This window comes from Aegilops tauschii, chromosome 6 (assembly GCF_002575655.3).
Source record: "Aegilops tauschii subsp. strangulata cultivar AL8/78 chromosome 6, Aet v6.0, whole genome shotgun sequence".
Classification (NCBI taxonomy): domain Eukaryota; kingdom Viridiplantae; phylum Streptophyta; class Magnoliopsida; order Poales; family Poaceae; genus Aegilops; species Aegilops tauschii.
The window spans coordinates 246,176,278-246,464,635 of NC_053040.3; the positions used below are offsets into that span (position 1 = coordinate 246,176,278).

Genomic DNA, 288,358 nt, shown 5'->3' on the forward strand with positions numbered 1-288,358 from the left:
CTAATATGCCTGTACTTGACTAGCTCGTTAATCAAAGATGGTTAAGTTTCTTGACCATAGACATGTGTTGTCATTTGATGAACGGGATCACATCATTAGAGAATGATGTGATGGACAAGACCCATCCGTTAGCTTAGCATAATGATCGTTTAGTTTTTCTGCTATTGCTTTCTTCATGACTTATACATGTTCCTCAGACTACGAGATTATGCAACTCCCGAATACCGGAGGAACACCTTGTGTGCTATCAAACGTCACAACGTAACTGGGTGATTATAAAGATGCTCTATAGGTGTCTCCGATGGTGTTTGTTGAGTTGGCATAGATCGAGTTTGGATTTGTCACTCCATGTATCGGAGAGGTATCTCTGGGCCCTCTCGGTAATGCACATCACTATGAGCGTTGCAAGCAATGTGACTAATGAGTTAGTCATGGTATGATGCATTATGGAACGAGTAAAGAGACTTGCCGGTAACAAGATTGAACTAGGTATGAGGATACCGATGATCGAATCTCGGGCAAGTAACATACCGATGACAAAGGGAACAACATATGTTGTTATGCGGTTTTACTGATAAAGATCTTCGTAGAGTATGTAGGAGCCAATATGAGCATCCAGGTTCTGCTATTGGTTATTGACCGGAGATGTGTCTCGGTCATGTCTACATAGTTCTCGAACCCGTAGGGTCCACACGCTTAACCTTCGATGATGATTTGTATTATGAGTTATGTGATTTGATGACCGAAGTTTGTTCGGAGTCTCGGATAAGATCACGGACATGACGAGTAGTCTCGAAATGGTCGAGACATAAAGATTGATATATTAGAGGATGTTATTCGGACACCGGATGAGTTCTGAGAGGTGCCGGGTAATTATTGGAGTGCAGGAGGGTTATCGGAACCCCCCGGGGTAACTAATGGGCCTTAGTGGGGAGAGAGAAGGGCCACAAGGGGCTGGCCGCGCACCCTCCCCCTTGGGTCCGAATTGGACTAGGGGAAGGGGGCGGCACCCCCCTTTCCTTCCCTTCTCCCTCTCCCTTCCTTCTCCCCCCTTCCTCCAGGTGGAATCCTACTAGGACTTGGAGTCCTAGTAGGACTCCTTTCTCCTGGCGCGCCCTATAGGGGCCGGCCGGCCTCCCGCTCCCCTCCTTTATATACAGGGGCAAGGGGCACCCTAGAACAAACAAGATCAATTGTCTTAGCCGTGTGCAGTGCCCCCCTCCACAGTTACACACCTCAGTCATATCGTCGTAGTGCTTAGGCGAAGCCCTGCGCCGGTAACTTCATCATCACCGTCGCCACGCCGTCGTGCTGATGGAACTCTCCCTCGGCCTCAATTGGATCAAGAGTTCGAGGGACGTCATCGAGCTGAACGTGTGCTGAACGCGGAGGTGCCGTACGTTCCGTGCTTGGATCGGTTGGATCGCAAAGACGTTCGAGTACATCAAGCGCGTTACTAAGCACGTCCGCTTTCGGTCTATGAGGGTACATGGACACACTCTCCCCGCTCGTTGCTATGCGTCTCCTAGATAGATCTTGCGTGATCGTAGGTAATTTTTTTGAAATACTGCGTTCCCCAACAGTGGCATCCGAGCCAGGTCTATGCGTAGATGTTATATGCACGAGTAGAACACAAAGATTTGTGGGCGATAATAGTCATATTGCTTACGAGCAATGTCTTACTTTGATTCGGCGATATTGTTGGATGAAGCGGCCCGGACCGACATTACATGACCGCGTTCATGAGACTGGTTCTACCGACCTGTTTCGCGCACAGGTTGCTAGCGGGTGTCTGTTTCTCCAACTTTAGTTGAATCGAGTTTGACTACGCCCGGTCCTTGTTAAAGGTTAAAACAACACACTTGACGAAAAATCGTTGTTGTTTTGATGCGTAGGTAAGAACGGTTCTTGCTAGAAGCCCGTAGCAGCCACATAAAACTTGCAACAACAAAGTAGAGGACGTCTAACTTGTTTTTGCAGGGCATGTTGTGATGTGATATGGTCAAGACGTGATGAGATATAAATTGTTGTATGAGATGATCATATTTTGTAACAGTTATCGGCAACTGGTAGGAGCCATATGGTTGTTGCTTTATTGTATGAAACGCAATCGCCATGTAATTGCTTTACTTTAGCACTAAGTGGTAGCGATAGTCGTAGAAGCAATAGTTGGCGAGACGACAATGATGCTACGATGGAGATCAAGGTGTCAAGCCAGTGACGATGGTGATCATGACGGTGCTTTGGAGATGGAAATCAAAGACACAAGATGATGATGGACATATCATATCACTTATTTTGATTGCATGTGATGTTTATCCTTTATGCATCTTATTTTGCTGAGTACGGCTGTAGCATTATAAGATGATCCGTCACTAAATTTCAAGGTACAAGTGTTCTCCCTGAGTATGCACCGTTGCTACAGTTCGCCGTGCCGAGACACCACGTGATGATCGGGTGTGATAAGCTCTACGTTCACATACAACGGGTGCAAGCTAGTTTTGCACACGCAGAATACTCTGGTTAAAGTTGACGAGCCTAGCATATGTAGATATGGCCTCGGAACACTGAGACCGAAAGGTCGAATGTGAATCATATAGTAGATATGATCAACATAGTGATGTTCACCATTGAAAACTACTCCATCTCACGTGATGATTGGACATGGTTTAGTTGATATGGATCACGTGATCATTTAGATGACTAGAGGGATGTCTATCTAAGTGGGAGTTCTTAACTAATATGATTAATTGAACTTTAATTTATCATGAACATAGTACTTGATAGTATTTTGCATGTCTATGTTGTTGTAGATAAATGGCCCGTGCTACCGTTCCCTTGAATTTTAATGCATTCCTAGAGAATGCTAAGTTGAAAGATGATGGTAGCAACTACACGGACTGGGTCCGTAACTTGAGGATTATCCTCATTGCTACACAGAAGAATTACGTCCTAGAAGCACCGCTAGGTGCAAGACCCACTGCAGGAGCAACTCCGGACGTTATGAACGTTTGGCAGAGCAAAGCTGATGACTACTCGATAGTTCAGTGTGCCATGCTTTACGGCTTAGAATCGGGACTTCAACGACGTTTTGACCGTCATGGAGCATATGAGATGTTCTAGGAGTTGAAGTTAATATTTCAAGAAAAATGCCCGGATTGAGAGATCTGAAGTCTCCAATAAGTTTTATAGCTGCAAGATGGAGGAGAATAGTTCTGTCAGTGAACATATACTCAGAATGTCTGGGTACCACAACCAGTTGACTCAACTGGGAGTTAATCTTCCTGATGATAGTGTCATTGACAGAGTTCTTCAATCACTGCCACCAAGCTAAAAAAGCATCGTGATGAACTATAATATGCAAGGGATGGATAAGACAATTCCCGAGCTCTTCGCGATGCTAAAGGCTGCGGAGGTAGAAATTAAGAAGGAGCATCAAGTGTTGATGGTTAACAAGACCACTAGTTTCAAAAAGAAGGGCAAAGGGAAGAAGGGGAAATTCAAGAACAATGGCAAGCAAGTTGCTACTCAAGTGAAGAAGCCCAAGTCTAGACCTAAGCCTGAGACTGAGTGCTTCTACTGCAAAGGGACTGGTCACTGGAAGCGGAACTGCCCCAAGTATTTGGCGGATAAGAAGGATGGCAAAGTGAAAGGTATATTTGATATACATGTTATTGATGTATACCTTACTAATGCTCGTAGTACCGCCTGGGTATTTGATACTGGTTCTGTTGCTCATATTTGCAACTGAAAACAGGGGCTACGGATTAAACGAAGATTGGCTAAGGACGAGGTGACGATGCGCGTGGGAAATGGTTCTAAAGTTGATGTGATCGTAGTCGGCACGCTACCTCTACATCTACCTTTGGGATTAGTTTTAGACCTGAATAATTGTTATTTGGTGCTAGCGTTAAGCATGAACATTATATCTGGATCTTGTTTGATGCAAGATGGTTATTCATTTAAATCAGAGAATAATGGTTGTTCTATTTATATGAGTAACATCTTTTATGGTCATGCACCCTTGATGAGTGGTCTATTTTTGTTGAATCTCGAAGCCAAAAGATGCAAGGTTAATAATGATAGTGCAACTTATTTGTGGCACTGCCGTTTAGGTCATATTGGTGTAAAGCGCATGAAGAAACTCCATTCTGTTGGGATTTTGGAATCACTTGATTATGAATCACTTGATGCTTGCGAACCATGCCTCATGGGCAAGATGACTAAGACTCCGTTCTCCGGAACAATGGAGCGAGCAACTGACTTGTTGGAAATAATACATACTGATGTATGCGGTCCGATGAGTGTTGAGGCTCGCGGCGGGTATCATTATTTTTTGACCTTCACATATGATTGAGTAGATATGGGTATATCTACTTGATGAAACATAAGTCTGAAACATTTGAAAACTTCAAAGAATTTCAGAGTGAAGTGGAAAATCATCATACCAAGAAAATAAAGTTTCTACGATCTGATCATGGAGGTGAATATTTGAGTTATGAGTTTGGTCTTCATTGGAAACAATGCGGAATAGTTTCGCAACTCATGCCACCTGGAATACCACAGTGTAATGGTGTGTCCGAACGTCGTAACCGCACTTTATTAGATATGGTGCGATCTATGATGTCTCTTACTAATTTACCGCTATCGTCTTGGGGTTATGCTTTAGAGACGGCTGCATTCACGTTAAATAGGGCACCATCTAAATCCGTTGAAACGACACCATATGAACTGTGGTTTGGCAAGAAACCCAAGTTGTCGTTTCTTAAAGTTTGGGGCTGCGATGCTTATGTGAAAAAGCTTCAACCTGATAAGCTCGAACCCAAATTGGAGAAATGTGTCTTCATAGGACACCCAAAGGAGACAGTTGGGTACACCTTCTATCACAGATCCGAAGGCAAGATATTCATTGCTAAGAATGGATCCTTTGTAGAGAAGGAGTTTCTCTCGAAAGAAGTGAGTGGGAGGAAAGTAGAACTTGATGAGGTAATTGTACCTGCTCCCTAATTGGAAAGTAGTACATCACAGAAATCAGTTCCAGTGATTCGTACACCAATCAGTGAGGAAGCTAATGATGATGATCATGAAACTTCTGATCAAGTTACTACTGAACCTCGTAGGTCAACCAGAGTAAGATCCGCACCAGAGTGGTACGGTAATCCTATTCTGGAGGTCATGTTACTTGACCATGACAAACCTACGAACTATGAGGAAGCTACAATGAGCCCAGATTCCGCGAAATGGCTTGAGGCCATGAAATCTGAGATGGGATCCATGTATGAGAACAAAGTATGGACTTTGGTTGACTTGCCCGATGATTGGCAAGCCAAAGAGAATAAATGGATCTTGAAGAAGAAGACTGACGTTGACGGTAGTGTTACTATCTACAAAGCTCGACTTGTTGCTAAAGGTTTTTGACAAGTTCAAGGAGTTGACTACGATGAGACTTTCTCACCCATAGCGATGCTCAAGTCTGTACGAATCATCTTAGCAATTGCCGCATTTTATGATTATGAAATTTGGCAAATGGATGTCAAAACTGCATTCCTTAATGGATATCTTAAAGAAGAGTTGTATATGATGCAACCAGAAGGTTTTGTCGATCCTAAAGGTGCTAACAAAGTATGCAAGCTCCAGCGATCCATTTATAGACTGGCGCAAGCATCTCGGAGTTGGAATATACGCTTTGATAGTGTGATCAAAGCATATGGTTTTATATAGACTTTTGGAGAAGCCTGTATTTACAAGAAAGTGAGTGGGAGCTCTGTAGCATTTCTGATATTATATGTGGATGACATATTGTTGATTAGAAATAATACATAATTTCTGGATAGCATAAAAGGATACTTGAATAAGAATTTTTCAATGAAAGACCTCGGTGAAGCTGCTTATATATTGGGCATCAAGATCTATAGAGATAGATCAAGACGCTTAGTTGGACTTTCACAAAGCACATACCTTGATAAAGTTTTGAAGAAGTTCAAAATGGACTAGTCAAAGAAAGGGTTCTTGCCTGTGTTACAAGGTGTGAGTTGAGTCAGACTCAATGCCCGACCACTGCAGAAGATAGAGAGAAAATGAAAGTCATTCCCTATGCCTCAGCCATAGGTTCTATCATGTATGCAATGCTGTGTACCAGACCTGCTGTGTGCCTTGCTATTAGTTTAGCAGGGAGGTAACAAAGTAATCCAGGAGTGGATCACTGGACAGCGGTCAAGAACATCCTGAAATACCTGAAAAGGACTACGGATATGTTTCTCGTTTATGGATGTGACAAAGAGCTCGTCGTAAATGGTTACATTGATGCAAGCTTTGACACTGATCCGGATGACTCTAAGTCACAAACCGGATACGTATTTATATTGAATGGTGGAGCTGTCAGTTGGTGCAGTTCTAAGCAGAGCGTCGTGGCGGGATCTACATGTGAAGCGGAGTACATAGCTGCTCCGGAAGCAACAAATGTAGGAGTCTGGAAGAAGGAGTTCATATCCGATCTAGGTGTCATACCTAGTGCATCGGGTCCAATGAAAATCTTTTGTGACAATACTGGTGCAATTGCCTTGGCAAAGGAATCCAAATTTCACAAGAGAACCAAGCACATCAAGAGACGCTTCAATTACATCTGCAATCAAGTCAAGGAGGGAGACATAGAGATTTGCAAGATACACACGGATCTGAATGTTGTAGACCCGTTGACTAAGCCTCTCTCACGAGCAAACATGAGCAGCACCAAGACTCCATGGGTGTTAGATTCATTACTATGTAATCTAGATTATTGGCTCTAGTGCAAGTGGGAGACTGAAGGAAATATGCCCTAGAGGCAATAATAAAGTTGTTATTTATATTTCCTTATATCATGATAAATCTTTATTATTCATGCGAGAAATGTATTAACTAGAAACTTAGTACATGTGTGAATACATAGGCAAACAGAGTGTCCCTAGTATGCCTCTACTTGACTAGCTCGTTAATCAAAGATGGTTAAGTTTCCTGACCATAGACATGTGTTGTCATTTGATGAATGGGATCACATCATTAGAGAATGATGTGATGGACAAGACCCATCCGTTAGCTTAGCATAATGATCCTTTAATTTTTCTACTATTGCTTTCTTCATGACTTATACATGTTCCTCAGACTATGAGATTATGCAACTCCCGAATACCGGAGGAACATCTTGTGTGCTATCAAACATCACAATGTAACTGGGTGATTATAAATATGCTCTACAGGTGTCTCTGATGGTGTTTGTTGAGTTGGCATAGATCGAGATTAGGATTTGTCGCTCCATGTATCAGAGAGGTATTTCTGGGCCCTCTCGGTAATGCACATCACTATGAGCCTTGCAAGCAATGTGACTAATTAGTTAGTCACGGGATGATGCATTACGGAATGAGTAAAGAGACTTGCCGGTAACGAGATTGAACTAGGTATGAGGATACGAATGATCGAATCTCGGGCAAGTAACATACCGATGACAAAGGGAACAACGTATGTTGTTATGCGGTTTGACCGATAAAGATCTTCGTAGAATATGTAGGAGCCAATATGAGCATCCAGGTTCCGCTATTGGTTATTGACCGGAGATGTGTCTCGTTCATGTCTACATAGTTCTCGAACCCGTAGGGTCCGCACGCTTAATGTTCGATGACGATTTGTATTATGAGTTATGTGATTTGATGATGGAAGTTTGTCCGGAGCCCCGGATAAGATCACGGACATGACGAGGAGTCTCGAAATGGTCGAGACATAAAGAGTTGATATATTGGACGATGTTATTCGGACACCGGATGAGTTCCGAGAGGTGCCGGGTAATTATCGGAGTGCCAGAGGGTTATTGGACCCCCCGGGGGGAACTAATGGGCCTTCATGGGCCTTAGTGGGGAGAGAATGACCACAAGGGGCTGGCCGCGCGCCCTCCCCCTTGTGTCCGAATTGGACTAGGGGAAGGGGGCGGCGCCCCCCTTTCCTTCCCTTCTCCCTCTCCCTTCCTTCTTCCCCCTTCCTCCAGGTGGAATCCTACTAGGACTTGGAGTCCTAGTAGGACTCCTTTCTCCTTGCGCGCCCTACAGGGGCCGCCCAGCCTCCCCCTCCCCTCCTTTATATACAGGGGCAGTGGGCACCCTAGAACAAACAAGATCAATTGTCTTGGCCATGTGCGGTGCCCCCCTCCATAGTTACACACCTCGGTCATATCGTCGTAGTGCTTAGGCGAAGCCTTGCGCTGGTAACTTCATCATCACCGTCGCCACGCTATCGTGCTGATGGAACTCTCCCTCGGCCTCAACTAGATGAAGAGTTCGAGGGATGTCATCAAGCTGAACGTGTGCTGAACGCGGAGGTGCCGTACATTCGGTGCTTGGATCGGTTGGACCGCGAAGACGTTCGACTACATCAATCGCGTTACTAAACGCTTCCGCTTTTGGTCTACGAGGGTACGTGGACACACTCTCCCAGCTCGTTGCTATGCATCTCCTAGATAGATCTTGCGCGATTGTAGGTAATTTTGTTTGAAATATTGCGTTCCCCAACATAAGGGCTGGCACGATGTCTGTGCTCGGGTCCGTCCCTACAACGTTGTTAAACCCAAGCGACTGAGCTCTGTCTCGCGGGCCAGCTCCCGTGCACGTCACCTCTCGGTGTCCTTGGTTACTTGTACTGGCATGAGCTAATCACGAGTGGGTGAGTGAGGGCGCTCGGCCTGGTTCATACAACCGCAATTCGGCGCTTCACCGTCGCTTGAGCCACGCGCCGGATATTCTTCCTTGGGTTATTGCATGAGAAGACTAGGCATGACGTCTATGCTCGGGTCCGTCTCTGCAGTGTTGATAAACCCAAGCGAACGAGCTCTGCCTGGTGGGCTAGCCCTTCCACGTCAGCTCCTGCGGGTTCTTGGTGTTTGGCCTTCTCATGTGATGACCTCCAAACATTCGCTCGGCGCAGGTCACCTCGTCACTCAGGTTTCATAAGCGTGCTCCACGCTAAAACCTAGGTGCAACCCGCCTTGAGGTAGGCCTCCTGAGCCCCGCGTTGACTCATGAGTGTCTAGATACACCCCTCCAAGTTTTGCTATGCCAGCCACACGTACGAACGAAAGAGGGTTGTACAAGCCCGAAGACTCTAGCATAGAGCTCCCTGCCCATGCCCAGTGGAAGCCCCATGCTCAGTGCTGGCAGATACGGTCGAACCGTGAATATGCCCATGCCTAGTGGAAGCCCCATGCTCCGCGATGGTGGATGTGGTCGAACCGCGAGCATGCCCACGCCTAGTGGAAGCCCCATGCTTCGCGCTGGTGGATAAACAACTGAGGGCGCCCTACGGGTAGCACCAACCTCAGGACGGTCTCTCGGCTCTTCAGGTGGCACTGCTCGTAGCATTCCCCTGCGATGCAAGCGTGATGGGGCTGGACACGGTGCCTATGCTCAGGCCAGGCCCTCGCACACAGGCCTACCTCTGCACATGCCACCTCACCAGGTCCCTGGTACCTGGTCTTCTCGCGTCCCCCCAGGTGAAGCCTGACAAGAAAAAGGTATGAAGGGCCCTAGATTAACCTCGCTGTCGCCCATGTTTCCTTCATGAGGGCCGCTTGCACGTCAAGGGGGATCCTTGAGCATCGCGACTCAGGAGCCTCACTAGTCACATAGCCCCTCGCCCCTTGGCTTCCTCCAGGCATTGTGACCTAACAACCCAATGGCGGCCGAGGCATGCGCACGGCTGGGCCCTTCCTATCGGCGTTCTGGGAATGGGGGTACCCAGATCTGCCTGCATGCGGCCCATGGCGTGGCTCCCTCGATGGCTTGGTATGGCCCAGCTGTAAGGCCTCCAGGACGAGACCCTCGCGAGGGCCCCGACCTCGCGAGGAGAACGACCCCAAGACCTCCAGAGGGGCGGCCTCCCCAGGTTGCCTCCCGAGGAGCGGAGATTTCTATGCAGGTACCCAGCCTCACGAGGCTGTGATGACGTGAGCCATGACGACCATTGCCAGGAGAGTGCCAGCAGGCGCATAAGAGGCAGTTTCCCTTTCGGTGCTAAGGGAGCAAGGACAAGCGCGAGTTCCCGAGGAATCCCACAAAGGTTTCCATTCTGGTGCAACAAGACCAAGACCACGAGCTCGGCAGGATGGATGTCATCGCCAAACCCACCACTGCATCACGACTAGAAGCTTTGCACGCGAAGACCACCTTTCGTCAGGATTAGATGTTCTTCTTGTCCCCTTTCGAATTGGCCACTATGGGATCCCTTCCAGCCTAAGGTTTGATGGAAGAGGAGCAAGGCCACTATAAATATTGGTTAGCCACCACCGTAGACAGGGATCAGATCCTTTCCACCCTCACCACTAGTGCCTTCGCGAGGCTGTTCATCCACTGTACTAGTTCATCCTCAGCCCCTCATGAGGCCAATCCACCACACAGCAGGAGTAGGGTTTTACACCGCAAGGTGGCCCGAACCTGGGTAAACTACTGTGTTCATCTTCTTCCCCACTCGAGCGTGCATCCGACGAGGCTAGGCTGTAGGGAGACGAGCTTGAGACTTGAGAGGTTGAGATCTTCACACATGCCCCAGAGTTCGAACCTTCTTGGGTCTGCGGACCCCTGAATCCAACATTTGGCACGCCAGGTAGGGGCGTGTTGAAGTCTTTCTTCCACCTCCGCTTCATCCCCGCTTTGTCGCTCCCATGCCGACGCACGCTGGGTCCGTGCTGAGCACCGAGCCGCTCGAGTTGCCCAAACGACGCCCGTGGGCAACAGCGCTCCCCGCCGCTCTGACTCTCCCACAGCTAGTGCTGCCATTGACCCTGCTGCTCACAAGTAGCAGGATTCATTGTTGCTAGCCTCCATGCGGCGTGATGGCCGCACCGCCACTCCGTCGCCCACTCCAGCCACGGCGTCGTCCTCCCATGTCTGCCGTGGGCCGGCGAACGCGTAGGCTGCGTTGCTCATGGTGCGCGAGCTGCTACGCTACCGTCCCACCAACTACTGGCTTGGCCGCATTGCCGAGCTCGTCAATGTTGCTGGGGAAGTCCCTGCACCGTCCTGCTCGCTCCATCCTCCTCCGTCTCAGGCGGTGATGTGGCGCATGGTGCTCCCCCTCCTCCTCGGCGCAGCACCGACCACGAGCCCAGGCGTGATGCACAACCGCATGACCCGCCGCGTGGGGCGCCGCCGCGTGATGAGGCAAGCTGCCAGGTAGTGCAGTGGCCGCAAGGTGATGTGCGCGCGCTCCCTGCACCACCACGCTAGCATCAAGACCAAGCGCCACCGGGGGCCATGGCGCGTGGGCGTTAATACCGATCTCCACCTATGTGGCATGCACCCATGAGTGCGGCAGGCTGCCGCGCCTTCACTTCAGAGTTGCGCCGGCTCATCTGGCCCGACAAGTTCAATCCTCAGACCTACCTCCACGCTACGACAGCACCCCCGACCCTCTGGAGTTCCTCCAGCTCTACTCGCTGAGCATCGAGGCAGCGAATGGTGATGAGAAGTTCATGGCAAACTGGTTTCCCATTTCCCTCGAGGATGGCACGTGCTCCTGGCTCCTTCACCTCTCGGAAGGATCGATCTCCTCCTCGGACAAGCTTCGCGAGCGCTTCATCGCCAACTTCTAGGGCACCAGTGACCGTGCTCCTGCAGTGGGTGACCTATGGCGCGTAAAGCAGCAGCCGGGCGAGACCTTGCACATGTACATACAATGCTTCATGAACGTTCGCCTCAAGATCCCGAAGGCGTCGGACGAAGCCATCATCTAGGCGTTCACTGATGGCGTCCGGGACATCAGGATGAAAGGGGAGCTCACCATACACGAGGACATGTGCTCGGCCCTGGAGGTGTTCAACCTGGCGAACAAGTGCGCAAAGGCCGAGGAGGGCTGCCTCTCCCTACTCGAGCTTCCTGAGGCCGACCCTGAAAACAAGAAGTCCAAGGCTAAAGAGGCAAAGCGCAAGGGCACCGCCGTGCTCGCGATTGAGCCCGAGATGAAGTGTGGCCGTGACCACGACGACCCTCCCAAGGGCAACCACCCATTTTGCATCTTCCACAACATACATAGCCATAACACCAGTGACTGCCAGGAGCTCAGGGTCCTCTACGACGGGCGCCTCGGCCACCGCCCCGAGCGTAGTGACCGTGGCTACGGCCGTGGAGGAGGCCGCGACGAAGGCCGCTAGGACCACTGCGACCCTCATCAGGACTGGTGCGACCAGCCTTGCGAGGATCGCTGGCGTGATGAGCCTCATGATGGGCCCTGGCGCGACCAGCCTCGTGAGGCCCGTCCTTAGGGCAATGCCGGCCTCCCTCCGCTGCCGCTACCGCCAAGGACGAACGACGACAACCGACAAGATGATGGGGCTGGGAGATTCCAAGAACCTTGTGTGATCGCCTGCATCCTGGGTGGTGCTCAGGCCCCTGCCTCACATCACACCTTCAAGCAGTTCGCTCGCGAAGTGAACGCGACCCTCCTGAGGCTTGAGGCCCCGCGTCCCCTCAAGTGGTCGCGGTGCGCCACCACCTTCGACTCCAAGGACCACCTCAAGTGCTCAGCCATCACAGGCGCACTTCCCATGCTCTGCACGCCCACCGTCAGCAACGTTCTCGTCACCAAGACCCTCAACGACGGTGGCGCAGGGCTCAATGTTCTCTCTGTTGACACGTTCGAGACCCTGCAAGTGCATTCTGACCAGCTCCTGCCCACCAAGCCCTTCAGAGGGGTGACCGACGGCTCCACCATACCCCTGGGATAGGTGCGCCTTCCTGTCACCTTCGGCATGTGTGACAACTACCACACTGATCTCATCGACTTTGACGTCGCCCACATCGGCCCCCCGTACAAGGCCATCCTTGGGTACCCTGCCCTCGCCAAGTTCATGGTAGCAACCCACCATGGCTACAACTCCTCAAGATGCCAGGGTGCGGGGGCATCATCACGGTCACCTGTGATGAGAAGGATGATGTATGCTCTCTCGAGCGCACCTACCAAGCCGCGGCGACGAAAAAATCTGACGATGGTGGCGCTGTCCTGCGTCCCTAGGCCACCTCCAAGAAGAAGAAGCAGCTTCTCCCCATGAGTCGCCAAGAGGCTGGGGCGCCTGCCGACGTTGCCTCAGGCTCCATACCCGCTGCTGGGGCGCCCCTTCCTCCTGCATAGGAAGGTGCCCCGATGCTTCCCTTAGGACGGGATTGGGGGTTTACATCCGGAGAGCCTCTGACCTGACCAGTGCGACGAGGGAGGTGCTCGGGCACCACTTGGAGGCATGCTTCAACGCGCCCCCATGAGCAAGGAGCGAGGCTCGAGGCGCCAGGTGCACGGGAACTCGTCCCCAATGCGATCAAGGAGCTTCTGGAGGCAAGGGACATGCGCGGCGAGCGTCGCCCCACACGACGTCCCAGTGCAGCTGCAACCCCCGACGTGGGCAGCGAGCTGCGTGTCTGCGTCAACATACCGGGCCTCAACATGGCCGCTTCACAGGACCTCTTCTGGCCGTCCCGTGTCGGCCGGAGCGAGGACTATCCCTGCAACTACGTCTGCATGCCATTTGGCCTGCTGGACGTGGGCGCCTCATACCAGCACTTCACGTAGCGTACTATGGCGTCTCACTAGGCGAGGAGCCAGACGGTCATGTCTGAGGACGTCCAGGACCCTTGCGAGCCCGACGGGCCTCGCGAGCTCCCCAGGCCTCCGTAGCCATCCAGCTCGTGAGGAGCAGCTTCTGTGGCACGTTTCTTCAGCTACCTCGATTCTTCTACAACAATGGTGCCAGGTGACGTTTTGGTTTTTTAAGATTGAGGGCGCCCCTTGGGCTGCATTATCCTCGGGCTGTCAGGGCCCACCCATGCGGCCGTATCATTTTGTGCATGTATCAGAACTGGCTCTACCTTTCTATGAATTCCCTAAGTATTTCAACATGCATGTCCGGTGCCTCGCCACCATGAATTTCGCTGCGCCCTCACAAACCTGCCCACGACCGCCTCATGATTAAGGACTGGCATGACGCCTGTGCTCGGGTCCGTCCCTGCAGCGTTGTTAAACCCAAGCGATCGAGCTCTGTCCCGCGGGCCAGCTCCTGTGCGCGTCACCTCCCAGGGTCCTTGGTGCCTTGTTCTCGCATGAGCTAATCGCGAGTGGATAAGTAAGGGTTCACAGCCCGATTCATACGACCGTAGTTCGGCAATTCACCGTCATGGGAGCCGCGTGTCGGGTGTCTTTCCATAGAATTGTTGCATGAGAAGACTGGGCACGGCGTCTATGCTCGGGTCCGTCTCTGCAGCGTCGATAAATCCAATGGCGGAGCTCTGTCTGGTGGGCCGGCCCCGTTCATGTCACCTCCTGGGGTCTTTAGTGTTCTGCCTTCTCATGCAATGACCTCAGGAGGTTCATCCGGCGTTGGTCACCCCACCACACAGGTTTCATAAGCACGCCCCAAGCCAGAAGATTCAGGTGCAACCTGCCTTGAGGTAGGGCCTAGTGAGTCTCGCGCTGGCTCACGGGTGCCCAGATATACCTCCTCCAGTTCTGTCATGCTAGCCACGTGTACGAACGGGGCTGTACATGCCCCGCAGTCCCCCCCCCCCCCCCGCGGGAACTCCCACCCACGCCTAAGTGGAAGCCCCATGCTCCGCACTGGCGGACGCCACGGTAGCATAGCGGCTATGCCCACGCCCAAGTGGAAGCCCCATGCCCCGCGCTGCTGGATAAGCAACTGAGGGCACCCTAGGGGCTGCACCAACCTTAGGATGGCCTCCCGACCTTGTCACGCCACATTCCCCTGGAATGTGCACGCGAGGGGGTTGGATACGGGCTCTACACTCAGGCCGAGCCTGGCACACGCCACCTCACTAGGTCCCTTGTACATGGTCTTCTCACGCCCCTTCCAGGTGAAAGCTGGCGGGGAAAGCTATGGAGGACTCTGGATTAACTTTGTCGCTGCCCACGTTTCTTTCAGGAGGGCTGCTCATATGTCAAGGGGGAACCTTGAGCATCGCAACTCAGGGGCCTCACAGCCCCTCGCCCCTTGGTGTCGTCCTGGCGATTCGGACCCGCCAACGGCCATCAAGGTATGCGCGGGGCTGGGCCCTGCCGATGCAGAGCGCAAAAGCAAACAAGAAAGAAACCAAGCACGAATAGGAAAATCGCGGATTCCTAACAAATTCTTGTAACGCCCCAAGACCGACGCTCCAGATGCCTTCCTTGTTTTGCGAGTCAGCTGTGTTATTTATTTGTTTGTTGCATCTCATCTCATAGCATCATGCGCATTGCATTTGCATGTTTTCATAAAGCTTGCATCGTTCGTAGTTCCCTCTCCTCGCTTGTCTCCGTTGACCTTTTGTCATGCCCCTTTGTCGTTGTCGACCTCTCTCAGACCCCCTCGTGTGCATGTCCGAAACTTCCCCGAACCCGACCCGTTTCGTCATCACCGATGGATCCGGATCATCCACAAACATCCCCTAAATATCATCGGTTCTTTGTTAACCTAACCTAGCCTATTTTTCTCGGGCCGTCCAATTACAATCGGAGGGTCGAGATAACCCCTAACCTAACCCACTCACTATATATATTTGTCTAACCCGAGACCAAATCCCTAATTTCTAGGGATCCTCCTAGCTGCCGCCGCCACTCCTCTTGTCTCCTCCCACCTCGGGTTCTTCTCCGATCCAAATCCTCCCTCAAATTTCCAACCGGACCAACCACTCGTCGCCGCCCAAATTCCACCCGCAGGCAGCCAGCCACACCCTCCTCCCGATCCATCCACCATGGCCGTCGCCCTGCTTCTTCGAGACCAGCAGCTGCTGATCTGCATCCATGCTGCCTCCCGCCGTTGACCACAAGCCAAGGAGCCTCCCCGTGCTCCTCCACCTCGCCTCGTCGTCCGGCAACCGGAGCTGCCGCCAGCGACCACGAGATAAGCACCGCTGCCCTTCTCCTCCTCCTGTTGTTCCTCTACTTTCCTCGCCTCACCTCCCTGTCTCTCTTTCTCTGTTCAAACAGGAGCGCCATGGCTCTCGGTCCCCATCAAGCTCCGCGCCCAGACCTCCTCGTCGAACCTCGCCGGAGTTCCTCCATGACGCCAGTAGGAGACCCCTATCCCGCCGTCTCTCTCTGCTTTCCTCCCCGTGTTTTCCTCTCTGAATCCTCTTCTGCGTTCTTTCTTCAGGCAACAGCATCGGCCACTGCCCTCCATGGAGCCCAAGTCGCGCCGCTGGAGCTCCATCCCCGCGCCCGATCTGCTTCCAGCAGCGCCACCGCCCGTCTTCTTCGTTCACGGCGAGCACTCCCGCTGTCCTGCTCGCTCGCGCCAAGTCCATCTTCGAACCAAGCCGCCGCCCTGAAGCTTCTCCGCTGCTGCGCCAAGTCCCTCTGCTCGATCCGCCAAGTCCGCCGCCGCCATCCTGTGCCTCGCCCGTGCGCCGGCGTCTTCTGCTTCACCCTCCTGCCTTGTCCCGTCGCAAGCCGTTGCCGCTGAGCCTCTGCATCGAGCCGCTGCGTCCCTCTGTTCGTCTCGAGCACAAGTCCCGCTTGCCCCACCTGCGCCCGTTGACCGCGTCGTTGCCTCCAGATCCGGCCCAGTCAGCGCCCACCTATGCCTCCCCTTCAACCGGCCTCCCTCTGCCCCAGCTGGGCTCGGCCCAATGTGAGCAACCCTCGCCCAAATCCAGATTCGGCCCAGTTCTTTTTTTTTTTTTTCAGTTCTGCGAATTTAGCATTATCCAGTGATTTACAGTTTTGCAGAAAAACCCTTGCTGTTCATGCATATAAATTCTCCACAACTGTGCATCATATGTTAAAACTTTAAATATGTAAAATGTTTAGAATTTTGTCTAGTTTCATAATATCCAACTCTCATCCATGTTAAAAATGTTTAAATTGCTTTTTGCATTAATTTGCATAAATGCCATGGTAAAATGCTTTATTTCATAACTAAATAACCGTAGCTCCAAATTTAATAAACTTTATATGTAAATGTGGTGGAAAAATGCATAGATTAACATGGTGCACTTTGTTTTACTGCTTAACAACGTTAAAATATGCTTTAGGACAGAACAGTACTAAATCTAAAATATGGACATGAGGATTTTCCGGAATTGTTGTTTGTTGTTCCGGCCTCATTTAAACTTGACTAAATAGTTAGTTTACTTATGCTTCACCCCTTGCCCTGTTGAATAAAATTTAATATTGTTGGGTACATAAACAAGAGCGAACTAAATAACTTGAATGTGGTGTTTCGTCAATATGCAACTCGTTGCATATTGAGCTCCACTTAATTTGTAGTGTTGTTTGCTACACTTTGTCATGCCATGCCTCATTAAACCGGACATGCATCATCCTTGGTTGTGCATCATGCCATGTTTATGCTTGTGTGTTTACCATGTTGCTTGCTTCTTTCCGGTTTGCTTCTCTCGATAGCTTCGGTTTCGTTCAGGAGTTGTGAGGATTTGTTCGACTACGTCCGTTTGTCTTCTTCATGGACTCGTTCTTCTTCCTTGCGGGATCTCAGGCAAGATGACCATACCCTCGAAATCACTTCTATCTTTGCGTGCTAGTTGTTCGCTCTATTGCTATGTCGCGCTACCTACCACTTGTTTATCATGCCTCCCATATTGCCATGTCAAGCCTCTAACCCTCCTTCCTAGCAAACCGTTGTTTGGCTATGTTACCGCTTTTGCTCAGCCCCTCTTATAGCGTTGTTAGTTGCAGGTGAAGCTGAAGTTTGTTCCATGTTGGAACATGGATATGTTGGGATATCACAATATCTCTTATTTTAATTAATGCATCTGGAGGCCATGTGCGTCGCTGGCGGCGCCTTGCTGCATACCTCTCACCGCCAGCTCAAGCAGTGGGCACATGAGATTACAGCAGCGGAGCCGTCGTTCGACGCTCAGAAGCCGCTGAAATGGTCCAGCACGCCCCTCATGTGTGACGCCGAGGACCACCCTGACTGCACTACCGCGGTCGGGTGTTTGCCATTGTTGGTCTCACCAACGATACGCAACCTCAGGGTGAACAAGATGTTGGTTGACGGCGGGGCCGGCCTGAACCCGATCTCGCCTGTCGTGATCAAAAGATTGCAAATCCCTGATGGAGACCTCGAGGAAACGGGCACGTTTCAAGGGGTCAATCCGGAGAGGATCCAGCCGAAGGAGAAGGTCACACTGCCCGTGATGTTTGGAGGAGAATTGAACTACAGGACGGAGAGGATCATCTTCGACATGGCCGAAATCCCCTTGCCCTACAACAGGATCCTCGGCCGCCCGGCACTAGCCAAGTTCATGGCGGCATTACACTACGCCTACAACATGCTAAAGATGCCCGAGCCGTTGACCATCATCTCCGTCCCCTCCGACAAGAAGGACGCGCTGATCTGCACCGACCAACTCTACCCGGAAGCAGTTGCAGCAGCTGCCATCAAGGCACCTGCTCCTGCCGCTGAAGGGCCGGGAGGGAAGGAGGATCCTGGCAAGACCTCTCTCACCCACTTCGGCAAGCGCACCTCCTCGGAGTGTTGTGCTACCGTCGAGGACGTGCCAGAGAGCTCTACCGACAAGAGCAAGAGATCCAGAGCCAAGCCGCCGCGGACCAAGAAGGTGCCTGTCAGGGAGGATAGCACGGGAGGGGCCTTCACCATAGGCTCCACCCTCGACAGCAAATAGGAAGGCACGCTTGTCACCTTCCTGCGGGCGAATGTCGACATGTTTGCGTGGCAAGCATCCGACATCCCCGGTGTTCCCAGGGAGGTGATTGAGCACCACCTAGCTGTCTGCCCCCATGCGCGGCCCGTCAAGCAAAAGGTCAGGAAGCAGGCTCTGGAGAGGCAGGAGTTCATCACAGAGGAGATCAGGAAGTTGGAAGCGGCGGGTTTGGTGAGAGGAGTGCTCCACCCAACGTGGTTGGCCAATCCGGTAGTGGTGCGCAAGGTGAATGGGAAGTGGAGGCTGTGTAGTGATTACACAGATATCAATAAGGCTTGTCCTAAGGACCCCTTCCCGTTGCCGCGCATCGACCAGATTGATGACTCCACAGCCGGGTGTGGTCTGTTATCATTCCTCGACGCCTACTCGGGCTACCACCAGATCTTCATGACAAGAGAGGATGAAGAAAAGACAACATTCATCACCCCATGTGGTACGTATTGCTTTTTACGGATGCCTTTCGGGTTGAAGAGTGCTGGCTCAACGTTCGCAAGAGCAGTCCAAATTGGTTTTGAATCTCAGCTCCATAGAAATATGGAGGCATACATGGATGACATAATGGTCAAAACCAAGGATGGGTCAACTCTTGTGCAAGATCTGGAAGAGACATTTGCCAACCTGTGCAAGATCAACCTCAAGCTGAACCCTAAGAAGTGTGTCTTCGGCGTTCCGTCCGGCAAGCTTCTCGGGTTCTTTGTGTCGCAGCGCGGGATCGAGGCAAACCCAGACAAGATCGAGGCTATTGAGCAGACTGAGGCGCCCAAGCGGATCAAGGACGTGCGTCGGCTCACCGGCTACGTTGCCGCCATGAGCCGATTCATCTCCAAGTCCGCCGAGCGCGCCCTTCCCTTCTTCAAAATCTTGAGGAAGGCAGGCCCAATGGAATGGACCCCAGAAGCCGAGGCAGCATTGCAGGATCTAAAGAAATACCTTTCCTCCACGCCAATACTGGTTGCGCCTAAACCACAAGAGTCGTTGCTGCTGTATCTGGCAGCGACGAATCAAGTGGTCAGCGCCGCGCTGGTGGCACATAGGAAGGTCAACGAGGAGGCAGTGACGGCGGCGGAAAAAGCGGATGGCAAGCCCAAAATTCCCCCGGCAGGGCCTGGTGCTGGCAAGGCGAGGCCCCCGGCAGAGTCTGACGCCGCCGAGGCAGTGCCCGCGCAGTCAAGTGAGGTGGTGCAGAAGAAGAAGATGATGCAGCAACCGGTTTACTTTGTCAGCTCCCTCTTGCAGGGAGCTAGATCGAGGTACTCCGGTGTGCAGAAATTGCTCTTCGGCCTCCTTATGGCCTCGAGGAAGCTGCGTCATTACTTCCAAGCCCACGAGATCATTGTCGTCACTCGCCTCCCATTGCAACGGATACTGCATAACCCAGATGCGACCGGAAGGATTGTGGAATGGGCCTTGGAGTTGTCAAGCTTTGGTTTAAAGTTTGAAAGTACCTCGACAATTCAGAGCAGAGTCTTGGCGGAGTTCATTGCAGAATGGACCTCGACGCCTGACGAAGAAATCCAGGAGACCACTCTCCCCGGCAAGGAAGTAGACCGCGACTGGATCACGTACTTTGATGGGGCTTTCTCGCTGCAAGGCGCCAGTGCTGGTGTGCTGCTCCTCGCACCCACCGGAGAGCACCTCAAGTACGTGATCCAGATGCACTTCCCCAGGGAGATGTCCACCAACAACATTGCTGAGTACGAGGGATTGCTTGCCGGTCTCAGGATCGCGACAGACCTCGGGGTTAAGAAGCTCATCATCAGGGGTGACTCGCAGCTCGTTGTCAGAGAGGTCAACAAGGATTATCAGAGCCCATTGATGGAAGCTTACGTAGATGAGGTGAGGAAGCTGGAGGAACACTTTGACGGTATCCGAGCGGAGCACGTCCCCCGAGCGGAGAACGACATCGCCGATTACCTGTCAAAGCGTGCCGCATTCAAGCTACCTGTGGAACCAGGTACCGTTTTGCTCCGGTTAACTCAACCATCTGTCGAACCATCAGCGGGGCAGAACAAGCGGAGGAAGTCAGGTCCCGGCAAGTACTTTCCTACCGAGCCCCCTGGGGCTGCCGGCAAGGGTGCTGCCGCGGACGCTGAGCCTGCCCAAGAGCAACTGGCTCCGGCAGGGCCCAGTTCATATTTGTGCCTGCACAACTGAAGAGGTCAAGAGCAATAGGCCCATACGGATGCGCCCATTGCGGAAAATTCCCCACTGCTGCCTCAAGCCCTGGCCGTAGAGACAGCCGCTCCCATGGCGGAAGAAATGCCTTTGGACCTTGCCGTCGAGCCCCAGGCTCCGGCATGGGCGCAGCATACCGTCCAATTCCTCCAAACAGGGGAGCTTCTCGAGGAGCAGGAAGAAGCGGAAAAGTAGCCCGTCGGCCCGCCCTGTACCAGTTCGTCGATGACGTCCTGTACAGGAGAAGGCCAAACGGTGTGAAATTGAAGTGCATCCCCCGGGAGGAAGGACTGGAGCTGTTGGCGGAGATACATGGAGGCATATGTGGCTCCCACATAGGGTCGAGGGCCCTTGTCGGGAAGGCGTTCCGGCAGGGTTTCTTCCGGCCCACCGCCCTCCAGGATGCGACGGCACTAGTAACCAAGTGTGAAGCGTGTCAGTTCCATTCAAAGAAGCTTCATCAACCAGCTCAAGCCCTTCAAACAATCCCTCTCTCCTGGCCATTCTTGGTCTGGGGGCTCGATATACTGGGCCATTTCCCCCGCGCTGTCAGGGGCTTTGAGTACTTGTACGTTGCGATCGACAAGTTCACAAAGTGGCCGGAGGTGGAAGCAGTGAGAAAGGTGACTGCTCAATCAGTTGTCAAGTTTTTCAAGGGACTGGTCTGCCGTTTTGGTGTGCCAAACAGAGTCATCACCGACAACGGCACGCAGTTCACGAGCCACACCTTCATGCAATACATTCAAGACCTCGGCAGCAAGGTTTGTTTTGCTTCTGTGGCACACCCACGGAGCAACGGCCAAGCGGAGAGGGCAAATGCTGAAGTGTTGCAAGGCCTAAGGACAAAGACTTTTGACAAGCTGCGCAAGAGCGGAAGGCGCTGGATTGATGAGTTTCCGGCGGTTCTTTGGTCGATCAGGACGACACCAAATCGAGCCACCAGCCAGACACCTTTTGCCCTAGTATACGGGGCAGAAGCAGTTCTCCCCACGGAACTCATATATGGGTAACCTCGAGTGCTCGCTTATGATGAGCTTGAGCAAGAGAAGTTGCTTCAAGATGACGCAACGCTCCTTGAGGAAGATCGTCTTCGGGCGGCTGTGAGAGCAGAGCGCTACCAGCAAGCCTTGCGCTGCTACCATAGCCGCAAGGTTCATGCCCGAAGCTTTGAGGAAGGCGACCTTGTTCTTCGGCATGTTCAATCGGCCAAGAATTCCAACAAGTTGACGCCAAAGTGGGAAGGCCCTTATCGGGTAATACGAGTCACCAGGCCCGGCGCAGTCTGCCTGGAGACCGAAGATGCTGTCCCAGTGATCAACTCCTGAAATATCGAGCATCTTCGCAAGTTTTACCCGTAAGGCGCGGCTTGCCGGGCCTCTCGGCAAGCCACCTTTTGTACAAGCTTTGCCGACAAGGCATGTAACCCATTGTACAAAGCCAGGCGCAGACCCTGAGCATAAATAAATGAAGCGCTAGCGCCCTAAGTTATAGCATGCATGCTAGGTCGAGTCTCTTCCTTGGTTAGGGTTGATAGTGCTTAGCGGCGACTAACCCCTAGCCTAGAGGTCGAGTGCGCGTCTATCTGTTTCTTTTCTGTCATCCTTTGGTTCGCAGGGCACATGAGCACTTCTGCTGAGCTACTTGGAAGAAGGGAAACGGACCGGCATCCCGACCCCGGCAAACCAGAGTTGCCGGGGGCTGCAAGCACAAGGACCCAACCGCGGCAAGACAAGGTTGCCGGGGGCTGCAGATCCAGATAAGTCTTTCATCCTCTATCATGCATTTCGGAACGGGACTAGGATATGTGAAACCTCGTTTTATTTATAGGCCACCGTGCTCCCCTTTTCTATACCCAAGGATTATCTCCTGGGCCCGGATTTGGTTGTAGCCGCGGTGGCAAGTAAGTGGAACAAGGAGCCTAAGCCCGCTTCATCCCTGCCTCCGCCAAGGGCGCGAGAATGGTAGAGCGAAGTAGGGGGACGGCAAGGCCTGTTGCCGGGTGAAAAGGTTTATCTTAAATTATAACAAGGATTCGTTCCTTGTTGCGGGTCTGCCCACGAATGAAAAACCCGGCAAACATCCATTTTTCATTAAAAGCATCCCACACAGGTATAGTCCGTACGGAATGAAAAACATGAAAAAAGGGGATTACAAGCTTTAAATTTAACAAGGTCCGAAGGCTTACAGATTAAAAAAGAGATAAGGTGCCCGTGTGTAACGCCCACGATGCGGCTATATCTCCCACGTGTCGAGGCACGACTTAGAGGCATAACCACATTGTGGTTTTGTCGCAAGAAGGGTCATCTTCACACAATCCCATGTAATGAACAAGAATGGGATAAAGAATTGGCTTACAATCGCCACTTCACACAATACATAATAAAATCATACATCATTCAAGATACACACATAGGTCCGACTACGGAACCAAAATAAAAGAGGACAACCCAACTGCTAGATCCCCGATCGTCCCAACTGGGCTCTACTACTGATCAACATGAAAAGAAACAACACAACGAACAAGATCTTCATCGAGCTCCCACTTGAGCTCAGTTGCGTCACCTGCACTGGTATCATCGGCACCTGTAACTGTTTTGGAAGTATCTGTGAGTCACGAGGACTCAACAATCTCACACCCGCGAGATCAAGACTATTTAAGCTTATAGGAAAAAGATGGGGTAATGAGGTGGAGCTGCAGCAAGCACTAGCATATATGGTGGCTAACATACGCAAATGAGAGCGAGAAGAGAAGCAACGGAACGGTCGTGAGGCTAGCAATGATCAAGAAGTGATCCTGAACTCCTACTTACGTCAAACATAACCCAAGAACTGTGTTCACTTCCCGGACTCCGCCGAGAAGAGACCATCACGGCTACACACGCGGTTGATGTATTTTAATTAAGTCAAGTGACAAGTTCTCTACAACCGGACATTAACAAATTCCCATCTGCCACATAACCGTGGGCACGACTTTCGAAAGATAATACCCTGCAAGGGTGTCCCAACTTAGCCCATTATAAGCTCTCACGGTCAACGAGGGATAAACCTTCTCCCGGGAAGACCCGATCAGTCTCGGAATCCCAGTTTACAAGACATTTCGACAATGGTAAAACAAGACCAGCAAAGCCGCCCGAATGTGCCGACAAATCCCGATAGGAGCTGCACATATCTCGTTCTCAAGGCACACCCGATGAACACTGCGTACAACTAAAACCAATCCTCGAGTTTCCCCAGGTGGCGCTGCAAGTGGCTCTAGTTTGGACCAGCACTCAGAGGAACACTGGCCCGGGGTTTAAAATAAAGATGACCCTTGAGTCTGCAGAACCCAAGGGAAAAAGGCTTAGGTAGTCAAATGGTAAAACCAAGGTTGGGCCTTGCTGGAGGAGTTTTATTCAAAGCGAACTGTCAAGGGGGTCCCATAAATCACCCAACCATGTAAGGAACGCAAAATCAAGGAACATAACACCGGTATGACGGAAACTAGGGCGGCCAGAGTGGAACAAAATACCAGGCATAAGGCCGAGCCTTCCACTCTTTACCAAGTATATAGATGCATTAATTAAATAAGAGATATTGTGATATCCCAACAATATCCATGTTCCAACATGGAACAAACTTCATCTTCACCTGCAACTAGCAACGCTATAAGAGGGGCTGAGCAAAAGCGGCAACATAGCCAAACAACGGTTTGCTAGGAAAGGTGGGTTAGAGGCTTGACATGGCAATATGGGAGGCATGAGATAGCAAGTGGTAGGTACCGCGGCATAGCAATAGAGCGAACAACTAGCAAGCAAAGATAGAAGTGATTTCGAGGGTATGGTCATCTTGCCTGAGATCCTGCTAGGAAGAAGAAGAGTCCATGAAGAAGACAAACGGACGTAGTCGAACGAATCCTCACAACTCCGGAACGAAACCGAAGCTAACGAGAGAAGTAACCCGGAAAGAAACAAACAACATAGTAAACAACCATCACATAAACATGGCATGATGCACAACCAAGTATGATGCATGTCCGGTTTAAATGAGGCATGGCATGGCAAATGCAACAAACAACACTACAAATTAAGTGGAGCTCAATATGCAACGAGTTGCATATTGACGAAACACCACATTCCAAACATTTAGTTCGCTTTTGTTTATGTACCCAACAATATTAAATGTTGATTAACATGGCAAGAGGTAAGCATAAGTAAACTAACTATTTAGGCAAGTTTAAATGAGGCCGGAAAGACAAATAACAATTCTGGAAAATCCTCATGTGCATATTTTGATTTGGTACTCTTCTGCCCTAAACACAATTTTAATGTTGTTAAACAGCAAAATAAAGTGTACCATGTTAAACTAGGCATTTTTTACCCCATTTACATCTAAAGTTTATTAAATTCGGATCTACGGTTAATTAGTTATGAAATAAATCATTTTAATCCGATGCACCATTTGTGAGTTATGATATGCATGAACATGAGGGTGCAATCTGTAAACATGCAGTTTACTGGATAATTAGATAAATTCGTAGCAAGGGAAAAAACATGCACGGGCCGAAATTGATGGACCAACAGCGTACAGGAGAGGGGCTGGAGGGGCTTCTCACCATGGGCCAAGGTCCGGCTGGAAGCAGAGGAGGAGAAGGGCCGGCCCAGGGGACGGAGTTGACCGGTCCACGCGAACTGGGGCGGGGTCAACACGGGCGAGCAGGGCAAAGGTTGCGGGCGCTGGCTCGCTGCTCCACCATCAGCGAGACGAAGCAGGGGCGCAGCACGGCGGGACCGCAGCGGCGGATGCGGCGGCTCAACGCAGGGGACTTGGCGCGGCGGCGCAGAGGCTTGACGGACGGCGGCGAGCGACGCTGGGCGTCCCTGGCTTCGGTCGAAGATGGGGCACCGGGATCGGGGAGAACACCTACTGAAGATGGCGGCAGCGATCGGTCAGGAGCGTCAGGCAGAGAGAGTGAGGGAGAGGGAAGGGAAGGTGGCGCGGCACGGGCCTGCTAGAGGTGGCCGCCGGTTGAGCTGCTGCTCACCTAGGCGACAACGAGGAGGAGGCCGCCGGAGGCGTGGGTTGGAGTAGAGGAGGAAGGGGCGGCGCTCGAAGGAGGCCAGCGGAGGAAGGGCATCTCAGACGCGCTCGGGGTCACTGACAACGGGCGCCATGGGGCTCGGCTGCGGCTCTGTGGTGGCGCGATCCGGCGATGACGACTGGAGCAGAGGACTTGAGGCCGCGGCGGGGTCGAGCTGTTGCATCCATGGCGTCCTGTGGAACAGAGAGAAGAAAGGGAACTTGAGGAACCAGAGAGAAAGAACTCGAGGGAGAGAGAAGGAAACAGGGGCACGGCCTGGTTCGGGAGGAGCTTGTCTCCATGGATGGAGGAAGCGAAGAGGCGTGCCAGATGCTTGTGCCCCTGGTGGTGCGCGCCGGCAGCGTCGGCGATGGTCAGAAACGAGGCAGAGGCACGCACGATCGGGAGCTCCTCTCCTGATCGAGCTCGTGGATGAGGGAGTCGAGCGCAAGGAGAACGGCGAGCGGCACTGGTTGGTTGGGTGCAGAAGACGAGGTGGATTGGAGGCTGCGGGTCTGTCCGGGAGGGATCCCGAGAAGGATTTGGGAGAGACTGGCGGCGGCTAGGAGGGAATGATGGGACAAGCCCCTAGGATCTAGGGTTAGACTGATATTTATATCAGATGAATTTAGGTTAGGGGATACCTCATCCCTACGATCATAATCGAACGGCTGAGAAAAATAGGTAGGGAGTCCAAATAACAAAACGGAGATATTTTATAGATGTTAGGGGATGATCCGGACCCAACGGTAACAACAGACCGGGTCGGGTACGGGACAACTTTCGAACGCGCGGGAGGGGGTGGGTGGTTGACGAGAGAGGTTAGTTGGTTTGACAAGAGGGAACCGAAAACACGGTTGGTCTCGGAACGGTCAACGAAGACAAGGGGGGAACGCGGCAACTACGAACGAATGCAAATTTTTAAAACATGACGGCAACGAAGTGCCGATGCAATGCAAATGATGCGATGATGAATGAAACACACAAATAAAACACAGCTGACTCGCAAAACAAGGAAGGCAATCGCAGCGTCGGTCTCGGGGCGTTACAACACTCCACCACTACAAGAGGATCTCGTCCCGAGATCTAGGATGGCACCGGAGAAAAACGGAAGAGGAAGAGAAAAGGTAAAGCTAAGTTGCTTCTTTGACAAACGAGTGAAACCAAAGAACCTTGAGAGGTCGCAAAGCGTGAAGAAATGACACGACAGAGGTGAACAAAATTGAGAAGACTCCGGTAGAAAAGAGAGACAAGGAACACCATGAGAACCTTGAGGTTAAGTGACACAATAGATATTTAAACCAGTCCGGTTAAAACAAGATAGAGAAGGAATAAGAATAATATAATTTGGGCAGCACTCCGACTGTCAATGGAAGGAATTGAACATGATCTTGACAAGATGAGAGGATACTCGATGAAATTACCAACACATTGCCTCCGAAACTAATGAAAGAATGACACAAGGGGTAAGATAGATTTCAGACAGCACTCCGGTTGAGGAAGTAGACAAAACTTGATAAGATGAGAGAACTTGAATGAAAACACGACACTCCGGCTAAACGGATAAGAAAGGAAAAATTACATGATCTTGACAAAATAAGATGATTGGTCGAAGAGAGCAACATCACAATGCCTCCGGGACGAACAAATCGAAGATAGATCGTCGGAATAAGATAACGGAGAAGAAAATGACAACTTCTGCCACAAATGAGCTTGGAAAGCATCCTTCCAAGAAGGTTATAATGGAGTTGTTGGAAAAAACCAACAACAAAAGGATATGATCCTCGTGGGCTTATGGACACATCTCAAAACATGAGGTGAAAATTTTGCCACTAACGAAAACAATTGCTTGCTTGAGATCAACGAAGAGATGAAATCTTCTCTCGCCGAGAGGATAGGAGAAAACTTGGATCATTGATAAGCACCATAATAGCAACATTCCTTAGGGAAGGCTTTAGGTGAAACATGACACAAGATAACTCCAACAAAGAGATTATTATGGGTTCAAACAACTCATGGACAAAGAAAATATGATGGGTTTAAATATCTCATTCATGACAACTTGTGAATCATGAAACATGGAGAAAATTATCAAAAATGACATAACACCACCTCAAAAGATAAGAGAGAAAGAATTGCACTTCGGAATGCAAGATGAAGAATGCTTGAACTTCTCAAAACAAACATGTGTTGAGCGCCATGTTTATTTTAGAGTATAGCTTGGCGGATCTTAACTCTGAGAGAAATCTTGAAGAACAATTGAAGAATGAAAGGAATCCTTGACGAATCACCATGTAGAGCCTGCATGAAGAACTCCGGTAATAAAAGAATGATCAAACGAAATGGAAAGTTGAAAAGAACCCCGGGAGAAGCCTTGCAATGATTAGATGAAGCTTTGAAATGATATAATTGAAATAACTTGAAGCTCCGGAAAGAAAAAATGAACAAATGAGATCAAGAATTTTGATGAATCTCCGGAATAAGGAATTAATCACTTGGATGAAACAATAATAAGAATTACATTATGCTTAGCCTTCACCAATTTAGATTGATGACAAGCAATGGATTTTTGCATACTACTTATTCTCGTAGAAAGGATTAAGATAGATATTGCGCAAACTTGGGAAGGTCTTCATCGAACCACCGGTAGGATTGAAACAACGAATAAATTAATATGCGGACATAGGAAAAGGAATCTTGAACGAACCACCGTAAGAATTAAAGAGCGCGCGAAAATACTCGAGGGAATTTGATACACGAGAACGAAGAGATCACGAGCTGATTAGAGAATACTTGAACGATGCACCGGTATGATTTGGAGAACGAGAGCTGAAAACTTAGAACGGAGAAATCTTCTGAAATGATGGCCTTTGGATGATCAAGAAATGAAAACAACTCTGAAATGCTCCGGATGGGTATGAAAAGAATTGCGCGATTGGAAACAATTTGAGAGGATGGCAACAAGTTAGAACCATGAATCTTCAAGAGAATGGACCAAGATTCAAGAGAATTTCTTCTTCGTTCTTCAAATGTTGAGAATGACGACGAGAAACACCACCATGAATTGTTGAGGCACTCCGGAATGAAAATTAGAAAGGTTGAATCAACGATGAAAAGAATTTGAAAGATCTTGAAGAAAGACATTTGACTGATGATAATTCATTCTTACGTCAAACTTTGCAATGAATTTGAGAATAACTCCGGAAAGAATTAGAAGAGTTAGGTAAGATCCTGGGAAAAGACCTATGGGTTAGGGCCCACTCAAAAGAAACACCGTTGAAATGATTACTTGAAAAGGAGATTGCACCGGTTGAATTAAATGGCTTGAATGAGGTAACAACCTCGAAATAGTTAGAATTGATGCGGAGTGGAAACACGAATCTTCAGAGATATCTTCAGCACTCCGAAACAATTGAATAGCAAGCGGGGAATGATTAAGAGATATACCGGCATGAGAAAGCATTTGGAATGAGGAAAAGAATACGATCAACACTGAAAGCTTGAATTGAATTCACCAGAGAAGAAAAAGACCGAAGAATAATAAACTTGAAGAACAACTTCATGAGAACCACCGGGTAAGCACATTGATTGAAAAGAATGAAGGGGCTTCACATGAATGAAATGGATACTTGATTAAGAAATCTGAGTCCTTGAAGAAAAAGGGTGGGAGGGCGGGAAAACAAAGACAACTTGGAAACGGATGAAACGAACAATGTTGGGAAACTGAGAGGTGATCTTGCGAATGTTGAAATGATTGGATCCACTTGAAGAGAAGCACGCCGGTTGGAAAAGAAATTACCATGACGACCTCGATGGTCAAGAAGGATTAGTATTCACATAACAATATGAGAACACCGTTTAGGAAAGGTATGGATTCAACATTTGACTTCGAAGCAACTCGAATACCACAAATAAAAACAAAACAAAGGATTGGCTTGCAGAATAAGCCGGAAGAAACATATGATAGGGATTTTGTCCGAAGTTTTCGTGGTGGGGCCCACACGGGCTCGATCGTACAACACCATCATGTACAAGGCAGTGCACATGACATACGAAGCGTCCCCGAGTCAGCATAGCCAAGGACTCGTTAAAACACTACGAGACCACTGTAAAACCAACCGTGGAAAGGCGGACCACTAGACGTCGAACCCCAATCTCATATCATGCATCTGTCGGAAAGATATCCTAAGAGCTACTTGAATTCCCACTTATAAAGTGTTGGGGATACAGGGGACACAAAATATATCACCCAAACTAACAATACCTAGATCCAGTTGTATCCATCCGTCAACACATAACCAAGAAAACTCCGGAAATCATTTACCTCAACCTTCGAAAAGCATCCGTTATACTAGTTATGGCAATACTCCCGAACTCCCGCCCCAGTACTGGGTGGCGTCGAGGTGTTCTCACCAACAACTACATAAAAGAGATTTTCGATGTCGGCGAAACTCAGGTATTCCAGAACTGCAACGATAAAATTGTGACGACAACACCTCGGAGCTCAACTCCCCGGGACACTGCCACAACCCCTAAATGTCGGGAGGCACCAAGAACAATGTTCTCATCACAAAACCATCGGAACGATTCGAAGATACCCGCGTGATCCTAAATTTTATTTTTTTGTGAAATTTGAGGAGAGAAAAGTCAAAACTTCTACGTCAGGAGGCCTCACCAGAGCGACGAAGGGACTGAGGAGTAAAAAGAATCCTACTCTCCGATATATATAATCCTAAGACTCAAAACATCTTTTTTTTCTAGACTCAACAACGTCAGCGATTCGATCAAGCAGGGGGCTCCTAAGTCGGGGATGGCTCTGATTACCAAGTTGTAACGCCCACGATGCGGCTATATCTCCCACGTGTCGAGGCACGACTTAGAGGCATAACCGCATTGTGGTTTTGTCGCAAGAAGGGTCATCTTCACACAATCCCATGTAATGAACAAGAATGGGATAAAGAATTGGCTTAGAATCGCCACTTCACACAATACATAATAAAATCATACATCATTCAAGATACACACATAGGTCCGACTACGGAACCAAAATAAAAGAAGATAACCCAACTACTAGATCCCCGATCGTCCCAAACGGGCTCCACTACTGATCAACATGAAAAGAAACAACACAACGAACAAGATCTTCATCGAGCTCCCACTTGAGCTCAGTTGCGTCACCTGCACTGGTATCATCGGCACCTGCAACTGTTTTGAAAGTATCTGTGAGTCACGAGGACTCAGCAATCTCACACCCGCGAGATCAAGACTATTTAAGCTTATAGGAAAAAGATGGGGTAATGAGGTGGAGCTGCAGCAAGCACTAGCATATATGGTGGCTAACATACGCAAATGAGAGCGAGAAGAGAAGCAACGGAACGGTCGTGAGGCTAGCAATGATCAAGAAGTGATCCTGAACTCCTACTTGCGTCAAACATAACCCAAGAACTATGTTCACTTCCTGGACTCCGCCGAGAAGAGACCATCACGGCTACACACGCGGTTGATGTATTTTAATTAAGTCAAGTGACAAGTTCTCTACAACCGGACATTAACAAATTCCTATCTGCCACATAACCGCGGGCACGGCTTTCGAAATATAATACCCTGCAGGGGTGTCCCAACTTAGCCCATTATAAGCTCTCACGGTCAACGAAGGATAAACCTTCTCCCGGGAAGACCCGATCAGTCTCGGAATCCCGGTTTACAAGACATTTCGACAATGGTAAAACAAGACCAGCAAAGCCGCCCGAATGTGCCGACAAATCCCGATAGGAGCTGCACATATCTCGTTCTCAGGGCACACCCGATGAACACTACATACAACTAAAACCAATCCTCGAGTTTCCCCAAGGTGGCGCTGCAAGTGGCTCTAGTTTGGACCAGCACTCAGAGGAACACTGGCCCGGGGTTTAAAATAAAGATGACCCTTGAGTCTGCAGAACCCAAGGGAAAAAGGCTTAGGTAGTCAAATGGTAAAACCAAGGTTGGGCCTTGCTGGAGGAGTTTTATTCAAAGCGAACTGTCAAGGGGGTCCCATAAATCACCCAACCATGTAAGGAACGCAAAATCAAGGAACATAACACCGGTATGACGGAAACTAGGGCGGCCAGAGTGGAACAAAATACCAGGCATAAGGCCGAGCCTTCCACTCTTTACCAAGTATATAGATGCATTAATTAAATAAGAGATATTGTGATATCCCAACAATATCCATGTTCCAACATGGAACAAACTTCATCTTCACCTGCAACTAGCAACGCTATAAGAGGGGCTGAGCAAAAGCGGCAACATAGCCAAACAACGGTTTGCTAGGAAAGGTGGGTTAGAGGCTTGACATGGCAATATGGGAGGCATGAGATAGCAAGTGGTAGGTACCGCGGCATAGCAATAGAGCGAACAACTAGCAAGCAAAGATAGAAGTGATTTCGAGGGTATGGTCATCTTGCCTGAGATCCTGCTAGGAAGAAGAAGAGTCCATGAAGAAGACAAACGGACGTAGTCGAACGAATCCTCACAACTCCGGAACGAAACCGAAGCTAACGAGAGAAGTAACCCGGAAAGAAACAAACAACATAGTAAACAACCATCACATAAACATGGCATGATGCACAACCAAGTATGATGCATGTCCGGTTTAAATGAGGCATGGCATGGCAAATGCAACAAACAACACTACAAATTAAGTGGAGCTCAATATGCAACGAGTTGCATATTGACGAAACACCACATTCCAAACATTTAGTTCGCTTTTGTTTATGTACCCAACAATAATTAATGTTGATTAACATGGCAAGAGGTAAGCATAAGTAAACTAACTATTTAGGCAAGTTTAAATGAGGCCGGAAAGACAAATAACAATTCTGGAAAATCCTCATGTGCATATTTTGATTTGGTACTCTTCTGCCCTAAACACAATTTTAATGTTGTTAAACAGCAAAATAAAGTGTACCATGTTAAACTAGGCATTTTTTACCCCATTTACATCTAAAGTTTATTAAATTCGGATCTACGGTTAATTAGTTATGAAATAAATCATTTTAATCCGATGCACCATTTGTGAGTTATGATATGCATGAACATGAGGGTGCAATCTGTAAACATGCAGTTTACTGGATAATTAGATAAATTCGTAGCAAGGGAAAAAACATGCACGGGCCAAAATTGATGGACCAACAGCGTACAGGAGAGGGGCTGGAGGGGCTTCTCACCATGGGCCAAGGTCCGGCTGGAAGCAGAGGAGGAGAAGGGCCGGCCCAGGGGACGGAGTTGACCGGTCCACGCGAACTGGGGCGGGGTCAACACGGGCGAGCAGGGCAAAGGTTGCGGGCGCTGGCTCGCTGCTCCACCATCAGCGAGACGAAGCAGGGGCGCAGCACGGCGGGACCGCAGCGGCGGATGCGGCGGCTCAACGCAGGGGACTTGGCGCGGCGGCGCAGAGGCTTGACGGACGGCGGCGAGCGACGCTGGGCGTCCCTGGCTTCGGTCGAAGATGGGGCACCGGGATCGGGGAGAACACCTACTGAAGATGGCGGCAGCGATCGGTCAGGAGCGTCAGGCAGAGAGAGTGAGGGAGAGGGAAGGGAAGGTGGCGCGGCACGGGCCTGCTAGAGGTGGCCGCCGGTTGAGCTGCTGCTCACCTAGGCGACAACGAGGAGGAGGCCGCCGGAGGCGTGGGTTGGAGTAGAGGAGGAAGGGGCGGCGCTCGAAGGAGGCCAGCGGAGGAAGGGCATCTCAGACGCGCTCGGGGTCACTGACAACGGGCGCCATGGGGCTCGGCTGCGGCTCTGTGGTGGCGCGATCCGGCGATGACGACTGGAGCAGAGGACTTGAGGCCGCGGCGGGGTCGAGCTGTTGCATCCATGGCGTCCTGTGGAACAGAGAGAAGAAAGGGAACTTGAGGAACCAGAGAGAAAGAACTCGAGGGAGAGAGAAGGAAACAGGGGCACGGCCTGGTTCGGGAGGAGCTTGTCTCCATGGATGGAGGAAGCGAAGAGGCGTGCCAGATGCTTGTGCCCCTGGTGGTGCGCGCCGGCAGCGTCGGCGATGGTCAGAAACGAGGCAGAGGCACGCACGATCGGGAGCTCCTCTCCTGATCGAGCTCGTGGATGAGGGAGTCGAGCGCAAGGAGAACGGCGAGCGGCACTGGTTGGTTGGGTGCAGAAGACGAGGTGGATTGGAGGCTGCGGGTCTGTCCGGGAGGGATCCCGAGAAGGATTTGGGAGAGACTGGCGGCGGCTAGGAGGGAATGATGGGACAAGCCCCTAGGATCTAGGGTTAGACTGATATTTATATCAGATGAATTTAGGTTAGGGGATACCTCATCCCTACGATCATAATCGAACGGCTGAGAAAAATAGGTAGGGAGTCCAAATAACAAAACGGAGATATTTTATAGATGTTAGGGGATGATCCGGACCCAACGGTAACAACAGACTGGGTCGGGTACGGGACAACTTTCGAACGCGCGGGAGGGGGTGGGTGGTTGACGAGAGAGGTTAGTTGGTTTGACAAGAGGGAACCGAAAACACGGTTGGTCTCGGAACGGTCAACGAAGACAAGGGGGGAACGCGGCAACTACGAACGAATGCAAATTTTTAAAACATGACGGCAACGAAGTGCCGATGCAATGCAAATGATGCGATGATGAATGAAACACACAAATAAAACACAGCTGACTCGCAAAACAAGGAAGGCAATCGCAGCGTCGGTCTCGGGGCGTTACAACACTCCACCACTACAAGAGGATCTCGTCCCGAGATCTAGGATGGCACCGGAGAAAAACGGAAGAGGAAGAGAAAAGGTAAAGCTAAGTTGCTTCTTTGACAAACGAGTGAAACCAAAGAACCTTGAGAGGTCGCAAAGCGTGAAGAAATGACACGACAGAGGTGAACAAAATTGAGAAGACTCCGGTAGAAAAGAGAGACAAGGAACACCATGAGAACCTTGAGGTTAAGTGACACAATAGATATTTAAACCAGTCCGGTTAAAACAAGATAGAGAAGGAATAAGAATAATATAATTTGGGCAGCACTCCGACTGTCAATGGAAGGAATTGAACATGATCTTGACAAGATGAGAGGATACTCGATGAAATTACCAACACATTGCCTCCGAAACTAATGAAAGAATGACACAAGGGGTAAGATAGATTTCAGACAGCACTCCGGTTGAGGAAGTAGACAAAACTTGATAAGATGAGAGAACTTGAATGAAAACACGACACTCCGGCTAAACGGATAAGAAAGGAAAAATTACATGATCTTGACAAAATAAGATGATTGGTCGAAGAGAGCAACATCACAATGCCTCCGGGACGAACAAATCGAAGATAGATCGTCGGAATAAGATAACGGAGAAGAAAATGACAACTTCTGCCACAAATGAGCTTGGAAAGCATCCTTCCAAGAAGGTTATAATGGAGTTGTTGGAAAAAACCAACAACAAAAGGATATGATCCTCGTGGGCTTATGGACACATCTCAAAACATGAGGTGAAAATTTTGCCACTAACGAAAACAATTGCTTGCTTGAGATCAACGAAGAGATGAAATCTTCTCTCGCCGAGAGGATAGGAGAAAACTTGGATCATTGATAAGCACCATAATAGCAACATTCCTTAGGGAAGGCTTTAGGTGAAACATGACACAAGATAACTCCAACAAAGAGATTATTATGGGTTCAAACAACTCATGGACAAAGAAAATATGATGGGTTTAAATATCTCATTCATGACAACTTGTGAATCATGAAACATGGAGAAAATTATCAAAAATGACATAACACCACCTCAAAAGATAAGAGAGAAAGAATTGCACTTCGGAATGCAAGATGAAGAATGCTTGAACTTCTCAAAACAAACATGTGTTGAGCGCCATGTTTATTTTAGAGTATAGCTTGGCGGATCTTAACTCTGAGAGAAATCTTGAAGAACAATTGAAGAATGAAAGGAATCCTTGACGAATCACCATGTAGAGCCTGCATGAAGAACTCCGGTAATAAAAGAATGATCAAACGAAATGGAAAGTTGAAAAGAACCCCGGGAGAAGCCTTGCAATGATTAGATGAAGCTTTGAAATGATATAATTGAAATAACTTGAAGCTCCGGAAAGAAAAAATGAACAAATGAGATCAAGAATTTTGATGAATCTCCGGAATAAGGAATTAATCACTTGGATGAAACAATAATAAGAATTACATTATGCTTAGCCTTCACCAATTTAGATTGATGACAAGCAATGGATTTTTGCATACTACTTATTCTCGTAGAAAGGATTAAGATAGATATTGCGCAAACTTGGGAAGGTCTTCATCGAACCACCGGTAGGATTGAAACAACGAATAAATTAATATGCGGACATAGGAAAAGGAATCTTGAACGAACCACCGTAAGAATTAAAGAGCGCGCGAAAATACTCGAGGGAATTTGATACACGAGAACGAAGAGATCACGAGCTGATTAGAGAATACTTGAACGATGCACCGGTATGATTTGGAGAACGAGAGCTGAAAACTTAGAACGGAGAAATCTTCTGAAATGATGGCCTTTGGATGATCAAGAAATGAAAACAACTCTGAAATGCTCCGGATGGGTATGAAAAGAATTGCGCGATTGGAAACAATTTGAGAGGATGGCAACAAGTTAGAACCATGAATCTTCAAGAGAATGGACCAAGATTCAAGAGAATTTCTTCTTCGTTCTTCAAATGTTGAGAATGACGACGAGAAACACCACCATGAATTGTTGAGGCACTCCGGAATGAAAATTAGAAAGGTTGAATCAACGATGAAAAGAATTTGAAAGATCTTGAAGAAAGACATTTGACTGATGATAATTCATTCTTACGTCAAACTTTGCAATGAATTTGAGAATAACTCCGGAAAGAATTAGAAGAGTTAGGTAAGATCCTGGGAAAAGACCTATGGGTTAGGGCCCACTCAAAAGAAACACCGTTGAAATGATTACTTGAAAAGGAGATTGCACCGGTTGAATTAAATGGCTTGAATGAGGTAACAACCTCGAAATAGTTAGAATTGATGCGGAGTGGAAACACGAATCTTCAGAGATATCTTCAGCACTCCGAAACAATTGAATAGCAAGCGGGGAATGATTAAGAGATATACCGGCATGAGAAAGCATTTGGAATGAGGAAAAGAATACGATCAACACTGAAAGCTTGAATTGAATTCACCAGAGAAGAAAAAGACCGAAGAATAATAAACTTGAAGAACAACTTCATGAGAACCACCGGGTAAGCACATTGATTGAAAAGAATGAAGGGGCTGCACATGAATAAAATGGATACTTGATTAAGAAATCTGAGTCCTTGAAGAAAAAGGGTGGGAGGGCGGGAAAACAAAGACAACTTGGAAACGGATGAAACGAACAATGTTGGGAAACTGAGAGGTGATCTTGCGAATGTTGAAATGATTGGATCCACTTGAAGAGAAGCACGCCGGTTTGAAAAGAAATTACCATGACGACCTCGATGATCAAGAAGGATTAGTATTCACATAGCAATATGAGAACACCGTTTAGGAAAGTTATGGATTCTACATTTGACTTCGAAGCAACTCGAATACCACAAATAAAAACAAAACAAAGGATTGGCTCGCAGAATAAGCCGGAACAAACATATGATAGAGATTTCGTCCGAAGTTTTCGTGGCGGGGCCCACACGGGCTCGATCGTACAACACCATCATATACAAGGCAGTGCACATGACATACGAAGCGTCCCCGAGTCGGCATAGCCAAGGACTCTTTAAGACACTACGAGACCACTGTAAAACCAACCGTGGAAAGGCGGACCACTAGACGTCGAACCCCAATCTCATATCATGCATCTGTCGGAAAAATATCCTAAGAGCTACTTGAATTCCCACTTATAAAGTGTTGGGGATACAGGGGACACATAATATATCACCCAAACTAACAATACCTAGATCCAGCTGTATCCATCCGTCAACACATAACCAAGAAAACTCCGGAAATCGTTTACCTCAACCTTCGAAAAGCATCCGTTATACTAGTTATGGCAATACTCCCGAACTCCTGCCCCAGTACTGGGTGGCGTCGAGGTGATCTCACCAACAACTGCATAAAAGAGATTTTCGATGTCGGCGAAACTCAGGTATTCCAGAACTGCAACGATAAAATTGTGACGACAACACCTCGGAGCTCAACTCCCCAGGACACTGCCACAACCCCTAAATGTCAGGAGGCACCAAGAACAATGCTCTCGTCACAAAACCATCGGAACGATTCCAAGATACCCGCGTGATCCTAATTTTTTTTTGTGAAATTTGAGGAGAGAAAAGTCAAAACTTCTACGTCAGGAGGCCTCACCAGAGCGACGAAGGGACTGAGGAGTAAAAAGAATCCTACTCTCCAATATATATAATCCTAAGACTGAAAACATCTTTTTTTCTAGACTCAACAACGTCAGCGATTCGATCAACCAGGGGGCTCCTAAGTCGGGGATGGCTCTGATTACCAAGTTGTAACGCCCACGATGCGGCTATATCTCCCACGTGTCGAGGCACGACTTAGAGGCATAACCGCATTGTGGTTTTGTCGCAAGAAGGGTCATCTTCACACAATCCCATGTAATGAACAAGAATGGGATAAAGAATTGGCTTAGAATCGCCACTTCACACAATACATCATAAAATCATACATCATTCAAGATACACACATAGGTCCGACTACGGAACCAAAATAAAAGAAGACAACCCAACTACTAGATCCCCGATCGTCCCAACTGGGCTCCACTACTGATCAACATGAAAAGAAACAACACAACGAACAAGATCTTCATCGAGCTCCCACTTGAGCTCAGTTGCGTCACCTGCACTGGTATCATCGGCACCTGCAACTGTTTTGAAAGTATCTGTGAGTCACGAGGACTCAACAATCTCACACCCGCGAGATCAAGACTATTTAAGCTTATAGGAAAAAGATGGGGTAATGAGGTGGAGCTGCAGCAAGCACTAGCATATATGGTGGCTAACATACGCAAATGAGAGCGAGAAGAGAAGCAACGGAACGGTCGTGAGGCTAGCAATGATCAAGAAGTGATCCTGAACTCCTACTTACGTCAAACATAACCAAAGAACTATGTTCACTTCCCGGACTCCGCCGAGAAGAGACCATCACGGCTACACACGCGGTTGATGTATTTTAATTAAGTCAAGTGACAAGTTCTCTACAACCGGACATTAACAAATTCCCATCTGCCACATAACCGCGGGCACGGCTTTCGAAAGATAATACCCTGAAGGGGTGTCCCAACTTAGCCCATTATAAGCTCTCACGGTCAACGAAGGATAAACCTTCTCCCGGGAAGACCCGATCAGTCTCGGAATCCCGGTTTACAAGGCATTTCGACAATGGTAAAACAAGACCAGCAAAGCCGCCCGAATGTGCCGACAAATCCCGATAGGAGCTGCACATATCTCGTTCTCAGGGCACACCCGATGAACACTACGTACAACTAAAACCAATCCTCGAGTTTCCCGAAGGTGGCGCTGCAAGTGGCTCTAGTTTGGACCAGCACTCAGAGGAACACTGGCCTGGGGTTTAAAATAAAGATGACCCTTGAGTCTGCAGAACCCAAGGGAAAAAGGCTTAGGTAGTCAAATGGTAAAACCAAGGTTGGGCCTTGCTGGAGGAGTTTTATTCAAAGCGAACTGTCTAGGGGGTCCCATAAATCACCCACCCATGTAAGGAACGCAAAATCAAGCAACATAACACCGGTATGACGGAAACTAGGGCGGCCAGAGTGGAACAAAATACCAGGTATAAGGCGAGCCTTCCACCCTTTACCAAGTATATAGATGCATTAATTAAATAAGAGATATTGTGATATCCCAACAATATCCATGTTCCAACATGGAACAAACTTCATCTTCACCTGCAACTAGCAACGCTATAAGAGGGCCTGAGCAAAAGCGGCAACATAGCCAAACAACGGTTTGCTAGGAAAGGTGGGTTAGAGGCTTGACATGGCAATATGGGAGGCATGAGATAGCAAGTGGTAGGTAGCGCGGCATAGCAATAGAGCGAACAACTAGCAAGCAAAGATAGAAGTGATTTCGAGGGTATGGTCATCTTGCCTGAGATCCTGCTAGGAAGAAGAACGAGTCCATGAAGAAGACAAACGGACGTAGTCGAACGAATCCTCACAACTCCGGAACGAAACCGAAGCTAACGAGAGAAGCAACCCGGAAAGAAACAAACAACATAGTAAACAACCATCACATAAACATGGCATGATGCACAACCAAGTATGATGCATGTCCGGTTTAAATGAGGCATGGCATGGCAAATGCAACAAACAACACTACAAATTAAGTGGAGCTCAATATGCAACGAGTTGCATATTGACGAAACACCACATTCCAAACATTTAGTTCGCTCTTGTTTATGTACCCAACAATATTAAATGTTGATTAACATGGCAAGAGGTAAGCATAAGTAAACTAACTATTTAGGCAAGTTTAAATGAGGCCGGAACAACAAATAACAATTCCGGAAAATCCTCATGTGCATATTTTGATTTGGTACTGTTCTGCCCTAAACACAATTTTAATGTTGTTAAACAGCAAAACAAAGTGTACCATGTTAAACTAGGCATTTTTCTACCCCATTTACATATAAAGTTTATTAAATTCGGATCTACGGTTAATTAGTTATGAAATAAATCATTTTAATCCGATGCACCATTTGTGAGTTATGATATGCATGAACATGAAGGTGCAATCTGTAAACATGCAGTTTACTGGATAATTAGATAAACTCGCAGCAATGGAAAAAACATGCACGGGCCGAAACTGATGGACCAACAGCGTACAGGAGAGGGGCTGGAGGGGCTTCTCACCATGGGCCAAGGCCCGGCTGGAAGCAGAGGAGGAGAAGGGCCGGCCCAGGGGACGGAGTTGACCGGTCCACGCAAACTGGGGCGTGGTCAACACGGGCGAGCGGGGCAAAGGTTGCGGGCGCTGGCTCGCTGCTCCACAATCAGTGAGACGAAGCAGGGGCGCAGCACGGCGGGACCGTAGCGGCGGATGCGGCGGCTCGACGCAGGGGACTTGGCGCGGCGGCGCAGAGGCTTGACGGACGGCGCGAGCGACGCTGGGCGTCCCTGGCTTCGGTCGAAGATGGGGCACCGGGATCGGGGAGAACACCTACTAAAGATGGCTGCAGCGATCGGTCAGGAGCGTCAGGCAGAGAGAGTGAGGGAGAGGGAAGGGAAGGAGGCGCGGCACGGGCCTGCTAGAGGTGGCCGCCGGTGGAGCTGCTGCTCACCTAGGCGACGACGAGGAGGAGGCCGCCGGAGGCGTGGGTTGGAGTAGAGGAGGAAGGGGCGGCGCTCGAAGGAGGCCAGCGGAGGAAGGGCATCTCAGACGCGCTCGGGGTCACTGACAACGGGCGCCATGGGGCTCGGCTGCGGCTCTGTGGTGGCGCGATCCGGCGATGACGACTGGAGCAGAGGTCTTGAGGCCGTGGCGGGGTCGAGCTGTTGCATCGATGGCGTCCTATGGAACAGAGAGAAGAAAGGGAACTTGAGGAACCAGAGAGAAAGAACTCGAGGGAGAGAGAAGGAAACAGGGGCACGGCCTGGTTCGGGAGGAGCTTGTCTCCATTGATGGAGGAAGCGAAGAGGCGTGCCAGATGCTTGTGCCCCTGGTGGTGGGCGCCGGCAGCGTCGGCGATGGTCAGAAACGAGGCAGAGGCACGCACGATCGGGAGCTCCTCTCCTGATCGAGCTCGTGGATGAGGGAGTCGAGCGCAAGGAGAACGGCGAGCGGCACTGGTTGGTTGGGTGCAGAAGACGAGGTGGATTGGAGGCTGCGGGTCTGTCCGGGAGGGATCCCGAGAAGGATTTGGGAGAGAGTGGCGGCGGCTAGGAGGGAATGATAGGACAAGCCCCTAGGATCTAGGGTTAGACTGATATTTATATCAGATGAATTTAGGTTAGCGGATACCTCATCCCTACGATCATAATCGAACGACTGAGAAAAATAGGTAGGGAGGCCAAATAACAAAACGGAGATATTTTATAGATGTTAGGGGATGATCTGGACCCAACGGTAACAACAAACCGGGTCGGGTACGGGACAACTTTCGGACGCGCGCGAGGGGGTGGGTGGTTGACGAGAGAGGTTAGTTGGTTTGACAAGAGGGAACCGAAAAAACGGTTGTCTCGGAACGGTCAACGAAGACAAGGGGGGAACGCGGCAACTACGAACGAATGCAAATTTTTAAAACATGACGGCAACGAAGTGCCGATGAAATGCAAATGATGCGATGATGAATGCAACACACAAATAAAACACAGCTGACTCGCAAAACAAGGAAGGCAATCGGAGCGTCAGTCTCGGGGCGTTACACCGTGATCCCTTTCTTGTCCCTCTCCTCAGGAGGCAGGTCAAGGAGGCGAAAGGACAAAAGGGGCGCCTAGGCGAGCTACGAGCAGCTGAAAGCACCAAGAGAACACCTCGGTGGCCGCCCACGGGTAGGCCGGTGATGACGGTGCCGGGAAAGGAGCTGGAAGACGAGGCGGCAGGACCGGCAGTACGCGACGAAGGCGTCGGTGCCTGCGTACTCCGAGTTGGTGGCCTTGCCACCCGCCCTCTTCCTCTTTCGCAGCCTCCCGACGCCAGCCGCCCAAGGAGACGGCCCCGAGAAGTTCAAGGAGCTGGCCCCACCCCCGGCAAAACCCAGCCGGAGGAGCAGCCAGGTGCAGATGCTGCTGCTGCCGCACCCGCTCAGGCGCGGGGCATCCGACGCCTAGTCGGACTCATCCCTGTCATCTGCCCCGCTGTCCTCCTCATCATTTTCGCTCGAGGAAGAGCTTCCATCGTCGGAATCTCCATCGGAGGAGCTCTCCACGCAGCACTTCAGGCGAGTCCTGAAGTCTCCGAAGACCTTGATGGAGAGCAGGCCGTCCTCCATCAATTTGAAGTAGAGGACGAGCCCTGCGGTCAGGCTGTGGATGCGAGCGAACGTCTTCCACCCACGACGGAGGTACATGAACCGAGGAGCAGGGAAGTCGACGTCGACCCGCGTGCCCCCATTCCCACAACCCCTCATGTGCAATATGAGGGATCGGGGCCGGTCATGCTCCATCTCCCGAGCGAACGGGGTGGGAAGACGGAGGCCGGCGCAGCCTAATGAAGAACTCGCGGGGCTGGTCTCCAACATGGCCTTACATCGGCAAAGGCACCATTGGCGGGGGCGAAGCCGGCGCACCACCCCGTCCTCCTCTTCCCCGAGCACTACGACCTCTGCCCCGGCCTCGCCCACGGCCTCGCCCCCTGCCCCTTCCCCTCGCGGCCAGTTCCACCACCGGGGGCTCAAGGAGGAGGAGGGACGCGCTGTCGGGCGGCGACCCTCACCTCCACCGTCGAGGGGCCCGGATTCCCTTTCTCCATGGCGAGTGAAAGGAAGAAGCAGAAGCAAGAGGAGATAAATGACAGAAGAGTGCGGGACGCCATTCCCCCTCCCCCTCTTTATAAAGGGGTGGGGTCGGGGCTCGGCCGCCCCGCTCCGCCAATCCAACCACCGGAGGCGCAGGGAATCAGGACCGACCCGCTACCCCAACCAGCGACAGCCCGGTTTCCCACCTCCACCGTTGCCACCCCAGGCGCATGAAGGACGTGTGGCGGACGTGCAGAACTGAGGGGACGGGTGAAGCGACCTCTCCCCACCCCGTGATCGTGGGGAGTGGACACCTTGAAGACCGCGACCCGACCCCGTTCAGTAAATGAGCCGCGCCTCCACGCCTCCCTCTTTTTACGGGGAAGGCATGAGCCGCCTCTTTACTGCGATATGACGCATGCGTGTGGAAACCACCCCATGCATGCCGCCCACGTCACGCACACCCCTCCACGCCGCGCCGCGCGCACGGGCCATGGGAAGCGCAGTGCGCGAAAAGTCTTACCGCAGTAAAAACGGCCCCGCCTGCCCGCGCACCGTTTTGGGCCTGGCCCAACAACGTGTCGCGCTTATGTGTGGCCCAGGCCCGGGGGCTCCTGTCGGTGTACAAAAAGAGGGGCACGCCTTTGTACCCCTTTACCTGTGCACGGGCAGTCGGAGCTGCGCCCACGGTCACACCAAGCAGAACAGGGGAGGTGAGCCAAGGTAAGACCGAAGCCCAAGATAATCAGAGCAACGCCAAGGCCGAGACCACAAGGAGCAGAGGGACGAAGCAGGCTCCCCCAGCAAGACCCTTGCCGGGGCAACTCGCTCCACAGGAACAGAGCGAGCCACCCTTGAGCCCATGGTCCCCAACGCCATCATCCACGTGGGGCCAGGGCTCGGGAAGGCACCTCTGTGGTGGCATGCAGATCTTTGTGAAGACATATTCAAGATCAGATGAGGATTAGAAGACGACGATCCTCGGCAAGATCCTTGCCGAGGAAGGCCACCAGACCCCCGGCAAGGCCCTTGCTGGGGATGACAGCGCGCCACGGCAAGACCCTTGCCGGGCCACCCGGCAAGGCCCTCACCAAGGACGCCAGCAGGGCCACCGCCAGGCCCACGCCAACCAAGCTTCCACCGCCGTTCACATGCAGCTGCCAGCCAAACCAGCTGGGCGGGCACCTGCGTGGCAACATGCAGCTCCCAGGCCAACTCATCGGGCGCCTGCGTGGCGGCATGCAGATCTTCGTGAAGGCTCCACCACCGCGCCACCTCAGCTGCCTTCCTGCCTACATGGTGCCGCACGCATCGCTGGCCAAGGCGTGCCTCGAAGCGAGGAGGAGCGGCGACGGACGGGACGGGCCTCGCCCCGTCCCTGATAAAGCAGGGGGACACCTAAGCTACGCATTAACTGCGTCTTGTCCTATAATACGAGCGATAAGCTCAGGGCACTGTGCGCCTTTCCACCTCCTATGTGCCACTGTGGCAGCCCCTTTCGACTATAAAAGGAGGCCCATGGCATACTGGAGAAGGATTCGGCTCTTTCGAACCACGCACTCACCACAGCTAGTTTGAGAGCTCAAGAACTCTCTGAAATACACCCACCAAAGCAGGACTAGGGTTTTAAGCATCCTCGTGGCCCGAACCTGGGTAAACGCTCCTTGTGCTGGCTACTGATCCTGCTCTTCTTGCAACCCTGCGCCCCGGCAACCATAGTAGGGATTCTTGTGATCCCATAGGTGTCGTTCCCCCCCCCCCACACAAAAGTTGTCAAAAATTGATGAAGTCAAATGATGTTGGAAGTATTTTGTGGGAAGGGGGATGTCAATAGCTTCAAAATGAGCTAAAGAATGTCAAAATCGGAGTTCGGATGAATTAGTTATGGACAAAACAAAAATCAGCCGAAGTTGATATCTACAGGTGTCGGACGTCCAGAAGTGGACGGATGTCCGGTCGTCGGACGTCCGGTGGGGCTCGGAAATCCGCTGTTTCAGCTCGGGATCGGCGTGTCAGATGTTCGGTAAGTAACGGTCGTATGGTGGTTCCTGGGGCTCCGGACGTCCGGTGGTCCCTGGGGCTCCGGATGTCCGGTAAAGTGGCGGTCGTCCGGTGGGTCTAGGTCAACGCGAGATGCGAGTTTCGGGACGCGATTTTGGGCGGAAATTGGGGATTTTGGGGTCAAAATTGAGGAGATTTTGTGGATGAAAGATGGGGAAACTTGGGGAAATGCCAGATCCACTTGAAACCAAGCAAATCCATGGATCAAAATCAACAAAACATCATCAAACAAACAAATCACAAAAAAATGGGGCTATTTTTGGTGGGGATTTTCAAATTTTAGGACGAAATCAAGCAAAAGAAGGCTAGAAAAACGGTGGAGGGACTCCAAATACATGATCAACGTGGCTCATGATACCAAGATGATATAGGGTAGAACCCTAGTGGCCCGATCTTTCACGATTGGAGTGGATTCCCTCGAAGAACACGATGAACACGGGGTAGAATGGAGAGAAATCACAAGGGGAAACACTCAAGAACAAGTCCAATGTCACAGCCCTAGCTTTGCTTGTCCTTGCATGATCATCATGTCATTATGTTAAATTTTCTCAGGAAGTTGAAATGGGGATGACAGAACCCCCAGCACCCCCCTTGAAAACAACTAGGGTTTACTAAAATCTTTTTCAATGAACCTGAAATGCCCTTCTAAAATGTTCATAATCTTTGCCTTGGTCTAGAACCTGTGTCAAAAATGGTTCACATTTTTCTAGGACAACATTGGGTCACTGAATTAAATCATACTCTATTTGCATTTGGGCATTTAAATGCTATATAATATTTTAAATGTCCAAATAATCATGAACTAAAATGTTTACAGTTGGAAATATTCCAAATAGTGGGCTAGAGAAGTTTCATGATTTTTGAGTTACTTTTAGTATTTTAATTAAATCCCTAAAATTACAGAAGAATTAGAAAACAGAAATAAAAAGGAAAGGACAGAAAACCTACCTAACTTACCTGCAGCCCATCTAGCGCCCCAGCTGGCCCAGCACTGTGCGGCCCACTGGCCCATAGTGGCAGTCATCAGCAACCTCCCGCCAGAGCAGGCAGGCTGCTGCGTGTTGCTCGCGCGCTGCCCCTGGCCACCTCCTGCTTCTGCCGATGCCCTGGACGGCTCAAGATGACGCCACGCGCCCCCCTGACCACTCTCTCTCTCAGGCCCGCAGCTCCTCCCCTCCTCTGGCTCCCTCCCCTCTCTTCCCCTACCGCACCAGAGGGCGCCACCGTGCTCTGCCGCGGCCACCGGCCACCCCACGCCTCGCCGACGCGCCCAGAAGCTCCGCCACTTCTTCCTCGACCACCTCACCGAGCCACGCCCCGCCGGAGGCCCCCGAACGTCTTCACCGAGCTCGTATTTGACCTCGTGACGACGAGATCGCCTCCGCTGCCCCGCTCGCTTCTGACCTCCCCCGAGCCCGCTGAGCAGCTCGTCGCACCCACCGTGAGCCCCTGCTCCTGCTCCCTCTCTCCGTTTTTCCCCTCATGCGCCGTAGCCGTCGCCTTGCCTGCAACCGAACGCGTCACTACCCGCGCTCGTCTCCGGTGATGCTCCGGTGACCATTTGGTCCCGGGCATGCGCCCATCGAACTCACCGCACCACGTAGACGCCGTAGGTGCTAAACGCACATCGCCACGGCCACCTCAACCGCGTCCCCCTGCTCCCCTCTCCATTTTTCCCTCATGCAACATAGCCGTCGCCTCGCGTGCAACCGAACGCGCCGCCGCCCGCGTTCGTCTCCGGTGATGCTCCGTTGACCATTTCGTCCCGGGCATGCGCCCATCTAACTCACCGCACCACGTAGACACCGTTGGTGCTAAACGCACATCGCCACGGCCACCGCAACCGCTTTCCCGCTCGCGCCTGAACTCCGATGGCCGCAACCAAGCTCGCCGCCGTCGACGCCGACCACCTCAGGCCCAGCCACGGCCACCAACGGACGCGCCGTTGCGCCAGCTACCCGTAGAGCCCAACGGCGCCTCGAACGGTGCCTTGTAGGTGAAATCCGAGGTGCCCCGCCGCGTCTGGCCTCGCCGGCGGGTTTGACTCATTTGACCAGGGTTTGACCACTGGTTTAACCCCCTGGGTCTATGACAAGTGGGACCCACCTGCTAATCAAGTTAGGATTAGGACTAACTAAAAATTAGTTAGACTAATGACACTGACACGCGGGACCCATTGGTCAGGTTTGACCTGGACCGTCCCCGTTGACTGCTGACGTCACCGTGACGCACTGATGACGCAATAAAGCATTTACTGGATTTATTCTTATATAGGAAATTCCAGAAAATGCTACAAATTTCAAAAATTCATAGAAATTAATCTGTAACTCCAAATGCAAAGATTTATATAAGAAATTTGATCAGAAAAATCCAATCCTTCCATCTGTACTGGTTCCATGCATGTTAGAACACTTTAACCTTGCTGTTTAGGTGAAACAAGTTAATGCACTAATATGACCTCTTATTTTGGGTTTGCATTTGAATCCTTGATTCAAATGAACTCAAACCGATCTGTTCTAAGTTGCATTAGCCAAAACACACTCATTTTGCCATGTCATTGCATGCATCATATTGTTGCATATTGCCATGTGATGATTGTGTTTCGATGTGTTCTTCGTGGTAGGTTTTGCCTCCGAGGATATTCACGAGTACCCAACTGAAGGGCAGTATCCCACTACCACTCTGTCAGGCAAGCAAAACCCCCTTGTTCATTCTGATACAATCCCACTCTCTCGCTCCTGCTCTCTTTTACTGCATTAGGACAACAACGATTCATCTGTTACTTGCTGCGGTAGTTGAACCCCTTTTCCTCTGCATGACCTGTCATTGCCAGAGTAAATAGATGAAACCCACTAGCATGAGTAGGAGTTGTTTGAGCCCTGATGTGCCTACTCATTCATGCTTGTCTGTCATGCCTGCTAATGCTTAGAGTTGAGTCAGGTCTGGTTCACCGGGAATGAATTGGAATGGTGATGAACATGCCCTACTGTGTGTGAGCTAAGTGTGTGAACACGATTTGGTAAAGGTAGCGGTGAGAGACCTTGTAGGAGTACATGGTGGGTTGTCTCATTGAAACCGTCCTCAGGAACTGAGTTATGTGTTTGTAATCCATGAACAACTACTACCACACATTGGGATCCTTAATTGACTCTCTCGGCTTCTTAACCACCCTTGTCCTCTGTCTAGAGTTGCAAGTAGTTTCTAGTGTTTGTAGTATGCTGGAGGCCGTGCGCAGCGCTGACCCGCGCGGTGGGCTGTGATGCGGTAGGCACGTGGCACGGTGTACCGGGCGCCCGTTTGGTGTCTCGGGAACCCTGCTCACATCGTTCGGGGCCGTATGTGGAAACTTCGGCCGGACTCCCTGCGGATGGAACCTGAATAGGCAATAAACCTGGACTAGAGACTTGAGTGTTCAGGTAGGCCGTGGCCGATACCCTCATCAGGCTTCCGCTTGAAGGTTGCCGAGATACATGATGTGTACATGGCGGTAAGTGGCGAGAGCGTGTGTGAAGAAGTACACCCCTGCGGGGTTAACATCATCTATTCGAATAGCCGTGTCCGCCGTAAAGGACTTCTGGGTTGCCTATAACAGTTCATAGACAAGTGAAAGTGGATACTCTTAAAATCGCAAGATAAGCGTGAGTGCTATGGATGGCGTTCTCGTAGGTTGACTGGAGCGGATCCATAGTGGTGTATTGATATGGTGAATATGTGGACTCATGTGCGCCACCTCAAAAGAGTTACTTGCAGTCATAGTTTAGGATAGCCACTGAGTCAAAGCTGGCTTGCTGCAGTTAAACTCCACCACCCCCTTTGTTGATACTGATGCATATGTAGCTAGTTTTGATGTAAGTCTTGCTGGGTACATTTGTACTCACGTTTGCCTATTTTATGTTTTGCAGAGAGACGTCAGTCTCGCTAGTAGTTCCGTGTGGACTTCGACGTTTAGCTTGATACCCCAGCTACGATCTTGTGCCCTCGGCAGGATCTGGTAGATAGTCAGGCTTTTCAGCCTTTTTCGTTTGTAGATGTCTATACTCAAACATGTTAAGCTTCCGCATGTGCTTTGACTTGTATGCTCTGAATGTTGGGTCATGAGACCCATGTTTGTAATATCTCGCTCCTCGGAGCCTAATGAATAAATACTTTGAGTCATATAGTTTTGTTGTTATGCCATGTTGTATTTACACATATCGAGCATATTGTGTGTATGATTGAAATGCTTGGTATGTGTGGGATCCGACAACCTAGTTGTTTATCCTTGGTAGCCTCTCTTATGGGAAATGTAGTCTTGTGCTTCCATGAGACATAGTACTCTGCTACAGCGCGGTTCACCGGAGTCCTGCTAGCCCTGCACTACTGCTCCGGAACACTTGACTGGCCGGCATGTGATTCATTTCGTTCTTGTGTCTGTCCCTTCGAGGAAATGTCACGCGGTGACATCCGGAGTCCTGCCTAGCCTGCTACAGCCCGGTTCACCGGAGTCCTGTTAGCCCAGTGCTACAGCCCGGATTCGCACGCTGCTGACCGACATGCTCGATGTTGATTCATGTATGCCTGTCCCTGTAAGTTAGTGCCACTTTGGGTTCACGACAAGTCATGTCGGCCCGGGTTCTCTGTCATATGGATGTTAGCGATACTATCATATACGTGAGCCAAAAGGCGCAAATGGTCCCGGGCCATGGTAAGGTGACACCCGTGGGAATACCGTGCGTGAGGCCGCAAAGTGATATGAGGTGTTACCGGTAGATCGATGTGACTTGGAATCGGGGTCCTGACAGCTTTGGTATCAGAGCCTGATTGCCTGTAGGATTACCAAGCCAAACTGGTCGAAGTTGAGTCTAGAAATTCTTTAGTTATGTAAGGGAATTGATTGTGGAAGGGAACGTAAGGCTCGTTTTACTCCTTTATCTGAGTCATCCTCTTCTCTTCTACGGGGATTAAGAACTAGGCCTTCTCATCTATCTATCAGGATGACGAGTTACTAAGATAGAGACTTATAGGATTGATGGATTTAAGCCCAGTTCAGTTTCTACTACTTCCGTGTGTTCATAGTTGGTCTCGGAACCTTGATACTGTGATGTTGAGTGGTTATGCCACCATTTTACAGGATGTCTCAAATCTTTTTGAGCATTTACAGCCGTTATGCTGTCCGAGTCATCCCAGGTTTCTAAACAGTCTGATGCATTTGCGAATTCCTTCTTACTGTTCTGAAGTTCCTTTGTGCCAGATCAACCACACTAACCAGTGAGTTGAGGTGCCGCACTGCCTCAGTATATAGGTTGGAGCTAGTATTATGACCCTAGGCATCTTAGAGGATCACCTAGTAATCTAGCCATGTTTTGTGTTCTCAATGTGATGAATCTGGCCATCATTCCCGAAAGCGTCCCGTGATGCTACTTAGTAGTAGGTATTCTATTCCTGGGTTTTGAACCCGAGATTCACTCCACTCACCTCCTGTTGATAGTGTTTGCTAGTTCCTTTAGGATATGAGTAACCTTTGCGATAGTCCTCGAAGTTCGTGGTATTTATTTCTTCCAACTACTTATGGCAGAAGTTCCTCGTTGAACCGAAAGATCACAACTAGAGTGCTCTTGGCGAGTTCCCGATTCTATGTTGTTACTCTGCCAGTTCTACCTTTCTGCATGGGTTATCCGGAAGGAACCTGTTGAACCTGGTTCGACATACTAATCTATGCATCCACAACTCAGAAAATCATATGTTCTTTTGAGTTGTCCCTCTTTAGCTGTTTTCTAGCCCTCGTCTATCAATTGCTAGTCAGGAATAGTTGTGCATTCATGTTTATCGATGCCTATTATTCTTGTGGCCGTCAAGCCATTCTAGTTCAAAATGACTAGGAGAAACAAACTCCAGTACCTCATCCACTTCTAGGATTGGGTCAAAGTAGTTGTATCCCGCAGATCAAAATGCCAATCCAGCTTTTGTTCTGTTCTACCCTGGAGTATTACCATCTTATGTCAAGAATGTCATGAGAATTGCACCACCTCTTATGAATTCTTGACGCAATGATACTTCTTACCATCATTGTTCATCCCTCAGTTCCCGTGTTATTGTAACCGGAACGCCGATAAGTGAATCGTGATGTGTGAAATCTATACTCCTAGCAATTCCGTTGCTTGGTAGTTAATGGACAATACTCTCATTCTTAGCGTGCTGGTTATTGAATTATCCTTCTAAGACTGATCGTGCTACCTAGTCCATTTCTCCTGGTGCACTCTTCGATCAACGAGTTAGGATTTTGTTAGTCCCTCGCTCTCTTGATCATATCGTCTTGCCCCGAAAAGCAAGATTGTTCTCGAGCTTAATATCATATCGGTGGTTCGTGGTTTTCTGAATATCTTCTTGGAAGTATTACCAGATTGTCACCTGACCGCTATGTTAAGTTCGTGATCAAGTTGGTTTCTTGTAAACCACCCCTTCTCCAAGAATATGTGTTGAATACCCCTGAGCTAGTTGGTCGAGCTAAACAATAACTTGGAGAGTTGGAAGATAAAAGCTTGTCTAACCTAGTTCATTTCCAAATGGATATCTTGTGTTTGTGTGCTTGTTGTAGAAAGATGATTTCTTCATCGATTGGTCCTTGTGATCGGTGGTTGAACCTATCGTCTTGCCCAAACCTTGATTTGAGTGTGGGCCATCGTCAAATCAAATTAGAACCAACGATATTCGTAATGTTGTCTTACTCTTGGTTGATCCCTCGAGCATACACCATTACATCTTTTGGTCTGACCAATGCTATCACCATGTTCACATGATGGTGGAAGTCCAGTGATATGGAAATTCCGATGAGTTGCTATTGAGCTCATCAGCAGCATCTTGTCTCCTCCATGTTCCATGTAGAACATCAAGCTAGTATTGGAAACTTTTGTAAGCATTATCTTCATGTCCCGTTCATGAAATACATGTTTGGTGTAAGAAGTGACTTTCTCCAAGTTCACGTGCATTAGGTGCAAGTTGCCGCCGTGAATTGAGAAAGATTGTTTTTGCTTTCTCTGGAATCATCCCAAGTGAGTCATGCATGTGCGAAGTATTCCATGGTTTGATAGGCTCGCTACCTCCACTCCATGTGTAATCCCTAGTACACCAAGCCACGGATTGATTTGTTCAAGGAAAAGAAGTTCTTAAGTGCTAATCCTTAAGGACCCAAAGGTACATGCGCAGGACTTCGCTCTCCGCAATGATGGTTCCCAATCGGAACTCGGTAGTGTTGTGTTGTAAGACTACTATGTGGTCATGCTTGTCTTGGACAACGTGTTCACATGTATGTAGCAGAACTAGCTCATGTTTTGGAGCTTGCTATAGTAGTTCATCTCCCGAGAATCTCGCAACGCCATCTCGTCAATTTGTGTTGCAATCTTTCATTTTTCTCTCTAGACTGGATGAGTCTGGAATATCCTGACACCAACCAGATCTGAATCTCAGGCAGATATAATGGTTGGAACATTCCCAACATCCACATTTTGTTCCCAGCTTGCACCGTCATTGTGCCAATTCCCATGGGCTGCCCTCTCAGTAATTGCTGTTTAGGATCATCTTCAAAAGTGGTCCTACCATGGGTCGCATCCATTTTCGATGATAAGCAAAATCATCCATCGCGTTGTCTTCAACAAGGTAGTCCACATCATCCATTCGAATCCGGATATGCCATTCCTTTGAACTCCGCCAAACGATCGATTGTGATTGCCTTAGGCTGGTATAAAGAGTTTCTATGATCTAGATATCAAAAGTAATTCTTTTTGCCATTTAAGGGAATAACTCTACGAGTCACCTCCCCCAAGGTGCCCCGTTATGGGACCATGGCAATTATTTCCTCGCCACCTTGACACCATCCACCATCTCTCTAAGCGTGGAATTGTTGCCCACCAAATCAAACCTCATAGTTTGTTCTTCCATCCCTCTCGATGTGTTTTGTGTCTCAACTCGAGATGTTTCAACATCGCATTCCGCGAGTTGATCTTGTATAGCTTGATCTTCGAGAAGATCAATCCTAGTAGAGTTTCTTTCCATCATCATCGCGTGGATGAAGATCTCAAAAGCGAGGATGTCAAGATCAACGTATGCAACGAATCAACAACCTTATGAGGTGCAACCTGGATCACGAAGATTGTGTTGGTCTTGTGCCCCCTCTGTCTTCTTACCTCACATCTTGAATCTCGGGACGAGATTCTTGTTTAGTGGGGGTGAGTTGTCACAGCCCTAGCTTAGCCTTTGCTTGTCCTTGCATGATCATCATGTCATCATGTTAAATTTTCTCAGGAAGTTGAAGTGGGGATGACAGAACCCCCAGCACCCCCCTGAAAACAACTAGGGTTTACTAAAATCTTTTTCAATGAACCTGAAATGCCCTTCTCAAATGTTCATCATCTTTGCCTTGGTCTAGAACCTCTGTCAAAAATGGTTAACATTTTTCTAGGACAACATTGGGTCACTGAATTAAATCATACTCTATTTGCATTTGGGCATTTAAATGCTATATAATATTTTAAATGTCCAAATAATCATGAACTAAAATGTTTACAGTTGGAAATATTCCAAAAAGTGGGCTTGAGAAGTTTCATGATTTTTGAGTTAGTTTTAGTATTTTAATTAAAGCCCTAAAATTATAGAGGAATTAGAAAACAGAAATAAAAAGGAAAGGACAGAAAACCTACCTAACTTACCTGCAGCCCATCTGGCGCCCCAGCTGGCCCAGCACTATGCGGCCCATAGTGCCAGTCATCACCAACCTCCCGCTAGAGCAGGCAGGCTGCTGCCTGTCGCTTGCGCGCCGCCCCTGGCCACCTCTTGCTTCTGCCGACACCCTGGACGGCTCCAGACGATGCCACGCGCCCCCTGACCTCTCTCTCTCACGCCTGCAGCTCCTCCCCTCCTCTGGCTCCCTCCCCCTCTCTTCCCGAGCGCACCAGAGGGCGCCACCGTGCTCTACCGCGGCCACCGGCCACCCCACGCCTCGCCGACGCGCCCAGAAGCTCCGCCACTTCTTCCTCGACCGCCTCACCGAGCCACGCCCCGCCGGAGGCCCCCGAATGTCTTCACCGAGCTCGTCTCCGACCTCCTGACGACGAGATCGCCTCCGCCACCCCGTTCGCTTCTGACCTCCCCCGAGCCAGCTGAGCAGCTCGTCGCACCCACCGTGAGCCCCTGCTCGTGCTCCCTCTCTCCGTTTTTCCCCTCATGCGCCGTAGCCGTCGCCTTGCCTGCAACCGAACGCGTCACTACCCGCGCTCGTCTCCGGTGATGCTCCGGTGACCATTTGATCCCGGGCATGCGCCCATCGAACTCACCGCACCACGTAGACGCCGTAGGTGCTAAACGCACATCACCACGGCCACCTCAACCGCGTCCCCCCTCGCGCCCGACCTCCAGCGACCGCAACCGACCTCGCCGCCGTCAACTCCGGCCACCCCAGGCCCAGCCACGGCCACCAATGGACGCGCCGTTGCGCCAGCTACCCGTAGAGCCCAACGGCGCCTCGAACGGTGCCCTGTAGGTGAAATCCGAGGTGCCCCGCCGCGTCTGGCCTCGCCGGCATCGAGTCGCCGGCGGGTTTGACTCGTTTGACCGGGGTTTGACCATTGGTTTGACCCCCCTGGGTCCATGACAAGTGGGACGCGCCTGCTAATCAAGTTAGGATTAGGACTAACTAAAAATTAGTTAGACTAATGACACTGACACGCGGGACCCACTGGTCAGGTTTGACCTGGACCGTCCCTGTTGACTGCTGACGTCACCCTGACGCACTGATGATGCAATAAAGCATTTACTGGATATATGCTTATATAGGAAATTCCAGAAAATGCTACAAACTTCAAAAATTCATAGAAATTAATCTGTAACTCAAAATGCAAAGATTTATATATGAAATTTGATCAGAAAAATCCAATCTTTCCATCTGTACTGGTTTCATGCATGTTAGAACACTTTAACCTTGCTATTTAGGTGAAACAAGTTAATGCACTAATATGACCTCTTGTTTTGGCTTTGCATTTGAATCCTTGATTCAAATGAACTCAAACTGATCTGTTCTAAGTTGCATTAGCCAAAACACACTCATTTTGCCATGTCGTTGCATGCATCATATTGTTGCATATTGCCATGTGATGATTGTGTTTCGATGTGTTCTTCGTGGTAGGTTATGCCTCCGAGGATATTCACGAGTATCCAACTGAAGGGCAGTGTCCCACTACCACTCTGTGAGGCAAGCAAAACCCCCTTGTTCATCCTCATACAATCCTACTCTCTCGCTCCTGCTCTCTTTTACTGCATTAGGACAACAACGATTCATCTGTTACTTGCTGCGGTAGTTGAACCCCTTTTCCTCTGCATGACCTGTCATTGCCACAGTAAATAGATGAAACCCACTAGCATGAGTAGGAGTTGTTTGAGCCCTGATGTGCCTACTCATTCATGCTTGTTTGTTATGCCTGCTACTGCTTAGAGTTGAGTCAGGTCTGGTTCATCGGGAATGAATTGGAATGGTGATGAACATGCCCTACTGTGTGTGAGCTAAGTGTGTGAACACGATTTGGAAATGGTAGCGGTGAGAGGCCATGTAGGAGTACATGGTGGTTTGTCTCATTGAAACCGTCCTCAGGAACTGAGTTTTGTGTTTGTGATCCATGAACAGTACTACCACACATTGGGATCCTTAATTGACTCTCTCGGCTTCTTAACCACCCTTGTCCTCTGTCCAGGAGTTGCAAGTAGTTTCTGGTGTTTGTAGTATGCTGGAGGCCGTGTGCATCGCTGACCCGCGGGGTGGGCTGTGATGCGGTCGGCACGTGGCACGGTGTACCGGGCGCCCGTTTGGTGTCTCGGGAACCCTGCTCACATCGTTCGGGGCCGTATGTGGAAACTTTGGCCGGACTCCCTGCGGATGGAACCTGAATAGGCGATAAACCTGGACTAGAGACTTGAGTGTTCAGGTAGGCCGTGGCCGACACCCTTGCCAGGCTTCCGCTTGAAGGTTGCCGAGATACATGACGTGTACATGGCGGAAAGTGGCGAGAGCGTGTGTGAAGTACACCCCTGCAGGGTTAACATCATCTATTCAGATAGCCGTGTCCGCGGTAAAGGACTTCTGGGTTGCCTATAACAGTTCATAGACAAGTTAAAGTGGATACTCTAAAACTCGCAAGATAAGCGTGAGTGCTATGGATGGCGTTCTTGTAGGTTGACTGGAGCGGATCCATAGTGGTGTATTGATATGGTGAATATGTGGACTCGTGTGCGCCACCTCAAAAGAGTTACTTGCAGTCATAGTTTAGGATAGCCACTGAGTCAAAGCTGGCTTGCTGCAGTTAAACTCCACCACCCCCTTTGTTGATACTGATGCATATGTAGCTAGTTTTGATGTAAGTCTTGCTGGGTACATTTGTACTCACGTTTGCCTATTTTATGTTTTGCAGAGAGACGTCAGTCTCGCTAGTAGTTCCATGTGGACTTCGACGTTTAGCTTGATACCTCAGCTACGACCTTGTGCCCTCCGCAGGATCTGGTAGATAGTCAGGCTTCTCAGCCTTTTTCATTTGTAGATGTCTATACTCAGACATGTTAAGCTTCCGCATGTGCTTTGACTTGTATGTTCTGAATGTTGGGTCATTAGACCCATGTTTGTAATATCTCGCTCCTCGGAGCCTAATGAATAAATACTTTGAGTCATAGAGTTTTGTTGTGATGCCATGTTGTATTTACACATGTTGAGCATATTGTGTGTATGATTGAAATGCTTGGTATGTGTGGGATCCGACAACCTAGTTGTTTATCCTCGGTAGCCTCTCTTATGGGGAAATGTAGTCTTGTGCTTCCATGAGCCATAGTAGTCCGCTACATCCCGGTTCACCGGAGTCCTGCTAGCCCAGCACTACTGCTCCGGAACACTTGACTGGCCGGCATGTGATTCACTTTGTTCCTGTATCTGTCCCTTCGGGGAAATGTCACGCGGTGACGTCCGGAGTCCTGCCTAGCCTGCTACAGCCCGGTTCACCGGAGTCCTGTTAGCCCAGTGCTACAGCCCGGATTTGCACGCTGCTGACCGACATGCTTGATGTTGATTCATGTATGCCTGTCCCCGTAAGTTAGTGCCACTTTGGGTTCACAACTAGTTATGTCGGCCCAGGTTCTCTGTCATATGGATGTTAGCGACACTATCATATACGTGAGCCAAAAGGCGCGAACGGTTCCGGGCCATGGTAAGGCTACACCCATGGGAATACCATGCGTGAGACCGCAAAGTGATATGAGGTGTTACCGGCTAGATCGATGTGACTTGGAATCGGGGTCCTGACATCCAATCACACATCCACTAGACAATCAAACACACAAGATCCACAAGGTACATGAACAACAAAGGGAAAGATACAAGGTAAAGTTCATCTCCATGAGGAGGTCTTGATGATATCCTAGACGGATCTTCCCTTGCGGGGTCTTGAATCCAAGATGGATCTTCTCCGCAGAGTGCGCGGTCTCTCTCGGTGGAGTAGATCCGGATGGATTAGCAAAGCTCTATCTCTAAATGAGCTATCACATTTGCTGACCCTAGAAAGGAGATGGAGGTGGTCTATTTATAGTCTAAGCCACGAAGGGGTAAGTGGGAGAGGGATACAAGGCTAAAGGCCCGCGGCTGCGCACAGGCAGGTACCGGACGTCCGGTCGGTGTCGGACGTCCGACGGCTCATGGGGGACCGGTCGTCCGACGCACGTCGGAAGTCCGACGTTTGTTCTCTGGACAGGTGGCACCGGTCGTCCTGTTAGCGTCGGTCGACCGGGCGCTGTAGTGTCTTCGTCTGGCTGGGTGGAAGGTGTGTCGGACGTCCGGTGGACGCCGGTCATCCGGGCGCTGTAGAGTGTCGGACGTCCAGTAGCTCGTCGGTCGTCCGGCCACTGTAGACTCCTGTCAGGGGAAACGACACCTATGGGATCACGAGGAATCCCTTTTGCTACGGTTGGCGGGCGCGGGGCTGTGGAAAGAGCGGGATTAAGAGATCAACGCGGGGGCATTATCCAGGTTCGGGCCCCGAGTGACGCGTAATACCCTACTCCTGCTAGTTTTTGTTTATCTGGTGTTCTTGGACTAGCTACATGGCATGCAGGGTCCAAAAAGTCTGAATCCTCTCCCAATATGCCGCGGGCCACCTTTTATAGACAAAGGGGCTGCCACAGTGGCATACATGAGGTGGAAAGCTATACAGTGGTTGAGTCTATCCTCTGGCACCATAGGACAAATGCATTTAATGCGCTGCCGACGTGCCCTTCTTGCTTTATCGGGGACAGCAAGGAAGCTCGTCCCAGCTGTCGCCGCCTCGCCTGGCTTCGACGCGCATCCGAACTGACGAGGCGGGTGGTGCCATGCTGGCTGGCTGGCTGCTGAGTTGGTGCGGTGGCAGAGCCTTCACGAAGATATGCATGCCTCCACGCAGGTGCTTGCTGAGTTGGCCTAGAGGCCGCACGTCGCCACGCAGGTGCTCGCCTAGTTGGTGGGTTGGCAGCTGCATCAGAACGGCGGCGGAGCTTGGTCAGATGTGGGCCTGACTGCGGCCCCGCGGGTGTCTTCGGCAAGAGTCTTGCCGGGGCCCCAGCAAGGGTCTTGCCGTGGCGTCGTGGTCGTCCCTGGCAAGGGGCTTGCCGGGGGTCTCGTGGGTATCCTTTGCAAGGATCTTGCCGAGGATCTTCGTCTTCTGGTTATTTATCTAGTCTCGTATGCTCTTGGTCTTCACAAAGATCTGCATGCCACCATGGGGGCGCCTCCCGAGCTTTGGTTCCAATGTGGTTGAGGGTGTCGGAACTCTTAGGCTTGAGGGTGGTAGCCCTGCTGGCGTTGGGCAAGTTGCCCCGGCAAGGACCTCGCCGGGGGAGTCCACCTCACCCTTCTGCTCTTTGTGTCTTTGGCTCGGCGTTGGTCTGGTCGTCTTGTGCCTTTGCTTCCTCTGCCCCGCCAAGCATGGCCAGGGGTGTGGGGCTGCGATTGCCTGCGTACAAGTAAAGGGGTGCAAAAAGGGACCCCTACTTTTGTACACCGATAGGAGCCCCCAGGCTTGGGCCACATATAAGCGCGGGGCGTTATTGGGCCAGGCCCAGAACGGTGGGTGGGCGCGTGTGCGGCGGAGTTTTTACCGTAGTAACTCCCTCGCCCGCTGCGCTTCCCCACGACCCGCGTTGAATGCCCGATGTGGGGGGCGTGCGTGGCGTGGGGGTCATGCTTGGGGCGGTTGCGGCCCTCATGCGTCACATCGCAGTAAAGAGGCGGCTCGCGCCTTCCCCATAAAAAAGAGGAAAACGCAGGGGCACGGCTCATTTACTAAGTGGACTTGAGTCGTGGCCTTCAAGGCGCCCGTGCCCCATGATCATGGGGTGGAAAACGGTCGCCTCACTCGTCTCCTTGATTTCGGCTTGCTCGCCACGTGTCCCCCATGCCTTGAAGATGGCAGGCGGTGGATGGGGGGGTAGGGGGCATGGGCCTTAATTGATGAGGCGGGGAACCGGGTCGTCGCTGGTTGGAGCAGTGAGTCGGTCTCGATTCCCTGCGCCCCTGGTGGCTGGATTGGTTGAGCGGGGCGGCCGAGCCCTAGCCTTGCCCCTTTATAAGAAGGGGGAGGGGATGACACCCCCCAATCTTTCATCATTCACCTCCTTCTACCTTAGCTCCTCCCTTCCTTCTGCTATGGCGAGAGGGCGCGCCGGCACTCCGATGGCGGCGACGAGGGTCTCTGCTCGACAGCGCGCCCCTCCTTCCCAAGAGCTCGTGGCGGCGGAGCCGGCCGTGAGAGGAAGGGGGAGGGGGCGAGGCTGAGGTCGCCGTGGCTCTCGGGGAAGAGGAGGACGGGGCGATGCACCGGCCTCGCCTCCGCCAGCGGCCCCTCCCCCAATGGAGGGACACGTCGGAGACCAGCCCCGCGAGTTCGTCATCAGGCTGCACCGGCCAGTGCGTCGTCGTCTTCGTCTTCCTACTCTGTTTGCTCGGGAGATGGAGCTCGACGCACCACAGGCTCTGAGGTTGCATATGAGGGGTTGTGGGAATGGCAGCATGCAGGTCGACGTCGACTTCCCTGGCCCTGACGTCATGTATCTTCGTCGCGGATGGAAGACCTTCGCTCATGCCCACAGCCTGTCGGAGGGGCTCGTTCTCCACTTCAAATTAATGGAGAACGACATGCTCTCTATCAAGGTCTTTGGGCACTTGGAGACTCGCCTAAGGTGTTGCGTCGAGAGCTCCTCCGATGATGAAGACTCCTCCTCAAGCGGGAGTGACAAGGAGGACAGCGCAGCGACGACGAGGGCATCAAGCGGGAGGACGCCGACTCCGACTGACTGCATCGCCCTCCTTCCTCGGCCACGCGCCCTGCCGAGGGCCTTCCTCGTCAAGCTGTCCATCGGCGCGTTCCCCGTCGCCTCCTTTTTGCCTTCACCTGCCGCACCTAGGAGGAAAGGGGCAAGAACGGGGATCATGGGGCACTTATCTTTTTTAGTTTTTAAGCCTGCGGGCACTTTTTAGATTTAAACCTTGTAATCCCCTTGCGCATGTTTGCATTCCGTACGAACTATACCTGTTTGGAACGTATTAATGAAAAAAGGGTGTTTGCCGGGTTCTTTGTGCATGAGCGAGGCCCATGCAAAGGAATGAATCCTAGTTATTTTTAAGATAAACATTGTCGCCCGGCAACAGGCCTTGCCGTCCCCTCACTTTATTCGCGACCATACTCACGCCCTCGGCGGAGGCAGGGGCGAAGTAGGGTTAGGCCCTTCGTTTGCTTCCTTGTCACCGCAACTTCAACCAAGTTCCGGCCCAGGGAATAGTTCTTGGGCACAGGAAAGGGGGAGCACGGTGGCCCAGGAATAAATGAGGCTTCATACGTCCCAATTCCACACGGAAATGCATAACAGGGGATAAAGGACTTATCTGGATCTGCAGCTCCCGGCAACCTCGGCTTGCCGTGATCGGGTGCTTGAATCTGCAGCCCCCCTAGCAATGGCTTGTCGGGGTAGGGGATGTCGATCCGTCTCCCTGCCCTTAAATGGCTTAGTAGAAACGCCTGTGCAGCATGCGAACCAAAGAAAAGACTGGAAAGGACAGAAAGATACACACCCGACCTCTATGCTAGGGGTTAGTTGCCGTCGGGCACTATCAACCCTACCAGAGAGAGACTTAACCTAGCATGCATGCTAAAACTTAGGGCGCCAGCGCTTCATTTATTTATGCTCAGGGTCTACGCTTGGCTTTGTACAAAGGGTTACATGCCTTGTCGGCAAGGCTTGTACAAAAGGTGGCTTGCCGGGAGGCCCGGCAACCGCGCCTCATGGGTAAAACTTATGAAGATGTCCGTTGTTCCAGGAGTTGCTCACTGGGACACCACCTTCGGTCTCCAGGCGGACGGCGCCAGGCCTGGTGACTCGTATTACCCGATAAGGGCCTTCCCACTTCGGTGTCAACTTGTTGGAATTCTTGGCCGACTGAACGTGCCGAAGAACAAGGTCACCTTCCTCAAGACTCCGGGCACGAACCTTGCGGCTATGGTAGCGGCGCAAGGTCTGCTGGTATCGTGTAGCTCGCACAGCCGCCCGAAGACGATATTCCTCAAGGAGCGTTGCGTCGTCTTGCCGCAACTGCTCTTGCTCAAGCTCGTCATAAGCGAGCACTCGAGGTGACCCGTATGTGAGTTCCGTGGGGAGAACTGCTTCTGCCCCGTATACCAGGGCAAAGGGTGTCTGGCCGGTGGCTGGATTTGGCATCGTTCTGATCGACCAAAGAACCGTCGGCAACTCATCAATCCAGTGCCTTCCACACTTGTGCAGCCTGTCAAAAGTATTTGTCCTCAGGCCTCACAGTACTTCAGCATTTGCCCTCTCCGCCTGGCCGTTGCTCCGTGGGTGTGCCACCGAAGCGAAGCAGACCTTGCTACCGAGGTCCTGGATGTATTGCATGAAGGTGCGGCTTGTGAACTGCGTGCCGTTGTCGGTGATGATCCTGTTCGGTACACCAAAACGGAAAACTAGCCCCTTGAAGAACTTCATGGCTGACTGCGCTGTCACCTTCCTCACTGCCTCCACTTCAGGCCACTTTGTGAACTTGTCCATTGCGACGTACAAGTACTCAAAGCCCTCGACAGCACGGGGGAAGGGGCCCAGTATGTCGAGCCCTCAGACCAAAAATGGCCAGGAGAGAGGGATTGTTTGAAGGGCTTGAGCTGGTTGATGAAGCTTATTCGAATGGAACTGACATGCTTCACACTTGGTTACTAGCGCAGCTGCATCCTGGAGGGCTGTGGGCCAGAAGAAACCTTGACAGAATGCCTTGCCGGTAATGGCCCTTGACCCTATGTGGGAGCCACACATACCTCCATGTATCTCTGCCAACAGCTCTAGTCCGTCCTCTCGAGGAATGCACTTCAACCTGACTCCGTTTGGCCTCCTTCTGTATAGGGTATCATCCACAAACTGGTACATGTTGGACCGACGGGCTACTTTCTCTGCTTCTTCCTGCTCCTCGTGGAGTTCTCCTGTTTGGAGGAAACGGATGGTGGGTTGTGCCCATGCCGGAGCCTGGGGCTCGACGGTAAGGACCAAAGGCACATCTTTGGCCGCAGGGGCAGCTGCCTCTACGGTCAGGGCCTGGGGCCCCGTCGGAGGAAGTTGCCCCTCGGCAATCTTGGGGTACCCGGCAATCTCCTTACCGGCAGCTCCTGGGAGCTCAGTGGGAAGGTACTTGCCGGGGTTTGTCTTCCTTCACTTCTGCCCCGCCGATGGCTCTACGGATGGTTGTATTAACTGAAGTAAAAAGGTACCTGGTTTCACAGGCAACTTGAGGGCAGCGCGTTTCGACAGGTCGTCGGCAATGCTGTTCTTCGCTCGGGGAACATGTTCTTCCCGTAGGCCATCGAAATGTTCTTCCAACTTCCTCACTTCATTCACGTAGGCCTCTATCAACGGGCTCTGGTAATCCTTGCTGACTTGCTTGACGACGAGCTGCGAATCACCCCTGATGACGAGCTTCTTGATTCCGAGGTCTGCCGCGATCCTGAGACCGGCAAGCAACCCCTCATACTCCGCCGTATTGTTCGTTGATTTTTCCCGGGGGAAGTGCATCTGGATTACGTACTTGAGGGGCTCTCCAGTGGGTGCGACGAGTAGCACGCCAGCACCAGCACCTTGGAGTGAGAAAGCTCCATCGAAATACATAATCCACTCACTGCTCGTCTCCTTGCCGGCAAGGGCGGTCTCTTGAATCTCCTCGTCGGGTGTTGTGGTCCACTCTGCTATGAACTCTGCCAAAGCTCGGCTCTTGATCGTTGAAGTACTTTCAAACCTGGGGCCAAAGCTCGATAGCTCCAATGCCCACTCTACAATCCTTCCTGTCGCATCTGGGTTGTGCAAAATCCGTTGCAAAGGGAGGCGGGTGACGACGGTGATCTAGTGTGCTTGGAAATAGTGGCGCAGCTTTCTCGAGGCCATGAGAAGGCCGAAAAGCAGCTTCTGCATTCCAGAATATCTTGACCTAGCCCCCTGCAAGAGGGAACTAACAAAATACAATGGGTGCTGCACCATCTTCTTCTTCTTTCCCACTTCGCCCATCCGCTCAGGCTCTGCCTCGCCGGGTTCGGGCCTTGCCGAGGGTTCTGGTTTCCCGGTGTCAGGTTCTGCCGAGGAAGACCCCGGCCCGCCATCCGACGGCTCTGCTGCAACTGCTGCCTCCCTCAGGTTCCCTCTGCGCCACCAGTGCAGCACTAACCACTTGATTCGTTGCTGCTAAGTACAGCAGCAACGACTCTCGTGGTTTAGGCGCGACTAGTATTGGCGTGGAGGAGAGGTACCTCTTCAAATCTTGCAGTGTTGCCTCTGCCTCCGGAGTCCATTTTACTGGACCCGCCTTTTTCAAAATTTTGAAAAAGGGGAGGGCGCGCTCAGCAGATTTGGAGATGAACCTACTCAGGGCAGCAACGCAGCCGGGGAGCCTATGGATGTCCTTGACCCGTTTCGGCGCATCAAACTGCTCAATCGATTTGATCTTGTCGGGATTTGCTTCAATTCCGCGTTGAGACACAAAGAACCCGAGAAGTTTGCCGAAAGGGACACCAAACACGCACTTCTCTGGGTTGAGCTTGAGGTTGATCTTGCGCAGGTTTGTGAATGTTTCTTCTAAATCTTGCACGAGCGTGGCCCTGTCCTTGGTTTTGACCACTATGTCATCCATATAAGCTTCCATATTTCAATGTAGCTGGGGCTCAAAACCAATCTAGACTGCTCGGGCAAACGTCGAACCAGCGCTCTTGAACCCGAAAGGCATTCGTACAAAACAGTACATACAACATGGGGTGATGAACGCGGTCTTCTCTTCATCTTCCTTCATCATGAAGATCTGGTGGTACCCTGAATAGGCATCGAGGAATGACAGCAGGTCACACCCGGCAGTGGAGTCTACAATCTGGTCTATGCGCGGCACAGGGAAAGGATCTTTTGGACAGGCTTCATTGATGTCTGTGTAGTCAATACACAGCCTCCACTTCCCGTGTGCCTTACGCACCACCACCGGATTGGCCAACCACGTGGGGTGGAGTACTCCTCTTACCAGGCCTGTCGCCTCCAACTTCCTGATCTCTTCAATGATGAACTCTTGCTGCTCCAAAGCTTGCTTCCTGACCTTCTGCTTGACGGGCTGCACGTGAGGACAGACAACAAGATGGTGCTCAATCACCTCCCTAGGAACGCCGGGGATGTCAGATGCTTGCCATGCAAATACATCGACATTCGCCCGCAGGAAGGCGACGAGCGCACTTTCCTATTTGTTGTCGAGGGTGGAGCTTATAGTGAAAGCCCCGCCCGTGTCGTCCTCCTTGACGGACACTTTCTTGATTTCTGGTGGTGCAGCCTTGGACTTTTTGCTCTTGCCGGTGGAGCTCTCTGGCACGTCCTCAATGGGAGCACAACACTCCGAAGAGGTGCGCTTGCCGGAGTGAGTGCAAGAGGTCTTGCCGGAAGGAGTCTTGTCGGCCTTCTTCCTCCTTGGAGCTTCAGCGGCAGGAGCAAGTGCCTTGGCGGCAGTTGCTGCAACTGCCTCTCGGTAGAGTTGGTCGGCGCAGATGAGTGCGTCTTTCTTGTCAGAGGGGACGGTGATGATGGTCAGCGGCCCCGGCATCTTCAACGTGTTATAGGCGTAGTGGGACGCCGCCATGAACGTGGCCAGTGCTGGGCGGCCAAGGATCCCATTGTATGGCAAGGGGATCTCGGCGACATCGAAGACGATCTTCTCCGTCCTATAGTTCAGCTCGCCCCCAAACGTAACGGGCAGCGTGATTTTACCTTTAGGCTGGCTCCTTCCCGGGTTGACTGCATGAAACGTGCCCGTCTCTTCGAGGTCTCCATCAAGAATCTGCAGCTTCTTGATCACAGTGGGCGAGATCAAATTCAGACCGGCCCCACCGTCCACCAACACTTTGGTCACCATGAGGTTGCGTATTGTTGGTGAAACCAACAACGGAAAACACCCGACCGCAGTTCTGCGGTCAGGGTGATCCTCGGTGTCAAAACGATGGGCGTGAGGGACCACTTCAGTGGCTTCTGGGCATCGAACGGCGGCTCCGCCGCAGTGACCTCACGCGCCTACTGTTTCAGCTGGCGGTGTGAGGTGTGCAACGAGGCACCACCGTCGATGCACATAGCCTCTGTAGCCTTCTGGAACTCGTGCTCGCCGGACTCGTCGTCCTCGTCATGATCATCATCCTCCTCTTTCTTGTTGCGGGCCTGAGTAGCCTCTTTTGTTGGTTATCTTTTCCGCGGCGACCCCCTTGGCCGCCACGCTTCTTGCCGGATCCCTCAGCACCATCCTGACCCTTCTCCTTGTCTCGCCTTTCATATTTAGCCTTTTGCTTTTCTGCAAGCAGCTCAACTTGTCGGCAGTTTTGGAGGTCATGTCCCTTGGTGCGGTGGATCTTGCAGTACTGCTTGTCGGAGCCTCCTGGCTTGCCAGCGGCCACCAGGGCCTAGCAAGCGGCACACCCGGCAGCCTCCTTGCCGGGGTCGTCAGCCTTGGCCTTTTTGGCGGCGCCGAGCTCGCCGGATCCCTCAACGGCAAGCATAGTCTTGCCCTTGCGTTTCCTGTTGCAGCGCCGGCCTTTCTTTGTTGGGGCGGCGGCGTCTTCGTCTGTGGAGTCGGTTTCCGCACCGGCGTCCTCGCCGGGATAGTTCCTCCCCTCTTCAGCCCGAGAACATCTATCGGCCAGAACATAAAGTTCCGCCACATCTTTGACCTTGTTCGTCGCCAACTCTTCACGCATCTTGCGATTGCGCATATTCTGATGGAATGCGCTGATAACGGCGGCGGGATGAACATCTGGGATGTTGTACTCCACCCGGCTGAACCTCTGTATGTACTTGCGCAGGTTTTCACCTTCTTTCTGGGGGATAATATGCAAATCACTTGCCTGGCCATGAGCTTGGTGGCCTCCAGTGAAGGCGCCAACAAAATCATGACACAAATCCGACCAAGAAGAAATGGAATCCACTGGCAAGTGCATCAACCATGCCATGACTTTGGGTTTGAGTGCCAACGGGAAGTAATTGGCAAGCACCTTGTCATCGCGAGCTCCAGCAGCTTACATCGCGATGGTGTAGATGCTAAGGAACTCCGACGGGTGGGTCTTGCCGTTGTACTTCTCGCCAACATCGGGCTTGAACTTGCGGTGGGAGGGCCACCGAAACTGCCGCAGCTCTCGGGTAAAGGCTAGACAACCCACCTCATCAGCATGTCACCGGGGCCCCCGGCGCCGGCAGGTCCATAGTGGGCCATGCACGCCGATCTGACTGATGGCGCGTCTCGCGTCGTCGTTCGATGGTAGTTCGAGCGTCTTCCTGGGCCCGTTCCCGAAGGACTTGGCGTTGGTCGCGGCGTGTTTGCGGGTCGGACGACGCTGTGGAAACGTTGTCACCGATGTCGGGTCGACGGGCCGGTGGCTGTTGTCGCGGCCACGGGGGGGGGGGTGCACCATGGTCGCAGCATCTCTGGTCCTCCCACCGCCGGCATGCACCAGCTCGTCAGGACGCCGGTGCGAGGGTCCCATCGGGAGCGGCTCGTCTTTGTTGGCGAAGCTGCCAAGGCTTCGGATGGTGGCTCTCCACTCATCGAGCTTCTCCGCAGCAACGGGGAAGTCGAGGTGCAGCTGCACGCGCGCCAGCGCTTCTGCTAGCGTAACCGGGTTAGAAGGGGCTCTGTCGCGGTCTCACGGTCGCACGCCGCCTGCTCCGGCGTCAGAGCGCGCACGCCGGCCTGGTTCGTCCTGTGAGTGGCGCACAGGGCTCTTTCCGTGGCGGTGCCCAGGGGCTCCGACATCGCGGTGTTGCTCATCGCGCACGGCCTGGGAAGAGCGAGGCGCGGGCGCCGGCTGGGGTACCGTAGAGGCTGCTGCACTGCCCGCGGGTAGCACGGCCCCGCCCCCGGACCCAGCGGCGAGGCTCGTCATCTCGGATTCGGTCGACGCCGCTCGCCTGGCTCCGATCGCCAGAATGTCATGGATGCTCGCGGGCCATGTCCCCGGCCCCATCCATGGGCGCCCGGCAGTCTGCTCGCGGTGGCGCGGACGGGCCGGCCCCGGACGAGCCGATCGCTGTGATCCCCTTCTTCTTGGGGGCCATGGTGATGATGAAGTCGGTGTGCTAACCTTCAAACCGGATTTTCACAGCTTGCGCCCCCTACCTGATGAGGACATCAATACCATTGTTACACCCACAGCCCCTACTGTTACATATACTGGACCAATTACTAGAGCTCGCGCACGCTAATTAAATTACCAGGTACTTTCGTTTCTTGGTAATGTTTCTAATGTACATGAGAATATGATGCTGCCTAAATTGGAAACATTTGTTTTGCTTACAAATGAAGGGCCTAGCTTGCAGAAGGATGAACATTGGAGCAAGGGGAACAAGAACGGAGTTACAAGTGATGATTTCAGGACTTTGAAGCCACCATAAGGAGTGCATGAAGCCTTGGACGAAATATACAAGATGTCACTTCATAAATTTCGTCCAAAGGCTATTCTAGGTGCTGCGTCACCTTATTATTGGGCCAGGCCAATGTAATTTTGAAATACATAAGTATAGGTTGTTTTTAGAGTCCGTATGTGTGGGGAAACAAGATATAGGAGTGGTTTCGGACCCCTTCCCCAAGGGCCACGAAATTCCCCGCTCTTCCTCCATATATACAGCCCTTAGGGCACCGTTTAGACTTCGGGTTTTGTTTAGATTAAAAGTTCGCCATAGCTGCAACTTCGCGTACTTCGTTTGTGTTCAACGACCAGACAAAGGCGTCACAGAACCCCACCTTCATTAATAAAGCTTTCCTCTTTTATTCGCAATATCTAGATTGCAATATCAGTTTCTTGCTTGTTCTTCGTTTGCTCGCAGGAAATAGACCCTCGTGGTCAGGTTGATCGTGCTCTGGCGTGGTCAATAACCCCTCAGAAGTTGGTTTAGCGATTGCTAAGGCGCGACGTCTTCGCACGTACGTAGTCGGATCATCAAAGTCGATTCCCATAGAAAATGATTTCTATCTCATCGAAACATCGGGACACCTTTGCCTCTATCACTACCTGGCGCGCCAAAGATGTCGGGGGAAACGACATCTATGGGATCATGAGGAATCCCTTTTGCTACAGTTGGCGGGCGCGGGGCTGTGCAATGAGCGGGATTGAGAGATCAACGCGCGGGTCTGCTGTTTGCTATGCTTTTGTGTGCAAAGAGGCGTTATTTTCATTCGAGGACGTGCCTTCCTCTTTGCCCCCTGCAGTCACTAACATTTTGCGGGAGTTCGCTGACGTCTTCCCACAAGACGTGCCACCGGGATTACCACCTATTCGAGGAATTGAGCATCAAATTGACTTAATTCCTGGTGCATCGCTACCAAACCGTGCACCATACCGTACCAATCCAGAGGAGACAAAGGAGATTACATGTCAAGTACATGAGCTGCTCGACAAAGGTTATATTCGCGAATCCCTTAGTCCTTGTGATGTTCCTATTATTCTAGTGCCGAAAAAGGATGGTACATCGCGTATGTGTGTTGATTGTAGAGGCATTAATAATATTACTATTCGTTATCGTCATCCTATTCCTAGGCTAGATGATATGCTTGATGAATTGAGTGGCTCTACAATATTCTCCAAAGTTGATTTGTGTAGTGGATACCATCAAATTCATATGAAATTGGGAGATGAATGGAAAACAGTATTTAAAACTAAGTTTTGTTTATATGAGTGGTTAGTCATGCCTTTTGGGTTAACTAATGCACCTAGTACTTTCATGAGACTAATGAACGAAGTTTTACGTGCTTTCATTGGACGATTTGTGGTAGTCTATTTTGATGATATACTGATTTACAGTAAATCTTTGGAAGAACATTTGGAACATTTACGTGCTGTTTTTATTGCTCTACGTGATGCACGTTTGTTTGGTAGCCTTGGGAAGTGCACCTTTTGCATCGACCGAGTATCTTTTCTTGGCTATGTTGTTACTCCACAGGGCATTGAAGTTGATAAAGCCAAGATTCAAACTATTGAGAGTTGGCCGCAGCCCAAAACGGTCACACAAGTGAGGAGTTTTCTTGGACTCGCTGGTTTCTATAGGCGTTTTGTGAGAGATTTTAGCACTATTGCTGCACCTCTCAATGAGCTTACAAAGAAGGATGTGCCTTTTGTTTGGGGTACCACAGAGGAAGAAGCATTCACGGTATTGAAAGATAAGTTGACACATGCTTCTTTACTCCAACTTCCTGATTTTAATAAGACTTTTGAGCTTGAATGTGATGCTAGTGGGATTGGATTAGGAGGTGTGTTATTATAATATGGCAAACATGTTGCGTAATTTCTGAAAAATTGAGTGGGCCTAGTCTGAATTATTCTACTTATGATAAAGAATTATATGCTCTTGTTCGGACTTTAGAAACATGGCAACATTATTTATGGCCCAAAGAATTTGTTATACATTCTGATCATGAATCTTTGAAACATATTAAAATTCAAGCTAAACTGAATCATAGACATGCTAAATGGGTTGAATTCATTGAGACTTTCCCTTATGTCATTAAACACAAGAAGGGTAAAGAAAATGTTATTGCTGATGCATTGTCTCGTCGCTATACTATGCTTTCACAACTTGACTTCAAAATATTTGGTTTGGAGACCATCAAAGATCAATATGTGCATGATGCTGATTTTAAAGATGTAATGCAGAATTGTAAAGAAGGAAGAATGTGGAACAAGTTCTTTGTTAATGATGGATTTGTGTTCTGTGCTAACAAGCTATGCATTCCAGCTAGCTCCGTTCGTCTTTTGTTGTTGCAGGAGGCGCATGGAGGAGGATTAATGGGACACTTTGGCGTGAAGAAGACGGAGGACGTACTTGCCACACATTTCTTTTGGCCAAAGATGAGACGGGATGTTGAGCGTTTTGTTGCTCGCTACACTACATGTCAAAAAGCTAAGTCACGACTCAATCCTTATGGTTTATATATGCCTTTGTCTGTACCTAGTGTTCCTTGGGAGGACATATCTATGGACTTTGTTTTAGGTTTACCTCGAACAAAGAAGGGGAGGGATAGCATATTTCTTGTCGTGGATAGATTCTCGAAAATGGCACACTTTATACCATGTCATAAAAGCGATGATGTTGTCAATGTTGCTGATTTGTTCTTTTGTGAAATTATTCGCTTGCATGGTGTGCCAAATACTATTGTTTCAGATCGTGATACTAAATTTCTTAGCCACTTTTGGAGATGTTTATGGGCTAAGTTGGGGACTAAACTGCTTTTTAGTACTACATGTCATCCCCAAACTGACAGACAAACTGAAGTAGTCAATAGAACATTGCCTACCATGCTTAGGGCTGTTTTGAAGAATAACAAGAAAATGTGGGAAGAATGCTTGCCTCATATTGAATTTGCTTATAATCGTTCATTGCATTCTACTACTAAGATGTGCCCTTTTCAAATTGTGTATGGTTTCCTACCTCATGCACCTATTGATTTGTTGCCTCTTCCATCTTCGGAGAACGTTAATTTTGATGCTAAACAACATGCTGAATTGATTTTAAAAATGCATGAGCTAACTAAGGAAAACATTGAGCGTATGAATGCTAGATATAAACTTGCGGGAGATAAGGGTAGAAAACATGTTGTGTTTGCACCTGGAGATCTTGTTTGGTTACATTTGCGTAAGGATAGATTTCCCAATTTGCGGAAATCAAAGCTAATGCCACGGGCTGATGGTCCTTTTAAGGTGTTAGAGAAAATAAATGATAATGTATATAAACTTGAGCTACCTGCAGATTTTGGGGTTAGTCCCACTTTTAACATTCCAGATTTGAAGCCTTATTTGGGTGAGGAAGATGAGCTTCCGTCGAGGACGACTTCATTTCAAGAAGGGGAGGATGATGAGGACATCAATACCATTGTTACACCCACAACCCCTACTGTTACATATACTGGACCAATTACTGGAGCTCGCGCATGCCAATTAAATTACCAGCTACTTTCGTTTCTTGGTAATGTTTCTAATGTTCATGAGAATATGATGCTGCCTAAATTGGATACATTTGTTTTGCTTACAAATGAAGGGCCTAGCTTGGAGAAGGATGAATATTGGAGGAAGGGGAACAAGAACGGAGTTACAAGTGATGATTTCAGGACTTTGAAGCCACCATAAGGAGTGCATGAAGCCTTGGACGAAATATACAAGATGCCACTTCATAAATTTCGTCTAGAGGCTATTCTAGGTGCTGCGTCACCTTATTATTGGGCCAGGCCCATGTAATTTTGAAATACATAAGTATAGGCTGTTTTTAGAGTCCGTATGTGTGGGGAAACAAGAGATAGGGTTGGTTTCGGACCCCTTCCCCAAGGGCCACGAAATTCCCCTCTCTTCCTCCATATATACAGCCCTTAGGGCACCGTTTATACTTTGGGTTTTGTTTAGATTAAAAGTTCGCCATAGCTGCAACTTCGTGTACTTCGTTTGTGTTCACCGACCAGACAAAGGCGTCACATAACCCCACCTTCATTAATAAAGCTTTCCTCTTTTATTCGCAATATCCATATTGCAATCTTAGTTTCTTGCTTGTTCTTCGTTTGCTCGCAAGAAATAGACCCTCGTGGTCAGGTTGATCGTGCTCCGGCGTGGTCTATAACCCCTCGGAAGTTTGTTTAGCGATTGCTAAGGCGCGACGTCTTCGCTTGTTCGTAGTCGGATCGTCAAAGTCCACTCCCACAGAAAACGATTGCTATCTCATCGAAACATCGGGACACCTTTGCCTCTATCACTACCTGGCGCGCCAAAGATGTCGGGGGAAACGACACCTATGGGATCATGAGGAATCCCTTTTGCTACAGTTGGCGGGCGCGGGGCTGTGCAATGAGCGGGATTGAGAGATCAACGCGTGGGGATTATCCAGGTTCGGGCCGCGAGTGACGCGTAATACCGTACTCCTGCTAGTTTCTGTGTATCTTGTGTTCTTGGACTAGCTACAAGGCGTGCAGGGTCCAAAAAGTCCGAATCCTCTCCCAGTACGCCGCGGGCCTCCTTTTATAGACAAAGGGGCTGCCAAAGTGGCACACAGGAGGTGGAAAACTATACAGTGGTTGAGTCTATCCTCTGGCACCGTAGGACAAATGCATTTAATGCACTGCCGACGTGCCCTTCTTGCTTTATCGGAGACATCAAGGAAGCTTGTCCTAGCTGTCGCCGCCTCGCCTGGCTTCGACGCGTGTCCGGACTGACCAGGCGGGTGGTGCCACGCTGGCTGGCTGGCTGCTGAGTTGATGCGGTGGCAGAGCCTTCACGAAGATCTGCATGCCTCCACGCAGGTGCTTGCTGAGTTGGCCTAGAGGCCGCACATCGCCACGCAGGTGCTCGCCTAGTTGGTTGGTTGGCAGCTGCATGGGAGCGGCGGCGGAGCTTGGTCAGATGTGGGCCTGACTGCGGCCCCGCCGGTGTCTTCGGCAAGAGTCTTGCCGGGGCCCCGGCAAGGGTCTTTCCGTGGCGTCGTGGTTGTCCCCGGCAAGGGGCTTGTGGGGGTCTCGTGGGTATCCTTGGCAAGGATCTTGCCGAGGATCTTCGTCTTCTGGTTATTTATCTAGTCTTGGATGCTCTTGGTCTTCACAAAGATCTACATGCCACCATCGGGGCGCCTCCCGAGCTTTGGTTCCAATGTGGTTGAGGGTGTCGGAACTCTCAGGCTCGAGGGTGGCAGCCCTGCTGGCGTTGGGCAAGTTGCCCTGGCAAGGCTCTTGCCGGGGCTGTGGAGACCGCCCCGGCAAGGACCTTGCCGGGGGAATCCACCTCGCCCTTCTGCTCTTTGTGTCTTCGGCTCGGCGTTGGTCTGGTCATCTTGTGCCTTTGCTTCCTCTGCCCTGTAGGGTAACGTAGTAATTTCAAAAAAATTCCTACGCACACGCAAGATCATGCTGATGCATAGCAACGAGATGGGAGAGTGTTGTCCACGTACCCTCGTAGACCGACAGCGGAAGTGTTATCACAACGCGGTTGATGTAGTCGTACGTCTTCACGATCCGACCGATCAAGTACCGAACGTACGGCACCTCCGAGTTCTACACACGTTCAGCTCGATGACGTCCCTCGAACTTCGATCCAGCCAAGTGTTGAGGGAGAGTTTCGTCAGCACGACGGCGTGGTGACGATGATGATGTTCTACCGAAGCAGGGCTTCGCCTAAGCTCCGCAATGATATTATCGAGGTGTAATTTGGTGGAGGGGGGCACCGCACACGGCTAAGAGATCAATAGATCAATTGTTGTATCTCTGGGGTGCCCCCCTGCCCCCTTATGTAAAGGAGCAAGGGGGAGGCAGCCGGCCAAGGGGAGAGGCGCGCCAAAGGGGGGAGTCCTACTCCCACCGGGAGTAGGACTCCTCCTTTCCTTGTGGGAGTAGGAGATGGGAAGGGGGAAGGAGAAAGAAGGAAGGGGGCGCCCCCACTCCCTAGTCCAATTCGGACCAGATCATGGGGAGGGGTGCGGCCACCTTTTGAGGCCTTTCTCTCCTTTCCCGTATGGCCCATTAAGGCCCAATACGAATTCCCGTAACTCTCCGGTACTCCGAAAAATACCCGAATCATTCGGAACCTTTACGAAGTCCGAATATGGTCGTCCAATATATCGATCTTTACGTCTCGGCCATTTCGAGACTCCTCGTCATGTCCCCGATCTCATCCGGGACTCCGAACTCCTTTGGTACATCAAAACTCAATAAAATTGTCATCGTAACGTTAAGCGTGCGGACCCTTCGGGTTCGAGAACTATGTAGACATGACCGAGACACCTCTCCGATTAATAACCAATAGCGGGACCTAGATGCCCATATTGGCTCCCACATATTCTACGAAGATCTTTATCGGTCAGACCGCATAACAACATACGTTGTTCCCTTTGTCATCGGTATGTTACTTGCCCGAGATTCGATCGTCGGTATCTCGATACCTAGTTCAATCTCGTTACCGGCAAGTCTCTTTACTCGTTCCGTAATACATCATCCCGCAACTAACTCATTAGTCACAATGCTTGCAAGGCTTATAGTGATGTGCATTACCGAGTGGGCCCAGAGATACCTCTCCGACAATCGGAGTGACAAATCCTAATCTCGAAATACGCCAACCCAACAAGTACCTTTGGAGACACCTGTAGAGCACCTTTATAATCACCCATTTACGTTGTGACGTTTGGTAGCACACAAAGTGTTCCTCTGGTAAACGGGAGTTGCATAATCTCATAGTCATAGGAACATGTATAAGTCATGAAGAAAGCAATAGCAACATACTAAACGATCGGGTGCTAAGCTAACGGAATGGGTCAGGTCAATCATGTCATTCTCCTAATGAGGTGATCTCGTTAATCAAATGACAACTCATGTCTATGGCTAGGAAACATAACCATCTTTGATTAACCAGCTAGTCAAGTAGAGGCATACTAGTGACACTCTGTTTGTCTATGTATTCACACATGTATTATGTTTCCGGTTCATACAATTCTAGCATGAATAATAAACATTTATCATGATATAAGGAAATAAATAATACTTTATTATTGCCTCTAGGGCATATTTCCTTCAGTCTCCCACTTGCACTAGAGTCAATAATCTAGTTCACATCGCCATGTGATTTAACATCAATAATTCACATCACCATGTGATTAACACCCATAGTTCACATCTCTATGTGACTAACACTCAAAGGGTTTACTAGAGTCAATAATCTAGTTCACATCGCTATGTGATTAACACCCAAAGAGTACTAAGGTGTGATCATGTTTTGATTGTGAGATAATTTTAGTCAACGGGTCTGTCACATTCAGATCCGTAAGTATTTTGCAAATATCATGTCTACAATGCTCTGCACGGAGCTACTCTAGCTAATTGCTCCCACTTTCAATATGTATCTAGACCGAGACTTAGAGTCATCTAGATTTACTGTCAAAACTTGCATCGACGTAACCCTTTACAACGAACCTTTTGTCACTTCCATAATTGAGAAACATATCCTTATTCCACTAAGGACAATTTTGACCGCTGTCCAGTGATCTACTCCTAGATCACTATTGTACTCCCTTGCCAAAATCAGTGTAGGGTATACAATAGATCTGGTACACAGCATGACATACTTTATAGAACCTATGGCCGAGGCATAGGGAATGACTTTCATTCTCTTTCTATCTTCTACCGTGGTCGGGCTTTGAGTTTTACTCAATTTCATACCTTGTAACACAGGCAAGAACTCTTTCTTTGACTGTTTTATTTTGAACTACTTCAAAATCTTGTTAAGGTATGTACTCATTGAAAAACTTATCAAGCGTCTTCATCTATCTCTATAGATCTTGATGCTCAATATGTAAGAAGCTTCACCGAGGTCTTTCTTTGAAAAACTCCTTTCAAACACTCCTTTATGCTTTGCAGAATAATTCTACATTATTTCCGATCAACAATATGTCATTCACATATACTTATCAGAAATGCTGTAGTGCTCCCATTCACTTTCTTGTAAATACAGGCTTCACCGCAAGTCTGTAGAAAACTATATCCTTTGATCAACTTATCAAAGCGTATATTCCTACTCCGACATGCTTGCACCAGTCCATAGATGGATCGCTGGAGCTTGCATATTTTGTTAGCACTTTTAGTATTGACAAAACCTCCTGGTTGCATCATATACAACTCTTCTTTAATAAATCCATTAAGGAATGTAGTTTTGTTTATCCATTTGCCAGATTTCATAAAATGCGGCAATTGCTAATATGATTCAGACAGACTTTAAGCATAGATACGAGTGAGAAACTCTCTCATCGTAGTCAACACCTTGAACTTGTCGAAAACCTTTTGCGACAATTCTAGCTTTGTAGATAGTGACACTACTATCAGCGTCCGTCTTCGTCTTGAAGATCCATTTAATCTCAATGGCTCGCCGATCATTGGGCAAGTCAATCAAAGTCCATACTTTGTTCTCATATATGGATCTTATCTCAGATTTCATGGCCTCAAGCCATTTCGCGGAATCTGGGCTCACCATCGCTTCTTCATAGTTCGTAGGTTCATCATGGTCTAGTAACATAACCTCTAGAACAGGATTACCGTACCACTCTGGTGCGGATCTTACTCTGGTTGACCTACGAGGTTCAGTAATAACTTGATCTGAAGTTCCATGATCATCGTCATTAACTTCCTCACTAATTGGTGTAGGAGTCACAGGAACAGATTTCTGTGATGAACTACTTTCCAATAAGGGAGCAGGTACAGTTACCTCATCAAGTTCTACTTTCCTCCCACTCACTTCTTTCGAGAGAAACTCCTTCTCTAGAAAGGATCCATACTAAGCAACGAATGTCTTGCCTTCGGATCTGTGATAGAAGGTGTACCCAACTGTCTCCTTTGGGTATCCTATGAAGACACATTTCTCCGATTTGGGTTTGAGCTTATCAGGATGAAACTTTTTCACATAAGCATCGCAACCCCAAACTTTAAGAAACGACGACTTTGGTTTCTTGCCAAACCACAGTTCATAAGGCATCGTCTCAACGGATTTTGATGGTGCCCTATTTAACGTGAATGTAGCTGTCTCTAATGCATAACCCCAAAACGATAGTGGTAAATTGGTAAGAGACATCATATATTGCACTATATCCAATAAAGTACGGTTATGACGTTCGGACACACCATTATGCTGTGGTGTTCCAGGTGGCACGAATTTGTGAAACTATTCCACATTGTTTTAATTGAAGACCAAACTCGTAACTCAAATATTTGTCTCCGCGATCAGATCGTAGAATCTTTATTTTCTTGTTACGACGATTTTCTACTTCACTCTGAAATTATATGAACTTTTCAAATGTTTCAGACTTCTGTTTCATTAAGTAGATATACCCATATCTGCTCAAATCATCTGTGAAGGTCAGAAAATAATGATACCTGCTACAAGCCTCAATATTCATCGGGCCACATACATCTGTATGTATGATTTCCAACAAATCTGTTGCTCTCTCCATAGTTCCGGAGAACGGCGTTTTAGTCATCTTGCCCATGAGGCACGGATCGCAAGCATCAAGTGATTCATAATCAAGTGATTCCAAAATCCCATCAGTATGGAGTTTCTTCATGCGCTTTACACCAATATGACCTAAACGGCAGTGCGACAAATAAGTTGCACTATCATTATTAACTTTGTATCTTTTGGCTTCAATATTATGAATATGTGTATCACTACGATCGAGATCCAACAAACCATTTTCGTTGGTGTGTATGACCATAGAAGGTTTTTATTCATGTAAACAGAACAACAATTGTTCTCTAACTTAAATGAATAACCGTATTGCAATAAACATGATCAAATCATATTGATGCTCAACGCAAACACCAAATAACACTTATTTAGTTTCAACACTAATCCCGAAAGTATAGGGAGTGTGCGATGATGATCATATCAATCTTGGAATTACTTCCAACACACATCGTCACCTCGCCTTTTACTAGTCTCTGTTTATTCTACAACTCCCGTTTCGAGTTACTACTCTTTAGCAACTGAACCAGTATCAAATACTGAGGGGTTGCTATAAACACTAGTAAATACACATCAATAACATGTATATCCAATATACCTTTGTTCACTTTGCCATCCTTCTTATCCACCAAATACTTGGGGTAGTTCCGCTTCCAGTGACCAGTCCCTTTGAAGTAGAAGCACTTAGTCTCAGGCTTAAGACCAGACTTAGGCTTCTTCAATTGAGCAGCAACTTGCTTGCCGTTCTTCTTGAAGTTACCCTTCTTCTCTTTGCCCTTTTCTTGAAACTAGTGGTCTCGTCAACCATCAACACTTGATGTTTTTCTTGATTTCTACCTTCGTCGATTTCAGCATCACGAAGAGCTCGGGAATTACTTTCGTCATCCCTTGCATACTGTAGTTCATCACGAAGTTCTACTAACTTGGTGATGGTGACTAGAGAATTCTGTCAATCACTATTTTATCTGGAAGATTAACTCCCACTTGATTCAAGCGATTGTAGTACCCAGACAATCTGAACACATGCTCACTAGTTGAGCGATTCTCCTCCATCTTTTAGCTATAGAACTTGTTGGAGACTTCATATCTCTCAACTCGGGTATTTGCTTGAAATATTAACTTCAACTCCTGGAACATCTCATATGGTCCATGACGTTCAAAACGTCTTTGAAGTCCCGATTCTAAGCCGTTAAGCATGGTGCACTAAACTATCAAGTAGTCATCATATTGAGCTAGCCAAACGTTCATAACGTCTGCATCTGCTCCTGCAATAGGTCTGTCACCTAGCGATGCATCAAGAACATAATTCTTCTGTGCAGCAATGAGGATAATCCTCAGATCACGGATCCAATCTGCATCTTTGCTACTAACATCTTTCAACATAATTTTCTCTAGGAACATATCAAAAATAAACACAGGGAAGCAACAACGCGAGCTATTGATCTACAACATAATTTGCAAAATACTATCAGGACTAAGTTCATGATAAATTTAAGTTCAATTCATCATATTACTTAAGAACTCCCACTCAGATAGATATCCCTCTAATCATCTAAGTGATTACGTGATCCAAATCAACTAAACCATGTCCGATCATCACGTGAGATGGAGTAGTTTCAATGGTGAACATCACTATGTTGATCATATCTACTATATGATTCACGCTCGACCTTTCGGTCTCCATGTTCCGAGGCCATATCTGCATATGCTAGGCTCGTCAAGTTTAACCTGAGTATTCCGCGTGTGCAACTGTTTTGCACCCGTTGTATTTGAACGTAGAGCCTATCACACCCGATCATCACGTGGTGTCTCGGCACGAAGAACTTTCGCAACGGTGCATACTCAGGGAGAACACTTTTATCTTGAAATTTTAGTGAGAGATCATCTTATAATGCTATCGTCAATCAAAGCAAGATAAGATGCATAAAGGATTAACATCCCATGCAATCAATATAAGTGATATGATATGGCCATCATCATCTTGTGCTTGTGATCTCCATCTCCGAAGCACCGTGCTTGTGATCTCCATCTCCGAAGCACCGTCATGATCACCATCGTCACCGGCGCGACACCTTGATCTCCATCGTAGTATCGTTGTCGTCTCACCAACTAATTGCTTTTACGACTATCGCTACCACTTAGTGATAAAGAAAACTATTACATGGTGATTGCATCTCATACAATAAAGCGACAACCATATGGCTCCTGCCAGTTGCCGATAACTCGGTTACAAAACATGATCATCTCATACAACAAATTATATCACATCATGTCTTGACCATATCACATCACAACATGCCCTGCAAAAACAAGTTAGACGTCCTCTACTTTGTTGTTGCATGTTTTACGTGGCTGCTACGGGCTTAGCAAGAACCGTTCTTACCTACGCATCAAAACCACAATGATAGTTTGTCAAGTTGGTGCTATTTTAACCTTCGCAAGGACCGGGCGTAGCCACACTCGGTTCAACTAAAGTGAGAGAGACAGACACCCGCCAGTCACCTTTAAGCAACGAGTGCTCGCAACAGTGAAACCAGTCTCGCGTAAGCGTACGCGTAATGTCGGTCCGGGCCGCTTCATCTCACAATACCGCTGAACCAAAGTATGACATGCTGGTAAGCAGTATGACTTATATCGCCCACAACTCACTTGTGCTCTACTCGTGCATAGCATCAACGCATAAAACCAGGCTCGGATGCCACTGTAGGGTAACGTAGTAATTTCAAAAAAATTCCTACGCACACGCAAGATCATGGTGATGCATAGCAACGAGATGGGAGAGTGTTGTCCACGTACCCTCGTAGACCGACAGCGGAAGCGTTATCACAATGCGGTTGATGTAGTCGTACGTCTTCACGATCCGACCAATCAAGTACCGAACGTACGGCACCTCCGAGTTCTACACACGTTCAGCTCGATGACATCCCTCGAACTCCAATCCAGCCGAGTGTTGAGGGAGAGTTTCGTCAGCACGACGGCGTGGTGACGATGATGATGTTCTACCGACGCAGGGCTTCGCCTAAGCTCCGCAACGATATTATCGAGGTGTAATTTGGTGGAGGGGGGCACCGCACACGGCTAAGAGATCAATAGATCAATTGTTGTGTCTCTGCGATGCCCCCCTGCCCCCGTATACAAAGGAGCAAGGGGGAGGCAGCCGGCCAAGGGGAGAGGCGCGCCAAAGGGGGGAGTCCTACTCCCACCGGGAGTAGGACTCCTCCTTTCCTTGTGGGAGTAGGTGAGGGGAAGGGGGAAGGAGAAAGAAGGAAGGGGGCGCCCCCCTCCCTAGTCCAATTCGGACCAGATCATGGGGAGGGGTGCGGCCACCTTTTGAGGCCTTTCTCTCCTTTCCCGTATGGCCCATTAAGGCCCAATACGAATTCCCGTAACTCTCCGGTACTCCGAAAAATACCCGAATCACTCGGAACCTTTTAGAAGTCCGAATATAGTTGTCCAATATATCGATCTTTACGTCTCGGCCATTGCGAGACTCCTCGTCATGTCCCCGATCTCATCCGGGACTCCGAACTCCTTCGGTACATCAAAACTCAATAAAACTGTCATCGTAACGTTAAGCGTGCGGACCCTTCGGGTTCGATAACTATGTAGACATGACCGAGACACTTCTCTGGTCAATAACCAATAGCGGGACCTGGATGCCCATATTGGCTCCCACATATTCTACGAAGATCTTTATCGGTCAGACCGCATAACAACATACGTTGTTCCCTTTGTCATCGGTATGTTACTTGCCCGAGATTCGATCGTCGGTATCTCGATACCTAGTTCAATCTCGTTACCGGCAAGTCTCTTTACTCGTTCCGTAATACATCATCCCGCAACTAACTCATTAGTCACAATGCTTGCAAGGCTTATAGTGATGTGCATTACCGAGTGGGCCCAGAGATACCTCTCCGACAATCGGAGTGACAAATCCTAATCTCTAAATACGCCAACCCAACAAGTACCTTTGGAGACACCTGTAGAGCACCTTTATAATCACCCATTTACGTTGTGACGTTTGGTAGCACACAAAGTGTTCCTCTGGTAAACGGGAGTTGCATAATCTCATAGTCATAGGAACATGTATAAGTCATGAAGAAAGCAATAGCAACATACTAAACGATCGGGTGCTAAGCTAACGGAATGGGTCAGGTCAATCACGTCATTCTCCTAATGAGGTGATCTCGTTAATCAAATGACAACTCATGTCTATGGCTAGGAAACATAACCATCTTTGATTAACGAGCTAGTCAAGTAGAGGCATACTAGTGACACTCTGTTTGTCTATGTATTCACACATGTATTATGTTTCCGGTTAATACAATTCTAGCATGAATAATAAACATTTATCATGATATAAGGAAATATATAATACTTTATTATTGCCTCTAGGGCATATTTCCTTCATGCCCCACCAAGCGTGGCCAGGGGCGTGGGTTTGCGACTGCCCGCGCACTAGTAAAGTGGTGCAAAAAGGGACCCCTACTTTTGTACACCGACAACTCCGCAGCTCCGTCTTCTTCCGTCTTCACTTCCACGCTTCCCTCGCAGATGGTGTAGTGATGAGGACATGACTACCTTGGATACGACCAAAAATATTGCATACATGCATATTTGTCAGGTGATTTCTAGTACAAACTATTCAATAATCTATTTATGTTATCCAGAACAAAAATACTTCACAGACTTTTGTGTTTTGTCTAATATCAGGTGTATGGAACATTTGTACAATCCACATATGAAGATAAGGGAAAAGGAGAAGTTTAGGTTCTGTTCAAAAAGTCCTCTTACGTCACTTTTGGGCCAAGAGAAATTAGAGTCCAAGTCTCTCATGTTCTGGATTCAGATTCGGACTGCACAAACATACCTGACTCAAAATGCCAACAACTTTTTCATCCGGACTCCATATTGGGTGATTCTTTTTTGATGCAAAGTAAATTTCGTGCTCTCTCCAACCCAATTGGAATCACCTTGAAATTCGTCCGGAGCGTTGAGATATCGACGAAACAATCTGACGCTGTAGCAGAATCCGAGTCAAACAACAAGTCCAAAGGTGTTGCATCACGTCCACTTGGGCCCATGAGCCTTGTATGACCTAGGGTTAGTTTTAGGCTTCCTTGGGACGTCCTTCCACCTCCTTGGCCGCCACCCCTTGCTGCTATATAAGTAGATCCATCTAGTAGCTTTTTGCTTGGGATATGTTTAGTTAAAAGTTAGCCGTTGCAATTTCATGTACTTCGTTTGTGTCCAACGACCAGACCAAGACCGCTTCCGGATCCCCACCTTTATCAAAACATCATATATATTCGCAATATTCAGATTGATTTATCATATTCTTGCTTGTTCTTCGATTGCTTGCAGTAATAGATCTTCGTGGTCAGGTTGATCGTGCTCCGGCGTGGTCAATAACCTCTCGGAGTTGGTTTAGCGATTGCTAAGGCGCAATGTCGTGCACGTTTGTAGTCGGATCGTCAAAGTCATCTCCACCAAATTGATAGTTATCATCTCATTGAAAGATCGGGACACCCCGCCTCTATCAAGTGGTATCAGAGCTATTTATCTCTTTACCGTCATTTGAGGGTAGATTTAATCCTGCTATTTATCTAGCTTGGGATCTTGAAGTAGAACAAGTTTTTAGTCACGATGACTTTTCTAAACTTGAGCGAGTACGAGCTGGCACTGGAGCATTTACTGGTTTTGCTTCTGTTTGGTGGAGCGTGCATTGTGAGAAAACCATTGATAACCAACCCACAACTTGGAAAGATTTGAAACATGTAATGAGACAACAATTTTTCCCTCCTTACTATCATCGTGAATTGCTACTCAAATTTGAACAATTTAAACAAGGCAACAACACTGTTCATGCTTACTACCAAGAGTTCAAATCTTATATGCATCATTGTGACATCAAAGAATCTGAGGATGATACAATGAATAGATTTTTTGGTGGTTTGAACCATGATATTCAGGCAAGATTTTGGTATATTCCTCGTTGCATTACTGGTATGTATATTCGTGCTTGTACCTTTGAGAGACAGTTAAAGGAGGATGCATTGGGTGACTACAAGAACTACTATTCCAATTCATGTTCACTACCATCGGTTGATTCCTCCACCGTTGCACCTACTAGAGCAGCCACACCTCAGATTGTGAGTGCGACATCATCTCAAGTGTATGGTACATTGTCATTGTCCATACCTACATCAGCTACGTCTTTGCGACAAGGTAACAGTAAAGGTATTGATGATATAACTTCACATGAGAATGATGCATCCCTAATTAACTTAAATACATCATGTGTTGAGTAACCTGTTGATTTGAGCATGCCCCCTATTTTAGAGAATCATCTTACTATTATGAATGCATCATGTGATCAAACAACTGAAATACCAACAATTTTGAGTGCACCCATTGAATTAACTGTTAATGTCAAAGAACCATGTGAATCAGGAAATAAATCAGATTTGGATGAAATACATTTTAAAAACATTGTCCCAATGTTTAATCATTTTGATATGACCTCTAATCTTGGTGATCATTCTATGTCAAATGACTTATTGCATGTTTTCTTATTTAAGCATGTTATAGCATGTAAAATTGATGCATGTAAGGTTTATTCACCAATGTTGGGATGGTTTAATGTGATGAATATTGTCAATTTTTGATATGAATAAGAGCTTCACTTATATGTGCAAACTCAGTTGCAATATTTTCATGCCTTCTACTTATGATAATATTTTGGCTTTAGATTTTTCTGATCTATGAAAGTTACTCATGTATACATGTGTCATATGTGCAAAAATCAAGGGAAGTAAAAATGGATGACATACACATATACAACATGTACACCTTGTCTCTTTTGTTAGCCACATTTAAGATTAAGCAACGCCGAGGACGGCTTTGTTTTCAAGAAATTGAGGATGATGAGGACATGACTACCTTGGATACGACCAAAAATATTGCATACATGCATATTTGTCAGGTGATTTCTAGTACAAACTATTCAATAATCTATTTATGTTATCCAGAACAAAAATACTTCACACACTTTTGTGTTTTGTCTAATTGCAGGTGTATGGGACATTTGTATAATCCACGTATGAAGATAAGGGAAAATGAGAAGTTTAGGTTCTGTTCAAAAAGTCCTCTTACGTCACTTTTGGGCCAAGAGAAGATAGAGTCCAAGTCTCTCACTTTCTGGATTCGGAATCGAACTGCACAGACATAGCTGACTCAAAACTCCAACAACTTTTTCATATGAACTCCAAATTGGGTGGTTCGTTTTTTGTTGGAAAGTAGATTTCGTGCTCTCTCCAACCCAATTGGAATCACCTTCAAATTCGTCCGGAGCGTTGAGATATTGACAAAACAATCTGACATTGCAGCAGAATCCGAGTCAAACAACAACTCCAAAGGTGTTGCATCACCTCCACTTGGGCCCATGAGCCTTGTACGACCTAGGGTTAGTTTTAGGCTTCCTTGGGACGTCCTCCCACCTCCTTGGCCGCCACCCCTTGCTGATAGAGGCAAAGGTGTTCCGTCTTTCGATGAGATGGTGGCTATCGTTTTGGAGGAAGTCGACTTTGACGATCTGACTACGAACGTGCGAAGACGTCGCGCCTTAGCAATCGCTAAACCAACTCCGAGTGGTTATTGACCACGCCGGAGCATGATCAACCTGACCACGAAGGTCTGTTTCCTGCAGGCAAACGAAGAACAAGCAAGAAACTAAGATTGCAATCTGGATATTGCGAATATAAGAGGAAAGCTTTATTGATCAAGGTGGGGTTCTGTGACGTCTTTGTCTGGTCGTTGAACACAAACGAAGTACGCAAAGTTGCAGCTATGACGAACTCTAATCTAAACAAAACCAAAGTCTAAATGATGCCCTAAGGGCTGTATATATGGAGGAAGAGGGGGGAATTTCGTGGCCCTTGGAGGAGGGGTCCAAAACCAACCCGAACTCTTGTTTCCCCACACATACGGACTCTAAAAACAGCCTATATTGAAGTATTTCTAAATTGCATGGGCTGGCCCAAAAATAAGATGACGCAGCACGTAGAATAGCCTCGGGATGAAAATTATGAAGTGGCATCTTCTGTATTTCGTCCAAGGCGTCATTCCCTCATTATGGTGGCTTCATAGTCCTGAAATCATCACTTGAAAGTCTGTTCTTGTCTCCCTTGCGCATGCCATCAACTCCATGCTTCTACTTATTCCAATGTCCATCCTTCTCCAAGCTAGGCCCTTCATTTGTAAGCAAAACAAATGTATCCAATTTAGGCAGCATCATATTCTCATGAACATTAGAATCATTACCAAGAAACGGAAGTACCTGATAATTTAATTGGCGTGCGCGAGCTCTAGTAATTGGTCCAGTATGTATAGCAGCAGGGGCTGTGGGTGTAACAATGGTATTGATGTCCTCATCATCCTCCCCTTCTTGAAATGAAGTCATCCTCGACGGAAGCTCATCTTCCTCACCCAAATAAGGCTTCAAATCTGTAATGTTAAAAGTGGGACTTACCCCAAAATCTGATGAGGACATCAATACCATTGTCACACCCACAACCCCTGCTGCTATACATACAGGACCAATTACTAGAGCTCGCGCACGCCAATTAAATTATCAGGTACTTTCGTTTCTTGGTAATGATTCTAATGTTCATGAGAATATGATGTTCTCTAAATTGGATACATTTGTTTTGCTTACAAATGAAGGGTCTGTCATGGATAAGAGGGATGAACACTGGAGCAAGACCAAGCATGGAGATGATGGCATGCGCGAGGGGAACAAGAACGGAGTGACAAGTGATGATTTCAGGACTTTGAAGCCACCATAATGAGTGCATGAAGCCTTGGACGAAATATACAAGATGCCACTTCATAATATTCGTCCATAGGCTATTCTAGGTGCTGCGTCACCTTATTATTGGGCCAGGCCCATGTAATTTTGAAATACATAAGTATAGGCTGTTTTTAGAGTCCGTATGTTTGCGGAAACAAGAGATAGGGTTGGTTTCGGACCCCTTCCCCAAGGGCCACGAAATTTCCCCCTCTTCCTCTATATATACAACCCTTAGGGCATCGTTTAGACTTTGGGTTTTGTTTAGATTGAAGTTCGCCATAGCTGCAACTTCTCGTACTTCGTTTGTGTTCAATGCCCAGACAAAGGCATCACAGAACCCCACCTTGATCAATAAAGCTTTCCTCTTATATTCGCAATATCCAGATTGCAATCTTAGTTTCTTGCTTGTTCTTCGTTTGCCTGCAGGAAACAGACCTTCGTGGTCAGGTTGATCGTGCTCCGGCGTGGTCAATAACCTCTCGGAGTTGGTTTAGCGATTGCTAAGGCGCGACGTCTTCGCACGTTCGTAGTCGGATCATCAAAGTGGACTTCCTCTAAAATGATAGCCACCATCTCATCGAAAGACGGGACACCTTTGCCTCTATCAAGTGGTATCCGATTTCCTGGTTGCTCGATGAGATTTTACAGTTTTTCGTAGTTTAGATCGAGTCTGTTCTTCATACCTACAGTCCACGAAAAAGCCACAAAAAAATTAGGGTTAGTTCATCATATCCGAACCAATCTGAGCCTTTGCATAATCTTTTTAGGGTTTTTGCTTTGCTGAATTTGCGGTTGCATCATCGTGTCAAGTTGCTGGTCTTAGAGTCTAGTCTTTTAGAGTTTTGAGTTGTCGTCATAAGTTGTCACGCCGCCGCCTCACCATCATCATCGCCCCTGCCATCTACCACCACCGCTTATCCGCCACCGCTCTAAATCTGTATCCATATACCACCACCAATCCGTATCCATATACCACCACCGATCCGTATCCATATACCTCCACCGCTACCATACACCACCACCGCTGCCATATCCTACCACCATATATCCACCTTCAATTCGAGTTATTTTCATATTAGGTTTGTTTTCGAGATCCATCTATTTTCCGTTTCGTGTTTCCTTGCCTGAGTAGGTTTCGAAAAAAAAACGACCCCCGCACAGTTTTTAGGCCAAAATTTCGGCGACCAATATTTTTTCCCTATCCAATTTTTAGGCTTTTCTGAGTCTTTTGAGCCACGTGCCATCATAGTGATTTTTTGTCGCACTTTTTTCATCGTCGCTGCCCTTATTTCAAAAAAATAGTCAAAAAATTTCGTGCCCATCCTGTCATTTTGACCTGGGAAGAGTTTTGAGACACTCGCCATTATAATGATTTTTCGTAAAAAAAAGAGGAGCGCAAAAAAAGAGCGAAAAAAAACAGAGCAAAAAAATTCCAAAGTGTGCTTTTCCCTTGTTTACGTGCAGCGCCGTGATTTTGTTCGTGTTCTAGGCTCGCGTCTCTAGTACGGTCTAGCCTAGGACCAGCATAGTACCGTCGTTGAGCGTTTATTCAACTTTGCATCTTTGAATTGATTATTGCTAACCCTTTTTGCTACCATATTATAAGCCTTCCCAGCTCCACATACATCTACGTCGTGCGTTTGACTCTCCCTGGTAATCGCTTTATCCAAGCTTTGAGAGTTTTGACTACAACGGTTGCCGATCACCACCAGCTGCTTGGTAAGAACTGGTAAGAATTTGAGATTTGCTTGACGGATTTGTGACCCCCCACCACCACCATTTTCTAGTAGTCTGTAGGATCATATTCTTGTGTGTTTCTATTGCTGCTAACCATGACAGGATCACAAGTCGATGAGACTGACTGGGAGAACATGACGAATAAGGAGTTGCATGATAAATTTCAGCAAATGATGACTGAACAGGTGCAAGATGTGCTGAACACTTTTGAAGAGGCCATGGATAAGGTAACTGGCTTTGAGAAGACATTCGATACAAAGCTCGATAACAAATTTAATGAAGTGCTTGCGCGTCTTCCACAACCACCACCGGTTGCACCGGCTGCACCTCTGCCACAACAACAACAACAACGACTACCTCCACGTCGCGAAACAGCCCTCCGCCGAGCGAGCCGTGTCCCTCTTGAGCCTGGCCAAACTGTTGGTGTTGTTGTTGATACTTTTGTGGCTCCTGCTGCTGATAAGGAGGAGGATGATTATGCGTGAGATTACGAGGATGAGGTTGATCAAAATCAGAACTACGTGCAACCACCAGCACCAGGTCATCCACATGCAAATAATCGCAGTGCTGCCTCAACGCCGTCGAACGTAGAAATGATGCACATCCTCCCTTTCTGTCGGCGGACGGGATGCGGGCGGATCAGTGACCAACATTGAGAGAGAGAGTCCACCGCCACCTTGTGTGAGATATTGTGATGAGAGACAAACCCCGGCAGGCAGGCTCCATTGTATATAGTGGAGCAGATTTTTCTTATTTCCCCACGACAATCATTTTATATTCTGTACGTGCCATTGAGGTATATAACTTTATTTAATGCTAAAGCATCAAGTCGAACTTTGTTCTGTCTACGCATGGTACACGACCCTCCTTCGAGTAAACAACCATACACGCGTCAAATTATCACGTGGGCTGCCTTTTCGTACAGAAATGAACTCCACCGTGTACCCGCGTGGGTGTGGCCGGGAATGAGACATGTGTACGTGTGTCATGTGTGCACCTCTTCTTTAGGTGCAGCTACGCACGTGGGTGGGTGGGTGTGAGAGAGATGGTTTGTGCAAAACAGAGGCAATGTGTCGACGATATCTCAAACAAAAAATGTAACATATGCAATGTGTGTGAAACAGAGTCATGGATATATCATATATAGAGGGAGGGATCCATGAGAAGAGAGTGGAGGGATCATCAGCGTGAGATATCGATAGAATCAAAAATAGGGATGTAGTGTGTGGTGGGCGGTCGATAAAGAGTGCCATCGAATTTGTATTTGCCCACGTCAAAGATACAGGGCGGCTGGTGTCGTGGTTCTAAGTCTGATAGTAGAATGGGGGGTAGGGATGTAGAGGCAAGATCTTAGCTATGGAGAAGTTGGACGCAAGAGTTTTACGAGTTCAGGCCCTTCTCGGAGGAAGTAACATCCCTACGTCTCGGAGCCCGGAGGCGGTCGACTGGATTATATGCGTGTGTGTGTTACAGGGGGTGCGAACCCTTGTCTCAGAGGAGGGGTGGCTTATATAGAGTGTGCCAGGACCCCAGCTCCCCTCCGTTACACAGGATTCAATGTACATAAAGTGAGAGCGTTACAGGTAACGTCAATAATAAAGTGCTATAAATGATCATTAAGTCTATGAATGAACGTCCGACCGTTGCTGCGCAGAGTGGCTTTAAGTCTTCTGCACGTCGAGTGGTTGAGTGGTCGAGTGACTTAAATAAGGGGAGATCTCCGAGTGAAAGGTAGGTCGAGTGGATTGCACTCGACACCTTTGTTGAGCCCTCTCTATTTGCTCTTGAACTTCTTTGCTTCTAGGACAAGGACCTTAGGTAGGATGTATAGGTTAGGCCTATCGCCCTACCCTAGGTCTATGTCCTCATCATTAGCCCCCGAATGGATTGAGGTCCGAGTGAAAAGAAAGTTGAAGTTGATCTTGCTTTGACTCTTGCCTTTATCAAGACCTCATTTCTGAATGAAGGCTAGTGTTGGTACTTCGTCTTCATTTCAGTCGCCTCGATTGATTCAGGAATTGCCGATTGGTTTTTATAATGTCACCCACCGAGTGATGTCTTTGATGCGAAATCTTTGGCGTGATCGGTTGCAGAGGATCCCGGATTTCGCGGGATTCGAAATTTTGGTGAAAGCGCGCCAGGCGAAGCGTGCCGTGGTAAGCGGAGCGGATAAACATGACGTTTCGATTTTTGCGCCACCTTTTTCGCCATGTATCCCGTGTACGACTTTTGCGGGATTTGACAGGATCGCCCAGACCCACGCGTCAGCCACTTGGAAGTGGGCCTTTAAAAGCGGCGAGGCCGAGGCGTCCGCACTGTGCGTGCCCATTCTCCTTCTTCTTCCTCTCGCTCTTTCACCCCATCCGACTTCCCCACTCTCGACGCCTCCGCTCCGCCGCCATGGGGAAGGAGAAAGCGGCTACGCTGGAGCGCGCGAAGAAGGCGACGGGGGCGGCGAAAGGCAAGAAGACGAATCAGGGATCTTCATCTCGCTCGGGGCTGCCGCGGGGTTGGATCCAGTGAGATTGGATCCGTCTCTCGCTTCAGCAGGAGGACTTGGATGATATGGCTGAGTTAGGGCTGATCGTCCATGGGTCCGCGCGGCTGCCGGAGGGGGAAACGGAGCCACAGCCGCAACCGGGTGAGTGTGATCTGCTTGCCACCCATGTCGACTGCGGTTTCTCCTTTCCTCCACACCCTTTCTTTGGAGGTTTCTTGAATTTCTTCGGTGCTCAACTCCACCATTTCACTCCCAACACCATCACATACCTTGCCGCATTCGTGTCCATGTGCGAAAATTTTCTGGGGTGTCGACCGCACTGGGGTCTCTTCAAACACATTTTCACCATCCGCTCCCAAACAGTGAAGAAAGCGAACTCGAACGACGTGAAAACCCATGTTATCCAGATGTGTGGGGGTCTGGGTATTGAGAAGAGGAAAAGGAGTTCCTTCCCCTCGATGACTCTTCCTAAGTCGGTCAGGGGCTGGCAGTCGACCTGGTTCTATTGCCAGGATATTGCGACTCTAGGCCAGTCGACTGGACTTCCCCCTTTCTCTCTTGATCGTGTTCAAACTCCATCTTCGTTGAAAGTGACCGCCGCGGAGAAGCCGGAGACGGGTATGCTGGTCGAGAGCGTAGTTCAACTGATCAACCAAGGTGTCACCGGCATGGATCTGTTGGAGGTGTTCCTCAGTCGACGCATTCAACCACTCCATGTGGATGTACTCCGGGGCTGGTGATACCGCCCGGGTTCATCCGGAGGAGGTGGAGCCCAAAACAGTGGCCGAGTGGTTGAGGGGCATCACCGGGAACAAGGACAACCCTAGGGGTGCCAGGAGGGTCAAACCTTTCAGCGAAAGCAACCAGCCAGACAAGGTTTGGCCACTACACTTGATTGAATTTGGATGTGTTTTCCGACTGTTTGTTGATCCGACTGATTTCCACTCAGCTCCTTGTTTTGTAGATTTATACAGAGATGTACTCAATGCCCAATGGCGAGCAAGCTCTGGAGGGGGACCATGAAGGCGAGGACAGCGCGGAGGAGAGCGGCGAGTGGGAGTCACCAGCCGACGGTGATGAGGATGAGAGCGATGAGTCGGCCGATGAGGAGGTAGTCGACTCACCACCTCGTTCTGAACGTCGATCCAAGCAGCACCATGATCCCGCAGGCAAGCGCGGCAAGGCTGTGGCCTCGAGCGCTCCATCTCAAAAGCGCGCTCGGTCTTCCGCTCCAGAATTGGCTGAGAAGGTCACCAAAGCAGCCCAAGATCAATCCTTCGAAGGCTCGGAAGACCCTGCCTAAAATCAGGATGGACATTCCTGTTGCTTCTGGGTAAATGTTCTCCCTGTATTTTCTTGTTCTAACCGATTCTCTCGTACTGACCGAGTGGATGATGAACCTTTACAGCCTGGCCTCGGCTGCGACTGATATGGATATCGACAAGACTCCAGTTGACGAGGAAACCGCCGATGCAGCTACCTCCAAAGCCAGTAAGTCTGCCCGACTCGAATTTATTTGGACGACTGGATTGTTCGTCAGCTATCTCTTTGACTTTCTCTGTCTGTTGCAGCACCACGAGACGTTGTTGTGCTCCTGGGCGATGAAGAAGAAGTACCGCTGAGGGGAAGGAGGAGAAGGGACACGGAACTGAGCGGGAAGACGCCTGAGGTCTAGGTTCCTCAGTTGACTGAGATGCCTGAGACGGCAGTCAAGCGATCGACAGATCCGGCTCGTACTAACGTCACTTTCGCTATCCCGCTGTCGACTGATTTCCCATCAGGATCAGCTGCTCAGACTTCTGATGCGCCAATACCGACTGCTCTGCCATCATCGCTTTTCACTGCGTATCAGACTCCGGACGACCCACCGGCTACCACCAAAGAAGCTGTTCTTCAGTTGAACCTTGTGATGGGGCAAATGAAAGTGGTGCACGAGGCCAGTCAGGTGGCCTTCAATGCCGGAGCAGCTCTGCAGACCAATGTCCAGGTTAGTTGATTCCTGATTGATCATACTTCTCATCCGATCACCCACTGGGTGTGACTATTATGAAGTTGTACGAGGCAATTTGAGTCATCTTGAATTGAATCTTTGAACTAGTGGGGGCACTCTTAGTGCACCCACTGGGTGTAGTCCCCGAGACCATAGTTGACTGCGGGCAGTCGACTGTGGTTTGAGAATCTAAATTTTTTCACTCGGTCTGGACGGACCAGGTCGACTGAAACCAGAACCAGTGGGGGCACGCTAAGTGCACCCACTGGGTGTTGTCCCCGAGACCGTGGTTGACTGCGGGCAGTCGACTATGGTTTGAGAACTTTTTTTAGTCTTAGTCGACTGATATGGCTTATACTGCAGAAATCTTGTGATCTTGGGGCTCAGCTTTCTCCAATGAACAAACAGCAAATCAGCCTCAACCTTCATCTGGAATTGGCCAAGAAGAATCTCAAGACTGCTCGTGATGAAGTAGCTGTCATGGGAGGTAACCAATCGTCAACTGTCTATCTCACTGCTGGCACTTTTCCTTTCCATTTTTTCAACCGAGTGACTCCACTCGAGCAGATGTATGTAGTGAAAACCGTCAACTCCAAGCCCTTCTGAAGAATGTTATTTCTTTAGAGAAAATGAAGCAGGCTTTGGAGAAGAAGGACCAGGATCTTGCTGCTGCACAGAAGGAAGCGCGAGAGAAGACGTCGCTTGCTGCCAAGAACTTGCTTCAGCCGGCAAGTTAGAAGAAGAGAACTCCAAACTAAAGGCTGCTGTTTCTGACGCCAATCGGGAGGTCGAGCGACTGAAGAAAGACAAGGACAAGCTGACAAACGAGCTTGGGAGCCTCAAGGCCAGGAAGGGCGAGTTGGAGTCTTATCTGGGCCAGCTTGGTGCAAAGCTCGTCCTAAAACTTGAAGGTACTGATGATTGACTGACTTATTGCGGTCGACTGTCAAGCCCGATCATATCGTCGACTCATCGTTTACTCAACTGTGCAGAGCTTTGCCAAGATTTTGAAACGGAAACTGGGCGGGTCGAGACAGGTCTCGACCCCATAAATTGCCCAGCCAAAGATGACATCGCAATGAATTTGCTGCGATTGGAATCTCGCATGGACAACGCGGTTGCTTATCTTGCCCGCCTGAAGGCGGCGATGACTCGGGTTGATGCTGAACTCTGGCCTCAGGCAGAACTATCTCAAGACCTCGAGTCTCTGATGGCTCGACTGAACCAAATACCTGACCGAGTGCAAGAATGGAAAAAGTCGTCTGCTCGCTGCGGTGCTGATGTCGCCTTGTCTCTGGTCTGAGTGCACTGCAAAGATGTCAAAGAAGACAAGCTGGCGGAGCTCAAGGTTGCTAACATAAAAAGGCACACTTTCCAGTCCTTTATGGACACTTTCCTTGACGCTGCCACTCGCATCGCAGACAACATAGACCTTGACAGTTTCTGTGACCCAGCCAGTCCTTCTCCCGATGAGTGACCAAAATACATTATGCTCCACCTTTATTTGCCTCGGAATGCCGAGTGATTGTGTAATCTTTAAACTTCTTTGGGCTTGATGCTCGAGTAGTTTTGATATGTGGTCCAGAACCTTAGGATTTATCTGAACTTTGTTTACCTTGAAATATGCTTGCGTTTGTCTTCGGGTGGGTTTTCTTCTTCACTCAGAATAATCTTTGAACTTTAGATGCAGCTCTGAGGAGGAGATTTCAGTCAACCTGCACCTCATCGTCCTTATGGATGAGGATGGAGCGTACGTTGTACTTGTGGTGTAGCTCTGAGGAGAAGATTGCAGTCGACCTACACCTCGTCGTCCTTGCGGATGAGGATGGAGCGTACGTTGTACTTGTGGTATAGCTCTGAGGAGAAGGTTGCAGTCGACCTGCACCTCGTCGTCCTTGCGGATAAGGATGGAGCGTACGTTGTATTTGTGGCGTAGCTCCGAGGAGAATGTTGCAGTCGACCTACACCTCGTCGTCCTTGCAGATAAGGATGGAGCGTACGTTGTATTTGTGGCGTAGCTCCGAGGAGAAGGTATGTTTCAAACTTAGGCGAGTACTGGACTACAGCTAAGCCCCCGAGTGGGAGGGTTGCTCACCACTCGGTCGGATTTTTTACACTTAGGCGAGTGCTGGACTGCAGCTAAGCCCCCGAGTGGGAGGGTTGCTCACCACTCGGTAGGATTTTTCACACTTAGGCGAGTACTGGACTGCAACTAAGCCCCCCAGTGGGAGGGTTGCTCATCTCTCAGTGGGATTTTTTACACTTAGGCGAGTACTGGACTGCAGCTAAGCCCGCGAGTGGGAGGGTTGCTCACCATTCAGTGGGATTTTTAACACTTAGGCGAGTACTGGACTGCAGCTAAGCCCCCGAGTGAGAGGGTTGCTCACCACTCGGTAGGATTTTTCACACTTAGGCGAGTACTGGACTGCAGCTAAGCCCCCGAGTGGGAGGGTTGCTCACCACTCGGTAGGATTTTTTACACTTAGACGAGCACTGGACTACAGCTAAGCCCCCGAGTGGGAGGGTTGCTCATCACTCGGTGGGATTTTTTACACTTAGGCGAGTACTGGACTGCAGCTAAGCCCCCGAGTGGGAGGGTTGCTCACCACTCGGTGGGATTTTTCACACTTAGGCGAGTACTGGACTGCAGCTAAGCCCCCGAGTGGGAGGGTTGCTCATCACTCGGTGGGATTTTTTACGCTTAGGCGAGTACTGGACTGCAGCTAAGCCCCCGAGTGGGAGGGTTGCTCACCACTCGGTGGGATTTTTCACACTTCGGCGAGTATTGGACTGCAGCTAAGCCCCCGAGTGAGAGGGTTGCTCACCACTCGGTAGGATTTTTCACACTTAGGCGAGTACTAGACTGCAGCTAAGCCCCCGAGTGGGAGGGTTGCTCACCACTCGGTAGGATTTTTTACACTTAGGCGAGTACTGCACTGGAGCTAAGCCCCCGAGTGGGAGGGTTGCTCACCACTCGGTAGGATTTTTGACACTTAGGTGAGTACTGGACTGCAGCTAAGCCCCCGAGTGGGAGGGTTGCTCACCACTCGGTGGGATTTTCACACTTAGGCGAGTACTGGACTGCAGCTAAGCCCCCGAGTGGGAGGGTTGCTCACCACTCGGTAGGATTTTTTATACTTAGGCGAGTACTGGACTGCAGCTAAGCCCCCGAGTGGGTGGGTTGCTCACCACTCGGTAGGATTTTTTACACTTAGGCGAGTACTGGACTACAGCTAAGCCCCCGAGTGGGAGGGTTGCTCACCACTCGGTAGGATTTTTTAAACTTAGGCGAGTACTGGACTGCAGCTAAGCCCCCGAGTGAGAGGCTTGCTCATCACTCGGTATGATTTTTCAAACTTAGGCGAAACGGATTCGCGGCAAAGTTACCCACTGGGGGATATCAGACGCAAACGAAAGTAACAACAACCATTTAGGAAGACTGTAAAGCTCTTGTCTTTGATAAACAAACTACAAAGGTATTTCTTATTACATCTCATCCAAATGAGTACTCAAGTATAAAAGGGGCGGAGCAGCTCCGCGTTCCATGCCCGTGACTCGTCTTTCTGATGCTCGACATTGTAAAGATGGTATGCTCCATTGTGGAGAACTCTGGTGACAATGAAGGGACCTTCCCAAGCAGGGGCGAGCTTGTGTGGTTTCTGCTGATCCACTCGAAGAACCAAGTCTCCCTCTTGAAAGGCCCGGCCCCTCACGTTTCTGGCGTGGAATCGACGCAAGTCTTGCTGATAAATGGTCGACCGGATTAAGGCCATCTCTCTTTCCTCCTCTAGGAGATCGACTGCATCCTGCCAGGCCTATTCTGCTTCATCTTCAGAGAAGAGCTCGACTCGGGGTGCATTGTGAAGCAAGTCACTCGGTAGAACAGCTTCAGCTCCATAAACCCAAAAAAAATGGAGTTCGGCCAGTCGACCGATTGGGAGTTGTCCTCAATCCCCAAAGAACTGATGGAAGCTCATCGGCCCAGGCGCCTGCTGCGTGCTTGAGATCGCGCATTAGACGGGGTTTCAGACCTTTGAGAATCATGCCATTTTCTCTTTCTGCTTGTCCATTAGACTATGGGTGGGCGACTGAAGCATAGTCGACTCGTGTGCCTCGGGAAGCACAGAAGGCTCTGAACTCATCAGAACCAAAGTTTGACCCGTTGTCAGTGATGATGCTGTGTGGAACTCCGTATCTGAATGTTAATTCTCTGATGAAACTGACGGCAGTACTGGCCTCAAGATTCTTGATAGGCTTGGCTTCAATCCATTTGGTAAACTTGTCGACTGCTACAAGCACATGAGTGAAGCCGCTCCTACCAGTCCTCAGGGGTCCAACCATATCCAATCCCCAAACAGCAAAGGGCCAGACGAGTGGAATAGTCTTCAGGGCTGACGCATGTTTGTGGGACATATTGGAGTAAAACTGGCAGCCTTCACATTTGTCGACTATATCTTTCGCCATTTCATTTGCTCATGGCCAATAAAATCCAGCTCGGTATGCTTTGGCCACAATGGTCCGAGAGGACGCATGGTGACCACAGGTCCCCGAGTGGATGTCATTGAGGATCATTCGACCTTCTTCTGATGTTATGCATTTCTGGCTGACTCCATACGCTTTCCCTGAACAGATGTCCTTTTATCACAGTGAAGGCTTTGGATCGACGGACGATCTGTCGAGCCTCTTCTTCATCCTCTGGGAGTTCCTTCCTAAGGATATACGCAATGTATGGCACTGTCCAGTCAGGAGTGACGACCAAAACCTCCATGATCAAGTCGACCACGGCTGGGACTTCGACTTCAGTCGGATCTGTGGCACTCTTAGGCTGCGGGGGCTCTTCAGTGAAAGGATCTTCTTGAACTGAAGGCATATGAATGTGTTCTAAAAACACGTCACTGGGAATGGCTTCTCTCTTGGAACCTATCTTCGCCAAATCATCGGCTGCTTGATTTTTCAGTCAGGGTATATGATGGAGCTCTAACCCCTCAAACTTCTTTTCCAACTTCCTCACCGCATTGCAATAACCAGTCATAGTTGGGCTTCTGACGTCCCACTCCTTCATCACTTCATTGACTACCAAATCTGAGTCACCGTAGACCATGAGGCGCCGGACGCTGAGTGAGATGGCCATACGTAACCCATACAAAAGTGCTTCATATTCCGCTTCGTTATTGGAGGAATCAAAGTGAATCTGGAGAACATATCTGAGCTTGTCTCCTCGGGGGGATACCAGTACCACCCCAGCACCGGAACCATTCAGCATCTTGGAACCATCAATGAACATGGTACAGTGCTCCGAGTGTATTTGAGTCGGCAGTTGCTGTTCGATCCACTCGGCGAGGAAATCTGCTATTGCTTGGGACTTGATAGCTTTCTTGGCCTCAAACTTAATATCTAAGGGAAGGAGTTCAATCGCCCACTTTGCCACTCGACCAGTTGCATCTCTGTTGTTCAGAATCTCTGATAATGGAGCGTCGCTGACGACTGTAATGGAGTGGTCAGAGAAATAATGTGCAACCTTCTTCGTGGTCATATAAATCCCATAAACAAGCTTCTGATAATGTGGATATCTTTGCTTTGATGGGGTCAAAACTTCAGAAACATAATATACTGGGCGCTGAACTTTATAGGCTTTTCCTTCATCTTCCCGTTCGACCGTAAGTACTGTACTGACAACTTGTCCAGTGGCTGCAATGCAAAGCAGTAAAGGCTCTTTGCTGATTGGGGCAGCAAGCACCGGCTGGGTGGAAAGCAGGTCTTTGAGCTCTGCATATGCTGCATCAGCTTCAGGAGTCCACTCGAACTTATCAGACTTCTTCATTAGTCGGTAAAGAGGCAATGCCTTTTCACCGAGGCGAGAAATGAATCGACTTAAGGCGGCCAAACAACCTGTAAGCTTCTGGACATCGTGCACACGCATAGGGTGCTTCATTCGGAGAATGGCACCAACTTTCTCTGGGTTAGCATCGATCCCTCGTTCGGAAACGAGGAAACCGAGTAATTTTCCGCCCGGAACTCCGAATGTGCACTTTCATGGATTAAGCTTGATATCATACCTTCTGAGGTTGGCAAAAGTTTCAGCAAGGTCAGCCAACAGGTCGGAACCTTTATGTGACTTGACCACAATGTCATCCATGTATGCTTCCACATTCTGACTGATTTGAGTGAGTAAACACTTCTGAATCATCCTCATTAATGTGGCTCCAGCATTCTCCAGACCGAATGGCATGGTGACATAACAGAAGCACCCGAATGGAGTGATGAAAGCTGTTTTTATCTCATCGGGTCCATACAGTCGGATCTGATGACACCCAGAATAAGCGTCCAAAAAGGACAAGCGCTCACACCCTGCAGTCGAGTCGACAATTTGATCGATGCGGGGGAGAGGAAAGTGATCTTTCGGGCAGGCCCGATAGATATGTTTGAAGCCAATGCACATGCGAACCGAGTCATCCTTCTTGGGGACCATGACAACATTGGCTAACCACTCGGAGTGGTAAATCTCTTGGATAAACTCAGCTGCTAGGAGTCGAGCCACCTCTTCACCGATTGCTTTTCTCTTCTGCACGGCGGACCGTCGAAGGTGTTCTTTGACCGGTCTCACTTTTGGGTCGACTCGCAAACGGTGCTCAGCCAGCCCCCTGGGAACACCTGGCATGTCAAAAGGTTTCCATGCAAAGATGTCCCAGTTCACACGGAGGAACTGGATGAGCGCTTCTTCCTATTTGGAGTTGAGTGTTGTCGAGATGTGAGTCGGAGCAGCATTGGGATCGGTCGGGTGAATATGAATCGGCTTCCTTTCACCAGACGACTGAAACGCTGAATCCGTGGCAGGCTCCTTAGCTCGCAACAAATCACTCGAATCTGCATTTTTTTGATACTCCTGTAATTCCACAGCTGCCATTTGTGCATCGGCGATCTTTGAGCCCTTCTGGAAGCACTCTTCTGCCTTCTTCCGATTGCCAGAGATGGCAATCACTCCTTTAGGACCAGGCATCTTCAATTTAAGGTAAACGTAACATGGTCGAGCCATGAAACGTGCATAAGCCGGCCTGCCCAGAATAGCATGATAAGTGCTCTGGAAATCGACGACTTCAAACGTCAACTTTTCCTTGCGATAATTCTTGGAATCACCGGAAACCACATCTTAGGGCGATCTAGCCGAGTGACTCAGCCTTCTTGCTAGGAATAACCCCATGGAAACCCATATTGCTTTCACTGAGCCTGGACATCGGAATGCCCATTCCTTTCAAGGTCTCCACATACAGTATGTTCAGACCACCGCCACCATCCATCAGAACATTAGTCAACCGAGTGCCTTCGACGACTGGGTCGACCACCAACGCTTGCCTCCCAGGGGTGCCTATGTGTGTTGGGTGATCGGACTGGTCGAATGTAATGGCGGTCTGGGACCACTTTAAATAACTGGGCGTCGCCGGAGCGACCATGTTCACTTCTCTGTTGATGACTTTCAGTCGACTCTTGCTCTCAACATCAGCGAAAATCATCAGAGTGGAATTGACCTGGGGGTAACCATCATCGTCCTCTTCCTTATCCTCAACGTTGTTCGACTCTTTCTCCATTTCTTTGGGCTGTTTCTCTCGGAACTGCTGGATTAGGAGCCGACATTGTTGAGTGGTGTGTTTCGGGTAAATGAGATTACCCTCCTCATCTTTTTTGATGTGAATGTGGCATGGTAAATCCAACGCATCATTTCCGTCTTGATCTTTTACTTTCTTGGGGTTCCATGGCCCTTTGGGCTTCCCCTTGAACTTTCCTTGAGTCACGACTAAGGTTTCTCCAGGAGCAGCTGGCTCGGCTTTGCGCTTCTGCTTCCGACTGGAGTTCCCTCCCCCGGTTTCGTGGGCAACTGTTTTGTGCTTGCCACTCCGGAGCCGATCCTCTTCTTCACCATTAGCATACTTGGTGGCAATTTCCATCATTTGACTTAGAGACATATCTCCGGTCCGACCGAACTTCAAATTGAATTCTCGATACTTGACGCCTTCCTTGAAGGCACAAACTGCTTGGTGATCAGACACATTTTCCACTGTGTGGTGCAACGTGATCCACCTCTGGATATAATCTCTCAAAGTTTCATTCGACTTCTGCACACAAGACTGTAGCTCAGTTAGCCCTGCTGGTCGTTTGCATGTACCCTCAAATGTTCTGACAAACACTCGGGCAAGCTCTTCCCAACTGTAAATACTGCCAGGTGCTAATTGATTCAACCACGCTCTGGCCGAACCCTCTAACATCAGAGGCAGGTGCTTTATGGCCACTTCGTCATTGCCACCACCAATCTGCACAGCCACTCGGTAGTCCTCAAGCCAAGTGTCAGGCTTGGACTCACCAGTGAATTTGCTGACTCCAGTCGCCAACCTGAAGTTGGGAGGAATCACTGCTGCTTTGATGGCTGTGCTTAAACACTCGGGACCCGAAACATGCACCCTGCTGCCGGTCGGGTAATCTCTATCGTTGCCATCTCTGTGTGCTCTATTCCTATCAACCAAACCTTGAACGAGAATGGATCTCGCGTCAAAGCCTGGCTCCCGGGGGTCGAATGGATTCCTTCGCCCACCACTGTGAGGGCGCCTATCATCGTGTTGCCGAGGTGCGAATGACCCACTCCTTGGGGGAGGCGTGGGCACTCGGTGACGATCATCGTGGTCGAGTCAGCGATCATACTGCTCACGGTTTCTGTACAGATTTCGTTGGTCTTCATGTCCCTCACGCCTCGGGGGTGATCTTGGACTATGAGCTGACTGGACTGTGTCTGCTACCACGGATCTGCTATGGATCTTATTCCGCGACTGAGATACTGCTATGTTTTGTTCTCCTGCTACCCGGAGTAAGGCCCTGATCTGCATCAAACCTCTGCCAGCTTCTGACTGGGAGGGCTGGATCAACTCTGCTATTCGGGCTGCAGCTGTGAGATTCTGAATCGGAGTTCGGTATACCTGAGTAGGAGGTGGAAAAAGTTGTCGTCGACTGGACTCAGGAATCCACTGCGGAGCACGCTCGTCTAGTGCGTGCTGGAGATTCTCCAGTCAAGTGAGCTCAGCCAAGTTGGCGAGGCGCACCTCCTCCAAGGCCCGAGCCTCGGGGGTTTCTCCAACGATAGGAGTGTGAAGTGCATCCATGTTGCGGCGGCGAAGCTCTTCCCTCTGCTGCGAAGAGAGGGGCTCGGGCGGTACTCCTCGTGGGCACGCGACGGATCGCCTCCGCTGTCGCCACTATCCTCGCGGGGGAAGCCAGGAGGATTGCACGGTCCGTTGACCATCAGGACTTCCGCCGCGGTGTCACTTCTGTCGCACTCGGACGCAGTCTCAACGGATCCAGTCGAACAGGACGTAGAGAGTTTCATCGGGCTCGATTGCCGCGACTTGGGGGGTGGCCAATTGGCGAGCCACCGCGTGCCTCACCCACCGCTAGAGCCTCGACCAACCGGAACGCTTGTGTCGGCGGACAGCGGTGAGTGAAGACGCCACCGGAGCCGACCGATACTGAGTCGACGGCTGCCGCAGGAGGACGCCGCGAACGTACGCGCGAAAGTGCGTTGCCCCGCGGACGGGGAGCGCCTCGAGTGGAGCTTCTTGGAGCCAAGCGGAGTCATCGGCGACGAACACGAGCGCGCCGAATCGGATCTCGCGGCCCTCGGCCAATCCTCCGCCTGAAACCATGCTGATGGGGATCGGAAAAAACGCAACTTCTCCAACAAGTCGCTAAGACACCTGCCCCACGGTGGGCGCCAACTGTCGTGGTTCTAAGTCTGACAGTAGAATGGGGGGTAGGGATGTAGAGGCAAGATCTTAGCTATGGAGAAGTTGTACGCAAGAGTTTTACGAGTTCAGGCCCTTCTCGGAGGAAGTAACAACCCTACGTCTCAGAGCCCGGAGGCGGTCGACTGGATTATATGCGTGTGTCTGTTACAGGGGGTGCGAACCCTTGTCTCAGAGGAGGGGGGTGGCTTATATAGAGTATGCCAGGACCCCAGCTCCCCTCCGTTACACAGGATTCAATGTACATAAAGTGAGAGCGTTACGGTTAACGTCAATAATAAAGTGCTATAAATGATCATTAAGTCTATGAAAAAACGTCTGACCGTTGCTGCGCAGAGTGGCTTTAAGTCTTCTGCACGTCGAGTGGTTGAGTGGTCGAGTGACTTAAATAAGGGGAGATCTCCGAGTGAAAGGTAGGTCGAGTGGATTGCACTCGACACCTTTGTTGAGCCCTCTCTATTTGCTCTTGAACTTCTTTGCTTCTAGGACAAGGACCTTAGGTAGGACATATAGGTCAGGCCTATCGCCCTACCCTAGGTCTATGTCCTCCTCAGCTGGCCTAGTTGTAATGTTTTCATGCTTCTCAGATATTATACATAATCATAGTGAATATAAGAATCCGCGGATCAGAAGAATATTGTGGAACACTACAACAACTTACAAAATTGACACCAAGGCATTGAGTGCCATTCTGGATGCAATGAAACTCATACGCTCCCCACCTGCAGATTCTTGTTCAGAATGTGATCCTAATGACTATTCTAGCCTCGAGGAGTCGAAGGCAGATGGCCTGCCCTGTTCACCCATCAAGGTGCCTATTCTAATTTGGCAAGATTTTATTGATTGCGCCTATCTTGCATAAGGTGTCTTGCATTTCTTCTACTTTGTTGCATCGCCATCTGCTTAGTTTACTCATCATATATGTTAAGATGCCATGCCCATCCATTATCAATACATATTCCATCTGTCATCATACCATGTTTTCCCACTCAAATGTTGTTCTTGTGCATCAGACATAAAAAAGGAAGATGGTGATTGCCGAACCTGAAGGAGCACCAGCTCCTTGGAAAACGTGGTGGTGCCAGAGAAATCAAACAACACCCCACTTATATTGGCTCTACAACCAGTGACACAAAACGTAGGACCGACTCCAGCAGACTGTACCCATACTTCACTGGCCACACCACTAGCCCCACCACACAGGACCTGCACTCCAGCAAAAGGTATGCCGATTTCAGTTGCCATAGCACCAGCCGTACCACAGAAAAATCCCACTCCAACAAAAAGTATAGCAAGTCCACCAGCCGAAGACCTATCCCAACTATAGAGACGGCCAATTCCTGCAGATTGGAACCCTTCCAGTTATACCCAGTTTAAAAGACAATGCTTTCAATGTTGTTAGGGACTATGTGCATATATTCCCATCATGGGAAGATTATAGTGAAAACAAACACCATTTTCACATCTTCCTGTCCCACTTACGTGTAAGTGTTATTATTCATGGTGATTATTTTCCAGTTTTCTGCTGATTGAACACATCAATGATTTACATTACATTGTTGTAAGTAGGTGAGGGTCAATCTGGATAGTCATGACAAGCAAAGCTTGCTTGCGCTTTTCAAGGAAGCATTGCAGCAGTATCGGTGTTACCTGAGGAAATCACACTTTGATGGCAAGTCTATAAATGAATTTCCGGTGAAGTCTCCTGTGCTAAATTTAGAAGACATTGAATGGAAAAACCTTGTTATGCACTGGTCTCATTCCCAGGATGAGGTACTGTCTATGATATCACATGACAATTTGAACTTCTACTTTTCCGCATGTGCCTTACAAATCTCTTTTCCAGGAAATCTGCTGGAAGAAGAATTCGGTTTGAAAAGGACGACAAGATATCGCAAATATGCTGCCCCCTGGTTTGCTCTTGTTAGTACCCGTTGTCATGTATCACTGTACTTGCATTTATATCTGGTTCATCATGTGACAGCAGTATGCATGATAGCTTGCTTATCAATTGTTCCCACCAAATTATCTGATCTGTATGAATGGTTACATTAGTGTAGAATAGATCCAATGCCAATGAATTTTTTTAGCTTTGCATTGTTCTTGTAAGTACCTGTTGTCCTTTATCAGTGTACTTATATTGACAACTAGTTGTTCATGTACCATCACTCTGCAGCTTATTTTCCTTTGCCCTCCATTTTCTACACATCAGATCTATATTTACTCTTACCATAAGGTTGGATAACACCGATGGTACTCAAGAAGTTTAGGTCTGCATTGCTCTTGGCTGTACCTTTTGCCTGTATCGCTGTACTTACATTTATAGCTACTTGGTTATGTAGCATCCCTCTTCATCTTATCTTAAATATTCTCCATTTTTTCTTATATTATCACATCTATATTTACTCTTAAGAAAATGTAGAATAAAGGCAATGCTTATGAAGAAGATTTTGTGGTAAACTTCTTGAATTGCCCCCCCATCAGCATGTACAAGGGCTTTATAGAGCCTGTCTTCACCACTAATGTAAGTTTGTCCTTCTCAAGCCTTCAAACTTTGTTGTATATATTTGGTTAGGCACGACTGCAACAACTGTTTATTTTTGGTGTTTGCATCAAATTGCATGTTTAAAGTTTATTATGTAGTTCATAAACAAAAGTTTGTCCTTCTCAATTTAAGTTTTTAGTTGTACAACCAAGTTCCTTCTTCATACCATGTAAATTAAACTATATAGAGCAAGTGATCTTCTTTTGCACTGCATGTATGCTTCTGTTCTTGATCCGTAATCCAGTGGTGTTGTGAACCTACCCACTACAGCACAATGCCATATTCTGCAATGTCTTAACTACGAACAATGTCATATCATTCTACTATTATTTAATTTGTCTCTTAATTTGCCAATCTGAAATGGGATAAATTGACAGCACACTAACCATTGATACTTATGAGTTCTTGATCTATAATCCAGTGGTGTCATGAAGCTGCCAACTCCTTCACAATGTCATTTTCTGCCATGTCTTAACCTGAATAATACCATATTGTGTTCATGCTAATTTAAACCGTGTCACTTTATTTGTCAATAAGAAATGTGATGAATTGTCAGAACTGATACTTATATGTGCAAAACCTGTCATCTGTCTGCTTGTTTCTCTTTCAGAGTGAGGAGGATATAAGCGTCAAACAAGCACAGTCTCATCAGCTTGCTCAGCTGCTTGTGCTGCAGCTCCCGAGCAGGGCTAACCTTTCTTGAACTCTATTGAAGTGCTGTCGGTTTTGTATATTATTTTGTCAGCGTGTTTATTTGCACTGGTGGCGATCTTTGATGCCCAGTGTATGTAATCTGCTGTCTGCTTGTGCTTTATTATCATAGTGGCGAACTTTGATGCCCAGTGGATGTAATATGCCGTAATTTCTTTATTGTATAGTCTAGGTTTTTTCTTATTCACAATGCTACAGTTATTTTACTGTATATATATATATATATATCCTATCTTCGTAGTAAACCGGCCAAACTATAAAATTACGGTACATAATCGAGCCGTCATGCAAATCACTATGTATGGGCCCCATCATGGGCCCAGTCATCTTGGTCCGTTAACAGGCCTAAATGTAAACTGTCCCACTAGCAGTTTCGGGCCTTTAATAGGCCGAGTAAACCGCCGGCCATATTTTCACAAAACAATTCAATGGGCTTTCAGTTGGCTGAAAAGTAGCTTGGGCCTGAAACGTGCCGAACAGCTCACGGGCAAACAGCAGGCCGAAATACACCCCGGCCCATGATTGTGCCAATCACATCACGGGCCATTAACAGGCCAAAATTGTCTCGGTCTTTGTTTAGCCCAATCAGATTATTGGCTGTGAGCAGGCCGGATGCAAAGCATGCCATAGTTAGGCCCAACTATATGACGGGCTTTTAACAGACAGAAATAAATATAGGGCCGAAATGTTAAACGGGCATTTAACAGGCCGAAACTAATATCAGGCCGTATTACTAAATGGGCCTTTAGCAAACAGAAATCCTGACCAGGCCTCAAGTGGGCCCAAAAGCACAACGTCCAGTTGACCGGCCGAATCTGATATGGGCCATAATTTAGCCCAAAGGCTCTTAAAGGGTCGGATCTGATCTGGGCCATAATATGGCCCAGAACGTGGTAGGCTATTAACGTGCCAGATCTCATATGGGCCCTTATTAGGCCCAGAACGTGGCAGGCTGTTAATGGACTGGATCAAATATGGGCCGGCATTTGGCCCAAAACATGGCAGCCTGTTAACGGGCCGGCCCACTAGTGTCTTCAATATCTTGTGGGTCTTTAGCTGGGCCGGCCCATTATGGTCTGCAAAATCTTATGGGCCTTTAGCAGGGCCTGCCCATTATGGTCCGCAAAATCTTGCGGGCCGTTAGTTGGGCCGCCCATTTAATCTTTATGAGCCAGTTTTGGGCCGGTCCATGTGTCAACATATCATAGGCGCATCTCGCCCATTGGATGAGTGACACCTTGCCAACGCGAAGCTGACACGTGGTTCCGTCGGCCAATGAAAATTTTACACGTGGAAAATCGGTATTGGTCGTGGCTGTTAGCGGGTTATCGGATCCTGTTGAGGACATCAATACCATTGTTACACCCACAACCCATGCTGCTATATATACTGGACCAATTACTAGAGCTCGCGCACGCCAATTAAATTATCAGGTACTTCCGTTTCTTGGTAATGATTCTAATGTTCATGAGAATATGATGCTACCTAAATTGGATACCACTGGTACGCGTCGGTCCTAAACAAACGGTTTTTTACCCCTTTCCGTGACGGCATTTGGAACCGTCGCCAAGTGAGTGTGTGCGATAGGGTGTCCTTCCCACACGACCCAGAAATCGTCGGGGATAGGCCCTCCTGGGACCCAGGTTGGGGCCGTGTGCGATCGGGCGAGGCATCGAAACCCAATCATTTCCGTAGGTATGTACGTCCCACATGGTAATCCGAGAAAATCATTTCCGTAGGTATGTACATCCCACACGGTAATCCGAGAAAATCATTTCCGTAGGTATGTACATCCCACACGGTGAATCCCAGAAAAACATTTCCATTCGTATGTATATCACACACAGTCAATCCAAGGAATACGTTTCCGTTCTTATGTACATCCCACACAGTCAATCCAGGGAAAACTTTTCCGTTCGGATGTACATCCCACAAGGTTTTATGTATACGCTCATGTGTGAACGGTGTAACTATCACACACGCTCTGCCTTGGTTAACGTTTGCTTTCATTAACTACATCACACATGATTTGATGTAGAAAACTGTGTGGCATTGGGCTATCCATCGCAAGCGCTTTTACTGTTAGAACCGTTTGCAAAGGTCCATGACCGTCTGTTCTATTTTTATTTTTGGCTGTAATTTATTATTCTAATTGGATTGGAAATTTTGAAATATGAAACGTGCAATTCAAATTCTCAGCACAATGGTTCAACAATGAATCCATAAATAAAATTGCCAGTACAATATGTTCAGTAATTACAGGATTAGGCAGCAATTAACTATGATGAACCACAGTATTTAAAGGTGGTAAAGGTGAAGAGACAAGTGTAAATCATTTTGACTGCCGACAGTGTTGAAGAAGCAGAATGCCCATAATGTGCCTTCCTGCATGCCATAGGCACGAACCACTTTTGTCGAACCCCTTGTGACAATCGCCCGCCCATCCTTCACCGCCTTCAGGAAGACTTCTAGAGCATTATCATGGTAGCATGAATTATATACTTTAACCTTAGTTGCCTCCACTCCGGTGATGTAGTTTGCAAGGTAATCACCAGTAAATAGCTTCGGAAACCACTGAAAAGAGAAAATATCAGATACTGAAGTCTAATAGAGTAACTTGTTGTGGACAGGGGGAAAAGGCAACACATTACTTACCATCCTAAAGTTTACTGTTGTCTTCGACAAAGTGTAAATAAAGAGCTTAATTCCAATCACCCATTTCTTTCACCTAACAATCTTTCTTAGTTTCCTCACTTGACGCTTGTTCATGAATATCTCATTGCCCCATACGCAAAAGGGATCGAAGCGTGGATCAGTACCCCTCATATATGTACCTAGAAGCAACCAGTAAATGTTAGAATCTAAACTGAGATTGCACAAATGATTTAAAATACAACTACCTATGTTCCTAAGTACAAGTTTTTTTTTGAGATTTCAATATGAACTACATACGGATGTATATAGAATTATAGATATAGTTTAGAGTAGAATCTAGATTCACTCATTTTGCTCCTTATGTAGTCTAATTGGAATCTCTAAAAATACTTCTATTAGGAATAGATGGTGTATAAGACATGGGATGCAGCTAACCTCGACGGCAAACAACAGCATCGCCCATTGTAGCCATGTGTAAGTACATGGAAAGCCAATGTTAACTACAACAAGGTTAACATCCACCAAAAATTGCAAATGGTAATAAAACGGCAGCATCTGTAGTGATGTCTTCATTTCGAAAGAGTAGCACAGTAGCAACAGGACGGATTAAAAAATGGATACAACTGTTAATTGCAACAGGCTTAACAACATCCTAATTCATGTTTTGTAAGTTTGTAGCCATTGAAATATAAGACTTTAAAAATGGATACAACTGTTAATTGCAACAAGCTTAATGGCCATTGAAACCGGTACTGATAAAAATGCAATTGGCAGAGTTAAACATCACAGGGCAGGTGCTGCCAGAGCAGATAATGGCCCAGTTGTCTAGAAAAAGGTAGGGAAAATAGCTCAAACATGTTAGGCATGTTTACCACAACATGCTTAATACATCGACAGTACAAAACATAGCCATTAATTGCAACTAGTATTGGTAAGATTGAACTGGTGGGTACATACTTGGTAAGTCCTGAAAGGTAGTTGCTGGGGCACTTCATCTTGGCCAGAGCCCGCCCAAAGTTAGCGGCGGCGAAGGCGAGCTATTCCTCTGGGTCGAAGCGTGGATCAGTGCCACTGACATGTGTACCTACAAGCAACCAGTAAATCGCAGAAGTTAAACTGCAATTGCACAAATGATGTGAAATACTGTAAGACATGGGATGCAGCTAACCTTGACGGCAAACAACAGCATCAGCCGTTATGACCCTACGTAAGTACATGGACAAGCATGGTAAGTACAACGGAGTTAGCATCCACCAAAAATAGCAAATGGGGCAACATCTCTAGTATATCTTCATTGCGGAGAGTAGCATGGTAGCAACTGGACAGATTAAAAAATGGATACAACTGTTAATTGCAACAGGCTTAACCACATCCTAAGTCATGTTTTGTAAGTTTGTAGCCATTGAAATGCAACTGTTTAAAAATGGATTCAACTGTTAATTGCAACAGGCTTAATAGATATTGAAACCGGTACTGATAAAAAATGCAATTGGCATAGTTAAACATCACCAGGCAGGTGCTACCAGAGCAGAGAATGGCCCAGATGTCTATAAAAAGGTAGGGAAAGTAGCAAAAACGTGCTAGGCACGTGTACTAGAACATGCTTAATACATTGACCGTACAAAACATAGCCATTAATTGCAACTGGTATTGGTAAGATTGAACTGGTGAGTACATACTTGGTAAGTCCTGAGAGGTAGTTGTTCGGGCACTTCATCTTGGCCAGAGCTTGCCCAAAGTCAGCGACGGCGGAGGCGAGCTGTTCCTCCGGGTCAAAGCGTGGATCAGTGCCACTGACATGTGTACCTACAGGCAACCAGTAAATGGGTAGAAGTTAAACTGCAATTGCACAAATTATGTGAAATACTGTAAGACATGGGATGCAGCTCACCTCGACGGCAAACAAAAGCATCGGTCGTTATGACCCTGCGTAAGCATATGGACATGCATGTTAAGTGCAACAGGGTTAGCATCCACTAAAAATAGCAAATGGGCAGCATCTCTAGTGATATCCTGAGTCATGTATTGTAAGTTTGTTGCTGGTATTGGTGAACTTGAGCTGGACACGGTAATATTTGAACAGCACACAGTGTGTAGTACTGAAATAAACAAGGCACGAACATGCTTAATACATCAACCATACAAATCATAGCCGTTGCAAGTGGTATTGGTTAGATTTAGCTGGTCAGATCTTACCTATTAAGTCATGGGGGGTAGTCGCTGGGGGACTTCATCTGGGCCAGAGCCTGCACCATGTCGGCGGTGGTGGCGGAGGCGAGGTGTTCCTCCGGGTCAACACGCACAGCGGCCATCGTGCCATGGACCGCCATCAGCTCCTGGCGGGGGGGGGGGGGGGGGATTTGGAGGCATGAGGATGTTTCGCATGCGCCATTTAAGCAATCAGGCCGGGGACGTGATAGAGATCGTTGGGTTACCTGACTGGATCCGAGCAGAACATATATGTGGTTGAAGTTGTGGTTGCAGCAGCGACGGTTTGAGATGCCGCTAGGGGGAGGCGCGAGGGAGGGCGGGGGGGGGGGGGGGAGGGGGGATGTGGTTGGAGGAATAAATTCTGAAATCGCGCGCCTAATGAACATTTCGGCGCGAAACTTGAAACTTGGGTGGGGGAAACACACAACGCAGACGAAGCGCGTAAAATAATCGTGTGCAAGAAAAAAGAAAGTTGGCAGATTCCGTCTCCAAAAAAATGTACACGTGTACTTGATTTTTTTCGGTCAATGGTACGCCTAGTTTATTAGGAAATATCGCACAGGTAACTGACTTATGGGTCATTAACGCAAAAAACGCAGACGGGTACAGCATAGAAACCGTGTGTTTTGTGATCTTCTAATGATTAACGCAAAAAACGCACACGGGCACACATGCTAAATAAACGCTCAAAGCCCTCAAAGGATGCTCTTACCGACATTGTACGTTAATACTACAAACTTAAAGTACTACTAGTAATTTGCTCTAATACTACAAACTTAAACTACTTCTCACATGCTGCCATCAGGGCATGCTGGCCAGACGCCGGCGTTCTCCTTCCCGGCCTTGTAGGCGGCAGCCCACCGTGCTTCGATCCCCACCAAGCTCTCCTCACCATGGCGTGTGGCCTCTTTTTTCTGGCAGCGGTGGGACTCTCTTTTCTTGACTGCTTTCTGCCTTTTCTGCTCCTTCTGTGCGGCTTTGGCCGCCTCTAGATCCACCACCCATTCGGCCACTATAGTGCGGTGGTATTCCAGAGCTCAACCACAAACAACAACAGAAATTTGGCTTCCCTTACAATTTTGCTCGTTCATTATCGCACACGGTTCATCTCCGTCGCTTCCGGAAACAGTGTGCACTGAGCCTATTGTGTGTTGCGTTATGATTGGCCGGAACCCCAGCCACGCGGATCGTGCATGTGGACCGTTGGATGCGCCGCGATCGAACGTCAATCCACGTCCCTCACATCACACACGTGCACCTGTAGCAGGATTGGATTTATATGCGCTAAATGCCTAGAAAATGCACATAATCCCCTAAATATGGTAAATGAGCCCGAAAAAATGCCAAATTTGAGCACGGTGATTTGCAGGGTGTATGTTCATCGTAGAAAAAAACTCCAGGGCAAAGAATGAAGAAAATTGGATTCCCCTTCAATCTTGAGTATTTCCCTTTCGAAAGCATGGAACTTCCTTAGTGATGGTTCGATTTATGAAGGGCGTGCATGACAACATAAGCCAAACCTTCTCAAAATTTTACCAGGGCATGGTGAGGTCATACGATGGCACCATGCCATGCGTCATATTTTTTAAGGATTTATTTCATTTTTTCTATAGTTGGAAACCCAACAAACAAACATTTGTGGCTGACTATTGCCACACATTTCATCGAAATATCTGTCCATCCCTTGTAAAAGGCATGAGAATTTACTAAATGGCACGAGCATGGTTTTCTAGGCCGTTCTTGTGGACCCTTTCATGCATCGATTGTTTGAACTTGAATTATGCACATTAATGCCTAGGAAATGCACATAGCCCCCTAAATATGGCAAATGAACCCGAAAAGGTGCCAAATTTGAACACGGTGATTTGCAGGTTGTATGTTCATCGTAGAAGAAAAACTCGTGGACAAAGTACAAAGGAAATTTGGACCCCCTTCAATGTTGGTGATTTCCCCCTTGAAACCATGAAACTTCCTCAGTGATGGCTTTATTTATGAAAGGCGTACATCACGACATAAGGAAAACATTCTCCAATTTTTACCAGGGCATGGTGAGGCCATACCATGGCACCACGCCAGGCGTCATGTTTTCCAACCATGTGTTTCATTTTTTGAATAGTTGTTAACCGAGTAAACGACGCGTTTATGGTTGACTATTGACACACATTTCCTTGAAATATCTACCCATTCCTTGTAAAAGGCATGAGAATGTGCTAAATAACACGAGCATGGTTTTCCAGACCGTTCTTGTGCACCTTTTCATGCACCGATAGTTCGAATTTGAATTATGTCCATTAATGCCTAGAAAATGAAAGAAATAATCCCCTAAATATGGTAAATGAGCCCGGAAAAATGTCAAATTTGAACACGTTGCATTTGAGGTGGTATGTTGATCATTGTAAAAAAACTGAATGACAAACTATAGGATGGAAATTAGGATTCCCCTTCAATCTTGGGGATTTTCCCTCTCGAAAGCATGGAACTTCCTCGGTGATGGTTAGATTTATGAAGGGCGTGCATGACGACATAAGCCAAACCTTCTCAAAATTTTACCAGGGCATCGTGAGGTCATTCCATGGCACCATACCAGGCGTCATGTTTTTTAAGCATTTATTTCATTTTTTCTGTAGTTGAAAACCCAACAAACATTTGTGGTTGACTATTGCCACACATTTCAACAAAATATCTATCCATTATTCCTTGTGAAAGGCATGGGAATTTACTAAATGGCATGAGCATGGTTTTCTAGGCCGTTCTTGTGGACCCTTTCATGCATCGATTGTTTGAACTTGAATTATGCGCATTAATGCCTAGGAAATGCACATAATCCCCTAAATAGGGCAAATGAACCCGGAAAATTGCCAAATTTGAACACGGTGATTTGCAGGTTGTATGCTCATCATAGAAAAAAACTCGTGGACAAAGGACAAAGAAAATTTGGATCCCCCTTCAATCTTGGTGATTTCCCCCTCGAAACAATGAAACTTCCTCGGATGATGGTTCGTTTTATAAAAGGCGCGCATCACGACATAAGGAAAACATTCTCCAATTTTTACGAGGGCATGGTGAGGCCATACCATGGCACCACACCAGGCGTCATGTTTTCCAACCTTGTGTTTCATTTTTTGAATAGTAGTTAACCGAGTAAATGACGCGTTTATGGTTGATTATTGCCACACATTTCCTTGAAATATCTGCCCCTTCCTTGGAAAAGGCATGTGAATGTACTAAATAACACGAGCATCGTTTTCCAGACCGTTCTTGTGCACCTTTTCATGCACCGATTGTTCGAATTTGAATTATGTCCATTTAATGCCTATAAAATACACATAATCCCCTAAATATGGTAAATGACCCCGGAAAAATGTCAAATTTGAACACATTGCATTTCAGGCGGTATGTTGATCGTTGGAAAAAAAACTGAATGACAAACTAGGAAGGAAATTTGGATTCCCCTTCGGTGTTGGTGATTACCCTCTCGAAAGCATTGAACTTCCTCGGTGATGGTTCGATTTATGAAGGGTGTGCATGACGACAAAAACCAAACCTTCTCAAATTTTTACCAGGGCATGGTGAGGTCATACAATGGCACCATGCCAGGCGTCATGTTTTTTAAGCATTTATTTCATTTTTTCTATAGTTGAAAACCCAACAAACAAAAATTTGTGGTTGACTATTTCCACACATTTCAACAAAATATCTATCCATTATTCCTTGTGAAAGGCATGGGAATTTACTAAATGGCATGAGCATGGTTTTCTAGGCCGTTCTTGTGGACCCTTTCATGCATCGATTGTTTGAACTTAAATTATGCACATTAATGCCTAGGAAATGCACATAATCCGCTAAATATGGCAAATGAACCCGGAAAAGTGCCAAATTTGAACATGGTGATTTGCAGGTAGTATGTTCATCATAGAAAAAACTCGTGGACAAAGGACAAAGGAAATTTGGATCCCCCTTCAATCTTTGTGATTTCCCCCTCGAAACCATGAAACTTCCTTGGATGATGGTTCGTTTTATGAAAGGCGCGCATGACGACATTTTTACCAGGGCACGTTGAGGTCATACCATGGCACCACACCAGGCGTCATGTTTTTCCAAGCATGGCTTTCATTTTTGTATAGTTGTTAACCCAGTAAATGACGAGTTTATGGTTTACTATTGCCACACATTTCCTTGAAATATCTGCCCATTCCTTGGAAAAGGCATGAGAATGTACTAAATAGCACGAGCATGGTTTTCCAGACCGTTCTTGTGCACCTTTTCATGCACCAATTGTTCGAATTTGAATTATGTGCATAATTAATGCCTACAAAATGCACACAATCCCCTAAATATGGTAAATGAGTTCGAAAAAATGTCAAATTTGAACATGTTTCATTTGAGGCGGTATTTTGATTGTATGAAAAAAACTGAATGACAAACTAGGACGGAAATTTGGATTCCCCTTCAATCTTGGTGATTTCCCTCTCGAAAGCATTGAACTTCCTCGGTGATGGTTCGATTTATGAAGGGCATGCATGACGACATAAGTCAAACCTTCTCAGCTTTTAACCAGGGCACGGTGAGGCCATACCATGGCGCCATGCCAGCCATCATGTTTTTCAAGCACATATTTCATTGTTCTATAGTTGATAACACAGTAAATGATGCACTTGTGGTTGACTATTGCCACGCATTCCATTGAAATCTCTGCCCATTCCTTGTAAAAGGCTTAAGAAATTACTAAATACCACGAGTATGGTTTTCCAGACCGTTCTTGTGCACCCTTTCATGCACCGATTGTTTGAATTTGAATTACGTGCATTAATGCCTACAAAATGCACATAATCCCCTAAATATTGTAAATGAACTCGGAAAAGTGTCAAATGTGAACATGGTGATTAGCAGGGTTTATGTTCATCATAGAAAAAAACTCATGGATGAAGGACAAAGGAAATTTGGATTCCCATTCAATCTCGATCATTTACTATCGCACACGATTCATCTCCGTCGCCTCTGCGAACCGTGTGTGTTCACTCACATATGCAAAAGGAAAAGAAAACCCTCGTCCACTTCGTCCCCACTCAATCGACGCGGACTCCTCCGCAACTCTGCACCCTAAGCTCAACGGCTGTTGGTGGCGGGCGTAGGTCGCGCTCCAAACGGCACCGGATTTCGCCTCCACTGCTTTCCGCCGCCTATCTGCACCGACATTCTAGACTCTGGTATACTAAGGTTTTCTGTGGGATTGGGCTGGGGATTTTTCTCATGAAGAAGGTAATCAACTTAATTAGCAAAATATTCACTCATCTCTTATCGCAGTCCGTCCGTCGCTGATAATCAACCGGCGGAAATCGCTGTGGAATCATTTTTGTTCTAGCTGATTCGTGGGTGTTCATTCATGTGTGCATAGTACAAGCACAAATCGGGCAAGTGTGGTCGTGGCCAGTCGGAAACGAAGTTCTATCTCACCATTCCGGATGACTTCATGGAGCGCTCGGTATGTTCAATCTCAACGTACCACGGTCGGCATGGCCTAAATTTGTGAACATATACCATCTGTTGCTACATTATCTATATATTTGCATCAAATCTTTGTTATATTATCTATTTTTAATTCTATATTTTTGTACTTTGCTTGCATCTATATATGGATATGTTCTATCAGTTACTCCCATATTTGCATCTTGCTCGGTTATTTCGATATATCTAATTTATGATCTTAATTTTCATTTCAAGCAGTACATCCCTTGCTTTGCAAGAACAGGAGTAGAAGGAAATCTTGGGCTTTACTTTGCTGATGACTCCCAGGATGTCATATTGACAGTGCAACATGGATTTACAATGACGGTTAGCGTAAAACTTGATAAAGATGGTCACTCCTATTTTAATGCGGACCTTTCGAGAAAAATGTCTAAGTGTTATGAACTGAAAGCTGGCAATAAAATTCTACTGCGTGCGCCACAGCCTGGTCTAATTAACATGGATGTTTACTTCCCCAACGTCATCAGCCGATCAAAGTCTGATCGAGGTTAGTGGCCTTTCAACTTTCTCCATGCTGTCATATTACTATTTAAGCAACCAATTGATCACTATTTAAGCAACCAATTGTGATATCATATTCTGACTTTGTTCCTAGGCAGTAACAAATTCTGTTTACCAATTTATGCGCACTATATATTCTCCTGCCATGTACTGAATAAATAATACCTTTCCACCTTTTAAGCAGGATATGTTGGATGCATAGTGAACGATTTGTATGTTACTAAGCATACCAAATTTCACTGGAAGGTCTTGAAGCATGTCATAAACGTTGTTGATAATCTGACAGAAATAGCATAGCATATGAACGCTGGATTTTGGATGGGATTAATTAGACCTATGGTGCACACGGTGAACAAGACCAATTGTGTGCCCAAAGCGCTGGTAAAAAAAGTATGTTGATGCTCATAAACTATATATATCTTTAACGATATGTTACAATTGTTTTTTATTCTACATGTCAACAGAAATTGCCCCCTGTAGCAGTTCCTGGATCGATTTCCCGCGTGGTCAAATTATACTTGTGCCTGCTAATAACGCCAAAGTGATTGCAAGGTACTGCATTTCCCGCAAAAATGGAACCATTCAAATTAACAAGTTCTTGCTTCTCGTGGCAATGCATCCATATTGGAAATTTGGAGACACTGTTCTACTCCAGCTCTACTAAGGCACAGGAGGGCTCTTTCTTTTCATTGACGAGATGTCGAGTCGCCGTGATCAAGCTGCTTCCAGTGGATAGTTGTGGTTGTTGGCCCTCAGCCTCTTAAAATGTGCTAACTGTTACTATATATGTTAAGTATGTATATATGGACCATATGGTTGTTGGCCCTTAGCCTCTTAAAATGTGATAGTTGTTACTATGTTAAGTATGTAGATATGGACCATATGGTTGTCAAAACCGTGTTACGAAGATCCTTCTTTTGTCGAATAGTGTAACCACTATATATATGTTACTCAAATGCTGTTACCCAAGTTCATAAATTTTCATGGAAAGTATTAGTATCTTACACAGTTCATTGAGTTTAAGCGTGTGCCCGATGTCCTGAAGGCATTTCCATATTAACTGTCCATATTGCAAATTCACACACATGTTCACATAATGAAACGTATGTGTAACATACTAATCATCGCACATGAGTACTCGCAGACGCATCGTGTGCGATACTCCTAGCCACCGCAAGCAACTAGTTTGCATTTTTCAAAGTTTTTTGTACACACGAAGTAACTGTATTGACCGTCTGTGTTGTAATTTCTCATCGCAAACAGTTCATCCGAGTCGGCTGTTTGCCATGTATCACACACATCTTGTTTACATGACTCGTTTGTGTTCTTTTGGCTCATCGCAAACAGTTCATCCATGTGAATTGTATGCTGCATATCACACACATCTTGTTAAGTTAAACCGTTTCTCTTGTGTTCCCTAATCGAAAACAGTTCGTCCGAGTTAACCGTATGTCGTATATCGCACACACATTGATATGGCTGCCCATTTCTGTTGTTCTACCTCATCGCAAACAGTTCGAATGGATTAACCGTGTGTCCTCCATCGCACACACATTGTTATGGCTGCCCATTTTTGTTGTTCTGCCTCATCGCTGATAGAGGCAAAGGTGTCCCGATGTTTCGATGAGATAGCAATCGTTTTCTGTGGGAGTCGACTTTGACGATCCGACTACGAACGTGCGAAGACGTCGCGCCTTAGCAATCGCTAAACCAACTTCCGAGGGGTTATTGACCATGACGGAGCACGATCAACCTGACCACGAGGGTCTATTTCTTGCGAGCAAACGAAGAACAAGCAAGAAACTGAGATTCGTGGGGATACACGGTTAATGAAGGTGGGGTTCTGTGACGCCTTTGTCTGGTCGTTGAACACAAACAAAGTACGCGAAGTTGCAGCTATGGCGAACTTTTAATCTAAACAAAACCCAAAGTCTAAACGGTGCCCTAAGGGCTGTATATATGGAGGAAGAGGGGGGAATTTCGTGGCCCTTGGGGAAGGGGTCCGAAATCAACCCTAACTCTTGTTTCCCCACACATACGGACTCTGAAAACAGCCTATACTTATGTATTTCGAAATTACATGGGCCTGGCCCAATAATAAGGTGACGCAGCACCTAGAATAGCCTCTGGACGAAATTTATGAAGTGGCATCTTGTATATTTCATCAAAGGCTTCATGCACTCATTATGGTGGCTTCAAAATCCTGGAATCATCACTTGTAACTCCGTTCTTGTTCCCCTTGCACATGCCATCATCTCCATGCTTGAACTTGCTCCAAGGTTCATCTTTCTTGTCCAAGCTAGGCCCTTCATTTGTAAGCAAAACAAATGTATCCAATTTAGGCAACATCATATTCTCATGAACATTAGAATCGTTACCAAGAAACGAAAGTACCTGATAATTCAATTGGCGTGCGCGAGCTCTTGTAATTAGTCCAGTGTGTATAGCAGCAGAGGCTGTGGGTGTAATAATGGTATTGATGTCCTCATCATCCTCCCCTTCTTGAAATGAAGTTGTCCTCGACGAAAGCTCAGCTTCCTCTCCCAAATAAGGCTTCAAATCTGCAATGTTAAAAGTGGGACTAACCCCAAAATCTGCAGGCAGCTCAAGTTTATATGCATTATCATTTATTTTCTCTAACACCTTAAAAGAACCATCAGCATGTGGCATTAGCTTTGATTTGCACAAATTAGGAAATCTATCCTTACGCAAATGTAACCAAACAAGATCACCAGGTGCAAACACTACATGTTTTCTACCCTTATCTCCAGCAAGTTTATATTTAGCATTCATACGGTCAATGTTTTCCTTAGTTAACTCATGCATTTAAAAAATCAATTCAGCACGTCCTTTAGCATCAAAATTAACCTTCCCCGAAGATGGAAGAGGCAACAAATCAATAGGTGCACGAGGTAGGAAACCATACACAATTTCAAAAGGGCACATCTTAGTAGTAGAATGCAATGAACGATTATAAGAAAATTCAATATGAGGCAAGCATTCTTCCCACATTTTCTTATTATTCTTCAAAATATCCCTAAGCATAGTAGACAATGTTCTATTGACTACTTCAGTTTGTTCATCAGTTTGGGGGTGACAAGTAGTACTAAAAAGCAGTTTAGTTCCCAACTTAGCCCATAAACATCTCCAAAAGTGGCTACAAATTTAGTATCATGATCTGAAACAATAGTATTTGCCACACCATGCAAGCGAATAATTTCACGAACGAACAAATCAGCAACATTAACAACATCGTCGCTTTTATGACATGGTATATGGAGATGGATCGGCGGCAGATAAGCAGTGGTGGTAGATGGCAGGGGCGATGATGATGGTGCGGCGGCGGCGTGACAACTTATGACCAGAACTCGAAACTCTAAAAGACTAGACTCTAAGACCAGCAACTAGACACGACGATGCACCCGCAATTTCAACAAAGCAAAATACTGAAAAGACTATGCAAAGGCTCGGACTGGTTCGGATATGATGAACTAACCCTATTTTTTGGCTTTTTCGTGGACTGTAGGTATGAAGAACAGACTCGATCTAAACTACGAAAAACTGGAAAATCTCATCGAGCAACCTGGAAATCTGATACCACTTGATAGAGGCAAAGTTGTCCCGATGTTTCGATGAGATAGCAATTGTTTTCTGTGGGAGCCGACTTTGACGATCCAACTGTGAACGTGCGAAGACGTCGCGCCTTAGCAATCGCTAAACCAAATTCTGAGGGGTTATTGACCACGCCGGAGCACGATCAACCTGACCCCGAGGATCTCTTTCCTGTGAGCAAACGAAGAACAAGCAAGAAACTAAGATTGCAATCTGGCTATTGCGAATAAAAGAGGAAAGCTTTATTAATGAAGGTGGGGTTCTGTGATGCCTTTGTCTGGTCGTTAAACACAAACGAAGTACGCGAAGTTGCAACTATGGCGAACTTTTAATCTAAACAAAACCCAAAGTCTAAATATGGAGGAGAGATGGGGGAATTTCGTGGCCCTTGGAGGAGGGGTCCGAAATCAACCCTAACTCTTGTTTCCCCACACATACGGACTCTAAAAACTGCCTATAATCAAGTATTTCGAAATTACATGGGCGTGACCCAAAAATAAGGTGACGGAGCACCTAGAATAGCCTCTGGATGAAATTTATGAAGTGGCATCTTGTATATTTCGTCCAAGGCTTCATGCACTCATTATGGTGGCTTCAAAGTCCTCGAATCATCACTTGTAACTCCGTTCTTGTTCCCCTTGCACATGCCATCATCTCCATGCTTGAACAAATGTATCCAATTTAGGCAGCATCATATTCTCATGAACATTAGAATCGTTACCAAGAAACAAAAGTACCTGATAATTCAATTGGCGTGCGCGGGCTCTAGTAATTGGTCCAGTATGTATAGCAGCAGGGGCTGTGGGTGTAACAATGGTATTGATGTCCTCATCAAATAGCCTCTGGATGAAAATTATGAAGTAACATCTTGTATATTTCATCCAAGGCTTCATGCACTCATTATGGTGGCTTCAAAGTCCTGAAATCATCACTTGAAACTCCGTTCTTGTTTCCCTTGCGCATGCCATCAACTCCATGCTTGTTCTTGCTCCATTGTTCATCCTTCTCCAAACTAGGCCCTTCATTTGTAAGCAAAACAAATGTATCCAATCTAGGCAACATCATATTCGCATGAACATTAGAATCATTACCAAGAAACGAAAGTACCTGGTAATTTAATTGGCGTGCGCGAGCTCTAGTAATCGATCCAGTATGTAGAGTCGCAGGGGCTATGGGTGTAACAATGGTATTGATGTCCTCATCAACACCTGTCGAGCCTGCACAGAGCTCTTCTTCTTCCATGGCATCAACAGGGCACAAAAGTGATATTATTTGTCGTCGTTGTAAGGGAAGAGGTCATTATGTGAGAGAATGCAAATCTCAGCGTGTGATGATTGCTACTGTGGATGGTGGGTATGAGTCCGCTAGTGACTATGATGAGGAGACTTTGGCTCTTATTACACGTGAAGAACACGGTGGAGATGATTCTGATCATGACACGCAATACATGGCTCCTGAAGATGCTGACATGTATGAATGTTTAGTTGCTCAACGTGTTTTAAGTGTGCAGGTCACACAAGCTGAGCAAAATCAGAGGCATAATTTCTTCCATACAAAGGGAGTTGTGAAGGAACGTTCTGTTCGCGTCATCATAGATGGAGGGAGCTGCAACAACTTGGCTAGCATGGAGATGGTGGAGAAGCTATCTCTCACCACAAGACCACATCCACATCCTTACTACATCCAATGGTTCAACAACAGCGGCAAGGTTAAGGTAACACGTATTGTTCGTGTGCATTTTAGTATCTCCACATATGATGTATATGTTGATTGTGATGTGGTAGCTATGCAAGCATGTACCTTATTACTTGGTAGAGCATGGCAATTTGATAAATTTCTGTACACCATGGTAGAAACAATCAGTATACTCTTGTTCATAAGGATAAAAATATTACTTTGCTTCCTATGACTCCTGATTCCATTTTGAAAGATGATATTAATAGAGCTAATAAAGCAAAACAGGAGAAAAATAAGAGTGAAAATCAGATTGTGGCAAAAGAATTTGAGCAACAAATGAAGCCTAATAATAAACCATCTAGTGCTATTTCTGAAATTAATTTGAAAAGTGCATGTTTACTTGCCACCAAATCTGATATTGATGAGCTAGATTTTAGCAAATCTGTTTGCTATGCTTTTGTGTGTAACGAAGCACTATTTTCACTCGAGGACATGCCTTCCTCTTTGCCCCCTGCTGTCACTAAAAATTTTCAGGAGTTCGCTAATGTCTTCCCACAAGACGTGTCACCGGGATTACCACCTATTCGAGGGATTGAGCATCAAATTGACTTAATTCCCGGTGCATAGCTACCCAACCGTGCACCATACCGTACCAATCCAGAGGACACGAAGGAGATTATGCATCAAGTACAGGAACTGCCCGACAAAGGTTATATACGCGACTCTTAGTCCTTGTGCTGTTCCTATTATACTAGTGCGCAAAAAGGATGGTACGTCGCGTATGTGTATTGATTGTAGAGGCATTAATAATATTACTATTCGTTATCGTCATCCTATTCCTAGGCTAGATGATATGCTTGATGAATTGAGTGGCTCTACAATATTCTCCAAAGTTGATTTGCGTAGTGGATACCATCAAATTCGTATGAAATTGGGAGATGAATGGAAAACAGTATTTAAAACTAAGTTTGGTTTATATGAGTGGTTAGTCATGCCTTTTGGGTTTACTAATGCAACTAGTACTTTCATGAGACTAATGAACGAAGTTTTACGTGCTTTCATTGGACGATTTGTGGTAGTCTATTTTGATGATATACTGATTCATTACAAATCTTTGGAAGAACATTTGGAACATTTACGTGTTGTTTTTAGTGCTCTATGTGATGCATGTTTGTTTGGTAACCTTGGGAACTGCACCTTTTGCACCGACCGAGTATCTTTTCTTTGCTATGTTGTTGCTCCACAGGGAATTGAAGTTGATGAAGCCAAGAGTGAAGCTATTGAGAGTTGGCCGCAGCCCAAAACGGTCACACAAGTGAGGAGTTTTCTTGGACTCGCTGGTTTCTTTAGGCATTTCGTGAGAGATTTTAGCACCATTGCTGCACCTCTCAATGAGCTTACAAAGAAGGATGTGCCTTTTATTTGGGGTACCGCACAGGAAGAAGCCTTCACGGTATTGAAAGATAAGTTGACACATGCTCCATTACTCCAACTTCCTGATTTTAATAAGACTTTTGAGCTTGAATGTGATGCTAGTGGAATTGGATTACGAGGTGTGTTATTACAAGATGGCAAACCTGTTGCATACTTTTCTGAAAAATTGAATGGGCCTAGTCTGAACTATTCTACTTATGATAAAGAATTATATGCTCTTGTTCGGACCTTAGAAACATGGCAACATTATTTATGGCCCAAAGAATTTGTTATACATTCTGATCATGAATCTTTGAAACACATTAAAAGTCAAGGAAAACTGAACCGTAGACATGCTAAATGGGTTGAATTCATTGAGACTTTCCCTTATGTCATTAAACACAAGAAGTGTAAAGAAAAGGTTATTGCTGATGCATTTCTCGTTGTTATACTATGCTTTCACAACTTGACTTTAAAATATTTGGTTTGGAGACCATCAAAGATCAATATGTGCATGATGCTGAATTTAAAGATGTATTGCAGAATTGTAAAGAAGGTGGAACATGGAACCAGTTCGTCGTTAACGATGGATTTGTGTTTCGTGCGAACAAGCTATGCATTCCAGCTAGCTCCATTCGTCTTTTGTTGTTGCAGGAGGCACATGGAGGAGGACTAATGGGACACTTTGGCATGAAGAAGACGGAGGATATACTTGCTACACATTTCTTTTGGCCTAAGATGAGACGGGATGTTGAGCGTTTTGTTGCTCGCTGCACTGCATGTCAAAAGCTAAGTCATGACTCAATCCTCATGGTTTATATATGCCTTTGCCTGTACCGAGTGTTCCTTGGGAGGATATATCTATGGACTTTGTTTTAGGTTTACCTCGAACAAAGAAGGGGACGGATAGCATATTTGTTGTCGTGCATAGGTTCTCGAAAATGGCACACTTTATACCATGTCATAAAAGCGATGATGCTGTTAATGTTGCTGATTTGTTCTTTCGTGAAATTATTCGCTTGCATGGTGTGCCAAATACTATTGTTTCAAATCGTGATACTAAATTTCTTAGCCACTTTTGGAGATGTTTATGGGCTAAGTTGGGGACTAAGCTGCTTTTTAGTACTACTTGTCACCCCCAAACTTATGGACAAACTGAAGTAGTGAATAGAACATTGTCTACTATGCTTAGGGCTGTTTTGAAGAATAATAAGAAAATGTGGGAAGAATGCTTGCCTCTTATTGAATTTTCTTGTAATCGTTCATTGCATTCTACTACTAAGATGTGCCCTTTTGAAATTGTATATGGTTTCCTACCTCGTGCACTATAGATTTGTTGCCTCTTCCATCTTCGGAGACGGTTAATGTTGATGCTAAACAACGTGCTTTACTGATTTTAAAAATGCATGAGTTAACTAAGGAAAACATTGAGCGTATGAATGCTAAATATAAACTTGTTGCAGATAAGGGTGGAAAACATGTTGTGTTTGCACCTGGTGATCTTGTTTGGTTACATTTGCGTAAGGATATATTTCCTGATTTGCGCAAATCAAAGCTAATGCCACGTGCTGATGGTCATTTTAAGGTGTTAGAGAAAATAAATGATAATGCATATAAACTTGAGCTCCTGCAGATTTTGGGGTTAGTCCCACTTTTAACATTGTAGATTTGAAGCCTTATTTGGGTGAGGAAGATGAGCTTCCATCGAGGACGACTTCATTTCATGAAGGGGAGATGATGAGGACATCAATAGCATTGTTATACCCACAGCCCCTGCCGCTATACATACTAGACCAATTACTAGAGCTCGCACACGCCAATTAAATTATCAGGTACTTCCGTTTCTTGGTAATGATTCTAATGTTCATGAGAATATGATGCTGCCTAAATTGGATATATTTGTCTTGCTTACAGATAAAGGGCCTAGCTTGGACAAGAGTGTCGGGGGAAACAACACCTACGGGATCATGGGGAGTCCCTTTTGCTACGGTTGGCGGGCGCGGGGCTGTGGAAAGAGCGGGATTAGAAGATCAACACAGGGGGATTATCCAGGTTCGGGCCGCAAGTGATGTGTAATACCCTACTCCTGCTGGTTTATGTTTATCTGGTGTTCTTGGACTAGCTACAAAGTGTGCAGGGTCCAAAAAGTCTGAATCCTCTCTCAGTACGCCGCGGGCCTCCTTTTATAGTCAAAGGGGTCGCCACAGTGGCACACAGGAAGTGGAAAGGTTGTACAGTAGTTGAGTCTATGTGCTGGCACCGTAGGACAAATGCATTTAATGCACTGCCCACGTGCCCTTCTTGCTTTATCAGGGATGGCAAGGAAGCTCGTCCCAGCTATCGCCGCCTCGCCTGGCTTTGACGCGCGTCTGAATTGACGAGGTGTGTAGTGCCACGCTGGCTGGCTGCTGAGTTGGGGCGGTGGCAGAGTCTTCACGAAGATCTGCATGCCACCACGCAGGTGCTTGCTGAGTTGGCCTGGAGGCCGCTAGTCGCCACGCAGGTGCTCGCCTAGTTGGTGGGCTGGCAGCTGTGTCAGAACTGCGGTGGAGCCTTGACAGGAGCGGGTCGGACTATGGCCCCGCAGATGTCCCCGGCAAGAGTCTTGCCGGGGCCCCGACAAGGGTCTTGCCAGGGTCTCGTAGGCGTCCCCGGCAAGGGTTTTGCCGGGGGTCTCCGTCTGCTGGTTCTCATCAAGTATTGTATGTTCTTGGTCTTCACAAAGATCTGCATGCCACCATGGAGGCGCCTCCTGAGCCTTGGTTCCAATGTGGGTGATGGCGTCGAAACTCTTAGGCTCAAGGGTGGTAGCTCTGCTGGTGTTGGGCAAGTTGCCCTGGCAAGGTTCTTGTCGGGGCTGTGGAGGCCGCCCCAGCAAGGGCCTTGCTGGGGGAGTTCACCTCGCCCCTCTGCTCTTTGTGTTTCTGGTCTCGGCGTTGCTCTCTTCGTCTTGTGCCTTTGCTCCCACTGCCCCGCCAAGCGTGGCCATCGGCTCATGTCTGCAACTGCCCGCGCACAAGTAAAGGGGTACAAATAGGACCCCTACTTTTGTACACCGACAGGAGCCCCCGGGCCTGGGCAACATATAAGCGCGGAGCGTTATCGGGCCAGGCCCAGAATGGTGCGCGGGCGGCGGAGTTTTACTGCAGTAACTCCCTCGCCTGTTGCGCTTCCCCACGACCCGCGTTGAATGCGTGACGTGGGGGCCACGCGTGACGTGGGGGTCATGCGTGGGGTGGTTGCTGCACTCATGCGTCACATCGTGGTAAAGAGGCGGATCGCGCTTTCCCCAAAAAAAGGAAAAAATGCAGGCTCTCTGCTCATTTACCCTCTATGCCTTTTTCTAATCTCGGAACCGCCGTTCCCCTCTTCTTCCTCAGGCGAAAGATTCGAAGCTTTTGCCTCTGCTTGCTGCCGCTGCGCCCCCATTGCTCTTGATCCTTCGCCCTCTCCCAGCCGCCATGGCACCCAACACCAGCAAGGGCAAGGGAGCGGCCAAGGATGCCCGGGAGAAGGAGGCGCCGGAGAGTGAGTTGGCGGTGCGGCGGACGCAGCTCACCTACTTTCCTTTGACGGTCGATGCGGTCCACCTCAGGAGTTACCTGTGGGGGAGGAAGACGACGGGGCACCCTGCCACGTGCATCGGCCCCGCTGATTTCGCCAAGGCCGACCCAAATCGGCACCCCTTCTTCGTCGATTTGTTCTCTTGCGGGCTCTGCCCCCCTTTCCCTGACTTCTTCAACGACGTCATGCACACCTACGGCTTCCATCTTCTGGATCTTACGCCAAATGCCATGGCGTGCATGGCTCTCTTTGTCCATCTCTGTGAGGGCTTTGCCGGGGTGCTCCCTAGCACGGCGCTCTTCGCCACTACTTCTCCCCTCGCCTCCAGCCAGGGGTGCCATCTCTGGCTGCATCACCTGGATCCCGAGGACCCAGGAGAAGGGCACGTATCCGGAGGGTGCTCAGAAGGAGAGGTGGGAGGAATGGCGGAGCCGGTGGTGCTGGATCAAGGAGGAGGACCCGCACGAGTTCTGCCGGGTTCGTCAGAGCCCGCCAACTCGCCGCAGGGACTGGAGTGACCTCGACACCAACGAAGAGAAGCTTACGGTCGCCACCACCAGGATCCACCGCCTCACCATGGCCGGGCTCACCCTCGAGATGGTCGGGGCCAACTTCATCCGGCGCCGAATCGCCCCGCTGCACAACAAGGGGAGGCCGGCCTGGGATTTCAGGAATGCGGCCGACATAATGAGGCTTCGCCCTAGCCTGAAGCACAACTTCACGGTGATGGGGCACGCCCACTTCTGTCAAAGGCTCTTTCAGCTTGACGTGGACGGTGACGGCAGGGCTGAGAGGACCGGCAGGGCCACGAAGGCCGGCAAGGCCGTCAAGGCGCCCCTGTTTGGGTTGCCGGTGAGAGTGGTCCCGCTGAGTAACAACTCTCGCCAATCCGCTATCATCGCCATGATGCCGGACTTCAATGCGCATGGCCTTGACCTGGCCTGGGCCGAGCCGCCAGCGGAGAAGGTGCAGGAGTTCTTCGACACTTTGTCGGAGAGCTATCTCCGCGACGAGCCGCTACTCATCCAGGACACCACCAAGGCGGAACTGGACTATAGCGCCGCTAGGGCGGCGGATGCGGCGCTCGCTAGGGAGACCGGCAGCGTTGGCTGCATGGAGGACGAGGCTGACGCGCTCGCGGAGGAGAAGGAGCTCGCCGAGTGGGCGGAGTCTACCGGGGAGGCCGGCGGCGCTGGCGCCGAGGCCCCCTTGTCGAAGACGCGGGCGACGAGTCATCCAAAGAGGAGGTCGAGGCGAACGACCCCCCGGCCGCGGGGAGGCGCGCCCTGCGGCGGGCCAGCTCTGGCGAGCCGGTCTGGCCCGGCAGGACCACGCAACGGTAGCCGGCCCAGGGGTAGCTCGTGCGCGAGACAAGGGCGATGAAGGCCGCAGCAGCGAAGAAGGCGGTGAAGACCGCGGTGGTGAAGAGGACGGCGACCTCCTCGTCCAAGCGGCGCCGGACCCCATCCCCTTCTCCCTCTCCCTCAAACAGCACCCTCGAGGCTGATTTCGACCTCGGATCTTTTAGCCCGAAGAGGAAGAGGAAGCCAGTGGAGGAATAGGTGGAGAACGAGTAAGTATTTCGCCCCCTACCACCTCCTGACCTTACGCTTGCATTATCCTCATTTGACTTGATGTTGTCTCGACAGGGACGCGGAGACGCTGGCCCAGAGGGTGGCGAAGAGGGCCAAGGCCTCGACGGGCGACGGGCCCCCGGCGGGTACTTCGCGCACACCGGTGTTGGTGGATAGCAGCCGGATAGCAGCCCCCGGCGTAGCCCCCGCTTGAGCCCCCAGCGTGAGCTTACCACCCACTCCTTCACTGATGAACATTGGGGTGTGAATCCTTGATGCTGACCTTGCCGGGTATGCAGGAGAAGAACGGCAGCAGGAGGAGCCGCCGAGGGCCACTCCCAACATGCCGCCCCCCTCGACTACGCCGCCCCGAGGGGCCTCCCCTGCAAGGGCATCGACCACCGAGCCCATGCATATGGAGGAGGAGGAGGCGAACTTGGGTGCCGGCCGTTCTGCCCCAGCACCGAATGCTCGCGGGGAGGGCGCCACTTCTTCCCAGCCCGCTGTGGGTAAGTCGTTTGTTTCCCGTCCCTACTCTTTCTTCTTCTTTTTGAACCTTGACCTTGACTCCGTCTCACTCCCCTTCTTGGTATCCAGACCCTTCCTCGGCGGACCGAGAGGACATTGACACCGTCATCGAGGACGTTGCCAGGGACGCCGAGGCCGAGGCCGACAAGATTGCCGCCGAGGAGGCCGGCAAGACTGCCGCTGAAGAGGCCGCCAAGGGTCCTATCGGGCGGGCCGGCAAGTGTAGGAGATATGCCCTAGAGGCAATAATAAATGATATTATTTATCTCCAAGTTCATAATTATGTTTATGTTCCATGCTATAACTACAATGATTCTCGAGTCTGCAATATCCACGAGGCTCGGAGGGAGACTCATATGCACGTGTGGAATAATAAACGGTAAGAAGTATTCCTAGTCTGGCCTCTAAGAATAGCTCAAGTGTTGCATGATGGTTCTGTTTTCCTGATCATGGGCATGTCTATGCCATCAACTTTGAGGGCACAATGTTAAGAGAACATTTGTGTTGAATCGACCCGGATTGATGTTATGCAATGAGATTCATTCGTCATAAGTTAATGGTACATAACACAGAGATGGTTAATGTTTGCATAATTCCTTAGACCATGAGAGTATCGAGTTTCTTCATACTTGCTTCATGAACTTTGGGTTTTGTTAAACGTCATCCGTAAATGGGTGGCTATTACGGCGGCATACGGATTCATGGAAAAGTGGGTCAAGTAACTTGATAGCTCAAGATTGGGATTTGCTCCTCCGACGATGGAGAGATATTCTCGGGCCCTCTCGGTGTTACGGTATCCATAATCGTCTGGCCAGACACCTTGTGATTTGATCACTGGGATGCCGGAACACGGAAACGAGAAAAGAGAACAAAACCGGTAAGAGGTAACTTGCATGGTGGACAAATTGTTCGTCCACGGGGATGCAATAAATCTCACCTCGGGTGTTTGTGACATATCGCGAAGCAACAGGAATAGCTCACTGCAACTAGAGGTTCACTCGAGTATTTATTCGTGTGGGTATAGGGGTCAATATGGGTGTCCACGGCTCCGATGTTGATCATTGATCGGAAGGGGTTCCGGGTCATGTCTATACTTCACCGAACCTATAGGGTCACACGCTTAAGGGTCATCTATCTGCTGAATACTAGACAGGGAGTCTGAGAGAAATTTGCCGAAAAAGTTTCAGAAACAATGGAAGACTTCCAGAGAGAGAATAGCGAAATAGTTTCATAAAACCGAAAAGTTGTTTCGGGATATACCATGAAGTCAAATTGGTTTCGGGACACGCCTGATAATTCTTGGAGGGTGCCAGAATTATTCTGGAAACTTCTGGGAATTTTTCAAGATAAAAACCGGAAATGTTCCGCAGCTGCCAGTACCGCTTTGGTTGTTTTTCGTAGATGAAATTCACTTATCTGAATTTTTTTCGGAATGAAACCAAAATCATTTTAGTGGGTAATGGAATTATTCTAAGACCCACAGAAATATTTTCGGATTTAATGGACGCGAAAAATTGTCTTCATGAATAGTGACAACGCATTCTTGTTTGCTTTTCGTAGATGAAAATCACTAAACCGAAAATGATTCGGATTGCATTGAAAATTGTTTTAGTGGGTACTGGAAATGTTCTGAGCCCACATAAATATTTTCAGTTCGAACGGACGCTGAAAAATGTCGTCATGAATAGTGAAAGTGCTTTTTACTTGGCTTCTTGGAGAAGGCACCTTGAGGGCCTTTTGGTATTATCCCCTTGGCTTCTTGGAGAAGCCACCATTGGGCTTCGCCTATAAATAGGGGTGGAGGGGGCTGCCTAAAGACACACTCTTTCTCACATACAAGTGCCATGCATGATCTGGTTTCTCTCTCCCTCCCAGCGAAATAGTTTCATAGAGCCGTAAGGCTGTCTGGGTTCCGGCAGGAACTAGTTCTGGACGGCGAAGCCCTGCCGGATAGATGACACCATATGTGTGCAACTCTGTAGAGAGATCGTAGTTTCAGTCTTAGTTCGTGAGTGCCTCCCGAAGGGCTGTCCGTGTGACCGTCCAAGTTTCGAAGGTCCTCCCGAAGGGCTGTCCGAGTGACCGTTCGAGTTTCGAAGGTCCTCCCGAAGGGCTGTCCGCGACACCGTCTGGGGGGCTGTTCGACCGTCTCCCGGAGGGCTGTTTGAGGAGCAGATGAGGGTATACATCCTCGCGGTTGGGAGGTTGAAAATCCTTGCTGCAGGGATCTGCACGGCCGATCGTCATCGACTCTACTTCCCGCTGCGCTACGAGTCGGTAACGAAAAAGATCAAACCATGTATGCAGTCTCCATAGTGGTCCTGGGCTGGTGCGTAGGTCGGAATTTTTTTGTTTTCTGTCACGTTCCCCTACAGTGGGATCATGAGCCGTGCTATGCGTCGATGCAGGTTCGATCTAGAATACATAGAGATGTATGGGTGTTGCACAATATAATTTGTAGTAGATGAGTTCTATTACTGAAAATTATTTGTGCGGGTAGCAGATGAAATCTGTTACCTGATGTTCTTGTTGCTTCCCTGGATTTTGCATATTTCTGATCTTGATAACGGTATGGTGGATTTTCAATGTTCTGGCAATCCGCGATCCTGATTGATCAACGAAGTGCTAACAGTTCGTTGAAATCCACCATAGTTAGAAAGAAAGATGAAATTTCGTAGACAAAAGGGCAATGCAGATATGATCTGCACGGGGGTCATGCGTATGACGAAGTTCAGTATGGGGCTCGAGATTTTATTATCTCGTGTTTCATACACCCCGCAAAGTTAATCTAGCGACTTGAATTATCATACTTGATGATGGACGTTGGTAGCTTCGGTTTGTTTCGAAACCTTAGAAGCCACAAAAAACAAGTTTTTGCATGAACCGATTAGAGGCGTCTAACTTGGTTTTGCAGGAGGGTTTTGCATGTGCATGTGATGTGGTATAGCATTGCTCACAGTAATTTGATTATGTATGAGATGACTATATGATGTAAAATTGATTAACATGACCTGCGAGTCATGATTCGGCATGATGGCTGGAGCCATATGATTGCACTTTAATGACCTGCGTGTCAACCTTAAGTAATGCATTAATTTTATACGCTATGGAGATAGCAATATTATCTGGTGCATCGACAAGGTGGTGGCAATCTTCGCGATGGTGAACACCGACGCGAATGCCGAAGACGAAGAAATGAAAGACTTCTCCGTCAGAAAGGGCTATACCATATCATGCTATTATGAATTGCCTGAGATGTTTATCCCTTATGATGCACCCTTCTTGATTGCGCGGTAGTCGCTTTTTATTAGGGTGATCTCTCACTTAAAATATCAAAGTAGTTAGTGTTCACCCAAGTGTAGCACCGTCTGAAATTCGTATCTTTTCGGGGTGCGCCATGTACACATGAGCACGAATGAATCGAGCGGAATGAGGCGGGTGAGGTCAGACCTCGCAGCAAGATCACTTGGTTGTCTTTGACGTTCAGGCAGGAGAGTCCCGAGCTCGGAACACGCCCATTGAAAGATGAACAAGAATCACATAGAGAGGTGATCGGCAAGTTAGCCTACCGATTGAAATTCGTGTCATCAGTGATGAACCCATCAATGGCATCGAATAGAAATATGGATCTTGAATCACTCTAAATCAATTATGAGAGATATTGATTTGAGTGGGAGCGCACTGTTGAATTAACATGTTTAATTGTTAGTGCAATTAATTATGAACACTGTCTAAGTGTTTCTTGCAAAATAGTTGTAGAATAATGGCTCGCGTTTCCGCCTTCCCTCTTCAAATTTAATAGCTGTTAAATATCTGGTTAAAACTTTACGATTGGTAACGTAATGTGAGGATTGTCCTCAAAAGTGCCGAGAAGGACTTTGTCCTATCGCATGCTTTCTGTATCCTCCCGCTAATGCTATGGATCATGTGACTCTCGTCCTTCGATCCAAAAGCTAGAATTCTGTTACGGTCAAGTGGAATATGTTTGCTTCCATGAAACCCAAACTTTGAAAGTTGGGATAGTTAGATGATATTCATGGAACTGAAAATTATTTTCAGATACAAACAAATCAATGTTTGTTTGCAAGTATTAGTAAAAGTGTTTACTATGCATTTGACTGTTGGGAAAGGGATCCAGAAGAACGCTTGTCATCTAATGAAAGGTGAATAAAACAACAACTTAAAGAGAAAGGAAGTGTCCAAAGGGTGTTAGTATGACTTACACACCTAGGAAGTCCGGGGCTAACGCCACTCTTAAGTTGGGTGCTTCTTTTGCGAGTAGGAGAAATACTAAAAGTTAAACTGTTAGAAGTATAAAGGCAGAAAGAAAGATGAGTGGAATATCCAGCTCATGTATGAATGTCATACAAGTTTTTGATGTATAGTAGGCTGGTCAAAGATATAGTTCTTGGGAATTATGGTTAAACATGTTAATCACTAATTCTTTGGTATTGTGAGTTAATCACAAAGATACCCGCTCGATTCCATTCTGTTACGAATCAATGAAGAGCTACTATGGCCTAAAAAGACTAGCCAGAAATGAGGTTAAGGCATACACAGGGAACATAGTAAATGTTACTATACCTTCCATTAGTGTATTGTCGTCTGTATTTATTTTCATAATTCATTTAGAGTTTTACAAACTCTAGCCCATTGCATAAGGTATCTTGCAAGAAGGTTGTTCATAAGAGAACTTTTTATGTTTGATGTTATGAATAACACAAGGGCCATACTTTCATTATGAATGAGATGTATGTTATGAATATTGATAATAATACAATATCTCTGGGTTTACTTTCATAATTCATTTTAGAGTTTCATACACTCTAGCCCATTGCACAATGTTTGTTGCAAAAGAGTTGTTCATAAAAACAAAAATTGTTGTTAAGTATTATGAATAACATGAAGGGTCATGCTTCCATCCAAGATGGGATGTATGTTATGAATATTGATGGTAATATGATACATCCATAACACAGACGCTAAATGTCGCAAGACTAAAAGAATACCACACAAGTGTGGCACTACATTTGGTCACATTGGTGAAACCCGCATGGAAAATTCCATTATGATGGATTTTGAAGTCTCTTTGATTTTGAATCATCTGACACTTGCAACTTTCCTCCGAAAAATGAAGTGACTAAAATACCGTTCACAGGCCATAAGGAACGAACAACAAACTTATTAGTGATCATACATTTGATGTGTGTAGTCCGATAAGTGTTGTTAGTGGTGGATTTATTTATCTTCAGAAATGACTCAAGTAGATATATGGATATTTACTTGATGAGACGTAAGTCTGGATCTTTTGAAATCATTTGAAAGGTTTTCAAAAATGAAGTAGAAGTTATTGTAACAATGAAATTATGTTTCTGCAATTTTATTGCAGAAAGGAATATTTGAGTTACAAGTTTAGTGAATGTCTGATGAGTTGTGAAAAAAGTTTCATAACTTGCACCTCCCGGAACACCACTGCAAGTGGAAAGTCCGTGGAGATGTAATCAAACCATTTATGACATGGTAAGATCAAAGATGACATAAATAAATTTGCCATTATCACTTCTAAAGAGTAATGCTTTAGAGACTGCGGCTTTTACACTGGAAAGAGCTCCATCGGGTCTGTTGAAATGACGGCATCGTATGGTACGCCCAACCATGTTATATCTTTTCTTAACATTTGGAATATGGGGATTGTGTAAAAGGTTAGAGACCTATTCCAAATCAGACAAGTGCTACTTTGTAAGTTATCCCAATTCATTGGGTATTCCCCCACCACTATACCGAGGCAAAGGATTTTTGCCACAAACGGTATGCTTTTAAAGAGAATAGTTCTTTCAAAAAGGTGAGTGGGAGAATAGTGCAACTCGACGAGATAAACAGTATCTTCGTCATCAGATCAAACGAAAGAGACCTTGGAAGTAATTCCAGAGTTTCCTACTGCGACTGATACAGAAGTCTCTACAATAAAATGTATGAACTTTGGTCGAACTTGCAGATGAACCATGTAGGCAAGGCTCATGCAAACCTCTCAGGTGCGCAAATGAGATATTGTTGTTAGACAACATTATACCTACGATACACAAGGAAGCGTTGATGGGCCCTGACTCCGGAATTGGCTAAATGCTAATACAACCCGAGTTAGTTTCCATATGAGTGATTCAAGATTAAAACCTTGATACACCTTTCGGAAGACTTAGAGTCTAACGAATATTTATGGAACTTAAAACTGATACGGATAAAAATGGTTTATCCATAAAGCTCGACTTGTTGAAATAACAAGTTCAAGAGTTGACTACGATGAGGTTGTTTTCATCGTAGCGATGCTTAAAGTCGGTTCGGGTTGAACTAGCAATTAATACGTATTTCAATCATGAGATATGAAACATGGATGACAATAGGATTTCCATCTGATGGAAATGAAACCAAGGACTTGCATGTGTTACAGTCCAAGGCATTTTGTCTATCCATAGGATGCTAGTAATGGTGCAAACTTCAGAGTTCCAGCGATGGACAGAAGAGAGCAAAATGGAGTTGGAATCTTCGTGCTTTGATGAAATGGTCAAAGGGGTTTGACTTCATCAATGGGTAATGAAGATGCTTGTAATTCAAGAAAGTAAGTGGGAGCGTAATAATATTTCTAAAAGCCTTGTGTGCTTGACACATTGTTAAATGGAAATAAATTTTTTGACACGAATTAGGAGTTCATTTGAAAATAGTTTTTTGATGAAGTGCTTAGGCTAAATAGCCTCAATATTAGGCATAATGATCTATGGCGATAGATTTACCTAATAGGGCTAAGCAATGAATACATATTGACAAGGTGCTAAAAGCTTTTAGCATTTAAAAACCGCCAAGGAGTGATTCTTGCCGGAGTCACATGGAATAGTTTTTTGCAAGACTCGGTGTCCCAAAACACTGATGATCAAAATACATGATGCAGATTCCAGACACTTTTGTGTTTGGCTTAATCATGTATTCCATGGTATGTAAAACAACCAGATATGTCCGATACTCCCAAGGTGTTGCGAGTATGGATACTAAAGTGATCAAAGTACTGATCGTGGGACAACAGTGAAAGATGTCATTGAGTACTAGAGTAAGTACTGATGATATGTTTTCTCGCAAGCGGAGATCATGAAGAGTTCGTTGTAAAATGTTACATCGATACAGTCTTCATCTTTTCTCCATGCGATTTTCGATTTAAGTTAAGGGTTTTGTGTAATACACAATATGGTGGCACGGTAGTTGGAAATTGTTCCCAACAGGATACTATGGCGAATTCTATAACAAATGACTGAGTATTTTGACGCTTTAGAAGCGACAAACAAGATGTTGAATCATATACTTCATTCATGAACTTAGTATGGTTCCAAGATGACTTTTGTCAATGGGACACTACTGCAGGTAGTTTCTCCATAACTCAGTCTGAGGAATCTAGGTTCGACCTGTGATTCAAATACATAAAAGCCAAGTCCGCACAAAATATGAATTTTGTGAAAGCGTGAAAACGCGAGGATATGCAGAGATAGACACGGAACTGGAGTTGTCAGATCCGATGGAAATCAGGCTATACCACATGCGAAGCATTTTTTACACCGGTATGCCATAGGTGTAAAGTGCATTAGCATTAACTAGATTATTGACTCTAGTGCAAGTGGGAGTCTGTAGGAGATATGCCCTAGAGGCAATAATAAATGATATTATTTATCTCCAAGTTCATAATTATGTTTATGTTCCATGCTATAACCGCAATGATTCTCGAGTCTGCAATATCCACGAGGCTCAGAGAAAGACTCATATGCACGTGTGGAATAATAAATGGTAAGAAGTATTCCTAGTCTGGCCTCTAAGACTAGCTCAGGTGTTGCATGATGGTTCTGTTTTCCTGATCATGGGCATGTCTATGCCATCAACTTTGAGGGCACAATGTTAAGAGAACATTTGTGTTGAATCGACCCGGATTGATGTTATGCTATGAGATTCATTCGTCACAAGTTAATGGTACATAACACAGAGATGGTTAATGTTTGCATAATTCCTTAGACCATGAGAGTATCGAGTTTCTTCATACTTGCTTCATGAACTTTAGGGTTTGTTAAACGTCATCCTTAAATGGGTGGCTATTACGGCGGCTTACGGGTTCATGGAAAAGTGTGTCAAGCAACTTGATAGCTCAAGATTAGGATTTGCTCCTCCGACGATGGAGAGATATTCTCGGGCCCTCTCGGTGTTACGGTATCCATAATCATCTGGCCAGACACCTTGTGATTTGATCACTGGGATGCCGGAACACGGAAACGAGAAAAGAGAACAAAACCGGTAACGAGGTAACTTGCATGGTGGACAAATTGTTCGTCCATGGGGATGAAATAAATCTCACCTCGGGTGATTGTGACATATCGCGAAGCAACAGGAATAGCTCACTGCAACTGGAGGTTCACTCGAATATTTATTCGTGTGGGTGTCAATATGGGTGTCCACGGATCCGATGTTGATCATTGATTGGAAGGGGTTCCGGGTGATGTCTATACTTCACCGAACCTATAGGGTCACACGCTTAAGGGTCATCTATCTGCTAAATACTAGACAGGGAGTCTGAGAGAAATTTGCCGAAAAAGTTTCGGAGACAATGGAAGAGTTCCAGAGAGAGAATAGCGAAATAGTTTGTAAAACCGAAAAGTTGTTTCGGGATATACCATGAAGTCAAATTGGTTTCGGGACACGCCTAATAATTCTGGGAGGGTGCCAGAATTATTCTGGAAACTTCTGGGAATTTTTCGGGATAAAAACCGGAAATGTTACGGAGCTGCCGGTACCGCTTTGGTTGTTTTTCACAGATGAAATTCACTTATCTGAAATTGTTTCGGAACGAATCCAAAATCATTTTAGTGGGTACTGGAATTATTCTAAGACCCACAGAAATATTTTCGGATTTAATGGACGCGAAAAATTGTCTTCATGAATAGTGACAACGCATTCTTGTTTGCTTTTCGCAGATGAAAATCACTAAACCGAAATTATTTCCGAACGCATTGAAAATTGTTTTAGTGGGTACTGGAAATGTTTTGAGCCCACATAAATATTTTCAGTTCGAACGGACGCTGAAAAATGTCGTCATGTATAGTGAAAGTGCTTTTTACTTGGCTTCTTGGAGAAGCCACCTTGAGGGCATTTTGGTATTATCCCCTTGGCTTCTTGGAGAAGCCACCCTTGGGCTTGGCCTATAAATAGTGGTGGAGGGGGCTGCCTAAAGACACACTCTTTCTCACATACAAGTGCCATGCATGATCTGGCTTCACTCTCCCTCCCAGCAAAATAGTTTCATAGAGCCGTATGGCTGTCTGGGTTCCGGCAGGAACTAGTTCTGGATGGCGAAGCCCTGCCGGATAGATGACACCGTATGTGTGCAACTCTGTAGAGAGATCGTAGTTTTGGTCTTAGTTCGTGAGTGCCTCCCGAAGGGCTGTCCGTGCGACCGTCCAAGTTTCAAAGGTCCTCCCAAAGGGCTGTCCAAGTGACCGTTCGAGTTTCGAAGGTCCTCCCGAAGGGCTGTCCGCGACACCCTTTGGGGGTTGTTCGACCGTCTCCCGGAGAGCTGTTTGAGGAGCAGATGAGGGTATACATCCTCGCGGTTGGGAGGTTGAAAATCCTAGCTGCGGGGATCTGCACCGCCGATCGTCATCGACTCTACTTCCTGATGCGCTACGAGTCCGTAACGAAAAAGATCAAACCATGTATGCAGTCTCCATAGTGGTCCTGGGCTGGTGCGTAGGTCGGAAATTTTTTGTTTTCTGTCACGTTCCCCTACAGCAAGGCCACTGCCAAGGAGGCCGGCAAGGGGCCTGTCGGGGAGGGGTTGGTTGACGACCAACCTTCCTCCTCTGCTGCCTCTGGCTCGGGCCAATACTTGAAGGTGGGCGATGAACTGTTCGTCCACCTCCCAGGAACGACGAGCACCAGGGCGCCAACCGAGGGGGAGGTGTTTGACGACGAGGCGATCGCCTCCGCCGGGCTTCAAGTTGTTGACGAACCGAGTGCAGGCGGAGGCAGTTCGCAAGAGGAGCAGCTTCTTCAGGCCATGAGCGTCAACTTCCAGAAGCTCCAGGCACTCCACGTGCCCGCCTGGACAAGGCAAAATCCAGGATGGCGGCGGCGGACAAGGCAGAGACGGATCTTGAGGAGCGCGTCACCGAGACGCAGGCCTGGTTCCGCAAGGCCCACGAAGAACTGAAGGTTGCCCAGGATCTGCTAGCCGAGTGCAAACAGGAGCTCGTCCTGAAGCAGGCCGATGTCGAGAAAGCCCAGGAGGTGGCGAAGGAACAGGCCACCAAGGACGAGGCCGCTTGGCACCAGCACCAGGCTGAGCTGAACTCCCAGGAGGAGGACCTTGCTACTCGTGAGGAGGCGCTCGCCGCCACACTCCGCGGCAAGGATGAGGAGGTCGAGAAGCTCGTCGCGTAGCGGACCCAGGAGCTGGAGCAGAGGCACTCAATGCTCAAGCCCTGGTCCATGCCGGCAAGGTGAAGGAGCTGGAGGTGTAGCGGGATGGGCTGAAGAAACAAGTCCTGGAGCTGACGGAGGAGAAGGACGCGGCCAACGACGCTTTGGCGGAGGCGCAGGCCACAGTCCTCGGCAAGGCCGAGCTACTCTCCAAGGCCAACGACTCCATCAACGACCTGAGGCTGAAGCTGGAGGGCTTGGAGGGGAAAATTTCGGAGGCCGGGGCTCGCGAGGAGACCCTGAACAAGGACCTGGAGGAGGAGAGGCAGCTGCGGAGGAATGATGAAGCCGAACACAAGAAGTACGCGGAGGGCATAAAACGTTGGGTCAGCCGCCTCGCCGACGTTTGCCAGCAGGATCACCACGAAGCTGGCTGCCATGGGGATGCCGAATGTCAGGTACTCCCCGGAGCCGAACGTGAGTCCCAATGCCAAACTGACCCTGTTCTTCGAGGGCGTTCTCGGAGCCCTGGAGCAGCTCCGCTCCAACCGGGCAGCTTATCTGGCGAACGAGGCCCGGAGGCTCTGTCGGGGTGCCCTAACCAAGGTGCTCACCAAGGTGGCATTCTGGAACCCCACCGTCAACTTTGCCAACGCGTTGGAGAGCTTGCCGGAGGAGGCGGACCTCGCGGTGCTCAAGGAGCGCATCAAGCCCATCATCCACTGCATCGATGGAGTCGAGAGGGTGGAGGGCCAGCACCGGGACTAGGCACCCCGTTTCTCGTCGCCGCTGCGAGTTCAAGACCAAGACAATTTTATCTTAAGTTAGAACCGCTGCGAGTTCAAGACCAAGACAATTTTATCTTAAGTTAGATCTTTCTTTGTATGTTTGCACCCTACGCTTGGTGAGATAAGGCTGCCGGCGCGTAAACCCATGCCATGGTCCTTTGAGGACGGATCCTTAGCACCCTACCAGGAGGGCGCTTGCTGCCGGGAAAACCACCTTGCCGTTCTCAGCGCGGCCGCATGAACTATCGAGCGGACTCGAGACAGCGGCAAGGGCGTTGCCAGTAGCGGAAGGGTCCCAATGCATGCAGGTTTCCCATACAAGGAACGAGATCTAACAGGGAAGACAGACTTATATAAATGAAATTAGCCGAAATTTTGCATGACTTAGCTTTTCATGGCCACGCAGACGGCCGTCGAAGCTGCGGACGGCACCAGAGGGCGGCTGATCCTGTCGCCCTCTTCCTTCGAGCCATCCCCATGAAAGAGTCGACGCGTCGGCTCCAAAACTAGATTTCCATGGCTTGCGACTCCTACCTGGCGCGCCAAAGATGTCGGGGGAAACGACTCCTACGGGATCATGGGGAGTCCCTTTTGCTACGGTTGGCGGGCGCGAGGCTGTGGAAAGAGCGGGATTAGAAGATCAATGCAGGGGATTATCCAGGTTCGGGCCGCAAGTGATGCGTAATACCCTACTCCGGCTGGTTTATGTTTATCTGGTGTTCTTGGACTAGCTACAAAGTGTGCAGGGTCCAAAAAGTCCGAATCCTCTCTCAGTATGTCACGGGCCTCCTTTTATAGTCAAAGGGGTCACCACAGTGGCACACAGGAGGTGGAAAGGTTGTACAGTAGTTGAGTCTATCTCCTGGCACCGTAGGACAAACACATTTAATGCGCCGCCGACGTGCCCTTCTTGCTTTATTGGGGACGACAAGGAAGCTCGTCCCAGCAGTCGACGCCTCACCTACCTTCGACGCGCGTCCGAACTAACGAGGTGTGTAGTGCCACGCTGGCTGGCTGGCTGCTGAGTTGGGGCAGTGGCAGAGTCTTCACGAAGATCTGCATGCCACCACGTAGGTGCTTGTAGAGTTGGCCTGGAGGCCGCACGTCGCCACGCAGGTGCTCGCCTAGTTGGTGGGCTGGCAGCTATGTGAGGACGGCAGTGGAGCCTTGGCAGGAGCGGGTTGGACTGCGGCCCCGCACATGTCCCCGGCAAGAGTCTTGACTGGGCCCTGGCAAGGGTCTTGCCGGGGTCTCGTAGGCGTCCGCGGCAAGGGTTTTGCCGGGGGTCTCCGTCTTCTGGTTCTCATCTAGTATTGTATGTTCTTGGTCTTCACAAAGATCTGCATGCCACCATGGAGGCGCCTCCTGAGCCTTGGTTCCAATGTGGGTGATGGCGTCGGAACACTTAGGCTCAAGGGTGGTAGCTCTGCTGGTGTTGGGCAAGTTGCCCCGGCAAGGTTCTTGCCGGGGCTGTGGAGGCCGCCCCGGCAAGGGCCTTGCCGGGGGAGTTCACCTCGCCCTCTGCTCTTTGTGTTTCTGGTCTTGGCGTTGCTCTGTTCGTCTTCTCCCTTTACTCCCACTACCCCGCCAAGCATGGCCATCGGCTCGTGGCTGCAACTGCCCGCGCACAAGTAGAGGGGTACAAATAGGACCCCTACTTTTGTACACCGACAAAGAGGGATGAACATTGGAGCAAGATTAAGCATTGAGATGATGGCATGTGCAAGGGGAACAAGAACGGAGTTACAAGGGATGATTTCAGGACTTTGAAGTCACCATAATGAGTGCATGAAGCCTTGGACGAAATATACAAGATGCCACTTGATAAATTTCTCCCAGAGGCTATTATAGGTGCTACGTCACCTTATTTTTGGGCCAGGCCCATGTAATTTCAAAATAGTCAAGTATAGGTTGTTTTAAGAGTACGTATGTACAGGGAAACAGGAGTTAGGGTTGGTTTCGGACCCCTCCTCCAAGGGCCACGAAATTCCCCCCTCTTCCTTCATATATACAGCCCTTAGGGCATCGTTCAGACTTTGGGGTTTTGTTTAGATTAAAAATTCGCCATAGCTGCAACTTCGCGTACTTCGTTTGTGTTCAACGACCAGACCAAGACGTCACATTACCCCACCTTGATCAATAAAGCTTTCCTCTTATATTCGCATACTTTGTTTGTTTTCAACTAAAACAAAAGGTCGTTGATCCTATGACCTTCTGTTTTGGTCGCTAGCTCTTTGCCCAGGCCATGTCGGATCCGACGTGGCAAGTTGACGTGGCAAAATTGCGACCAAATGAAAAGGTTGTTGATAAGATTCAGCCCGGTCCGATTCGGTGTTTTACATGGGTCGAGCCCAACAAATTCAGCATTTCTATATATTTTTTCCTGTCAATTTTTGGTCGACTTCATGGGCCAAGCCCAACATTAAAGCCTTTTAATCTTTTTTTTCAAATGAGTCCAGCCCAATGTTTTCCAGGTTTTTCTTTCCTGGGCCTTGGCCTTTCCACATTCATTTATTTTTGTTTTACTTTTTTACCCAAAATATTTGTCCAATAAAATTTGATCCTTGGCCTCTTTAAGGTCCAACTCCAGCCCATTTAACGAACATTTTCAAACCAGTTTGAATAACAATATGAATCAAGTTACCACGAATTAGCTGAATATTACGAAAATATCTCAGAACACACATTCTACAAATTTCCATCACATATGTATTTTATACAAATCCAAGCAACCTACAACATGTTGTAGTCAAGCATTCAGGTGCTGGAATACTCCAGAACAGGAAAAATAAATAGAACAAGCCTATCTAGTGCTTCACGATGAGAAAACATTGTAATCTGCTTCTTCAAGTACCGCTTCTTCCTTTTGCAAAACATCTGGACATTCAAAAGAGAACAAAAAGTATGTCACTAATAGAAGAAATATTACACGGATACTTTTAAAATAAAAACTAAAGACACACCAGTATTTTATCATTCTACTTATTATTATTTTAACAAGATCATTCTACTTATCTGGAATAGGCATATTCATCAAATCTGGGAATTGAATTGGCACATATGACAAACTTAGCAAGAAATAAGCATTGAATGTTTCACATACACGACAAGGTTTAAAAATGATCATTCAAAGTTACAGCAGATCAAAGTTCCATTTGAGTATAAGGAAAAATACTCATATTCAATCAATAAGCAACCTTGTAAAAATTAATTCAGATTTACTAATGTGTGTGTCAAATGATACATGCATCAAGCATAAGGCCATCAAGCATCAGGCCCTTATCTGTTCAACAAGACAACAACATACCTGACTTTGTGTTGATATGATGGATGGTTTTGAAGTTGAACATCTAGTCCGCATCATCGTTGATGATGGACGCCGCATGTACTTGTCCATTTAGAAGTATACCATGCAAAATGTTACACAAGTAGGTATTAGCATAAAGTAGATCTTCTACAGTACATGTAAACTTTAGATATGAAGGACCAAGAGTTCCGGAAGCAACAAATCTGGCATGGGTAAACAAGGACATGATGAATCAAATTATTCCTTATGCATTTAAACAGGAATATGGTGTCCACTTCATACTACCACATCATCATCAGGATTAAAACAACACATTGATACTCAGAGTGTTGGATGGGACAAATATCGATTAAAGCCAATCAGAGCAGGGAGCAAAATAGATCCTCTATTTAATTTTCATAAGAATAGAAGTTGAAGGACAAAGATGAAGCACTCTTAGTTCAGTTTGCTAGCACACAGGCCATAAAAATCGGCAAAACATTCAAAAAGCACGACTCTAATCTTAATGTTGTGTGGAAACAGGACAAGAATTGTACAAGTTTAGTACTGTACACATCAATGAGCATAACTTCAATAGTGCACAACAAATTTAGTTAGTTATCAAATCACCTTGTGGCTATACCACATGCTGACATCAATCACACACAACTGTTCCAGATTGAATCCCCACACACCGCATATATAAACCGAACTACTGTACAGACAGATCACATTTGCTTTCCCAGATGACAAAATGCAAGACACAATCACAGATAAATCCACGGATAGAGATCTAAGCCAGGAGAATCACCACCCGTACCTTGCCTATCTGCAACTTGTTGAACACATCCAGGAGAATCCAGTAGTTCTGGATCATGTCGTACTCCGTCTTGGCATCGAAATTCACCCGCAAAACACCCCAAAATGAGCATCGCATCGCAGCCATCTAAGCCAAGCCGCCTAAGCGTATCACTCCAGAACAGATCAATCAGGCCAGAACGCCTCCTAACCTTGTGCATCAACACCAACCCCGGGTGAACCATGTCCAGCAGCTGGCACTGCACCGCCCCCGATGCCGCCTGCGGACCTAATGGTCCAGGCCCCCACGACGACCACGTCGTGATCCATGCGGAGCTCCACCTCCTGCACGTCTGATCCATGCTCCAGTGGAGCCTCGGGCTCCACCCTCGAACCCGGCGGCGCCTTCAGAAAGATATAGAGAGATTGACGAGTCAAACAGAGAGAGGGGGCAGGTCCAATATACAAGTTATCATGGTCTATTAGCATTCGCAATAGACTAAATCGAGTACCCTGGTATGAGCAAAATGCATTACCATTTTTTTTAATAAATATGCATCATGTTCAGGTACTGGTCATCCTATTGAAGCTGATCATTGCGACTAACACCAGCACGGTGCATGATTCCAGCAAATGTTGATTGACTAGTCACCTAGATCGGTATTGATTAACATTAACGAGATAAAAAATGTATAATGTGCACGCATGGCAGTAACAATCTTGCATATAATGTTTACTACACAAACATTTTTTAGCTTAAAAGTAGAAGCAAATTTGGGCTATTCTTTCCATCATGATAAAATGATTGATCATGCCCCCAAAATACGTTTGAGTGGCAGGACACAGCATAGGACAGGCCACTCCGTAACTGAAATACTGAACTGGGTTGTTAGAGCTAACCGTAGTGAGACTAGCAGAACGACAAACAGGACGAAAATATAAATACAAGGCCAACTGAAACCTAGCTCACACATATTATGCAAGCGCGAGAATACTCGGGTATACTTAACTTGGGTTTAGTACACAGGTACAATTTAAAAGCATATCAGATCCGGTATAAAATCATGCACCTAGGTTTAACTTATCAAGGTTTTCACTTTCCATTTATACAACACAACAACTAAATTGATTACCCAAAACATGCATGCTAGTTGTCTACTGGAAGCATCGCAGAGTTAATGTTTTGCTTACTACACTACTGCCAGCTAGGTCTATCAGATTATGCAGTGAGGATGATTTGATCTATTAGCTCTGCTTTGTGTTCCTTATCTTCATCCTCTGAGCCAGGCAGAAGATAGAATCAACATGAGAACATTCCTAAAACTACCAAGTGACTGAGCAGAGCAACCTGACTATAAGTTGAAAATTATTACAACCTGAGTATGAAAAATTAAACACTAGAAGGGTCAGACATGGGAGCCCTCGAGGCCCTGGAACGCCCTCCGGATCTGCTCCAGCCTCCGATTCATGGTCATGCGAGGCAACAAACAGATCTTCTCATGCCGCCCAGCCGCCCAAACCGAAGGGGGAAGGGGATGTGGATGCGGCGGTTACCTTGAGGTCGAGGGGCTCTCCGGTGCGCTTGAAGTACACCTTGACGAGGAGGAGGCCCTCGTCGTGCTTGCAGTGGATGCGGTCGCGGCTGACGAGGTCGAGCAGCACGAGGTTGCAGGTAGTACTCCGTCACCGAGGCCTGCGTCGTCCGCGCGATCTTGTTCCCCATCACCGCCGCGGCGCCCCTCTGCCTCCCCCGAGAGGGAGGACTCACACATGCCTATCTCCTCGGTGCAGCAGATGATGGTGAGTCCGACGAGGGCGGGGGAGGCGTGGGCGCGAGGGGAGAGGGGGGAGGCGTAGGCACGAGGCTGGACGAAGTAGGAGAGCCGCAGCGTCGAAGGTGGCTGCGACAGCGCCACCAGAGGTCAGGAATAAGGAGGGATCTGGTGCTGCATCTCATTCCGGCAGGGCAATGGATCTGGGCGCTGCCTCACCCCTCGCTCGATCTGTGGATGGGCACCGGAGAGGGTGGAGCAACGGTGCTTGGGGGTGGGGGTCGAACTCCGTCGGAGGGAGGTGGCCGACGCGCGCAGGAATGGAGATGGAGGCCGGGGTGGGAGGGCGAGGGGTTCTGACTTGGATTGGATCTGGGAGGGAGAAGGGGGCAGCGACGGCTGGAGTGGGAGGGAAGTTAGGGTTTGGGTGGTTGGGCTGCGGGTGGGACAAGGGGTGAGAGGTGAGGGGGTGTGGGCTGTTGGATCTGGGAGTATCCGATGGTTTGTGATGCTTGATCCGCGTGACATGTCCATAGGACAATCAGAAGGAAGTATAGGCTTTGATGATGTTATGACCATGTAAATTGGTCTTAATCGATTAACAATAAGCAAAGAACTATGAGTCAGCCATTTGATTTTGTCTAGAAATCATCCGCCTAGCTAGCCGCCCGATCTGCGCATTGGCTATCATTCGATCACATCAATATGTCGTGACAGCACCGAGCGTGAAAAAGTTTCAACGTAGCCCCGATAACATCCCCACGAAGCTCCATTACATCTCTCAACGGCGTGCTAATAGCTCCAATGTAGCACCACGGTGCCCGATGAAGCTCAATTGCAGCGTCGGGGTTATCCAACGCAGCACCACGACGCCCGGCGGTACGTTCCCTTCTCTTTTTATGACAATGTTTATGTACGGTTCCCTCAAATAACTAGAGGTAGTTTCATACTAGGTGGGATTTTCGTCGATTCACTCCGAAGCGGGTCAAATTTTAACTACAGCTGCCTCACAGTTTGTTCAAATGATCTCATATTATGCACAAGTTTGCATCTTGGAATTACAAACAATATTGCCAAAGGGATTTTTTATTTTATTTTCACGAAAAATCAATTTTCCATTTTTTGAGTGCCCAAGATAAGTTTTTTTGTGAAGGACCTACCATATATTTGTTGCAAAATTGGAGCAAATCAATTTTCTAAAATACTAGCACATATTTAATGCACAATTGACCAAATGGTTGGGTGTAAAAAGTTTTGATCCACCTCTCGTGAAAAATACAAATTTCTGCCGATTCAGCTGGAAGCGGTCAAATTTGAACTGCAGTTGCCTCATAGTTTGCTCTATAATTTTTCCAAAAATCATTTTTAGGTACAAAAGTATCTATTTAATCAGAGAAACACCAAATTTTTTCCAAGATTCAACTACTAGCTAGGAACGGTCAAGCCCGCCGTTTTGACCGCTTTTTGAAACGGGCATAAAAAATTCAAAAAATGGAAAACCTTCGCATTGTGTCATTATATGTGTCCAAGTTACCATGAAAAATAATAAACTTGTAATACGATAATTATTTTAAAAAAGTGTTCTCAGAAATGAGCTATCATGCGTGAAGATTCATGGCTTTCAAGCCAAATGATCAATCTTACGGCCACATTCATGGCATAGTTTGTTCAAATGATCTCATATTGTACACAAGGGTGCATCTTGGAATTCCAAACAATGTTGCCTAAGGAAGTTTTCATTTTCTTTGCACGAAAAAATCATTTTCCATTTTCCGAGTGGACGAAATGAGTTTTTTTTGTTAAGGACCTACCATATATTTGTTGCAAAATTGGACCAAAACATTTTTCTAAAATACTAGGCCATATTTAATTCACAATTTACCAAAGGGTTGGGTGTGAAAAGCTTTGATCCACCTTGGGTGAAAAAGACAAATTTCCACACATTAAGTAGGAAGCGGGTCAAATTTGAACTGCAGCTGCCTCATAGTTTGCTCTTTATTTTTTCCAAAAATCATTTCTAGGTACATAAGTATCTATTTAATCAGAGAAACATCAAAAGTTTTCCAAGATTCAAGCACTATCTAGGAACGGTCAAGCCCGCCGTTTTGACCGCATTTCGAAACGGGCATAAAAAATTCAAAAAAAATCAAAAAAATTGGAAAGCCTTTGCATTGTGTCATTATATGTGACCAAGTTTCCAGGAAAAATAATAAACTTGTAATACGGCAATTATTTTAAAAAAGTGTTCTCAGAAATGAGCTATCATGCGTGAAGATTCATGGCTTTCAAGCCAAATGATCAATCTTATTGCCACATTCATGGCATAGTTTGTTCAAATGATCTTATATTGTGCACAAGGGTGCATCTTGGAATTCCAAACAATGTTGCCTAAGGGAGTTTTCATTTTCTTTGCACGGAAAATTCATTTTCCATTTTCCGAGTGCCCGAAATGAGTTTTTTGTGAAGGACCTACCATATATTTGTTGCAAAATTGAACCAAATCAATTTTCTGAAATACTAGGACACATTTAGTTCACGGTTCACCAAATGGTTGGGTGTCAAAAGCTTTGACCCACCTGTGGTGAAAAAGACAAATTTCCGCCGATTCAGTAGGAAGCGGGTCAAATTTGAACTGCAGCTGCCTCATAGTTTTCTCTTTATTTTTTCCAAAAATCATTTCTAGGTACATATATCTATTTAATCAGAGAAACATCAAAAGTTTTCCAAGATTCAACCATTAGCTAGGAATGGTCAAGCCCGCCGTTTTGACCGCATTTTGAAATGGGCATAAAAAATTCAAAGAAAATCAAAAAATTGGAAAACCTTCGCATTGTGTCATTATATGTGACCAAGTTTTCAGGAAAAATAATAAATTTGTAATACGGCAATTATTTAAAAAAAAGTGTTCCCAGAAATGAGCTATCATGCATGAAGATTCATGGCTTTCAAGCCAAATGATCAATCTTATTGCCACATTCATGGCATAGTTTGTTCAAATGATCTTATATTGTGCACAAGGGTGCATCTTGGAATTCCAAACAATGTTGCCTATGGGAGTTTTCATTTTCTTTGCATGTAAAATTCAGGTTCCATTTTTTGTGTGCCCGAAATGAGTTTTTTTTGTGAAGGACCTACCATATATTTGTTGCAAAATTGGACCAAATAAATTTCCTAAATACTAGGCCATATTTAATGCACAATTGACAAAATGGTTGGGTGTCGAAAGTTTTGATCCACCTCTGGTGAAAAACACAAATTTCCGCCGATTCAGTAGGAAGCGGGTCAAATTTGAACTGCAGCTGCCTTATAGTTTGCTCTTTATTTTTTCCAAAAATCATTTCTAGATACATAAGTATATATTTCATCAGAAATACATGGTTTGGTGGCGATACGTCGAGGTTTGGACGGTCGCCAAGGGCCCCAACTCCAGAGCGCGTAAACTCGCATGACCGCCGCATGGTCACCGCGTGACCGTGGCATTGCCCTGCGTTCTAGATGGCATATGCATGTCTAGTGAGTTGGGAACTCCCCAGGTAGGTGCTAGGAAGGAAATGACAATAGAAGAATCTAACAAGGAGACCGAACTATGCTCAAACATGAATTAGCAGGCAAGTGTTTGATTAGCCGTACGGGAAATGCACATGGCCAATGGGCGTGACTTTTGGCTGAGGATGATCATCTACTAAGAAGACTGTCGTCACAAATTTTTAGCTCAAATGGAGGAGCTTAGGTGGCATTTGCTTTGCAATGTACCACACTGGACAAAAATATGAATGTTGAAGCTAGACTCAAATGAATGAATGGATTGATCTGAAATTTGGAGGAGGATGATAATTTGGGCATATGAAGCCACTTTAAAAATTTCATACCATTTGGATACATAAAATTGGTACTTCCTTCACAGTGCTCTCCACTTAACAGAAAATTGGGAAAAATGCTGAGGGAAATTGTCTAGAATAAATGAGCTAAAATTTGGTGGAGGGAGGTTCTATGGGCAGGGTCATGTAGTGGTAAATTTTCAGCAATTATAAATTAACATAAATAATAGTTGCTTCACAAACTAAAAATATCACTAGAAACAAAGATTGGATGCTGAGCTCACATGTATTGTTAGATGGGGCTCAAATTTTGTGGAGAGCTATGATTTGGGAATATAGAAGATGTGGCAAAAATTCAGCTCATTAGGATATGCCTAGCCAGTACTTCCTTCACAACAGTTCGAGCTGAACAAAAACTTTAAAAATTTGCCGAGGAAGATTTACCAGGCAAATGGAGTTGAATATTGTCATGAGGCAATGATTTGCATACTAAAGAATGCCCAATTGTTCTGGGAATTTTGGGAATGACAGAAATATAGGTTGCTACACAACCTAGGGCAAAAATTGACACATGGACATGACACATAGACAAAACTGATGACGTGGCGCCTTGTCATAGCAATCCACCACAATTTACAAGGTTATGACCATCAATATTGGTCGTGATCAGCTAGAAATAAGGCAACAAACCATTTCGTGTAAGGAAATTACGACCTTTCTGACCAAAATGGTCGTTATAGTTTAGGGTTTGGAGCCCCCCGAACAGCTTTTGACCAATTGGTCTCAAATGGTCGTAGATTTATGACTAATTCTTTCAGGGACACTGACAGAAGGTCACAAGTTGATATATTTCTTGTAATGTCTATCAGATCCAAAATCGGACCCGATAGCTTAACGGCGACCCGTTACAGTGGATGCCACATGTCGGTTACCCTTGACGAAAGCACTTCCATGACGCGCCATTTATCGTCGTGGAAGTGGACACTTCCGTGATGATAATTTTGGTAATGTCATGGAACACTTCTACGACAGCACATGTATGACTATCTTGATTCTGTCATAAAATCATCATGGATGTACATGCATGACAGAAAATGTGACCTACAGTGACAAACACGTATCATCACGGAAGTGTATTTTTTTGTAGTATGTTGACGCAGACGCGCGGCTAGCCACCCACGTCAGGGGCAGCAGCTGCACTGAGCGGTGCAGGGCGGCGCTCACGCGCATGGCTCTCGCCTCCTGAAGCTCCTCGATCGCCTTGGTGATGAACTCCTGAGCGCCTGGCGCCTTGTGCCCTGCTCAAGGAAGCGCGCGTCGAAGCACGCCCCCACGTGGTGCCTGAACACCTCCCTCGTGACATTGGTTAGGTCAGAGGCCTTCCTATGCGAGAGAGAAAGGCGCCCCAGCAGTGGGCGCGAGGCCAGGGGCATGGTCGTCAGACGCCCCAGCCTCCTGACGGCGCTTGAGGAGGAGCTACTTCTTCTTCTTGGGGACGGCCTCAGGAGGACAGATGGCACCCTCGTCATCTGAGTTCTCGACCGCTGCGGCCTGGTAGGCACGCTCGAGGGAGCACACCGCATCGTTTTCGTCACAAGCGACCGTGATGATGCTGCCACTTCCTGGCATCTTGAGGACATTGTAGCCGTGGTGAGTCATTGCCATGAACTTGGCGAGGGTCGGATACCCGAGAATGGCGTTGTATGGGAGACGAATGTGGGCGACGTCGAAGTCGATGAGCTCGGTGCGGTAGTTGTTGCGCTTGCCGAAGGTGACAAGGTGGCGAATCTGCCCCAATGGGAACTATGGAGCCATCGGTCACTCCTGAGAAGGGCTTGGTGGGGAGCAGCTGGTTGTAGGGCACCTGGAGCATCTCGAATGTCTCGACGGAGAGTACGTTGAGCCCCACGCCACCGTCGATGAGTGTCTTGGTGACGAGGACGTTTCTGATGGTCGGTGAGCAGAGCATTGGGAGCGCGCCGGCGGCGGCCGAGAACTTGAGCTGGTCTATAGAGTCGAAGGTGACGGCGTACTTGGACCACCTGAGGGGATGCGACACCCCGGTCTTGGGAAGGGCCGCATTCACCTCACGAGCGAACTGCTTAAGATGCGATGAGAGGCGGGAGCCTGAGCGCCACCCAGAATGCAGGCAATGGCACGAGGCTCTTGGAAACCTCCAGCCCCACCATCTTGGCGGTGGTCGTCGTTCCTCCTTGGCAGCGGTGGCAGTGGAGGGAGGTTGGCGTTGCCCTTAGGACGGTCCTCACGAGGCTGATCACGCCATGGGCCTCGCGAGGCTGGCCTTGCGAGCGGTCCTCACGAGGCTGATCATGCCAGTCCTGGCGGGGGTCGTGGTTGTCCCAGCGGCCTCCACCGCGGCCTCCTCCGTGGCCGTAGCCATGGTCGTTGTGCTCGGGACGGCGGCCAAGGCGCCCACAGCGTTGGTGTTGTGGCTGTGGACGTTATGGAAGACACAGAACGGGCGGCTGCCCTTGGAGCATTCAGCGTGGTCGCAGCCACTCTTCATCTCAGGTTCGGCCACAAGCACAGCAGGGCCCGTGCGCTTCACGTCCTTAGCCTTGGCCTTCTTGTCTTCAGGATCAGCTTCCGGGAGCTCTAGGAGGGAGAGGCGACATTCCTCTACCCTCGTGCACTTGCTTGCCATGTTGAACATCTCCAGAGCCGAACACAGGTCTTCATGTATGGTGAGCCCTTCCTTCATCTTGACGCCCCGGACGCCATTAGTGAAGACCGAGATGATGGTGTTGTCTGATAACTTTGGGATCTTGAGGCGAACATTGGTGAAGCGATATGTACTTGTGCAAGGTTTCGCCCGGCTGCTGCTTGATGCGCCGCAGGTCGCCTGTGGCAGGAGCGTGGTCGCGAATGCCCTGGAAGTTGCCGATGAAGCGCTCGTGCAGCTCGTCCGAGGAGGAAATTGACCCCACCAGAAGGTTCAGGAGCCATGAACGCGCGCCGTCCTGGAGGGCCATGGGGAACCAGTTCGCCATGACTTTGTCGTTGTCGTTCGCCGCCTCAATACTTAGCTCGTAGAGCTGGAGTAACTCAGTGAGGTCAGGAGTACCATCGTGGCGTGTAGGCAGATCTGCCTTGAACTTGCCAGGCCAGACGACGCGGCGCAACTCTGGGGTGAATGCACGACAACCTGCCGCACTCACAAGAGCCAACCGCAGGGGAGGAGCCTTATCCTGGCGCCCGCGCACCGCCTCCTCTGGCGGCGCATGGTCTTGAGGTGGCGGTGCTGGAAGCACGCGTGCTTCCCCTTGTGGCCGCTGCACCACCTGGCAGCTTTCTTCATCGCGCGTCGGCGCCCTGCACGGCAGGTCACGCTGGGGTGCCTCACGCCTCAGCTCAGGGCCTGCGCCGTGTGCAGAGGAGGAGGAGGGAGCGCGCCATGAGCCACTTCGCCCGCCAGGGACGGCAAAGGACGAGGTGAACGAGACGACGCAGGAGCCTCACCAGCGGCGTTGATGAGCTCGATGATGCGGGTGAGCCAATTGTCGTACAGGTCATTGGTCGGGCAATAGCGTAGAAGCTCACGCGCCATGAGCAGCACAGCCTGACATGTACTATTAGAAATAATAACATACAACTTGCAGTGGTACCTGAACCTTATATAAACCGTAGTAGCTACTTGGACTGATGCATAAGTTTATGTTTTTTGACTCGAACTGAAGCTAGCATATTAGAGGTACCAACAATAACCTCGACATCCAAATTGTGCATCAAGTGGCAGGGGTGTAATGAACTGATGCAAGCATTTGCAATGTACTATCACCTTCTGCATCATAGGAACATGTGCCACTGATGCAGCACACATGTAGTACTGATGAACCTAATAGTGTAACATATAGGCAGAGCATAGTGTGTGCAATTTTTAAATCAAATCTTTTGCATAGCAGGACTGATGAACTGATGAACTAAAACAAGCGTGGTATTTTTCTTCAGGCAAACCCATATCTGAAAACATTTTTTGACCTGATCGTTTGTGCTTCAGAAGCAATCTGGCAGATTGAATTTTGAGGAAAATTCGTGTTGGAAGCACACATCTCCTACAGTGGCATGTTTTTGGTTCCGACGTCTTCTTCTTCCTCTCATCGGCGGCGTATTGGCATAATCTTGGAAGGTGGCACCATTGATGCATGCAAGGAGCTTGGGGAGACGACGACGCTCCTGCTTGTGGTGGAGCTCTGGCGACGAGGTCCGGGGAGGCAGTCGCTGGTGGCGGAGATCGCGGATCCATTGAAGGAGCTCTGGCGAGGAGGAGCCTAGTGGCGGGGATCATGGCCCTCTCGAAGGAGCTTCAGCAAGGGGGGGAGGCGGGAGGTGGGGATCACAGCCCCGTCGAAGGAGGTCCGGCGATGGGGGAGGCGGGAGGCAGGGATCACGGCCCCGTTGAAGGAGCTCCGGTGAGGGGGGAGGCTGGAGGCGAGGATCACGACCCCGGCGTTGCTTTGCCAGCGAGGAAGGAGATGTCGACAGTGGATCCGTCGGCCGCCAGTCACGGCGCCGCAGGCTCCCTCGCTCCTGCTGACCCTGTCGCTCGCTCGCCCACGACAGCTGCCTCTGGCGAAAGGAGGTGGGTTAGGTTCGGGGTGGGTCGGGGAGTTTCTACGGTGTAGACACGTCGCTCCATTATAGGGCCGAGGAGTAACATAATAGTACAAAATATAGTAACGTACCATACAAAATATAGTAATTTTTTTGACGATCTAGGAAATTAAAAACTTGGATATAAAAAAAATCAGAATTACTACATTTTATACACTGTTTTACTAGATTTTGTACATATCGTTACTGGGGTGTAGAATAAGCTATTCTACACTCACATTTAGAATAGGACAAATTTTATCTACCACCGGTGGTAGTTACAACCACTTCAGTTTTGTATATTGTATGTAGTATCTATCAAATCGAAGAGTATGTATGCGTAGTATGTAGTATATAAAAATGTTCAGATAGAAAATATAATACTTATTAGGTAGTATGCATCATATTTTGAGTATGCTCTTTTTACGTACAAATATATAAAAACCATGGGTCAACTTGCAATTTTTGCATGTAACTCACTTTGGAATATGTTATGTATAATATATGAACATATTTATAATGATAAAATAGTATATATAATATCATATGGTTGTATAATGATAAAATAGTATACATAAACACTATTGTGATCACGGGATCAGAATATTACTCTGATCACAACATGAACTTCCTGAGTTACACGCCTGAACTTCCCTCTGTAGGAACCCGACCTTCGCGCTATCTTCACAATCGTATCTCCCCGCGTGAATTATTCTGATTAGTCGTGTTCTATATGATGTAATCCTAATCTAGAAATGATTGTTAGCAACTAAATGCCCGTTTTAAATAGGAGTCTCGCTCGTTGGCGGATTTTGCTCTTGGGTCGTGATTAAATTGCGTTTTTTGCAATTTTACTACCTGAGTTGTTCGACCTGAACTTCCCCCGGTGCTAGGTTGAACTCCGTCAACATTGCCCAAATGGGACTTGCGATATACCGTTGGAAAGCTATGGACACGAGTATCATGACCGAACTTAAAATTTTGGCAAAATGTAAGTGGTTTAAGAGCAGTTTTGAAAACCGTGTTTTCTTCATAAAAAAAATGTGAATCATATTTTCGATCGCATTTCTAACTGTTTATCAGAATGAGGAAAATAATATGGCATTGGAAAGCTACTACAAAACTGCTCCTTCCACATGTTGAAAGTTTTCTCTAATTCCCTATGGTTAAAGAGTAATTTAGAAAATCGTAAAATTTTGTAACCCAAAAAGGCAAGTTCGTATTTTCGATGCCATTTCTAAATGGCTAATCCAATTGAGGCAAACGATATGGCGTTCGAAAGCTTATGAAAATGCGCTACTTTCTCATGTTGAAAGTTTTTTCTAATTTTGAACGGTTTAAAAGTAATTTAGAAAACGGTATAAGTTTCACCGAGTTCGTATTTTCGAGCTAATTTTTTAACCGTACATCCAAATGCAGCAAATGATATGGCGTTGGAAAGCTTGAGGAAATGCAAAACTTTCTGGTATATATTGTTTCTACCAATTCCTTACGGTTTTAAGTCAATTTTGAAAATGGCTAAAAATGTATTTTCGACGTCATTTCTACAAAATTTGTCAGAATGGGGCGAATAATATACCGTTAAAAAGCTACGGAAAATGCGGAACTTTTTCATTTTGACAGTTTTCTCTGACTCCTAGCCATTCTCAAGTAATTTCGAACATGGCGAGATCGTTCATTCTGTCTTTATCGCGGAACAGATTCTTTGAAAATGCACCGCGTGACGAACTTGAACTTCTCGGCATGTCTACTTGAACTTCACTCTATTTTTCACGTGCGTTTTTTTCTCAAGCTCTCCATCCACTCACCGGAATTGAGCAGGTGATATACCGGTGGAAAGCTGCTGTAAACACGCAACTTTCCTGTTTTGATAATTTTTTGATACTCGTGACGATTGTAAAAGTTTTTCATCTGAAATTCATTCACTGTAGTAGTTGAACTTCCTGCTGTTTTCACGTTGAACTTTTGAGACATATTTTTGTTTGCAATTTTCTCATCCATTCGTTAGTGTTACACAAATGATATTCCTTTTGTACAAACCTCTGTCACAACAACAAGATTGGACCTTGCCTTTTAATTCATTTTTCTCGTGTTAAACACACACCATGTAGTACACAGAATTTTTCCATTTTTTTAATTTCAATTTTTTATTTTCTTTTTGAAATCAAATTGCTCCCAAATAATAACTGAACTTCTTTGTGGATTGAGGGAATTATTTTAAAATGCAAAAAAACAATTTCCTTTTTGTGTTTTTGAACATGGAAATACGCGTTGAACCTCTATCTTAAGAATTTTTGAACTTGCCCGGACAGAGCACTTGAACTTCTAGCAACAACTGTTTTAGACTTTATCTTTTTTATTCTTTTTTTCTCATACGAAATGCACACCATGTAGTACGTGAACTTGCGGCAGTTATCAGTTTGAACTTCTCTCTGTTTTGCTTCAGTTATGAAAAGCTCTTATTTTTTTACATATATCGAACTGCTCTAACTTTTTTATTTGAAATTTCTTTTATGTATTTTTAGAAATATGAAAATTGTAGTTTTGTTAGAAACATCAAACTTCTTCGTTATTTTGAATTGAACTTATTGGTTTTATTCTTTACTAACAAAAAATCAAGTTTCTAATTAAATATCAAACTTCTCCATGTTTGTAAATTGAACTTCTTGGTTTTATTCTTCAGTAACGAGAAAAACCGAGTTTTCATGTACATTGAATTACTCTGTTTTTGAAAATTGAACTGCTTGATTTAATCTTTAGTATCGGGGAAAATCCAATTTTTTTAAAAAAGGGGGAAAATCTTTTTTAAAACTTTTTTGTTCCCTTATTTTAATTTGAACTTATTAGTTATTCTTTATAAACTTTGAACATTTTAGTTATGTTAATTTGAACTTCTTAGTTTTAATCTTTAGTAACGAGGAAAATCGAGTTTTTTGAACTTCTTTGTTTTAAAAGTTTGAACTTCTTGATTTTATTTTTTAATAATGTGAAAAATCATAATTTTTTATAGACATCGAACTTCACCCTTTTTTAAATTTGAACTTCTTAGTTCTATTGCTTAGTAACGGGGAAAATTCTTTTTTTATATAAACAATGATACCGCATCGTTATTTTAATTTGAACTTCTAGTTTTCATAGAATGGGGAAAATCAGTTTTTATACAATCTTTTGAAATGCTCCTCTTTTTAATTTGAACTTATCTGTTTTTTACAAATGGGAAAAATCTGTTATAAAGATTGTTTAACTACTTTTTTTATCTTCTTGCTCAAATTTTCTGAACTTCGAATTTTGTCTTTTAGATATTAACAACTTCATTTTTTAACATTGACCTACTTCGGTTTATAAATTTGAACTTCTTATAGAATTTTGTGGGGAAATTTTATGCATTTTTTGCATTTCGGTGAAATGGCCTAGGCAGTCCCTTTTTTCATTTGATGATTTTTCTTCTATACGTGGTACACGTGAACTTCGAAATTTCTGAAACATGAACTTCGCGTGCTATTAATTTTTTTCATGAAACTCCATAGTTTTTATTCTTTGAATTCCATGATTTTTTTGTTTACATTTTTTTGGTTTGAACTTCGATGTTCGTTCCACCTGAACTTTCAAAGCCACATGTCGAGGGAAGTGGTGCACATGGGTAAAAGGCGGTCGACCATCGCTGCACGCGCTCAAAATGGTGCGGCCGCAGGAGCCCGGAGAGGAGGTTTTGTGCCAATGTTTCTTATAAACATGGAACTTCGTTGGTTTTTTAATTTGAACTTCATTGTTTTATTTTCTTCAAACGGGGAAATTTGATCTTTATAAACATTGAACTTGGTTGTTTTTTCTATTTGAACTTCTCTACATGCCATCGAGTGAAATCAGCACAAGCACCATAACATCTGAGTTCTACACCTTTCACAAATGAAACGACTTAAAGCCTATGTTATATATGTTAAAAGTTTTAGTCTTTGCCTTTTTATTCCTTTTTAATACAAAATGCACACCATGTAGTATGTGAACTTCTGGCAATTATCCATCGAAAATTCTCTCTGTTACGTGAAAATATCTGAGTTTTTTGTGAATACTAATCTAAATTTCTTAATCCTTTTTTATGAATTATGAAGCGCTCTATTTTTAAAAGTTGAACTTCTTGTTATTTTCTTTTGAACTTCTTGTTTCCATTCTTTAATAACGAGGGAAATCTGAGTTTTCTATAATCATCAAACTTCTCCATCTTTTTAATATGGACTTCCTGGTTTTTTTTATTTTTTTAATGAAATTTTGAAGCGCTCTATTTTTAAAAGTTGAACTTCTTGTTATTTAATTTTTGAACTTCTTATTTCCATTCTTTAATAACGAGGAATATCTGAGTTTTCTATACTCATTGAACTTCTCCATCTTTTTAAATTGGACTTCCTGGTTTCATTTCTTTTAGTAACGGAAAAAATCTACTTTTCGATAGACATCGAGCAGCTCCGTTTTTAAATTTTAACTTCTACGTTTATTTTAAGAGAGAAAATCTTTGTTATAAAATTGTTTGAGATGCTTTTTTTATTGACCTTCTCAGTGTTTGTAACAAGCATTGAACCAGTTGCGCCGCACCAATGACATGAAAACTTTGATTTTACTGACGATTTTAAAAGTTCTTCATTTAAAATTCTTTCAGTGTAGTAGTTGAACTTCCTACTGTTTTCACGTTGAACTTCTGTGACGTATTGTCGTTTGCAATTTTCTCATCCACTCGTCAGTGTTACACAAATGATATTCCTTTTGTACAAACCTCTCTCACAATAATTTTTTTAACTTTCTCCTACCGAGGCCTTGAATTTATAACAACAAAAAATTTGGACCTTGCCTTTTAATTCATTTTTTCTCATATTGAACACATACCTTGTAGTACATGAACTTTTTCCATTTTTATAATTTGAATTTTTTTCTTTTTTAAATCAAATTGCTTCCAAATAATAACCGAACTTCTTTGTGGATTGAGATAATCATTTTAAAATGCAAAAAACATTTCTTTTTTGTGCTTTTGAACATGGAAATACAAGGTGAACCTCTCTCGCAAGAATTTTTGAACTTCCCCGGACAAAGCACTTGAACTTCTTTCAACAAAGCTTTTCTTTTTCTATACTTTTTATTCTCACCTGAAATGCATTCCTTGCAGTAGCTGAACTTCTCGGTGTTGTCACCTTGAAGTTCTGTCGTGTATTTTTGTTCAACCTCTCTCACAAGAATTTTTGAACTTTCTCGGGCTGAGCACTTCTAGCAACAAAACTTTAGGCTTTGCATTTTCATTCTTTTTTAATACAAAATGCACACCATGTGATGAGGACATCAATACCATTGTTACACCCACAACCCCTACTACTACATATACTGGACCAATTACTAGAGCTCGCGCACGTCAATTAAATTATCAGGTACTTTCGTCTCTTGGTAATGATTCTAATGTTCATGAGAATATGATGCTGCCTAAATTGGATACATTTGTTTTGCTTACAAATGAAGGGCCTCGCATGGATAAAAGGGTTGAACACTAGAGCAAGACCAAGCATGGAGATGATGGCATGCGCAAGGGGAATACGAACGGAGTTACGAGTGATGATTTTAGGACTTTGAAGCCACCATAATGAGTGCATGAAGCCTTGGACGAAATATACAAGATGCCACTTCATAAATTTTGTCCAAAGGCTATTCTAGGTGCTGTGTCACCTTATTATTGGGCCAGGCCCATGCAATTTTGAAATACATAAGTATAGGCTATTTTAAGAGTCTGTATGTGTGGGGAAACAAGAGATACAGTTGGTTTCGGACCCCTTCCCCAAGGGCCACGAAATTCCCCCCTCTTCCTCCATATATACAGCCCTTAGGGCACCGTTTAGACTTTAGGTTTTGTTTAGATTAAAAGTTTGCCATAGCTGCAACTTCGCGTACTTCGTTTGTGTTCAACGACCAGACAAAGGCGTCACAGAACCCCACCTTGATCAATAAAGCTTTCATCTTATATTCGCAATATCCAGATTGCAATGTTAGTTTCTTGCTTGTTCTTCGTTTGCCTGCAGGAAACAGACCTTCGTGGTCAGGTTGATCGTGCTCCGACGTGGTCAATAACCTCTCGGGGTTGGTTTAGCGATTGCTGAGGCGCGACGTCCTCGCACGTTCGTAGTCGGATCGTCAAAGTCGACTTCCTCCAAAACAATAGCCACCATCTCATCGAAAGACGGGACACCTTTGCCTCTATCACCATGTAGTATGTCAACTTCTTACAGTTATCAATCTGAAGTTCTAAGATCATGCGTTCTGCCTTCATCAGAAAAACAGAGTTTCCAAAAATGCGTTTCGTGAAGAGGTTGAACTTCTTGAGCAGTTCTTTTTGAACTTCACTTTGTTTTTCACGTGTCTTCTTTTACCCGTAACTCCCCAACCACTTACCAGAATTGAGAAAATGATATACCGATGGAAAGCTTTCAAAAACACGCAACTTTGTCGTGTTGATCATTTTTTCATACTCTTGACGGTTCAAAAGAATTTTTTCAATACATAAAAACGTGTTTTAATTGGTATACATGAAACTTTTTAACCATACATAGGCATGTAGCATATAATATACAGTTGGAAAGCTTATGAATAGGAGCAAGTTTTTCATGTAGACAAGTGTTACCAATTTGTCGCCGTTTGAGGGCAGTTTTAAAAATGGCAAAAATGTTTTTGTTTTTTTCCTCTCTTTTTTAACATGTAATTGAAGGTCGGACGTCTCGTAATATAATTTTTGGACCATGTAGGGTGGAGCACATGAACATCTTGCAACAAACATTTTAGGCTTTTAATTTTGTATTATTTTATTCTCATCCGAAACACATTTTGTATAGTAGTTGAATTGCGCGCTGTTTTCTCGTTGAACTTTGGCCACGTATTCTTCAAAAAAATGTTTTTAAATAGCATCAAACAATTTCTTTTGTAAATTTCATTTCATACTCTTTTTTTTCTAGAAACGAGAATCATTTGTGTTTTCTATATACGTCAAAGTAGTCCCTTATTTAAATTTGAACTTCTAGGTATTTTTATAAATGATTAGACTTACAAAACAAAATTCTGGGTTTTTCCACTTTTCTACGAAGTTACTATGCTACATTGAACATTTGTTTTCTTAGCCGCAACATTTTTATGTATTTTTTCTTTTGGTGAAATGGGCCTAGGCGGTCCTTTTTTCATTTGATGAATTTCTTCTGTATGTGGTACACGTGAACTTAAGAATTTCTGAAACATGAACTTCACGTGCTATTGAAATTCAAGAAAATTAGACACAACAATACACATACACTGCGTGTGCCACATGGATGACCAACACATCAACAAGCTTGGTACCAACATACGTCTTCTAAAATCTTGAAATATGGCATGTAGACATAATATAACTTCCTAATCATCTCCACTAGCACTAGCATTTTTGCACATCTCTAAATATGTAGTAGAAGATATGTTAAGTCTAAACCGAAGAGAGAGGTTGCCTAGGCCATTTTTCATTGGTTTTAACAGAACACACACAGTTTCTAAACTCACACGTTTTTTTCAAAGTGCAGTTTTTTTGCTCAAAGTGCAGTTTCAACAATGCTCAAACCTCAAACCAATTCATCCATCAGATACATAAAAGTGCGTCCAAGTGCAGTTTTTTCAGAGGACAAACACAAAAACAAAAGTACAAAGAAGGTCAATTCCTTTAGAAGAGATAGTTCAAAGAAGGTCAAATCCTTCAGGAAGAGCCGTCCAGTTTTTCAGGTCGCGTCGTAGTGATGGGTTATGGAGAGGTGGCTACAGAGGTGGTTGGGCCAGAGGGCGGCGGCGGAGGTGGAGCTGGTAAGGGCGGAGGGGGTTGTCGGGCGGTGCCTGCGGAGGAGGTCGGGGTGGTGGGCGGCGGCGACTGTCCGGTTGGGGTGTCCCTGCTTCCGCCCGCATCTTCCCGTTTCCGCCGAAGTAACGCGTATGTGTGTGTAGCTGATTGAGCGAGTCGCTCTCGCTGCCGGCTTTCGCATGGGCTGCCCGTGTCCCGGCGCGCGCGCGTAGGAGGAGCAGTACTACCACCAGCTTCTCCGTCCCAGCGGCCTTCAAATCCAGCATGAACCGGTGACTCCGGCGACAGGGCAGGCAACAGTTGGGGGCGGGACGGGGCGGGGCGGCGTCTTCGGTGACCGGGCAGCCAGCGGTTGGAGGTTGCGGTGGCGTGTGCTGGCAAGGGAGGAGGACAGGGGGCGTCGCGGCGGGGTTGGATCTGGGAGTGGGCATTTGGTGGCGGCGGCGGTTGCTGGCGGGGTCGCGGCGGCGTCTTTGGCCGGTCGCCAGTTGGGGGCGGGGTGGTGGCACGTCGCCTGTTTGGAGGTGGGTGCGTGGGTTGTGCGGGGAGTGGGGGATCGGCCTTTTTTTTTCCTTTTCAGCGAGTTCGGGAGGATCTATCGGCTCCTATATAGGCCCATCGTGATCCAAATAACTATTCTAATCCCGGGATTAGAATAGTGCTGTCCTATATATATATACTTGTTTATCTCTGATTATGCAGGATCTTTTAAACACTTTTAAATCACATTATAGCAATGACTATACATATCCGTGTCAAAAGAATCTCGGATTGTTTGTGATGGCTATTAAAGCCTTTAGTGACCACTAGTCACCGGGTTATTAACCCACAATTGCTTCTAAGCACTCAATTATCATGATTATAAGTCACCGGTATATAATTCACCGGTTTATTTGACACCAACTATGGCTTGGTAGACATTTTTTGCAGATATTAGAAGTCTCTACATTTACGTGTTGCTACAGGCAACTTATCAATTACATATACAGGCAATGGCTATAAGACGCCCAAGGTGGATCATGAACCATGCATTAATCCCAGTATTGTCAACTGACAGGCAGATAAATGCTTGTGTAACTGTTCAACGTGCATGAAGGCACGACAAAAGCAACTAAGTTTCAGCTAAAACTATTACATGGCTGCAGCTGAGACAAGAATATTCAAAGTTTTTTGCAAGGTGCAAAATTACTCTTTCAAGCCGGCCTCTGGGCCGTCTGGGTTAGCCCCTTGATGACACCAAGTGGTTGACGCCTCCGGGTTATCCTGCACGGCTCTTCTGCTTCTCAGATCTGAGAGTTGTTCAGAATCCAGTCAACATCTGTTAAAGCTTCGAAGACGGCTTCATCATGAAGGATAGGAGATGGATCAACGTTAGGGGCAAAGAGGTTCTTACGCCGTTGCAGAGTTAAGTCACATGATATCAGGATGGGTGGTGTAACTCGCTGTTTTTGGCACCGTAAGCCAGCTGATATTTTTTCAGCTCCATATTTTCAAGAAGCTGACTCGCCAATACTCGTGATTCTTTCATGCAATGTGTGTAGTCCTCCTATGAAAATGCAGACCCGTCATCTCTATATTCCGGGAACTCGCCAGCCAATTCTGACAGATCGAGCTCTGCATAAGCCATAGCCTGACTTAAGGCGGTGGTGGCTCCGGATCGGGCGGCTGATCTCTTCAGCTCTTCCACCTGCATTGGGATAGTGGACAACTTCTTCAATGCATCTTTTATAAAATGCAGCAAGTCCTTTTCACCCATGAAAGCCTTTATGGTCCACATGCTTCCAGTATATGACTGCTCTGTAAGAGAGTATACAACCTTTATCTTCATGACATTGTCATGTAGGCCATGAGTTCTATAACTTGCAGAGAGGTTGACATATAAGATTCGCCGGGCGAGTTATCGTTTATGCATGAGTCGCCAGGCAAGTTAATTTTTTATCTCTAAGTTGAAGGATGGCTTACCAAATATGGCCTGGGTCATTTCTAAGATGTGGTGTTTCAACCCGGCCAGCTCTTTGGTAACAGGTGCTAGTTGATTTTCGGCGACTTCTGTGCGTTGGATTAAGGTGGCATTTTGAGATTCTAGGGATTTCTTTGCTGTCTCAAAGCCCGCCTTGATCTTTTCTAACTCTTCCAAAGGGGATTGCAGGCTTGACTCTGCCTTAGTCCGCAGATCATGTTCATTTTCAATATCTTTTCTCAAGCTAGTCAAATTTGACTCAGTTGTGCTTAAAGCCTCCAGCAACATAATGGAGATAAATTTATTTAAACAAGTGCTGGAGTAAGTCGGCCATATTCTCTAACCCAGTTCTTGGGGGCTATATCCATACAAGTTCAATTTCCAAGCAGATTGCAAGCACTATACTCGGCACTTGGGGGCTAATGCATGTCAGTTTTTCTATTTTAACGAATACAAGAAGACCCGGCTCATCTCATCAACATGAGCCGGCCGTTGGGGGCTATAGGTCAATTATTAAAATTATATTAATACTAAAAGGCCCAACTCATCTCATGAAGATGAGCTGGCCCTTGGGGTCTACATGTCAATTATTCAAAGTATACTAATATTTAAAGACCCGACTCATGTCATGAAGATGAGCCGACCCTTGGGGGCTACATCGCATTTCTTTTACCAAGGAGTTAATTTAAAGAACCGGTTTATCATTTAGATGATAACCCGGCCCTTGGGGGCTACCCTTCAGGCTCTATAGATTTATCTCTATGTGTTAAACATAATCAATGTTTCTTATGGTTAAGACTTGGGGGCTACATAAGGATATATGCTGCATTAGAGACGATTGAGCATACCTCATATTTCTTCTTCATCATATCCACCAGGCTTGCCTCCATGTCCCGGCTTGTTTGCAGACAGCTTAAATAGCTGACATAAAGTTCATCAGCACTGAAGTATTCATAGTTTGGTAGCTCAAGTTTGGATTTGCCCTTCTCTAATAAGCGTGTCTCATCCTTGGCGGTACAACACATTGGAGGCCTCTGGAGTGTTATGACCCGCCCAGTGATAGCAATTTATTTGTTATCCCTCTCATGAGAGGGAATATCTTCAGTCGCCTTTGCAGGGCTTGAGGTAACAGTGGGACTCGGTGGGTTAAGATTGTCTGCCGAGTTAGCATGAGCACCCATGGCCTCAGAAGCCGTCAGTTTAGTCTGCGGGGGTGGGTCACCCCGGTCCTCATGATGATCTTCAGGGTTCTCAATGTTGACTTCCGGGGTTACCACAATCTTCTCCTCTGATTTAGGGATTTCGGGGGTCGTTGAAGACTCGCCTATTTTCCTTTTCTTGCTCTTGGCTTTGGTCGTGTGATCAAGATGGTGTATTACAAAACGCATCACAGTAAATCAAGCCGCCAATAGTTAGTACAGTTACTTACCCAGGGTTTATAACCAAAGTCGATAGCTGAGTGGAGGACCAATATCTAGAAGATGGTGGCGACTCCTGGTAATTTGAATCAGAAGGATTATGAGGCTACCTCATAAGACCAGCATTTGGAAAAGAACGAGTCCGACTGTGTGGCACCTCGTTACGCCGCTTGCGAGTATATGGTTCATGATTTAACCTGTCCACCAGATCTCCAGAGCTGCCACTCCGAGTTTGGCACCTCGACTCATGCTGAGTTTTCTTCAAAATAAAGTTCGGGTCTAAATGAGCATCTGGAAGAGAAAAGCTTACTTTCCGGACGAACCGCCTTATCTTCTTTGGAGGCAAGGAGTCTGAGCCGAAAGAGATGGAAATTACCTCAGTATCCTCGGCCTGGCTTGTTTCAATGTCACCCTAAGAATAAGAGGTGTTAGCTAGTTCAATAAAGAGACGGCCGAGGGAGTCCAGTTCTACCTCTGACAGATCGTCAGCCTCCGATGACTCGCCCGCTATTGCCGTCTCATTCACAACAGCATGTTTGTTCCTTTTCTGAGTCGGTGTAGTCTTGGTTTTGGCCACCTGAGTTTTTCTCTTCTTATTCCATAAGGGAGAGCCAGGTTGCATAATTGAGAAAGGTTAGAAAGCGAAGTATCGAACAAAGTAAGGATTTATAAGCCGGATAGAAGGGAATGCTTACCGGAGGGGCCGGGTTAAGATTGAAGAACGGTAACAGCCCCGTCTTGTTACAACTCTAATAAGGCTCCCTGAGTAGACTCTTTACAACTTTGTTGACTTCCTCAGTGGTAAAGTTATCAGAGTTATACCGTTGAGGGCTAGTTTAATCGCCAGAATACTCACACATTAAGATGGGTCGGCGCTTAAAGGGAGGATTCTCCATCCAACCCAGCACCGGGTTAGATGAACCCATGTTAGACCATTAGCCAACAAAGCCCTGAGTTTTGGATTGACTGGGGTGGCTTCAACATGTTCTTCTGGAATAATCCGGCTTGGGAGATCCAAGTCCATGGGAAGGTGGTCTTCTTTGTAACCCGGCAAAGGGTTCTCATTAGCTGGGGTGGTGTTCTTGCAATAAAATCAGGTCTTTATCCATCCCTTAGGATGACTTGGTAAGGTAGCTGAAGGAAAGTAGCCATCTCTGCGCCTCTGGATTGAATCCCACCAAGTTCTAGGCTCGGGCCATCTGTGCACTCTGTTTGACGGTTCATATAGATGAATTCCTTGCAGAGGGTAACATTGGGCTCTATTTACAGATACGCCTCGCATAGGATTTGAAAGTTGCAGATATTGGATATGGAGTTTGGGCCCAGATCTTGAGGATGAAGTTTAAAATAGTTTAAGACGTCTGGAAAGAATTGTGACCCGGGCGGAGAAAAGCCTCTAAGTTGATGGTCAGTAAAAACCACAACTTCTCCTTCACCGGGACGAGGAATGTCGTCTCCTTGGCCGGCTCGCCAACCAATTTCTTCTTGAGCTGGCAAAAAACCTTGATCTTGATAATCATTAAGGATGAGCCTGGAGACTTGGGAAGGAACCCAATTGCAAATGGTGGTTTTTGACAACATGAAAGATTCCCCAAAATTGCAGAGGTGACATCATCATTTCATATGGTGGGCTGCGAAGTTTTTTAAGCTAAGATTGTGAGATTCAGATGGAAGACTCACCAGACCGATGGATTGAAGATTGACATGAACAATTTCAAATCAATCTGGGGCCTAATGTTGGGGATATGTGATGCGGAGCATCCCACGTTCATCCCCATGTACACTCTGACTACTCTCCAAGCCCCAAGAGGACATACGATGAGACCTCAACCATACGCCATGGGACACAAGGTGAACTCACTCCTCTTCGAACTGCCACTTCCCACACTTAAGACATGGCTGCTACCTCAATCGGAGATGCTTTGTGTGCTTAGGTACCAAGGAACCAGTCTAGGAGAAGCTACGGTGCGAGATGGACATCAAGAGCATGAAGAGGATCCGCCAAGCCTGGAACGAGCAGTACTACCGCCCACACCCAGCGGTACTACCGCTAAAGGCCCCCAAGCGGCACTACCACCCAACATCCGCTCTACTACCGCTCAACCCGACAAAATCCTGTACTCGAGTGGAGCAGGTCCGGCACTACCGCCCACACCCAGCGGCACTACCGCTGAAGCGGTACTACCGCCCGAGGGTCCTGTACTACCGTCCTGCTTGTGCGCAGAGAACGGGCCTAGGGCCCATGTATCCCCCCCTCTCACTTACCCCTTCGTGGACTTAGACTATATATACTCCCCCACCTCATTCTAGCTAGGGTTAGCATTGGTTTAGCTCATATGTGAGATAGAGCATTGCTCATCCATTACGGATCTACTCCACGAGAGAGACCGCGACCCCTCTTCGGAGAAGATCCACCTTGGATTCAAGACCACCTCACGGAGAAGATCCACCTTGGATTCAAGACCTCCTCACGGAGAAGAACCGGTTACCTTTGTATCGTCCTTTGTTGGATTTGGATCTTGTATCTTACCATTGTGTTCATCGATCTAGCACATGTGTGATCTATTCTTGTTGGTTGAGTGATTTCTCTCGTGTTCCCCTCGTGTTTCCCTCGTGTTTCCCCTCGTGTTCATCATGTTCTTCGTAGGGATCCGCTCCTTTCGTGAAAGATCGGCCACCTAGGGTTCCACCCTACATCATCTTGGTATCATGAGCCACGTTGATCACGATTTCGGAGTCTCCCCCCTCGTTTTCTAGCCTTCTTTTGCTTGATTTCGTCCTAACTTCGAAAATCCCCACCAAAAATAGCCCCAAAAGTTTTTGTGATTTGTTGGTGTGATGATGTTTTGTTGATTTTGATCCATGGATTTGCTTGGTTTCGAGTTGATCTAGCATTTCCCCACGTTTCCCCATCTTTTATCCACGAAATCTCTCCAATTTTGACCCCGAAATCATCCATTTCCGCCCCAAAATCGCGCCCCGATTCGATCTGCGAAAAATCCCGACACCAGCGGTACTACCGCCCCCCTAGCGGTACTACCGCTTGAGCACCACAAGCGGTACTACCGCCCCTCCCAGTTTCAGCGTTCCGAGTTTCACCATTTCGTCCATAACATTCGCTCCCGGAGTCCGATTTTGACGTTCTTTAGCTCGTTGAGTAGCTATTGACACCTTCCATCCATCTAGATAGGTTCCATCACCATTGGAATCCATCAAAAGTTTGGCATTTTGGCATCTTTGCATAGGCCATCCACCATATCATCCGCCAAACCACCATAGCTTTCCGCAACCTAACCCAATTTTTGCTCCTTATAGCATTTGTGGTTTCTTGAGTGGTGACTTGAGTCTCCTAAGGTGTTTCGGCTACTTAGGGACGGTCACTTCGTCATCACCCACCACCACCACTTCCGCATTGCCAACTCCGGAGCCACCAACGCATTCCGCAACCACCATTTGACATTTGCCTTTGGAGATTTTGAGTTTGCGGTTTTTACCCTTTCCTAAGGTGTTTCGGCTACTTAGGGACGGGTCTACATCATCTTGATATCTACATCAAGAACACCGCCACTCATCATCGCCACGAGGTCGTCTTCGACATCGACCACTTCGCCATTTTGACACCCTAACCGTAAGCAAGAACGGTAACCTCTATATCATCTTGGTATCGTGGTATCCCATCTTTGTACATTCTTGCCATTACATTGTTAACCCCTTAGCCCATTTTGCGTCACTTGCCTATTGAGACAAGCCATTTGAGTATTGTCGGCAACATTACTTGTGCACATTAGTGATCTACACCTTCAATTGCATACATATCATATCATATTGGTATCATCTTGCCATCATATCATCCCTTGTGCCACAAGATTGTTCCCGCATATACACAATTGCTATCTTGGTTTGTGCATTTTGCATAGTGGCCATATATACAAAAAAATAAGAATAAGCTTTTAAGCAAAAGAGAAAGAGCAAAGAAGCTTGTAAGCAAGTGCCATAGCATCATACCACATTGCATATAAGATTGTCATATCTCGATCATCTTGGATCATATCACCGACACATCATACATATAGCATACTTGGGATAGAAGTCGTTGCATTTTTGCTTAGTAGGTTGTGCACAAGTTCGTATCCGCCTATTGTGCAATCGTGCTAGCGTCTCTCTAGTGTTGTGAAACAAGAGCATCTTGGTGGATTCCACATTTTGGCTCATCCTTGATTGCCCAACCCCACATTATCTATTTGCGTGTGTGTTTCCGTGTACCATATCTTGCTATTGGTCTACTTGTTGCATTTGCAAATTTGTGAATCTCTTTCAACATTATTGACTATTGCTAACATTTTGCATCAAATTTTTGTGCCACTATCCTAACCAAGCTCCACCATAAGCTTTTACTTGTGTAGGTGTGAGAACCGACAAGAATTGGTACCAATTGTGTTATTTCCTTGATACACATTGGAGTGATCTTTGATCCATTTTCAACATCGGTCAAGGTACATTTGGTATTGGTTCTTCTCTTTCTCCCACTCACATATTTTTGTTCGAAATGATGGATAGGCCAAGTACTTCTACCAACCCACTTTTCTTGGAGCAAGACAACAACATGTCATCCTACGTCACCAAGACTCAACTATTTGGTGCACATCGGGATTTGCATCAAGAACAACTTGCTTTGAGCGACCGCATCGACAATCTCGCCACCGACCTACGACAATCCATGAGTTCCCTCAAAGAAGATATCCAAACCATGATGGTCCGCTCTTCTACAACTTCGTCCTCGTCAAGACGGAGCCGCTCAAGTCGATCATCTTCGGAGCGCAAACAAGATGCAAGCGCAACTCGTCCACGTCCACATCTCCATGGTGACCATCGCCAACATCTTCATGAAGGGCAAGTCACCTCCAAGCAACATGTGCACGATGACGACGAACGACATCTACTACGAGCTCAAGCACGACAACGACACCATCATCATGATGATGCTCCACAAGCGCAAATGCATAGCACAAGCCCTACTTCACGCCAAGGCCAACCTTCATGAGCAAAAGAGAAGACCGTGAGACGAGCACCACCAAGACGGAGCTACGCCTACACCAACCACTTCGGCATCTTCGCCAAGTGTTCTCAAGGCATCTTCGCTTTTGGACGTACGGCATCTTCGCCTACTTCCCACGAGTTCGCCTACATCAACATCTTCAACAACAAGGCGACTACCTACGAGCGAGGGCGACACTGCCATCTTCGGAAGCCCCTCAAGGAAGATGGCCGAGCATGGGAAATTCCCTTCGGTCATGGAGACGAGCTACGAGGTGCCACATCATATGGGCCTCCAACAATAAGACGGCGACAAGAAGGTTGAGCATGGGACTATCCCTTCAACCAAGGCGGCGATAGGAGTTGAACATGGAGACGTTTGCACCAACATCTCTCCGACACCCACATATCATGAGATGACCCAATTACCATGTGAGGAGAGCCACCCCACCATGAGTGATATGAGTGACTCCACCATATGTGACATTGAGTGCATTTCCTATGAGAGGATGAGTGTGACCACCACTAGCCCCACACTTGAGAGTATGCCACACATCCTATGTGAGGTTGAGAGCCATTTGAGTGACTCCACCAACCATATGAGTGAGAGCATCTTATCGGGAGTGAGTGAGCCACAACACTTAGTTAGTGAGGTAGTTGACACGGCACGTGAGGCCACTATGATTTCTAATGACTTAACCTCTACTCCAAGTGTATTTTCTTCTTTGGTGCTAGGTATCCTACATGACGACACGCCTATCCTCGACGAGTCCATACCTCCAATGGGAAAACCGATGGCCATGGTGGACGACGATGAACCCCCCACATGGTACCATCAAGTTGCAACCTCACCTACAACACATGAGCTATGCTCCAAAGGTAACATAGGTGATAGTGCTTCTCTTGTCCCACTAGTGGACTATCTTACCAATGATTGCTTGCATGATGTTGATCCACCTATTTCAATGCTTCATGCTAGTGCGACTTCTTCATGTCATGACTTACCAATTTATGATGAATATGATGATGAGCATGTTGAGTTGCCTTGTTGTGATGCTATGCTCCATAGGATATCATGTGAAAACTCTATTGGTCACTTCATGTTTGACAATCCATTGAACTTGTCATATGCTATGAGTGAGATCTCCCATATTGCATCATTTTAATCTCAACACAGTAACTATGCATGCCCCATTAACATAAATCCCATTTGCACTTATGGCATCGATGACGAGATGATGGTCATTGGCTTTTGTTTTTCATGTGATGATATTGCTATGCTTCCTTTACATGATTTGCGCAATTCATCTACTATACCATGCCATGATCACATTGTTCCAAATATGCTTTGTTTTGGATGTTGTCAATATTCTCCATGTGATGTTTCTACAAATGCTCATGAGGAGACCCCCATAGTTTGCTCATACATATTAGGAGATCTTGATGCATTCCATACTTTGCATGATTCCCATAATTGCTTACACCATATGCATTCCATGAATAACAATGCTCTACATATTTCTCATGATGCATTACACAATTTGAGTCTCCATTATGCTATACATAATAACAAACCTCTCATGATGGATGACATGTTTCTATATCACGCATCTCATTTATTTGAGCATTGGCTATTTTGTGCTAACAAACACATGGACGTGCGCATCATGATGGATGATGTGTACATCTACCACGCACACACAATTTTCCCTTTGTCTTTGTTTGCTGTAAGTACTTACGTATACTCGTCAACCTCTCAAGCCCAAGAGTTGACGAAACGAGCTCTTGAGAGCAACGATGACTTGGGATCCCGTGGACTATCCTTACCACCATTCCCTTCACGCACGGCCTACGCGCATCTCTTCTACTTGGCTCTCACAAGGCTATGGGCTCTATATCACTTGTTACTTTATGCCCATTGTATCTTGTTCACTTTGCATGTTATTCCTCTTTACATGCCTTTGCCATGCAATTGTGACCCTTGCTTGCACTTACCCATGATTCACCATTATGATACTCCTATGTGTATTTGCATGCTTGGTGGAGATCCTTGTTGCTATTGCCATGTTTATCATGCGCCCCATGCTATTGATGCTATTTTGCTCATATCTTGCCTTTATGCTTGTGAAATGTCATGTGCATTATATATGCCCACTATTTGCACACATGACATGCTTGCCATGATTCCTTCTAGTACGTTGCCTCTTCGCACTACTAGCTTGATTGACTTGATCACTATGATTACTTGCTTGGTTGCATCACCCATGTTCCATTACTCGCTTTCTTGGGTTGATGACATATATGCTCATGCCTCTCACATGATATATCTTGATTATTGTCACTTGTCTCCATTAGTTGCACATCTCATATGCCATTGTAGTGAGTGCACCCATGCTATGCTTATTGATCTTGGAGACTTGGACATCTTACTTGTGACGCATGCTTGCTTGTTTAAGCCTATTGTCTTTGGTTGTAGTTGCATCTTATGCTTTCATACCATACCACACCTTGTCCTTTCTTCTGATAAGAATGATGAAAACACTTGTTGGGTATCTCGCCCCTCGAATGATAGGTCTTGCATTTGCACTAACCTCATTTGTTTTTCCGAGTGTTTGTCATGTTCTTTCATTTTGAAGGATTCACAAGGCGGTACCATCACGAGACATATTGGTTATGTGAAGGCGTACATGATGTGCAACACCAACATTTTTGACATCCTCATAAAGGTGAACTCATTCCCTTTGAGCCATTCTCAAATATGCATATTGAATGGGTCATTCTTTCATTGTTGTTTCCTTCTTGTTGTCTACATGTTACATCCCGCGAACGAAGGAGCGACATTGGAGATTGGCTCTATGGACCTTCACATTGAGGAGCGCTCGGACTTATTGGATGCACCTTCGAGCCTCCACTCATGCCACGACATCGAGCGTGGGTACATCAACACTCCTTTGACACATTGCACCCCCACCTTCATATTTGTTGATTGTGCTCATACATGTCATGCTCGATGGACATATCGTACTCACCACAAGTTTGCACCCTATGCATGGATTGACACACATTATGCTTGTCTTGTTGCACCTATTCCCATGTCATCCATGATATATGAGCTTGTGCATTTCCTTAGCAAATTTGTTGTGATCTTTCTTGATGGCATATTCATACATAATGATCACATTTCCTACCATCAATTGCATGATAACATAATCATATTGAGCATCCATTGCCATATTCATGCTATTGATAAACCGTCTCACTATGACATCATTTTGCACCGTGGTTGCATTCATCATATTCACAACACATTTGTGTGCACAATGTATGATTTTTCTCTCATGAACGCTTTGCATATCATTAAATATCATCTTGATAAGCTTCATGTGTTTTGTCACGATCAATCTTGCCGCACGGACTCATTCTTACATGATGGACACTTTGTGTGCGCTAACCATTGTATTTCCAAGTGTCGTTTGTGTTTGCTCTCTTTGCATGTATACCACTCCGGAGACACCTTGGAGTACTTGGATTGCGCCATGACTTCCACTCCGTCCAATTACAAGTCCGTCCACGACTACCATTTCCATGGTGATGAGGATTTCGATCTGAGGTCGGATCTTTCCCAAGGGAGGGGAGATGATGCGGAGCATCCCACGTTCATCCCCATGTACACTCTGACTACTCTCCAAGCCCCAAGAGGACATACGATGAGACCTCAACCATACGCCATGGGACACAAGGTGAACTCACTCCTCTTCGAACCGCCACTTCCCACACTTAAGACATGGCTGCTACCTCAATCGGAGATGCTTTGTGTGCTTAGGTACCAAGGAACCAGTCTAGGAGAAGCTACGGTGCGAGATGGACATCAAGAGCATGAAGAGGATCCGCCAAGCCTGGAACGAGCAGTACTACCGCCCACACCCAGCGGTACTACCGCTAAAGGCCCCCAAGCGGCACTACCGCCCAACATCCGGTCTACTACCGCTCAACTCGACAAAATCCTGTACTCGAGTGGAGCAGGTCCGGCACTACCGCCCACACCCAGCGGCACTACCGCTGAAGCGGTACTACCGCCCGAGGGTCCGGTACTACCGTCCTGCCTGTGCGCAGAGAACGGGCCTAGGGCCCATGTATCCCCCCTCTCACTTACCCCTTCGTGGACTTAGACTATATATACTCCCCCACCTCATTCTAGCTAGGGTTAGCATTGGTTTAGCTCATATGTGAGATAGAGCATTGCTCATCCATTACGGATCTACTCCACGAGAGAGACCGCGGCCCCTCTTCGGAGAAGATCCACCTTGGATTCAAGACCTCCTCACGGAGAAGATCCACCTTGGATTCAAGACCTCCTCACGGAGAAGAACCGGTTACCTTTGTATCGTCCTTTGTTGGATTTGGATCTTGTATCTTACCATTGTGTTCATTGATCTAGCGCATGTGTGATCTATTCTTGTTGGTTGAGTGATTTCTCTCGTGTTCCCCTCGTGTTTCCCCTCGTGTTCATCACGTTCTTCGTAGGGATCCGCTCCTTTCGTGAAAGATCGGCCACCTAGGGTTCCACCCTACATCAATATGACCCAATGATATAACCCGCCGTATAAAGGCTGGGTCATGTTGCTCGCGACTCTTGGAGTCAGGCATCAGATGGGCCGGAGCGGTCAAGACGCAAGACTGGAAGGGCGGCTTACAAGATGGGCCGGCTTAGTGCCCGGAACCAGAAGGCGGCGGGTGGCCCGGAGGCATAAGCCGCCATGTGGTGTCTTGCCACAAAAGGCAAGGCGACTTAGAGTTGGACTCATTCATAGGTCATGACACAACCCGGATTCTTGTAAGCCGAAGGCCTCGACCCGTATATAAAGGTGAGTCCCCGACACAGATAGATCAGGTTATAATCAATTGATAGCTAGGACAAGTGAATCCAATCCCTTGTAATCGATACTCAAGCAATAAGTAGAAAAGCACGAGTAGGCTTTTACCTCCACCGTGAGGGGCCGAACCTGGGTAAATCCGTGTCTCTTGATTCCGCTCAACCCTGACAAGCTAACCACCTAGATGCAATGGCCTCACGTCTAAGTCCTCACACTAGGACATCTGCTGTGACAAAACCACGACAATCACCCTCTTGTGTGTGAATTTGATAGTAGCCACTTTTAAGGTCAATCTTGGAGAAAATGGTGGCTCCATTAAGTCCATCTAGCATGTCACCAAGGGAATGGGGTGTATATAACGAACGGTGATAGCATTTATGGGAAGACAATCTAAACACATGCGATAACTATCGTCTTTCTTAGGCACAATAATAACCGGAATGGCACATGGAAGCTCTCACGTACATACCCATTTTTCATGAGATGTTGCACCGCCTTTGGATCTCTTTGCCTCGTCAGGGTTGATGCGGTATGGTGCCATGTTCGGTAATGAAAGGGCGTTATATCGACTAGAGGGGGGGTGAATAGGCGATTTTTATGAATTCTTCACTTAGGAATTTGTGGGTGAGGAAATTCCTTAGCGAAGAACTACTTGTAGCAGAATAAGTACTCAAAAGTATGCATAGCAGAACACAAGCATAGTCATCATGATGAAATGAAGACAAGCACAGAGTACAGAAAGCGTAAACACAGGATAACACAGGATGAAGACAAACAAACTGAAGAAATTGAACTAAGGAAATTGAGAAAGTCTTCAGTCAATGTCTTCAAACACAGATATGAACAAGCATACAACACAGTAATGAGGAAATGAAAGAGTTGAGGAAATAGAACCAGTAAGCTTGGTGAAGACAATGATTTGGTAGACCAGTTCCAACTGTTGTCTCAGTTGTACGTCTGGTTGGAGTGGCTAGGTATTTAAACATGAGGACACACAGTCCCGGACACACAGTCCTCACTGTATTCTCCGTGAGCTAAGGTCACACAAACCTTGCCCAATCACTCGTGGTAAGTCTTCAGGTGACTTCCAAACCTTCACAAACTTGGTCACTCGGCGATCCACAATTTCCTCTTGGATGCTCTAGACCATGACGCCTAACCGTCTAGAAGAAGCATAGTCTTCAAAGGTAACAACCGTCGGATCCACGCAGGATCAATCTCTTCAGTGATGCTCAATAACTTTGGGTTTGTAGGTGTTTGGGTTTGGGTTTTGGGTTTTCCTCACTTGATAATTTTCGCTCAAAGTCCTCGGAGGATGGGATGCTCTCAAATGATAAGTGTCAGTTCTCTCAGAGCAGCCAACCAGCTAGTGGTTGTAGGGGGCGGCTATTTATAGCGTAGGGAGCAGCCCGTCATGATAAGACATAAATGCCCTTCAATGATATGACCATTAGGTGCGTAGATATTTTGGGACAACTGGCGCATAGCACAGCAACGGTCGGAAATTTGAGTATCAAATTCCTCAGGGCTATCATGTTCCTCACTGTGTAGGGAATCCGCACTCGCGAATTCCTAACTCCTCAGTCAGAACAAATTCCTCAGAGACCAGAAGAACTTTGTCTCTGTCACTGAAGAATATGACTGAACTGTATGAGATTTCCAATGGCTTCACTCGAAGGGTTTGGTAGGTGTAGGATTTTGAGTTGAGCATCACATGGAAATTTTTCCTTAGTATTTCCTCGACCCCCTTTAATAGTACGGTGTTTCCTATGACTCAAGAAAGAGAAAATGAAACTACGAAAACAAAAGTCTTCACGCTTCATGTTCCTCAAATGAATACCAAGTCTTCAAGGTTACACCAATTTCTTCACTTTCAAAGTCTTCAGAAAGTCTTCAGAAATCCAAAGTCTTCAGTCGAAGAACTTCATTTTTAGGGGTCGACTTTCTCTGTCAATATCAAACTCCTCATAGACCTATAGACCTATGTACACTCATAAACATATTATTCCCTTAACCTATAAGTCTTCAATACACCAAAATCACTAAGGGGCACTAGATGCACTTACAATCTCCCCCTTTTTGGTGCATGATGACAATATAGGTTAAGTTTTCAACGGGGGTAAACATATGAAGTGTAAATACTGATATTGAGGAATTTGATTGCAAGATAGAAGAACTCCCCCTGAAGATGTGCGTAGTGAGGAATTTGCTTTTGAGGCAATGCACACTTGAAGAGTTGAATCATGGAGATCTCCCCCTATATCTTGTAATTCATACACGCATTTGACATAATATATGAAGAATTTGAAATGCATGATGAAATATGGTGACTGATATAATTCAGCATGCGTGCAATAATAATAATGAGGAATAAGCATGCAAAGGAAACAACAAAAGTATCAGACCACCATAGAGTTTAAGTTTACAACTCGATCCAACAAAGTCATCAGAAGAACGAGAGTTGTAACTTTTAAAAAAATGCCCATATAAGATAGACCCGCTTGAAGACTAACTCAAATTTCTCCCCGTTTGTCATCAAATGACCAAAAGGTTCAAAAATGAGGACTAACGCCCCTGAAGAATATCAAGGTGATCAAGGAGCATCAGCGTTGTTGGGGTCGTTTGTTGTAGTAGGGCCTGCCGCACTGTCGTCCAAGTCTTCATGTTCATCAGTGTCATGTGATGAAGAATAGGAGCTGGCCACCAAGGAAGGAACCTTGACCTTCTTGTACTTCTTCGGAGGAGGTGCAGCCCAGTCAAAATCTTCCTTGAGACCCATTTTCTTCAGATCTTCTTCACCATATATGTGCGACAGAACAGCCCAGGTGCGGTTGAGGGTTTCATGAAGGTAGTAATGGTTTTTCTTCACTACATTGTGGGTAGCAGTCATGTTGTGAAGAATTGAACCAAACTGACGCTTGACCCATTTATGATTGCGATCAACCTTCTGGTGAAGACTGAGGAGAAGCTCACGGTCAGTCATCACCCTGGGTGCTGTGCCTTGAGGATTTTGCTTGGGTGCGTTTGCGGCAGAGTCATGGGTGGCAGAGTCATCATTGGTGGAGTAGGATGCAGCCTTGCGAAATTGACCATCCAATGGACGAATGCCTTCATCAATTACAGCAGTAGCCTTGCCCTTTTCATCAGCTGAGGAAAATGTCCATTTGAGGACTTCAATCGGGGGCAAGTAGCTGCAATGGTTCAGTGTATCAGCTTTGTAGTTGAGTGAAGACCTTGTTCTGATGAATCTCATAATCCACGGTGCATAAGGCTTCAACTCAAATGGGGACATTGCGACATTGGCCAGAGTCCTCATGAAGAAATCATGGAAGTTGACGGGAACGCCATGAATGATATTGAAAAGCAGATTCTTCATGATGCCAACGACTTCTTCTTCATTCGAATCGTGGCCCTTGATAGGACTCAATGTCTTCGTTAGAATGCGATAGACAGTCCGAGGCACATACAACAATTCCTTCACAAGGAATTTTGTTCTTGGGGCCTGACCTGACTTCAAAGGCTTCATCAACACTTGCATATAATGATCGGTAAGCTCAGGTTCATTGTAGACGCAACAAGCACCTTCAAGGGGCGGACTGAGAGGCAAAGCACAAAGCAATTCAGTAGCTGGTGCTTTGTAGTGAGTGTTTTCAGACATCCAGTCCAGCACCCATGAATTCACATCTTCAGAGTTGCCAGTGATGTGCAGAGTTGCATAAAATTGAAGAATTAGCTCTTCATTCCAATCACATATGTCAGTGCAGAAATTTAACAGTCCAGCGTCGTAGAGAACACTGAGGACTAGCCCGAAGCATGGCAGAGATTCCATATCCACGTGAGGAATGTGCTCATGATCGAAGACTTTGTCTTTAGAAATTTGCCTGGCTGGCAGTCCAGAAACGCCTCTTCCTTATGAGAGCAGAGTCATAAGGGTTGTAATCTGTGAAGAATATGTGCTCGCCGAAGAAATCATCAGCCTTGAATTTTTGCTTCCTTGAGAATGGATCCTTTGGCTTCGGCAGAGGAGTGTCAGTCAGTTGCATGATGACCTCAGGAATCGCAATCTCAGGTTCTTCAGGCTGAGGAATTTCTGGTTCCTCTTCAGTGGCAGCCTGGTTCTTGAATTCTTCATTTTCATTTTCTTCAGCACTAGCGGCTGGAATGTCTTCATGAGCTTCATCAGATCCCATTTGAACTGTAGTGGCTGGGGACTGAGGAATTTGCTGCAATGGAGTGAAGAGTGGAGAATTGGGGTGCTGACTTTCCCAAAAGTCATCATTCATCACTGGTGTGGTACAACCAATGTCCACATCTTCATCTGCCATTTCTTCAACGCCAGCCTCTTCAGCAATAAACTGAGGCATGGGCGAGGAAATTGTGGGGGTTGAAGGGATTTTGTCCACTTCAATTTCTTCATCCATCTGCTCTGATGAAGCAGCAGAAGGATTTTCTTCATCAGATCCGCTAGGGATCACATATTCTTCATCAAAAGGGATGATTTCCTTTGATGGCATGGAGGAAACTGGAACAACATCAATTGTATTAGCAAATGAGCTTGTTAATTTCTTCATCTTCTTCGGTGCTGAAGAATCTGAAGGAGTTGATGCTTTCCTTTTCTTCACTGCTGCACGCTCGGCAGCCTTGGTCTTTTTCACATCTGATGCAGATGGAAGGATTGGAGTTGGGGTAGGGGCAGGAGGAGCAGAGGAATGTGGTTGATTTACTTCAGGCACAACTGATGCAGTTGCCCTGACCTCCTCGTTTTCTTCAGGCGCACCACTAGTGGATGCCCTGGCAATTTCATCAGCGGCTGGAATGCAGTCATCAGCCCTGGAACTTACATTTTCTTCAGCAGCCTGATTGTCATCGGCGGTGCTGGCATGTTCTTCAGTTGGCTGAGCAGATGCTTCAGCCTGAGGAATTTCTTGTTGCGATGGGGCTGCAACATTTGAGGTGAACATCTTAGTCAGTTTGACAAACCTGACCTTGGATCCTTTCCAATCAGCATAGTTAGCATTGAAATCATCACTGAGGATTTTGATTTCAGATTGGATCTTCACAAGTTCATCAGTTGTCATAGAGACAACGTTGTTCTTCAGGAATTTCTCCTTCCTGTACTGTGCTTTCTTGAGATGTCTGGCCTTCTCAAATTTCCATTTTTCTTCTTGGATGAAGGCAGTCAGCATATGACTTTGACCAGGAGTCAGCTTGAAGTCAGGCATAGGAGTGTTTGGGTCCTTGTGCCACAGGTCAATGTAGTCGAGGATCAACTTTGGATCCAAAAGCAGAGGCACATTTGTGCCCTTGGCTCTAGCGGCCCTGACTTGCCTGTCTCTGATGATTTCAGCAAGTTCTTCATCATCAGCTTCGTCTTCTTTAGACGGCACATGGAAGGCGACCTGCCTCTTGTGAGGACTTGGGCGAGAGCCTCGTCCAGGAGTGGTCTTTGTCTTCAGCAGTGAGGGTCCTGTTGAAGAATTTGGTGCAGCTGAGGAACTAGCTGAAGCTCCTGAGGCAATGGAGCTGCCTGTAGTCCTTTGGCACGTGGCAAGATGCACATGAGCTGAGGATTTGGGCGGAGCAACTGAGGACTTTGGAGGAGCAGGAGCAGCTTGAGGAATTGGCCGTGAGGGCTTAGCTGAGGAAATTGGCCGTGAGGGCATTGAAGAAGAGGCACTTGGCTTGTGCGCAGGCTTCTTTGCCATGGATTTCTTCGGCCTTACAGAGGCCTCAGCAGCAGCAGCAGTAGAGTCTTCGTTGAATTTCCTCACTGCATCTTTTGCCTGTTTGGCCAACTTGGCCTGGCGCTTGGCCCATTCTTCAGGAAAATCCTCACCGCGCTTGATGCTAGTGGAATCTGCCTCTTGGCCAGGTGCCAATGGTGGTCTTGAGCATGGAGGAGTAACAGCGAATTTCTTCATGTATTTTGGAGTCACATACCTGTACTCCCTCCACTCTTTTGCCCATATCCTTTCTATCCTCTGAATGCGCACCTTGCGCTGATTCTTATCTTCCTCAGGGGGTGTGCAGCACCCAGCATAAATGTCCTCAAGGATTTCAAAGGCAGTATTCATTTCAGGTCTCTTTCCTCCTTTCTGTGGGTTCTTTCCATCAGCCATTTTCTTCAGTTAAGGAATTTGAACAATTGAACTCTCTGAAGAAGTATGCAACTTTTCTTTGAGGAACGCTGCAAATGAGTTAAGTTGATGAGAACCTAGTGATTCAGCAGCGGACATGAGTACCTGTGAACAGAGTATAGTTGCGAGGAATTTGGAGAGGTCATATGCGTTCTCAGAAGGTTTTTCAAAAAGAACAGGTTTTGAGGAATTTGACCAGATGAGTCTTGAAGAATTTCACTAAGCGTTCTTTGCCTTAGGTTCCAGAGTTGTATAGATCGAAGATCCACACAATTGAGGAATCTTGAAGAAATGACGCTTAGAGAAACGAATCAAGAACAGATGAGATGTGAGGTGTTTAGTGTGTGAAAAATCTGAAGAATAAACACCTTCGAAGATTTTGTAGAAAACATTTGAATCAAAGAGGGCAGTAAAAGTAACTTTTAATTACCCTGGACGAAGAACACGACGAACTGGGATGTGGAGAAGTGAAGTTCATCTGTGCAGATCTTCCACGCCCTAACTCGGCGGAGGAAGACGGCTACGGCGGCGGCGGAGTGAAGATTTCCGCGGTCGGCGCGAGTACGGCGGCGACGAGGTCGAGGCAGTGAAGCTCTTCCTCACCGACGACGATGAAGTAGTGGCGGCGCTAGGGTTTGAGAAGCTCGAGCTGGAGAGAGGTCGAGCGGAGTAAAAGAAGTGAGGAAGGGGAGAGGGGGTATTTATAGCCACGGTGAAAAACTGTTCGCTCGAAGAAATTTATGAACGTGCCCCTGACCCTTCTCATTCGCGTGACATGTGTCACCCACGTACTGAGAAGTGGAGATCGTGTTAGATCGTGGGTGAATAGATAAGTATATCGTGGGATGCGGAACGGTTTGAGCGGCAAAGCCGAAAATTTGGATAAGATAAGTTAAAAGTTCCGTTCGCAAATTCTTCAGCTGAGAAGAACACAGTGAAGATTTTGAACGAGTTTCAAATAGAACGCATATGAAGAATTTGTGAATAGATTGGGTTGAGTATAGCATAGACGGGGAAGGGTCCGATCACATTCACTTAGCAGAAAAACGAACTTGAAGAATTAGCCATAAGTGAATGTTGTAGAGGACATAAACTCATATATATGTATATATATAGCCAATGAAGAAAAATGACGGAAACCGTGAAGACAATGCAAAGCTGAAGAAAATGAACAACTGAGGAATTTCAAAAACTGAGGAAAAACTCAAATTGAAGATTTTCAACTTTTGTGGTGGCGTGACCCACCGTATAAGAATGATGATTTCAGACACCGCGTACAATTGTCGTAGGGTTCTGAGAATCAAATTCTTCATTAATTTCTTCACACTTAGAGTGTTATTCTTCATTGATTGACGAAAAACGTTTCTTCATGTGTTGCACATCTAAGTCATCAATTTTGCATAAGTGTTAGGATGAGTGTCCTTTTCAAAGAACATTCGAAGATTCTAAGATATATAGCTCACACCGCAACTTGCTAAATCTCTTCTCATCCAAGGGCTTTGTGAAGATATCGGCTAGCTGTTCTTCAGTCTTCACATGCTCAATAGAAATGTCGCCCTTCAACACATGATCGCGAAGAAAATAATGACGAATCTGAATGTGCTTTGTCTTCGAGTGCTGAACTGGGTTGTGAGCAATCTTGATGGCACTCTCATTGTCACAGAAGAGAGGCACATTCTTCACGTTGATGCCGTAGTCCTTGAGAGTTTGCTTCGTCCACAGCAAGAACTAGCAGCAATGTACTCAGCTTCAGCAGTAGACAGTGATACGCAGTTCTGTTTCTTCGAGGACCAACAGACCAAAGATCGTTCGAGGAAATGACATGTACCAGATGTTGACTTGCGGTCCACACGATCACCAGCATAGTCAGAGTCAGAATATCCAATGAGATCAAAAGCCGAGCCCTTGAGGTACCATAATCCTAGTGTTGGTGTGTGAGGTAGATATTGAAGAATATGTTTCACAGCCTTATGGTGTGATTCCTTTGGTGTAGCTTGAAATCGGGCACACATGCAAACACTAAGCATAATATCTGGCCTAGATGCACATAAATACAATAAAGAACCAATCATGGAGCGGTATACCTTTTGATCGAAGTCAATACCATTTTCATCAGTGCACAGATGGCCATTTGTGGGCATAGGAATTTTGACGCCTTTGCAATCTTGCATGCCGAATTTCCTCAGTACATCCTTGAGGTATTTCTCCTGAGATATGAATATGCCATTGCGCTGTTGATGAATTTGAAGACCTAAGAAGAATTTCAACTCTCCCATCATAGACATTTGATATTCTTCACTCATCATATAGGCAAATTCATCACTATAACGTTGGTCAGTACAGCCAAAGATGATATCATCAACATATATTTGGCACACAAACAATTCATCATCATATGATTTAGTGAAAAGAGTAGGGTCGAGTGAACCGGGTTTGAAGCCTTTCTTCATGAGGAATTCCTTCAAAGTATCATACCATGCCCGATGGGCCTGCTTGAGGCCATAGAGGGCCTTATTTAGTCTGAAGACTTTGTCAGGATGTTTAGGATCTTCAAAACCTGGGGGTTGAGCAACATATACTTCTTCCTCAAGCTTACCATTGAGGAATGCACTTTTCACATCCATTTGATATAAAGTGATATCATGATGGTTAGCATAAGCAAGTAATATGCGAATAGCTTCAAGTCTAGCAACAGGTGCAAAAGTTTCATCGAAATCAATTCCTTCAACCTGTGTGTAGCCTTGAGCTACTAGCCGTGCCTTATTCCTCACCACAAGGCCATTTTCATCTTGCTTGTTGCGGTAGATCCACTTTGTGCCAATGATATTGTGTTTGCGAGGATCTGGACGATTGACCAGTTCCCAAACGTTGTTGAGCTCGAACTGATGTAATTCTTCTTGCATGGCCTGAATCCACTCAGGCTCCAGAAATGCTTCATCTACCTTAGTGGGCTCTGTGATAGAGACAAAAGCATAGTGCCCACAAAAGTTAGATAAATGTGAAGCTTTTGAGCGTGTGAGAGGACCTGGTGCTTCAATGTCATCGATGATCTTTTCAACTTGCACTTCTTTTGCAACGAGAGGATGAGTAGGTTGTCGTCGAGGAATTTGATCAGCATTTTCTTCAGGTGCATTAGCTCGACGTTCTTCACGTTCTGGAATGAATTCTTCAGCAGATTCTTCGGTAGGAATGACATCCTCAGTAGCCTTGAACTTGATAGTTTCCTCAGGTGCTAGTTCATCTATCACAGAGGATAGGTGCTCTCTTTGCGAGCCATTAGTTTCATCGAACCGCACATCTACAGTTTCAACAACCTTGTGAAGAACGTTGTTGAAGACTCTGTAGGTGTGCGAGTCCTTTCTGTAACCAAGCATAAAACCTTCATGTGCTTTCGGTGCAAATTTAGCATTGTGATGAGGATATCTAATCCAACATTTAGCACCGAAGACTGTGAAATAACTCACATTGGGTTTCTTGTCAGTGAGGAGTTCATAGGCAGTCTTCTTGAAGAATTTGTGAAGATATACCCTGTTGATGATGTGGCACGCAGTATAGATTTCCTCAATCCAGAAGTGACGAGGCGTCTTGTACTCATCAAGCATAGTGCAAGCCATACAAGAGTTCTGTTCTTGCGTTCCACGACGCCATTCTGCTGAGGAGTATAAGGAGCAGATAACTCATGAGTAATACCAAGTTCATCAAGATAGTCATCAAGACCAGAATTCTTGAACTCAGTTCCATTGTCACTTCTGATGTGCTTGATCTTCACACCAAAGTTGGTTGAAGCCCTCGAGGAAAATCGTTTCAAGACTTCCTGCACTTCATGTTTGTAAGTAACATGTTTGTAAGTAACAATGTGTACCCATGTGTAACGAGGGTAATCATCAACAATAACAAGCCCATAGAGAGATGCGTCATTTGTGACAGCTGAGTAATGGTTAGGACCAAAGAGGTCCATGTGAAGCAATTCGAATGGTCGAGTAGTGGTCATGATAGTGTTCGCTGGATGCTTAGCCTTGGTCATCTTTCCAGCTTCACAAGCTCCACACAAGTGATCCTTGAGGAATTTGACATTCTCAATGCCAATGACATGCTTCTTCTTTGCAAGCGTGTGCAAATTCCTCATGCCTGCATGACCAAGTCTTCGATGCCATAGCCAACCTTCTGAAGCTTTTGCAAGTAGGCACACGGCTGGTTGCGGTCCTGTAGAGAAATCCACAATATACAAGTCTCCTCTCCTAAAGCCTTCAAAGACTTTGGAATTGTCAGCTTCCATAACCACAACACAACGATACTTGCCAAAGAAAACAACCATATCAAGATCACAAAGCATTGAGACAGACATAAGATTGTATCCTAAGGACTCGACAAGCATGACTTTGTCCATGTGTCGATCCTTTGTGATCGCAACCTTACGTAGACCCAATACCTGACTTTTGCCTTTTTCAACGAAGATGATATGCTTCAGATGCGATGGTGATAAGGGAGCATCCATCAATAGATTCTTGTCACGAGTCATATGATTTGTACATCCACTATCGAGGACCCACTCAGTGGCTTTGGGTTGATCATCCTGCAGATGAATTAGTGCAGCTTACGGACTTCATATACTTCATCAGTGAAGAATATGACATCACAATTCATCAGACGAATTTCATCACACAGTGCAACAGTTAAAACAGTATGAGGACATGTGAAACGAAAGTTCATTTCTTCATGATTAGCCTGCGTCCTTTCAGGCACTTTTCAGGTCTCCAGCAAATTCTTCAGACGTTTAAGTACGTCTGGAGACCTGACCCTGCATAAAATATTAGTTCTTTTTCTTCACCACCCACATCTGAAGGGGTGGCAAAGAGTTCATCACTCTGCGAGCTCCATACAAGAAAGGTGGCATAGAAGCCAATCCATTTTGTTTCACATAAGAGAAGTTAGGGTAAGCATATGAATAAGCAGAGAAATTCTTCGAGGACTTATGAACATAATGATTAGAAGAATAATGCTCATTTCATAGCCCTTGGCTCTTCCCTGCGAAACAGAGTTGTTAGCACGATGATGTTCATATGAGGACTTTGATCCTTTTGAGGAATTTGATCCATGTGAGGAATTTGGTCTGTATGAGGACTTGGATCCATATGAAGAATTTGATCTGGGGTTCCTATTCTTCACGGGTGGTGTCATGAGGACATTCTCCTGAAGACTTTCAAGGCACCTTTTGGGAACCCAGATTTTCTTCATAGGAGAACCGTTCCTGCAGTTAGTGTCAACATATCTAGCAAATACTTCACCATTCTGATTTTTGAACAGTTGATAGTTGGAGTCAAATGACTCATCAGAAGAATGAGAAGATTCACATGTAAAGCCAGATAAATTAGATGGATCAACTGGAGGTCCCTTTGCAACAACCCATGAGGTTTTGGGGTACTGCTCAGGCTTCCAATATGTACCATCAGCATTGAGTTTCCTCTCAAAGGCAATACCCTCTTTCCTAGGGTTCCTGTTGAGGATCTGCTTTTTAAGCACATCACAAAGAGTCTGATGCCCTTTGAGGCTTTTGTACATGCCTTTCATGTACAATTCCTTCAGCCCTGCATCGTTAGTGATACTAGCAATGTCCTCAGATGAGGAATTAGTGATAGGAGAGACAGTTGAAGAATTTGTAGCATTAGAAGCATTTGAACATTCAGGTGAAGAATTAGCAGATTCACGTTCAATGCATTTCAAACATGGAGGAACAAATTCTTCCTGAGCAGCACTGATTTGTCGAGCAAGTAATGAATCGCGCTCCTTCTGAAGATCTTCATAACTCACTCTTAGCTTCTCAAGATCTTGCTTTCATTGAAGAAATTCATAAGAAAGCTTCTCAGGATCAGACAAGAGAGTGTTATGATGACCTTGAAGGTTGTCAAACCTAGTCTGAAGTCTCTGAAGATTTTCAGTCAAGGTTTTAGTGCGATCCATTTCTTCACCCACAATATCATCACTTTTGTCTAGCATGTTTTAACCTTTTCAAGGGCCCTTTTTTGTTTCACAACAATCTTAGAAAGTTTAGAATAGCTGGGCTTAAGGTTTTCATCAGATTCATTTTCACTTGATTCGGAGGAGGTATATTTGAGTACCTTGGCACCCTTTGCCATGAAGCAATAGGTGGGAGCGTAGTCATCATTGCCTTCATCAGCCTTGTTGGTGAGGTCATTTTCTTCAGTGTTGAAGATAGACTTGCTGACGAATGCAGTAGCGAGGGCTAGGCTCGCCACACCAGATTCAGAATCCTCAGATGCCTCCTCTTCCTCATTTTCTTCAGATTCAGCCTCAGAGTCCATTTCCTTGCCAATGAATGCCCGAGCCTTCTTGGAGCTGCTCTTCTTGTGAGATGAAGACTTTGAGGATTTTGATGATGAAGATTTTGAGGATTTCTTCTTTTTCTTCGCATCACTAGAACTGTAATCCTTGTATTTCTTCTTCTTTGATTCCTTTTCCCACTAAGGATAATCTTGAATGTAGTGTCCGGGTTTCTTGCATTTGTGACAAAGCCTCTTCTTGTAGTCACTGGGTGAGGAATCATTGCTCCTTGAGGGTCTTCCAAAGCGGCCACGTCTTGAGAACTTCTGGAATTTCTTCATGAACAGTGCTAGATCATGGCTCAGTTCTTCAGGATCACCAAGGCTGCTGTCAGAGTCTTCATCTTCAGACTCAGAAACTGCCTTGGCCTTTAGTGCACGTGATCTGCCATAGCTCGAACCAAAAAGATCTCTCTTTTCAGCAAGCTGGAACTCGTGAGTATTTAGCCTCTCGAGGATATCAGCGGGATCAAGTGACTTGTAATCAGCACGTTCTTGTATCATCAATGCGAGAGTATCAAATGAGGAATCAAGCGATCTTAACAATTTCTTCACCACCTCATGGTCGATGATGTCAGTGGCACCAAGCGCTTGAAGCTCATGTGAGATGTCAGTGAGGCGATCGAAGGTTTGTTGAACATTTTCATTGTCGAGTCTTTTGAAGCAGTTGAAGAGATTGCGAAGAACATCAACTCGAGAGTCACGCTGAGTTGAGACTCCTTCATTTACTTTGGACAGCCTATCCCAGATAAGCTTAGCAGTTTCCAAAGCACTCACTCTTCCATACTGTCCTTTGCTCAGATGGCCAAATATGATATTCTTCGCTTGAGAATCAAGTTGCCTGAATCTCTTCACATCAGTAGCGTTCAGTGAGGGTGAGACAGAGGGAACACCATTTTCCACAACATACCAGAGATCATTATCAATTGCCTCAAGATGCATTCGCATCTTATTCTTCCAGTAAGGGTAGTCCGTCCCATCGAAGGTAGGACACCCAGCAGAGACCTTGATCATACCTGCGGTCGACATAACTAAAACTCCTGGCGGTTAAACCAAAATCACACAGAACAAGGGAGTACCTTGCTCTGATACCAATTGAAGTGCATTATATCGACTAGAGGGGGGTGAATAGGCGATTTTTATGAATTCTTCACTGAGGAATTTGTGGGTGAGAAAATTCCTTAGCGAAGAACTACTTGCAGCGGAATAAGTACTCAAAAGTATGCATAGCAGAACACAAGCATAGTCATCACGATGAAATGAAGACAAGCATAGAGTACAGAAAGCGTAAACACAGGATAACACAGGATGAAGACAAACAGACTGAAGAAATTGAACGAAGGAAATTGAGAAAGTCTTCAGTCAATGTCTTCAAACACAGATATGAACAAGCATACAACACAGTGATGAGGAAATGAAAGAGTTGAGGAAATAGAACCAGTAAGCTTGGTGAAGACAATGATTTGGTAGACCAGTTCCAACTGCTGTCTCAGTTGTACGTCTGGTTGGAGCGGCTAGGTATTTAAACCTGAGGACACACAGTCCCGGACACACAGTCCTCACCGTATTCTCCTTGAGCTAAGGACACACAGACCTCGCCCAATCACTCGTGGTAAGTCTTCAGGTGACTTCCAGACCTTCACAAACTCGGTCACTTGGTGATCCACAATTTCCTCTTGGATGCTCTAGACCATGATGCCTAACCGTCTGGAAGAAGCACAGTCTTCAAAGGTAACAAGCATCGAATCCACGCAGGATCAAGCTCTTCAGTGATGCTCAATCACTTTGGGATTGTAGGTGTTTGGGTTTTGGGTTTTCCTCACTTGATAATTTTCGCTCAAAGTCCTTGGAGGATGGTATGCTCTCAAATGACAAGTGTCAGTTTCTCTCGGAGCAGCCAACCAGCTAGGGAGCAGCCCGTCATGATAAGACATAAATGCCCTTCAATGATATGACGGTTAGGTGGGTAGATATTTTGGGACAGCTGGCGCATAGCACAACAACGGTCGGAAATTTGAGTATCAAATTCCTCATGGCTATCATGTTCCTCACTGTGTTGGCAATCCGCACTGGCGAATTCCTAACTCCTCAGTCAGAACAAATTCCTCAGAGACCAGAAGAACTTTGTCTCTGTCACTGAAGAATATGACTGAACTGTATGAGATTTCCAATGGCTTCACTCGAAGGGATTGGTAGGTGTAGGATTTTGAGTTGAGCATCACATGGAAATTTTTCCTTAGTATTTCCTCGACCCCCTTTAACAGTACGGTGTTTCCTCTGACTCAAGAAAGAGAAAATGAAACTACGAATACAAAAGTCTTCACGCTTCATGTTCCTCAAATGAATACCAAGTCTTCAAGGTTACACCAATTTCTTCACTTTCAAAGTCTTCAGAAAGTCTTCAGAAATCCAAAGTCTTCAGTCGAAGAGCTTCATTTTTAGGGGTCGACTTTCTTTGTCAATATCAAACTCCTCATAGACTTATAGACCTGTGTACACTCATAAACATATTATTCCCTTAACCTATAAGTCTTCAATACACCAAAATCACTAAGGGGCACTAGATGCACTTACATGTAAAGGTGCACTAGGTATAAGGTCGATGCGGTGTTCGATTCTACAAAGTTCAGGATATTCAGGAGGTAGCACATCAGGGAAAACATCCGTAAATTCTTGCAATAAATGAGACAACACAAAAGGTAGATGACGTGAAGTATTAGTCCTCACCACCTCATCTTTGCACACAAGTACAAAGTGAAGAACACTCGATGGGCTCTCACTCACATCCCTGATGTCTCTTTTAGTGGCTAAAAGCACTAAGTTTTTCTTGTCGCTCATCGTGGAGTCGCTCCATTTTGTCTTGTGGCGCTCACTCTCTTTTTGGTGGTTCGCTCGCTCACTATTATTTCCACAATGGGTTGAACCTTGCTTGTCGGTGATCACTTGACTTGGTGACATGGGTCGAAGCACGTACTCCTTGCCCTTCATATGGAAACTATAGTTATTGGTTCGTCCGTTGTGGATGACGCCGTGGTCGAATTGCCAATATCTTCCTAAGAGGAGATGCCATACGGACATGGGGACCACATCACACTCCAATGTGTCTTCGTATGCGCTTATCTTGAAGGACACTTGAATGGTGCCAGAGTTACTTAACCATTGGACTTTGTAAGGGAGAGAGTGCTTCTTATTGGTCAATTGTAGCTTGGAACATAGCTCGCCGCTTCCAAATTGTGGCAACTTCCGCCGTCGATGATGACCTTGACGGAACGTCCATTGATGCCCGCTTTGGTATGGAAGATATGGCATCGTTGATCTTCATCTTGTTTGTGCTGAAGTGTCAAGACCTTGGAGACAACTAGAGCGGGACTCGGATAATTGTCGCAATAGACTTGAGCGTCATCTTCATTCGCTTGATGGTGCATGGCCATGTGTTCAAGCGCTTCCATTTATTCTTCGCTCTGGAGTCGTAGGTGCCATCATCATTGGCGATTATTGTGCGCTGAGTTGGGCACTCAAATGACTTGTGGCCTCAGCCCTTGCAAGTGAAACATTGTATGGAACTTGTCTTGGTAGACTCATCCATTGTAGGCGTAGAGGACGAAGCTGTAGGCTTGGAGTTGCTTGTAGTAAGAGGACGGCTCAAAGTCGTGCTTGGTGAAACTCGAGTCGTTGTAGGAGGTGTCATAGTCATTGAAGCTTAAGTGCATGAACCGTAGGTATTGTAAGAGTACTTGGCGTACTTGAAGTCATCTTGCACTTGTCGCTCCGCCTTGATTGTTTGGTGCACTAGATCGAGGAGGTTCATGTATCACTGGAAATCGGCAATTTTCTTCACGGGATGGTTGAGTCCATTCAAGAAGCATATCATTGTTTGCTTCTAGTGTTCCTTGGTAGTAGTCTTCAACCGACTTTGTGCCTTGTTTGAGGAGTTGCAATTTCTGAATAGATCGTGGATATAGTGTGTAGGCACAAAACACGCTCTCATGACCTCCTTTATTTGATTCCATGTTGTGATCGATGGGTCGCCTTTTGAAGGAAATATGACCTAGAGGCAATAATAAAGTTATTATTTATTTCATGATAAATGTTTATTATTCATGCTAGAATTGTATTAACCGGAAACATAATACATGTGTGAATACATAGACAAACATAGTGTCACTAGTATGCCTCTACTTCACTAGCTCGTTAATCAAAGATGGTTAAGTTTCCTAACCATAGACATGAGTTGTCATTTGATTAATGGGATCACATCATTAGGAGAATGTTGTGATTGACTTGACCCATTCCGTTAGCTTAGCACTTGATCGTTTAGTATGTTGCTATTGCTTTCTTCATGACTTATACATGTTCCTATAACTATGAGATTATGCAACTCCCGTTTACCGGAGGAACACTTTGTGTGCTACCAAACGTCACAGTGTAACTGGGTGATTATAAAGGAGCTCTACAGGTGTCTCCAAAGGTACTTGTTGGGTTGGCGTATTTCGAGATTAGGATTTGTCACTCCGAATTGTCGGAGAGGTATCTTTGGGCCCACTCAGTAATGCACATCACTATAAGCCTTGCAAGCATTGTAACTAATGAGTTAGTTGCGGGATGATGTATTACGGAATGAGTAAAGAGACTTGCCGGTAACGAGATTGAACTAGGTATTGAGATACCGACGATCGAATCTCGGGCAAGTAACATACCGATGACAAAGGGAACAACATATGTTGTTATGCGGTTTGACCGATAAAGATCTTCGTAGAATATGAGGGAGCCAATATGAGCATCCAGGTTCTGCTATTGGTTATTGACCAGAGACGTGTCTCGGTCATGTCTACATAGTTCTCGAGCCCGTAGGGTCCACACGCTTAAAGTTTCGGTGACGATTGTATTATGAGTTTTTGTGTTATGATGTATCGAAGGTAGTTCGGAGTCCCGGATGTGATCACAGACATGACAAGGAGTCTCGAAATAGTCGAGACGTAAAGATTGATATATTGGACGACTATGTTCGGACACCGGAATGGTTTCGGGGAGTTTCGGACATATACCAGAGTACCGGGGGTTACCGGAACCCCCCGGGGAGACTAATGGGCCTATTGGGCCCTAGTGGAGAAGAGGAGGGGCGATCAAGGGCAGCCGCGCGCCCCCTTCCCCCCAGTCCGAATTGGATAAGGAGGGGGGGCGGCGCCCCCCTTTCCTTTCCCCCTCTCTCTCCTTCCCTCTCCTCTCCTACTCCCACTTGGAAGGGGGGAGTCCTACTCCCAGTGGGAGTAGGACTCCTCATGGGGCACGCCTAGGGAGGCCTGCCCCCTCCCCCTCCTCCACTCCTTTATATACGGGGAGGGGGCACCCCTTGGAGACACAACAATTGATCATTGATCTCTTAGCCGTGTGCGGTGCCCTCCTCCACCGTATTCCACCTTGGTAATATCGTAGCGGTGCTTAGGCGAAGCCCTGCATCGGTAGCATCATCGACACCGTCATCACGCCGTCGTGCTGACGGAACTCTCCCTCAAAGCTCTGCTGGATCGGAGTTCGTGGGACGTCATCGAGCTGAACGTGTGCTGAACTCGGAGGTGCCATGCGTTCGGTACTTGGATCGGTCAGATCGTGAAGACATACGACTACATCAATCGCGTTGTGCAAACGCTTCCGCTTTCGGTCTACGAGGGTATGTGGACATCACTCTCCCCTCTCATTGCTATGCATCACCATCATCCTGTGTGTGCGTAGGAATTTTTTTGAAATTACTACGTTCCACAATAGTGGTATCAGAGCCAGGTTTTATGCGTAGATGTTATATGCACGAGTAGAACACAAGTGAGTTGTGGGCGATACCAGCCATACTGCTTACCAGCATGTCACACTTTGGTTTGGCGGTATTGTTGGATGAAGCGGCCCGGACCGACATTACGCGTACGCTTACGCGAGACTGGTTCTACCGACGTGCTTTGCACATAGGTGGCTGGCGGGTGTCAGTTTCTCCAACTTTAGTTGAACTGAGTGTGGCTACGCCCGGTCCTTGAGAAGGTTAAAATAGCACTAACTTGACAAACTATTGTTGTGGTTTTGATGCGTAGGTAAGAACGGTTCTTGCTCAGCCACAATGTGGAATAGTTTCACAAATTCGTGCCACCTGGAACACCACAGCATAATGGTGTGTCCGAATGTCATAACCGTTCTTTATTGGATATAGTGCAATCTATGATGTTTCTTACCGATTTACCACTATCGTTTTGGGGTTATGCATTAGAGACAACTGCATTCACGTTAAAAAGGGCACCATCTAAATCCGTTGAGACGACACCGTATGAACTATGGTTTAGCAAGAAACCTAAGTTGTCGTTTCTTAAAGTTTGGGGTTGCGATGCTTATGTGGAAAAGTTTCATCCTGATAAGCTCAAACCCAAATCGGAGAAATTAATCTTCATAGGATACCCAAAGGAGACAGTTGGGTACACCTTCTATCACAGATCCGAAGGCAAGACATTTGTTGCTAAGAATGGATCCTTTCTAGAGAAGGAGTTTCTCTCGAAAGAAGTGAGTGGGAGGAAAGTAGAACTTGATGAGGTAACTGTACCTGCTCCCTTATTGGAGAGTAGTTCATCACAGAAATCTGTTCCTGTGACTCCTACACCAATTAGTGAGGAAGCTAATGATGATGATCATGTAACTTCAGATCAAGTTACTACCGAACCTCGTAGGTCAACCAGAGTGAGATCCGCACCAGAGTAGTACGGTAATCCTGTTCTGGAGGTCATGTTACTTGACCATGACGAACCTACGAACTATGAGGAAGCGATGATTAGCCCAGATTCCATGAAATGGCTTGAGACCATGAAATCTGAGATGGGATCCATGTATGAGAACAAAGTGTGGACTTTTGTTGACTTGCCCGATGATCGGCAAGCCATAGAAAATAAATGGATCTTCAAGAGGAAGACGGACGCTGATAGTAGTGTTACTATCTACAAAGCTAGACTTGTCGAAAAAAGGTTTTTGACAAAGTTCAAGGTTTTGACTACGATGAGATTTTCTCACTCGTAGCATGCTTAAGTCTGTCTGAATCATGTTTGCAAATTACCACATTTTATGAAATCTGGCAAATGGATGTCAAAACTACATTGCTTAATGAATTTCTTAAAGAAGAGTTTTATATGATGCAACCAGAAGGTTTTGTCGATCCTAAAGGTGCTAACAAAATGTGCAAGCTCCAGCGATCCATCTATGGACTGGTGCAAGCATCTCAGAGTTGGAATATACGCTTTGATGAGTTGATCAAAGCATATAGTTTTATACAGACTTGCGGTGAAGCCTGTATTTACAAGAAAGTGAGTGGGAGCACTACATCATTTCTAATAAATATATGTGGATGACATATTGTTGATCGGAAATAATGTAGAATTTTCTGGAAAGCATAAAGGAGTATTTGAAAGGAGTTTTTCAAAGAAAGACCTCGGTGAAGCTGCTTACATATTGAGCATCAAGATCTATAGAGATAGATCAAGATGCTTGATAAGTTTTTTCAATGAGTACATACCTTGACAAGATTTTGAAATAGTTCAAAATGGAACAGTCAAAGAAAGAGTTCTTGCCTGTGTTACAAGGTGTGAAATTGAGTAAGACTCAAAGCCCGACCACGGCAGAAGATAGAAGGAGAATGAAAGTCATTCCCTATGCCTCAGCCATAGGTTCTATAAAGTATGCCATGTTGTGTACCAGATCTATTGTATACCCTACCACTGAGTTTGGCAAGGGAGTACAATAGTGATCTAGGAGTAGATCACTGGACAACGGTCAAAATTATCCTTAGTGGAATAAGGATATGTTTCTCGATTATGGAAGTGACAAAAGGTTTATCGTAAAGGGTTACGTCGATGCAAGTTTTGACACTGATCCAGATGACTCTAAGTCTCAATCTGGATACATATTGAAAGTGGGAGCTATTAGCTAGAGTAGCTCCGTGTAGAGCATTGTAGACATAGAAATTTACAAAATACTTATGGATCTGAATGTGGCAGACCCGTTGACTAAAATTATCTCACAAGCAAAACATGATCACACCTTAATACTCTTTGGGTGTTAATCACATAGCGACGTGAACTAGATTACAGACTCTAGTAAACCCTTTGGGTGTTGGTCACATATCGATGTGAATTATGGGTGTTAACCACATAAAGATGTGAACTATTGATGTTAAATCACATGGTGATGTGAACTAGATTATTGACTCTAGTGCAAGTGGGAGACTGAAGGAAATATGCCCTAGAGGCAATAATAAAGTTATTATTTATTTCCTTATTTCATGATAAATATTTATTATTCATGCTAGAATTGTATTAACCAGAAACATAATACATGTGTGAATACATAGACAAACATAGTGTCACTAGTATGCCTCTACTTGACTAGCTCGTTAATCAAAGATGGTTAAGTTTCCTAACCATAGACATGAGTTGTCATTTGATTAACGCGATCACATCATTAGGAGAATGATGTGATTGACTTGACCCATTCTGTTAGCTTAGCACTTGATCATTTAGTATGTTGCTATTGCTTTCTTCATGACTTATACATGTTCCTATGACTATGAGATTATGCAACTCCCGTTTACCGGAGGAACACTTTTTGTGCTACCAAACGTCACAACGTAACTGGGTGATTATAAAGGAGCTCTACAGGTGTCTCCGAAGGTACTTGTTGGGTTGGCGTATTTCGAGATTAGGATTTGTCACTCCGAATTGTCGGAGAGGTATCTCTGGGCCCACTCGATAATGCACATCACTATAAGCCTTGCAAGCATTGTAACTAATGAGTTAGTTGCATGATGATGTATTACAGAACGAGTAAAGAGACTGGCCGGTAACGAGATTGAACTAGGTATTGAGATACCGACGATCGAATCTCGGGCAAGTAACATACCGATGACAAAGGGAACAACGTATGTTGTTATGCGGTTTGACCAATAAAGATCTTCGTAGAATATGTGGGAGCCAATATGAGCATCCAGGTTCCGCTATTGGTTATTGACCAGAGACGTGTCTCGGCATGTCTACATAGTTCTCGAACCCGTAGGGTCCGCACGCTTAAAGTTTCGGTGACGATTGTATTATGAGTTTTTGTGTTATGATGTACCAAAGATAGTTCGGAGTCCCAGATGTGATCACGGACATGACGAGGAGTCTCGAAATGGTCGAGACGTAAAGATCGATATATTAGACGACTATGTTCGGACACCGGAATGGTTTCAGGGAGTTTTGGACATATACCGGAGTACCGGGGGGTTACCGGAACCCCCCGGGGAGACTAATGGGCCTATTGGGCCCTAGTGGAGAAGAGGAGGGGCGGCCAAGGGCAGCTGCACGCCCCCTTCCCCCCAGTCCGAATTGGACAAGGAGGGGGGCGCCCCCCTTTCCTTTCCCCCTCTCTCTCCTTCCCTCTCCTCTCCTACTCCCACTTGGAAGGGGGGAGTCCTACTCCTGGTGGGAGTAGGACTCCTCATGGGGCGCGCCTAGGGAGGCCTGCCCCCTCCCCCCTCCTCCACTCCTTTATATACGGGGAGGGGCACCCCTTGGAGACACAACAATTGATCATTGATCTCTTAGCCATGTGCGGTGCCCCCACCACCATAGTCCACCTGGGTAATATCGTAGCGGTGCTTAGGCGAAGCCCTGCGTCGGTAGCATCATCAACACCGTCATCACGCCGTCATGCTGACGGAACTCTCCCTCAAAGCTCTGCTGGATCAGAGTTCGTGGGACGTCATCGAGCTGAACGTGTGCTGAACTCGGAGGTGCCGTGCATTCGGTACTTGGATCGGTCGGATCGTGAAGACGTACGACTACATCAACCGCGTTGTGCAAACGCTTCCGCTTTCGGTCTACGAGGGTACGTGGACATCACTCTACCCTCTCGTTGCTATGCATCACCATGATCCTGTGTGTGCGTAGGATTTTTTTTGAAATTACTACGTTCCACAACACCTTTTGCTTGGCGCCGCTCGATGACTTACTCCCACCAAATGAGAACATAGTCTTGGAACTAAAGTGAGGTCATGGCAATCTTATTTTCCTCTTCATAGTTGTGAAGATGGGATATCTTGTCGACCTTCAATGCCCATGAGAGGTAGTAGTCGGGATCGGTGCTTCTGAAGAACTTAGGAATGTTGAACTTGAGCTTGCCATATTGTTGCTCTTCATTGTGTTGGGTTTGATGGTGTTGTCTCTCTTGTCATGGAGGAGGATTTCCAACCGCTTGCTCCTCATGCACTGCTTGCTTATCTTGACATTGAGGGCGTGGGATATGTGCACGGTTCCTCATTTCTTGGCGTTCCTCAATACGTGCAGCTTCCTCTTGTTGCACTTGTCGGAGGGATTTTTGTTTTTCAAGCACACAACAGTTGCGTTCATTGACGTCACGTGTGGCGTCGCATAGAGCATGTTGAGCTTCAAGGGCTTTTCCTCATGGTGTTGTTGTTCTTGTCGTAGAGCATCTCCATCTTTGTTTTCTTGGTGTTCACATTGTGTAGCTCGATCTTGGTCCATGACATCTTGTGCTTGGCAACGATGTCATTCGCGCTCAAGAAGGCGGTCTTACAAACCATTGCCATGGAAAGGATTTTGTGGAGCTTGATGATCTTCATGGTCTTGGCAACACTGTGAACTAGGTCGTGGAAGGCTTGCATCCGAAGACATGTCCGAAGAGTGTCGGCTCGAGTGGCGCCGTCTTAATGATGACAATGTTGATGAAGAGCGGTTGACCATCAAGGCGCGAAACTCGTCCATTTGATATGATAGCTTGTCGTCAAGGTAGTCCTTATTCTTGCTTTGGATTGCCGCAAGTCGGTGGCGAGTTGCTCGATGCGGTCACCCAAAGCTTTCGCTTGATACAAAGCTCTTTGTGCGCCAAACAGTTGATTCTTTGTGACGTGGTTGTTTGGTTCTTCTTCTTGCTTGTCGAAGAGTGGGTTGGTAGAAGTGCTCGGCCTATCCATCATCTCAAGCAAATTTTGAGTGGAAAAAAGGAAAGAACTAGACCAAATGTACCTTATCCAATGTTGAATATGGAACGATAATCACCCAATTTGGTATTATGGAAGTAGCATAATTGGTACTAGATCTTGTCAATCTCACACCTACACAAGTAAAGCTTTTGGAATAGCTTGGTGAGGATGGTGGCACAAAAATTTATGCAATTGTTAGCTAGATTCAATAATGTTGAACGAGATTGAAAGTGCGTTATATTGACTAGAGGGGGGTGAATAGGTGATTTTACAAATTCGTCACTAAGGAATTTCAAGGTGAGGAAATTCCTAAGAAACGAACTACTTAGCAGTGGAATAAGTACTCAGATGCAAGCATAACAGAGCAGTAGCACAGTCATCATGTTGAAACGAAAACAAGCACCGAGTACAAGTAGCGTATAACCAGGATAAGCAGGCAGAAGACAAATTGACTGAAGAAATAAGATTGAGGAAATTGAGAAAGTCTTCAGTCAAAGTCTTCAAGTAGTAACAATCAAGTACTTCAACACATGAATGAAGAAATGAAAGGGTTGAGGAAATAGAACCAGTAGCTTGGTGTAGACGATGATTTGGTAGACCAGTTCCAACTGCTGTGACAGTCGTACGTCTGGTTGGAGCGGCTAGGTATTTAAACCTGAGGACACACAGTCCTCGCCGTATTCTCCTTGAGCTAAGATCACACAGACTTCGCCCAATCACTCGTGGCAAGTCTTCACGTGACTTCCAAACCTTCACATACTTGGTACTCGGCGATCCACAATTTCCTCTTGGATACTCTAGACCATGACGCCTAACCTTCTGGAGGATGTGCAGTCCTCAAAGGTAACAAGCATCGGTTCCACACAGGGACAATCTCTTCAATGATGCTCAATCACTTTGGGTTTGTAGGTGTTTGGGTTTGGGTTTTCCTCACTTGATGATTTTCGCTCAAAAGTCCTCGGAGGATGGGATGCTCTCAATGACAAGTGTCTGTTTCTCTCGGAGCAGCCAACCAACTAGTGGTTGTAGGGGGCAGCTATTTATAGCCTAGGGAGCAACCCCACATGATAAGACATAAATGCCCTTCAATGATATGACCGTTAGGTGGGAAGATATTTTGGGACAGCTGGCACATAGCACAACAACGGTCGAATATTTGAGTATCAAATTTGATGAGGACATGACTACCTTGGATACGACCAAAAATATTGCATACATGCATATTTTTCAGGTGATTTCTAGTGCAAACTATTCAATAATTTATTTATGTTATCCAGAACAAAAATACTTCACACACTTTTGTGTTTTGTCTAATTGCAGGTGTATGAGACATTTGTACAATCCACATATGAAGATAAGGGAAAATGAGAAGTTTAGGTTCTGTTCAAAAAGTCCTCTCACGTCACTTTTGGACCAAGAGAAGATAGATTCCAAGTCTCTCACGTTCTGGATTCAGATTCAGACTTCACAGACATACCTGACTCAAAACGCGAACATCTTTTTCATACAGACTCCGAATTGGGTGATTTTTTTGTGGGAAAGTAGATTTCATCCTCTTTCCAACCCAATTGGATTCACCTTCAAATTCATCTAGAGCGTTGAGATATCGACGAAACAATCTGACGCTGCATCAGAATCCGAGTCAAACAACAAGTCCAAAGGTGTCACCTCTACTTGGGCCCATGAGCCTTGGACGACCAAGGGTTAGTTTTAGGCTGCCTTGGGACGTCCTTCCACCTCCTTGGCCGCCACCCCTTGCTCCTGTATAAGTAGATCCATGTAGTAGCTTTTTGCTTGGGTTTGTTTAGTTAAAAGTTAGCCATTGCAACTTCGTGTACTTCGTTTGTGTCCAACAACCAGACCAAGACCGCTTACGGATCCCCACCATTATCAATACTTCATATATTCAATATTCAGATTGCTTTATCATATTCTTGCTTGTTCTTCGATTGCTTGCAGGAATAGACCTTCATGGTCAGGCTGACCGTGCTTCCGGCATCGTCAGTAACCTCAGGAGATTGGCTTAGCGATTGCCAAGGCGCAATGTCATGCACGTTTGTAGTCGGATCGTCAAAGTTGGCTCCACCAAATGGATAGTTGTCATCTTATCGAAAGATCGGGACACCCTCGCCTCTATCAAGTGGTAACAGTTTTCAGGTTGCTCGGTGAGAATTTCCAGTTATTCCTGGATTAGATTTATTTTCTTACCTATTGTCTGGGAAAAAGTCACAAAAAAAAGTTAGATCTATTCATCCTTTGTCCTAGCCAGTCTGAGCCTTTGCAATTTTCTTTTCATTGTTTGCATTATTGAATTATCGGTTGCATCGCCGTGTCGTGTTGCTTGTCTTAGTGTCTAGTTCGTTTGGAGTTTGGAGTTGTGTTCACATTAGTCACATCGCCGCTGCATCGTTATCCCTTCCGCTGTCCACCACACCATCCATCAATTTCCACCACGTGCTACCCGTAGTTCATTGTCATGATCATAGTTGAGATCGTTCACATCTTTGCTTGATCCCATCTGCATCTTATCTAGTTTGTTTTGGAAAGAGGGAGAGAGAAAAAAAGACAGAGAAAAAAAGAGAAAAAGGTAAAAAAATGTCAGAGAAAAAAAAGAGAGAAAGAAAATAAAAGAAGTGTGAGGAAAAAAAGAGAGAAGCAAAAAAAAAAGCAAAATTCGGATCTATCTAGAATCATTCTCGTAGTTGAATTCGGATTAGAATCTGTTTTGTGCACTGTTCAGTAAAACAGGCATAACTTCCTGATACGAAGTCCGTTTTGCCTCCGCGAGTACTCAAACGAAAGCTAGCGACGAGCCGCATCTAAATAGTTGCAAAAGCTAGTTCAATATTGGCACCTCAAAATCGGCTTCTAAGTAGGTCTTTTTGCGGTACGAAGTTCGCGAACACAGATTATTCCAGTTTTTCAAGCCAGTTTTAGAATTTTTTGACTCCTCATATCAACTCGGAATTGAGTGATTCTTTTTGCATTGGAAAGCTTGAGTCAGTGCCATTTTGAGAAAAAAATTTAGAATATTAGCACAAACTTTTCCAGAGAAAAGTTGGAGAGAAAGTTGTTGATATATCCTGCTTGGCTCTAGTTTCACATCATTATCTTTACTGCTATTGTGATCTTCACTTATACCTTGCTGTCCAAAGCTACTTCATATTCTTTATTGATGATAGTTGTGCTATGCTGTGACCTCATTGGTGTTCTAGGCTCGCGTCTCTAGGTCCGGTCTAGCCTAGGACCAACACAGTACCGTCGTTGAGCGTTTATTCAACATTGCATCTCTGAATTGATTATTGCTAATATTTTGCTATCATATATAGCCAATCCAGCTCCACATATTTCTACACCGTGTATACATACGTTTCCCTGGCAATTGCTTTACAAAATCTTCGGAGTTATTTGACACCGCTGGTTGCCTGTCACCACCTGCCGCATGGTAAGAACTTGTAAGATAATGATATTTGCTTTAGTGTGAGCACTTTACAACCACATCCTAGTAGTTCATAGGAACATTATTCTCGAATTTTGTTTCTTGTTTCTACTAATCATGAAAGGTTCCAGAGAGAGAAGTTCTTGGACGACGGACACATCTTCACCATCACGAGAGTTGGGACAACACACACAAGCACATGGTCAGGTTATCTCTTTACCGCCATTTGAGGGTAGATTTAATCCTGCTATTTATCTAGCTTGGGAGCTTGAAGTAGAACAAGTTTTTAGTCACCATGACTTTTCTGAACTTGAGCGAGTACGAGTTGTCACTAAAGAATTTACTGGTTTTGCTTCTGTTTGGTGGAGTGTGCATTGTAAGAAAAACATTGATAACCAACCCAAAACTTGGAAAGATTTGAAATATGTAATGAGACAACAATTTTTTCCTCCTTACTATCGTCGTGAATTGCTTCGCAAATTTGAACAATTTAAACAAGGCAACAACACTGTTCATGCTTACTACCAAGAGTTCAAAACTTATATGCATCATTGTGACATTGAAGAATCCGAGGATGATACAATGAATAGATTTTTTGGTGATTTGAACCATGATATTCAGGCAAGATTTCAGTATATTCCTCGTTGCATTACTGGTATGTATGTTCATGCTTGTATCTTTGAGAGACAGTTACAGGAGGATGCATTGGGTGACTACAACAACTACTATTCCAATTCATGCTCACTACCATCGCTTGATTCTTCCACTGTTGCGCCTACTAGAGCAGCCACGCCTCAGATTGTGAGTGCGACATCATCTAAAGTATCTACGTCTTTGTGACAAGGTAACAGTAAATGTATTGATCATATAACTTCAGATGAGAATGATGCATGCCTAATTAACTCAAATACATCATGTGTTGAGTTACCTGTTGATTTGAGCACGCCACCTATTTTAGAGAATCATGTTACTGTCATGAATGCATCATGTGATCAAACAACTGAAATACCAACAATTTTGAGTGCGCCCATTGAATTAACTGTTGATGTCAAAGAACCATGTGAATCAGGAAATAAATCAGATTTGGATCAAATAGATTTTAAAATAATTGTGGCAATGTTTAAGCATTTTGATATGACCTCTAATCTTGGTGATCATTCTGTGTCAAATGACTTATTGCATATTTTCTTATTTAAGCATGTTGTAGCATGTAAATTTGATGCACGTAAGGTCTATTCACCAATGTTGGGATGGTTTAATGATGAATATTGTCAATCTTTTGATATGAATAAGAGCTTCACTTATATGTGCAAACTGAGTTGCAATATTTTCATGCCTTCTACTTATGATAATATTTTGGCTTTATATTTTATGATCTATGAAAGTTACTCATGTATACATGTGTCATATCAGCAAAAACCAAGGGAAGTAAAAATGAATGACATATACATATACAACATGTACACCTTGTCTCTTTTGTTAGCCACATTTCAGATTAAGCAACGCCGAGGACGGCTTTGTTTTCAAGAAGGGGAGGATGATGAGGACATGACTACCTTGGATATGACCAAAAATATTGCATACATGCATATTTGTCACGTGATTTCTAGTGCAAACTTTCAATAATTAATTTATGTTATCCAGAACAAAAATACTTCAGACACTTTTGTGTTTTGTCTAATTGCAGGTGTATGAGACATTTGTACAATCCATATATGAAGATAAGGGAAAAGGAGAAGTTTAGGTTCTATTCAAAAAGTCCTCTCACGTCACTTCTGGACCAAGAGAAGATAGAGTCCAAGTCTCTCATGTTCTAGATTCAGATTCGGACTACACAGACATACCTGACTCAAAACGCCAACAACTTTTTCATACATACTCCAAATTGGGTGATTCTTTTTTGTTGGAAAGTAGATTTCGTCCTCTTTCCAGCCCAATTGAATTCACCTTCAAATTCATCCGGAGCATTGAGATATCGACGAAACAATCTGACGCTGCAGCAGAATCCGAGTCAAACAACAAGTCCAAAGGTGTTACGTCACCTCCACTTGGGCCCATGAGCCTTGTACGACCTAGGATTAGTTTTAGGCTGCTTTGGGACGTCCTTCCACCTCCTTGGCCGCCACCCCTTGCTCCTATATAAGTAGATCCATCTAGTAGCTTTTTTGCTTGGGATTTGTTTAGTTAAAAGTTAGCCATTGCAACTTCGTGTACTTCGTTTGTGTCCAACGACCAGACCAAGACCGCTTACGGATCCCCACCATTATCAATACTTCATATATATTTGCAATATTTAGATTGCATATCATATTCTTGCTCGTTCTTCGATTGCTTGCAGGAATAGACCTTTGTGGGCAGGCTGACCGTGCTTCCGGCATTGTTAGTAACCTTGGGAGATTGGTTTAGCGATTGCCAAGGTGCAACGTCGTGCACGTTTGTAGTCGGATCGTCAAAGTCGGCTCCACCAAACCGATAGTTATCATCTCATCGAAAGATCGGGACACCCTCGCCTCTATCAAAATTCCTCAGGGCTATCATGTTCCTCACTTGTAGGCAATCCGCACTGGCAAATTCCAAACTCCTCAGTCAGAACAAATTCCTCAGAGACCAGAAGAACTTCGTCTCTGTCATTGAAGAAATTGACTGAACTATATGAGATTTCCAATGGCTTCACTCGAAAGGATTGGTAGGTGTAGGATTTTGAGATGAGCATCACTTGGAAACTTTTCCTTCGTTTCACCTCGACCCCCTTTAACAGTACGATGTTTCCTATGACTCGAGAAGGAGAAAATGAAACTACAAAAATGAAAGTCTTCACGCTTCATATTCCTCGCATGAATATAAAGTTTTCACGGTCACGCCAATTTCTTTACTTTCAAAGTCTTCAGAAAGCCAAAGTCTTTAGTTGAAGACATTCATTTTTAGGGGTCGACTTTCTCTGTAAATATCAAACTCCTCATAGACTTATAGACATGTGTACACTCACAAACGCATTAGTCCCTTAACCTATAAGTCTTCAATACACCAAAATCACTAAGGCGCACTAGATGCACTTACAATCTCCCCCTTTTTGGTGATATATGACAATATAGGTTAAGTTTTCAACGGAGATAAACATATGATGTGTAAATACTGATATTGAGGAATTTGATTGCAAGACATAGAAGAACTCCCCATGCAGCATATGTGAGGAATTTGCTTTGAATAGCAAATGCACATTGTAGAGTAGAATCATGGAGATCTCCCCCTATATCTTGTAATTCATACACGCATTTAACATATGATATGAAGAATTTGAAATGCATGATGAAATATGCTGTTTGATGTAATGCAACATGCGTGCATTAACATACTAGAGAAAATAGCATGCGGAAAAATAGAGCAAAAGTATCAGCGACCGTAGGATTTAAGTTTACAACTCGATCAACAAACACTTCAGAAAAGCGAGAGTTGTAACTTAACAACAACAAAAAATGCCCATATATAGAGACCCGCTTGAAGACTAACTCAAATTTCTCCCCCTTTGTCATCGAATGACCAAAAGGGATGAAAAATGAGGACTAACGCCCCTGAAGAAAATCATTATGATGTCGATGGAGGAGCGCCAGTGTTGTTGGGGTCGTTTGTTGGAGTAGGGCCTGCCGCAGTGTCATTCAAATCTTTGGCTTTATTAGTCTCGCGCGGTGAAGAATATGAACGGGCAACCAAGTGAGGAACTTTGACCTTCTTGAATTTCTTCGAAGGTGGCTGAGACCAGTCAAAGTCCTATTTGAAGCCCATTTGCTTGAGATCTTCATCACCGTAGAGGTGAGACAATACAGCCCAAGTGCGATCAAAACCCTCATGCAGGTAGTAATGGTTCTTTTTTCACAGTGTTTTGTGTGATAGTCATGTTCTGAAGAATTGAACCAAACTGATGCTTGACCCACTTGTGATTGCGATCGACCTTCTGATGAAGACTGAGTAGAGGCTCACGATCAGTCATCACTCATGGAGCAGTGGCTTGAGGAATTTGCTTTGAAGCTTTTGCGGCAGAGTCTTGTGTGGCAGAGTCATCATTGGTGGAATAAGAAGCACCTTTGTGAAACTGTCCATCCAATGGACGAGTGCCTTCATCTATGACAGCAGCCTTGCCCTTCTCATCAGCTGAGGAAATAGTCCTTTTGAGGACTTCAATTGGGGGCAAATAGCTGAGATGATTTTCAAAATCAGCCTTGTAGTTGATTGAAGACCTTGATCTGATCAATCTCATGATCTAGGGAGTGTAAGGCTTCAACTCAAATGGTGACAGAGCTACATTGGCCAAAGTCCTCATGAAGAAATCGTGGTAGTTGATAGGAATACCATGTATGATGTTGAATAGCAGATTCTTCATGATACCAACAACCTCTTCTTCATCAGAGTTGTGTCCCTTGATCGGACTGAGGGTTTTGGTCAATATTCTGTACACTGTCCTTGGCACATAGAGCAATTCCTTGACGAGGAATTTGGTCCTTGGAGCTTGGCTAGGCTTCAATGGCTTCATGAGCACTTGCATCAGTTGATCTGAGAGTTTAAGTTCAGCATAGATGAGCCTTGTACCTTCAGTGGGAGGACTGATTGGGACGGCGTGAAGTAATTCAGAGGTCGGAGCTTTGCAGTGAGTGTTTTCAGTCATCCAGTCCAGCACCCATGAATTGACATCTTCAACATTTCTAGTAATGTGCAGTGTGGCGAAGAATTGAAGAATGAGTTCTTCATTCCAATCACAGATGTCAGTGCGGAAATTGAGCAGCCCAACATCATGAAGAACACTGAGGACTGGGGTGAAGCACGGTAGAGACTCCATCTCCACATGAGGAATTTGCTCATGGCCAAAATCTTGTCCTTATCGAACAACAGTGAGGAATAAAAGTTCATCTGGCTGGCAGTCCAAAAATGCTTCCGTCTCAGTCGAGCAGAGTCATATGGATTGTAGTTAGTGAAGAAATGATGCTCAACAAAGAAGTCGTCAGCCTTGAACTTCTGCTTCTTGGAGTGAGGATTCTGTGGCTTGGGCTGAAGATTTGCAGTTGATGTCTTCACAGCCTCTTGAAGCATAGCCTCTAGAGCCATAGGCTGAGGAATTTCAGGAGTATTGTCATCAACAGCAGCCTTGGCCTCCATTTCTTCAGCACTAGCGGCTGGAGCTTCTTTAGGGATAGAAAGAAGTGAAGCTTGTTGTTCATCAGAACCTGTATGAATTTCTTCAGTTTGGACAGGGGCTGGTGAATTTGTTGCAGAGGTGTGGTTAGTGGTGAATTGGGATGATGACTTTCCCAGTAGTCATCATTCAGAATCGGAGTTGTAGACCCAACATCCACATCCTCATCTTCTTCATCAATTTCTTCAACGCCTGCCTCCTCAGCTATGAATTGAGGCATGGGTGATGATACCAGCGGTGTTGAAGGGATATTATCCACTTCAATTTCTTCATCCAACTGCTCTGACGTAGCAGCAGAGGGATCTTCTTCACCTGATTCACTAGGAATCACATATTCCTAACCAAAGGAAACAATCTCCTTTTATGGCATGCTTGAAATTGGAACAACATCTATGGGATTTGCATAGGAGCTCGTCAAAGTCTTCACTTTCTTCGGAGTTGAAGACTCTGAGGATGCAGATGCTTTCCTTTTCTTCAAAGTTGCTCGCTCCACAGCTTTGGTTTTATTCGCTTCTGATGCGGAAGGAAGGTTGATGGTTGTCATCTTTGCAGGAGGAGCAGAGGAAATAGGTGCAATTTCTTCAGGCGCAACTAATGCAGTTGCCCTGACATGTTCAGTATCCTCAGGCGTAGTAGTAGATGCTTCAACTGGCCTGGCTTGTTCTTCAAGCGCAACACTAGAGGTTGCCCTGGCAGTTTCATCAATGGCTGGAATTTCTTTAGCAGCCCTGGTGCTTTCATTTTCTTCAACAACATAATTATCATCAGCTGTGCTTGCATGTTCTTCAGTAGGCTGAGCAGATGTCTCAGCCTGAGGAATTTCATGTTCTGATGAAGCTGCAACATTTGAGGCAAATCCCTTCGCCATTTTGACGAATCGGACTTTGGCTACTAGCCAATCTACACGGTATGCGTCAAATTCATCACTGAGTGCTTTAATCTCAGTTTGCATGGTCACAAGTTCATCAGGAGTCATTTTGACAACATTCTTCTTAAGAAATCGCCCCTTTTGTACTGAGCTTTCTTCAGTTGCCTGGCCTTTTCAAACTTCCATTTTTCTTCGACTATGAATGTTGTCAACATATGACTTTGGCAAGGTGTGAGATTGAAATCAGGCATAGGAGTGTTGGGGTCCTTGTGCCAGACATCTATAAAGTCAAGGATCAACTTGGGATCTAGCAGAAGAGGCACATTGCTGCCTTTGGCTCTAGCGGCCCTTTGCTATCTGTCTCTGATGATTTCAGCCAATTCTTCATCATCGGCTTCGTCTTCACTAGACAACACTTGGAAGGCAACCTGCTTCTTGTGAGGACTTGGCCTTGTGCCCCGTCTAGCAGTGGCCTTTTTCTTCAGCAAAGTTGGGCCTGTCGAGGACTGAGGAGGAGCTGAAGAACTTGCAGATGCTCCTGAAGCAATAGAGATACCAGTGGTCCTTTGGCAAGAGGCAAGATGTGCAGGTGCCGAGGACTTTGCAGCAGCAGCTGAAGGCTTTGCAACAGTGGGGACTGGAGCTGCTTGAGGAATAGGCCATGAGGGCTTTGATGAGCTTGGCCGTGAGGGCATAGTAGCTGACGAACTGGGCTTGTGAGCAGTCTTCTTTGGTATAGCCTTCTTAGGCTTGCTAGCAGAGGCCTCAGCAGCGGCAGCAGCAGAATCTTCATTGAATTTCTTCACTGCTTCTTTGGCCATTTAGGCCAATTTAGCTTGCCGCTTGGCACATTCATGTGGAAAATCCTCACCACGCTTGATGCTAGTGGGATCAGCTTCTTGGCCAGGTGCCAATGGAGGTCTTGGGCAAGGAGGGTGTAAGGCGAATTTCTTCATGTACTTGGGAGTTACATATCTGTCCTCCCTCCATTCTCGTGCCCATCTCCTCCCTATCCTCTGAATGCGCGCCTTGCGCTGATTTTTGTTCTCCTTGCCATGTTTGGCTTCATCAGGAGTACAGTATTCCTCATAGATGTCAACAGGGATCTCGAAAGCAGTATTTACTTCTGGTCTCTTGCCTCCCTTCTGAGGTCTCTTTCCATCAGCCATTTTCTTTAGCTGAGGATTTTGAACAATAGAATTCTCTGACGAGGTATGCAATTTGTCTTTGAGGAACGATGCAAGTGAGTTAAGTTGGATAGAACCTAGAGATTCAGCAGCGGACATGTGTACCTGTGAATAGAGTATAGGTGTGAAGAATTTGGAGAGGTCATATGCATTTTCGGAAGATTTTGAAAAGAAACAAGTTTGAGGAATTTGACCAGGACTGTCTTGAGGAATTTCACTAAGCGGTCTTTGACTTAGGTTCCAGAGTTGTATAAATTGAAAATCCACCCAATTGAGGAATCTTGAAGGAAAATGTTGCTTAGAGAAACAACTCAAAATAGATGCAAGTGTAGTGTTTAAGAGTGTGGAAGTTGAAGAATAAACACCTTCTGAAGATTTTGTGGAATTCATCAGAATAAACAAGGGCGGTAAAAATAGATTTTATTTACCCTTGATGAAGAACACGACGAACTGGGAGTTGAAGATGGGAAGTTCGTCCGTTCAGATCTTCCACACCCTAACTTGGTGACGGAAGACAACTACGGCGGCGGCGGAGTGAAGATTTCCGCGGCCGGCGCGAGTACGACGGCGACGAGGTCGAGGCAGTGAAGCTCTTCCTCATCGGTGACGAGGGAAGGTAGCGGCGGCGCTAGGTCAGAGAGCTCGATTGAGGGGAGTGAGGTCGAGCGGGGTAAATGAGGTCTGAGGTGGGTGAGGGGTATTTATAGCTGAGGTAAAAAACCGCTCGTCCGAGGAAAACAGACGAACGTGCCCCTGACCCTTCTCATACTAGCGACATGTGTCACCCACGTACTGAGAAGTGGAGATCGTGTTGGATCGTGGGTGAGTATTTTAATCTTATCGTGGGATGCGGAACAGTTTGAATGGCAAAAGCCAAAAATTCAGATAAGAATATTTTAAAGTTTCGTTCGCAAATTCTTCAACTGACAAGGACATAGTGAAGATTTTGAATGGGTTTCAACTAGAGCGCACATGAAGAATTTGTGAACATACTAGGTTGAGTTTAGCATAGAGGGGGGAAGGTTCCGATCGCAATCACTTAGCAGAAAAGTCAACTTGAAGAATTAGCAATAAGTGAATGTTGTAGAGGACTGAAAACTCAAATATATAGAGTGAAGACTTGCAAATTTGAAGAATTTGAACAACTGAGGAATTTCAAAAACTGAAGAAAAACTCAAATTTAAGATTTTCAACTTTTGTTGGTGGCGTGACCCACCGTATAAGAATGATGATTCCAGACGCCGCGTACAATTGTCGTAGGGCTCTAAGAATCAAATTCTTCGTTAATTTCTTCACAGTTAGAGGGTTAGTCTTCATTGATTGGAGAAAAATGTTACTTCTTGTGTTGCACATCTAAGTCATCAATTTTGCATAAGTGTTAGGATGTGTGTCCTTTTCAAAGAACATTCGAAGATTCTAAGACATTTAGCTCACACCGCAACTTGCTAAATCTCTTCTCATCCATGGTCTTTGTGAAGATGTCAGCTAGCTGTTCTTTAGTCTTCACGTGCTCAATAGAGATGTCGCCCTTCAACACTTGATCATGAAGAAAATGATGATGAATCTGGATGTGCTTTGTCTTCGAGTGGTGAACTGGGTTATGAGCAATCTTGATGGCACTCTCATTGTCACAGAAGAGTGGCACATTCTTCACATTGATGCCATAGTCCTTGAGGGTTTGCTTCATCTGTAGCAATTGAGCACAACACGAACCAGCAGCAATGTACTCAGCTTCAGCAATAGAGAGTGATACACAGTTCTGCTTCTTCGAGGACCAACATACCAAGGATCGTCCAAGGAAATGGCATGTGCCTGATGTTGAGTTGCGGTCCACATGATCACCAGCATAGTCAGAGTCAGAATATCCGATGAGATCAAAAGCCGAGCCCTTGGGATACCATAATCCAAGTGTTGGAGTGTGAGCTAGATATCGAAGAATATGCTTCTCAGCCTTATGGTGTGATTCCTTCGGTGTAGCTTGAAGACGGGCACATATGCAAACACTAAGCATAATATCTGGCCTAGATGCACATAGACACAATAAAGAGCCAATCATGGTGCGGTATACCTTTTGAGCAAAGTCAATACCATTTTCATCAGTGCATAGATGGTCATTTGTGGGCATAGGGATTTTGACGCCTTTGCAATCTTGCATGCCGAATTTCCTCAACACATCCTTGAGGTATTTCTCCTGAGATATGGAGATGTCATTGCACTGTTGATGAATTTGAAGACCTAAGAAGAATTTCAATTCTCCCATCATAGACATTTGATATTCCTCACTCATCATATAGCCAAATTCGTCACTGTAACGTTGGTCAGTACATCCAAAGATAATATCATCAACATAAATTTGGCACACGAATAATCAATGATCATAAGTTTTGGTGAAAAGAGTTGGGTCAAGTGAACCGGGTTTGAAGCCTTTCTTCATGAGGAATTCCTTCAATGTATCATACCACGCCCGAGGGGCCTGCTTGAGGCCATAGAGGTCCTTATCTGAAAACTTTGTCAGGATGCTTAGGATCTTCAAAACCTGGGGGTTGAGCAACATATAATTCTTCCTCAAGCTTAGCATTTAGGAATGCACTTTTCACATCCATTTGATATAAGATGATATTATGATGGTTAGAATAAGCAAGCAATATGCGAATAGCCTCAAGTCTAGCAACAGGTGCAAAAGTTTCATCGAAATCAATTCCTTCAACCTTTGTGTAGCCTTGAGCTACAAGACGAGCCTTATTCCTCACCACAAGGCCATTTTCATCTTGCTTGTTGCGGTAGATCCAATTGGTACTGATGATATTGTGCTTGTGTGGGTTTGGTCGCTTGACAAGTTCGCAGACATTGTTGAGCTCGAATTGATGAAGTTCCTCTTGCATCGCTTGAATCCACTCAGGCTCCAGAAATGCCTCATCTACTTTGGTGGGCTCTGTGATAGAGATAAAAGCAAAGTGCCCACAAAAGTTAGACAAATGGGAAGCCTTTGAGCATGTGAGAGGACCTGGTGCTTTGATGTCGTCGATGATTCTCTCAATCTGCACTTCATTTGTGACGCGAGGATGAGCGGGTTGACGAGTTGAGTGGGTTCAGCATTTTCTTCAGAGCCATTTTCCTCAGGTGCACCAGGATGATGTTCTTCACATTCTGGAATGACTTCTTTAGCAGATTCTTCGGTAGGAATGACATCCTCAATAGCCTTGAACTTAATGGATTCCTCATGTGACATTTCATCTAGCACAGGAGGTAGGTGCTCTCTTTGCGAGCCGTTAGTTTCATTAAACCGCACATCTACAGTTTCAACAACCTTGTGGTGAACGGTGTTGAAGACTCTGTAGGTGTGCGAGTCCTTTCCATAACCAAGCATAAAACCTTCATGTGCTTTCGGTGCAAATTTAGAATTGTGATGAGGATCTCTAATCCAACATTTAGCACCGAAGACTTTGAAATAACTCACATTGGGTTTCTTGTCTGTGAGGAGTTCATATGAGGTCTTTTTGAAGAATTTGTGAAGATAAACCCTCTTGATGATGTGGCATGTAGTATTAATTGCCTCGGGCTAAAAGTGACGAGGCGTCTTGTATTCATCAAGCATAGTGCGAGCCATCTCAACAAGAGTCATGTTCTTCCACTCCACGACGCCATTCTACTGAGGAGTATAAGGAGCAGATAACTCGTGAGTAATACCAAGTTCATCAAGATAGTCATCAAGACGAGTATTCTTGAACTCAGTCCCATTGTCACTTATGATGTGCTTGATCTTCACACCGAAGTTTGTTGAAGCCCTCGAGGAAAACCATTTCAAGATTTCTTGCACTTCAGCTTTGTAAGTGATGATATGCACCCATCTATTACGTGAATAGTCATCAACAATAACAAAGCCATATAAAGATGCAACATTAGTGAATGTGGCATAGTGAGTAGGGCCCAAGAGATCCATGTGAAGCAATTCAAATGGTCGAGTGGTAGTTATGATGGTCTTTGAGGGATGCTTGGCCTTGGTCATCTTTCCAGCTTCACAAGCTCCACATAGGTGATCCTTGAGGAATTTGACACCCTCGATGCCAATGACATGCTTCTTCTTCACGAGTGTGTGCAAGTTCCTCATGCCAGCATGACCAAGTCGTTGATGCCATAACCAGCCTTCTGAAGCTTTTGTAAGTAGACATGTGGCAGGTTGTGGTCCTGTAGAGAAATCAACACTATACAAGTCTCCTCTCCTAAAGCCTTCGAAGACTTTGGAATGGTCAGCTTCCATGATCACAACACAACGATACTTGCCAAAGATAACAACCATCACTACTAGAAAAAGGCTTACTAGTGGCGCACCAGTTTTGCCTACTAATGGCGCACTACTGGTGCACCACTAGCACCATGCCACTAGTATTTTTTACTAATGGCGCACCACTAGTGCGCCATTAGTATCTGGTATACTAATGGCGCACCAGGCAGTGCGCCATTAGTATAGAACACGGTGCATTAGTAAGCCTCCCAGGGGGCCATATTTACCCATGTGCCTAGCCATACTAATGGCGCACCGCATGGTGATGCGCCATTAGTATCCTTGGGCATACTAATGGCGCACTGCGTGGTGATGCGCCATTAGTATCCTTTGGCATACTAATGGCGCACTGCTGTGTGATGCGCCATTAGTATGTATATTAGGGATTATTTTTTTTCTTTTCTGATTTTTGCACAGATTACAAAGTATATTAGTGGACAGAATATAAGCAGCACCACACAGCAACAGCAGATTCATCGAATACAATAGAAGATTAGTCTCCGAATACAATTCATCATATTAGTCTCCGAATTCAAAAGACCGAACAAAGAGAGAACATTACAAGTCTCGAGACCGCGAGTAGCGAGTTTGTCTTCACATTACAAGTCGATATCGATCATCTAAACTACAATCACATAGAAGAGAGCTGCGGTCATCACGATGAGCATCATCGCGATGAAACCGGTCTTCATCTGGTTCCTCCAACGCTCCCTCCTCTCTCCCGCTAGATAGCACGCGTATCTAGATTCCGCCTCCGCCCTAGTGGTGTACCCTTTGTAACTGTTACCGCTGAAACGGTGAACCTGTCTCCGACACTCCTCCCAGTCGTCGTAGACTCCGGTAACCTTACCCTTGTACACGACATACGACGGCATCTCTATGCACTAGCCAAACAACAGACAATACATAAGCAATATATAAGTATGCAACAAAAGGATCGGAAGAGAAAAGCAAGACATTAATAGCACGATTCATGGTCCTACTAATAAATAGCATCGATTACATCTAAGTTGAACGACTGTCCAAACCAAAGAGGCATACAAGTTCATTAAAGTGTAATTACAACAAGAGCTAATCAATGTTTCAGAACTACACATAGCATCACTACTTTCGACTCGACTCATGGGACCGGAGCATGGATGAAGCCGCCGTCTGTCGTGATGGTCATGAAGTCGCGGGCGTTGTCAGCCTGCATTTGTAGCGTTGTGTCTATCTCGCTGTTGGACGGTTGAAATTTGAGGTAGAACTTCCCCGAGGTACGAAGGACATCTTGATGGATGATTTCTGCGAACTCCGACTGGATGCGAAAGAATTCTTGTCGGATGTCTGCATCCTGGATTGCCACCAAGCTTGCGGCCCAATCTTTGAGATTATTTGGTAGCAGAAGGTGATTATGGTCCCGTACGATCGCCCGCATGTGATGGAGGGCGTAGTAGGCATCCTTCTGACCGCCAGGCGGCTGCTTGACCCGGGGGAACGTCGTATTGTGGGTGAACACGTGCCTGCCGTACCTACGGGATGGCCTTTTAAAGGTGCCTCCAGATGCGGCGTAGCCGGGGAGAGCAACATCAAGAACTTTCTTGATATTTGTGTAGTCTATCTTGGAGTCACGGTCAGGATCGAAATACGTGGCCATGGAATATTTCGGGCTTAAGAGGATGAGTGTGCAATGTGTGTCACTGCACAGAACACAGAATGTTAGAAAAAAAAAGAACGATCGAAATCTAAGAAATCATATGTTACGGGGCGGTTAGGAGATCACTTACTCGGGAAAGTAAGGCACGAGGAAGTAATCCTTATCTGGGTTTGCCAGAATGACGCCTTCGAGGTGTGAACTCGCGACTTGCCGGTCCCCAGCGCTGCCCAAGATCTTGGCACGCATGTAGAAGGGGTCGACTATCACAATGTCCGGGGTCTTGTCTCTAATGATCCGCATCTCCATACTCAGCGAGAATAGCCGAACGAAGGTGTAGTGCAGCGGATGAAGGTTAAGCATAGCAAAGATGTCATCAAACCGCAGGACGATCGTACCCCCGACGACGCTATCCACAAAGCCCTTGCCCTCTGGCACCTTGGCCACGAAAAACGGGTATGCCACATCATTCTCTCTGAGACGCCGCTTCTCCAAAGAAAGAACACTGTCATGGAGACTCCGCATAGCACCGGTTGCAGCATTGAGCATATTTGTCGGTAGCATCGGCCTACCCGCCACATGCACCCTCCTCGAGATATCCTTAGGTGAAGGTGGCCCGTCCTGAGCACGGATCGTACTTGATGCCGGCTGGCTCGCACTGGCGCCCTTGTTAGTCTTTCGTTTCCATCCCTTCTTCCTGATCTGCTATAATGGGATCGAGTTCTGCTCACAGACCGCCTTCTTGAGCGTGTTGGGGCTGATAATATTTGGCACCTCAGCTATCTGAGGCTTGGTGAAGGCGACAGCTGGAGGCGTCTCCTGAGAACTGAACGCCAGACGACGCCTGTTGCAATTGGGTTCCTCCGCCGTACCAGCTAGATCGCGGTCGTCTTTTTCAGGGTTGGGTTCTTGAGAAGGAGGCCCGCAAAACTCGTCACCGTACCCATGTTCGGCAAAGTACTTATCGACGTTGGAAAATGTACCGCCGTCGTTGTCGTCGTCGTCCGAATCCTGTGCCATATGCATGTCCGGATCTTGTGCCATAGGGATGTCCGGCATGTCCGGTAGCGTTGCGGCATTCTTGCCATGGCTTGGCGATGGCACGACTGGCGGTCTTGTCTGTGGGGTGGTGTCCCCGCCCCCAAACGAATCTGGCTCTTCGGCCAAAGCAGGGGCCAGCTTACACAGGCGCTGAGGGTCATCACGTCATCTTCTACGGCCCCAGCGGGTCGAATCGGAGGTAACAACTCGTCGCAGCCTGGCAGCACCCGAACCAGTTCAACCCTATACAAGGTGGGTGGCATCGGATTACCGTGGAACACGCGGTTGCCCGGTTGAACGATTCTGCCCTTGGCGACATCGACCAACTCGCCGCCCACGAAGTGCAGGAGAGTGCAAGGAACATCGGTGGCGCCCTGCGAAAACATGTAGGGCGTCAGGGATACCCAGTCAAAGGCAAGGAGATGAAGTCATCGGCCGAGAGGCTTAGTTACCGTGATGCCGTCGAGCTCGGCTAATGTCGAGGCACCGCCAACGGCGGGTGTGCGCGTGCAACTGACGGAGGGGCCGCTTGCTGGCGAGGTGCCGGCCGGCGTACACCCGGGTGCATTAAGGTCCAATGCCGGTGCCGGCGCCGGAGACACGAATACCGCCTCCGCCGGAGACACCAATGGCGCCGCCTGCGCGTTGTGTGAGTTGCTGGCCGTGAAGCTGGGAACCGGGGGAGGCCCCTGTTGGCCGCCCGGAATCCACGTCGTCAGCCCCTGAATCAAGGTAGGCACAATGGCGGTGAGCGTCGTTCCCAGTTGTTGTTGCACTTGCTCTTGGACAATCTCCCGAATCCGCTCCACTTGTTCCTTGAGTTCTTGAACCTCGCGTGACTGGCTTTCCGAGCTGGTCTTTTTCTCCTTTCGCCCACCAGCGGTATAGTATGATTACCATTTTGTGGACAAGCCTTTGCCGGCCACACGACCAGCTGACGACGGCTTACTGAGCTTATCCTTGTTTTTCATTACGTTCAACGCCCTATTTAAAGGGGTGTCAAAAGGGGAGCTCTGAGACGACCCCGCGCTACTGCTTCCAGCCTCCTGCGGAAGGAATGTGAACCATTTAGAAATTTGGCTTCATTAATTAGAATGCAACCATATGGAGCTAATTACGCGGGGGTGTATTCCTTACCAGAACAAGCTCAAGCGCCCTGGTCTTCGGATCCGTGGTAAGCTCCTTTGTTACCGGGTCCTCCTTGTACCGGGCCCTGACAAAGTTCCTGGTCTGCTTGTCACGTAATTTCTCGAAGCGGGGTGGTAGGCCTTGCTCGGCACGCTCCGCGTCCTCCTTGTCCCATATAGGCTCCGCCACTCTGTAACCGCCGGGGCCGAGTTGGTGGACCCCTAAGTTCAACTCCCGCATTTCTTTCCCCCACTGACTTGATTCGGAGGTTGCGCTGCTCTCACACTTGATCTTGAACTCCTTGTAGTCATCTTCGCTCATCAAAGGATATTTCGCCGTGATCTTCTCATAACTATCACCTTTTTCAATCATTGCCTTCACCGTGCTTCTGCATGTAGACAGGGCCGTGCTCATCCTCGTGAGGGCGGCACTGTTCACTTTATTTCCTGAGAGGCGTGTGTTTGCAAACTCAGCGGGGAACTTGTATCGTTCGTGCAGCTTCGTGAAGAGGAGGCTGCGCAAATTCCCTCGGTCCTTATGCCTTAGGTTCTCGGTGTTGACCGAGACGGTGCTCCGGAGAATGCACCCGAGCTGAACCGAGTACCCCTTGACTACATGTTTGGGCGCCGTTGGATGCCCGTCGGAGTTCACTTCAGTAAATTCCTCCTTGACGGTGCCGAGCACGTTCGGGCGCCGGTCCTTCCATTGCCTCTTCGGTTGGCTGCCATCTGTGCGTGCACCGCCATCATCAGTGGTGGCATCCTCGGCGGCACCATCAGTGGTGTCATCCCTGACGCCACTAGGGGTTGTGTAGTCAGGATCGGTGTCTTCCGCGGTGGCATCCTCAAAGCGGTGAGGTTCTTCCTCCATCTCCTGCGACAGCTCCCAGAATTGCTTGCCGCCCGAACCACCGGCCTCATCGTTGTGGGCCATGTTTCGCTCTAAATAGGAAAAAAGTTTGGTCAAAAAGTTGGTTATTGTCAAGGAACAACATCATGGTCTCATCATTTAGGGTTTGTCGACACCGAGGCATCCTAAAAGCTAAGCTTTTATCATTTAGGGTTTGTCGACGCCGAGGCACCCTAAAAGCCTAAGCGTACATCATTTAGGTTCTCATCGACACCGAGGCACCCTAAAAGCCAAGGTTTTATCATTTAGGGTTTGTCGACGCCGAGGCACCCTAAATGCTAAGTTAAGTTTTCATCATTTAGGGTTTATCGATGCTGAGGCACCCTAGGTTGACTGATATATATGGGTATCTTCTAATAATATACCCTACTTAATTAAGAACAAACACCAAGAGACAGTAAACATATCACACTTCTATATGTATAACACAAGAGGAAGTTGATCCTACTTAATTAAGTACTAAGATACCCCGGCCCATGCATTAGTCGCAAGTACCCCATATGTCCTATTTTTAGCAAAGTCATGCTAAAATTCACGGAAAATTTCAGCATGACCTTTGCTGAAAATAGGACATATGGAGTACCCGAATTTGCCGGAACGGAAGTTAATCGACATTCCTGCAAACTCAAGGGCCTCGGGGGGGTACCTGCAAAATCATTATCCAATGAAGAAATTGCGCCGCACACTGCTGCCTCACGCTGCTGCCAAAATCATTATCGACATGCTGGTACTGTGTTTCTCAAAAAACATCTTGCCAGCTAGTAGACCATCATTTGCCAGGCCAAATTGAGGCCAAACAGAAAACCAATGTGGCCATGGCACAAAGTCCATGACCCAGAACAGGAGACATCTGAAACTATACAAGTATACAAGCCTACACTAGATGCATACTGCTCCCTTATGAGGTACAGAGAGGAACTTTGCTATGCTCACTAGATACACAAAATGAACAAGATCACTATTCATTAGCAAGTAAACTCCTTCCATTTCGCTGTATAGCTTATATAGTTTGTCAGTCGAGGTTACATACATACAAACAATGCATACTGAAAATCTAAGGGTGTGCAAGCAGGAAAGCAGGCAACAACTAGGTGCCACAAGCAGGAAAGCAAAATCTGTATAATTGAATACTTCTCTGGTATAATCAGCTTCCAACAGAACAAGTACAGATTTTGCCCCACCTGTTCTGGTCTCTATCACTGAATGACTCTGTAACAGCTGGTGATGAACCCCACAAGACTGTACTCAAGTTCTGCAAGAATCCCCTACAGACGAATTACACAAAGTAAGTAACAGCGAACAAATTTTCGACCAAATTACACGGCAGCACTGGCAGACCCAGGGATGACCCAAGGGTGGGGTGCTAACTTATGACACGCTAAAAAGAACCAATATCTCACATCAAAATATGCCTAACAAAAAGCATACTGTAGCGGATAAATGCCTTTTGCAAAATATGTTTAAATCACAAAGCAGAAACCCTATCAAGTTCAACATTAATACAAGTAAAATTAGACGCTGAATGATTTCTAGCATCGCAGCCTGAATACAGCAAAGTCAAATAAATATTTTGTTGGCATCCAACAGCAGGGCTTGTTTCAGAATTTTAAATAACTTACAAGTTAGACTGTCCAATAACTTCAGCAACTGAATGCTAAGGTAGAGTAGATATAAAACTAAGGGGGTTGTTATACTATGTGTTGGACACAATGATGTTTACTCTGTTCGGGCATAATGAGCTCTACTTGTTACAATGTCCAATGGCAAACAGAAAAGGCCAAGACATAAAGTTACTACATATTGGTGATTTCCAGCAAAAGATTTCTAGCATCACAACTTGAATACAGCAAAGCCAAAAAATATGATTTTCTGGCATCCAACAGCAGGGCTTGTTACAACTAAGGGAATGCCACATGATACTGCTACTGTATCTAATACAACAACATGACACTTGTTACTGTATCTAATGTTCCTACAACTACTGTATCTACAACAGTAGCACATGATATTGCTACTGTATCTACAACTACAACTACTACAACAACATAAAACTACTATGCATCATCTTCCTACTATACTTGCTACTCATCTTCAGAACCAAACAGCAGCAAAAACAGAACCAAACTACTATCCATCCATCTAGCAAGCAACTAGCACAACTCATCCATCCATCCATCAAGCATCATATACCTAACTAACATCAACATACATACATCTATCTAACATCCATTGATCTGTGTAACTAGCATCATGAACAAGAGAGGAATAGGAAACAGTGACATGGACAAGAAGCATAGAGGCAAGGAAGAGAGGCTCACCCCAGGCCGCGGTCGAAGGAGAGCAGCCCCTGGCCACGCGCAGGAAGAGACGGCGGGAGGTGGCGGCGAGGGTCATGGCACCGTCCTTGGCTCGCCGGCTGCTGCGGAGGTGACCGGTGGCGGAGGACGGCAGGGGCAGGCGGGGTGTGGGCGCGTCGGGGCTGCGCTCGCCGGCTGCTACAGGGGCCGGAGGAAGCCCTCGCTCGTCGGAGGGAGGAGGAGAGGAGAGGAGCGGGTGGCGGGGTGAGGAACCCTAGCGCGCGCTCGGCCGATCTCGTTCGAGGGGCGCGGGGGTGGAGTCCCGCGGGGGTCGGGGCGGCGGCGTCGGGGCAGCGCAAGACCACAGTGGCGGCGGCGTCGCCGACGGCGTGCAGGCGCGGCAGACGGAGGGGGCGGAGCAAGGCGGCGGCAGCGTACGGTTGGGGTCGAGTGGGGGATCTGGCGAGGGAGGGAGGGAGGCCACAGTGCGAGGGGAATAGGTGGAGTGGGGGGAGGGTTAGCAATGGCGCACCGCCCCCAAGTGCACCATAAGTACGACGATAGCAATGGCGCACCTCACCCTGGTGCGCCATTAGAAATTACTAGCCCGACTGGTCAGGTTATATTCCACCTAACCCTATCTCCATCAGAACACGCCCACTAGCCCGATTGGTCAGCATGCAGCACACACACTAGGAGGCCTGGGTTCGATTCCCAGGCTCCCCAATTTTTGTTTTTATGCATTTAAAATGTTGTTTGATATTTATTTGTGTTTAAATATGTTCAAACTTGTTTAAATCATAACAGTAATATTTTTTTTATAAAAACAGTAATAATTTTTTAAAAAATATCATCAAATTTGTTATTTGAAAATATTTATGAATATGAAAAAATATCATCAAATTTGTTATTTGAAAATATTTATGAAATACAATCGAGAAATGAAGACTACAATTTAAATATAATCGATCTTAGCTAGCTATCTGTTCACAATCTTCTTGCCCTTATTTTTCGTAAATGGAGTTCTTCTCTTGAACGGACGTCCTTTAGGTAGGGTGGTCCTGCTTCTTCTTGTGGTGTATGCTGATACTTCATCGTCGTCATCATGTTCCATCTTCGGGTCGCCGTACTTGTCGAAGTCTTGCTCATTGGCGACTCCATCCATTCCGATGATCTTCCTTTTGCCTCTCCTCACGACAACACGACTGGGCTTTGGCGGGTCGGTAATGAAGAAGCCTTGGTCCACTTGGGAAGCCAGTACCCATGGCTCATTTTTCGCGGTGACGTTCGCGCCTGCGGTCTTGGATTTGGCTTCGGGTATAACCATGGTGGTGAAATACCGGTCTTCTTTTATGACGCTCTTGGCCCATCTGACACGGAACATCGGGACCTTCTCTCCAGCGTAGCTCAGCTCCCAGATCTCCTCGATCATTCCGTAGTATCTGTCCTTGTCGTTACCGGTGTAGGATTCCATCGTTACCCCGGAGTTCTAATAACCATCGCTCTTCATGTCCTTGTCCTCGGTGTAGAATGTGTAGCCGTTGATATCGTACGCCTCATACGTCATCAGGTTGTGCTCGGCGCCCTGTGACAAGGCGAATATGAGTTGTTCTTCCGCGGAAGAATCCTCATGTAAAGGGTACGACAGAAGCTTCTGCTTGAACCAACGCGTGAAACATGAGTTGTGCTCTTTGATTATATCTCCGTCCGTCCTCTGTTGGCCTCGGTCATTGTACGTCTTCTCAATAAACGTTTTGTGCTCTACCACCCAAGGATCAACCACGTATATGCGACTAGGTTTGCTCTTTCAAAGTCGGCGAGTCGACCATCGAAGTCGACATGCATTTCGCGGCGACCCTCACGGTGACCCCATCCAGCGAGCCTGCCGAGGTGCCTGTTGACGGGCAGACCAATGGGGTTCTCGATGCCTAGATAATTCATGTAGTAGGAGATGCACTCTTCGGTCAGAAAGCCCCTGGCTATGCTTCCCTCTGGACGTGACATGTTGCGAACGTATCCTTTGATGACACCATTCATCCTTTCGAACGGCATCATGCTGTGCAGGAACGTCGGCCCGAGTTGGATGATATCCTCCACGATATGGACCAGCAGATGCACCATAACGTCGAAGAATGCGGGCGGGAAGTACATGTCAAGCTCGCATAGTATCACCACGATCTCTTCCTGTAGCCTTCTGAGTTGCCTCACGCCAACCGACTTCCGAGAGATGACGTCGAAAAAGTTGCATAGGCCAAATAGCATTTCACGGACGTGCGCGTCCATGATCCCACGGATTGCAACTGGAAGTATCTGCGTCATCAGCACGTGACAGTCGTGAGACTTCATCCCGCTGAACTTCTGCTTCGCTGAGTCTAGGTATCTGCTTATCTTCCCCGCATAACCGTAAGGAAGTTTTACTCCTACGAGGCAGGTGAAAAACTAATCGATCTCCTCCTCACTTAGAGTGAAGCACGCGGGAGGGAAGTCATTTCCGGTCTTCTTCACCTTTTTGCCTTTGCGACGAATTTCCGTGTCCTGCTTCGCCTCATCATCATCATCATCATTAGCATGAAGCTCCTCCCTGATGCCCATTGATTTCAAGTCTGCCCTTACTTTCAGCCCATCTTTGGTCCTCTCTGGCATGTTGAGCAGGGTACCAAGCAGACTCTCACACACGTTCTTCGTGATATGCATGACATCAAGGCTGTGAGGCACACGGTGGATCTTCCAGTACGGCAAGTCCCAGAAAACAGACCTCGTTTTCCATACCTTCAGCAGTGGCTCTGGCGCCTTAAGCTTTCGCTTCTTTCCCGGCTCTGGTGCCTTTTGCTTCTTTCCCGGCAGTGGGCAATCTTTCCAATTTTTCAACAGCTCGTCTATTTCCTCACCGCTCCTCGTACGCGGGCATCTTCGGGGTTCGGTTTCACCATCGAACAGATCCTTGCGTTTCCTCCACGGGTCATCGTCGCGAAGCCACCTTCGATGTCCCATGAACACGGTTTTCGAAGACCCAGGATCTCTATCTAGCTGGCGATACGTTGTGTCATCCATGCACCTGACGCATCCAGAAAATCCGTGGACCACCTGCCCCGCGAGATATCCGTAACCGAGATAGTCGTGCACCGTCGTGAGCAGTGCGGCTCTCATAGGGAAATATTCTTTCTCTGCGGCGTCCCACGTATTGGCTGGCGTTTTCCACAGCGTGTCTAGCTCCTCTTTCACCAGCCCCAGATACAGATTGATGTCGTTCCCTGGTTGTTTCGGCCCTTCAGTTAGCATACTCATGTGAATGTACTTCCTCTTCATGCACAACCAGGGGGGAAGGTTGTACATCCACACAAACACAGGCCAGGTGCTATGTGTGCTTCTCTGGCTGCCAAACGGATTGACTCCATCGGTGCTCGCGCCCAGCATGATGTTGCTTCGATCGTTCCCAAATTCTGGGTGTTCGAAGTTCAACGCTTGCCACTGGCTCCCATCCTTAGGGTGACTTAGCATCTTGTCTTTTTTATTTATCTCCGGATCATTTGCGTCATCTTCTCGCTTCTTCTCCTCCCTATCCGCGTGCCAACGCAGGAGCTTTGCTACCTTAGGGTCCGCGAAATACCGCTGCAGACGAGGAGTGATCGGAAAGTTCCACACCACTTTTCGAGGAGCTTTCTTCCTCTTCTTGTATCGAGTGACGCCACACACCGGACATATGGTAGACTCCGCGTGCTCGTCCCGATAAATGATGCAATTGTTCATGCACACATGGTATTTCACGTGCGGTAAATCCAGAGGACACACGATTTTCTTCGCCTCCTCGAAACTGGTCGGGCACTTGTTCCCCTTGGGAAGACGTTCGTGCCAGAATGACATGTTCTCGTCGAAGCAGGCGTCGGTCATTTTGTGTTTTACCTTCATCTCCAGAGCCATGAGCGTTACTTTCAGGCAGGTATCCTCAGGCCTGCATCCTTCATACAATGGAGTAACCGCGTCTATCTCCAGTTGATCCAGCTTGGCTTTCTCTCAGGCGGCAGCTCTTGCGTTATCCGTCTGCTTGAGAAGCAACTCTTGAATATGAGGGTCCTGCACCCAGCCCATCGATGGTCCATCGTCGTCTGCTCCGCCGGCATCTTCATCTTCATGATCATGCCCTTCGTCTGCTCCCGCATCTTCCTCATCATCATGTCCGGCATCTTCTACATGATGACTGTGTACAGCATCACCGTCGTGATCATGTCCTGGAGATTCTTCGTCTTCTCGCCCGCCCGAGCCGCGGTGGTTGTCTTGCTGCCCATCCTCATTTCTTGCCCGACCCCCATGGATGACTTCATAGTCATCTTCATCACCTTGCCACCGATAGCCATCCATGAAACCACGCAAGAGCAGGTGGTCCCGCACCTGCCCGGAAACCGGGTCCGCAATAAGGCTCTTCAGCTTGCATCTTCGACACGGACATCTTATCTCCGTCTCGTTCTTTTCAAGCATCTCGGCCTTCGCGGAGTTCAAAAACCTATACATGATGCCTTCGGTCATCGTGCGGACCATGGTCGCCTGCGGGGTAGAGCAAAACGATATTTTAGAACCAAGAAAAAATTTGGCATGACTTTCCCTAAAAATAGGACCAAAAAGAATGCATAGTGCCAAAATTCTCGCTGAAACGGAAATGAATCAACATTCTGGCAAAATATTGGCAACTATCGCATTTCAAATACCGGTACCTGCAAACACAGACATATGTGCAACACCACAAACATATGCAACACCACAAACATACATAGATCTAGCTAGGCCATAAAAAGTGCATGTGCACTTTGTTCGAGAGGGAGAACAACATAAAGATAGCTTCCCCCTTACTTACCAATCAAAAAAAGGTAATTTAACCACTTAATTTGGATGAATTTATGGTGCAAATGAGGTGAGGAGGAGGAGGCAGCCGAGACAAGCTTGGAGTAGGAGGTGGAGAGAATGAAGTGGGGAAAGTGAGTGGGTAGGTGTGGTTGTCCAAAATATCTAGCTCGTCCCAGGTTACTAATGGCGCACCACCACCTAATGCGCCATTAGTAACCCTGGTTACTAATGGCGCACCTGCTGGTGGTGCGCCATTAGTAGTTTTGCAACAAAAAAACACTAATGGCGCACCAGGGAACAGTGCGCCATTACTAGTTTAAACTAGTAATGGCGCACTGTTCCCTGGTGCGCCATTAGTAGTTTTGCAAAAGAAAAAAAAATAAAAAAAATTAGTAGTGGCGCACTATCTGGCTGGTGCGCCATTACTAGTTAGAACTAGTAATGGCGCACTGTGCCCTAGTGCGCCATTAGTATGTTTGGAAAAATAAAAAAGAATATTTTGTTACTAATGGCGCACCGTGTGGCTGGTGCGCCATTAGTGTCTTTCACACTAATGGCGCACCAGCACATGGTGCGCCACTGCTATATAGCAATGGCGCACCACCTGTCTGGTGCGCCATTAGTGGCCATTCCATCTATAGCCCTTTTCCTAGTAGTGCATATCAAGATTACAAAGCATTGAGACAAACATGAGGTTGAATCCTAAGGACTCGACAAGCATGACTTTGCCCATGTGTCGATTCTTTGAGATCGCAACCCTACCTAGACCCAATACCTTGCTTTTGGTTTAGATGCGATGGACATAAAGCAGTGTCCATCAATAAGTTCCTGTCACCAGTCATGTGATTTGTACATCCCCTGTCGAGGACCCACTCAATGGCTTTGGGTTGATCATCCTGTAGATGAATTAGTGCATTTTACGAACTCATATACTTCATCAGTGAAGAATATGACATCAAATTCATCAAATTTGAATTTCATCAAGTAGTACAACAGATATAGCAGTATGAGGACGTGAGAAATAAATATTCATTTCTTCATGATTAGCATGCGTCCTTTCAAGCATATTCAGGTCTCCAGCAAATTCTTCAGACGTTCAAGTTCGTCTGGATACCTGACCCTGCATAATAGATTAGTTCTTTTTCTTCACCACCCACATCTGGACGGGTGGCAAAGAGTTCATCATTCTGCGAGCTCCATAAGAGAAAGGTGGCATAGAAGCCAATCCACTTTGTTTCACATAAGAGGTGTTAGAGTAAGCATATGAATAAGCAGAGAAATTCTTCGAGGACTTATGAACATAATGATTTGAAGAATAATGCACATATTCATAGCCCATAGGCTTTCCCTGCGAAACAGAAGTGTTAGCACGATGATGCTCATATGAGGAATTTGATCCACGTGAGGAATTTGGTCCATATGAGGACTTGGATCCATAAGAAGACTTTGGTCCATATGAAGAATTTGATCTGGGGTTCCTATTCTTCACAGGTGGTGTCATGATGACATTCACCTAAAGAATTTCAGGGCACCTTTTGGGAACCTAGATTTTCTTCATAGGGGTACCGTTCCTGCAGTTAGTGCCAACATATCTAGCAAATACTTCAGCATTCTGATTTTTGAACAGTTTATAGTTGGAGTCAAATGACTCATCAGAAGAATATGAAGATTCACATGTAAAGCAAGATAAAGTGGATGGATCTATGGAAGGTCCATTTGCAGTAACCCATGAGATTTTGGGATACTGCTCAGGTTTCTAGTAGGTCCCATCAGCATTGAGTTTCCTCTCAAAGGCAATACCCTCTTTTCTAGGGTTCTTGTTGAGGATATGCTTTTTAAGCACATCACAAAGAGCCTGATGCCCTTTGAGGCTTTTGTACACCACTACTGTAGGATGCTGCTAACGCGACACTACGATCAGAGCCCCTTCGAGAAACTGTGTGCGATGCAATAATCGCAAAGGGTGCTGTATGAAAACCGTCAGAAATGATGCAAAAGATTTGCGATGGAGGATGCATCAAACACGGTTCAGATTTTAGTTGCGTGTGCGATGCAAGGCATACGGTTCAGCTCAATTAACCGTTTGCGATGATGCGGAACAAAAGAAACGGGTAGCCAGATGAAGGAGTGTGCGATGTACAACATACGGCTCACTCGGATGAACTGTTTGTGATTAGGCAGCACAAAAGAAACGGTCAGCAAGATTCAAGGTGTGTGCGATATACAGCATGCGGTTCACTCGGATGAACTGTTTGTATTGAGACATGAGAACAGAAACGGTTCAAATGAACAAGATGTGTGTGATACGAGGAAACAGGTCTATAATCAGAAACGTGTGCGAAGACCGATAAGAACACAGACGGTTACTGCTAACAAGTCGTGTGTGTTGTGAGCAAACGATTGCTGGTATACAATTGTGAGTGATTGATGAAAACATCACCGACGGGTTCCATTGTTTAGTCCGTGTGCGATGTGATTTTCTTTGTCCGCACACCATCTACCACTACAAAAAAATACACTTCCGTGATGATACGTGTTTGTCACAGTAGGTCGCGTTTTTTGTCATGCATGTACATCCATGACAAATTTATGACAGAATCAAGATAGTCATACCTGTGCTGTCGTAGAAGTGTTCCATGACATTACCAAAATTATCATCACGGAAGTGTCCACTTCCATGACGATAAATCGCGCGTCATAGAAGTGCTTTTGTCAAGGGTGACCGACACGTGGCATCCACCGTAACGGAACGCCGTTAAGCTATCGGGTCCGGTTTTGGATCCGATAACCCGTTAACAGCCCCGACCAATGGGGATTTTCCACATGTAACATCATCATTGGCTGGAGGAAACACGTGTCAGCTCACCGTTGGGACAGACGTCATCCACTCATTGGACCCAAAGCGCCTATGATACGTCGACACGTGGCATGGCCCAACAGAGGCCCATTCCTGTGAAAAGGCCGGCCCGTTTGACTTGGTCAAAAGGTGGCGGGCCGGCGCACGGCAAGCCTGTTAACGGCCTGTTCGCATATAGCCCATTTACAGCCTGCTAACCCAGTGCCCGTTTACGACTTATCCGAATTAGGCCCAGTAGCGTCATCTGGGCCGTCCAATATAATTCCAGCCCATTTTAACTTCCGGCCCATGACGTCTTTTGGCCCATATGAGGCCCTTAGTAACCCTCGGCCAATTAACGACCCGTGGTTAAACTGGCCCGTAATGAACAGTGTATCACTTTATACCCATTAACGGCCCATTATTCCGTTGGGCCATTTCCAGCCCATGTTATCTTTCGGCCTTCTTAGGGCCCATTTATTCTTGGGCTCATTTCCAGCATTCGTTTACTTTCAGCCCGTTACTGTCATTTTCAGCTTGTGGGCCAAATACAGCCCGTGGTTACAGTCGGCCCATTTGTGGCCCGTTAATACGTTGGGCCGTTTTCATAGCATCATCAAATACGGCCTATTAACGACGGCCCGTTATGGTCGGCCCATGAACGGACGATTTCAACTCTAGCCCATTTACGGCCATAATGTGGTCTGTTATTGGCCAATGTTTGGCCAACCGATCATACGGCCCGTAGAAGGCCCATTGATGATATGGCCCGTAGAAGGCCCATTGTGTCTATGCCCCGTTGAAGGCCCATTGTGTCTACGCCCCGTAGAAGGCCCATTTTGTCTACGACCCTTAGAAGGCCCACTGTTTCTACGGCCCGTAGGAGGCCTACAGTAAATATGTAGCCCATTGTTAATGTGGCCTAGTTTAAAAAAATAGGTTATTCCGGCCACAAGCAAACCATGGAAAAAGAACTGCACTGACTACAAGAAAACAAATAAACAAGACAACGGAAATAAATAAGCAAGTAACTTACGCTAGGCTATCACGGCTATTACACATATTACATCCACTGGGCATCAAAGTTCGCCACCAGTGCAAATATAGGGAACAAAGTAGCATATAAACGCCGCAGGAAAACAAGTCCAGAACTGAAACCACTTCAGAAGAGCTCAAGAAACAATATCCTGGGTACCATAATGCTGGCAAGATGCTTAGCAAGCTTATTAAATTTCTCTTGTTTGGCGCTTAAATCCTCCAGCACTTGCGGTTGCACCAAAAAGTATGCATCTGAATTCTGCAGGGACTTCCTCAATCCTTCGGCTTCCTGTCGCATAACATCTGATCGATGTCTTCCAACTAGAAGTTGAGACTCAACAAGCCGAACTGATTCAGGTAGCGAGTACGAAGAGCTAGTGCCAGCAGTAGTAGCCAGTAACTCGAACACTACATCAAGACAGGACTTTGGGGTTGTCTCAGTGTCTTCAATATAGTTTTTATCAGCTTTCTTGGAGAACAACAGGGATGTCTCACTATCTTGAACATGATCTGCATTACTTCCTTTACCATTGCATAATGGGGTACTCTTCTCCAATATTTTATCCGCGTTCTAAAGGAGAAACAAACAAACACATCACAGGTTTACAATGTAGTATATGAAACTCATTTTGGTAAACCAGTTCAATAGTAAGGTGGACAGGATAACAGCATGAAACAAACATATATCTATGTAGTATGGTCACTGTATGGTCTATATCATTCTAGTTTATGTTGCCAAATCAAGATAGACACAGTTCGAATCATATCTATTTAAGACAAAGCAGCATAGACAGAATATAAGTGTGGGAAACTACACAGCAATAACAACACTTGTAATGTGCATGGCATGAGAACATAACTGTTTATTCAATTGAAACCGAAATCAACATAAAGCAAGTTACAACAGCAAACACGTTAAAGAAACAAGTTTAAAACATACCTGTTGCGCCATTGGAGTTTCAATTGCATCCTTCAAATTTGAAATTAGTTGGTATGAGTAAATACAGTGATGCAAGAGCAAATTGTATGAACCATAGCTACGGAACGTGACCTGAGAACAATTCTTCTTCTGCTTTAAGCGTTGACTTGGGGTTCAGAGTGGTGGTCCTCGTGCTTTGGGCACTGCAGTTGCCTTACTAACTACTCGTGTTTGGGTGCTCTGTGGTGGAGACGGTGCTGTGTCAACGGGAACTGGGTTACTATCTGCTGGGGTTGGGGTTAGAAGGGGTGTAGCTGGTTCTCTGTCCAACTGGGTAGGGGTACAATCTGCGTGAGCCTGGGTTATGTGTGGTGGGGCTGGTTCTTGGGCAAGTACAACTGTGGTTCTATCTCCATCGACATGTAGCACGATCTTTTCTGAAGACCATGTTTTTACTCCCACAGATACTGCCATCACCCCCTCCAATTGAAATGGCTGATAAACAAGAAAAGAAATTGAATGTACACACATTGTAAGATAGACAGATGCAATGGATAGTAGGGAAGAAAACAAGGCATGAAATAATTCACATTTATGTTGTCTAACCAAACAGAATAGCAGGACATAATTTCAAATATATGATGGCAAATTAAACAGGATAGCATGACACAATTTCACATGTATGATGGCTAACTAAATAGGATAGAATGACATACTTCAAAATATGATGACTATGTAAACAGGATGACATGTATAACTATACGATGTGTCTATTAAAGTGGTTGGCATGCCATAAATCACAAACATGCCGTCGATGGAAACATGATGGCATGATATAATTCACGGATAGAATGACATAATTCAAAATATGATGACTATGTGAACAGGATGAGATGATATAACTATATTATGTCTTTAGAAAATGGGTTGGCATGCCATAATTCAGATACATGCTGTCTATGTAAACATCATGGCATGATATAATTCAAATATATGATTTTTATACTAAGGAAGTGAGCAGAGGGCAATCGCATATATGATGTGTCAACTAAGGAGATGGCATTCAACATCGTGTATATGATGTAAAAACTAAGCATTGCAATACAACATATGCATGATATGAGTAATATAACCCTGCCAAGTTTGAGCATACACCTCAAGGGGATAATAGGACTGGTCATCTGCCTCTGAATCCTCCTCTGAAGACCTATCTGTAACCAGCAACATATCTGCTTCACCAGGTAGCATTGTCTGCTCTGAAGACCTTGTTTTCACTCCAGATTTCTCCATCACCAATTCAAATGGCTGATGCACAGGAAGAGCAGTTGAATATACAAACATTGTCGACAAAAGCAATGAGAAATACAAAAAAAGGACGACATGATATAATTCACATATATGACGCTTGGCTAAACAGCATGGCATTGCATAATTCACATATATAATGCCTTGCAATAAGATAGCATTGCATAATTCACATATATAATGTCTTGCAAAAAGATGGCATTGCATAATTCACATATATGGTAATTAGACACTAAACAGGTGGCATTCACACAAATCATGTCAAAATTAAGCAAATGACATAGCAATGCAAGATACCATACGCACGATATGAGCAACATAACCCTGCCAAGTTAGAGCATGCACCTCGGGGGGGGATAGGACTGGTCATCTGTCTCTGAATCCTCCTCTAAGGAGCTATCCGTAACCAGCGAGATATGCGCTTCGTCAGATAGCATAGTCTGCTATGAAGACCTTGTTTTCACTCCAGAATTTTTCATCACCGTGTCAAATGGCTGATGCACACAAAGAGTAGTTGAATGTACTAACATTGTTGACAAATGTAATACGTAACGAAAAAAAGGATGTTCTGATATAATTCACATATAAGATGACTGGCTAAGCAGGATGGCATTGCAAAATTCACATATATGATGCCTGGCTAAACAAGATGGCATTGCATAATTCACATAAACGATGAATAAACTAAACAAATGCCATTCACACAAAGCATGTCTAAACTAAGCAGTTGACATATTTGATGTATAAAGTAAGCAATGCAAGGCACCATATGCATGATATAACCAACATCAGCTTGCCAAGTTAGAGCGAAGACCTCATGGGGTAAATAGGAGTGGTCTTCTGCTTCTGAATCCCCCTCAGAACAGTTATCTTCCTCTTGATTACGATCCGAAATGGGTGGAGGGGGGCTGCCTTTGCGCCCACCATGGAGCGACGTCTGCATGAAATTTTATTGCCACGCAAGGCTCGTCTCTTTTGCTCTACATGTTCAGTTCCATTGTGTACAATAACTTACATGCATAGGAATAAAACATAGTGAGATTATGTAAGGAGTGCATGCACAAATCCAGAGTGATGGTAGCAAACTGTGGATAGACCCAAAACCAATGATAGCAGGCAGATAATAACTTTAGTTAAAAAATACAGGTAATGGCTCCTTTAATGTTTGTTTGCACCCAACATGAAACTCATAGTAGACACCCGAGATTAACCAGATAGTAGACAGATAGTACTGATTGCTGCCCCAATATGTACTCCACAACCATTTAAAAACTCAAGTTTCAGCATAAGTTTGGACCTGAGTCGGAGTCTAATAGGTGAACACGACGATAAAGTAGCATGTCATCATATTAAGCGATGCATAACGTAAGCAGACACGGAAGAGTGCGACCTCTCTTGCGGACCCGTGTAGTCCTCAAGGTCATCTGCTCAGTTGATGATGGTAATGCAGTTGTCATGGCTGCCGGCGGCGGGGAAGAAGATCTGAGGCAGCGAAAGACAGTCCGGAGAGCGGATCCCTGCTGTGTGAACCCTTCCGTCGTTGGAGCAGCTGAGCTGGGGTGGAACACAGCACCGTAGGAGCAGGACAAACCACACAAGGTTTTCTTTGACACATATCTGTAACAGAAGTAATTGTGTAAGGGCTTGTTTGAATTTGAGGATTCTAACAATGCAGGGATAGGAAATAGACAGGAATAGGATAGGAATGCACATGCAAAACAGAGAATTTAGAAACACAGGATTTCTGCCAATCTAGGTGTTTGGTTCACAAGAATTGGAAGATCACAGGATGCAAAGAAGTATGGTGAGACTAAGTCAAACCACAAGAAGTGTACAACCTCTTTGGCGAAGCCATGTCGATCTCAGCGTGATTGGGTTGGCCGGTGAGGATGCTCTGGCTGACTTGGCTATCGGAGGAGGGGAAGAAGATCTTAGGCATCTGGAGATGGAGCCCGAGGTACTGCTCCACTGTGATGGAGGGTTTCGTCGTTGGAGCAGCTCCGGTGAGTTGTACGACACCGAGGCTAAAGCAGGACAAGAGAGACAACGTTAACCTGAGTGGAATTCTAATAGCATCTCCAATAGATGACGTAAAATACATAACCACAAAGTGCTAGATGTATACATCAGCCGCTCATCTCTGAACTTAAATGTCGAAACTGAATTTAACTGTCGAAACTGGACTTAACTATCGAAACTGAATTTTGCTGTCGAAACTGAATTTTACTGTCGAAACTGAACGCACTAGAGGTGAGGCTACACGTTAGTCGACTGACTTTTTCATCTCAGGTCAGTCGATTTTGCAGCCGTTGGATACGAAATCAAGGGCCTGCAGTTCATCTTCAACCTCCACCCCCCTGAGCCGCCAGCCACCACCGGCCAAACAGCCGCCCCGCCCCGAAAACACTCCCCACCGCCGGTCCGCCACCGCCCCGGCCATCCCTCTAGGCCCCCGTGTCGAGCTTTTTCTCCGGCGATCCCCACGCCACTGCCCCACAACTGCCCCCACCCTGAACCCTAAGATAGATAATGGGGTACTTCTCCGGCGAGCCCCCCTCCCCACTGCGGCTGGTTCTTCCTTAACTCCGGCCAGCCCCCCCACCCCCTAAAAATCGACTGACCCAAAAGTCGATTCAGTCGACTGAAGTGTAGCTAAATCGGAGCAGCATCGCAAGCAAGAGCAAGAGCGAGAGCAGCAGCGCGAGCAAGAGCAAGAGCAAGAGCAGACCAGGCAGGGGACCGAGAGCACGAGCAGAGCAGCAGCGCGAGCGAGAGCTAAAGTAGCAGCAGCTCCTACTGATGTGGACGTCGCCGCCGAGGGAGCGATGCCGTGGAGGAAGTGGCCGGCGACGCCGCGGTGGATGGAGCCGCGCCGTGTCGGCTCGGGACCGAGCGCCGGCAGCACTGTGAGATCGAATCAAGAAGAAAATTCGGTGATTAGTGTACAACCTCTTTGGTGGCGCCGATTAGGCCGCAGCTTCATCCGAGGAAACGATGATGCTGATGCTCTTCCGGTGGTGTAGGTGAAGACGGCGGTGTGGGAATGGAGGTGGCGTGAAAGACGAGGGGAACATCGGGGCAGCTCCTTGGAGGTGGAGGACGGGGTGGCTGAACCGGCGGGACGACCAGATCGACGACGGATCCTCATCCGGTATGGTGGATGAGGGACGTCAAGGTGTTGCTGTGGACGACGTCGTCGGGGAAGAGGCTCCGGCTGGGTGGCGGACGGAGGAGGGTGTGGGGCTTCACGGGTTTTCCCGGTCTTGGAGTGGGGAACCATGGCTTAGGGACGCGCTTGTCCGAAATGTGGGGTAAGTTACGAAAGTACCCCAACCGATTTGAGGTGGTTCTTTCGGTTCAGGGGTATCACGGGTGTTTTGCGTGTCGGGATTTCACAGGAGGTGGGAGTTTTCGCGCGCGTTGTAATTTTGGAATAGCAAGGCGCGGGTTGAGATGGAGGGAGTTGTCGGAGCACAACGAGACAAAGATATATCTTAAATATTTCGGGCTAACAAGGCGCGGGTTGAAATTTCCGGACAAGCCTAACGTGTACTGTACCAAATCAATTCGCACTACAAATGTCATTCAAAACTTTGAATTCATGTTATGTTCAATTAAAATATTTTACTACGTGTATAATGCATGCAACCTAGTACTCAAATGAACGTTTTAGTGCATTCCAAACGTATATACTACCGCGTCAATATGAACTAAATTTGAATTCGTTTCTCTATTTGAATAAGATCTACAATAATGATTGTTGTGAAGTCAAAGCGTTTGAATTCGTTTCTCTGTTTTAATAAGATCTACAATCGTCATTATTGTCAAGTTAAACCATCATCTGTGTATTATCTTCACAGCACACCACATGATTAGTCTCGAGTTACATATGAACTATGTGTACTATATGAACTCGAACTCGATTTTTTGAATCCACTTTATGTTAATTTCAAATCATAGTACATTTCAAGCTCTAGCTAGATCTTCACAAACTAAACCATGTCTCATATGTATAATGTGTTCATCACATTATGTATGGTGCCCCGCCCCCTACACCTACAAGTATTTAGATGTGAGTTGCAAACACCACACATTACGACAAATTCAAATAAAATGTGAGAATGTTCGATATATAGTATTGTTTAGATTGTTCGATATTTAGTTGTAAGCTGCAAACGCCACACATTATAACAAATTCAAATAAAATGTGAGATTGTTCGATGTATAGTATGGTTTAGATTGTTCGACATTTAGCTGTGAGTTGCAAACGCCATGTATTATCACATTATGGTATAACATGTGCAAAACCACAACATGCGTATCACCGCTATATTCATGCATGCGTATGTTTAAAACACTATGATCTCCTATTCAAATATATGAATCCACTTTCATATCAAATTATGATCTTTGTTAGTCTCTTACACCCACACAATCCTCTAACCTTTGTAGCTACCACTAACTTTCTCTCGTGCATGCACACGCCCTCCCCGCCCTCCCCCTCCCTCAGCATTCTATCCATCACGCACATTCATTTTTTTCTTCTTTAGGTCGTTCTCCCACAGTCTCCACAACTCCTTTCCGACACACACCGATCGATAAACCTCTCCAGCGATGTCTGCCTACAACATACACACGCACCTTCAATCTCCTCCTTTATGTGTCCTTGCCTCGTGTCTCTCATACGGTCCCACTCACGTGTAAACTCTCGCCCCTCTTTTCATCGATCTCACAACCGCAAACTCCTCCCCCCATCTAGCTAGTAGCTGGGCCTCTCGCACCACCTCCTAGCTCCATTCTCTCTGTCTATCCATCTCGTCGGGCCTTATTTGCCTATAACTCGTTTTTCCCACGCGTCGATTGATCTACCTCATTAGTTATGTCTCTCCCTTCCTCCGACAAACAACAATTGATCTACCGATCTAGTTAGGTTTGCTTACCAAACACATGGTTCCCCTTCATCATCCATGGATGTGTCCCGACAGATCTATCACGCACAGGCACACACAGAAAAACATCCCCACTCTTATTGATAATATTGCAGTTCCACCCTCAGTTTGTCTAGTAGGCCTCTCCCACCATCTTCGAGAAGCAACTCCATCACCCATCTAGCACTCTACCCCTCTCCCTCCCTCTCTCTCTCCTCTCTCTCTCTCTCTGTGTCCCATCCTATTTCCTGTCCTTCAGTTATGTATGGATGTCGACCGATCTCCCTCAAGACATAGCTGGGTCTCTCCTTCTCAACACATATACGAGTCGTTCTACCTCTATAGTTAGGCCTCTACCTACCCCTCCACCCACCCCCTCGCACACACACACACACACACACCGATACATCGAGCGCTCTAGTCATGTCTCCCTGCCACACACAAACTTGACCTGTACCCTCTGACGTTCCGGTAGCTAGGTCAGTCGCCCTATATCTTTGACTTGCACACACACACAATTTCGATGGCTCTCTTCATCGATCTCGCACCCACCCACTTGATCCTCTCTTCGACTCTATCGATATCTATGACTCCTCCCTCTCTTCTCGTGGATCGCCTGACCCTCTATATATGATATGGATAGGCCTCCATTTCACACACATTGCATGCAAAATTTTGTTTGAGATGTCATCAACACATATTCCCACAAATACATTCACGAAATCAACCTCCCCCAAAAAAACACTCACGAACGCACAAGCCATTTGTCTAGGTTTGTATCTCTCACACACACCCACGTAGGTGGGGGACGTGCACGAAGAGAAGAGGTGCACACACGGCGCACTTACTCCCGTCTCTTTCCCAACCACACTCATTTATGTACGAAAAGGCAGCCCACGTGGTAACTTGACACATGTACTGGTTGTCCACTAGATGGAGGGAGGATCGTCTACCACGGGTGAACAAACAAATTGTGACTTGACGCGTTATGTTAAAAAAGAGGCAAACCATGTGGGGCCTACCTTAGAGGCAAGGCTCTATACACTGGAGTACTTTTGATGTGTCCCGTCAACTCACAGAACGAGGAGAAGCTTGCTTAGTACGCCGTCTCCCCCGCCCACGGGCGCGGTGGCTCGCAGGATGAGGCAAAGCTTGCTTACTACGCCTTACACCTGCTCCCTCGCCCACGCGCGCGGTGACTCGCAGGACAAGGAGAAAATTTTACTAGTACTCCCTCCATTTGCTCCTCGTCCCTACTACCTTGGTTAGAGAGATTATCATATTGTTTGGAATATATGTCCTTTAGTAGATTTCAATATGAACTACTAGTACATACTCCAAACACTGATGTATATAGACGTATTTTAGAGTGTAGATTCACTCATTTTGCTCTGTATGTAGTCCATATTAAAACGGACGTAATAGTACGCACTCTCCATCGCCCCTCAACCCTCGCCACGTGGTGGACGTGCAGCAATTCATTCGGTCTCATATAGCCAGAATGATATATACTGCAGTACCATTATTGCTTGACTTCTCGAAGAGGTGAAGAGCCAATCGCAAGGTTAATAGTTTGGAGATGCCAAGCGCAAGGTTTATAGGAGAACGAGTAGTAGGTGCCGCGTCATTTATAAATAAAGTTTTTTTTCTTTAGTGGCACGTACGCAATATAAATAGGTTCATATGTAGAGAAAAGGAAACCGCTCCACTATATACATAGGCAGGACGAGCCTACACTGTTGCTTGCTAGGGTTGCTCTCTTCAGTTTTCACACTCTCTCACACAAAACCACTGTGGCCACATCTCTAACATCCCGGCGGACGTGGGTGGATGCTTAGTGTAGATGCGGTCGCCGTCGCCGACGGCGAAAACCCACTGTCGGCACGTCCCGATCAGGGGTCCCCGCCATTCTCTCTCACAAAGCCGGTGAGGTTGCCTTCGTCCATTGCTCACTGCTGCAACGTGGGTAGTTGCCTCCTCCCGCCGCCCCCCTCTAGGTTGAGCTACGTCCCGACATCCCTCAGGTACAACTCCCTTTACAGCCGGCTTGCACCACTGCTCCAACTACCCACATCACTCCATGTGGATATTTCTCTACTTCTTTGCCCCGCACATACCTCTACTGGCTTCTACGTACTGTATTTGTGATGAGTTTATGTCTCATCAACTAGTCCCAGTAATCTTATTCTAATCGCGCTTCTTCAATTTCTTTGCCATAGGGATGCTCATCTCGATTTTGGTGAAACTGCACAAAATGATCCGATGGTCAAAGGGTTGCAAACTTCATTTCTTAGGAAGCGCCGACATTGCCAACAAATTAAAGCCTGGTTAGGGTTTACGGTTCAAGGGCTAGGGACTGCATGGATCGTTTTTTCTTTAGCTGTCTCTGTTTCAATGGCTAGGGACTGCATGAGTAGTAGTAGTATTGTACGCCTTATGCCTGCTCCCTCGCCCACGCGCACAGTGGCTCGCAGGACGAGGTGAAATTTTTACTACTCCCTCCGTTTACTCCTCGTCCCTACTACCTTGGTTAGAGAGATTATGATATTGTTTGGAATATATATGTCCTTTAGTAGATTTTAATATGAACTACTAGTACATACTCCAAACACTGATGTATATAGACGTATTTTAGAGTGTAGATTCACTCATTTTGCTCCGTATGTAGCATAAAGTTGAGACACTTATTTTGGAACAGAGGGAGTACATATTTGCTATGATCTGTCAATCATTGAGATGCAATAGCATGCATGTTAGTCTCCTTTGTATTTGATGAAATGTTGCAACGGGCAACCTTGGACGCAAGATACATGTAACAGAAGCCGGAAGCTTCATAGCATTGTACTATCTCGCTGATAAATTACAGTGCGTACTATACAAGTAGTACCATGTAAAGAGTTAGGTGTCGCACGGTGTCCAGAAAATATGGTGATAGTGTGAGGTGGGCCATGTAATCACTAAGCCTGCGTGTTTTCACTGCTCTTGCACTCCTCCACCGTAAGAATGGAGAAAATTATAATCTAGTAGTACCTCCTTTCGCCGAAAGTGTGGGACATCCAGCAGTCCTACCACCTCAGTAATAATGACCAATAAGGCGTCAAATCACATAGACCCAGCAGTAAGTTGGACGGACGAAGCAACCATCACTCTTGAATCCACTTCTCCCTTCAACGCAGGTGCCAGTGAGAGGTCGTGTCCGCTCTGTCCGGGCATGAATGCGGCACCGATTCTTTGGAGCGGCGCTGACAGTTTCGGGCGGGAAGCGCGCGCGGGCGATGGAGGGGCTTTGGGTGGGCCAAGCTGGTCAGGAGCGGGCGTGGCAGCTGTCCGCCTGACCCTATCGGACGCCCGGAAATGAGAGGATGCACCGACTCTCGCGGCTAAAATCGTACACTACACACCATCTCTCTGTAGGAGTAGGTCGATCTGTCGCTCTCTCTAACACACACACGCACACGCACACACAGGTTCATAGAATAGGAAAATCGTGCGAGTGCGAAGCCACAGGAAGTGAGATACAAATGGAGTACGTACAAGAAGAGAAGAGGCATCTCTTAGTTGTTTAGATTAATTGTTGCATTTAGAGACAGAAATCAGGGCTTTGATTGGAGGAATGACCGGTCAAGTTTCTCCTTCTCCTCCAATCTGCTTGCACCTTGGTCCTGCTGCACCTTCTAACGTGACATATTACACCTGGACGGAGGGAGTCGTACGAGATACGGTGGCACACTGACTTAGGTCGAATACAAGTGCCCAAAATTGTGTGCATGTTATAATAAGGATTCACTTAAAATAGTACGTGAGCGAACAGAGCGATCAATTGGACAGTGTTCCCGAGCAGTAGCGGATGTGTGAGGTAAGAAACACCGCTGGCGCTTTTAATTTTTCTTATTAATTTGATTGTTTCACCCTCTGACTGGTGGGACCCAATGTACTACGTGGAGAGAGGTAAGGTGACTAAGGCTGCATTATTTCTGCACCACTGTGGATAGTCTTACCACCAAAGCCACATGACACGATTATGATTTAAATCCCAATGACTCCCACACACACAAAAAAACACGTCATGCTTGTCACACGAATGTAGGAATGTATAAAAGGTTATTTTCCTCTCATTGAACATAACGGGAGGGTTGTGTAGCTGGTTAGCCTGTTCGCTCATCAAACTTGAGGTCTCGGGTTCGATAACTACACTTGAGCATAATTCGTGCCAGGAGGATTCTTTGACTGGTCAAAATGGATGGATACGGAGCTATACGATCTCGTAGTGACCGTATAATCACCTCATCACATATAAGCTGCAGCCTCGGCGCTTGTTTTCTATGGTTTGCACTCTTCACACTCTCTCCAGTATATATATACACGCTGGAGCCTCAGCGCTTGTAGTTGCTCTCTTCACACTCTCTCACCCTCTCCATATCTAAACAAGACTTCGTTGGCCTCTCTCTCTCCCCTCACAGCTAGTCTGCTTGTAGTTGCTCTCTTCACACTCTCTCACCCTCTCCAGATCTAAACAAGACTTCGCTGGCCTCTCTCTCCCCTCACTATTGGTCAAAGAGCCGTCCGCCGGGAAGGGAAGGAGGCTTAACGCTGTCGCCGTCGGCGAGGAAGGGAATCCACTACCGGCGCAGCTGTTCACTTTCACCCAGCGGCGGCGCGAGAGGGCCTCCGACCCCTTCTTCTTCGCCGCCGTACATAGTGTGGGTCGAGCGGCCTCCGGTCGCCCACCGAACCACAGCCCAAGAACCTTAAGGTATAATTTACTTATTCCACATGCATTGCTCTAGCTGCATGTGGGCTTTTTCTGCTTCTGCACTCGAATCTAGGTGTTGGATCAAACAGGAAAGTAGTGGGGAAAGTTGTATACCATGAATCTAGGACGTGGTTCAAAGAGGAAAGGAATGGGGAAAAGTAGTGGGAAAAGTTGTATAGCATGAATCTAGGACGTGGTTCAAAAAGGAAAGGAAGGGGGAAAGTAGTGGGGAAATTTGTATCAGATGAATCTAAGACGTGGTTCAAAGAGGACAGGAATGGGGGAAAGTAGTGGGGAAAGTTGTATAGCATAAATCTAGGACGTGGTTCACATAGGAAAGGAAGTGCGGAAAGTACTAGTACAGACTGGCTATCCAACACCTACGTTGGTCGAAAAGGGAAAACAATGACAAACGCAGTACGCACATTTGTAATGAACTGATCTTTTGTTTTGGGGGACAAGGCTGTAGAGTTTGAGCAGGACTAGATTTGTTGCGCTCACATAGGGAAAGGTGTCTAAAGATAACAAAACTGGGACCAACACAAATATGCTCCTTGGTTGTTTGTTCTTTGTTGCAACAGACTGTGCATCACCCCAGTACATCGGTAGATGCACATGGTGCTGGTGCGTCCACTGTCCCGTGCAACTCTTTAGCTGTTGTTAATCTAAGGCCCTGTTTGGTTAAAAACTCCCTAGTCCCTACCTGCTTGGTTCCAGGGACTAAACATGGACTAGAGGTTATTAAATGACATGCTAAAAGACCATGTTACCCATAGTAGTGAACTAATAGAGACAAGGTGCGATGCGTGGCAGGGGCAACTGTTGGAAAAAGTCCTAAAAAGACTCCCTCGGGGTCTTCTTTCTTTAGTCACAAATGCCCACTTTTAGTCCCTAAAAGTCCCTCCTGTTTGGTTTAGATGGGACTGACACGGAGTTTTTTTAGTACCTCCACCAGAATGTCCCTGTAAACAAACACCCTCTAATAATGCCGCTGGAAAATTGATGCAATGCCACAGTTAAAAGCAAATTACATGTTTAACGAATTTTATTATTAATATAATCTCTCTGTTAATATTAATCAATGCCACCATTTGAGAAATGCTACTGTCTTGCTTTCTTTCCCATTTAGATAAGGTAGATGCTTCTTTTTGTTGGCTTCTGTGTCATCCACCGTTATTGACCACTAGTTGTTTCCTTTGCACCTCTGTGTAAACAGGGTTATCTACTTCACCTCGTTGCCATTGTGACCTTTTGTTGCACTGCACAAAACACTTTTGTTTTAAGAGTGTTTTGTGCAGTTCAACCAAAATGTCACACCAACAATGTTGCTTGATTGCTTGATCTTAGTGGAACTGCACAAGAGGAGATCTTACTTCCTATCCGTGTTGGCAAATTTGGTTCAGATCTTCTTCTTGTGAGTTGTTTGAATTCCACGTCATGAGAGGTCAGTACTAGCCTTCTTTCACATGATTCTGCAGTGTGCTTTCATATGTTGTGCTACTTGTACGGTAATGTTGCTTGATTTTAGTGAACTGCACAAATGGAGACAAGACTTCCAATCTATATGTGCACTGTAATATCCCATTGAGGTAAGATAAGGGTATTTCACAAATGTTGGCCTGTATTTTGCCACTTTCATCAGAAAATTAATGTCATTGTTTAGTGCTATACTTGTGCAACCTAATTGACATGCCAAATCTTACATTGAAGGCGAAGTTTGTCTGTTATTGAACCAAGTGATGAAGGGGAAGAACAAGCGGAAGAAAAACAAAAATCAACTCCTGGTGCTGTAATGAAGCACTGGAACTGTGATGACACAAGTAATGATATAGTTTTGCATCTTAATTTATTGCTATGGCTGGAACGAGCAATTATTTTGCCACTGATTTGATGCCACTCTTAATGTAATACGTAATTATCTCTACTTATGCAAACAGGGATCTTCTTTGAAGATACCATATATTTTAGTGGAACTGCACAAGAAGATGTTGGAAACATTAATCTAATCGAGGAGTATATAGTAAGCATGGCCACCACAGTAGATAGCAACAGATGGTTCCGGAGAAGTGCTTCATCTGTATGCTCTACACAATAAGCCTCCTGACAAAGGTTGGTACTCACCTACTGATTTCATCCATATGATTAAGCTTTGTCATCTCTATTGGTGTTGTGCTACTGTTTAGATGCTGTCATCAAAAAGTGGTATTGTCCTTGAGAAGTGCTTCATCTGTGCTGTTTTAAATATTTCCTTTCCTTTTTTTCGAGCAAACAGGGATGCTAGCATTTAGTTATCCTCTTGTCTTTGCACAACAGGATCATCCTCCTCTGAAGAAGAATATGGAGTACGTGAAGTGACTAGTTCTGATTATGCCAGGATGAAGAAGCCCTGTCTATCTTCTCATCAGAAGGAGCAGTTGAAGGATGGTTACATTACCCCCCACAGGACCAAACTAACTTCAGCTCAGAAGGACTGACAAATCTCCATTTTCTTGCTGTGATGCGCGGGTACAATGTTGTTCTAGGATTCTTTCCGGTGAGTTCCATTTTTGTAAAAGTGTGCTCTACATGGACCATGTAGGTGTCTGTTTAAACTGTCAATTCATAGTACAGTTTGCTTTATACTAATCACTTTTTCTGTATTTTTGCAAACAGTGGTGCTCAGCTTGATTTCAATGGGAACTGCACAAAATGTTCATGAATACATCGAATCATTCATTTCCACCACAAGAAAGGAGGTGCCGATAAGTTCAAGGCGTTGCAACATATAAGGGCGGAATCATACAAGCTACGCACCAATTTGGTTGATTTTGGTGGAACTGCACAAAAAGAATAGCTGGTTTATTTAGCACGAGGTGCCATGTCATTGTCCGAACTGATGGCAAACCCTGCCCATTCCACAATCGTAGGCATTTGATATTTTGGAATGAGAAAACCTTGTCAAATTTTGCTCATTGATTTTAGCAAGAAGACATGCGTTTGATATTTTCGAATGGGACGCCCTTTGCTGTCAGCAGCGTCGATCCATTTTTCTTTATTCTGTAGTTGTGAAGTAAATATTGGCTCTGACATGTGAATCACTGAGATGCATAATCATCGATTGTTTTGAATGTTCTCTATGACATGTGAATCGCTGTGATTGCAATGTACAGGAACACTAAAAAGCTGCTCAAACTCCTTGTACTCCTTCTGTTCCTTTTTACTTCGCACATTGTCTGGTAGCATACAACTGAAGTGCTCAAGTTCTCTAGCAAATGACTGTATCTCATGAGCTTGCTCAACCATGGAGCGCTCTTCAATCAGCCTGTAATCATAGAATTGCTCCATGATGTATAGCTCAGTGCCAGCAACCGGAGGGTAGCAACGGTGGCCTTACTTCGGGGCAGCGGGGCGGGGCCTCGGCGGAGCCGGCGATGTCCTCTGTCTCGTTGCCGGCGGGCGGCGCCTCGGTGGAGCGGGGGAAAATCCTCCCCTTCGTTGCCGGCAGGGTGGGTCCTCGGCGGAGCCGGCGGTGTCCTCTGCCTCGTTGTTGGCGCCGCGGGGCCTCGGCGGAGCAGGGCCTCGTCGGAGTCGGCATTGTCCTCTGCCTCGTCCTCGGTCTCGCCAAACAGCGCCTCGGCCACTTCATTGCCCTCTTTGTAGGTGGCCGCAGCCTCCGCCACCCGCATGCGGTACCCCCGGCGCTCGAGGCGGCCCTCGCGGGCGGAGCGGTACGAGTCAAGCAGCGCCTCCTGCTCCGCCCACTCCGCGGCGATCTGCTCCTCCGCTTGTAGGTGCTCCTGGAGGAGATGGTGGTTGTAGGTGGCGTCGGCCTGCGCCTCCCGGAACCGCTCCTCACGCTTCTTCCTCACCGTGTCCATATATTGGGCACGGGCGTCGCCTATGGTCATGGTGCAATGCACCAGCGAGGATGGCGCGGAGGAGGGGGTTGGCGCCGGATCGTCGACTACCATGTTCTCCATTGGGACGTCGTCGTCCTCCGGCTGCCTGCCGGCCAGCCAGTCGGCAGCAATGGCTGCCATCTCCTTGTGGTCCGTCGTCCGCCCGTCCCGAAGAGCTGGAGCGCGAGGAAGCCATCATAGGCAGTAGTGGTGTAGGCAGGAGAATAGGAACGGATGCTGATGACTGCGGCTATGGCCGGCGCAGTAGTTTATATAGCAATGGTGGGCGGCGGAGGGACGGACGTGTGGCGCCGGAGTAGCCACCTCGGCAACCGCGTAACATTAATGTGGGCGGCAGAAGGACGGACGGACGACACTTGTGTCGTTTGAAGGAGGAGCAATCGCATGCACCGGGAAGCGGGGCGGGCGGCGCTGACCGTTTCGGGCGGAAAGCGCGCGCGGGCGAGGGAGGCGGTCTGGGTGGGCCAGGGCAGTCAGACTCGTGTTTGGCAGTGGGTCGGTCCAGCAGCCGGACATGCTGGCTCGCCAGCTACCTCGCCGAGCTGAGCGACGACAATCAGACGATGGACGTAGCTTCCGACCAGGAGCCGACACCACTGTCCAAGCCGGTTCATGCCGTGTTCACCATAGAGCAGGTGCGGCCGCACTTCGATGCCCTAATGGCGGAAGAGCTACCAGTGTAGGAGGACCTGTGCTGCAACCTCCGTCTCCTCAACGAGCACCGGTGAACAAGCAAACGACAATGCCGTCGCGGACATGTGGCCCTATGATCTTGGCTTCACGAATGAGCAGCGGGCGCTGTATCAGACCATCCGTAGGGCCCGCGAGGCCCTCTCCGTCGTCCTTCGAGTTGTTGCGCTCGCCGTGGCGCCGCCGTCTCGCATTGTCTACATGGTCAACGCACATGAGGATGAGGAGATGACTTTACTTGGAGAGGATGACAGCAAGTGCCTCCTTATTAGTATATAAAACTATTTTTTTTGCTTCCTCCTTGTTTCCTAACATCACGGTCCCACACCATTGTGAACCTATGTAGTCAATAAACGAGAGAATTGCACAAGAAGCGGCCGACAGCTGGGACCAAGCAGCTCGAGTAGTATTTGTGTTTTTGAGGTGTGAGCACTGCAGAGTTTTTCTTGAGCGATGTTTAGCCCAGATATTAATTTTTCTCCTCTGAACAATAACGAAAACATCGCGGTAGCTATTAACTGGGCAGGCTATGGCCCGTCTAGCCCAGGCCAGATATCCAGCCCAGATATTAATTTTTTTCAAGCTGAAAATGGCTAGCCCAGCTATACTTTTTTTTAGGAATACCCAGGCAAGGTCAAGTTGTTATTGTCCGCCCCGCTGGGCTGCAAATCTTTCCTAGGAGGGATGCATTAGGCTTAACAAGAAAATGGGATTTAAGAAATAATAAATGGGATGTAATTATAAAAACTAGGCAATAACTATAAAAAATGCACCAAACACATAATTACTTTATAAAATATTATTTTTGGATATTGAAAATTTTAATTTCATTAATTGTTGCGTGCGCAACGTTTCGTTGGATTTTTACGTAATATAAATTTATATTGAAATTGTATTTAATCTGACTAGAAAATTTCGGGATAAAAATATTTCGGATCCCATCAAAATGTGGGAAATTTTATTGAATTCTCTTTTGAACGGTTGGTTGAAATGGGATGTACTTTTAACAAACTATAAATGGGTTGTAGTAAATTCCATTAGAAATCAAAAATTGGCTACACATTCTTACAAATCACAAATGGGCTTTAAGTTCTCTGCCACACACTTGTGGCCTTACTAAGTTGACGTGTCCCCTAAAAAAAAGAGTTGACGCGTATGCAAGGCTTTGTCAACTTATAGTCAACACACGGTTCTAGCGGCAGTGGCCGTTGGATGTCCTTCCAACGGATGCCGTGCTTCTTCTTCAATCTCGGATATTCTAGCTTCACCCGCCCAAAAAATGATTCCTCCCCCTGACATCTGGGGCGCACCGTTTCGGAAGCTGACCTGTGGGCCTACTAAGTTGACGGGGACGGAGTGCTTTGTCAACTTAGTCAATATGAACGATTCTAGCTCTAGTGACCGTACGATGTCCATCCAACGGCCGTAATGCTTCTTCAACCTCTGGTCTTGTTGCTCCAGCCGCCCAAAGCAGCGCCGGTCGTGCCGCATGCTCCTGCCTCCCGTGGCCAGCTGTGCTGCCGCGGAGGCCTTACCGCCCCCTACTATTCCCACCACTGGCCAGGCCCTGCGGCGACGGCAGCCACATACTGCAGCCGAACCAGTGAACCCTCGTACTCGTCTCCGCGCGGGCTTCCACTGCCGCGTCTTCCCCGGCTCCGCGTCGTCCCCTTCCTCGGCCTCGCCGTCGTCCACCGCCCTGGTGCTCTCGGCGCGATGTGGTGAACGTGGTCAAGGAACGACTTCCATCGGAAGAGTACTGTACGTGGAGAGGCTGACAGCTGGGTCCACGCCGGCTGCAAGGAAGTGCCTCCTTATTACGCGCAAAATAATTATTCCTCCACCTGACAGCAGGGACCCACCGGACGGGCAACTGTATTTCGTGAAAAAAAACATTTCCCCCTGACTGCTGGGACCTACCAGCTACATCTTCGCATGCAAGGAAGTGCGTCCGGGCAAAAAAAACGATTCGCCCCCTGACTGCTGGGACCCACCAGCTACATCTTTGCACGCAAGGAAGTCCCTGACAGTCGGGACCCACCTGGTTGAAGCGTACGTAGCGTTGTCATTCTGGCCGCGAATGTGTATGTACATACTGGTCGATGTAGAGGCACGCACGTGTCGTAGTAGAGGCGCGCACGTAGCATGTACACGTACGTACAGCGGCCAGTGTGCAAGAAAGAAAATATGGCCACGTACGTACATACGGGCAGGGTCTCGAACGCCTACTCGCGCATACGTACGTCCAGGGCTCGTGTACATGGCTGGGTCGGAATGGAGAAACAACGTCGTCGTCGTGTTCATGGGGAGCCAATCGGCTGGGTCGGAATGGAATGCGTCGTCGTGTTCATGGGGAGAGCTTGGACGGAACAGCCGATGGAAACAAGGCCTGGCGTACCGCTGAACGGAGGAAACGGCCTTCTGTTCGACCGGCACGTTCGAAACGGGATCCTGTTCATCGGGAGGGGGTCTGGCGTACCAAAAAACAGAGGAAACGGACCTCCTACGGTCGAAACGGGGGTCCTATTGATCGGGAGGGGCGTGGGGTACCGCAAAACGGAGGAAACGGACTTGTGTTGGAGCGCTATGGTCGAAACAGGGGTCCTGTTCATCGGGAGGGGTGTGGCGTACCGCAAAACGGGACTCCACGGGATATTGTTCATCTCCACCGTCGACCCCCTCCAGCCTCCACGGCCTATTGTTCATCCACCATCGACCTCCTCCAGCCTCCACCTGCGACTGTTCATCCACGGGCTCCTGTTCATCCAGCCTCCACCGCGCGCTACTCCACCGGCTACTGTTCAACCAGCCCTCTCCACGGGCTCCTGTTCAACCACCCCTCCACGGGCTACTGTTCATCCTGCCCTCCAGCGTCTACTGTTCATCCTGCCCTCCACGGGGTGGTCCTGTTCATCCTGCCCTCCACGGGGTCATGTTCATCCTGCCCCAACCGGCTCGAACGATCGGGGACCTGTTCATCCACCCCCATTGGGAACTGTTCATCCAAACCCCCCAGCAACGCTCACTGTTCATCCAGAGGCAACGCCACAGAGTCCTGTTCATCCACCCCCACCGGGAACTGTTCATCCAACCCCCTCCCCCCCAGCAGCGCTCACTGTTCGTCCAGAGGCAGCATCGATCGGCTTCAGTTAGCAGCAGTAGCGAAGGAATCGCTCGATCGGGTTCAGTTAACAGCCATCGATCGATCGCTCAGGTTCAGTAACACGTAGCCTGCAGTGCAATCGCTCGGGTTCAGTTAGAGCCCAACGCCTCGCTCGGCCCCCGACCACCCACCGTAACCGGGGACTCCCCGATATTTTCCGCGCCCTCGCTTCTACCACGTTTTTTCCATCATGGATGGCCCAAAGAATGTCATGCAGCTGCGTCTCCGGCCCGCCCAGGACGAAAAGTCCATTTTTTGTCATGATGTTTTGTCATAGAAGTAGGACCCCACCACATCTATGATGATACCGGGTTTTGTCTCAATTATCGTCATAGAAGTGACATAAGTATGGAAGAAAAGATTTTCGTTCGGCCCAAAATGTCACGGATGTGTCTTTTTTTTGTAGTGTATGCTCTGTCTACAGAGCATCAACATATATACTTAAAAAGATAGCATTGCATAACCAAATTAAGCATACAATTACACAAGTGACTACACACATAACATTTGCACACACCAAAGTAAGCAATTACATGCATACTAAAGTAGGAGAAACAAGGATCTAATCATCTACTTATTGTTGCGAGGACGCTTGCCATTGCTCTGCTTCCGGCTGGATCCCTAGCCGTTTTGGGGAAGGAGGGACTTCCTCATGTCAACGATCCGCCGGTACATGTCGTAGCTCGTGTATGCCTCCTTGGTCGTGTACATGACGTGAGCTTTCTCGAGTTTCTCCATCCAGGCCGAGTGCCAGGCACGCTTGTCCTTGTTGCACGAATCCTTCATGTATTTGTAGTAGGGGTCGATGATGGCCTCGGCGAGGTGAATCAGTGAGTCCCTCTCATGCTCCTGCTGCCCCAGATCTTGTATTGGCCCTGGATGTCGACAAGATTCTGGCAGGCGATGTCCAAACTCTCGAGCGCCTTTACATCGTTGGTGATGTCCACCATAGCAAACATTTAGTGGGGGCTGTTGACAAACCTAGCGAAACGCTCGCAAGGCCTTGTGGCCAGGCAGTAGTGGTAGACGAGGACGTGGTAGCGCATGCACATCTGGGCGACGACGACCTTGGGACAAGACCCGGCACGAGTGCGGGTGTACTCAAGGTCGAACCCGACCACCTTGTACTTCTCCTCGGCAAGCAACAGCTCCATGATGTGGATGGAGTGCTCCGCCTAGATTGGGTCATTGGTGTACACCACCGAGAGGTCCATGAACCTTCTGTGGGTGTCCACCACGGCATGCATGGTGAACTGCTGCTCATCGTCGGCAGCCGCTCGGAGCGCCATTGGAGCTGCGCAGGATACCCTCTAAGAATTTCTCATGGTGGGTGTGCTTCTTGCAATGGTGGGCCGCGATCGAAAGGTTGAAGAGACACAAGGGTAGGTTAAATGGCCGCTATAATAAATGGGGGCCGGCCGGCCTGTAATCGTCACGTCTTGTCATGGCGTTCATAGCGGAGGATTCCAGAATTCAGTGCACGCTTGACAACACCGCACCCCAGGCGTGGACACTCGAGTGCGATAATTAATTCTGCGCTCTACAGTGCACACGATGGAAGAAACCAGCTGTGTGCAATAATGTCGAAGATCGCAGTCGAGTTAGCTATACAGATCGTGTGCTGTGAGATCGACATGGTAAACTGATTCGAGAATGGTTAATAAAATCTAAGACCATTGCATATTAAGGTCAAAATAGTGCTAGGAATATACGAGTCTCATACGATGCCATTTCAACGATTGTACCACAAAAGCTCAAAATGTTACAAGGTTCAAATTCCAGTTATATGCCTCAAATTCGAATATTACAAGGTTCAAACTGATATTAGAAATGAAATTCAGCTCATCAGCTGCAAACGCTTGCGCTGATGCGCTGTACATGGATATCAGAGAGGTTCAAACTAGTATCACCGCTTCTAAGTCTGGCTTCGAAACCTCACAGTTTTTGCAAAGGGGCCAGCCACTGAGAAGTCATGTATGGGGTTGACCCGATGACTTCCGATTACTCTGCCATCAGAAGTTCCAAAATGAAATTCAGCATTTTTGGAGCCCACTCCATTCTGCCGCAGGCGCCCGCGCTGATCAACAGACCATTCATTTTTGCGAAATAAATGTAGGGCAAACCTCATTTCCTTTAGCACCCTTGCTCTAAGAACAAAGAACCTGGCGAATATAATCTCCAGTAAGGTCCCTCGGTAGGAGTTCAAAGTAATTTCTGAGAGATGCAGATCTAGGCATTCGACGTGATTGTTATATTGTATCACATTATCCACCACTGGGCCTAATCTTATCTGCAAAAGAAGAAAACGTGTTAGTGCCTACATGTAGTTTTGAACATTACTACAGGACTAGCTATTTGGTTTGTAGGATTTGTAAAATGCACTAACATGCCATCTTTGATCTGACATGATTAACACGGTCATTTGATTACATTCTAGAAAAATGTAGCCTTGTTCACAAGAGGTTGGAATGGATGAGAAGTTCCCAAAGAAAACTAGTACAGATGAATCCAAAGGAGAAATGCTTATTGATTGTAACCATATGGATCAAGCAACCAATATGGGGGGGCATGTATGTACTGAAATCCTCCAAAAGAACCTTCGAAATCGAAGTACATTGTCATTGTAAACATGGAAAAAGGTGTCACAAATTGAACTCCCTTATGGTTAACATTTAATAGGAAAGGAACATCACCTCGATATATAGCTTCTCCAGGCACGGAAAGCATCTCAGGAAACTGACAACTTGCTCCAGGTCGGGCCCGATAGATTCTAGTGCCAAGACCATCATTGTGCGCAGTTTCGGGGTCAAGCTTGTCGGAATCATTTTTTGAATGACAGATGAACAAACATCTTCAAAATTAGAAATAATGTTAATTTGTAGAAGGAGAGGTAGAAGGCGGCTATTATACCTGAACGGGTGTGGATCCAATAACAAGTTCGGAGTATTTGTCAGACGAGTAGCCCACCACTGTCAATTTCGGTGCAGAAATGACATGGATTCTTGGTGGACCTTCTTGATCAACTGCAAGTAATCTCTCAAGTGCAGGTGTGTCCTGGATGACCATACCGTGGTCCACCTTTTGTGATATCTTCGTGCCGCACCAGCAACACACATAAATAGTCCGGAGAGTCATGGAGCTGATGTGGAAGGTACTCAACCCATTGACCGCCTGAAGACGAAGGTACTCGAGTGCAGTACAGCCACGGAGTAGGCGCTCCATGTCACCCTTTGAGAGGCAGACGGCGACAAGCTCGAGGTGCTTCAGTCATGGTAGAATAAGAGCGGGCGCGTCATTATCAGTTCCTAAACTTGGCGACGCGCAACGTGGGCGCGAGGCGGAGTGCAGACGTTGGCAGCGACGGCATATGCCCATCATCAAAAGTGAGCTCCTCGAGCTGATCTAGAGCAGGGGATCGGAACCAGTCATCAAGCTTGGCTCGGTCGTTGCCGCTGGAACGGAACTTGCCCATTCTAAGGCCTTTGGTTCGGCCAAGGTAAGTGCCGATGATCTTGGAGAACGCATCCAAGCTTTTGCGATAGCCATGGCAGAGCTCGTGGGTGTCGATGAGGTCGAGAGGGCTGGAGTTCCATAGGGGGCGCCACCGCCGGGAAAGGAGGGTTGTCCGCGCGCCATATTTGATGATGACTCTCAACATATCATCTGGGAGGCTGCTGATTAAGTCTAGGCCTGCTGGAGTCGCTTGCAGTTCTAGCTCGCCCCGCCTCCGCTTGTTGGCAGCCCCGTTCTCCACCTCAGGAGTCTCCTTGTCAGCGGCGCTTTCTGAGAGAAATGGGAGTACATGGAATATTTAGTGAAAACAGGGCAATAGAAAAGTGTATTGGTAACTAAAAGTTATTAGGTAGGAATATAGTAAGATAAGGGAATAACAATTGGTTGCTTAAATACTACAAAATTCATTTGACATTGCTGGGTAAGTCAACATATGCAGATAGTTGAAAAGAAAACTTACTTCGAACACAGTCTGGACGGATGATTTTGTCGGGGAAGTTAGCATATATCTCATGACCAGGCCCTTCTATGTGTAGTGCAATTTTAGTGCCAACTTTCAGTACATAAAACTTTGCAATTTCATTCCAAAAGCCAGTGCCAAAATAGGAGTCACCACATTCATCAAGTCTTACAGTAGCAACAATTGTAAATCCATGGTTTGTGCGCAGTATGACATTCGTAGAGCCTTGATGTATGTAAAGGGAAAAATTGTGCACTACATAATCTGTTGCATAGCGAGGGATGTCCTACAGAAAATGGTAGGGTTGTTAAAGAAAATATGGTAACATGCAAATATGGGCCCAAATTGAAAGAACTGTACATCAGTTGAAATCGAAGGACAAAAGTCTATAATTAAACAGATAGGGTAAACATGATGTCATGGAAATATGAGAGTAATCAAAAGAACAATACATCATTAATTTGCCTAATATAGAAAGAAGAGGGGGAAAATCCCCTTTGACGTATATGGTGCATGTGGCACCTTTTATCCAAATGTAGCAATATTTAGAATATGTTCAGGAAAGTAGGCCATGCCAACCGATTTAGGGTGAGATTGAACATACCGCGCGTGTCCTCAAGTTATCTGGTACGATGAGATGGAATCTCTGGCGGCGGTCGCCAAGTCCTAAAGTATCGACGCACTGTACATTCTATGAATGAAAGAAAACCCTCAAATCAGCTCGAATAAAAATGAATTCATGGCGATTTCCCCCGGGTGATTAAAGGAGGCAGATGAAATGGGATAAGAGATGAGGTAATATCTTGTTAAATTAGTTACCTTGTTGTCCATGAGAAAGAGCCCTCATTATGGCAGATTCCCCAACCGAGCAGAGCTGGGTCGACCGCGAGCAGTGTCGAGAAAGTCGATGGCGATAGGCGGCGGCAAGCGGAAGTGGTGAAATGCGGTGGGCTTTGTCGGCAGCCTGGCGGCGGCGGCAGGCGTCGAGCTAAGTGTTTACCACCTCGATAGGCGGTGCCATGGCATAGACGCGGAGGAGCTTGTGCAGGTGTGAATGGGGAACGTACTGGAGGGGCCGAGGGGTGGCGGGCGAGGTGAGGGTTTTTGTAACATGGGGATGGTGAGGGTTTTCCTTTTTATTTTTTGAATTGGGTGGTGAGGGTTTTCTATCCCACAAAGAATTTTGGGGGCGACGGTTTGCTAGAGCGAACCGTGTGTGATTGACGCAGCAGGCAAAATGATAGTCATTGCACATGGTTTAGCAACCCCGACGTCGCCACTCCCTCCGATGGGGCGCTTCGGCGGCATCCTCATACACTGACGGCTTTGAGGACTGAGAGCGGCGTCGAGGATGCAAGCGGAGAGAGAGGATTGTGTGTGCGTAGAGAGGATGGGGGTGCGGCCGCTCGGGCACACCATTAATATGGAGTACTGGGAGTTGTGCGAGAGAGGCGGGCGACGGTCAAACCGATGGCTCGCCTCCCGGTGAGCCTGCGCACTGGACTGCTGGCATGCCTACCAAAGTTTCACACAACTACTCGCATGCCTCCCGATGACACTGCGCAGTGAGCACGCCTCCGTCAATTCACACACCTGCACGCACGCCTCTCCGTCTGCCTGCGCGGTGGACTGCTCGCATGCGTCCCGTCAACTCACGCCTGCTCGCATGCCACACGGGTCGCGCGGCGGCACACATATTGTTTTTCTATTTGGATGATTAATGCTGCCGCTTTATTGCCTAACCGAAGCATGCCACGTATCCATTGTTGGTCTAACGCTCACGGTTCGAATAAATAATCCATTTGGGATATTGGTTCCCAATTATTAATAATCTCCCGTGATAGAGGCGAAGGTATCCCGATGTTTCGATGAGATAGCAATCATTTTCTGTGGGAGTCGACTTTGACGATCCGACTACGAACGTGCGAAGACGTCCCGCCTTAGCAATCGCTAAACTAACTTCCGAGGGGTTATTGACCATGCCGGAGCACGATCAACCTGACCATGAGGGTCTATTTCCTGCGAGCAAATGAAGAACAAGCAAGAAACTGAGATTGCAATCTGGATATTGCGAATAAAAGATGAAAGCTTTATTAATGAAGGTGGGGTTCTGTGACGCCTTTGTCTGGTCGTTGAACACAAACGAAGTACGGATGTTGCAACTATGGCGAACTTTTAGTCTAAACAAAACCCAAAGTCTAAACGGTGCCCTAAGGGTTGTATATATGGAGGAAGAGGGGGACATTTCGTGGCCCTTGGGGAAGGGGTCCGAAACCAACCCTATCTCTTGTTTCCCCACACATACGGACTCTAAAAACAGCCTATACTTATGTATTTCGAAATTACATGGGCCTGGCCCAATAATAAGGTGACGCAGCACCTAGAATAGCCTCTGGATGAAATTTATGAAGTGGCATCTTGTATATTTCGTCCAAGGCTTCATTCACTCCTTATGGTGGCTTCAAAGTCCTGAAATCATCACTTGTAACTCCGTTCTTGTTCCCCTTGCGCATGCCATCAACTCCATGCTTGTTCTTGCTCCAATGTTCATCCTTCTCCAAGCTAAGACCTTCATTTGTAAGCAAAACAAATGTATCCAATTTAGGCAGCATCATATTCTCATGAACAGTAGAATCATTACCAAGAAACGAAAGTACCTGGTAATTTAATTGGCGTGCATGAGCTCTAGTAATTGGTCCATTATATGTAACAGTAGGGGCTGTGGGTGTAACAATGGTATTGATGTCCTCATCATCCCATCTGTAATTAGATAAAGATTACATCAAAACTGGTCTCAAATTTGACAAAAAAAGTACAATGCCACTATGTATTGGTGTCCATATGACAACATGATAAGTTTCATGAACTTCAAATAAGTTTTGGATGTACTAGAATTTAAAAATCAAGATTCTCAATGTTTGAAATTTGTTGCACGGGGAGTAAACATGCACCCAGTGAGACACATGTGTTTTTGCAATATATTTAGGTGCACTGTCACGTGTGCATGTAGCTCAAATTAGATTTTTGCACATTATACCCATAGAAAATCAATCAATCAATGTACTAAAACGTCTTAATGATCTCTGTGATTTTTTTGAAATTAAAACGTCCCTCCTTTGGCAACATGTATGTTCACCGTGGGATAATTAATTTAGCATGCGTCGTAGTTGCGGTGGATTCGCGGTGTGTGTGTGGGTGTGTGCATCTGGGGGTGGCGGGTGGCTCGCAGTACACTATGAGTTGTGAGCCACCGTGTGGGTTGGCCGTTTTTGTTAGGCAGGCTGGTGCCACATCAGAGTCATGAAATCGTTATTTAAAACATTACACAACCCTTTCATACATAAATGTTTTGGCCACATGCAGTCGATGGAATCTTTTTTTTGTGTTATGGTTGTATATAGTACGCGTCGAAGAGGTGGGAGGGGACTAGCATATATACTATACGTATGCGTCCGTGAACAAGTACACCTCACTCAGTGTCAGGACTTTTTGGTTACCGAGGCATGTGCCACATCAAAATTGTGAAATTGGTTATTCAAACATCACACAACACCTTTTTGGGCCACATGCATAGCTAGGACACTCACGTGTGACGCTTCCATCTGTGGGCCCACGAGGCCATCGTCGATGCATGCATTCATGCATCACTTTGACCTACATCGGGAGAGGTTAATTAATTTCACCATCGATGAGGATTCTTTTGGGCTGTACATATATTACGGCAGGAGCATATAGTATGCGGTGAAGAGGGGGGAAGGGGACCATCATACTTAGTACGCTTGATATGAACCTCGCTCTGTGTGGGTGCATGGTTTACGGTTTTTGAGGCATGTGGCACATCAAAGTTGTGCAATTTGGGTATTCAAAATATATATGTTTTGCCCACATGCAAAGAGGTGGTGGTTGTCCTCTCGCACCCACTTAAGCGGTTATCAGCGATGTCAATGCTTTCCATCTGCCGGCCCGCTTGGTCCATCACTTCTTTTTGCCTGACAACAAGAGAGGTTAATTTGACTTAGGAGGGGATTATTATTTTTGCTCTGGGATGACATTTATGATACACTTTGAGCACACATGCATGCATGTGTATGCATGAATCCCTCCCATCGAGTCGAAGTGGCTAGTACAACGGCACCATCATGAACCGATCTCGCTCTGTGTGGGGAGCTAGTGTACGATTTTTGACACACACGCCAGATCAATGTTGTGTATTCAAACATGCATGCACGCATTACCTGCATACATATGCATGTAGTGGTTGCCTTTGAACGATACACTCCCTCGCGTGGTTATCGGCGAGAAGCCTATATATTCGTGGGTCCGCGTGGACATCCATGATCACCTTAACCAACAACAAGATAGGTTACCATGGCGGATTCTTCATTTGGTTCGTGTTATCGTAGTATAGGTCATGGTGAGATTCAGACCTAATTAAGTTTGAGCGCATATACTATGCACGCATGCATGCATATATGAATCCCCGTCGTTGGCTTGAAGTGTAACATACATATGCATCGTCAACCTAACCCTCACTCAGTGTGGGGATTTCTAGTTCGAAATCACGGTGCCACATCAAAGTTGTTCATTGTTACTCAAAAACACACCTCTCCATACATATGTTTGGGCCACACCCATGCAGTGGTTGTCTTCGGGGACTAGCTTGCGTGATTATTGGTGAGCTAGACCATCTCCGGGGTCGCATGGGCGGCCATCACTTTGACCAACAACAAGAGAGAGGTTGTACGACCAAGGTGGATTATTCTTGGTCCGTTTTACGATCCATCTTGGTGAGATATATGCCTCTCTGGCCCGCCGACTGAAAGTGTGTGTGTGGGGGGGGGTGCTACATCACACTTTGCTAGGTGAACCTCGGTTGGGGGGGTCATGCATTCATAGCTTAATAAGGATTCCCTTCGTGGCAACACGAGGGGGGTGGGGGGCTGCTAGCTACTTCGCACTTTGCTAGGTGAACCTCGGTTGGGGGGAGGGGGCTTGCTCATAGCTTAGGATTCCCTCCGTGCCGACACGAGGGGGGCTGCTAGCTACTTCGCACTTTGCTAGGTGAACCCCTGTTGGGGGGGCATGTGCATTCATAGCTTAGGATTCCCTTCGTGCTGACACGAGGGAGGGGTGACTGCTAGCTACTTTGCACTTTGCTAGGGTGAACCTCGGTTGGGGGGAGGGCATGCATTCATAGCTTAGCTAGGATTCCCTTCATGCCGACACGAGGGAGGGGGCTGCTAGCTACTTCGCACTTTGCTAGTTGAACCTCGGTTGGGGGGCATGCATTTATAGCTTAGGAATCCCTTCGTGCCGACATGAGGGAGGGGGCTGCTAGCTCTACTTCACACTTTGCTAGGTGAACCTCGGTTGGGGGGCATGCATTCATAGCTTAGGATTCCCTTCGTGCCGACACGAGGGAGGGGGGCTGCTAGCTACTTCGCACTTTGCTACGATGAACCGGTTGGGGGGCATGCATTCATATATAGCTTAGGATTCCCTTCGTAGCAACACGAGGGAGGAGGGGGCTGCTAGCTACTTCGCACTTTGCTAGGTGAACCTCGGTTGAGGGGGAGGGGGCATGCATTCAGAGATTAGGATTCCCTTCGCGCCGACACGAGAGGGTGGGAACAAGCAATACCGTGCGCTTTGCAAGAGAGGTGCCACATCGAAGTTGCATTTGGTATTTGAAAATCAAACCACCCTTTTGATACATAAATTTGGTCCACATGCAAGTGTGTTCGTGTTCTGACCCTCTCTCGCGTCATTTTTCGCCAAATTTATGAACATTAGACAAGTCGGATGACGCAACAGACACGGTTCACTCAAACTAATCGTGTGCCACGCCGGTGCACCTGTCCTGCACACATCTGCCCAGTACATTCGGCTCCACGAGGCCCCCCTCTCAAAAATAGTTGCCCGCTTCGAGGGTTTTTCTGTTTCATAACACATGGTTGGTATCTCCGGACCGTGTGCGATGTTTCTTGTTCCCAATCCCGCCTGCATCGAAAATATCTGCCCGCCTCGAGGGTTTTTCTTTTTCATAACACACGGTTGTTATCTCCGGACCGTGTGCGATGCACTATCATCAAAATTTTCAATATCCCGGCATTTCACTCCGGTGTTTGACTCCCGCGTAGTAAAATTTTCAGTACCCGCATCATTTCCTCAAACACCCCGCCCCCCCTCCACACACACACACACACACACACACCAAAACCTCCTCGGGCGTCCGCACCCCCCCACACACACACCCTCCCTCGCTCGAAACCCTAGCAAAGTCGCCGCCGCCGCTATCGCCGCAGCAAGGCCTCCATTGTCAACATCTGCCGGTTTGCCCGTGCAGCTTACCCACCGATCTCCATACGCAGGTCGCCCTGAGTTTCTTAGATGACGCCTTCCAAATGCCCCCTTTCCCACAGATCCCCATCCTCATCCCCCACTCCAGAGTGTCGCGGCCTAAGCCCAGCTATGCTTCCCGTGGAGATCGAGGAGCTACTGGCCCAAAAGAGGTGTATAGCGGTCTCTTCGCCCGACGTCGCCGAGGAAGCTAACGACCATTACTGGCCGCAGGCACTCAAGCAGCGGGCTAGAGTATGCGGGCATGTCCCTTCCGCTGGCTATGACATCGAGGTCATCGACAGCGACGGCCTGAGGCGGGCTGTGTCACAGGTTAAGTGGCCCACCCCCAACCCCTCGAGTTCAACTGCCGTCGATCTCATCCATGGCCCAGCCACTGATCTCCTCTGGCTCGCTGTCAACAATTTGCCATTCTACATCGCCATCGAGCCCCTTTTGTCATTTCTGAAGGACACGTTCCGTGATGCTGGCTTGGGATCCACAGCTTCCAAGTCAGACCTCATCGATGGCGACCACGAGGAGGGCACCCTCTCCGGCTCTTCCAAGGGGAAAGAGCCCATCTGCTCTTCCAAGGGGAAAGCGCCTGTCTGCGACATCAGGGAGGGCACCCTACAGCCGTGCTCTTCCACGGGGAAGGAGCCCATCTGCGACAACATGGAGCACATCCAGGGTCCATGCTCTTCGCACAGGAATGAGACCATTTGTGACAGTGAGGAAACCCATGATTTGTTTATTTAAGTTGTTCACAATGTTATGCTCCAGTACATTTCATCAATCCAGTTTCAAACATACCGATAGGAGTGCATATATTTGCTTGCTGTTAAGCCTGTTATAGCTAGCATATGCCTATTTAAAGTTTTTTTGATTGTTCGGTTGTTTGTAGTTAGCATATGTTCAGTTTCAAATGCTATCTTTGCTTGTTCGTAGTATGCCTTGTTTATTCCAGTTATTCACAACGTGATGTTCTATATGTGGAAGTATGAACTGTGCAGTTCAATTTCATCAGTACCAGTTTCAACAATACCACTATGAATGACTACATTTGGATGCTGCATCTTGTAGTTAACACGCCTTTCCATTTTTATGTAACCATAACCAGTGTACTTAGACCGGCACAATACCAGTTTGAATGACCATGTTTGCTTGTTAAATGTTAGGCCTATTGCAGTTAGCACACCTTTCCACTTGTTTTGCTTTACTAGCGTGCTTAAACCTGCACACTGAAGCTGTCTTTTGGAGATTATTTTGTCTGCCATGTGTAAGTTTGGTTGATGTTTAGCCTGTTGTGCTTGTCATGCTTCTTGATGTACCTACACAGGACAATTTTGGGAACGACTGTTGTTTTCCATCGAGGTTAGTTTCATCCCATGGCTTATATCTGCTCACTGTTCAGGATATCCCTAGCTGGTACCATATAGCCCGACGGCTGATAAGGGACTAATCGGTGAATCAGACTTTTAACTGAATATATCTACAACCCATTTTCTCTTAGGTTAACTAGGGCCATATGTAATATATTTGAGGCTACATAGCAACATGCATTGTACTTAATGTCTAAATATGCAATCCTAGGCTACATAGCAACAAGGAAGAGTGTTACATTAATGTTCTAATGATGTCTAGATATACGTAGAAGAGCAGCAGCAACAGCAACAACACAACCCGGTTTGGATACTCAACTTAGCTAGAGGTTAGAGTTAGTTTAGCTCATTACTAACCCTAAACTAACTCCATCCAAAGAGTTGTTTGGATGGCACGGTTAGATTGACAATAAATGCACTAGGAGAACTAGCTCCAATTAGCTCCTCTTGGGTTGGATACTAGTTTTTTTGGGTGGGTTATAGATGCAACTAGCTCAAACTAGCCCTCATGTTAAGATATACTTTAGGGCTATTTGAGCCTGAACTAGCTCAAACTAACTGTAACCCGTGGATACAACAGCAGATAATTTTTAAGAATGAACTAAACTCCTTCCGGCCCATAATATAAGATGTTAATTCATCTAATATGTGAGTATATTGGATGTTATAAGATACTCCCTCCGTTCCTAAATATTTGTCTTTTTAGATATTTCAAATGGACTACCACATACGGATGTATATAGACATATTATAAAAGAGTGTTGTACTACATCACTGTGCAATTGTTGTTTAGCTTCTAATACCAACTTGGTGCTTTTAGGTAAATATGTCATTGGTAAAGATCCGCGTTTTGACCCTTTCTGCGTATGGGGGAATGAGATATCGATGAACCAGCATCAAGTGAGGAAGCTGATAAAGACTGTTAGTAAAATGGGTCCAAAGATGGCAATTAAACTATTTGTTTACACTTTATCGAAGACAACAGCGAACTGCAGGATGGTAAGTAAGAACTCTGCAGCCTTCTTTTTACTGCCCATAATGAGTTGTGTTAGATGACAATGTCTGAAATCTTATTCCTTTGCAGTGGTTGCCAAAGCAGTTTACTCAAAATTACCTCTCAAACTACATGATTGGTGGGCACGCAAAGGTTAATGTATTTCTACCAGAACACGATGATTATCTAGATGTTTTCATGAAGACTATGAAGGATGGGCGGTCGGCCATCACAAGGGGTTGGACTAGAGTCGTGCGTGCCTTCTGCATGGAGGAGGGCACAATATGGGCATTCCGCTTCACCTTGTTCAGCAACCAGAATATATTTCGCCTCTTTCTTTATCGTCTTTAATAGTACAAGTATACAACTGTGGTTCATCATTCTTTATTTGGTTCTTATGTAATTCTTGAACATATGTACCTATGAATCGAATAATGCATTGGTTGTTTGAACCTGATGGATATGAATAAAGTTGTAGCATACATTCAAATTCAAATCCAAATCCGGTACAATTTGGAAAAGTAGCAATTAAATTATGGTGAAATTACGCTCTCCAGGCTGTTACGTCACACACGGTTGGTAAAACAAATATGTTTGCGATATGCACCATAATCCGAGACGGTTCACAGAGAGGAAACGTGTGCAAGCATGCACATAGTTGCCATTTGCAAAGCGTGTGCGATGTCAGACAATATCACAAACGGTGCGGGCAAACTAAACGTTTGTGTTAGTTGCCTTATCGTACACGATTCGCAACCATGAACTGTTTCTGATGAAGTATGCATCGTAAACGTTGCACCATAGAATAGCGTGTGCGATAGTTGCCGTGTACGACGATGTTACGACGGTCCGATGTTTCGTAATCCTGTCCGACACTCGTACGACGATTAGCTAATCTTCTTAACGGTGAACCGTTTGTGATGGGCCACACATCATACACGTTCTATAATAGTGAACCGTTTGTGATGGGCCGCACATCGTAAACGTAGCACCACAGAATACCGAATGCGATGTCAATGCGAGCAGAAATGAGTAGGAGTACTGTAGGGACCCTATCCCCGACGGTTTCTGGGTTGTGTGGGAAGGACCCCCCTATCGCCCACACTCACTTGGCGACTGCCGTCGCGGAAAGGGGTTTTAAACCGTTTGTTTAGGACCGACGCGCACCAGTGCATGCCTGTCACGTACAATTCCTTCAGCCCTGCATTGCCAGTGATACTAGTGGCATCCTCAGATGAGGAATTTGTGATAACAGAGACAGTTGAAGAATTTGCAGTAATAGAAGCATTTGAACTTTCAGGTAAAGAATTAGCAGATTTACGCCAATGCATTTCAAACATGGTGGAATGAATTCATCCTGAGCGACACTGATCTCATGAGCAAGTAATGAATCACGCTCCTTCTGAAGATCTTCATAACTCACCCTTAACTTCTCAAGATCTTGCTTGCTTTGAAGAAATTCATAAGAAAGCTTCTCATGATCAGCTAAGTGAGTGTTATGATGACTTTGAAGGTTGTCAAACTTAGGCTGAAGTCTCTGAAGATTATTAGTTAGAGTTTGAGTTTGATCCATTTCTTCACCCAACATATCATCGCTTTCATCTAGCATGTTTTGAACCTTTTCCAAAGCTTTTTGTTGTTTAGTGGCAAGAGAAGCAAGCTTGGTATAGCTAGGTCCAAATTCATCACCAGATTCATCATCACTAGACTCAGATAGGAAGCATTCAATTACCTTGGCACCTTTTGCCATAAGACATGGTGTAGAGGTTGATGATTCAGGATCGAAAGTCATCATTTTGAGCGATTCCTTGAAATCCTCAAACCAGGGATCATGACGAGTTTGATGACCTTCATAGACATCAGAGAATCGGTCCCAGATAAGCTCCGCATGGCAGAGATGCATAATGTTCCAGAACTGATTTTGGGATAAGCAGGAGCAGATGACATCCTTCGCTATGATGTCAAGTCAAGTGTACTTGCGAATATCATCAGCCTCCGCCATCTTGCAAAGATCAGTAACACCAATCTCTGTGACGGTCCACAGCTCGCTGTTCATAACCATGAGACGCTTCTTCATCATGGCCTTCCACTTAGGATAATCATGACCGTCAAAGATGGGGCATGTCACTTTCTTCATTCCTGCAGTCGACATAACTAAAACTCCAAGTGGTTAGACCAAAATCACACAGAACAAGGGAGTACCTTGCTCTGATACCAATTGAAAGTGCGTTATATCGACTAGATGGGGGTGAATAGGCGATTTTTACAAATTCTTCACTGAGGAATTTCAAGGTGAGGAAATTCCTAAGCAACGAACTACTTAGCAGCGGAATAAGTATTCAGATGCAAGCATAATAGAGCAGTAGCACAGTCATCATGATGAAATGAAAACAAGCATAGAGTGCAAGTAGCGTATAACCAGGCTGAAGACAAACTGACTGAAGAAATAAGATTGAGGAAATTGAGAAAGTCTTCAGTCAAAGTCTTCAAGCAGTCACAATCAAGTACTTCAACACATGAATGAAGAAATGAAAGGGTTGAGGAAATAGAGCCAGTAGCTGGGTGAAGACGATGATTTGGTAGACCAGTTCCAACTGGTGTGACGGTCGTACGTCTGGATGGAGCGGCTAGGTATTTAAACCTGAGAACACATAGTCTCGGACACACAGCCCTCACCGTATTCTCCTTGAGCTAAGATTACACAGACCTTGCCCAATCACTCGTGGTAAGTCTTCAGGTGACTTCCAAGCCTTCACAGACTCGGTCACTCGGTGATCCACAATTTCCTCCTGGATGCTCTAGACCATGACGCCTAACCGTCTGGAGGATGCATAGTCCTCAAAGGTAATAAGTGTCGGTTCCACACAGGAACAATCTCTTCAGTGATGCTCAATCATTTTGGGTTTGTAGGTGTTTGAGTTTTCCTCACTTGATGATTTTCGCACAAAGCCCCCGGAGGATGGGATGCTCTCAATGACTAGTGTCAGTTTCTCTCGGAGCAGCCAATGTCGTGGGAGTAAGTCTGACAGTAAGAATAGGGGGTACATAGGAGGAGGCAAGATCCTAGCTACGGTAAGGTTGTGCACGCAAGATGTACGAGTTCATGCCCTTCTCGGAGGAAGTAATAGCCCTACGTCTCGGTGACCGGAGGCTTGGTCGACTGGATTATGCGTGAGAGTTACAGGGGGTGCGAACCCTTGTGCTAGAGGAGGGGGGTGGCTTATATAGATTGCGCCTGAACCCCAGCCATCCCACGTTACATAGGATTGAATATACATTAAGACAGGGCGTTACTCATAACGCCAGTTGTAAAGAGCTATAAATGATCTTCAATACTACGGAGTGAATGCCTGACCGTTGCCATCCTGAGTGACTTTAGACCTTCTGCTCTCCAAGTGATTCTTCTTGTGGTCGAGTGACTCTATCTTGGTCGAATGGAATTGGGATATCCGAATGAGATAGCTGGTCGAGTGGAATTCAGTAGGTCTATTCTGTTGTACTTTGAATGTCTATGACCCTAGGGAAATGTCCTTGGGTAGGGCGTCTAGGTCAGGCCTATGACCCTACCCTAGGTACATGTCATCGTCATTAGCCCCCGAATGGATTGAGATCCGGGTGAAGACGTGTTGAAGTTGATCCCGACTCGATTCTATGCTTCAGAAGCATTTCACTAGAGTCTGGATATCCTGCAGAAGCTTCAACCTTGTTTCAGTGGCCTTGATCGATTCAGTGGTCGCCAACTGAATTATATTGACAAACTTCGAGTGTTGTTATGGCGCGAGATCTTCAGTGTGATTGGTTGCTCTGCGATTCCCGGATCTCACGGGATTCGAAATTTCGGGGAAGCGCGCGGGACGGGGCGTGACGCAGAAATAAGAGAGGATAGGCAGGGGCGCCTCGATTTTTGCGCCACCTTTTTTGCCATGTATTGGGCGCACGACTGTTGTGAGATTTTACATGATCACTCGGGCCCACATGCCAGCCACTCTGAAGTGGCCTCATAAATAGCGTTTGGGTTGATGCGATGCACAGTGCGCCTCAATCAATCTCCCTGTTCCCCCACCGCATTCTCCTCTACTCTCGTCGTCTCCGCTTGGCTTTTGCGCACTCCACCGCCATGGGGAAGGACAAGACGGCGGCCCTGGAGCGCTCGAAGAAGGCGGCGACGGCGGCGAAGGGCAAGAAGACGGGTCGGGGGTCATCGTCGCGGTCCGGTCTGCCGCCAGGACGGATCCAGGGAGACTGGACACACTCCACGATCTCGAAAGAAGACTTGGAGGATCTGGCCGGCGGGGGCTTAATTGCTCATGGATCTTGGAGGCTGCCGGGGAACGAGTCCGAACCTCAGCCACAAGAGGGTGAGTGCGTCCTCCTTGCAACCCATGTCGACCGTGGTTTCTCTCTGCCTCCGCATCCTTTTTCCAGTGTTTCTTGAACTTTTTCGGTGCCCAAATCCACCATTTCCCCCCGAACACCATCACATACCTTGCCGCTTTCATCTTGATGTGCGAAAATTTCTTGGGTTGTCAACTGCACCATATCTTCACTTGTCGATCTCAGTCTGTGAAGAAAGCCCATCCGATTGACGAAAATACGCATGTGCTTCAGTTGTGTGGTGGTTTAGGGATTCAGACCAAAGGTAGGAGCACTTTTCCTTCTATTACCCTTCCCGAGTCAGTCCGCGGGTGGCAGTCGACTTGGTTCTATTGCAAGGACATCCCGACTCCAGGTCAGTCGACCGGTCTTCCCCCTTTCACCATAGAGCGACCCTGCCTACCTTCTTTGTTGACCGTGACTCCAGAGGAGAAAGGCGAGGTTTCACATTTGGTCGACCAGGTTGTCAGGTTAGTCCGAGAGGGGGTGACTGGCATGGACTTGCTGGAAGTGTTCTCCAGTCGACGTATTCAGCCTCTCCAAGCCAGCGACCATCCGATGTGGATGTATTCGGGCATTGATGACACCGCTCGGGTCCACCCAGAGGAGGTCGCCGAGGAGACGGTGGCTCAGTGGCTGCGAAGCATAACTGGGAACAAGGACAACCCCAGGGGGTCCAGGAGAGTTCGGCCAATGGACGCCGACCATGAGCAGGACAAGGTTTGGACTTTATTGCCGAGTGGTTTCTTATTCCAATCTGTAATTGCTCCTGAATCTGACTGATGCTTGCTAAACTCACTACTTGTAGATTTAGACCGAGATGTACTCGATGCCAAATGGCGAACAGCACCAGGAAGTAGGGGAAAGTGCGAGTGAGAGTGCCGACTGGGAGTCTGGAACCGATGGTGAAGATGACAACGATGAATCAAGCAGTGGCGAGGAGGTTGACTCGCCGCACTGCTCGGAGCGTCGTTCCAAACAGTCCCACGATCCTGCAGGTGGGCGTGGCAAGGCAGCTCCGTTATGCCCGCAAGTATCCAAGCGCACTCGGACCTCAACTCCAGAACCATCGGAGAAGGCCGCTAAGCAGCCCAGGGTTGCCCTAGTGAAGCCTCGGAAAGCTCTGCCCAAGATCAAGGTGGACATTCATGTTGCCTCTGCATAAGTGTTTCTCTTCTCTATTTTGCTTTGCTCAGGAACTTCTATGTTTTTGTCGACTCTTTTTCTTGTTTGACCGAGTGAGTTTTGGAATTCTCAGTGCCGCTACTTCTGGGACGTCCATGAATATTGACAAGGAGCAAGATGACGAGGAAACTGCAGACGCGGCCACCTCTCGGGCAGTTACAGCTCCACAATTATGTTCTTGCTTTGCCAATTGTTTTGATGGTCGACTGAAATCTTATGGTCGACTTGTTTTGTAGCCCCGCCAAATGTTATTGAACTTCCAGACAAAGACGACCATGAAGATGTCCCTCCAAAGAACACATGAAGAAGGAGCAGGACTTCGAGCAGGGGGGCGCCCGCCAGCAAAGTGCCTCAGTAGACGTTAGCGCCAGAAGCAGTCATCCAGCAATCCGGAGACCCGATTCGGGCTTCTGTTTCTTTTTTCGATCTTGTGTCGACTGAATGTCCTTTGGCGTTGACTACTCAAGTTCTTGCTCCGTCTGTGCAACTCCATGCTTCAGATCCCCTGGCTGCCCCGTCTGTTCCACCAACTCCGCTTTTTTTACCCATCATGTCCCAGAAGACCTAGTAAGCGCTACTAAGGAAGCTATACGCCAAGCAAGCCTTATGATGGGGCAAATGAAGGTGGTGCACGAGGCCAGCAAGGATGCTTACGAATCCAGCTCAGCCGTTCAGACCAACGTCCAGGTGAGCTGATTTCCGACTAGTCTTTTAGCTTGATCTTTTCTCCGTTAGGATATGGTACTTGAAAACCGCTGCTTTATTATTCGCAAGATGTGTGTGGATGGACATTTTGGAACCTTTAATGTGCATCTATCATGAGTTTGAGTCTTGCATCCACTCACCCACTGGGTGTTTTAACTTTTAATGTGTAGCTCTTTTCACTTGAGTCGGCCATGTCGCGTCGAGTGAACACTTAAATTAGTGGGGTGATGAGGACATCAATACCATTGTTACACCCACAGCCCCTACTGCTACATATACTGGACCAATTACTAGAGCTCGCGCACGCCAATTAAATTTTCAGGTACTTTCGTTTCTTGGTAATGATTCTAATGTTCATGAGAATATGATGTTGCCTAAATTGGATACATTTGTTTTTCTTACAAATGAAGGCCCTGGCATGGATAAGAGGGATGAACACTGGAGCAAGACCAAGCATGGAGAGGATGGCATGCACAAGGGGAACAAGAACGGAGTTACAAGTGATGATTTCAGGACTTTGAAGCCACCACAATGAGTGCATGAAGCCTTGGACGAAATATACAAGATGGCACTTCATAAATTTCGTCCAAAGGCTATTCTAGTTGTTGCATCACCTTATTATTGGGCCAGGCCCATGTAATTCCAAAATACATAAGTACAAGCTGTTTTTAGAGTCCGTATGTGTGGGGAAACAAGAGGTAGGGTTGGTTTCGGACCCCTTCCCCAAGGGCCATGAAATCCCCCCCCCTCTTCCTCCATATATACAGCCCTTAGGGCACCGTTTAGACTTTGGGTTTTGTTTAGATTAAAGTTCGCCATAGCTGCAACTTCGCGTACTTCGTTTGTGTTCAACAACCAGACAAAGGCGTCACAGAACCCCACCTTGATCAATAAAGCTTTCCTCTTATATTCGCAATATCTAGATTACAATCTTAGTTTCTTGCTTGTTCTTCGTTTGCCTGCAGGAAACAGACCTTCGTAGTCAGGTTGATCGTGCTCCGGCGTGGTCAATAACCTCTCGAAGTTGGTTTAGCGATTGCTAAGGCGCGACATCCTCGCACGTTCGTAGTCGGATCATCAAAGTTGACTTCCTCCAACACGATAGCCACCATCTCATCGAAAGACGGGACACCTTTGCCTCTATCAAGTGGTATCAATTTTCAGGTTGCTCGGTGAGATTTTACAGTTTTTTGTAGTTTAGATCGAGTCTGTTCTTCATACCTACAGTCCACAAAAAAGGCACAAAAAATTAGGGTTAGTTCATCATATCCGAACCAGTCTGAGCCTTTGCATAGTCTTTTCAGTATTTTGCTTTGTTCAATTTGCGGTTGCATCGTCGTGTCAAGTTGCTAGTCTTGGCGTCTAGTTTCCTTTAGAGTTTCGAGTTCTGTTCACAAGTTGTCACGCCGTCACCGCACCATCGTCATCGCTCCTGCCATATACCACCACCACCAACATATTCCTTACCGCTGTCCACCACCAATCCGATCCACATATACAACCAATCCGAGTCACATATACATCCCCCTGTCCGCCACCAATCCGAGTCCACATATACATCTACCTGTCCACCACCAATCCGAGTCCACATATACATCTACCTGTCCACCACCAATCCGAGTCCTTTCAATATTAGGTTTGTTTTCGAGATACTTTTATTTTCCGATTCGTGTTTCCTTGCCTGAGTAGGTTTCGGAAAAAAAATTGTATGACTGAACAAGTAAGAACTGGTAAGAATTTAAGATTTGCTTGACGGATTTGTGACGCCCCAGCACCACCATTTTCTAGTAGTTTGTAGGATCATATTTGTGTGTTTCTATTGCTGCTAACCATGGCAGGATCACAAGTCGATGAGACTGACTAGGAGAACATGACAAATAAGGAGTTGCATGATAAATTTCCGCAAATGATGACTGAACAGGTGCAAGATGTGCTGAACAATTTTGAAGAGGCCATGGATAAGATAACTGGCTTTGAGAAGACATTCGAAACAAAGCTCGATAACAAATTTAATGAAGTGCTTGCGCATCTTCCACAACGACCACCGGCTGTACCTGCCGCACCTCTGCCACAACAACAACAACAACAACAACAACTACCTGCACGTCACAAAACAGCCCTCCATCAAGCGAGCCGTGTCCCTCCTGAGCCTGGCCAAACTGTTGGTGCTGCTGTTGGTACTTCTGTGGCTCCTGCTGCTGATGAGGAGGAGGATGATTATCTGGGAGATTATGAGGATGAAGTTGATCAAAATCAGAACTACGTGCAACCACCAGCACCCGGTCGTCCACATGCAAATAATCGCAATGGTAGGGCTGCATTACCAGCTCAGGTACGAGATCATGACCATCTTCCTAAACTGAAATTGAATATTCCACCATTTGAGGGTAGATATGTTCCTGATATATGTATTACTTGGGAGTTAGAAACCGAACAACGTTTTACATGTTTAGAATATCCCGTCAAGATTTGCTATAAATCAGTATACCATCAAAATAGACTACCACAAATCGTCCAATGAAAGCAAGTAAAACTTTGTTCATTAGTCTCATGAAAGTACTAGGTGCACTAGTTAACCCAAAAGGCATGACTAACCACTCATATAAACTAAACTTAGTTTTAAATGTTGTTTTCCATTCATCTCCCAATTTCATACAAATTTGATGGTATCCACTACGCAAATCAACTTTGGAGAATATTGTAGAGCCACTCAATTCATCAAGCATATCATCTAGCCTAGGAATAGGATGACGATAACGAATAGTAATATTATTAATGCCTCTACAATCAACACACATACGCGATGTGCCATCCTTTGTAGGCACTAGTATAATAGGAACAGCACAAGGACTAAGAGATTCGTGTACATAACCTTTGTCGAGCAGCTTCTGTGCTTGACGCATAATCTCCTTCATCTCCTCTGGATTGGTACGGTATGGTGCACGGTTGGGTAGCGATGCACCGGGAACTAAGTCAATTTCATGCTCAATCCCTCAAAGAGGTGGTAATCCCGGTGGCACGTCTTGTGGGAAGACGTCAGTGAACTCATGCAAAATGTTAGTGACAGCAGGGGGCAAAGAGGAAGACACGTCCTCGAATGAAAATAATGCCTCTTTGCACACAAAAGCATAGCAAACAGATTTGCTAAAATCTAGCTCATCAATATCACATTTGGTGGCAAGTAAACATGCACTGTTCAATTTAATTTCAGAAGCAACACTAGATGGTTTATTATTACGCTTCATTTGTTGCTCAAATTCTTTTGCCACAATCTGATTTCACTCTTATTTTTCTCCTGTTTTGCTTTATTAGCTTTATAAATATCATCTTTCAAAATGGAATCAGGGGTCATAGGAAGCAAGGTAATATTTTTATCCTTATGAACAAGAGTATACTGATTGTTTCTACCATGGTGTACAGAATTTTATGAAATTGCCATGGTCTACCAAGTAATAAGGAGCATGCTTGCATAGGTACCACATCACAATCAACGTAATCAGCATATGTAGAGATACTAAGATGCACACAAACAGTATGTGTTACCTTAACCTTGCCGCTGTTGTTAAACCATTGGATGTAGTAAGGATGTGGATGTGGTCTTGTGGTGACAGATAGCTTCTCCACCATCTCCATGCTAGCCAAGTTGTTGCAGCTCCCTCCATCTATCATGACGCGAATAGAACGTTCCTTCACAACTCCCTTTGTATGGAACAAATTATGCCTCTGATTTTGCTCAGCTTGTGTAACCTGCACACTCAAAACACGTTGAGCAACCAAACATTCATACCTGTCAGCATCTTCAGGAGCCATGTATTGCGTCTCATGATCAGAATCATCTCCACCGTGTTCTTCACGTGTAATAAGAGCCAAAGTCTCCTCATCATAGTCACTAGCGGACTCATACCCACCATCCTCAGTAGCAATCATCACACGCTAAGATTTGCATTCTCTCGCATAATGACCTCTTCCCTTACAACAACGACAAATAATATCACTTGTGTGCCCTGTTGGTGCCATGGAAGAAGAAGAGCTCTGTGCAGGCCCGGCAGGTGTGCTCTTGGCAGATAGTGGTGGTTGTGCCTGCTTTCTTGTATCACGGTTGGAGGTGGCACCTGATGGATGTGATCGTGTAGTGGAAGTAGAGGATGCACACGGCGTCCATGAGGAAGGTCAACCTGCAGAATAGTTAGTTCGTGCCAATGCGTGTCGATCCTGCACTTCACGTTCAGCTTTACAAGCAAGATGGAATAAACGAGTGATATTATTATACTCCTTATACTCTAGAATGGTCTGAATCTCTCAATTTAATCCACCCATAAAACGTGCAAGCATAGCTTCATTATCCTCATCTATACCACATCTATTCATGCTAGTTTCTAATTCCTGATAATATTCCTCTACAGAATTTTTTCCTTGTCTTAAACGCTGCAATTTTTGAAGTAATTCACGTTGATAATATGGTGGAACCCAACGAGTATGCATAGCAGTTTTCAAAGCATCCCAAGTAGTTGGAATATTATTCGCATATAATCTACGATGTTCAGACCACCACACACAAGCAAAACTAGTGAAAGCACAAAGTGCAGCAGCAACACGTCTCTCCTCGGGATATTCTAAACATGTAAAACATTGTTCGGTTTCTAACTCCCAAGTACGATATATATCAGGAACATATCTACCCTCAAATGGTGGAATATTTAATTTCAGTTTAGGGAGATGTTCATGATCTCGTACCTGAGGGGGAGCCCTACCATTGCGATTATTTGCATGTGGACGACCTGGTGGTTGTGGTGCTGGTGGTTGCACGTAGTTCTGATTTTGATCAACCTCATCCTCGTAATCTCCCGCATAATCATCCTCCTCCTCCTCAGTAGCAGCAGGAGCTACAGAAGTATCAACAGCAGCACCAATAGTTTGGCCAGGCTCAAGAGGGACACAGCTCGCTCGGCGGAGGGCTGTTTCGCGACGTGGAGGTAGTCATTGTTGTTGTTGTTGTTGTTGTTGTTGTTGTTGTTGTTGTTGTTGTTGTTGTTGTTGTTGTTGTTGTTGTTGTTGTTGCAGAGGTGCGGCAGGTGCAGCCGGTGGTGGTTGTGGAAGACGCACAAGCAGTCCATTAAATTTGTTATCGAGCTTTGTTTCGAACGTCTTCTCAAGGCCAGTTATCTTATCCATGGCCTCTTCAAATTTGTTCAGCACATCTTGCACCTGTTCAGTCATCATTTGCTGAAATTTATCATGCAACTCCTTATTCGTCATGTTCTCCCAGTCAGTCTCATCGACTTGTGATCCTGCCATGGTTAGCAGCAATAGAAACACACAAGAATATGATCCTACAGACTACTAGAAAATGGTGGTGGTGGGGCGTCACAAATCAGTCAAGCAAATCTCAAATTCTTACCAGTCCTTACCCAGCAGCAGGCGGTGATCGGCAACCGTCATAGTCAAAACTTTGAAAGCTTGGATAGAGCAATTACTAGGGAGAGTCAAACGCACGGCGTAGATGTATGTGGAGCTGGGAAGGCTTATAATATGGTAGCGAAAAGGGTCAGCAATAATCAATTTAGAGATGCAAAGTTGAATAAACGCTCAACGACGGTACTGTGCTGGTCCTAGGCGAGACCATGCTAGAGACAAGAGCCTAGAACACTAACAAAATCATGGCGCTGCACGTAAACAAGGGAGGAGCACACTCTGAATATTTTTTCTCTTTTTTTTTCTTTTTTTTTCTTTTTTTTGCACTTTTTTCCTCTTTTTTTGCTTCGTAACAATTTTTTTCAAAAAAGTCTACAAATGGTGTAAAAACTGCCTAGCCAGAATTTTCCAGATTTAGTTTTTTTTAACTAGAACTATATTTCTACTACGGGTATCACAAAAGTTCGGGAGTCCTACTCTATCATGACTCAGAGTATGGCGTGATCTGGAAATCCAATACAGAGTAACAAAATACTGGACTCGGACTGGTGGCGGAGATGAATCTGGTGGAACTCGGACTCGTGGCGGCGATGAATCTGGGTGAACTCGGACTGGTGGCGGATATATATTGTAGGTGGACTCAGATTGGCGTGATGGCGGCGGATAGATGGTGGCGTATATGGACTCGGATTGGCGGTGAATATGTGGTGGTGGTATATGGCAGCGGCGATGAAGTTGGTGCGGTGGTGGTATACGGCAGCAGCGATGATGATGATGCGGTGGTGATATATGGCAGCGGCGACGTGAAAACCTATGAACATAACTCGAAACTCTAACGGACTAGACACTAAGACCAGCAACTTGACACAACGATGCAACCGCAAATTCAACAAAGCAAACACAGAAAAGATTATGCAAAGGTTCAGATTGGTTCGGATAGGATGAACTAACCCTAAATTGTTTTGGCTTTTTCGTGGACTATAGGTATGAAGAACAGACTCGATCTAAACTACGAAAAAACTGTAAAATCTCACCGAGCTACCTCGAAATCTGATACCACTTGATAGAGGCAAAGGTGTCCCATATTTCGATGAGATGGTGGCTATCGTTTTCGAGGACGTCGACTTTGACGATCCGACTACGAACGTCGCGCCTTAGCAATCGCTAAACCAACTCCGAGAGGTTATTGACCACGCCGGAGCATGATTAACCTGACCACGAAGGTCAGTTTCCTGCAGGCAAACGAAGAACAAGGAAGAAACTAAGATTGCAATCTGGATATTGCGAATATAAGAGGAAAGCTTTATTGATCAAGGTGGGGTTCTGTGACGCCTTTGTCTGGTCGTTGAACACAAACGAAGTACGCGAAGTTGTAGCTGTGGTGAACTTTAATATAAACAAAACACAAAGTCTAAACGACACCCCAAGGGTTGTATATATGGAGAAAGAGGGGGGAATTTCGTGGCCCTTGGAGAAGGGGTCCGAAACCAACCCTAACTCTTGTTTCCCCACACATATGGACTCTAAAAACAGCCTATACTCAAGTATTTCGAAATTACATGGGCCTGGCCCAATAATAAGGTGACGCAGCACCTATAATAGCCTCTGGACGAAATTTATGAAGTGGCACCTTGTATATTTCGTCCAAGGCTTCACGCACTCATTACGGTGGCTTCAAAGTCCTAAAATCATCACTTGTAACTCTGTTCTTGTTCCCCTTGCGCATGCGATCATCTCCATGCTTGATCTTGCTCCAATGATCATCCTTCTTGTCCAAGCTAGGCCCTTCATTTTTAAGCAAGACAAATGTATCCAATTTAGGCAGCATCATATTCTCACAAACATTAGAATCATTACCAAGAAACGAAAGTACCTGGTAATTTAATTGGCGTGCACGCGCTCTAGTAATTGGTCCTGTATATGTATCAGTAGGGGCTGTAGGTATAACTTTGTTAGTGATGTCCTCATCATCCTCCCCTTCTTGAATTGAAGTCTTCCTCGATGGAAGCTCATCTTCCTCACCCAAGTAAGGCTTCAAATCTGCAATGTTAAAACTGGGACTAACCCCAAATTCTGCAGGCAACTCAAGTTTATATGCATTATCATTTATTTTTTCTAACACCTTAAAAGGACCATCAGCACGTGGCATTAGCTTTGACTTGTGCAAATTAGGAAACCTATCCTTACGCAAATGTAACCAAACAAGATCTCCAGGTGCAAAGACAACACGTTTTCTACCCTTATCTCCAACAAGTTTATATTTAGCATTCATGCGCTCAATATTTTCCATACTTAACTCATGCATTTTCAAGATCTATTTAGCCTGTTGTTTAGCATCAAAATTAACCTTCTCCGAAGATGGAAGAGGCAACAAATCAATAGGTGCACGAGGTAGGAAACCATACACAATTTCAAAAGGGCACATCTTAGTAGTAGAATGCAGTGACCGATTATAAGCAAATTCAATATGAGGCAAGCATTCTTCCCACATTTTCTTGTTATTCTTCAAAATAGCCCTAAGCATGGTAGACAATGTTCTATTGACTACTTCAGTTTGTCCATCAGTTTGGGGATGACATGTAGTACTAAAAAGCAGTTTAGTCCCCAACTTAGCCCATAAACATCTCCAAAAGTGGCTAAGAAATTTAGTATCACGATCTGAAACAATAGTATTTGGCAACCATGCAAGCGAATAATTCACGGAAGAACAAATCAGCAACATTAACAGCATCATCGCTTTTATGACATGGTATAAAGTGTGTCATTTTCGAGAACCTATCCACGACAACAAATATGCTATCGCTCCCCTTCTTTGTTCGAGGTAAGCCTAGAACAAAGTCCATAGATATATCCTCCCAAGGAACAGTAGGTACATGCAAAGGCATATATAAACCATGACGATTGAGTCGTGACTTACCTTTTTGACATGTAGTGCAGCGAGCAACAAAACGATCAACATCCCGTCTCATCTTTGGCCAAAAGAAATGTGTAGCAACTATATCCTCTGTCTTCTTCACGCCAAAGTGTCCCACTAATCCTCCTCCATGCGCCTCCTGCAACAACAAAAGACGAACGGAGCTAGCTGGAATGCATAGCTTGTTAGCACGAAACACAAATCCGTCGTTAACAACGAACTTGTTCCAAGTTCTCCCTTCCTTAAAATTCTGTAATACATCTTTAAATTCAGAATCACGCACATATTGATCTTTGATGGTCTCCAAACCAAATATTTTAAAGTCAAGTTGTGAAAGCATAGTATAACGACGAGACAATGCATCAGCAATAACATTTTCTTTACCCTTCTTGTTTTTAATTACATAAGGGAAAGTCTCAATGAATTCAACCCATTTAGCATGTCTACGGTTCAGTTTTGCTTGACTTTTAATGTGTTTCAAAGATTCATGATCAGAATGTATAACAAATTCCTTGGGCCATAAATAATGTTGCCATGTTTCTAAGGTCCGACCAAGAGCATATAATTCTTTATCATAAGTAGAATAGTTCAGACTAGGCCCACTCAATTTTTCAGAAAAGTATGCAACAGGTTTACCATCTTGTAATAACACACCTCCTAATCCAATTCCACTAGCATCACATTCAAGCTCAAAAGTCTTATTAAAATCAGGAAGTTGGAGTAAAGGAGCATGTTTCAACTTATCTTTCAATACCATGAAGGCTTCTTCCTGTTCGGTACCCCAAACAAAAGGCACATCCTTCTTTGTAAGCTCGTTGAGAGGTGCAGCAATGGTGCTGAAATCTCTCACAAAACGCCTATAGAAACCAGCGAGGCCAAGGAAACTCCTCACTTGTGTGACCGTTTTGGGCTGCGGCCAACTCTCAATAGCTTCAATCTTGGCTTTATCAACTTCAATTCCCTGTGGAGTAACAACATAGCCAAGAAAAGATACTCGGTCAGTGCAAAAGGTGCACTTTCCAAGGTTACCAAACAAACGTGCATCACGTAGAGGAATAAAAACAGCATGTAAATATTCCAAATGTTCCTCCAAAGATTTACTATAAATTAGTATATCATCAAAATAGACTACCACAAATCGTCCAATGAAAGCACGTAAAACTTCGTTCATTAATCTCATGAAAGTACTAGGTGCACTAGTTAACCCAAAAGGCATGACTAACCACTCATATAAAACAAACTTAGTTTTAGATGCAGTTTTCCATTCATCTCCCAATTTCATATGAATTTGATGGTATCCACTACGCAAATCAACTTTGGAGAATATTGTAGAGCCACTCAGTTCATCAAGCATATCATCTAGCCTAGGAATAGGATGACAATAACGAATAGTAATATTATTAATGCCTCTATAATCAACACACATACGCGATGTACCATCCTTTTTCGGCACTAGAATAATAGGAACAACACAAGGACTAAGGGATTCACGAATATAACCTTTGTCGAGTAGCTCCTTGACTTGATGCATAATCTCCTTCGTCTCCTCTGCATTGGTACGGTACGGTGCACGGTTGGGTAGCGAAGCACCGCGAATTAAGTCAATTTGATGCTCAATCCCTTGAATAGGTGGTAATCCCGGTGCACGTCTTGTGGAAAGATGTCAGCGAACTCATGCAAAATGTTAGTAACAGCAGGAGGCAAAGAGGAAGGCACGTCCTCGAATGAAAATAATGCCTCTTTGCACACAAAAGCATAGCAAACAGATTTGCTAAAATCTAGATCATCAATATCAGATTCGGTGGCAAGTAAACATGCACTTTTCAATTTAATTTCAGAAACAACACTAGATGGTTTATGATTAGGCTTCATTTGTTGCTCAAATTCTTTTGCCACAATCTGATTTTCACTCTTGTTGTGCTCCAGTTTTGCTTTATTAGCTCTATTAATATCATCTTTCAAAATGGAATCAGGAGTCATAGGAAGCAAAGTAATATGTTTATCCTTATGAACAAGAGTATACTGATTGTTTCTACCATGGTGTACAGAATTTTTATCAAAGTGCCATGGTCTACCAAGCAATAAGGAACATGCTTGCATGGGTACCACATCACAATGAACATAATCAGCATATGTAGAGATACTAAAATGCACACGAACAGTACGTGTTACCTTAAGCTTGTCGCTGTTATTGATCCATTGGATATAGTAAGGATGTGGATGTGGTCTTGTGGTGAGAGATAGCTTCTCCACCATCTCTATGCTAGCCAAGTTGTTGCAGCTCCCTCCATCTATGATGACGCGAACAGAACGTTCCTTCACAACTCCCTTTGTATGGAACAAATTATGCCTCTGATTTTGCTCAGCTTGTGTGACCTGCACACTCAAAACACGTTGAGCAACCAAACATTCATACCTGTCAGCATCTTCAGGAGCCATGTATTGCGTCTCATGATCAGAATCATCTCCACCGTGTTCTTCACGTGTAATAAGAGGCAAAGTCTCATCATCATAGTCACTAGCGGACTCATAACCACCATCCTCAGTAGCAATCATCACACGCTGAGATTTGCATTCTCTTGCATAATGACCTCTTCCCTTACAACGACGACAAATAATATCACTTGTGTGCCCTGTTGATGCCATGGAAGAAGAAGAGCTCTGTACATGCCCGACAGGTGTGCTCTTGGTAGATAATGGTGGTTGTGCCTGCTTTCTTGTATCACGACTGGAGGTGGCAGTTGATGGAGGTGCCGATGCAGTAGAATGTGTGGAAGTAGAGGATGCACACGATGTCCATGAGGAAGGTCGACCTGCAGAATAGTTAGTTCGTGCCAATGCCCGTAGATCCTGCACTTAACGTTCAGCTTTACAAGCAAGATGGAATAAACGAGTGATATTATTATACTCCTTATACTCTAGAATGGTCTGAATCTCTCTATTTAATCCACCCATAAAACATGCAAGCATAGCTTCATTATCCTCAGCAATACCACATCTAATCATGCCAGTTTACAATTCCTAATAATATTCCTCTATAGAATTTTTAGCTTGTCTTAAACGCTGCAATTTTTGAAGTAATTCACGTTGATAATATGGTGGAACCCAACGAGTATGCATAGTAGTTTTCAAAGCATCCCAAGTAGTTGGAATATTATTCGGATATAATCTACGATGTTCAGACCACCACACACAAGCAAAACTAGTGAAAGCACAAAGTGCAGTAGCAACACGTCTCTCCTCGGGATATTCTAAACATGTAAAACGTTGTTCGGTTTCTAACTCCCAAGTAAGATATATATCAGGAACATATCTACCCTCAAATGCTGGAATATTCAATTTCAGTTTAGAGAGATGGTCATGATCTCGTACCCGAGGGGGAGCCCTACCATTGCGATTATTTGCATGTGGACGACCTGGTGATTGTGGTGCTGGTGGTTGCACGTAGTTCTGATTTTGATCAACCTCATCCTCGTAATCTCCCGCATAATCATCCTCCTCCTCATCAGCAGCAGGAGCCACAGAAGTATCAACAGCAGCACCAAAAGTTTGGCCAGGCTCCAGAGGCACACGACTCGCTCGACGGAGGGCTGTTTCGCAACGTGGAGGTAGTCATTGTTGTTGTTGTTGTTGTTGTTGTTGTTGTTGTTGTTGTTGTTGTTGTTGTTGTTGTTGTTGTTTTTGTTGTTGTTGTTGTTGTTGTTGTTGTTGTTGTTGTTGTTGTTATTGTTGTTGTTGTTGTTGTTGTTGTTGTTGCTGCTGTTGTTGCAGACATGCGGCAGGTGCAGCCGGTGGTGGTTGTGGAAGATGCACACGTAGTTCATTAAATTTGTTACCGAGCTTTATTTCGAACGTCTTCTCAAGGCCAATTATCTTATCCATGGCCTCTTCAAAATTGTTTAGCACATCTTGCACCTGTTCAGTCATCATTTGGTAAAATTTATCATGCAACTCCTTATTCGTCATGTTCTCCCAGTCAGTCTCATCGACTTGTGATCCTACCATGGTTAGCAGCAATAGAAACACACAATAATATGATCCTACAGACTACTAGAAAATGGCGGTGGTGGGGCGTCACAAATCCGTCAAGCAAATCTCAAATTCTTACCAGTTCTTACCCAGCAGCAGGCGGTGATCGGCAACCGTCATAGTCAAAACACTCAAAGCTTGGATAGAGAGATTACCAGGGAGAGTCAAACGCACGACGTAGATGTATATGGAGCTGGGAAGGCTTATAATATGGTAGCAAAAATGGCCAGCAATAATCAATTTAGAGATGCAAAGTTGAATAAACGCTCAATGATGGTACTGTGCTGGTCCTAGGCGAGACCGTGCTAGAGACGCGAGCCTAGAATATTAACAAAATCACGACGCTGCACGTAAACAAGGGAGGAGCACACTCTAAATTTTTTTCTCTTTTTTTTTCTTTTTTTTGCACTTTTCCTCTTTTTTTTTGCTCCGTAACATTTTTATTGAAAAAAGTCTACAAATGGTCTAAAAACTGCCTAGCCAAAATTTTCCAGACTCGGAGTATGGTGTGATATGGAAATCCAATACAGAGTAACAAAATACTGGACTCGGACTAGGACTGGTTGCGGAGATGAATCTGGTGAAACTCGGACTGGTGGCGGCGATGAATCTGGTGGAACTCGGACTGGTGGCAGATATATGTTGCAGGTGGACTCGGATTGGCGTGATGGCGGCGGATAGGTGGTTGCGTATATGGACTCAGATTGGCAGTGAATATGTGGTGGTGGTATATGGCAGCGGCGATGAAGTTGGTGCGGTGGTGGTATACGACAGCAGCGATGATGATGATGATGATGCGGTGGTGATATATGGCGGCGGTGACGTGAAACCAGTGAACAGAACTCGAAACTCTAACGGACTAGATGCTAAGACCAGCAACTTGACACGATGATGCAACCGCAAATTCAACAAAGCAAATACAGAAAAGATTATGCAAAGGTACATATTGGTTTGGATAGGATGAACTAACCCTAACTTTTTTTGGCTTTTTCGTGGACTATAGGTATGAAGAACAAACTCGATCTAAACTATGAAAAAACTGTAAAATCTCACCGAGCAACCTGGAAATTTGCTACCACTTGATAGAGGCAAAGGTGTCCCATCTTTCGATGAGATGGTGGCTATCCTTTTGGAGGAAGTCAACTTTGACGATCCGACTATGAACGTGCGAGGACGTCGCGCCTTAGCAATCGCTAAACCAACTCCGTGAGGTTATTGACCACGCCGGAGCATGATCAACCTGACCACGAAGGTCTGTTTCCTATAGGCAAACGAAGAACAAGCAAGAAACTAAGATTGCAATCTGGATATTGCGAATATAAGAGGAAAGCTTTATTGATCAAGGTGGGGTTCTGTGACGCCTTTGTCTGGTCGCTGAACACAAACGAAGTACGCGAAGTTGCAAATATGGCGAACTTTAATCTAAACAACCCAAAGTATAAACGACACCCTAAGGGCTGTATATATGGAGGAAGAGGGGGGAATTTCGTGGCCCTTGGAGAAGGGGTCCGAAACCCAACCCTAACTCTTGTTTCCCCACACATACGGACTCTAAAAATAGCCTATACTCAAGTATTTCGAAATTACATGGGCCTGGCCCAATAATAAGGTGACGCAGCACCTATAATAGTGGCATCTTGTATATTTCGTACAAGGCTTCACACACTCATTATGCTAGCTTCCAAGTCCTGAAATCATCACTTGTAACTCCGTTCTTGTTCCCCTTGCGCATGCCATCATCTGCATGCTTGATCTTGCTCCAATGATCATCCTTCTTGTCCAAGCTAGGCCCTTCATTTGTAAGCAAGACAAATGTATCCAGTTTAGGCAGCATCATATTCTCACGAACATTAGAATCATTACCAAGAAAAGAAAGTACCTGGTAATTTAATTGGCGTGCGCGAGCTCTAGTAATTGGTCCTGTATATGTATCAGTAGGGGTTGTGGGTATAACTTTGTTAGTGATGTCCTCATCACATGCCATGCCAATGATTGAACTTTCTAAAATGATCATCTTGAAAGAGCATTAGTTCAATGAGCTATATGTTGTTAGGAATTACCAAACCATTATGTGGTCTCGAGCGGGAGGACACATTTCATGGTTTTTGTAGGTGCCGAAGGGGAGTGGACCTATGGCGTGCAATGGCACAAGTGTGGCGGATCCCTAACCTGGAAGCAGTTCGTAATACAGGTCATGAATGGGTTCTTCATCTCATTGCGAGCTGCGATGAGGGAGATAGACTGCGGCTACTCATGTTGTTATGGCGCTGTTGGTTCGTGCGAAATGAAATAGCACATGACAAACCAGCACCACCAATTGATGTCTCCCGAGAGTTCCTACAAAGCTATGTAACTTCCATCTTGGGCATCCAGCAGTACCCAGCAGGGGATTGGGACAAGGGGAAGATGGTGATCCAGCAAGAGGGTGCTGAACAGCTCATATCACATGTGCAGAACAAACTAAAGCCGGCCTGCAAGTGGAGTCCCCCACCGGTGAGCTAGGCGAAGCTGAATGTGGATGGTTCTTTCAATCCGGATGATGGGACAACAGGTTCGGGAATGGTGCTGCGGGACCACAATGGCGACATCATTTGTTCGGCTTGCAGATCCTTGTGGTCGTGCCCGGATGCCCTTCATGCAGAGCTTGCAGGATGCATGGAAGGGCTGGCTCTAGTGCACCAGTGGACGGAACCTCCAGTAATCTTGGAATGCGATAGTCTCCATGCGGTCCAGTTGATCAATGCTAGGAGCAAGGATCGAGCACAATATGCCATGGTCATTTCAGAGGGGAAGAGATTGATGGGTGAGCGGGAGTGTAGGGTTACTCACATTTCTAGAGAGCAAAATAATATTAGTCATGTTCTAGCTAACTTTGGGCGATCGGAGGACCGAACTGTGGTATGGCTCCGCTCGGGCCCACTTAACATCCCTAGTCTGTGTAGGGATGAAGTTACAGGCTCTTGAGTAATACACTCCTTTTCATCCCCGCAAAAAAAACCACCCAGGGATAGTTGCACTTTCAATCTCCCCTTTTTTGGTAATTGATGACAACATATAGATCAAAGCTTTGACAAATGATAATAAGATTGAAATGCATCGTTGCTTTGAGAAGTATGTGATAAGTAAGATCTCCCCCTAAATTTGTGCATTATTTAAAATTTGCTTGTGAATACAAATGCACAATCGATTAGGATCATGGGTTACTCTTCCATGTCACATACATCTTGGTGGAGCGCTCAAAATGATAGAAAGTAAAAACATGCACTCATCACCAAGGCAAAGTGAACGATCTTACAAGAGATATAAAAGATAACATCATTCAAACACAAGCATTAATGTAGGATATGATCAAACACATGATCATACAAGTATCTCTCACACATAGACATAAAATATTAAGCAAGCACACAAAAGTATCAACCAAATGGCAAAAGAGACAAAAGAGGCAAAAACACAAAAACACTCTCTCTCTCTCTCTCGAAGCCTATGATCTATACATTTCTCCCCCTTTGGCAACAAGTTACCAAAAAGTTTGAAAATGCATAGTGTTATGCGTCTCTCTAGGCTTGATCTTCGGGAGGTGGTGTTGAGAGGACTCCAAGGATGAATGCATATTTGGAAGTTGTGGGAGCTGGTGGAGTGGCAACTGGAGGTGGCACTGATGCTGTGGCTGCAGGTGCTGATGAACTTGCTCTAGTGTCAGTCACTGGCACTGCAGCAGATCTCTGCCCTCTTGGCACTCTCTGAAAAGCATCTGTGGTAGCCTGCCCTTTCCTCTCCTCAGCTTCTTCATGGAGCTGCTCAACTGCTGTCTGCATCTCTGTCACTTTTAGATCGATATCATAGAACTTAGTCTCAATGATCCTTTCCAAGCTCTCTTTGTTCTGGGACAGGGTGGCCAAGCCCTTCTCTATCCTCAAGGTTGCTTGAATCAGATATGCAAGTTGATCTTGTTTGGTCTTGGAAACACTTGAGATGCCTCTTCAACACTTGGCATCTTTGCAACTTTGTCAGCCTTAGCTTTCTCTCTCTTTTCTAGTGCCTGCACAGATGTGGGATCATCTTCATTCATGACAATAGTGTTGTCCTCAAAGTCTGGTCTCAAGGGTAGATGCTCCTTGTCCAAAAGATAAGTGTCTGTGCCCTGATACGTCTCCATCGTATCTATAACTTTTGATTGTTCCATGCCAATATTATACAACTTTCATATATTTTTGGCAACTTTTTATACTATTTTTGGGACTAACATATTGATCCAGTGCCCAGTGCCAGTTCCTGTTTGTTGCATGTTTTTTGTTTCACAGAAAATCCATATCAAACAGAGTCCAAACAGGACAAAAACTCACGAAGATTTTTTTGGAATATATGTGATTTTTGGGAAGAAGAATCAACGCGAGACGATGCCCGAGGGGGCCATGAGGCAGGGGGAGCGCCCCAGGGGGGTGGTCGCCCCTGACCCTCGTGGCCACCCCGTAAGGCGGTTGGTGCCCTTCTTTCGCCGCAAGAAAGCCAATATCCGAATAAAAATCGTATCCAAATTTCAGCCCAATCGGAGTTACGGATCTCTAGGAATATAAGAAATGGTGAAAGGGCAGAATCAGGAACGCAGAAACAGAGAGAGATAGAGAGACAGATCCAATCTCAGAGGGGCTCTCGCCCCTCCCATGCCATGGAAGCCAAGGACCGGAGGGAAAGCCCTTCTCCCATCTAGGGAGAAGGTCAAGGAAGAAGAAGAAGAAGAAGAAGAAGGGGGGCCGTCTCACCCTCTCTACCGGTGGCGCCGGAACACCGCCGGGGCCATCATCGTCACCTCAATCTACACCAACACCTCCGTCATCTTCACCAACATCTTCATCACCTTCCCCCATCTATCTACAGCGGTCCACTCTCCCGCAAGCCGATGTACCCTCTACTTGAAAATGGTGCTTTATGCTTCATATTATTATCCAATGATATGTTGCCATCCTATGATGTCTGAGTAGATTTTCGTTGTCCTATCGGTAATTGGTGAATTGCTATGATTGGTTCAATTTGCTTGTGGTTATGTTGATGTCCTTTGGTGCCCATCATATGGGGGCGCGCGTGGATCACACCATAGGGTTAGTTGTATGTTGATAGGACTATGTATTGGAGGGCAAGAGTGACAGAAGCTTCAACCTAGCATAGAAATTGATGCATACGGGATTGAAGGGGGACCAATATATCTTAATGCTATGGTTGGGTTTTACCTTAATGAACTTTAGTAGTTGCGGTTGCTTGCTAATAGTTCCAATCATAAGTGCATAGAATTCCAAGTCAGCGATGACATGCTAGCAGTGGCCTCTCCCACATAAAACTTGCTATCGGTCTAGTAAAGTAGTTAATTGCTTAGGGACAATTTCGCAACTCTTACCACCACTTTTCCACACTCGCTATACTAACTTTATTGTGTGTTTATATAAACAGCCCCTAGTTTTTATTTACGTGCTCTTTATATTCTTGTAAACCTATCCAACAACACCTACAAACTACTTCTAGTTTCATACTTGTTTTAGGTAAAGCGAACGTTAAGCGTGCGTAGAGTTGTATCGGTGGTCGATAGAACTTGAGGGAATATTTGTTCTACCTTTAGCTCCTCATTGGGTTTGACAGTCTTACTTATCGAAACAGGCTACAATTGATCCCCTATACTTGTGGGTTATCAAGACCTTTTTCTGGCGCCGTTGCCGGGGAGTTATAGCGTGGGGTGAATATTCTTGTGTGTGCTTGTTTGCTTTATCACTAAGTAGTTTTTATTTTGTGCTCTTGTTTTCTATCTTTAGTTATGGGTAGGAAACACAAAATACCAAAAAAATTAGTTGTACCTACTATACCAATGGTTGAAGAACCACTCAAAATCTATCACACTCCTGAAGCTTTTTACTTGGATCATCTTCGATCCCTATGCACTCGTGCTGAAACCCCAACTAGCTTAGTTGAGGGCAAATCCTTATATTAAACCATATATTGAGGACTCCTCCGCTGTCCAAGAAGAGACTAATATTTTGTAGGAGTCTATGGAAGAAGAAATTAATGTCATTGTGAGCTCATTGGATGAAAAAGATGAGGAAGAGAGCGAAGAACAAAAGGAGGAAGAGCGGATTGATCACCCGTTCCCACCATCTAATGAGAGTAACTCTTTATCCCATACATTGTTTAATTTCCCTTTGAATTTACTGAAGGATGAATGCTATGATGATTGTTATGATCCCGTTGATTCTTTTGAAATATCCCTTTTTGATGATGCTTGCTATGCTTGTGGCCAAGATGCCAATATGAATTATGCTTATGGAGATGAACTTTCTATAGTTCCTTATGTTAAACATGAAATTGTTGCTATTGCACCCACGCATGATAGTCCTGTTATCTTTTTGAATTCTCCCGACTACACTATATCGGAGAAGTTTGCCCTTATTAAGGATTATATTGATGGGTTGCGTTTCACTACTACACATGATGATTTTGATAGATATAATATGCATGTGCTTGCTGCTCCTACTTGCAATTATTATGAGAGAGTAACTACATCTCCCCCTCTCCATGTTTCCAATATGATAAAATTGCAAGAAACTGTTTATACTATGCATTGGCCATTACTAGGTGTGCATGAATTGTTCTTTTATGGCATGCCGATGCATAGGAAGAGAGTTAGACTTCGTTGTTGCATGATATATGTTACTTTGTGCTCACTACTAAATCACTACTTTGGGATCCGGGTGGATCCATTACTTGAGCACTATATGCCTAGCTTAATGGCTTTAAAGAAAGCACTGCGAGGGAGACAACCCAAAAGTTTTAGAGAGTCATTTATTTCTGTTGTGTGCTTTTATAAAGTTTAAAAACAAAAATAATGTGCCAAGATTTGCCTTCAGGATGTTTACATTGCTTGTTGGTTTGTGCGGTGCAAAACAGAAACTTTGGTTGTAGTGCGCGATTTTACATTTTTTACTAGAACGTCGAACAGTTCTGAAACATTTTGCACTATCTTTCTATACAAAATTTTTATTTTTCCTAATTTTTCAGAATTTTTGGAGTACCAGAAGTATGGTGAATGTGCAGATTACTACAGACTGTCCTGTTTAAGACAGATTCTGTTTTTGATGCATAGTTTGCTTGTTTTGATGAAACGATCGATTTCTACCAGTGGATTAAGCCATGGAAAAGTTATATTACAGTAGCTACAATGCAAAAACAAAATATGAATTGGTTTTCAACAGTACTTAGAGTAGTGATTTGCTTTATTATACTAACGGATCTTACCAAGCTTTCTGTTGAGTT

At 46.5% G+C, this 288,358-nt stretch overlaps 1 protein-coding gene across 2 annotated transcripts; it reads right to left on the reverse strand.

Moving 5' to 3' along the window:
- Positions 1 to 143,180: 143,180 nt before the first annotated feature.
- LOC120966434 (uncharacterized) lies at positions 143,181 to 146,811 on the reverse strand. Of its 2 annotated transcripts, XM_073501355.1 has the most exons (5): positions 146,179 to 146,811; positions 144,837 to 145,029; positions 144,647 to 144,715; positions 143,848 to 143,928; positions 143,181 to 143,417 (listed from the first exon to the last, which is right to left on the reverse strand). In XM_073501355.1, the coding sequence occupies exons 1-5, from the start codon at positions 146,394 to 146,396 to the stop codon at positions 143,298 to 143,300; spliced, it is 681 nt and encodes a 226-aa protein (XP_073357456.1). In that variant the 5' UTR covers positions 146,397 to 146,811; the 3' UTR covers positions 143,181 to 143,297. The 2 variants fall into 2 exon arrangements, 1 of the variants encoding a protein (XP_073357456.1); XR_006665359.2 differs by having other exon boundaries at positions 143,848 to 145,276; positions 146,179 to 146,799.
- Between the last annotated feature and the right edge of the window lie 141,547 nt (positions 146,812 to 288,358).

Excerpts from the sequence above, each read along its gene's own strand:
- LOC120966434 (XM_073501355.1), bottom strand. The coding sequence starts at position 146,396 with ATGTGTGAGTCCTCCCTCTCGGGGGAGGCAGAGGGGCGCCGCGGCGGT. Across the intron at positions 145,030-146,178 it reads GAGAGCCCCTCGACCTCAAG|GCGCCGCCGGGTTCGAGGGT; the intron begins GTAACCGCCGCA and ends ATCTTTCTGAAG. Across the intron at positions 144,716-144,836 it reads GGTTGGTGTTGATGCACAAG|ACGGAGTACGACATGATCCA; the intron begins GTTAGGAGGCGT and ends TTCGATGCCAAG.